Source organism: Phoxinus phoxinus (assembly GCF_949152265.1).
Source record: "Phoxinus phoxinus genome assembly, chromosome: 13".
In the NCBI taxonomy this organism is placed as follows: domain Eukaryota; kingdom Metazoa; phylum Chordata; class Actinopteri; order Cypriniformes; family Leuciscidae; genus Phoxinus; species Phoxinus phoxinus.
This window is the reverse complement of record NC_136888.1, coordinates 28,063,404-28,277,306: the sequence shown is the minus strand read 5'-3', so window position 1 is coordinate 28,277,306 and position 213,903 is coordinate 28,063,404. Positions and strand designations below refer to the sequence as shown.

General features: G+C 37.7%; 10 protein-coding genes across 30 annotated transcripts; 6 read left to right on the top strand and 4 right to left on the bottom strand.

The window, feature by feature from the left end:
• Positions 1-8,424: 8,424 nt before the first annotated feature.
• crip2 (cysteine-rich protein 2) lies at positions 8,425-26,962 on the top strand. The gene is made up of 8 exons (XM_079633388.1): positions 8,425-9,155; positions 20,553-20,647; positions 23,385-23,442; positions 24,176-24,310; positions 24,520-24,588; positions 24,713-24,807; positions 25,341-25,398; positions 25,623-26,962. Exons 1-8 carry the CDS (start codon positions 9,113-9,115, stop codon positions 25,688-25,690), a joined length of 621 nt encoding a protein of 206 aa, XP_079489514.1. The 5' UTR covers positions 8,425-9,112; the 3' UTR covers positions 25,691-26,962.
• A 24,761-nt stretch (positions 26,963-51,723) lies between these two features.
• On the top strand, positions 51,724-56,930 carry crip1 (cysteine-rich protein 1). Its single transcript, XM_079633389.1, has 5 exons — positions 51,724-51,949; positions 55,861-55,955; positions 56,179-56,236; positions 56,525-56,577; positions 56,670-56,930. Exons 1-4 carry the CDS (start codon positions 51,910-51,912, stop codon positions 56,563-56,565), a joined length of 234 nt encoding a protein of 77 aa, XP_079489515.1. The 5' UTR covers positions 51,724-51,909; the 3' UTR covers positions 56,566-56,577; positions 56,670-56,930.
• A 9,332-nt stretch (positions 56,931-66,262) lies between these two features.
• On the bottom strand, positions 66,263-90,995 carry mideasb (mitotic deacetylase associated SANT domain protein b). 5 transcript variants are annotated; one of them, XM_079632292.1, is made up of 14 exons: positions 87,771-88,125; positions 87,418-87,471; positions 82,119-83,998; positions 79,370-79,678; positions 78,700-79,057; positions 77,566-77,632; positions 76,066-76,208; positions 75,780-75,886; positions 72,427-72,502; positions 71,894-71,982; positions 69,976-70,122; positions 69,763-69,885; positions 69,166-69,359; positions 66,263-67,421 (listed from the first exon to the last, which is right to left on the bottom strand). In XM_079632292.1, exons 3-14 carry the CDS (start codon positions 83,628-83,630, stop codon positions 67,196-67,198), a joined length of 3,351 nt encoding a protein of 1,116 aa, XP_079488418.1. In that variant the 5' UTR covers positions 83,631-83,998; positions 87,418-87,471; positions 87,771-88,125; the 3' UTR covers positions 66,263-67,195. The 5 variants fall into 5 exon arrangements, with proteins under 5 accessions (XP_079488418.1, XP_079488420.1, XP_079488421.1 ...); XM_079632294.1 differs by lacking the exons at positions 87,418-87,471; positions 87,771-88,125 and adding an exon at positions 90,856-90,995; XM_079632295.1 differs by lacking the exons at positions 87,418-87,471; positions 87,771-88,125 and adding an exon at positions 90,856-90,990 and having other exon boundaries at positions 75,780-75,883.
• An 875-nt stretch (positions 90,996-91,870) lies between these two features.
• Positions 91,871-98,289, top strand: ptgr2 (prostaglandin reductase 2). Of its 2 annotated transcripts, none has more exons than XM_079632289.1 (9): positions 91,871-92,028; positions 92,156-92,274; positions 92,552-92,743; positions 92,823-92,993; positions 93,501-93,710; positions 93,815-93,936; positions 96,906-96,993; positions 97,066-97,105; positions 97,204-98,289. In XM_079632289.1, the coding sequence occupies exons 1-9, from the start codon at positions 91,989-91,991 to the stop codon at positions 97,266-97,268; spliced, it is 1,047 nt and encodes a 348-aa protein (XP_079488415.1). In that variant the 5' UTR covers positions 91,871-91,988; the 3' UTR covers positions 97,269-98,289. The 2 variants fall into 2 exon arrangements, with proteins under 2 accessions (XP_079488415.1, XP_079488416.1); XM_079632290.1 differs by having other exon boundaries at positions 91,893-92,028; positions 97,207-98,289.
• On the bottom strand, positions 98,159-119,697 carry tmem62 (transmembrane protein 62). Of its 2 annotated transcripts, XR_013799931.1 has the most exons (15): positions 119,236-119,697; positions 116,589-116,700; positions 116,354-116,491; positions 113,777-113,822; positions 113,448-113,589; positions 112,602-112,726; positions 111,960-112,082; positions 111,619-111,774; positions 109,066-109,225; positions 107,795-107,908; positions 107,523-107,607; positions 107,327-107,422; positions 105,937-106,055; positions 101,466-101,955; positions 98,159-100,539 (listed from the first exon to the last, which is right to left on the bottom strand). XR_013799931.1 is itself a non-coding variant. In XM_079632288.1 (14 exons), the coding sequence occupies exons 1-14, from the start codon at positions 119,410-119,412 to the stop codon at positions 101,635-101,637; spliced, it is 1,914 nt and encodes a 637-aa protein (XP_079488414.1). In that variant the 5' UTR covers positions 119,413-119,683; the 3' UTR covers positions 100,639-101,634. The 2 variants fall into 2 exon arrangements, 1 of the variants encoding a protein (XP_079488414.1); XM_079632288.1 differs by lacking the exon at positions 98,159-100,539 and having other exon boundaries at positions 100,639-101,955; positions 119,236-119,683.
• A 1,228-nt stretch (positions 119,698-120,925) lies between these two features.
• Positions 120,926-129,876, bottom strand: hadhab (hydroxyacyl-CoA dehydrogenase trifunctional multienzyme complex subunit alpha b). Its single transcript, XM_079631970.1, has 20 exons — positions 129,729-129,876; positions 128,835-128,876; positions 128,603-128,673; positions 128,389-128,522; positions 127,876-128,014; positions 127,312-127,431; positions 127,113-127,215; positions 126,770-126,892; positions 126,495-126,613; positions 126,352-126,408; positions 125,608-125,717; positions 125,326-125,460; positions 124,158-124,329; positions 123,985-124,071; positions 123,762-123,902; positions 123,606-123,674; positions 123,274-123,469; positions 123,052-123,166; positions 122,761-122,906; positions 120,926-121,583 (listed from the first exon to the last, which is right to left on the bottom strand). The coding sequence occupies exons 1-20, from the start codon at positions 129,793-129,795 to the stop codon at positions 121,438-121,440; spliced, it is 2,292 nt and encodes a 763-aa protein (XP_079488096.1). The 5' UTR covers positions 129,796-129,876; the 3' UTR covers positions 120,926-121,437.
• A 3,079-nt stretch (positions 129,877-132,955) lies between these two features.
• On the bottom strand, positions 132,956-137,203 carry slc30a1b (solute carrier family 30 member 1b). The gene is made up of 2 exons (XM_079633491.1): positions 136,261-137,203; positions 132,956-134,933 (listed from the first exon to the last, which is right to left on the bottom strand). Exons 1-2 carry the CDS (start codon positions 136,841-136,843, stop codon positions 134,083-134,085), a joined length of 1,434 nt encoding a protein of 477 aa, XP_079489617.1. The 5' UTR covers positions 136,844-137,203; the 3' UTR covers positions 132,956-134,082.
• A 3,358-nt stretch (positions 137,204-140,561) lies between these two features.
• Positions 140,562-147,182, top strand: kif3cb (kinesin family member 3Cb). The gene is made up of 8 exons (XM_079631971.1): positions 140,562-142,238; positions 142,330-142,431; positions 142,530-142,652; positions 144,254-144,372; positions 144,482-144,598; positions 144,690-144,798; positions 145,333-145,490; positions 145,595-147,182. Exons 1-8 carry the CDS (start codon positions 140,799-140,801, stop codon positions 145,701-145,703), a joined length of 2,277 nt encoding a protein of 758 aa, XP_079488097.1. The 5' UTR covers positions 140,562-140,798; the 3' UTR covers positions 145,704-147,182.
• Positions 147,183-149,053: 1,871 nt separating this feature from the next.
• Positions 149,054-168,607, top strand: asxl2 (ASXL transcriptional regulator 2). 5 transcript variants are annotated; one of them, XM_079631966.1, is made up of 12 exons: positions 149,054-149,280; positions 153,294-153,376; positions 154,894-155,002; positions 155,485-155,629; positions 158,221-158,339; positions 158,795-158,912; positions 159,121-159,261; positions 159,343-159,503; positions 159,623-159,719; positions 160,695-160,800; positions 161,813-162,446; positions 162,992-168,607. In XM_079631966.1, exons 1-12 carry the CDS (start codon positions 149,224-149,226, stop codon positions 164,885-164,887), a joined length of 3,666 nt encoding a protein of 1,221 aa, XP_079488092.1. In that variant the 5' UTR covers positions 149,054-149,223; the 3' UTR covers positions 164,888-168,607. The 5 variants fall into 5 exon arrangements, with proteins under 5 accessions (XP_079488092.1, XP_079488091.1, XP_079488094.1 ...); XM_079631965.1 differs by having other exon boundaries at positions 149,092-149,280; positions 154,891-155,002; XM_079631968.1 differs by lacking the exon at positions 149,054-149,280 and adding an exon at positions 151,609-151,717.
• Positions 168,608-169,630: 1,023 nt separating this feature from the next.
• Positions 169,631-213,609, top strand: dtnbb (dystrobrevin, beta b). Of its 11 annotated transcripts, XM_079632652.1 has the most exons (22): positions 169,638-169,922; positions 172,109-172,161; positions 173,185-173,252; positions 178,718-178,798; positions 178,956-179,169; positions 180,357-180,442; positions 181,455-181,609; positions 181,732-181,837; positions 181,989-182,155; positions 184,788-184,912; positions 208,067-208,160; positions 208,410-208,495; positions 208,732-208,845; positions 209,563-209,659; positions 209,834-209,854; positions 211,446-211,605; positions 211,725-211,793; positions 211,960-212,049; positions 212,135-212,188; positions 212,591-212,611; positions 213,308-213,341; positions 213,425-213,549. In XM_079632652.1, exons 3-21 carry the CDS (start codon positions 173,186-173,188, stop codon positions 213,319-213,321), a joined length of 1,821 nt encoding a protein of 606 aa, XP_079488778.1. In that variant the 5' UTR covers positions 169,638-169,922; positions 172,109-172,161; position 173,185; the 3' UTR covers positions 213,322-213,341; positions 213,425-213,549. The 11 variants fall into 11 exon arrangements, with proteins under 11 accessions (XP_079488781.1, XP_079488778.1, XP_079488779.1 ...); XM_079632655.1 differs by lacking the exon at positions 211,725-211,793 and having other exon boundaries at positions 169,631-169,922; positions 213,425-213,558; XM_079632653.1 differs by lacking the exon at positions 212,591-212,611.
• Positions 213,610-213,903: the final 294 nt, after the last annotated feature.

Below are 213,903 nucleotides of genomic sequence, written 5' to 3'. Positions count from 1 at the left end.
ATGCAATATAAAATAATTTTACATAACTATTGTATGTTTTACTTAGTAATAGTAATGTTATAGTAAAATAGGTGCATTAAACAGGGTGCATAAATTAGCCTAACTGTAGAGGGCAGTGGCAAAAATATTTGCAATATTTTAAATTGATTTTCAGGGGCATTATATTTATTATGTGCATTTAAAATATATATATAGGCCTATATAAAAAACAAGTTTAATGATTTAAAAAAATACTTCTTATTAGACAGTGAATACATATATTTGGTACAGGTCACTTAGAGACAGTAAACCCATACTGAAAAAAAACTAGATAGGACTAGAATAGAATATTCTTAAATATATCAAGAAATATACCATTCAGATGCACATTCTGCTGCTGATCAGCAGGAGGCGCTAGTAAACCACCTTTGATCACATGGCTTTGTCCTCACGCGCTGGCTCCAGAACACAGTGTCCAATCCCAGGCCTCAGAACACAGCAGCACTGACACTGCTGACAGAGGAACTGGCACTCAATTAATGTGCTCATCTCGCCTCTTTCACAACACACCAGGAGATTAGATTTGGGCCTGATGACAGATATTTTGTCACAGCAAACCCGACGCTGACCTCATCTCATGCATTGTGTGATACAAAGCTTCTCTTTCCAGAACTATCGTTTTCTTCTTCCTGTTCTTTATGTTATAGCGTATTAGATTAGAAGAGAAAATAGCATTGGTGGAGATGTGATAAGTGAGTTTGTGGCATGCATGTGTGTGTTTGTGTGCTATTAGGCCTACGTTTTTCATGCATTCGTTCATTATAATGACATGTGGAAGCAAAACGGGATGCGAATACCATTTTGTTTTGACTTTAAGTGCAACACAAAATGAAAATAACCTTTGCGCAATGTGACGTCTAAGTGACGTCTTTTCTATGTACTTTTTGTACATCCAATTTCGTTCCACTGAAAGGGTTGTTTTGTAACCAGACGACATCTTTTTTCGACGTCTACCGCACGTCTAATGTTGACATCCGTGGGACCTCCGTGTAAGGGTTATTTATAGTCCAAATGTGGTCGTTTGTGGACTTCTTTTCGACATCAAATTTTACGTCGTTTTTATACACATGTCCCATGTTTTTAAAAGGGTGGAGGACATGTTTTCGGTACCATGTCTTTACATTTATGCATTTGGCAGACGCTTTTATCCAAAGAGACTTACATTGCATTGCACATTTACATTCCTATCAGTTCTTGCTTTCCCTGGGAATCGAACCCATGATCTTGCGTTGCAAGCACCAATGCACTGTTTGAGCTACAGCATTACACCATATGCATCTCCAGTTATCACCTGCTGCTGAGACAATGGAGGTTTTGGAAAACGATCTTAAATAATTATTAATAATCTGTATTCATATATTAATCATGTTGATAACAACAATGTTGATATTTGTAAATAAAAAAAGATTAATATATTAATCATACATTTCCTGCACCTGTCAGAGACGTCCAACAAAATTACCCAGTTCAATGGTCAAATGTTGAACGTCAATATGACGTCCAAGATGGGTCATGGTTGGACGTCCAAATAGTGGACCTAGTTTGGACGTTGAATAGATGTCCAGAATTGGTCATGGACCAACGGACCCAACATGATCTGCACGTCTATCCGACGCCCAATGTTTAGTGGGATAGACCAACAAAAGGCACAGGCCTTAAGGAGGAACTTTAGAGGGGGTGCAGACAGAGACACAAAAAGAGAAAGCACTGAGTGAATGAGAGGCAGTGGGGCGGGATAAAAGACTGCACTTGCTTTTGCCAGAAGCAACAGGATTTTCAAACTCTCAGCTGCTGTGGATTGGGAAGAACTCCGTCTCCATCTGCCCTGCCCTGCTGGAGAATGACACCAGCCTCTTTTCACCAAAACCACAGAGCGCCAAGCATCAAGGGTGCAAGGCCTAAGAGGCCAGCTGTCCATGTTTTAGTGCGCTTATCTGTTCTACAGGCCACGAACAGTTGGGAAGGGAACAGTGGAGTCATCTGTATGCCAAAAATCTTGAGAAAAAAGCAGCAGCTGACCCCAGAGACCGAATGGCTGGCTGGGTTACTGGCTCCACGTGCACGGATGTATTGCATGAAAAAGTGCAAATCAATAGATAGTATTTTTGTGAATGTGAATGTGAATGTGTGAGAGCATTTCCCTGCTCTGCATGATATACTGCAATATCTGGATAAAATAGGGCAAGTAAAGGGCTATAAGTGACGCTTTTCCCCAGGCGAGACTGTCAGTTTAACAGGACTCGACAGTTTTATGCATCGTTACTATACGGTACATGCATGAACTCACATGTATGCGCGTATATATGCATGTACAAATTGTCATTTACGATCATTGCGGTTGCGGTTCGTTATATAATGATGTAAATGAGAGTCCACTTGTTCACACAGCCTTTAAATCAATCACTGTTTCTTTCCTGAAACTACATTTTTTTCCTTGAATACTGCAAAACCCTTCATTCCACGCCAGGCTAAATTATAAGCATGCAGGTCGTAACCTTCATTTTGAGAACGCAAATTATATTGTAGGGAAAATCACTTGCTTTATTTAGTTTTAACAGTTTGAAAAAAAAAGATTTTTTATATATACTGTATATCCCAATCATCCCAATGTGTATAGAAGCCCACGACAAAAGTAAAATAAATACATTTAAAAAGAGAAATTTCTTGCAAATAAAAAAGGAAATTATCTCTTTATATATATACAAAATAAATATTTGTTTTATATATATGTATATATATACCGGTATATACATATGTATATAACAAATATATAGTCACAAAAAAAGTCACAGAAGAAGTCACAAAAGAAATATGTTTTATATATGTATATATATAAAACAAATATTTATTTTGTGACTATATTTAACATTTGCTATTTTATTTTGCAATTGTTTTTATAATGTGACTTATTTTAAACTTAATTTCAAAATTACATTTACATTTTTTTACTTTTCATTTATTTTTTATTTTGTGTATTTTTGATTCATGAAACAACTATACATTAAAAAGTGCAGCTGTTTTTTTATTTTTAAATGTGGTCACTTTTAAAACAAGGACCCTTTTTCCCTTTACTGTACTGTCTGTTTATACAAGAGTATTTTTGAGTTCCATAGTTTCATGTTTCTTCAAAGGCAAAATTACAGACGTGAACTGTGATGTATACTTTCTTGATGCAAACCCCAAAACTGTACACTAACTGTTTGTCCTGTGCCAGGGAGACAAATGTGACTCTGGCGGCTGTGTGTTTGAGGAATAGATCTGTTATTGCTCTGTTTGGTTTGAATATGTCTAGTTTCGGGATTCTTGTGTGGGTGTTCACATGCTGTTATGACAAAGGACGTCTCTGGACAGGTTCAGTTTGAAACACTGTGGAAGTGATCTCATATCCCATAAGAGAGAAGAAGAAAAAAGAGAAAACTTACCAACTGTAAAAAGCAATATTATTTTTTAGTTATCTCTGCAGGAAGCTTTTAGGCAAAGTCTGACTTGTGTGATTTTAGACAGTTTACTTTGAAGAAAAGTGTGTGGGAAAAGCCTATGCAGTTTTCATATAGATGCAAGTTAAAGTACTGGGTCCAAAAAATACTTGGACATTTTTTACCCTTTAAACTAAGCAGAATTTAAAAAAAGTGGGAAAAGGTACAAGCTTGTTATACAACAGATATCCAGTTAAGATTTCCAAAGTTTAACAGTTAAAGTGCACGTGAATAAAAAGGAATGTGAAGAAAAATATGTTTGCGCGATTCCCCCTGCCTTTGATAATGAACTTTAATTTAGATATTCTTTTGTCTTGTGTTGCCTGTGTTCAGTGTGCTTAGTGTCTTGTTTGTTGCCATAGATAGTTTCATTGATTATTGTCTCACCTGTTCCTCATCGTCCTGTGTATTTACCAGCCTGTTCTCACCCAAATGCGTCTCTATAGCACGCAGTGTGTTTATCGTGCAATTTATACGCGAAAATTAGTTTTTACGTGGATATGATACGCAGTTTTGCGCGTGCATATGATATGCACTTAATTTCGTGATATACACACGCACCCCACACCACTAATCCTACCCAAGCGTATAATACACACGCACCCTACCCCACCCTAAACCCAACCATGTGCTATCCATGCGTATACTATGCACGTAAAAACTCATTTTCGCGTATATATTACACGATAAACACACTGCGTGCTATATAGACGCATTTGGTGAGATCGGGTTGGTATTTACTGTGTATTACCCTCAGTTATCTTCTGTTCTTTTTCTTATTAATGTTTCGTACTGGTGTTTCCCAGCATGGTTCCTAGTGGTTATTAAATATGAGTTTATCATCCTTCTGTGGCTTATCAAGTCAAATCAGCTTATTTTATTTTATTTGAGGGTTTGCAGGGTGAAAATTGCTTTGCTTTATTTTATTTTCATTTGTCATTTTTATTATGTTTTATATGATTTTATAATAAAATATTTAGTAAAATAAAAAACTTTTTCTTTTCTTTTGTTCACTGGGTTTTCATTTTCATTTCAAAAGGGAAGTTATATATATATATATCAAGTGTTAGTTCTGGCAGGTCACTTGCATCAGCTGACTCTCAGCTGATCGAATATGAAGCCTATCACTATATTCATATAAGTTCCTTCAGTATTTTCAACAGCTATCCCGCTTTTCAGGAGCTAATTACCCTCCTCCATCCCCAGCTCCTCCTCTCGTCAGTCAGGATTTGGCATTCTGATTCCCCTTTGACTAAATTCTCGAATTATGTTGTACATTAAAATATTGACATGATATCTGCAATACATTTATGTTGGTTTACCCTAAGAGGGACTTATCCATGCTAGGCCGCATGGATGCGCAGGGAGTTCTCGCCCAGGACAGAACCATACTGCCAATCCAAACTGTATGCTAATTGTCAATCATCTTTGACTATAGTGGTCCTGACAGAAACAGTACGTGGTGTAACAATAACTGCAAAAATAGCCACACAGTATACACTGATGTATTGCTTACTATACAAGATGTTCTGCTAACTACTAGACCAATTCAACAAAGGAATCACAAATCAAGGTGAATTACAAACAACAAATGAAGAGCTGCCTTTGGCAGGCAATATTCACACGCACAAATTCACTAATATAACCAAAATATCCTCAACATCCTCCAAAAATTCCCTCATTATGTAATCAACAGATTTGTGGCTTGCATTTTTCTGTCAAGTGCTAGAAAATACTTTTGACCATCGAAACAATCTTTGAATCCATGTGATTATGTTCTATAGCTGTGACTTTTTGTGCTTATCAAGTGACCGAAAGCATTCGTTTCCCACTTGAACTTAGACAAACAATGATTTGACAGACATGAACAATGTGTAAGCAAACCAGCTAAATAAAGTAGCTCTGATTAGATAAAACAATGATACTCTGGAGAGGAGGAAACTTCCAGTGGAGGGCTGCTAGAAAGCTATCTACATCTTCCCATCACTACAAGTGTGTGTGCGGAGAGTATGAGGTCAGCGCACTGTTATCTCAGGCCGAAAGTCAAGTCAAATACCAAGGGATGATTTTGAGATTCCTCAGCATCTATTTCAGTTGAAGCTTGAAGTATGACAAGGGCATTTGAATGATAGCTAGGTCACTATGCTGTTGTTTTCCCAGACATTTAACTGTAGAAACCCTTTAAAGACCCCCTGTGGTGAAAATCAAGCTTTTAATGTTGTTTATATGTATATGTGGTGTTTTTAATATAGCCTATAAAGACGAATCATGTGCAAATTCATCAGTCAGCACCTTTGCTGAGTATTTTCTCCCTAAAACTGCAGCGCACCTAAGACAGTAAATGCGGTTTGAAACCGCCCCTGTTTCCTACCGCCACAAACACGTAACCAATCCCGTCAATGTGCGGGACGGGGCTTTTTTCCTCCGACTTATGATGTTCAAAGCGTTTCTAAGGATGCTGATTTTTAGAAGGCAGACTGAGATAGTGAACGGATACATGGTTTGTGTAACATTAGCAACACATTTAGTATTAAACACAATAACATTTAGTAAAGTTGACCAAGAGGATCAGGTATTCTGAGCTTGTGTGAGTGAGTGGAGGCGGAGCTAATTTGCATAATCATGGGTCCACATATACTAGAGTTACATCAAGCTATTTTAAGGCATGAATACATTATTTTCAAAGGGGAAAAAAATATGTAAATATGTCATTTTGATTATCAAAGATGTGTTTAAAGGTATAACATTTTTGACTGCAGGGGCACTTTAAGAGGTCTGACATCAAACTCTCTCCTTCAGTCTCTTGCAGTTAATCATTTCCAGAGCCACTTTAATACACTAATAGACGAGTTCTGCTTCAGTACATCCAGATCCTTATTCATATTTGCATATAGCTACCAGACTGGGTTCACTTGTGTGACTAAATTCTTGAAATTACCCTCAGAATATATTTCATTTATGCTTTTTGAAATATAATTATTCTATTAGTGTTATTTGTGGTTTATCCCAGGGAATTACCAAATTAGTACTAAAGCCAAATACCCTGCTGAAAAAAAAGCATATCGCTCTTGTGACTTTAGTAACCACCCAACAGCCCAGAAACCACCCAGAATACCAGAAACTGCAAAGCAACACCCTATAAAGCCATTCAGAACCATTACTAGTTATATATTATAGTTTTTTTAATCAATATTTTGAATAATCTTTTTTATATTTTATTTTTTTATTTTATTTTTTTAAGTTTTTGACATTTTGCAATGTGCTTAGCCATTTTTAGCATTTAATTTTTAATTTACTTTTTAAACCGTTTTAACATTTCAAAATTTTCCTTTAATTTAAGTATTTTATCTAATATTTATATTTTACTTTTAGTAGCCTACTGTCAAATCGACTAATCGCATCTAACATAAAAGTTTGTGTGTGTCTCATACACACATTATAGACACACACACATATATTATATATTTACAAACTTTTATGTTAGAAGCAATTAAGCATGATTAATTGATTTGACAGCACTATTTATTTTATTTGAGATTTATTTATTTTTTAATATTTTAATTTGAATTCTCTGGCAACACCTAACAACCGCAGCATCATAGTGGTGACTGTTTTGTGAAACAGCCTTCATATTTTACTCATAAATCTTTTTGTTAATTATTATTTCGAAAAACGTACTCTTAAAGAGCAATGCTTCACCACACCTGGATTATGACTTGACATTTTTTTGCGATCACTTTTAAAAAGCATTTAATAATGCAGATATTCCCACATGAGTCATAGCATGAGTCGGTCTGGGTTCGGGTGTGTTTGATGGGCGGTGTGGTTGTTTGGGTGGAGTATGCACTGAGGGCTACACACGTGCGTTGGGGCGACATGTGGCTCCAGATCTGTCCCATGGGAAACTGGTGTGAAAGGAAGACTGGGTATTTATGGAGGCGGAGGGCCTTGGGCATCTGTTTAGCACTTTAGGATTAGCATGGGCTTGAGATAAAAGGAATTTGAAAAATGATGTACAAAAGTTTGGGGTCGGTAAGATTTTTTAAATAGTTTTGAAAGAAGTCTCTCCCAGAAAGAAGTCTCTCTCGCTCACCAAGGCTGCATATATTTAATAAAAAAATCCAGTAAAAACAGTGATATTGTAAAATGTTATTGCAATTAAGAAATAACGGTTTTCTATTTGAATATATTTTAAAACATAATTTATTCCTGTGATGACAAAGCTGCATTTTCAGCATCATTGCTCCAGTCTTCAGTGTCACATGATCCTTCAGAAATCATTCTAATATATGATTTGCTGCTCAAGAAACTTTTTTTTTTTTTTTTCAGTTGCATAGAGCTGCTTAATATTTTTGTGGAAACATTGCACATTTTTTTCCAGGATTCTTATATAATTATTTTTATGTAATTGGATTTAGACATTTGAAAGCCCTAAAGCACACTTGTGTAATTGGACAAGGCTGTGACAACTAGCCCCAGTCTCATCTCACTGATTTTAATGTGGTAAATGTTATAATTTTCCACTTTTCAGTCATTTAAAACCATTGTTTTATAGCTAGTATTAATGTTTTGTCCCACCTAGTCAACGCAGCAGGTCCCTGCATTGCAGCTGTGCAAATGTGCTAATACAGCAAACTCACTGACGCTGTAACACTGACACACAAATGAACGTGAATACGCTTGACGCTGCAAGACTCACATTCCTCTCACTGAAATCAGCTGTTGAAAGAGAGAGAGAGAGAGAGAGAGAGAGAGAGAGAGAGAGAGAGAGAGAGAGAGAGAGAGAGAGAGAGAGAGAGAGAGAGAGAGAGAGAATATTCAGTTAGATGGCAAGAGGCACTTTCACAACAGTAGGCCTACTAGTCAGGGGTCTGTCTGTTTGACTAGTAGACTAAGCAATTTAGAGATTTATGGAAGTCAACATGGACTCGGTTGAAAGGTGTGGAGTCTGGAAAGGTGCACATTTGCTCGGCTCAGTGCTGATACTGTGATCAGTACGAGGGAGAAATTACGTGGACACGTGGGTGAGGCAAAAGCCTGTTAGCTGGCAAAGATCTGAGTCTAAAAAAAGACGTGGTGACACAAATTTTTGGGTGTGTGGAACAGTGATGTAAACTAGTAAAAAATTTAATACTGCCATATAGTGATCTCAACCCAAACAAAAAGAGAAGTGTTAAGCACGACTAGTCTGCCAATATCATTCTCCCACTGATTTCCACTAGTAACGGTCTGGCAAGTGCTGAAGAATCCCTATTCATGAGAAGTGAAAGGAGCTATTGTTGGATGCCTTTCACATTCCCGTTGAAGGATGTAAAAAGGAAGAGCCAGTGGCAGTAAGTAAGCAGACTGAAGCCCCTGCCAGCAGCGCTGCTGAGCCAGACGGCCCCGCTTACATAGTGACTGACAGGTTTCCTGACCAATGAGAGAAGCTGTCAGAATGAAGCACTGAAAGGAGACCTGCGAGAGAGGGCGGGGCTATGCAAATACAGCGCGGTGCTTTCAGTAGGATAATAAGAGATGCGCTCCAGCTCTCAGCCATTGGTCGGATCTAGCGCGTGCAAGACAAACCTTGTGAGAGAATCCAGTTTGAAATCACCATGGCTTCAAAGTGCCCTAAATGCGAAAAGACTGTGTATTTTGGTAAGTTTGAGTTTATTTTTACGTTTCTGGTTTATTCTGTTCCTCTTTTTAAAACTCATTCACCGTTATGTTTCGGTATGATGAATGACATCCACGCTGTATAATCAAGGAAAGCGATTATTTGTTTACACAGGAGTTGATAAAACCGATTTAAACTGCGGGTTTGTGATAGATCACCTAAATCACTCGCAAATAGGAATCTAGTAATACTTTCTAGTGGCTTACTTACCGCTTTCACAACTCTCTAAAATGAACACAATCTTGAACTTGCTGACGAGGAGATGCGGGGCACCTTCATGGGCACCTTCCATGAATACGGTACACTGGTTTCCCATGACTTTTGCAAAGCATTACAGGGACAAATTCTATGCTTTTAAGATGTGAGGAAAACAATTAAACATAAATGTATTAATAATTGTGTCACACAAAATTAACGTTGTATGAAAAGTAACTAGTTGTAAACGAATCAAATGTCTGTGTCCTCCCCACTGACACTTGGCCTGTTCCACTTCAGAGGTCTTGATCTAGGCTAACAATTAAAATCATTTTATTAAACTGAAATTCAGTTAATTGTAATAAAACTGTTTAATTAACCAATTTTACTGATCAAATGTGTCTAATCATTTAACATAATTTATGAAGAATTAAATTTTTATTTATTTATTTTGTTTTATTTTATGTAGAAAATCTCACAAATCATGGATTTAAACTGTATTTAGACATGCAATGTTGCATATTCAAATTAGTTTTTGTGGTTGATGATCATCATTTTCTAAAGGCTATGCTCATATTTTTCAAGCTTTTCTGGCCCTATTTTGTACTGTATTTGTGGAAAGTACCATACGTAAAATTAAATATGTAAAAGTAAACTTTGAATGTCAGCTTTGTACTTTCAGACTGCTGCAATAGCAGCTAGTTTATATATTCATACAATTTATTGCCCACTTCTGTAACACTAATAAACAGTTGTGTCTAAGTCTGTCTGCAGTTGTTACAATCATCTTATTTTTTCTCTTGTTTTGACATAAACTTTATGTTCCACTCTCTTGACCAGATGATGGGATATTTTTATAAACACTAAAATGAAAGCGTGAAAGTTTCTGCATGCTGTACCTTGCCTTTATAGACTTAATAATACAGCATGTGGCTCTTGTGTGGAAGTTTGAGAAGCTGAAAATGTGTGAATGATTTGCCTCTTCTCTTCATTTATACTAATTTTCTAGTCAGCATTGTTGTCTGCTCAATATATACATCTCAATCCATTAAACGGTTGAATAGCCTTTCTCCCACTTGACCTTATCATCCCTGCTCTCATATTGATAAGGTTATTCATGAGTGCATCAGAGCATGTGTGCTGAAAACTGAGATGATTATTCAGCTCTTATTTATGTTATATTAATCTGCGTGTCAACCGAAAAGCCATAACACACAACCAATAAAGCTGTCGGGTTGTTTTGAATCGATGGTGTGAGCGAGGTGCTGTTATATAAAAGCATGTGCAGCTCTTTCCATGGCTGTGTGTTTAGTGGGTGGGCAGAGATGTCTCTTTTGTTAAAAGCCGGTTTTAGCTTCAGGATCAAGATTTCACATAAGACATCTACAAAATGCATTGATATTCCCATCAACCTTAGACCCAGCAATATGCAAAATGATAAACATGACATAGCTCAAATACAAAAATGAACTATTTTGTTTAAAGGGTTAGTTCACCCAAAAATGTTGTTCCAAACCCCGTAAAACTTTCGTTCTTCTTCAGAAATATATTCATATATTTTTGATGAAATCTGAGAGCTTTCTGTCCCTCCATTGACAGCTACGTACTACCACTGTGACGCTTCAAAAAGTTCATGAAGAGATCGTAAAAAAATTTTTTTTACGGTTTTTGGACGGTGTAGTCCAAATTTTCTGAATAGACTCGACCGCTTATGATGAACAGATTGAATTTAGGCTTTTATTCACATACAAACTTCCTTGACCGTCAAGGAAGTTCAGTTGAGCTTCTGTTTATGTTCGCTAGTCCAACTTTATATGTAAATAAAAGCCTAAAAATTAAATCCTTAAAACTTTGGACTAAACTGCTCAATTGATATGGATTAATTTTACAATCTCTTCATGAACTTTTTGAAGCGTCAAAGTGGTAGTTGCGTAACTGTCAATGGAGGGACAGAAAGATCTCAGATTTCATCAAAAAGATCTTCATTTATGTTCTGAAGATGAACGAAAGTCTTACGGGGTTTGGAATGACATGAGGGTGAGTAAATGATGGGCGAATTTTAATTTTTGGGTGAACCCTTTGAGACATGGGTTTTTAAGTTATTATGGCTGGGTTTGATGCGATATTTCCGGCATTTCAATGTTTTTTTTTTTTTTTTTTACCATATGGGGGGAATAGGAGCTGTGTCACGTCACAGACAGTGCTAGTGGTTCATGATGCCATAGTGCAGAAGAAAGGACAAAGCAGGGTTTCACCCAAGACCTCGGTTTACGTCACGAGGGACGGGAGCTGTTTGAGATGTGGGTGACTGTGCTTTTATTAGACTTCACATTGAAGCCAAGACACATTCCATACAGCTGTGGAAGAGCAAGGGTGCGGCTCTCCACTTCTGGTCCTGAGAGCCAGTCTTTTCCTCCGAATATGAAAATGTCACCGAGTGGAATATTTGAGGGTGAAGGTGAAAACTGCGTCCAAATCCACAGTCTAGACATGGAACGAGCGGAAAACAGTTCGTGAAATAAAAATATTTATTATTATTTAATAATAATCTATTATTTTATTTATTTATCATAGTTTATATTCAATATAAAATGCAAGCGTAATAATTAAAAAAGATCAGGATTACCAAATTCAGTTTTTTTGCAAACGCAGCTGCTCCAGATGGTTATTTCCAAATTAAGTTTGTGGGAGTCAGTGCATGTGTTCCTGTAAATTCCTTCCTGACTATATCCTGTTTCAAACCTAAATGGTAAGCCACTGTATTGAGTGGAAACTTTTCAGTTGAACCTTTTATTCATGTATTGGACAGCTGTTAGCAGATGCTGTGGGTTTTCCTTGCACAAGAGCAAGCGTACAGTAAAAGCTTTGTTTTTCACATGCAAATGTATCAGTGCTTTCCCATTTTTCATACTTTGCTTTAATCAAAATGGCTGGAACATTTGAATTTAAGTGTTTGAATCTGTATATTCTGCAAAATAATTATTATCTGCATTATATTCATTTCCAGATCTGTACACATTACACAACACGCCTTTAGAAGCAAATATGCCTATACAAACAAATGCAGCTAGGTATAGTTCCTGCAACATCTTTCATATTTTTCACTTTTCTCCTTTGAAAGCCTGCATTCATTCTTGAATAGAAGTTAAGAATGCTTTCTTTCTTAGATGCCAGTCACATCAAAATGTGAGAGGACATCTCCATCATGTCATCCTTTGGTTTTAGTTTAGATACAGACAGAACTCATTGTCCTCCTGTTGGTTTAATGGAAAGTTGTTTAACCCTCATTATTCCTTTTTATCTATTTTTTCTTTCTCTGTCCCCAGCTCTTACCGTCTCTCATGCACTTTTACTGGCTGTGTCCATTATAAAACCCTGTGTCTTCCAGATGGCTACCCCATAGCTGTTTGAATGTGCTGAATCTGTTACATAATGCCACTTTTTGCCCACTGTTTAGGGGCATTGCGTAATCTTGGGAGTCAGAATTGGGGGCCATTCTCCTTGTCTGTCAGGATTCCTGGCAGGCATGAACCTCGACCATAGTTACAAGATGTTTTTTTGCTCTTGTTGCAAGGTTAGCAAGAAGAAAGACCTAAGCCGTCATGTAATTATACTTGTTTTATAGGACTAGTCTTTAAACTCACATTATTCTGATTCGACCTACCCGAAGGCCCATAATTTGTCTCCATAAATTTGCTCTACCTGGAGACCCATCAAGGGAAATTTAATAATGCTGCTGCTTGTATTTTTTCCCCCTCTAAATTGTTCATAAATCAACTAATGCTGCATTATCCGAATTTATTGAAATAAAAAAATCTGAATTATAACTGGGCAAATCTCACAAAAATAAATGTATGGGTCAGATTTCACCCCAAAATCAAAAGGCAAAAAACTAAATTATTTGTAGCATAGGCCTAAATAAAATTATGCCTATTTTAGGATCATTGTTTTGTTTTTTTGTATTGTGATTTTTAGTATCTGGGCTCTATTTGTTATGACAATTACATTACCCCCAAATTCTTATTAAAGTAAGACATCCAACTGTTTTTTTTTTCCAGCATTTCCTATTATTTTCTAATGCTGATTTTGATTATTTATTTTTTTACAGTAAAATTACTGTATTTTACCATTTAAATCAGCATGAATTACAAGTCAGCACAGAAAAGGCAGCCATAGTAAATAACTTTTAAATATTTAAACATTATATACATATATTATGGTAATGAATACTGTTGCATTGATGAGAACTGAACTGAGAAATGGGCTTTTGCAAAATTACAATGCAAAAGATCCCGCTGTAGTCAATAATTTTATCCCTTAAAACTCATCTCTGATCGCCATAATTACATATTTAAATGTTTTTTCCTGAAAAAATTCTTCATAAAATTCCTTAAAATCGCTTGAATGTAACTCTACACCTTTGCCTCATTTAGTATACAAGGTGCTATGAATATGCAAATGAGCCCTGCCTCCACTCACTCTCACCAGCTCCAAAATCCACTCGTTGACCATCACACTTTGACGTTATTTGTTACAAGGTAGTTTGTGATAGTAGTTGTTGACCAGCGATTTCAAACCACATTTTTGAGACTGTCTTTGGTTCACCGCAGTTTTATGGAGAAAATACTCAGCAATGGTGTTGACTTATGAATTTACACATGGTTTGTCTCAAAGCATATTAAAAACACCAAATAGACATATAAACTAAATAAAAAGCTTGATTTACACCACAAGGGGACTAGTTTAAGCAACAATTTCTTACTTTTTGATTTTGGAATAAAAACCTGATCCTGGCATGTTAATAATAGGTTTCATGATATCCACACACCATTGAAATGTGTGGATCAGTTGTGTTTTTATATTGGCTGTAGGGAAACTGTGTGAGGCCGAGCTCCACGAGGCAGCATTGATTTGTACTGACAGCCGTGGGCACCGCAGTAGCAGCCCAGAGCATACAGTACATGCAGCTCTCATTCAGGCCAGACAACTGAAAATCATGAGGTTTCTTAATTTATATCAAGAGGAAACTGCGCTAGACTGAAGAGACCAACATCTTGCCGTGCCTTGCGTCAGCAGGGCCACATCTGTGCAGCATGGGCCTAAACCACACCCGGCCTTTCCGCACTCCTGTTAGGAAATTCACAAGCCTCTGTAAATTGGAAAACCAAGCTCGCAATCAGACGCCTATTGAGATTTTTTTGGAGAAGGAACTGCCATTCAGGAGTTGATGGTTACGGGCAGGGTCTCACAGAAAGGCACTGTTTGCCACCATAGAAGAGTAGGGTCATTAACAGAGCTATGAATTGAGTGCAGAGCATGTGTGCTATTTATAGTCTGAAAAAGCTGAGGATCATGGGAACTAACCACAGCAATCATCTCCCTGGTTAATGGAGCCAGGAAGTGCATGTAATGATTTAGTGTACATTTGAGCGTGATTTTACCCAGTTTTATCTTGGTTTTGCCTATGGCCTGCAGGCCCTCAGGTGCAAGGCTAGCGGGTCAGGCTGTAATCAGTGACTCGAAGGAAAGCGCCATGTTGGACCCAGATGGCGCGCATCATGTTGCTTTTGCAGTATGAGAGGATACAGTCCGGGAGAGAACGGTTCATTGTAGTGCTCACTCTGAACAGATGGGTCCACATTATTGGCTGCTGAAGTGGAAGTAAATCTGTCCTTGCCTTTCAAATTGATTTCCATGTACGACTACAGTGAGTAGAAAGATATATAACGCACGTCATTTTGCCAATCGTTTGAGTCCTAATCGGTTAGGGACTTGCATGGCTGGTTCTTCAAACCAAGTACAATTAATGTCAAGCCAGTGCCACCCATTAACTTGTATGTTCATAATCTTTATATATATATATTTAGCTTTTTCAGTTCTATAAAAATCTATTTTTAACATACAGAAAGTGTCTGCTGAGGATAATGGAGTAGGTTTTAGAGAGCATTCCTGCTGCGGAGCCCGTAGGGTGTTCTGCTGTGTAAATGTTGTTGAGGCCTAGTGCTGTTTATTTGTGATTACATCTCAGGCAGTGTCGGCATATAACAGACCTTCCTTATCATTCTCTCCTTGCATATTATGCACAATATTCTAAAGAAATTTTTTGTCTTCATAATCTTTAATCTAAAAGAATAACAAATTGGAGTTTACTATTAGCTCTAGAAATCAGTTTTTTTTATTTTATTTTTTTTATTAATTAATTCAAGTTTTCAATATCAAGAAACATAAAGAACTGTTTTTGTATAGCTCAAATAACTGATAGTGGCTAAAACATGCAGCCTTGTAAGTTAAAAATCTCCATGCCTACTCAGGTGGATAAACCTTCTGGTTTTGACCACAACCTTGAACTGGACTATAGCTTAAACCCACCTAACTGACCCTTCGCTAAATCCCTCCTTAAAACTACTTACTGAAGCCATAGCCTTGTACTGTAGACAGCACTCTGACACATAGTGTTTGCTTTGGGCATCCGAGTTCAAGTCCTGGCATGTGGTCCGTTCCCTTCTGCTCTCTTATTACATCCTGTCATTCCTTCAACTGCCTTATCAATTATAAAGGCCTAATGTTTGACTAATTCTACCTTAACAACTTTTGTTGTCAAATGTAAGTCTATGGATTGTTTGAACGTTTGGATAGTTTTTATGGAAATTATCCAAAAATATGTTAAAACATTGCAGCCACTCACCTTATAATAGAGACAGACAGGTGCCATTTCTTCAGTTCATCTTACAGGTTTCTTACAAAAGTGATGTTCGGTAAAGCTTGTCTGAATTAGCAAGGGGATGGAGAGAAGGGTCAATCACATCAGTTTAAAAAATAAGCCATGCTGGCTAAAGAGAAACGTTAATAACTACGAACATGGTGTCCTGTGTTCTAGAGTGATTGAGCAGAGGCATATATTGTGCCTAGACAAACTTAATAAGAGTGATTAAATGGAGACTGATGTTGATGCATCTCTCTCACGGCTTGAGTTTTCTGGCAGTGAAGGACTTTTTGAGAGCCTCCTCTATTCTGGAACAACCCCAGGATATTGGGCATGACATGTTTACAGAGCAACTTATTTATGCAACATTAGGTTCATAAATCTTGCTCTGTATTGTTGACTTCATTAAATCTCATGTGACTCTCGTTGGTTAGAGAGAGTTGTGTGTTGTGACTGATTTGCTTTTGAAATGGTTGCTGACTGCATAGTGTAGTTCCATTAGCTCACATCCAAACCTGCCGAGATGGCACAAGCTCATTCGTTTGAAGTCGCTGAGGGTTTCGTTTACCCTCCCTTAGCGCCCCAGCCAGAACGCATTAAATGAACCTCTGTGTTGCTCACGGATCAGTTGACCCGATCCGTGGTGTTAGAAGTGTTCTCATCTGATTTAATTGTGGGAGCAAACTTGAAGGAAAACACACAACCCATGGCTGACGGGAGATGTTACCTCTACAGACAGTACCGGCAGGACTAAAGAGATTACCTCTGCGATTCAAAACAAAGCACTACGCTGCTTATCTGCGATCAGGTTTACATATTGCACTCTTAACCTCTGCTTGTGCTCATTAGAGCTGGTCATTGGGAGGTATTGCAGCCTCTCGTATAGTCTTACACAACTGTCCATTACGGCTCTCATGCATCTATGCCTCGCATCCAAGGTAACCTGACTCTCTAATGAAACACTCTCTGGTCTCCCGTGTCTCTCCGGTCGCATGGATCCCCTCAGGGACGTACGAGATGACTGTGCTGTTAGGTTATCGCCGTAGCCGTTTCTATTGGAAAGCAGAAACAGGCTTGCAATTTTTTTTTCTGCGGACAAAGCTGCTTGTAAATATACCACCCAAGACACTGATTTCTTTTGGCCGTAGTAAAAGGATGTGTGTTAGACTGTGACTGGAGGTCGTCCAGGGGTCTATTCAGCTTGATGTGCGATTAGCGATTCCCTCCGCCCACGCAAAACAACACCAATAACTGAAACGGCTTCCCAGCAACCTCACACTTGTACAACAACAGAAGCCCTTTTAATGGCAGCTCTGCTCATCTGCACTTCGTCAACCACCACGTACACACACTTATCGTTGTATAGTACTCACTGGCTTTGGCTTCTTCCCTGTGGAGACGTTCTCTGTTATATCCAGTTGGGCCATTGACTGTGAAATCACACTTTTCTTGGATTAGCCTCCTGCTGTAAACCAGTGATTTATACTTTCTGGGCCTCTATGTCTCTCCAGTGTGAGCTTAGAATTCATTTATATTATAGGGTTACATTTATAGTACATAAGTATTTTTAAATTTATATTTATATTTCTGCATGAAACTATTGTGTTAGTTAGCTATATCAATGGCACCGGACATCAATGATTCCTTAAAACATGTGTCTGGGTAAGGAGAGTTGCGCTACCACTTTTCTAGGCAATCAAATTTATAATGTTTATCAGACGTAAAATAAAATGTAAAAAAAAATCCTGCAGTCTCAAGGAGGGACCCGCAATTTATAGAGACCAGAACTTGAGGGTGGACTAATTTGACTTGAGCCAGTAAAGGCATTGATATACTCACGGTGAAGTTCTTCGCTTAAGGCCACGATATATGAAAAACGAACTGCTATGACATCATTTTGAACAAAATCAAGCCAAAAAGAACTTCGTTTGGAGTTTGTTTTGGGAGTTCAAAACAGCTTGCCGAAGCAAACTTCTACCATTGGTCCGTGGTGATTATGTAATGAGTAGGTGTGGCTCTGAGGCTTTCTTTCACCTTCTTTCACATGGAAATCTTTTCCCGTTCATTTCTCTTCCCGAGTCTGTTGCATTACGTCTGTGAGTGAAAACAATGAACACACTAGAGTAGCTGCTTTATAGTAGAAAATTAAGTTGTACTACTGATGAAACGAGACACTGGCACTGTTTTTCATGTTTAATACGGTAAAGCTGCTTGATTTTAAGCAATCTATTGTATAAAGTGCTATAGAAACGTGACGTGACTTTACTTGAGTGCTGAATTGCAGAGCTCGTGCAAACATATCCACATTCCAATGATCAGATGCGTTTCTTATGCTTTATTGAAAAAAGCTTTCTGTTTTCTCAATTTTGTTGTGTTTATTTTGTTACAAAGAGGAAAGCATGCAGCACATATTTACATATTCATCTAACGGTCGCTCTCAGCAGTGTGGGCGGCATGAGATGATCGATAACAGTATATCGCTGGTCATGTATTTTGAACTTCGATTTACCCCTAAACAAAGAATGAAAATCCATGCCCACACATTTCAAATTATTCCTCTGCCTCCATGTGTGGATATAGTTGGGTATCTCAGTGAAGTAGGAGTTTTTGCATTACTTTAGCTGTAAAAAAAAAAACTCCTTCTCTGATGGTGAAACTTATCTCTGCTGTACTGACCTAACCCCCCCCCCCAAGAGACGGACTAAGAGGGCTGCAAAACTGACTGAACGAAAACAATGCTTTTCCAGACGGGAAAGCAAGGAAGGAGAGAAAAACAGGAGGAAATGAACTGTTCTCTCCAGCCGATTGTGCCCCGTTTTGATAAGCGAAGGTGTTTCCTCCAGAGTGAGAGAGTTGTCCCAGCAGACCAGTGTTATGCATTGTCTTGAGAGCAAGGTATATAAATGGAAAGAGTAATATTAGGTCTGGGGAAGTCTCCCGGGACCCTCCTGAAGAAACGGGACAGGAGGGGAAATGGAGAAGTGGGTCTCTGTAGTAAATGTCGTCACTTAGCTGTCCAGCTGCAATAGCCCCCTGCCACTGCATTTCCTTGTGTTGCTCATCAACACATTTCTGCTTAGAAATAAAACGCTGTGACCCGGACCCCTCATCATGAGGCCAGTACTTTTAATTGTTTTTATGAAATATGATGGAATATCAAAATGAAAATGCACAGACCAGCAAACATTCTCAAAATATAAAGCCTGCCTGACTCTGAAAACTATACAAATCCACCAATAATAATCTTGTGTGGAGACTCTCGCTCACTTTTGCATTCACGACAGGGAGAGGCTCTTTGTTTTAACCTTCTGAGGAAATGCACAACATACTTTGGTACATACTTTTAGGATTTTGGATTCTCAGACAGGAAGTTTCCATGGCACATTCATAGCTAATCAGGAGCTGCAGCCATTAATATTTGAGTGGAAGGGAAACTTACAGCATAAAACTTTCTTCAAAATCCTTCTACACTACGTTTAGATAAGAGATTCTAGGGTGTGGTTACGGGCAGGTTCTCTATCAGCAGCAACACAATATTATCACAAATTCACAATATGACGCATATTGCTTTAAAAGTTGCATACTCCCTCAGTACATACTTTTTAAATTAGTACTTAAAACCATTTCAAAAAGTGAGATCTATATAGTATGACTGTAATCGGACATTTGTTGTGTCATTGTCATGTGGCCTAACTGTGAGTTGCCTCACTTCACTTCCATTCACAAATCCTCAACTGTGGCCTCATGGGATAGTGAGATGTTAAACTCAATTCAATTCAAATTTATTTGTATAGCGCTTTTCACAGTACACATTGTTTCAAAGCAGCTTTACAGAAAATGTCCATTGGATGCGCACCTCAGCATCTCGCCAGTAGTAGTATTTAATCTACTATATAGTAGGGAAGAATGCATTCAGATGTAGCCATAGTCTATTATAATAAAAATAAAAAGTGAAAGTAGCATGAATGGAATTTGCCTGCATTTAACCCATCGAAGTTAGTGCACATACACATTAAGAGTAGTGAACACACACACTGCAAACCGTGGACACACACACCCGGAGCAGTGGGCAGCCATTTTTGCTGTGGTGCACGAATTGGGGGTTAAGTGCTTTGCTCAAGGGCACTTCAGTCTTTTTCTGCCGGTATTGAGAATCGAACCCAAAAAATATGTCTCATTTGAAATTCTAAAACAAGCATCACTGTTATTACAACTCTGAGTTAGGGATTTGAACAAGCACCCAACCCTAAGTTTTAACCATTAGTGTAATGTACATGAATTAAACCTCAAATTCTGAGGTGAAAAATCCCATAGCAATGCCTCAAAACCCTAGTAACCACCTAGCAATTTTCTAATAATAATTACACTGACTTGGCAACCACTGACCAACCATAGTATTGGACAAGTTTTTCATGTGCAAACTCACATTTTCTTATCAAAAAGTGTAAAAATCAATCTTTCTCTCTTTTTCATCTCCCAGCTGAGAAGGTGTCGTCACTGGGGAAGGACTGGCACAAGTTCTGTCTGAAGTGCGAGCGCTGCAGTAAGACCCTGACAGCGGGTGGCCATGCTGAGGTAAGAATCTCACACTACCTCTCTGCAGTCTAGTTGGGGAAACTCAAACTCCAGCAGCTGAGTATTGACTTTATGGCACTGCGCGTTTCCATCAGAGGATCGGTGCTCTATTTGAAGAGTCCAGCACCAGGACTGAGGCCTGTCACGTGGCATTATGTGTGTCGGGTGCTAGCATGACATAAACGTTTTAAGAGGTAGTAAATATGATATAATCATGAAAATACAAAGGCAAACCAAACCGTCACAAAGCCTACGCTATGCTACAATAAGCATTTTCCCTTCTTTTCTGTTTTGGAAAGCTGTTTGTAATCGTGTCTCATGATGATGCTCGTTTTCAGTGATTTGTTGAAAACTTGCTGGCCAGCTTTGTACGTCCCGGGTGTTCCTGTGCATGACTGGGAGCCAAATGAAATTCTCCACGACCTTCCAGCATCCTGTTACATCACACTGTGATGACTGTGTCTAGATCGGAATGGCAGCAGAGGGCAAAGGACAGGGCTGTGATGTTTCAGAGCCAGAGGAATTGTCGTCATCATATTGCCTTGAGTCTGTATCCCACAAGGACAAGAGTAGGAAACAGAAGTGTTGCATTTACTCCAGGAAGAGTCACAAATAGAAGGAATTCTCTCTGTAATCTCTGTGTAAGCATATTAACATCCTCACAGCTCACATCACCCTTAATCTGGATGTAGGTCAGGTTGCTATGTTGAGATTTCTGTTGGTTGTTACATAGTACAGGAATGAAGATGGGTTTGTGAAGCCGGGTAAAGCACGTGTCGTGTACATTTCTCTTTAAGACCATTGATTGAGGTTAAGATGATCCCCCCCTTAGTGTCCTCAATGGATTTAAGCAGGGTAAAGCGAGATGATTTATGGGAATAGGGGTGGATGTGATTCTTGGTTCTGGGAAAAGTGTGGGCTGGTGAGCTGCTCTATATGACCGGTGAGAACTGTAATGGGAGCTGGTGGACTAAGTGTTGTATCTGACTTAGACATCACACCCACAGACTATTCACTGTCCGTCTAATGCATATTGCACACAAAAATGTTCTCAAAACAGCAAGACCTGGGAATTTACAGGAGTCAAGGGGTGTGCAACTGTGGCCCTGTTTACACCTGGTACTAAGATACGTCTTGGTCGATCGGATCACAAGTAGACGAGGGAGACACATTCCCGTTTACACCTGGTGTTTTAATCCGTCTCTTTTGTCCACTTTCAACCACTTCTGTCCTGAATGGGGTATTGGTTTGTCAGATATATCGATCTAATGGACACGCAATTTACACATGAACGTGCATGGAGACGATGGAAAAACGTACGGAGAGCTGAGCAGCAGCTTTAGTTTCTGCTCTGAAAGCCGCAAGATCATGCCGATGTTAGAAATCAGAAATGGTGAGAACATTGTGCTTGGTACGTTTTTCGTCGTCAAACCAAAATTGGGTCTTCAGCCGCATTTGACCATATGAGCATTTACACTATACAAGTAATCCGGTCAAATGAGTTTTCGACTGTCTTTGGAAGTGGTCGAAAGTAGACCAGCTCAAAACGTTTTGAGTATGGCATGGCTGGAGGAGCGGCGCAACTATAACGATCAGTCTAAAATCCCACCCACTTTGAAGCGGTACTAACTGCAGTGGAAAAGCAAACCGAGCTAAAGCAAACCGAGCCGTGCCGAGCCGAGTCGTACCTTGCAGTGGAAAAGCACCAAGAGTTAGAACGCCTGCTGGCAAACTAACTAGTAATACAGAGACTTGACGACCTCCAGCGATCAAATCGGCTGTCAGTGTAACAGCATCTTTAGGGTCTAAACTTGGTTCTTTTTCAATCTGCCAGGAATCCAAAGTCAAGATTTGCTATAGTTAGCGGTTTCACAGAAGAACTAGTCACTGGATTTGATGTTTATGAGGTTGATGGGATTTAATCTTTTAGAAACAGCAAGTATATTTCCTTAAACACACATTTCAGATTCCACTATAGGAACTTTGCTAGAATAAGCTGTAAAGTTGACCAGACTTTATGCTAAAGTCACATGTGAGACTAAATTTAGGAGTGCTGGTGAAGTCCTAAAATTCCCTCCCAGTGGTCTGGTTGGGCTACTACTTTAGGGTCCTGATTGGTTTACACCAGAACCACTAGACTTTTGTAGTCAGCCGGTGTAGCTTTTTTTGTTGTTGCCTTTTTTAGAAGTATTGATATGTTACTACATCATCAAGTTTTCCATCATGTGAATTGAAGCGGGAAGGTGTCTGCTAGTCTTTGTTGGAATGTGGGGCTCATTACGCATTTTTTTCCCCCCTTTGCATTCTTCTGTACTGGCATATGGCCACTGTTCTCTGCCCTTTCCGTTCCTTTATCCTGACCTGCGCAGCTGTAACGGTCACACAGTTGCCGTCTGATGGTTCCCATGGCAACCCTTTCCCGCCATGGCCCTCACCAAAGGGGTCTGGGAGCAACTACCACTGAAGAATGTTCTGTCCACAACCTTCCATATACACACACAGACACAAGTACGCAAAGACGCATAAACCATCAACATAGACTATAACTGCTGTGAGTGTTATCAGGGAGAGGACACCAAGATAAGCACCGTCTGTGACATTTAGGATAGTGACCAAGCAGAGGGTTAAATCGGAAACTTAAGTTAGCAAACGTGCGCACTCAATCACTTGTAGAGTCTTGATTGATGGAATATAAGCCTGGAATGACTGGTTTTTATTCTGTTTTACATCCTCACAGCATGACGGGAAACCATACTGCCACAAGCCATGCTATGCTGCCCTCTTTGGTCCAAAAGGTGAGATAACAATTAGCATTTCAAGTCGAAGTCCTGTGACATCAACATAGACCTTATTCACAGCAGCGCCATCTTTACTGGAATGAAAGCGAGGCTGTGAGGGATAGGCGTGCATCTCTTCAGTGGGTTGTACTGGTATTTAATGTGTTTTTGAATTGTTATGCTGCTGAAACACTGCAAAAAATATCTTTCCAATAAACTTTAATGGAACAGAAACTCAAGACGACATGAGCTGTGGAAAATTATAAGTGATCTATAGGAGCTTTACAGCTTTTTACAGCGCTGTCCCTCACAGCCTCACTTTTATACCTGTCATGGCGCTGCTCTGAATAAGGTCTATTGACATGGAACTAACTGATCTCTGCCCATTTATATACAGTGTATTAGGTTGTAAAATTATTGATTTGACTTGGCAAAGAGTCTAAAAAATTAATAAATGGTTACATATAAAACATTGTTATTCTGAAAATAAAGAGTGCCCTCTGCTGGGCATTAGGAATCTTCTTGTTTGGAGAAAGACTGGAAACTGGTAACACTTTACAATAAGTATCAATGTTATTAATGTAGGTTAATTGTTAGATTATATACTATTGTTCATTAATTATATATATACATAGTACATGAATGAGGTGAAAAATCCCATAGCATAGGATTGTTAGTTAACACCTAATGCATTGATTGCACATTTTGCATGATAGTGGGATATTTTCATAAAAAACTGGTCAATATGTAGGTGTGAACATTGGAGGTGCAGGATCATATGTGTACGAGAATCCCGCCAACAATTCCCCACCCGGATCCACCGTTGACTCCGCACCCAAACCTCAGGAGAAATGGGTCCCAGTATCTTCAAGGCTGCCATCTAAAGGTACAAAACAACAGTAGAAATCAGCAGCAACTCACTTATTCTGATCTGATCTGTATGTGTAAGCAGAAACATAGAGGTTATATGTTTAAAGCATAGGCTTTATATGCTAGGTTTAGCTACAAACAATTGTGTTCTAAATGTTTTGCAATATGACGTATGAGAAATTACAGTTTATTTGGATCATAGAGTGAATGCACCTCTCATTTCAGCTGGAAGCATCACCACCTTCTCTGGGGAAGCAAACCTGTGTCCCAGATGCAACAAGAAGGTCTATTTCGGTATGCTTTCTCTCTGTCCTAATAACATTTCATACCGTGTCTTGGATTTTAATTATAGGGAATGAATAACAGGAAATGTTATGAAGTTAGCAGAATAACATGTTCTTTTACATACTTACGGCAGCGGAGAAGGTGACGTCCCTGGGGAAGGACTGGCATCGCCCGTGCCTGCGCTGTGAGCGATGTAAAAAGACCCTGGCAGCAGGCAGCCACGCAGAGGTGAGAGGAAAATAAAGGTTGCTTATAGTAGAAGTGCATAGATGGAGGCCATGTTACTATTTATTAATTCTGTCCATGTAAAAGAGGTAAATCAAGAATCAATTTTACATTATAAATCTTGAATAAACCGCAGGGCACCTGTGGGTCATTAGGTAATAAATCAGTTTGCTGGAAATAAAGGGAATTAACTGGTTAATTTACAATTCCCAGTTTTTTGTATTTTTGTTGTTTTTTAAGATTTCCTTTGGGAGTGAGGCTGTACAATTAGTCAAAAAAAATTTAAATATCAATATGACTTTGTGTGATAATTACATTGTGCAAAAAGAATATTACTTTAGTATAAACTTTCCTGTGTCCCCATAGAAGCCAATGAAATAATGTTTTACATACTGTGTATATGCACGTACACAATAAATGTTTTAGCTGATGCGCAAGAAATGAAAAGGCATTGAAAAAACTGGTAGTGATGATACCTATACAATTATCAACTGAATGCATAAATCTGTCCTAAAATGTGTTTTTATGTGTTGTAGCACAATGGTCAGCCCTACTGCCATAAGCCGTGTTATGCTGTCCTCTTCGGCCCAAAAGGTACCGTGAGATTTTTCAACTCTAGGGGGAGCTATTGCTTAATTTTCTGACAATCTGGTTTCAAAATACTGTCACTAGTTTTTTTATTAGCATTAAAGATAAAGCACTTTTCATGCAATTTTTGATCTTATATTATCTTTTGCTTTCTTAATGATTTGATAACTGTATATGTCCCTGTTAAATTAGTTATTAACCCAGTCTGATTGACTCTTTTGGATTTATAGGTGTAAACACTGGTGGGGTTGGCAGCTACATTTACGAAAAGGAGCCCAACACGGAGGCTCAGCCTTGATTTCTAGTCTTTGGGAAGCCCAACTACACTATAACAACAGCCACTACCAGTACCTCACGCACTTTCACATATTGCCCCACTTCTTGCCTTATCACGGATCATTCTGCAGAAAAGTGACGCCACATGCTACAACCATGCCTTCAGCTCCAACTGCACCACTGACAGTCCCCTGGGCTCTTCTTATTGGTCCACTCGATAGTCCTCAACCCCAATTCCAACTGTCCGCAACAAGAGGAAAATTTTAGCTTCGCGATATACACACAGTGGTCAACGTCATCGTTTCTGACTTGTCCTATGATTAATTTAAGGATAATTTATTTAACTATCTTTGTTTGTGTAGTTATTTCAATGTTTGCATATAGCTCCCCTACAAAGGACAAAACCAAGACCCCACTTGCACAATACTGCATGTACAGTAGGATGTGTGTGTAATGTGTGTTCTAGTAGCAGATAAAACAACACAAGTTCACTTGGGGAGCTTTGTTTTATGCAGAGGAGCCGGGCTGTTTGAGAGCTGAATCTCTCCTTAGAGGCTTCGTGCAGATGATTTCAGGAGCACATCATCATAAATCTAAAAAATATTCTCAAACCCAGATTTACTTTTTGGCCATAAGGGAACATTCCTGAGTTTTAAAAAAAATTAGAAGAAGTTCTTCAGGATGTACACGACAGTAAAGTAAAATTGCCAAGCTCCTATTTTTAAGAAGAGGACAGATCCTGCTCCCGGAGGGCCACCGTCCTGCAGAGTTTAACTTCAACTCTTATTAAATACACCTGAACCAGATAATCAAGGTCTTCCAGATTACTAGAAACTTTAGGCTGGTGTGTTGGGACAGGATGGAGCTCGATTCTGCAGGAGCACACCCCTGATTTATCAGGTAGCTAGTGGAAGTCCACAGGGACAGTTGGTGTGTGTGTGTGTGTGATTGGTGACCAAGTAGCTGCAGCTAATATTTCTGATGCCAATCTAGTCCTGTTACATAACGCATGAAAATGGATTAAGGAAAAGCTAAATCTTTTGTATTGTTTGTGATCTGAATATTTAGATGAACCCCAGTTTCTCAAAGTGTTGAAACTGAAGTATTATGTTTCCCTTTAGTTCGTAGTAGGTTCGACTACATTCTCACTGAATGTGCATTTGTACTCTATGACTGTTATTATGATTTTTGCTGTATCAGGCCTATTTTCTTTTGAGAACTTTCTTATGCAGAGCCTGCAAGTCAAGTCCTGCTGCTTCTCTATGTTAATCCCATAATAAAGTTTACATAATGCTTTTCCTTCGTCTTGGATGTCTTATTTAAGTCTAGCTGAATGTGACTGCTGTATTGAGAACATGCTATAACAAGACACGAACAATATGGGAGTGAAGGTAAATTGATGTAGATGATCTTGAATGCACTGCCATTGTTGCTATTTGTTTTCCTCCATTTTACAATGAATGGTTGGTTTTGGGAATACTCTTGTGATCTGAGTTTCTCCAGTTACAGCTATATTCTGTTAAATTAGACCTGCTCAGTTTTGTCTGTGTATTGATTATTATTATTATTAATAATAATTTCATACATTTGCTTCAAAGAAAAATGTAGAACTCTGTGTGTCTGTAGAGCATTAGAGACTGGAATATTTGAAAACTTTTTTTCTTAAAAAAAAAAATTATGAATAGTGCTTCATTCATTTTTTTTTTTTTTTAATCTGCTTCCAAAAGAGTATCAAAAATAGCTAAATTTACTGGACAGAAAAATGTCTGTTGTCAATGTAATATTTCGCTGTGTTCATCCCTCAGCACACTACAGCTGTTTTCTTCCAATGAAAATGGAGCACTTCGCATATGAAGACATACTGTAGAAAACGATCATGATGCTATTTTCATTTTAAATGTATATGTTTTACATTAAACATAAAAAAAAAACCTTCTAGGCTGTTGGGATCTGGGTTTTTAAAAAGTGTTCCCTTCATCTTAACGGCATGAGACTTTATGACTTTTCCTTCATTTGCTATACTTCAGTACAATAAAATTTATAACATTTGTTCTAATAGTAATTTTATTAAAAATCCAAAAGCAAAACACGTGAAAAGAACTAGACCTTATAAAAGTGAGTGGAAAGTGAGCTTTAATGAGTGCTCCTCTGCAGCCATCTACTGGTTATAGTGGCAATTTCATTTCATTTTCATGTTAAAGGGATAGTTGTTCACTTTAAAATTACATGTTGGTATGTTTTAGCGTAAGTGCATTCAAGATGTAGGTGTCTTTGTCTCCGCGGTAGTTTCAATTTTGATATTTTTAGGTCAAACCGTTCTTGTCTGTCAGTCAATGCAGGTATATAGGTAGGCCTATGCCCACTGTCTCCAAAAGCATGCAGAGATGTCTCTAATAGCATGCAGAGAAAAGTCCAAATTAAAAAATGCCCCATCGTAAGTGCACATTAATGGCCTAAGCTCGCGCGAACTCATCCGGGAGTGTTGAGTTTTCACTTACTCCCAATTTGTAAGCCTTCTATCTTGACACACTACTCGCTTCATTGTTCAGGTCAATCAAAGCCATACGTTGAGCCGTACAGCCAATCACACGCGTTTCTGCTGAGTTTAAAAATGCAACGTCCAATCGAAGGCGGTTAGATTAGTTTCCGGGGAAGAAATCCGGTGTAAACAGATCACTTGGACGTCGTTGTGTAAAAGAGATAAAAACGATATAAATACTGTTCGTTTTTTCACACAAACCGCTTGTTTCGTGTCTTAGGCCATCAATGTGCACTTGCGATGGGGAATTTTTTAATTTGGACTTTTCTCTGCATGCTATTAGAGACATCTCTGCAAGCTTTCGGAGACAGTAGCCTACCCACCTGTATTATATGAATGACAGACAAGAACGGTTTGAACAAAAAATATAAAAATTTAAACTACTGCGGAGACAAAGACACCTACATCTTGGATGCACTTCAGGTAAGCTAAAACATACCAAAATTGAATTTCAAAGTGAACTATCCCTTTAAAGGGATACTTCGCCCAAAAATGTAAATTCTGTCATCATTTACTCACTCTCAAGTTGTTCCAAACCTTCTGAAATTTAATTCTTCTACTAAAAACAAAAGAAGATATTTTGAGAAATCTTGGTAGGCTAATCAAAACAGTTGATGGCCCTCATTGACTTCCAGTCTTTTTTTCTTTTTTTTATCATAATCAATGGGGTCCATCAACTGTTTACTGACTCTCTTCAAAATATCCTCTTTTTTTTTGTTCAGCAGAACAAGGAAATTTAATCACGTTTGGGACAACTTGAGAAAATGATGACAGAATCAACATTTTTGGGTGAACCATCCCTTTAAAAGTGTTTGTTTTCCACCAGGTGTCAGAAATCGTCCACTAAAGCATGGCACATTTTCCATGTTATCTGCATGAATGAAAATGAGAATTGTTTATCTTCTTTAAAGTAAATTTTACTGCACAACTAGAGTTAAAAAAATGTGTTTAAACTATCACATGTGTTTAAAAATTATTGATACAAACTGATGAGTTTGTATTTCTGCATTTAAACTTATCAGAGTGAATGACAGAGATAAAGAAACATCACGTGGAGTTATTTCCTTCTACTAAATAATTACCCAGCAGTTGAGTAAAGGCATTTGTAGTTTTTAATGTCAGTTTGAATTATAAAAGTGGCAAATTAATAGATTCATGAGCCGTTCTGTTTTTCAATAAATAGAAAACAGAACAAAAAGGAATGATTTAAGGACTTTAAACATATTGCTAAACAATTAGTAACCGTAATATAAGGTTTGCAGTACAGAACTTACGGTATTGTTCATGCCTACCCTATACAAACATTATATTAAATATACTCCCTAAATATATATTAATATATTCCCTCATTGGGGGCTGAGCCCCCTTAAGATTGAAATCGTTGAATAGCCCCTGGTCAGTGCGCCAAATTTGTGTGACCAACTTGTGTTAACCTACTGTGAACTCTGAGTGGGGAAATCTTCTGACCTCACACAAAATCCCTTGTCGAATGGATATTGAACTGAAGATTTTGTCTGCGAAAATTCACTGAACAATGGTCAATGGGACCAATTCTGAATGGTGATTGGTCAATACAACGTTCCAGTGGTTCTGAAATATCACTGCAGCAATATAGATGTTGGAAGTTGCTGGTATTACATGTATGAATTGATATGTTATTAATTAGTGCACATGTTTTTTTGCTATGACATCACCTATGACATAGATCTAAACATTTCCCATTTAACCGGATAGAGCGCTTAACTGGACTTTTCATCAGATCCTTTAAGTACAGTTATCTCGAAACAGCTGGAAATGTGACCTCCTGTGATGTGTTAGCAATGCAGGGTGTGTTGTTTGCTTCAAAAACACACAATTCAGCCTGACCAAAGTGCGATGATAGGCACATGGGCCATATTTATCCATTATGCCGCCCAACAGCAAATGTCAAGAGTGTATTTGCTTATAGAAATCATGTTATAACAGGACACTCTTTTTGTAAAAACTATTATAATAAAATAAGCACATTTTCTTTTCTAAGCATTTTCTGTGACAAAAACAGTGCGACTGTGCAATCCCAATGCAAACAGAAGAGTGGATAACCTCTACTAACAAATCAAAGCTGGAGAATAGAAGATTTATGATGCCGTGATAACTGTCCATTCGTACTCAACATGTTTAGAGCTGTGACTGTCAAACTCGCGCTCTTTAATGTTCTCACTGAGCCTGTGGCGTGTTTGTTTTCAGATTACATCATTCAATGCCATAAACAGTCCCATACCAAAGACTTGCATCAAAACTGTCACTGAATGCTGTCATCTAGTTGAAATATTGTAGGTGTGTTATCATTTTTGTTATAACGACATTTGAAATATATATTTTTAAATGTCAGACAGCAACAAACATGGATAAAAAGGAATTAAAGACAATAACGACGGTTGTTCTGGAATTCTCTCAAACGTTATTGGATCATGTTCAGAGTCACCTGATGTGTGAACTTTAGGGAAGTACAGCCACTAAAAATAGGATCGTTTGGTTTAAACTTTAAAGTAATGGCTCAGAAAAGTGGATTTAGTTCTGAGAATAGTTTTAACATCATTTGTTTGCAAATGCCACTTAATATTCTGCCAGTTTGCCAATGTTGTTATCTAATGCAATTAAACTCATACATTTGTGTATGAGAAGTGTGGCATAATTGTCCAAATACTTTTTCGAGGCCACTGTTTATAACTACAGGAAGAGTAATAATTGTACACACATGGTATTTGACTGAGAGTCAGTTGCTGTGGAGTTTAACCCTGACATCATTGTAATACATACAGTAACTGGAGTAAAGCAGCCATTACAGTTTCTGCCTACACCCTGAGAACGGGTAAAGCTGCTAAAAATCACCCCAGGCTGAGGTCTATCAACCACTGCGCTTATCTAAACACTGTAGTAAATTCCTTTAAACTGTCGAAACTTCCTTCTTACAGTGCAAACTATAGCCTTTCAACAGATTATGTAATCCTGTTTTGAGCATTTCTATTCATTTTCTTCATCTTCCAAATTTGGTAAGATCCGAATACTGCACTTCTGTCTTTCACTTGACTGGACAGTGGCTCCTACCCTACGCAAGGGAGTAATTTGGTTACCAGGATACACTTCCGGTCCATTCCCAAATGTTTTAAACTCACTCAACTCCATGACTGGAAACAAACTTAAAAAAAAAAAAAAAATTGCCTCTGTGAAGTGGAAATAAATAAAAACAGCCACATTGGTAACAGTCTAGTTAGATATAGAGCATCATTTAAACATATTTGTAAGAAAGACTACTCGCCTCTTTGGTGTAAAACTGTACAGTAGTACATATTTCTGGGTGCAAAATAAAGGCTTTTAATTTACATGTATATTTTTGAATGTACACTGTAAAAAAAATATGACCAATAAGTTATGACAATATATGTTTTTACATTGCTTTAATTCATCAAAAAAGTCAAGCAATTTTCAACTTTTTATACAAGATTCAACTCATTTTCTTAAGTCAGTTTAATGTCATTTAATATGAATCGACTTAAACATCAAATTTGAGTGTACTTAAAAATACAGTGTACTTTTAAATAAACATTTGCTTAGTTTTCATTTAAAAATGTTTTTCATTTCCTCTTCTAGTTTTGTGGGGGGAAAGTATAAAATTCATCCACCAGATGGCTAATGTCTGCTGCACATTTCATTTCTCAACTCTGAACAGTTTGGCTATTGTCAGGCGTACAGCACATTGCCCAGCAATAAAGGCCAGACCCATGGGCGGCACTGGGCAGAAATGGGTGGAAACACACACACAAAAAAAGTGGAAAATTGTTGCACCTATTCTTAATATTATCTTTCATCATGCTATGAATGAGTGTTTGCTTAGTCTAATTCCTGAAACAGGATTTTCATATACAGTGAAAAGCCCATATATTCATCCACCAGATGGTTTTCACCTAAATAAAGGGACTGTGGTATGTGGAGTTTGAATAGGTCACTAAATTAAATCTAGGACCTAAATCAGTATCAAAAGTACCTATTACATCATCTCAGGGTTGACTGAGTTCGTCCCCATTGAATTGAATTATTTCACAGATTCCTGCTAAAGCATTTAGTGAAGTCAAAGACTCAATAGAATGATAAGATCTGTTTTTCTGTAGTGCTCTGGAAGGCTTCATTTATGGTCTCCATAGAAAGACGTAGCAATTTATTTATAGCGATAATGTATTCTTCCAGACCTGTCTGAGCTTTGAGGTTTAGCAAAGGTATTTGCCTCTATGGAAGCCTTAAGTAAGCGTGATTTTAACTTTATTTATTTTTTAATTGTCGAATTACCAGAAAATAACTGCACTACACATACTGTAATGCTGAAGAGAGATGGACGAATCAGACAAGTTGCTTTTACCACAAAAACACACATTTCTGTCGACCTGGGGCCGCTCACTCCCATGAAGCATTGGAAAAGATTGAGTAAGGCTCAAAAGTATTTTATACTTTTTATATTTGAAATACAGTCAACATTTGAAGTGGATCAAAACCTTTCATCAAAGTTATACATGAATTTTGAACAATACCCGTTCTTGTCTTAGGACAACTTTGATGAACTTTAAATGTTGACTATATGGGAGTTTTTTATTTATTTTTATAAATACCATGAATTATTATTAATTCATAAATATCATTACGTTTTTTGTAGGGTTGCAACACATGACATTTACAACTTGAATTGACCTTGACACAATCATGAGGATCTGCAGGGGTATTTTCCTGTTTCACGTTTTTGTTTATGCATATTTTGCATGTTGGTTGCACCACATGACTTTGTTGGTTGCACCACATTTTTAATTTTTTAACTTTTTAATTAAGCTTTTTTTCTTCATTATATCAGGACGGTTGTATAACCTAACATTTTTTACTTTATGCCACAAAAAAAATAATCAGAATTGTAGCCTTTATGTCTTATCAGCATCTTAGCCAAACGGAAGTTTTCTATCCTGAATGATGTCATCGTTTGGCTCCCGTATAACCTGCACATTAACTCCATGTGTTTATCCCAGATAATTAAATTGTTAAATGTCAAGACAAGGGTGAATGCAATGTCTGCTTTTAATAAAACATTGCCAGCTCCCTATGAAGTAGCACTTTACTTGACATACAGAAAAACTCTCCGCATCTGAATAAACTATAATTCAACAAATCGAATCATTCAATGACTTTGACTGCAAATTCAATGCAATGTCAATTATTTCTCTATCCATCACTGTCACACACTGCAAAGCCTTCAGCACTGACCTGCCTAAAACAATCTTTTATTGTATATTATCCAAGTCTCTTTCACTCCTCAGTGTGTTTTCTTTTCTTTCCTCTCGTAATGATACACAGATGTGCATTCGCACTGGCATGAAAACACTTCATGTTTATAAGTCCATTTCTTTCTTAAGCTGCAGCCTTGATGCCACATGTGTTTCTCGGATTTGAATGTTTGGTGCATCATGGGAAATTCCCTTCTTTTTGTATTCGTCTCATTCCAGCCTGCAGGGAAAAACACATTACTGATATTTAGCACTGTAAGCCCTGATTTTCATAACGTTACATCAGCAATGATAAAAGAGAGCTGATAGCCCTGATACCTTAAGAGCCCAGAGAGCATACCTAAACACTGAACCCCTATCTCACGTTTCCGCCGTCATCGTCCCACAATTGTGATTGAGCTGCACAGGTGGGCTGGCGGATATTCAAACTGGCGAATATAAAAGAGAGATCTGAGAAGATGGCACCCTGCCACAATAAGGGCTGAAGGCCAGAGGGTTTGCACGTTTGTGAGTTTGTTCAGGGCTGTGTGAGCACAACCACATTTTTTCATTACCACTTTGCGCCACATCAGGATCCTGATCCTCCTGCCAGGGTCTACTTTGCCATAATGACCAGTTGACTTGTTTTTTGTTTCCTTAAAATCAGTGTCGGTTGTAATTAATTACTAAGTAATCTAATGACGTGTGTATACATGATGTGTATTCACCTACTCAATCTCTGAGGTCTTCTTCAACTACGACTCTAGTAATACCATCTGTACGTCTGACCACCATGGGATGTAGAGCTTTTAGTTGTGCTGCTTCGAGTCTTTGGAATACCTTACCTCAAGACATACAAAATAGTTATAGTCTTTCAATTTTTAAATCATGTCTTAAAACTAATTTTTTTAGATTAGCTTATTCTGATTGACACATTTTTTTTCATCTTTATACTCATTGTTAATGTATTTTACTGTTTGTAAGGTGTCATTGAGTGTCTTGAAAGGCGCCCATAAATAAAATGAATTATTATTATTATACATTATTCATAATAATTATGAACCTGTATATAATAGTTCTTAGTTTCCTTTTTTCCTTATAATCATTTAAAGGCACAGTATGTTAGTTTCACCGCTACTTCCACATTTTTTCAGGAAGCACACCGTTCCCATGGACAGCTGAGTGTAACGTTGAGGTTGAATCATAGGAGGAAGCAGGATCCACGTGCAACACACTTTATTAAATAAAAGCAAAACTAGACAAACTCAGACTAGGGAAAAATAAATAATAATTGGCTAAAAACGAAATAATTAAATACACAAGCAAACAAGCTAACCAAGATAACAAGGGGGTGTGGCTAATTATAAACACCTGGGAAGACTAATAAATAAGAAAAACTACAAAGGACTACAAAAACATGGCACCGAACAGGAAATAACAAAAGTCCACACAAGACAGGAATCATGACACTGAGGGTAGGGGGATATGATGATATTGACAAGCGACAAAGACACGGGTCGTTTCACTGGTTGAAATTGCGTATTTCTCTGGATTTCAACATTGTAAAAAAAAAAAAAAACATATACCATTTTTTTCTAGTGGTTTTTGGATATTTTAATGCAAAAATCTTATATATTGTATCTTTAAAAGTACTACCGGTATTTTATTTTAGGTTCAACAAAGCAAAAGCCAAACATTTCCAAGTATTCCCTGAGGCACAAATATCCCTAGTTGGAGAATCGCTGATCTAATGGATCTGTTTGATGGCGAATCACATACTGTAGATGACCACACTCAGAGATCTGACAGTAATGCTGAGCTTGTGTTTGTGTTTTGTGAACTGTGCAGTTAAGCCAAACATAAAACTCCTCCATATGCTGATCTCTTTGTCTTTTCATTTCTCAAGCTGGAACTGTTTGACTATTGTCAAACGTAGGAAATCAGACTTTAAAAACAACAACAATGGAAAAACATTCACTGAGGATACTGAGTGGAAAAATGGAAACATGACAACGCACAAAAATAATAATTAAAAAAAGAAAACACTTACAATGGTGAGACTTCAGAGTCTTGCTTTGTGTGACATTTTCCACAAATATAAGTGCAAATTAAAGTTTTCATGAAGCGAAAGTTGTGATGTATAACTGCTTTAAACAAGAAAAAAAAATGTTTGCACTTGATAGTGTAAGGAAGAGTGGTGACAAGCTGTCCCACTAGAGAAGAGAAGAGGGAGGGGGAGTTATTTTGATTAAGATTACGGGAGCACGTGGATTTAAACAGCAATATTATGCACAGAAGAAAAAAAAACATTAAATATGGCAATATTCCAAAAAACTAAAAATAAATAAGGGTGCAATAGAAAGACAAATGTGTTACTTCATGTCAGGGTGGACATCAAAGTGTACCATACTTGGAATGTGCTGTGTAGAATCAAATATATGCCCTGCATTATGAAACACAAAACCATTTTTAAAGGTTGCTTGACAGTGGCTGACCTTCATGGTCCATTGAAGCGTACTCAACAAAGCCTACAACAACTTTCTGACAGCATTGCAAAGACGGACAACTATAGCATTCTACATTAAAACAATCCAGTTGAAGACCACCAGCATACTGAAACTTCCTTCTTTTATTGAAGAAATGGAGAAAAGCTGTTAAACTGATTATGTGACAATTCTGGCCCTTCCTCAGGTCTCTTTCAATCTTTCCTTTCTTTTGCCACTGAACTTCCTGTTATGTGTTTGCCTCCCCGTCCCAGCATCTAAACTGGGCTGCATTCCCACCATTAATCCAACCCAGACTCTTTTCCATCCCTGTAGTCTTTTATTTTGATGTTCCTCATCTGTTCCTCAGTTACGCACTAAAATGGTTGACACACTGATTTAGACACACTAATAAAGTGACAAACGGGAGTTCATGCACATTTTTCGTTCAAGACTTCTATATTTTTTTGTAGGATTACCTCAAAATCATGGGAAGACATGATCTATGCCAAACTAAGCACTCTTCTTCAAGGCCAAAACCAATAATTGTACAGCAGCCAAAGAGGCAACACCCTGTTAATATAACATCATACATTTGCTACCCTACAGTACCATATAGACTTCAAATGAAAAGCTGAATAGCAACAGAAATCTAACAGTATAGATGTGCATGGATGCCCTCAAAACCCAGCACTCTATAGACATGCCTTTGCAGCCCCCCAAAATAACAATGACTGCCTATAATAAAATAAAAAAATCTTTAAAAAAAAAAAAATCCAGCTTAAAACACCATACTTGGAAATGTACTCTTTGTATTCATGTTTCATATGGTTTAAAAAAAATCTAATAAAAATATTAAGACATTTTCCTTACTATCTGTGATTAAATGTGTCCATTATCTTTTTAAATATTTGTAAAAAAAAAAAAAAAGAAGTAAACTTTGACAAATTAAAAAAATACATTTGAAAAGTATTTTTTGGCAAATATCATGAATTATTAATAATTTGTTTACAACCTAAACTAACCTTGCCTTGCAATAAAAGGTCAAAAATGTCAAAGAGACTCTAATATTAGTCTTTTATTCGTGTTTTCTCTGTCCAGTGTTGTAGAAGCAGTATACTTTGATAAATGCTATTAAAAAAGGGTTGACAGGCAGACTGAAATATGCCCAATGTCCTGCGATATAAAGCAGCTGCTCTGCTATTCTTTGACTTGGCTGAATTCATCAGTGGTCTGAAAGAGTTCCCACATAAACCCACCAGAGGAACCCTTTGGTCCAACTCTTTCCTTTGGGAAAACGTTTCTTTTCTTTTCACGTCTGGAGAGCGAATCAGCATTTGTTTGTGTTGAGCAACGGTTTCCATAGAGACAGAAGGTTCTCAGACATTCAGCATTCCAGAATATTTCTTCTATTTTTTTCTTTTTTCTTTGATGCAACAGGCATGTTAAATAAACCCTCCCTCTTATTTTCTCCTGGAGAAAGATTAGGCTAATATTAACTAGGGGCCACTAAGAAAAGTGAGGTCTCTGTTTAACATTGATTCTAATTTTAAAAGACAAATGAGCCCTCAAAATGACCTCAGAAAATCTCTCTTGATCTGTTAGTACGCTAACATGTGATTAGCGCTTGATTAGCAACTAAAACGGCAGCCAACAAAGAACCAGATCAGAAGACGCCCAAACCTGTGGAACGTAATAAACCACACTCGATTTATTCAAGTTACAGAGAGAACTGTGTCCAATCGGGGCTCAGTCGGTCCATTCAGCTCTAGTCAGAAAAACGCTGGTTGTGGAAACGAAACCACCCTGTGGTAAAAGTGTTTTTCATAATGTCTGTTTTTTTCAAACAGTGGATCCATCACATTTGCAAATATATTAAAGATGCACAAAGCATATTATGACAACATTTTGGAAAGTAGCCTATAGACGAATCCGGCGAAACTACCGGAAGTAAGTGGGCGCCATAACTGAGCTGTTGCTGGGTAGCGTTGCGCCATTGCCTCCTATTGGTTTAGTTGCAACTTGCGTCCACTTGTCACTAACGTGTAACTTTTATAATGTCGAGTGGGAAAACATGTTCCGTTATCAATTGTTTCAATGGCGGCAGTAAAATTTCACTTTGGAAGAGTAAACGTTGTGAGTTACATAAAATACCCCGGGTCGACTGCCCCTGTCCGGTGCCATACGGTTTACACAGATTTCCTGGGCGAGTACAAGACACGGACATTCGCCAGAAGTGGGTGAAAAACATCAACAGGCAGGGATGGGTTCCTAATAACAACAGCAGGGTAAGTTTTGGCTTGTATTGAATCCCATTTCCCTTTAAAATTGTGACAATGTTAATGTGGGTAACCCACCTAATGTTACCTAGCTGGTCAACGTCAGCTTGCTAGCTAGCTGTCTGTTAGCTGCTAACTTTAACTTGGCTCAGATGTTGTTGGAAAGCTATGTCTTGTCAGTGACACAAAACACTGTTATTTGTCTAAAATATGGACAGTACTGTTAGATAGTAGCCTATTGTTGTGTACTGTTGTATTCAATATTTGTTACTGTCCAACTAGCATGCCTGCTTATTATTTTTATTTGTCATGTTTATGTTTAAGGTGTATGGCATACCAAAATATAATAAATATGTAATATAGTGCTCAGCAAAATCTCCTCTCTAGCTATTTTTTTCTATTCAATTAACATGCTATGGTCATTAAATGGCTTTCCTGAGCTAAATGTAACGTTATGTGACACTGTTCTGCTGTTATATTGACCTCTTTCCATGTTTAAAAACACTAATTGGTCGATATTATGTATACTTTCTAGTTGTACCTTACCCTTGCCTTTTGCAATGTGAAAATGAGATAAATAATGGACACAAATGAAAAACATGAATTTGTTTATTTGATGTCATTCATTTATTTATTGTTGCCAAATGGACAGATCTTTTTATAGTTTACTCGTTAGCTAACGTTAGCCTAGCTAACATAGTCATTGCCAAGCTATTTTCATAAATAATCTGTAAGATCGTTTGTACCTTCATCTGTGACTGGAGGCCACTGTCTAACATCATCAACCCAACAAGTCATTCTGCCCGGCTGTAGCTGTCATCGAGGGTGCGTTATCACGGAGGTTTGTTTACATACCGGTAACAGCTCAGTAATGGCGTCGCCACAAGATGGCAGCCTACACAGAACGCTCGTCGGATTCGTCTATAGCTGATCATAGTGCATTCATATCACAGCTTGAACCTGGTCACTGCATTAATCAGGGACAAATAAAGACAACACCAAGCAATACATCTGTGAAAAGTGCAACTGAATAAACAACAGGCTAAATATAAAAAAGAATAGCTATTATCAATAATGTATTGTATTTTTTTTTTATAAGTCAGGCCCTGTGTATTGTTTTGGTTGGACATTTTTACATTATTAAAATATTCGAACAATATCGCTCTCGCAATTGTGCTGTTGTTCTGAAAATCAGTGCGTAAATAAATGCGTGCTGATATCAAGAGGAACAGAACAATTACAAGTGTGATCATTTCCTTTATGCAACAGTTTAATATTTAGTAACTTACATTTTAGTAGTTTCAAACAAAGCCACAGCAGAATTCATCTTTCTGTCTCGGAGCAACACACAGTACTGGTGTTGCTCCTGAGTGAATCGGTTGTGTAAATGATTCAATGACTCACTCATAAAGACACTGACTGCCTCCGAAATCACATTCTCTCTGGAGTAGATAGTTACTTTGAACAAGTAATACTTTGCGACCGCTGAAAAACGTATGTACTATACATGTAATCCATGCTACATTCACCATGTTGTCTTTATCATGTGAACTACCAACGTCAGTTGCTTTGCTTCACCGCCATTCACAAATCCTCTCCCGTGGCCTCATTGTACGCACACTTCAGAATCTTGCTGGAAGTAGTAGGTTATCCAGGTACTTTTTGCCTACTCTTTTATGAGTACAGTGCATTCTGACATACTTATTTTGTCACATACTGTTTTTTGCTAACTATAGTAGGGAAGTGTGTGATTTTGGATGCAGTTATGTTGTTTTTCTTTCCTTAATGAATCTGTGTTTTTGAAGGAGTCGGTTGAGTGAATAATTCAATAGGTCATTCATAAATAGTGTGTATCTTTCCTGAATGGACTCTTGTTTTTTAATCAGTTCATAACAGTCACTTATAATAATTTGTTATATTTAGGCCTATATAGCGCTTTGCTGGGTACTCAAGGCGCTTTACATGAAAGGGGGGTAATCTCCTCAACCACCACCAATGTGCAGCATCACCTGGATGATGTGACGGCAGCCATATTGCGCCAAAATGCCCACCACACACCAGCTTACTGGTGGAGAGGAGACAGTGATGAAGCCAATCAGTATATGAGGATGATTAGGAGGCCATGATGGACAGAGGCCAATGGGCAAATTTGGCCAGGATGCCGGGTTACACCCCTACTCTTTTTACAAGGACATTCTGGGATTTTTAATGACCACGGAGAGTCAGGACCTCGGTTCAACGTCTCATCCGAAGAATGGTGCTCTTATAGTGTCCCTGTCACTTTACTGGGGCGTTAGGACCCACACAGACCAGAGGGTGAGCGCCCCCTGCTGGCCTCCCTAACAGCTCTTCCAGCAGCAACCTGATTTTCTCAGGAGGTCTCCCATCCAGGTACTGTCCAGGCTCAGCCCTGCTTAGCTTCAGTGGGCAACCAGTCTTGGTCTACAGGGTGATATGGCTGCTGGACATATTGGCCAACATGTCTCCACCTACTGGCATAACAATGTCACTGAAAAATGCACACAACTTCTGCACAGGCAGTCTGCCTGAAACACACAAACCCAAGTGTGGGTATCTGCAGGTTGAAGTAATAGACGTGCTGAAAAGTAGGGGACGTTCTGACAGGTAGAGGGTGTGCTGAAAGGTCAATTGGTCGCCAATGTTGCCTGTTAGGGTGTGGGTTAGGGGTTAGTTTCTGTTGTAGCATCATGTACCTTTCGACACGCCCCTATCTTTCAGAACAACTCTTTTGGCATGCCCATTACTCTGAACCTGCAGCTATCCTGGTCTCAGACAATAAGCAGAGAGATACAAACAGTTAAACGAGGAAGAACTCGAGGACTGTTGTATAACATGGATTTTAAGACCCAATCAGCAAGGAACAAATAAGTGTTATATGAATGGGTTTGTTTTAATAATCAGAGACACTTTAGAGGACCTACACAGGATTCCATAAGGCATAATGACAGAGAATAGACAGATTTGTAGTGATTTAGAGTTCAAAATATAATGTGTTTCTCATTCCTTTTCCCCTTAGAGTCCTATATGTCACGACATGGATTTACAAGCTGTTTCCACAGTAATGCCATGTTAAATGGGCCAGTTTTATAACGACAACTGTATTCACAAACATGCGGCCAAAGAATCCCCAGCCTAATATTTCATGATTACTTAACCACTATAATATTAGGATCCGTGATACTTTAGCCAAAATCTTTAAGAGCCATATCAGCATAAAGTTTTCCACTACACCCTTCAAAAAAAAACATTCCATTTTATGCTGGAAATGATTTTAACACAAAGAGGCTTTTGGAGAAGAACAAACATCAACCCATCTCCAACATAATTGCTTAAACATTTCCCTTTGGTTGCAGCACAATGATGGAGCAGTGCCAAATACAGTAGAAGAGCATGATCGCTTCTCCAGGATACTGATCCACGGGACATTTTCCTGCTGTCCTACAGTCTGCGATTCTTAAATTGCACAGTTTCCATATAAAACCACTTTCATTCATTCTAGTTTATTCTGAGGCATGCCAGAGTATTGGCTTAAAATAAAAGTTTTACTATCCTTAAATCTTTTTTCTTCAGTGCGCTGACAGTTTTCTCACTCTATTACTCACTGGTTTGTTTTACAGGTAGGTGTTAAATGCCTAAAAGTTATGGATTAGGGAATTGATACTGTACAACAGTGGCAGGTCACCATGGTTACCGAACAGTCGTTTTCCTGTATGTTCTGCTTTCCTTCAGCCTATTACTCCATTATGACATAAGCAGTGTGTCCCACGCCAAACTCTCTCCATTGCAACCACAGTCATTTCCGTGCTGATAAACTGATTTAATGAAGACTCCAGAGTACACAAATGGAAACTGCCTGCCTGCCTGAAATGTAGGAGCCTTGGAGATCTATTGCAAGAACATGGTGAAGAAAATCCCCAAGTTCAAAGCTTCACCAAGACACCAATAAACTTGTATTCCTGGTCATTTGTGTTACAGATCTATGCCATCTGTGGCTTGGTGGCCTCATAATTGAAACCGTATGGATATGTGGTCTGCCCAAATATTATGTCTGATTTGGTATCAATGGATTTATGGTAGTATGTATGGCCAAGAAAGGGTAAGGCGGTGTCACAGTAAAGTGGATGATTGTGGTACTCTTGTGGCGGTAATCCAGCAATAAATGCACTTTGAGGCTTAGTGATCTGCCTCTGAAATCCTGCAAAATGTAACATTTCTGTCTTCAGCATTTTCATTCGGTAGACAGAACCAGTTGTACTGTTGCATATGAGAGTAATTTTCTCTGCTGTAAAGTAAAGCCAAAATAAAGTCAGTCAGATTACTTTTGATTTACCTATTGCTAGACTAGCTATCAAGTGAGTGAAAACAGAAACTGCATGGAAACTTGGCACTTTATGAAGGTGATATTTTTTGCTTTTTGCATGTGTGCAATCTGAAGTAATAGATGTTTCAAGTATAGTTAATATAGTTTTTTTATCAAGTTTATTAAGAGTTCAGATATCACACTTCACTGAGATTGTGGTTAACATTTAAAAATGAGTCTATTACTCAGATGTGCTTGATAGATAACATTTTAAAGAACGTAAGTCATTTATTTAGGCAATTATGATTTCCCCCCCACTTTTTTCACTTTCAACAACTTTTATTTTAAAGCATACTAAAAAAAGTTATCATTCAATAATTGTAATTTGACTTTGAGTGTGGAATATTATAAAGTAAAGTACACTTCTGTTTTAGACTTTTAAATGATCAATTGTTTATACAAAATCACAGTAACAGGATTGACGTTTTGTCGTTAGGGGAAAATCGAAACAAAAGGAGATTTTAACGTGTCCTTAAAAAGTTCACTTCTTAAAAGAATGATAATGTCATTATGACATTCAATTATACATTACCCTAGAATGGAAAATGTGATGGTTACAGGGTCCACAGTAACAGGGTTGAAAGTTGCACAGTTTAATTGTGATGTTACAAACCTTGTTTTCAAGGTTATGAAACTAAATTAATGCTGTTGTTTCTACTAGAGCTGCATGATTAATGGTTAAAAGAAAGTGATCACGATCGCGTAAAATATTAATATTATCACAGAAGTAATGGGATAAAATTTTATACAGTGGTAAACAAAATTATTCAACCCCTTTTGCAAAGTTTACAGACTTTCAGCTGTTTTCAATGAACAAATCAAACAAAAGTAATTGAAATAGCTCAACACAACAAATGTTTCAAGTGTTTTCCCCAAATTCAACTTAAAATATAACTTTAAATGACTTCTGCAGTCTCAAAATGATTAAACTCCTTCATGGAAAGCATCTTTAGTACTTTGTAGAGCACCCTTTTGCTGTTATGACCTGTTGCAAACGCGATGTACCTGCAGACACCAGCTTCTGGCAGCGTTTCTGAGGAATCTTAGCCCATTCCTCGCGAGCAATGGCCTCCAGTTCAGTAATATTATTGGGTTTGCATGTTGCAACAGCCTTCTTCAAATCCCACCAGAGATTTTCTATGGGGTTCAAGTCAGCTGACAGTGATTGACCATGTAGAATCTTAAAGGACTTCTTCGGCAACCAAGCCTTGGTGGAATTTGAGGTATGCTTGGGATCATTGTCCTGTTGGAAGGTCCAATGACGCCCAAGCTTCAGCTTCATTACAGACTGCATGTTTTCTCCTAGAATTTCCTGATACTTCAATGAATCCATCTTCCCTTCCACACGCTCCAGGTTTCCAGTGCCAGAGGATGCCAAGCAGCCCCAGAGCACCACCATGCTTAACTGTAGGAAGAGTGTAGGTTTCAGCACATGCTTTATTCAACTTCCTCCAGACATATCGCTGATCCATAGGGCCGAAAAGTTCCAGTTTTTTCATCGCTCCACAGAACAGAATCCCCAAACTTCTGTAGCTTATTTATATGATTAACGCATGCGTTTAGTACGCGCCTTGCTGTGAAAGCTGAAACCCCAGTGTCTGTTGCCACCAAGTCTTGCTGCAGGTCTTTTGCAGTTAGTCAAGAGTTTTTTTCTGAACCTGTCTTCTCAGAAATCTGGTTGCAGCCTTTGATAGCTTCCTTTTTCTGCCCCGTCCAGTTAGTGCAACCACTGTTCCTTTAAAGGGACAATATGTAGGTTTTTAGGTATTTTATTATCATAAATATGTCCTCAATGGTGTACAAATGCCAATGATCTGACTTATCCTCGTAAACGAAGAATTTATTATCTTTATATACATAGGACGGGTAGGTCCACGGAGGCTTCCATGTAGTTCCTCCATCTTGAAAAACTATAATAGCAGAGAGGGACGCTTGAAACTGCCCCGGCAAGTTCAAAAGGCTGCATTGCACTGTTATTTATAATGGAGGACCATACATATGCCGAGCCACAGGAGAAGAAATCCTCATCGCCAAAAAAAGTCCAAAATAGACCGTAAAAGGAAACGTGACCGGAGATTTAAAAAAACAAGAGTTAATGTCGGGATAGCTTTTTCCAGGTGGAAAGAGCTAATGCAGAAGAAAGATTTCAAAAGAGACGCTGAAGTTGCCTGCTTTCTTCTGTGTCAAGTTGCAGTTTGTTTGAAATAACGAAAACTCGATGAAGTGCTATTAGAAGACATCCTGTCATAGTTTTTTGGCATATAACGGCTACCGTAGATGCAACACGCATTTAAAAAAGCGAGGCGCTGGAGAGCCCAATTAGTTCAAAATACTATTTCCATTTAGTGACTTATCCTGTTCTTTGTTTGTAAAGGGCGATGATATGTTCGCTTAACTTTTTAGACAATTCTTTAGCCATTTTTCGAGCATGCAGTCAAACGTGACACTCAACAAACCTAGCCAGTTCAGGTATTTCATGTGTTCAAACCTGGTGCAACCAATGAAGCCCTTGATAAGTTGCATCATGTGTCCTTGAGACCACACCCGTTTTGCAGATTTGTGCTGTTGGGAGGGATTATACTCAGCGCGTTGAATAACTGTCAGATGCATTTGGGGAAACTCTCCCACATCCTCATGATGAAAGACAAAAGATTTTTGTTGTTGTTGATTATTTATAATAATGTAAGCAACAGAGACAGCAAAAATTGCATCAGATATTCATTGTTAATTTTACACGTTAATGACGTTCTGTAGGATGACCCAGTTACATTAACCCGAGCGTTGTGTCGAGCACTAAAGCTTGCTGAAGGCCAGCAGGGACTCGCTTCTCGTTCTCGCCCAGCTGGTGTCTATCTGCCAGTGATTATATCACACTTCTCAGCTTCATCTGACATGCTCTCTCTCAACATTTGCCCATTATACTGGAAAAATCCTCATCAGCTCAGGCAACAGTTACCTTGGAAAAGAAATGCCAATAACACCCCAGCATGAAACACGGGCGTTTAATGCCAAACTGGTGCCAAATCATGAACAGCTCAGTGCCATAAAGTTTTAGTGGTAGTAAATAAGGGGAAATGTGAAACTCCTGCACAAAGTATGTGACTGTGATAAGTCAAATCTCACAATAATTACACAGGAAGTGCAAGGAAACAAACAGTTCTTTCCTTTCTTTTTTTCTTTGCTTCTAAGGGTGTCAGTTTTCTGGCATAAACTTAATGCAACACATGCTTGCCATTTAGTTAACAAACGACAGTAGGCTAGTCAAATACATTATGCTGTCTAACTTGATAACGTTTAAATATTTGTCTAGCAATAAAAACAGACATGGGATGATACAATTGCCTTGCCATGCAGTGCAACGGCTTGCAACACTGTTAAATTCTTCATAACACATGCAAGCTCATCATATCCTGTTTTATTTCTTGTTACCATGGCACAGGAAGTAAACTATGACAAATAACAGCCGGTTGCTAAGGAAACTATTTTTTTTTCTCCTTTTTGAGAAAACAGTTGTATTCTTTCCATGTTGTGCCACACCAAAACTGAAGCTTAATGATGATCGTTTGAGATTATCACATTTAAACCAGTCCCAAGTGAACCGATTATGTCTGCATATTTTGAATATTTGTTTTATTCTAATTTAATCTTGTTTTATTCACGCTATTTCTTAAAATAAACATATACTTTAGGGCTGAAACACAAACATTACAAAGAGAAATATGTAATTTTACTTAAACTTGGGTTGACAAGTATGAGTTAAATAATCCTGTGACTGTGTGAACCATCTTGAAACTTTTCCAAGATAAACATTTTTAACTGTATTGACATGTAACTGATGAAATGATCGTACGTGAGAAGGTGTTGTAGCTAGTACAGTAAGCCTGAGATGAATAGAATGATGACGTTGTTAATGTGAAGTGGATGAATAACATGTCTGTGATTTTATTTTTTCAACATCACGTGTTGAGAGGGACATAAAAATCTTTCAGCTAGAAAGAAAAAGAAATCTGTCAATCAAGGGTACAAACTCACCCATAACAGAGTTACTATAGCAACATGTCCACCCACCCATATTGACATCATCATTGCTGTGTGTACATGTGATGCAACAGTAAAGGGCAATAAAAGAATCACCCTCAAGGTCTGTAGACCGTCTCTCTCTCTCTGTGTGTTTGTGTGTGTGTGTGTGTGTGTGTGTGTGTGTGTGTGTGTGTGTGTGTGTGTGTGTGTCCTCCTCATCTTTGACTCATTGACAAGCAATGACATTTCGTCTGTTCTCAGCTCACAAAAAGAACACATTGCTTGAATCCCGGCCCTCCCTTTGTGTTCAGCAGTGATGAGTTCAGTCCAGAAAACTGTTATTCCACAGATCCTGATTGCCTAATCACAGACGTCTGTGTTTGTTTTCACTGCACTCTCTCTCTCTCACTTTTATACACCCTGATCTATCGAACTGGCATTGGGCTCCCACAAATAGCCCACTACGCTACAAAACAATCTGCGATTATGCCAAAAATATGATATGCTGCACGTTTTGTAGTGAATAACACCAGGAAATCAAGTTATTTATAAGAGAAGCATTTTGGAGTAATGATCTGTGAACCACGGCAGTTTGCTAATGCCAAATATTGGCTGCCAGACGGATTACAATAGTGCTCCCTCTGAGATGTATGAATGTTTTGACCATTGACCGATGCAGTGTTGCGGAGTAACTGACTGGAATAAGCAACTCTGTTAACTTACTGTATTTTCAGTAGCGCGGCTGGAGCTCAGCACTTTTCAATATAATGTCTGGAATTTTTCCAGTTCCAGAGTTAAGGCCAGTTCAAGTACAATACTATAATAATAACTATAAAAATATAGTTAAAGAAAAAATCTAAATTTTAAAGAATAGCAGTCCACACACCACAACTAACGACACAGATGAATGATAAAGTTGGAATCAATTTTAAAATGATTTCTTGGGGGGGTTTTTTGGCGGTTGGCAAACCAGCTTATAGGTGCTTTACTGCCACCTACTGGACCGGAGTGTTGATCCGAAAATTTGGCTGGATGAGGGGGAAGGGGAATAATAATATTTAATATATATATATTTTTTTTACTTTTATACTCACTCCATCAGGGGCCCTATTTTAATGATCTGAAACGCGGATCTCGGGCGCTGTTGCTATCATGCCGGCGGGATAAATTACTCTTGCGCCCGACGCAAATCTAAAATGGGTTGGTCTGAAGTCGCTACATTACTCATAGGTGTGGTTTGGGCGTAACGTGCAATAAACCAATCAGAGCGTCATCTCACACTCCCTTTAAGAGCAGGCGGGCTTGTTCCATTGCGGATTGCTATTATAACGGACTTATAACGCAACTTACATGATGATTACTGTGATTTCACAGTCTTCAGAATTTTGTTTCCTGGTTCTTGACGGACAACACACTTTGTCAGATGTCCTTATATACCTGTGTCTTGCCACTATTGATCAAACAGGTTTGATCCTACATTACTACTACAATTAGCCTGAATAATTTGGGTAAATGTGTAAGCTAGATTTATTCCTATGTTTTCACATCTTCATGAGCACCACAATGAAAGATATAGGAATGATACATCCGTCGGTGAACAAAATCAATTGCGCTGGGTGCAAGATAGGGCCCCAGGCCTGTTTCTTTAAAAAAAAAAGTAATTAACAGTGTATATATTTTCCTCAATGCTGCTCCAAGGGTGTTTTTTTAAAGTGAAGTTTAGTTTCAATTTGCCAAGTACTTCTTTAATTCCTTTCTTTCGTTTTCATATATGGATAACAATCCATCATCACATGTTGGACAGACTCAGTTGATTCCACTCAAAAAAAAAAATCTAGCTGATGAACAATAAAAACAGTGACAGCCAATGAGAATCCATCCTGCTTTACTTTTTTAAAAGCATTTAAGCGGCAGATGACGTAACTGTAGCACGCGCTTAGAATAAACAGAACGTTATTGTGCGTTGGTGTGGATGCTAACATAGTTATCGTTATAGTTATCTTTAGTTATCGTTCTTGGTGTAAACCAAGTGTGCCGCACAAGTCCTGAAAAGTGAAGCCAAAGCATTATGATCGCACCCCTGGTGGCTGGCTGCAGTATAGATCATATTATGTTCATTTTTCGAATAGGTTTGGTTTATTGAATTAATTGATGCTATAAAACCGGCGTGTAAGGGCATGATTCACATGTGCGTGCGATTGAGTGCAGACTCTGAACAACGTAATTGGCAATATCCCCGATGTTTTGGGATATCACAGTGGAAGAAAGTGGAGACACACTGTCCATCTTTTTTTTAAAAGGTATACTATAGACCTTATTCACAGCAGCGCCATCTTTGAATGAAAGCCATCTTTTCAGTGGGTTGTACTGTTATTGAATGTTTTTGGATTGCTGACGAAACATTGCAAAAATATCTTTCCAATGAGTTTCAGTTGACAAAAAACTCCAGACACATGAGCTGTGGAAAATTATAAGTAATCAGGGAGCTTTATTTAGCTTTTTACAGCGAATGCCATTGAAAACATTCCTTGCTTTCATACCTGTCATGGCGCTGCTCTGAATAAGGTCTATGGTGTGAACGATAACAATAATGGCCTTTAGCAACTTCTTTCATGAGGAGCGCTGTTCTAACTTATGTCTCTGTTTTTATGTGACAGTCAAGTAAAAACACAAGGCAAGTCCATGATGATTTAATCTACAAATTTTCAAGCTTAATGCATCGTTTAAAAATAAACAGTTGGGGGAAGCGAGCAATGAGGGTGTCCAGATCAGATAACGCTTTTGGTGATGGTAAGCAGACAATGATAATAGAGCTGGAAGAGACTGGCAGGAAAATGTGTCTCTCAGCATGGATTGCTGGATCTACTGTCAACAGAGGGAGGAAATGAAGATCAGTGGAAAAGCCTTGATGGTGAACCTCACAGTGTAACACTGGGAAAGCCCAGTGAACAGGACTGCAGTTCCACAGGCCTGCTGGAGATGAAACGGCGGGTGGGTTGTTTGCTGGCAGTTGGAGCCTGCTGAGACGAAACAGTGGCCATGACTGGGTAAACACGGGTGGCATGATAGTTGGGAGCTTGCTGATGGATTAGATGAGGGTAGAGCTGTCAAGATAAATCAAACACAGGAAAGAAGAGACAGAGAGAGGGTTGCAGCTATATACACATACTGTGGCACAAGAATCATTCATATTCAGCATACATATTCAGCATATATTCTTATTCAGTGCACAAACTTACAATATATTACAGTGGTGTCCAACAGTCTGTGACCACTTTGTTTTTCATGTTAAAGTCATGAAAGCAAAATAGACAATTCTTTTATTGAATATTGCAGTGCTTATTATAATTGATTTATTCGTGCACAAACTATGTATGCGTTTCACTTATATACGTCACAATAGGAAAGAAAAGACTCAACTTTCGTTTAATGTCGACATTAAATTTAAATTAAAGTTTGGGGATTTTTAAAATGTGAGTGCACACATAAAAGTAATAAATAAAAAATAAAAATACCATAATGTTCTGATATTCTAAGAAGCTTATTGACCTCGACACAAAGTTACAGTAAATATGATTGTGATATCATATCAGTTTTATGGCTTTCTTCATGTTGGTTGCACAACCTGAACAGATTTCTTTCAAATATTATTAATATTAAAAAACTGCTTCATTTTTTTTTTCTGAAAATACCTATAAAATATTTATTTATCAGTTCATTATTAAATCAGGATATCGCCCTGGTATTTTTTACTTTATGAGGAAATATAGAAGTGGATTTTAATTCAGAAACGTGTTGATCATAGTACAGGTGTATGAAAGCCACTGCATGTATGAATTAAATTTTTTTTAATATTTTTTAATAAATTAATAGATCCAGACCCAATGTGTCATGTCATTTCATCTGGTTAAACTCTCTCTCTCTCTCTCTGTGTGTGTGTGTGTGTGTGTGTGTGTGCGCGCATGTATGTGTGTGGGTGTGTGGGTGTGTGTGTACTTGTGAGGACATTTCATAGGCGTAATGGTTTTTATACTGTACAAACTGTATTCTATCCCACTGCCCCTATCCCTAAACCTATCCATCACAGGAAACATTCTGCATTTTTACATTTTTAATAAAACATTGTTTTTTATGTTTTTTAAGCTAATTATGAGGACTAATGAAATGTCCTCATAAACCACGTTTAAGTTGTAATACCAGTGTAATACACATGTCATTATACAACTTTGTGTCCTCATAAATCACATTAACAAGAGCACACACAGCAAAACAAACTGTGTTTGTGTGTGTGCGCGCGCGTGCGTGCGTGCGTGGGTGCGTGCGTGCGTGCGTGCGTCATTGATGTATCAATGATGTATCAATGATGTATCAATGTCATTGATACATCAATGGCACTCGATTTTGTACATCAATGATGTATTTCGCTACTCTTCAAAACATGTTGAGCAGTTGCCATGGTGCATTTTATCAATCCAGGGGTTGGGCAGAGTCGAGACACACCTATATCCTCTCAGGAAATATTTTATCTATCAAATAGCCTACTGATGTTACTAAATGTTAACACGCATAGGCATTCACAAAATATACCCAAAGACAGTTATCTAATGCACCACATTCATAATAGTTAATGAATGAGAAAGTAGCCTAGTAAATGTGCTTTTGTCTCTGACTATTCTGTGTAAAAACAAACATTCTACAAACTATTTTAAAAACACAAAATAGTGTTTTGATGACATCAGGTGGCCACCAACGTTCCACATGGCTGTTTGATTATGAATGCGTCGTTCAGCATGGTCTCTTTTGAAAAAGAATCGTTCTGAATGGAATGAAGGTTTGTACCTATAGTACAGGATCATATTTCTACTCTGTGTCACATTTCCATCTTCATTTCAAACAAGCAGAACTCATCTGCTTTAAGCGCAAACCTGAGGTTATTCACACACGCAATGCATCTCCGGTGTTTGTATTCTCTCTGCAAACTAATTAAAAGCCAAATACATAGCCTACAGAATGAACAGAGTAAAAACCACGAAGAGTATATCTAGATGAATCAAGGCGCGTTCTCATGTACGCACACACGCGCGCTCCCGCTCTATCTCTCTCGCTCTCTCCGTGACCGTGTGCAAACTATTTCCACAGTATAAATAAGGCTGCAGAGTAGAAAGTCTCACACCAAAGGCGTGGCTGTGTGCAGGTGGACTCCATCTCAACTCTATTCAAGCTGGACTTTTCTCCTCCGAGGAACTAAATCACCGCAAACATGCCTAAATGCCCAAAGTGCGAGAAGGAAGTGTACTTCGGTAAGACTCCTGTGAAATATTCATATTTACATACAGTCTACTGTTTTACTTTAAGGAAAAGTATGAAAGAAGGTCAAAGTACACTGCTGTGTTGTTGTATAATTTATTATTAATGTTTAAATGAATGTGTAAACTAGTTTGAATGCAACTGCACGAGGGATTAATCAGGAAGAGAGATGTCAACTGACTGATGCATGTGGACACTATTTCCTGCTTGAAACTTTTGCAAAACAGCCTTTACAAAATAGCTTGTGCAGACTTGTTTGCAGCAATAAAGCAGTCATGAAGAATACAGTATAGAAAAAAAGTTTGAATAAACCATTTTAAATATAATAGAGAGTTGCACAGTGTTGGGTAGTACTGTATGTTGTTGTAGGGTGGTTAGACTAAATCTTAAATTAGTTTTGAAAAACTGAAAATATATCATACTTTGAATGTGTAATTTACATTATTTATATTTACAATAATAAAGAAATAATAATAACATAAATACCAGAGAGGGGTCAGCAGCACAGCCAAGGCTAACTATGCAAATGACAAAGTCAAATTCGGCTTTACATTGTAAAGTAACCTTTTTGCATTGTGTATTCAAACAAACTATTTGAATAACTTCTGTACGAAGGCAACAAGACAATGGTTTAAAGAACTTTAGGCTATTATTGGCTCCGATTCATCCAGGAAATCAGATATGTATCTGTGACGAAGAATTACAGGCAAATAATATGGTAAATGTATGTATGGAAAATTAATTTGTGATATTTACATGGTTTGAGCATGCCAAGCTTCTCCACTAAGGCTCTCTCATACTGCAAGTCTGGGCTTGGGTTTTGTCCAGACCATTCTACTTCTTTTTTCTTCTTTGCTATTTACTGAACATTTGTAGCCAATATAAACATGCCAGGCTGTTTGTGGTATAGGTTTCCAGCAGTGTAGTTACCGATGTTTTCATTCACTTTGAAACAAATGTCAAAGCCAGCATTTCATTAAAAGTTTAATCTGGTATTTATATAATTTACATTTTCTCTGAAGTAAGATATAGCCCTCATACCGCATCTCACACCATCCATCCATCCTGTTCACTTCTAATGTTCTCTAAATCTGTAACTTTTCTATCATACAAAACTGCCTCATGTGGCTGGTGCTGGTCTTTCTTCACTCGGGCTTATTTAATGTTCGTATGGAAGCATTTACAATGGAAAGAGAAAATCCACCATGAAGATATAAGATAGAGATTAGATACTGGTATAATCAAAATAACATAATTTTCCAGCTTTTCCAAAACTGCAAATAAAAAGTGGGTGTTCCGAAGTGTAATTTCAGTTTATATGCAAAAGTATGGCATAATTCAACTAATTCAAATAAGGCACTGACGATTCAGACACGCTCATTTTTGTGGTTCGCTTTCACAGATTTGTTTTAATTACAATACTTGCAAGTTTATAGGAAAAGTGTGTCATTTTTTTTTAATCAACATTAAAAATAATGACAGTTTTGAAAAAGGTGTCCCAAACACTCCCCTCAAACCTCTCCTATTGGTCAGTCAAACAAATAGTCCCGCCCCAAAATCACACAATTGGTATGAGTCACTGTTGCTCTGTCTGGTTGGTCGGGAAGCTTAAACAAACAGAGCAAAGTTTTGATAGTTTCAATTCTGAGTGGGAATATATTAATTTTAGCTACTCTGAAATGTTTATTCTGAGAAAAAAAAAATGTCTCCCAATAATTGGGGGAAAAAAAACACATTAAAAAAAATAAGATATTAAATAATATTAATAATGATAATTGTAATTTTTTTTTATTACTACTATTATTGAACATGTTTTTTTCCCCAATCACTTCCTCTTTCATTGAGCATGAGAAACAGTTTCTCCATTTATATGGGAAAAAACATGCAGAATAAAGAAAGATGGCAGTAATTCAGCTGCAGATTACAAATCTCTGTGTTGTAGACTTTACACCCAGTCTAGGACACTTTGCATTGATAACGAGCATTAACAGAGAGAGAGAGAGAGAGATTAGTGTGTCTTCTGTGTATTTGACTGAGGGAAGTTAAGTAATTACTGTCTTAGGTGTGGCTCAGATGACCAAACTATTTCTTGGCAGCACTGCAAGGGCCCAAACCCATCCTGGTGAATTCCTTTCGGCCTTGTTTGTCCTTTAAAAAATGTTCTTTCTCACATGGACCATTGATTCTCTCCCAGTATGTCTGGATCATGAGTTCACAGTCCAGTACTAAACAAAAGAGCTTCCTGTGTCATCCACCGTAGTGTGACTGACTTGAGTATGACTCTTATTACAGCTGTTGTATATAATTATAGCAGCTCACAGTAGTCCATAACAATGGGAATTATGTAGTGTTATGTGTAATCCTTCAACACTCTGCCTACTACATAAAGCATGAAGTATTGGTGTCTGGGGTCTTTGCCAGCACCTCATCACATTTTTCACATGTATGTCACAGATGGGAACTGTTAATCTGCTCTTTGTCCATCCTTTGGTTTCTGCATGCCAAAAAAGCTCAAACAAAGCTCTTCTCTTGAAGCCATAAATCTGACATATTTCAGAGTGGTCATGCTTTCAGACCATGAGATATAGATGCTTGCCCAAAACCTCCCTCGTAAAAGACCCGATCGAGCACCTCCCCTAACCGGAGACGCCTGAGCATGCATGACTTTGTCTTCCCTTCCCACTTCTTTTATGAGGTTCATCATGAGGGCTGTTTGGAGAAATCTTTCTGCTGAGGGCTGCAGATAAAGACTTCTTTATGGACATTTTAAAGGGAAAGGGAGGAATGAATTCCTCTGGGAGTGTCCCGCATACAGCGTCCACACCCACCCATGTTCTCGCCGTCATGACTTTATCTGCTGTGAGCCGAGAAAAACAATAATCTGACAAGACTTGTAGCGCGCTGGACTGCAGAGAAAATCTGACAGATTTGAGACTTCAGTTTGAGCTTTTTTGACATTAAAAGCTCATCATGACTTTAACTGGACTACATAATGGCTGCAAATCAACTCACTTTCCCATGCCTGATTGACTATGTATTCCCCTGACTCTTTTGTTAAAACAACTTTACGGCTAATGAGTGCTCATTTAGATTCTTTTAAGTTGTCGATGAGGTCATAAACTGGCTTAAAGCAAACATTTTCTGCATTGACTTTTTAGAGGAAATCTTTGCACTTCAGATAAATGGATTTAAACGTTAAACTGTGTTAAATAAATCTCCTATTCTCACCGATGATTCCAATTCTCAACCAAAAATATGAAATAATTTATTAAATATTTAAAGAGATCACCCAAAACAATTTTCTTCAGTCATTTTTCATTCACCCTCATGTTGTTCCAACCCGGTTTGACTTTCTGTCTTACTTCAGAACAGAAGATCTTTTGAAGAATTAACTGTTTTTGTCCATACAATGGAAGTCAATGGGGTCCAAAACAGCACGGAACTACATTGACTTTCACTAATTATAAGTCAGAAAAAGTCACTGAGACGTTAAAAATATCATTTGTGTTCAATGGAAGAAAGTCACAGAGGTTTTAAACAACAAAAGTGTGAGTAAATGAAAATTTAATTTTCATTTTTGGGTGAACTATCCATTTAAATATTTATTAAACAATTTACATATTTTGGCTAAGAACTGGCATCACTAGAGGGGGAAGGGGTTGGCACCTTTAAAGCCAAATATTTAATTCCCTGGGAATTTATAAAAATATAGCTTACCTCGAAATGCAATGTAAGTCTCTTTGGTTAAAAGCGTCTACAAAATGCATAAAAATTTAACAAATAAACAATTAGGGGCTGGGAAATTTAGCAAATAATGTACACTGCAATTCTGCAGAAATATATCCATGTTGGCCTATTTTTATGTGGTTTTATGAATCAATTATGTTTATCATTAATGTTTCAGCGGAGAGAGTGTCATCACTTGGCAAAGACTGGCATAGACCGTGTCTGAAGTGTGAGAAATGCAGCAAGACCCTGTCGGCTGGCTCGCATGCAGAGGTAAGTCAGTAGCAGAACTACTCACGTACTGCCAACCTCTTACTGGGACAGATTACTGTTCCAGGCAGACTTAATGGAGTCCAGTTAACTTTTGGCATACTTTTACCTTGCATAAACACTTCAGGGGGATGGGCTGTCAGGGTATTATGTCTTGAGGAAGGTCTTGCATAATGGCCCCCGTTCAAGTCCGTTAATGTACTGACTAATGTGTTTCACCTCACAGCATGAGGGGAAGCCCTATTGTAACAACCCATGCTACGCTGCACTCTTTGGACCTAAAGGTACGTTTCTACAATGCATCATTTTACTGTGCTGTATAGGGTAACTGTTAAACTAGAGTATCACATTACATAGACTACTGCTTTACCTCATTAGCACATGACCTGCATGGGGACAGCTGTGGGACAGTACTTGACCACAATCTCTCATCTCATGAATTTATTCAAATTTCTTGCATTATCCAGTGGTACTTAATGCAAATGTCTCCCTTACACTGATCCATAGAGTTTTTTTGTGTGTTTTTAATTCTCGTGTCTAATGTTTAATTTTAATTCTCTTTTTGCCCTCAGGTTTTGGACGTGGCGGCGCTGAGAGCCACACATTTAAATAGGCAATTGCACAGGTGAGTTTACAAAATAAAAATGATACATTTAACCTATACTTAAAGTAGATGACGTGACATGCGCTAACTGTATTCTTCTTTTCCATTTACAGGCTTTTCTCACTCCATAAGCTTGTTTTTAGGAGCTCGATTTTAGTTTTTTAGTTTTTTTTGCCACTATTTTTATCCACATATTGTTAAACCAAAGACAAAATGACCAAGCCATGCCATTTTTTAGAAAGTACTAATTTGTATAATCTGTTTTTTTTATGTTGTCTGCTATAGCAGCACACAATGATGTATCATTGGGGGGTACTAAAGACCCCTTAATAATTAAACTGAACATTATACATTAAATGTATGTTTTAAACCTCTACTTGTCCCTCACATTTTTTTTCCTCAAATGAAATAAAATATATTATAAATCCTATATATTATAAGTCCATCCATGAAACACAATTTTGCATTTATTTATTTATTATCCTTTTGACAATAGCTACGCTTACATGGACACTTTTTGTTTGAAATCATTCCGATTGATGAATCTGAACATAGTGTTTACATGAACGCTAAATAAAGTCGGGTTGATGTGTGCATTTATATGTCACAAGCTTTAAATCAGAATCATTGATCTTTTGACACACAGACACTGCACAAATATGGAGTTCCCCGCTGTTGGCACCTACTCACCATTCTCCTACCACTGCTTCTTTTCTTTGTTTTAAAAAGCAGACTTAATATCAATTCATTTTGGGTCCTAATCAGGGGACGTCAAGCACACAAAGCTTCTGCAATGCTACTTATATTAATTATGCAGTAAAAACGCCCCAAAACAGGGCGTCTGTGGATGAGAGTCTGAAGACAAGGAATGTGCGTATTTCATTCGCCACGTTGTCATTATCATGTGACCTGCCAGCGTCAGTTGCTTTGCTTCACCGCCATTCACAAATCCTCTCCCGTGGCCTCATAGGATTATTAAAGTGTCCATCATACGCACACTTCAGAATCTTGCCAGAAGTAGTAGGTTATCCAGGTACTTTTTTCCTGCTCTTTTATGAGTACTGTGATTTCGAAGCCTATATGCGTTCAACAACAACTCATTCCGTGACTCATTACGCTATTTTTATGTCATTGCACATACCAGTTTCGGTTTACATTTCCTATCGAACTGATTAGAAATGTTTTAATTCACATCTTACAAGATTTGGCTAATCCATTCCGATTGACGAGGTGGTTACAAAAGGATTATTAGGGTCCATGTAAATGGGGTCCTAGAAAAAAATGGGTTCTAGGGTCCTAGAAAAGCTTTAGACCACCGGCCAACTGACGATTTATTATTATTTTATTTGGCACTTGGCGAGTGTTAATATTGCCCCCTTCGCCCCACCATACAAGATGGCTCTTTAACAGAGCAATTTCCACTTTGAGAGGAGCCAACAGATGTTAAGCTTTTTATTGAAAAACTAATCATCACTGACACAGAAACATGAAACAGATGCAGACAAGCAGTGTTAATTTAGAGCAATGCCTCAGAGTACAGCCACTTCCAAATCATGGCAGACCAGGAAACAGACCCTGCCTGAAGGGTTAATCGGTAACTATTGCATTTTTTAGAATGCCCTTATATGGTAACATACCAGAATGAACACATGCTGAATCTCGCATACATTTCGAGGTGACTGGCTTCAAAAGGGAGTGTCACTTCCAGTCTGTGACTGTTTGACTTGTGTGCCTACACCCCTTCAACTCCTTCCCACCATCCGACACAGAGCGGCTGCTGGCGGCGGGTCAGAGGACAGCAGTCGCTCGCTATGGTAACAGACACAAACAAAAACCAACAGTGACTTGGCCAAGGCTCAGCATGTCTCTCTTTAGCATTTGCCCCTGAACAACGATCCTTTATCATGGTGAGATCTGGAATGAAAGAATGAGACAGACAGAAAGGGTTGTTCCCCGCATTGCTATTTAAAATATTTTTCAGAGAAAGAAGCATTGAAAGCATGAGCACATGCTGAAATACATCTATTTTTATAGCAATATAATTGAGATCACGCAGCTGTGCAGGTTACACACCCCCTCACGCTTGCAACCCACAGGAAGGATATTTTAGATTTGTAGATGCAAAATCAGAACGGAAACTGCTGTGGAGCTATTATCTGCGATACACCGGCATAATAAATTGCATACTCAAATAGAGAAACTGAAAATTAATCTAAATTTGCATGGCCTCGCTTTCTTCACTCATCTGGGTTGCAACGGCAGCACAGTTTCCTTCAACGGTTTTATGACAACGGTTTTATGGATATTTTTCAAGTTTTCTTTGGTGAAAGTGACTTTAAATGGGCAAAGCAGTACAATACAACAGACCAAAGGGGATTATTACATTTGCCCAAGAATAACACTGCAGTTTTATGTGTTATTAAGATGCTCGAGTCACGAGTTATGGAATTCATATAAAGTTTGTAGCCAACTACATGGTACAAGTAATAGTACTATACCATTTCCAGCACATTTTTTAGCTTATCCTCTATATTAAAAATGACATTTTTACCACTGCACACTAGCCTACTTATTTTCCTTTGGGTTTCTCAAATGGGCCTTTTTTACAAAGCATTTCCCTACAAATGTCTTTTTTTAGTTTTAGTGTTTTCCCTGTACTGCAATAATCTGCCACTGGTTACAATAATATTTTTTTACACAAAGGAAGAAAAATACTATGGAAGTCAGTGGGGGTACATCAACTGTCTGGTTACCAACATTATTCAAAATATCTTCCTTTGTGTTCAGCAGAAGAATTAAATGAATACAGGTTTGAAACAACTTGAGGGTGAATAAATGATGACAGAATTTTAATTTTTAAGTGAAGTATTTCTTATAACTTTATGCTCTTGGGAACTGCACTCCTGAGTGGTTGTTACCATGTTGCTATGGGGTTGCTAAGGCGTTGGGAGTGTTTGTTAGCATGTTTGTAAGCAGTTGTTAGGTGGCCCAAGTCGAAAGGATCCACTTCAAAGTCTATCTGAAATTCTGGTCTCTTTATATGGCTCACGTAGCCTAAATATATAGATTTTTGCCTGTTTTATCATCCATGAAGCCAAAAGCATAAGTCTGATTAATTAGAAAAATAATAGCACACCTCTTCTGAACAACATCAATGATTTGAAGTATCATACATGTCAAAGTTTAATACTTGTTTGAGTAATATAATGGCATTAGAGTATAAGAGATATTAGTAAAATTCTTACGATTTTTTTGTTGGGATTACAAGATGTTATGTATTTAAATCTTAATCGTCAACAATGATATAAAAAGCAGACATGATTACTGTGTGATTACTTTTATTGTGCAGAGCTCAGAGAAGCTGACCATTAAACATGGAATGAATTTTCCAAACAGTTTTCCAAATAAATCTTTCAAGCGCATGAATTTGTCCGAGAAAGTACAACAGAGTTCTATTGATAGCAGACAGCCCTGCCAGAAAGTGACATGAGGGAGAACCTGTGGTCTGATGTTGAATCTGGTCCTCGTCTCTTTTGGCACAACATAATATTTGTTGAATTAAATGTTCTGTCCCTTCAGTCTGATCTTATTGTATCCACCCTCACTCACTCACTGCTCTCTCCTTAGACACGGCGAAGCAAGGCTGGAAGAAATCTGCTGCGATGAGCTGCACATTTCTCATCATGTGACTCATCTGAGTCAGTCAGTCAGTGTGAGCTAATAAGAGTGGAGTGAGAGAGGAAGCTACGGGCACCTGCGAGGTGTGAGGGGCTGCACATCTGTCTTTCTTATTGTGTTGATTAGCAAACAGGGTGGGCTTCCTGCAAAATCCCAGAGGCCGGATGTGATAATATCCGTGCAGTGCTTGACTATATGTTTGAAATATAGGATACTTACAGAATACTGCACATTATACACTGTAGCCTATAGCTACACTGGGTCTATATTTCAATCAGTATGCCACATAAATGACAGAGTTATCACCAAAAAAAATGGGCCTACTGATGGTTACTTCGCATTTTTTATTGAATTTTGAGTAAAAATATATTTTGGTAAGGTTGGTAAATAATAAATGAAAAGGGCTGTTACAAATTATGGTTGTCATGGATTCTTTTCGCATTTCCGGGGTTCTCAGAAGCGGAAAAGTAGGCTAATCATAGTTGGGTAAAACTTCTATAGTGGTTAACAGAATCTACAACAAATAGGCTATAATTTTTTTGCGTTTCCATTTGCTCTAATAGCAAATTAAACATGCACGCAGCAGCGTTAACCAGTTCTCTGTCATGTTTTGCCATAGTAATAAAACTATACTGTTTATAATATGTACTGTATATAATATATGATAACAAAATACAGTTAATTGTACATACATCTTTTTTAATGAAAATATAAACAAAAATACTAGATTAACTGTGGAAACGCATCATCGCTTTCTGTGAAAAGGGTCCATTAGACTGAAAATTAAAGATAAAATTCAAGTCCGAACTCCTCCCTGCAGGCAGCCTCCCATCGTCTTTTACACGGCCCTTCTGTTAAGAAAGTGCTAAAACAAGATGGTATCCGGTGCAAATTACACTATAATTGTAGGTCTAGTTGTAAATATAAAGGGAATTTAACTGCAAGACTTTCCCTCTGGTCCACTACCTTCTGAGGAGTTTTACCCCATGATGCAATGTGTCTATTAAATTAATTACTATGAGAGGTTATACACACACACACACACACACACACACACACACACACACACACACACACACACACACACACACACACACACACACACACACACACACACACACACACACACACACACACACACACACACACACACACACACACACACACAAACTGTTTATTTAGTGGATATGTTACATTAGAAGAACAATAGTGTATATGATATTTTCTGGTACAGGTGAATAATAAAGAATCTGTCAAAAGTAAGACAGTAAATATGACTTTTTTTTATTTAAATTTAAAATAGGCTATATATATTTTTTGTATGGTGACATTATTTGCAAGAAAAATCTCATTCTTAGTACAATAATGTGTATTAAAAAAAAGATAATATTTGTTGTACAAATTTTATGCTGATTTCCATTCAAACATTTTTGTATCTTTACTAAGTTACTGTATTATGGTAATGAGAATAACCACTGTAAATAAATAAATAAATAAATCTGAATGGTAATCAAAATACATTTTCTTGATCTAATTTCTCATTGATTTCTCTTTTGATCTTCAGCTAAATGTGACCTGGGAACCTGATTTCAAAAGAAAATATGACTGTGATTTTACATGAATTTGTACGATTTGATTTGTACTGAAACATGATTTTTAGAAAAACGTATGAAAGTCCACCCCTAAATACAACACTCAAAAGCAAATCTACAAAAAAGATCTTACGAATACAAATTTGCCACCAATTCGTCAAATTGCAAAACAGTTATGAATTGCCATGAGAGTGCATTGAACCTAAACATATTTTTTTGTGAGATTCACCCATCAGGAGATTCATCAAACATCTGCGGAGTGGATCTGTTCCATGTTTTATATATTTAAAGCAGCTCTTCCTCCATACACTTCAAACGCGATTCCACAACTTTCCACTAAATTACAGGACCACTAAATCTGATGCCATTAAGCATCGCTCTTGTATTGATGTCTTTTTTAACATGCCCCGAGGGACATCCGGGCCGAAGCGATGGGAATCATGATTTGTGGGCTCCCCATCTGATTAATGAACAAACCTATCAAATCTGTTACAAATGCCCTGGTGGAATTTCCTCCAAACACACTTTACCTGAAGTTTGCATTGCAGACTCCTTTGTGTGTCCTTCTATAAGACAAAACTGATCCCCTCTGATCTCTGACTGCTTCCATATGTTGTCTAAGAAAAACTGCAATCTTCTCTCTACAGAGATTATGTTGGCCATATTCTCTCTGCATCTCTTCCAAGTGGGTGGAAAAGGGAGTGAGAATGTGCACGAAACCACCTCACACTGTTCTCATTTGTCTCTCCCAAAATCCCCTGGTGCACACTTTTAAATACATCAGTCAGTTCTTTACCTACAGCCCCGAAACTGCACAGACAGAACCGCAGCAACATCAACACACCTCCGAGAAGTTTCTCATCATCGCGTCAACAAACCTCAGTTTGTGGTGGATGTATGATTGGTGGCTCTGGTCAGTGTGCAGGTGGTGTTTATGTGTTCTCAACATTTCTTTGTTAAGACAAATGGTTTTGGTTTTGCAGTAAAAGTTTGCTCTGACTTTTCATACGCACGCATGGCTAAATACAGCTCTCTGAAACGTAGGCCTATCCTTTCATTTGAAGGTATAAAATGACATATTTGTTTGTAATACTCTGTTTGTTTGCACATATATGCACTTATTTTAAGATGAATCTTGTTTATCTATCTGAATGTTCTGGACAAAATTACATAATTGGTTTCCATCTGCATGGATGCTTGAAACAGAAACAACTGGATTGCAAGATGTCATGGAGGTTTATTTGGCAGATATTGGCGCCACCCAGTGGTAGAGAAATCCCGAGCAAACACACGCGCACACACACACACACACACACACACAGTTTTGTTTTATTCAGAAATACAGTACGAAATGCAACGCCCTCCACCCCCCAATGTTTTATTTCTTTATTTTATTTTACTGTATTGTATTTTATCTGGTTAGTTAAACTGGTTCTGACGTGTTAATAGGCCTAAGCCTTCCATGTCAGTGTCTTGTTTTGGTAAACTGAAATTTATGGCATTTTTTTTTTTGTATTCATAGTTTGTTAAGAATAGCCTATGCTAATTTACGCAACCAGTAAATCAGTAAAAAAACCAAGACGCAATTTAGCACCCCAAAGTCTTATCATTTGATTTGTAAAATTAACTCCTTTGATACATCATTGCTTATATGTAATATTTTTCTGTTCCAAAAAGGAACGGGGATTAATTTGGTGAGTCTTACATTTAACATTTAATTATTTGACATAAGCACCTACTTAAATTTAGGCCATTTTCTGAGAGGCTAGCAATAGCAAGCTAGCTTTGAAATAAGTTCTCTCACCTTCCATTCAGAGCCTCCAATTCCACCGTCAAAACACACACACAGGATGCAAACAAAAGCGTCACTAGAGAAGGCGTTAAACTACCTTATGTCTCAAAGCACATAACATTACACTAATAATGAACATAAACAACTCAAAGAGCAGTGACCTGTATCACCTGACTGCTGCAGGTTCATTTCGGCATTGATAGTGCCATTCAAAACCATAAATTCGAGTCACGGGTTTCCATCTCTTCCTATAGTTGTGTCGTGAAAGTAGCATATAAGCTCTTTGTTTTAGTTCAGGAGGAACAGTAAAAGGTGGCTGCTGAGTCGCGGTGCTCAGTGAGTCTGATGTCTGTCAAATTATGCATAGCATGAAATGTGCTGATGTTGAGTGATGTCTGCACGAGCAAGGTGCACAGAAGTATGAAAATACATACCTTGGCAGGCAGGTAGGACATCGTATCATTGCATTCGGTCCGAATGAGAGAACATTATGTCCTATGCCTTTCACAGATATATATAGGCTACATATAAATACATTTTCACCACACTTAACTTAGTGATTGCTATCAGGATGTGAGACTTTCAACCAGCATGACAAAAAATGTTTCTGGAACAAATTACTTCCCGTGTTACACTTCCAATGAATGATGTATTCATACTTTTAAATTAGCCTCACTTGCTATACTGTATTTATATTTTCACATTTATGTAGACTTTCTCTTATGAAGCAACAGGTTATATACTTCATTAATTTCATTCTTACGATTTTTTTTCTCACTTTCATATTTTCATATGATCACTGTAGCTTTTCTAGTGTGAAAAATAATGTAGACAACAATGCCACCATGTGGACATTCAGTGTGCTGCAGAAAAAAATAGAATAAAAACATCTCAATGATTATCTTGATCTTTTTTATTTGTGTCCTCTAGACATCATTTGGCCAATTATAATACACTCTTCCTCCTCAAATACTGTTACAAATATTGTCATGTTTATTGTGTTTTTTTTGTCTTATTTATTATTCTAAAACATGATAAAAACACAGCTGAAACACAATAAATTATACTGTAGTAAAAAGCACTTCAGAGTCCTTTCCACAGCCATCATTAGTGTACAAGCCCATATGAAAATAGCATAGAAAGTGTGCATACAGTTATAGAAGCCTTTTTCATACTCCTCTACAGAAGAATTTCCCTTGGCTGAATGAAAGACAGAAACAGGAGGTGCACCCTTACAACATTCCCCAAATTAATTTCACTGTCATTTCTGAATATTCATCTCTCGATAACAACAATAATAACAAAAAGCTTGGCTAAATCGTTCAACAAATGCCCACATCTTCATATTAGAGCAAATCAGTCTTTTCACATATATGAACAAGAATATATAATATATATATTTTTTTAAAATAACAAAAAAGACATTAAATAGTCTAAGAGGCTTCTTTTTCTCACTTGGCTTTGAGTTTGAAACTGTTTTGGTGCATCAACTACTCACAACCACGCATGCAAATACACACACACACACACACACACACACACACACACGCGCGCGCGCGCACACACGCACGCACACACGCACACACACACACTTCTGTGTTATTAGCAATAATTGGAGCTGTTACTGTTGGCTGTGAAATCCCCTGGGTGCCTATCCTTTAAAAGAAGACTCTTTGTTGCCATGGAGACAAAGCCAAGTGCTTAAGTGTTTGGCCAGTAGAGAGATAGAAACCAGAGCTGCTTGCAACTGCCCTTAAACTCGCCAACCATCAGATCTCACATTTGTTCTTACACTAAAACATAACATAAGTTGATTATCTAATACTTTTGTTCAAAGACGCTGAGAATAAATTAAAATAAAATAAAAATTGGAGTAGGAGGGAGCTCAAAAGTCCCACTATTGCTATTGCACTTACAGTGTGGTTTTATAATTCACTCTCTCAGCAAGTATATGCAATCTTCACTTAAACACAGGCAAACGTCTAAAACTAAAAGTCAAATGAGAAAAAGAACCCCCCCCCCCCCCCCTCCAAACAAAAACCCAACATAATTATAATAAAACCGTACAAAGCTAATAATAACAGTAATGATGATAACAACAATAAATGATTATATCAAGGACAACCGTTATAATCTGCTGAGTATAAAAAAAGACCTTTGAAAAAAGTGATTGTCATGTAAAGATAGAAAGTGTCAAAAACATTGAAGGCATTAGCGAGGTCACCATTTCAAATTAAAGGAAGAGTTTTTCAAAAAGGAAAATCCTAACATCATTTAAATCACCCTCGCGCCGTTCCAAAGCCGTATCTGACATATCATATATATATACATACACGCATATATATATATTAGTCTGTGTATATACATGTATGTATATACACACTTTTAAAGTTAGATGCGATTAATCGAAGTACTAATACAGTCTGTAGATGTCATACAATAGATTTGTGTGATTAAATATTAATGTCATTATTCCCTAAAAATACTCTGCCATAGCTCTTAAATAGCGTTATTTAAGCGTTACCTACTTATTGTATTTATCAATGTTTTGAATGAGCTATTTTCAGTTTTCTAGTGTTGTTATTTATGTACCTCAACTTAATCTTATATTATTTCAGTCATTTGCCTATTCATTTAAGATTTTCATGTAATACTTTTATTTTATTTCAGCTTTATATCAATTGAAGAATATGATTTTGAATAGTTTTATTTTTCGTTATTATTTACAACACTGTCAATATGTGTCAAGATTTTCTCACACAAACCTATTGTTTGGCTTATTTGAATATGGCATAATAGTTATCTGGAGTACTTTCAGGATTTAAAAAATATATATTTTTGGAAATTGAAAGCCCTTAAGCAATATTATATGGCAAAGAGAAGCATGACCATTCCACTAAACTTTTGTGTTCAACGGATGAAAGAAAGTCATTCAAGTTTGTAACGGCACGAGCGTGAGAAAAACGGCAGAATTTGTCATTTCGGATGAACTACACCTTTGAGATACTGAAAACAGAAAGCCCAAAATTACAGCACTGGAGATCAAGACCAGGCATACAAGCACAGGTGTGCAAGCGTTTGGCAGTCACGTGGAAGAGAAAGATGCCGTCGTTTTCATTGCGAAAAACGGAGGAAAAGACTAAACACGCATGCACACTTGCTTTTGTGTCCGTCTACGTCCATAATAGTTCATTTCACCAGAGAGAGTTCTGTACACAGACACTGGATAGATGTGCTGCGGTCAGATCAGTGTGTGTTGGATGAGTCCGAAAGTGCATTTTATAGACACACACACACACACACACACACACACACGCGCGCACACATTCACACTGAGATGGCATGGCTTACACTCCCAATAGCCCTATATCTGAACATGAAGCCCCTGAATGCTTCTACAGCATCGGTCTCTGTCCGTCTCATATACACACACACACGTGACACGCATACGCACTCGCACAAACATTCGACGGGAGTGAGCTAGTCCCTGAAACTGTTCTTTCGGGATGGGATTTTGTTGGCTGGTAAAATCTAAATAAATAAGTCTTTTCTCTGCCATACAAAAGGAGATTGTTAGCTAGTGCCAGTCTTCATCATCTGCATCCTCCTCTTCCTCCGAGGAGTCGTCGCTGCTGGCTCTCCTGGTTCTGCCCTGATCCCCCATCGCTCCGTTCTGCTGGGCGGCTAATATGGCGGCTGCCGCGCGCTGCTCGGCCTCCCTCTGCCGGAGCGCAGCTGCTTTCTTCTCCGCCTCGGCGTGACTCTTCATGTGGGCACTGCGGCTCTTCACCTTGAGGAAGATCCTGGAGAAAACAGAGTTCAGATCTTTAGGGAACCGGATCAGTTGGATTCGTGAGTCATCATTCAGACTGGTTTGGCAAATTGACTCATTGTAAACATCCAACTCAAAAGAATGATTCGTTCATGATTCAGACATTCAAATCATTAAGAACTGGATCGGTTGAATTCATGAAATAATCATTCAGACTTTGTTGTTGTTGTTGTTTTTTAACTGGCTTTACAGATTCATTGAAAACATCTGACTTTAAAGAATATATATTATTCACAAATCAGACCTGAAGATTAATGAGTGAAGGAATTGAACCCGAGAACTGGATAAGTCAGATTTGTGAACCAATCATTCAGACTGGTTTTGTTACTTGGATAGACTGACACAATGCAAAGGTTTGACTCAAAGAATGATTCACTGAAGGATCTGATCTAGGAGTCAGTGATCTGAACCAGAGAAGTGGATCAGTCAGGTTTGTGAACACAGCATCATACAGACGGGGTTTTAAAAAAAGATCATTAGCTCATAAATCAGACATGTACTGTAGAACAATGAGCTGAACCAGAGAACCAGATCAGTCAGATTCATGAACCAATTATATAATTAAAAACAATAATAAACAGCAGAATTGAACAAGATTTCATTTCTAAAAAGACATCAAATGTTGCACAGGGACTTCTGTCCCGCAACTGAATCTGTGAATCTTATTATTTTATTTTTTTAAGTCAAGTCACATATATTTATATAGTGCTTTTTACAATACAGATTGTTTCAAAGCAGCTTTACAGAGATAACAGAAAAATAATGCAACTAAGTTTGTTTCCAGAAGAAAATAGCGTCACAGTCCAGCTTAAGTAAGTTTAGTGATGTTTCATTTTTGTGGTAAAAAGTTATTCCTTTAGTTCATATTTATATATATATATATATATAGCCGCTCTGGAGAAAACCGTGATGCCATCGTCCAGCTCAGTTCAGTTCTCATATAATGGGGTCAATGCAGGCAGATTAATATTTTTGTTGAATATTAAATTAAATGTTAAATTTAAATGTCCAACTAAGCATGCCAACCCAATGGCAACAAAGGTGGAAAAAAACAGAAACATCTACAGGAACCATCTGATATGAATCAAAATTTCCAAAGCTATATAGATTCAAGACACCTTTTGTGTGTTTGATTATTAACTCCGCTTGCTTGACTGTAAAGCTGAATACACAATACAATGTAAACTAAACAAAAATGTGTCACTCTACATGCTACTTGATGGAGAAGCTAGCGTTTTACTTCTAAACTATTGTTAAAACACCTGAACTAATGTCACACAACTGAAAAATGTGGTTAAGTTAGAAGTGTCGCAACTCTTAGTTAATCACTCCCAACACTGTAGCTCACACATTGTGATAAACAGAAACAAAAACAAAAAAAGGTGTCGCTTTAATGGCACAGTACAACACAGATCAAATTAAATCAATTAATATTTAAATATTTATTTTAAATGTACCCGATTTATTTATAAACATACTTAATTACATATTTTCTTAATTAAATTGACTGCATTTCATTTATTCAAATAAAATGCATTTAAACTAATTAATTAATAAATAAAAAGGAACATTTCAAAAAATTATTTATTTAAATGTACCTTATCTAATTTTTCTAAATTTAGTAAATAAATAAAATAAGGTACATTTCATTACACTATTATCATTAGTAAATTGAGTAAATGTGTAAAACTGAGTGTGTATCCCAATAAACTGACCTGCCACACTTCTTGCAGGGAAATTCACCCTCTTGGTTAGTTTGTCCTTTTCCTGTATTGCCAGCCACACTTTTCCGGGCTGTGGTTTCAGCGCGAGGTTTAGATGGTGGTGGTGGAGGAGGATGACTGACCCCCAACGTGGACGGATCCTTAGTGCTGTTCTCCTGATTTTTTAAGACTAAGACGGCAGGAGCCTAACAGGAAACAAATGGTTAGTATAAACAAGCACAGCTGAACGCACACAGATATCAGATACAGAGAACTTCCTCTGTGGTTGTAAGCTCAAACCCATCTATGTGTTCACCATTGTGCCCTTCAGCAAGTTAATTCTGGGTTCCTCCAACAGGACGGCCCCTTATAAATGCACTATCAATTACATTGGATAAACTTATAATAAAGTATACCACTAGATGGTGCTATAAAGATCCTACAGTGAAACTACACATGACTATTATCTTCCAAACCTCTCTGGCAGACCAGTTTTTTATTGTTATTTCAAATAGCCCCGAACAGGGGATGAACACTGGAGAACTAAAACAATTAAATTTTCTGTAGACACCATACCTTTTTTTGCAACCTCATGTAACCCAAACTCACATTTTCAGTGGGCTGTAGAGATTGTGTCACCCTGCCCGGGCTGTTTTCTTGTTTCCTGTCACATGACGCATCCCACTTCCTGCTCTCCTCGTCTTCTTTCCGTGATTCAAACTTCTGTGAACTCTGATGGAGGAGAAACGTTACGGCGCTGCACTAGTTAGAACGGAATCAAATCAACCAGATGCACATACACACAAAGCCACAGGAACTCACTTTATTGTCCACTTCCTCCTCTGTTGTGGGTTTGGTTTCTGGTGGTTCTGCTTCTCCATACAAGAGTGTTCCGTTCCTGCCGATCTTCACCTGCTTTTTATACGTGTAGTAAAACTCCACACACTGAGCCACTGTCTTGGAGCTCACCTTCAAGTCAAACATGAAAACAACTCAGAATTACCATAACTCATAGCTAGAACTTGCTGCTATAATGCTAGGGTGTCAGTCAGTGGTGATTTACATTATCAGCTCTGAAAATACACTAATTTGACTAGAAACACCGGAGACCGCAAATAATAATTCTGCTATTTGGCTTCCGGGTTCAGGGAAAAGTTGGACTGCTAGGATGTTCTAAGAGGTTTTAGTTTATAAGTATGTGCTTGTTTGCTAATGCTTTACTAGGATGTTCTGGGTTGATGTTAGGATGTAGTGTTGTCACGATACCAAACTTATGACTCCGATACGATACCCAACTGAAATATCGTGATAACAAAACTGAATCTATACCATGGCAAAAAACTAAAACACCAATAAAAGCAATTTAATAATAAGACAGAACTTAAAATTTTATGTTTTATACATTTATTAAAAAAAACACATTATCAAATCACATTCGCTAACCTTTCACAATTCGGAACAGGTTGGGATAGAGGCCGGTCGGGTCTCGGGACGGTGATATGACCAAAATATTATTTTATGATACGAGTCATTTAATATTTAATATTTTTTTCATATACTATATTGTGAATTTTATATCACAATATAGTAATTTTATTTTATCTTAAAATATATTTTAAATGATTTTATCTTTAAAATAAACAAAGATGTAAATTACAATACAATATAAGAAAGAAAATGAAATAAACAGTGCTTTAAAATGTTCAGGTAGGGTACAGTAGGTCTGTTTAACAGTAGCATTAAGAAATTAAATAAATGTCAAAAAAAAAAAAAAAAACTTCACTATGATTTACCTTAATACTGATTCTTAATAAATAGATTTAAGTTATTCAGTCAAGCAGTGTGTGATTTTCTCTTTACTTTTTTCGTTGATGAACATTAACAGCGGCAGGTTTATTAGGCTGCTGTCACTTAAAGACCTGACACACATCCAATACATTGGAACACACATGATTTCTTTAACTGTTTACATTCACTTAACACTTACCCGACTGTGTTTGCGTAAATACTCGCCAGGACGTGTATTTTGACATTTTTGACCATTAAAAAGCAATAATCTGTAAAAGAGAACTGCATTCGCGATCTCATGCTGACTAGGCGTCTTTCTGCGCGCACTCCTGGCAGCGTAAGTAGCGCCTATGAGCTCTTGTTCAAAGCTTATTGATCTTATAAACTCTTTTAAACATTAAACACGTCCGACGCTTTATTTTCTCATGTGCAGTGTGGAAATATTTGTGTCCCTGCAGGGAGTGGAAGGAGAGCTCTGCACACGTGCCGCTGTCACACATTGATACAAATTATGAAACACGGCTCTTATTAGAATGCTGTCATTCTTTAAGTACTGGTTCTGATCAGATGTGGAACCGTACCGTTTTTTAATAGCAGGGTATCACGATACCTTTCTAGTACCAGTATATTATGCAACACTATTAGGATGGCGGTAGAATGTTTTAAGTGCTTTTAATCTGTTAATATGTGGTTGATTGAATGTTCTAGATAGTTGCTAGTGTTACTAGTGTTACTAGGATGTTAGTGTGTTGCTAAGATGATCTGGGTGGCAGCTAGATGGTTACTTACTAGCTATAGTCAAGTCTCTATAATAAATATGTCCCTATATATGTCTCACCTTCAACACAGAGACTTTTTGGGAAAGTAATAGCACACATCCTCAAGCTGCATTATATGATTTGTGTGGGTGATTGATACTTATTGTTAGGGGTTTGTTCAAACCTGTACATACCATTTTCTGAACCATGAAGAAGTCCTTCTTGTAGGCAGCGATGCCTTTGTTGAAGATCCGTCGTTCCTCTGGCGTCCAGCAATCAGAGCCTGTGTGGGACAGACAAACGGTCCACACAATCAGATACCATGTAGCTGCTTCTAGACCACCCCCACCCGCTAACACAAATACATTCACGCACAAAGGACAGAGCGAGGGCAAACAGCCAGCACACACATGTCCAGACAAACAATGATGCCGCTGTCTTCTCCCAGGATTTAACAACATGCCACAGACACACTCCCCCTCCTTTCCTCTCACCCACTCCCATACTCTACCCAGCAACCCACTCTGTCAACCCATCTCTCAGTCGAACCCCTCCCCTCCTCAGCTGCTTTTGTTTATAACGGAGACAGGGAGCATGCTTTGGAATGCCAGCGCAGGGGGTGACGGGGTACCGGGACCGCATGCCATACGGATTAACTCACGTCACCCTGGCAAAAAAAAAAAAGTGAAAGAAAAGGAAAGTGTGTTTGTCGGTGAGAGGGACTTACCAGAGTAGTGGTAGTCAGCCAAGGGGTGCGCTTTGGGAAAGATGGGTTTTTTTAACAACAGGCAAGCGAGGGCCCCCTATGAAAATGAAAAAGAAAGTAAAATTAGCATGCTTGAGGAAACAAAACTGGCTGCGGTGTGATATAGAGACAGGGTCACAAGTGGGAGAGTCACAGGGCATGTTATGTCCCAGAGTTGATATGAACAGATTAATGAGTGCAGGAGAGATGCCGTTCTGCTAGACCATCGCTATATCCCTAACAACATGTGTAAAAGGCTTTTTGCTGCAGGCGTTTATCCCAGCTGTGCAAGTCGCTGGATGATCCCTTTTGTTCTCTCTGCATCGTTCCTCCATACAGTTTCTCAGGGTGCGATAAATCGAGGACACTATCTTTTTCTGGGTCAATGAGCACTAGCGTGCGCTTTTTTTCTTATTTACGGCCTTTTTGACACTTTTATTGTACGTGTACAGAGAGTTGTACGGAGAACAAGGCAAGTGACAAGCAATACAGATTTTTGACCATTTCTCAAATCTGAGGTAGAATATTCAAAACATTTATAATCAAATCTTTTTTTCTACATCAAAATATGCATGAGTTAACTTAAGCAAAATCCTTTTCCAGTGTTTTTTCTTTAGCAAAAAAAATATCTTAATATAAAAATGAATTTCTTAAGTTTCTGCATGTTCTAACGGGAGATAGTTTGACTTTGATGACGCGTACCTTCGGCACAGTTTGCAGTGCAGGCTGCAATATTAATAATATTACGTTTTTCTCTTAGAAATGCACATTTGACAGAATGAAGCTTGAGTTGGGATGCAGATGTAAATTTATGTTCATTAACAAAAAACAGTAACATCTATTATTTTTAAACAACCTCATAGAGTGAAATTAACATATTCTATTTCAGTTAGCACTCTACTTTTCTTAAAAATTAAGCATTGGTCATCCATAGTATCCTACATTTAGATCATGATAATCACAGGTAAAACCACGCACACATATAGCATCTCACTACCATGGTAAAATGTATCTATATGGCATTTGGTTGTCCTGAGGTTGTCAGAGACATTAAACCCCAGCTTAAGCCTAGCCCCAGACTAAAATGCATTATTGAGCGGTTTTAACTTTTTAATATATTAAAATAATGCCAGTTGCCATTGTTTTGTCTCAAGATGCACACTAGTAATTATTTAGTTTTCTAATCCATGTTTATAAAAGCTACTTAAATGTCCTAATTGAAACCAGGCCTAAATGTCATCACACCAAGCAGGGAAATGCATCTAGTCGGGTTTCAGAGATTTGTTGTTTAAACTCATGCTTTTAAAACCATTCCAACTTAAACATTTTAACTTGTAGATTTCTAATAGAGATGCAATAATGAAAAATCATATTGGCGGGAGCCAGGGTGATGTCAACTTCTGAGTTTCGCATTAACAACCCATAATAAACTTTAACATGACAGATCATTGCATTGCAGGACAAACCGTTTGGAGTAAAAAATTGTTTTGCTGAAGCCCACTACTGTCTTATGTAACTATTCATCTGTCAAAATATCTACGTCGAAACCATGTTTGCAAGTGGGACAATACAAATTACCCATTTGCACGAAACACAAAGCAACAAACAACTGAGGTCTAGTACCTTGGCATTACAAAACCAGAGATGTTGCAACAAGATAAAACTATTTAAAGCAATGGCATCGAACCATTTTCAGTACATCTCGCTTATCACTGAAACTCAGTAAACAGCAAAAACCTTACAGACACCGCTCAGAGAGTCGAGCTTACTTTCATTTTCTGCAGTAGTTGTTCACATGTGACAAACCACAGAGCAACAAACAGCATGTTATTTTGCATTGTAACAAATGCATGACTAAAATTTGGTTTAGAAATGCAACGCACATAATTCAGTCATCTTCAGCGTGTCGTTCTGGACACAAGCCTGTGATTGACAGGTGGTTGCTATGGCGGCAGTGTGACAGCTCAGCAGAAAGCGGCTGGCTGTTGTGTTGTTGCAGCTGCTGGCTCAACTGAGCGAACGTTGAAAAGAATGATCAAAGCACACGCACTGTTTGTGTTTTCATATAACACGGGTCATCAATTAGCAGAATGCAGTTGCATTGGTTTCGCCTCGACTGCCAATCAGCTGTCAGAAATGAATAAGCTAGGGCTATTAAACAAATAGATTTGTTTACACAATATGCTATTTAAGCAATCAAATTATTCACAATTAATTGTATATATCAATATTAAATGTAATTCAATTATCATATCGCATGAAAAGATGCATTTCACAATGCACAGGAATTGTAAATAAGTACAGTTTATTTGTCGCTTGTTGATTCTCAAGTGCAGCGAAAAGATAAAAGATAACTAACTATAAAGAACTACATTTACAACTACATTAGCATCTACACCAGCTGAAAAAAAACGTTTTAAGAACGTGCTGCAGTTTCGTCGTCTCCAGCTTTAAATGCTCGTGCTCTTTAAAGCAGGATGGATTCTGATTGGCTGTCAATGTTTTTATCATTCATCAACTGGAAAAAATTATTCTGAAAGTGACTCCAACGTTATTGTTCCTCTGTGCCGTTATCATTATAGTTGTGGTGTGGACATTTATATGATTTTAAGAACTAGATCTTTATCATTATAGTGATTTTCCTTGGTGTGAACAGGCCTTAAGATTGTAGTAGATGCGCTTTTAGGGTTGGCGGTTGCTACAAATAAAAAAACCTGAGGCAACAGTGGAAAGGTAGTCCAATTCCACGAGAAAACCGCAGACTTTGTAACACTGATTAACAGTGAGTGAACAATTGTATATTTATAGATATTTTTGTCATTCATTATTATTCCGTGAGACCTAATGGGGTTATACCCAATGTTAACAAATGGAACTTTATTGTGAAGAGTTACCAAAACGTACAATGAATTTTTACTGAAATGTATATTCAACTTTCATTTGGGATTGTTCAGATCTTAGCTGGAAAGGAAATTTAGACTTTAAATGTATAGCTTTGTCACATGCATGTCTGTGTGTGAATGGCCACAAGTAAAACGCTGTTCAAGGAAACAATGCAGACCATGTCATTTACATTCACTTTCCATGTGCATGTAATGTGTTTGCACGCATTAGTCACATAAAAACACGTTGTCTTTTCAGGCTTTGTAATACATAATTCATTCCAAAAAATAATTCCACACAATTTAATCTTCCACTCATGTGACAAACCCATTGATCTGAATAATCAGCAATTTGAGAAGCAGCCAAGTATAAACAGGTTTGATTGGTACACAATACAGGAGGAAGTGCAATTAAGCTATTCCAATGTGCTACTGCACTATATGATAACTCACCATGATTTCACCCTTGCATTCATACAAGCAGTGCAAAGCCAGTTCCTGATTGGTCCCTCCTCCGTACAGCGCACTCGAGCACGCCAGGTGCATGAGGTCATCCACTGCTGGGACACACAGAATGTCCAGGAAAAGACAGACTTAAATATACAGTCATCCAGATTTAGTTATAAATATATAAGGCAAAAAAAATCATGCAACTTCCTTTTATTAATTGAATTGATTAAATGATAATAAGAGATAAATAAATAAGAGAAATTAATGTGGTATTGTGTAAGTTGTAAACCTCTTTGCTGCTGCTGAGTATTGGCCTCCAGGTCAGGCAGTGGCGCCCACACCAGTTCAGCCTTGTGTAGGTCGTGCTGCGCTGCCGAGCGCTCTCTCAGCTCTGGGACCTCCGCCTGATACCGCAATCCAATGTTTATCCGACTGAAAAAGAGAGAGTGAATATAAACAGGCTGCTGTAGCAAACCAAACTAAATTAATATGATTTGTTAAAAATAATGGGGTCCAAACGCATGAGAGGAATAGAACAATAAACATGACGTTTGAGCAAAGCATGATTAGAGAATGTAAGAAACTAAAAAGACAGATCTCCAAAAGCTTTTGTTGCCAGGGATTGGAAGCTGTTGGAAGCTAAACGTGAGGCACGACTTCTATAAAATGAGAAATTCCTGAAAACAAAATTGCATTCCACTCCAGTTCATTCCACAGGTAGTTTGTGTTGTTTCTAAATGAGTCTGTGCCACTAGTGACAAACTGAATCTGAATCCTTCAGAGACTATCAAAGATTTTCAGACTGCTGTTTGAATTAATTTATTGCTTCTCATTGTCAGCTCTTTTTTTTTTTTTTTTCTCTAAATCAAGCATTCATGAGAGTAGACTCTGACCATGGGTATTTGCATAAAATTAACACCCCATGGTTTCCAAAGCCAAATGTTCTAGTATCTGACTGCCAAGGTCTGGGGATAAGGCAAGACAGATTGTGCTTTATTATTTTGTTCCAGGATGTGCTTTCGTGGTGCATTGGCCAACACCAAAATGAAGAGATCTGCAGCCATTCACAGAGAGTTTGTGTCTGTGTGTGCGTCGTGTAAGAGAGAAAGAATTTCAACCGAACACTGTTCTGACCATTAGATAAACCAGCTGGTACCAGTCAGAGATGATATCCCATAATTCTATCTGCTCAGCTACCATCCCCCTCCTACTCTGTTCTTAAAAAGAGAGCTCTGAAATTTCCCATGTATGATCCAAGAAACCCATTCAGATGTCATTTCCCTTTAACACACTGACAGAGAGACTTGCGCATGACATAACAGTTCCCCATCCAGCTCCACTGTAACCATTAATTTTGCATCTGCAGACTACAGATTACCACTTACAATAATGTAATGCCAATATATCTGCACTGTAAGGCCCGTTTACACCACATGCATTAGCAGTGTGTAAGCAAAGCAGCAGCATAAATGCAAAAGCAGGCTTGAGTTGTGCTTTTATGCTGTCAAGCTGCAGCTCTGTAGAAAATAAATGAAAGTCATTTCTGGGCTACTATTTTGAGTAATAACTGCCATCCGAACAGTAAGAGGAAACAGCCAGCTAATCAGACCACTGACTTTCAGTCAGCTGAATGGAATCTAGTATAAAAGTAGCAAAATTACAATAAAAAAAAAGTCAAGGTTAATAAAGTGAAGAAAGTTATTATGATATGGCTAGAAGCGTAGGCTAATTAAGGAAACTTATGAAGCGCAATGTGTGGGGGTGTTATTTGAATAGCGTGTGTACTTACGGCTCAATGCTGACAGGTGTAGCCTCACTCATAGCAGAGAGAACTGGAGGGGTTATATCACTGCTGTCTGAACATATACAAACAAAAAGACTGTGCTTAGACTCAAAGTAAACACTGTTTCTTATTATATGTCCTCCAAATCATGATATGCATGACAATTATGTCTAACTGCACATATCCTAGCTTGTTGTAACATATACTAAGTCTGTTCCAGAACCCAATGAGGTGCCTATTAGACAGCGTTTTAAGTTTTTACAAACAGTAAGCAGCTCATTTTAAGATGCCTCATTTTGCTCAATATTTTGAGTATCTAATTATAAGGCAGCACAGCATGTCTAATGCATTCTGGGGTTGCCTAATCAGATAAAAAATATATAATCATTTTTCCAGCTAAATGACAAATGTACTATTTTGGGGAGTTATTAGAATATCAAGTTGTTATCTTTAGGGCTGCATAACGATTAATCGCAACTAATCGTTTGCAGAATAAAAGTTTTTGTTTAAACCATATATGTGTGTGTGCTGTGTAAAATAATTATGTATTTATAAATACACACACATGCATGTATATATTTAAAAAATATTTACATGTTTATATAAATTTTTATATTTAAATATAATTTATATTATATATAATTATAAATACTTAATATATAGATTTTTTTCTTAAAATTATACATGCATGTTTGTGTATTTATATATACATAATTATTATACACAGTACACACACATATATGTAAACAAAAACTTTTATTCTGCAAACGATTAGCTGCGCAATTAATCGTTATGCAGCCCTAGTTATCTTAGCAACATATGCTAATCCCACTGGAAGCAACTGTTCATCAAGTTAGTCAGTCAAGTGCCTCGCCTGGGCCGTGCTATTTGTGTGATGCACATGAGTGACTGTTTAGAAATCTGCCCAGTCCCTTATAAGATTGTAATACAGTTAGAACACTGCATTAGAAGGTTAGCATCTAGGCAGCCTACTAGGGTTTGGAACAGAACCTAATTTTAGGTTGCATTTGGTAGTCAACTTAAAATCATTAAATTCTAAACTGACTACCTGAACTAATTTAAAGTAGTACTTAACAAATTTGATATGTGTGCTTTGCAGAGACAGTAAAGGGAACTCACTGGAGCGCAGGAGGCTGCGGGTGGCAGATTTGGGAGTGGCAGGTGGAGGCAGCCCTTGATTATTTGCTGCTGCTGCTGCAGCAGCGGCCGACAGGAAGGTGGAAAAGTAAAGACCCGAACCCTCTCGAACCGGGCTGAGGATGGGCGGGGGAGTGTAAGGCGGCATGTTGAGGGGGTTTTCAGGCAATCGGACAGGTGAACGTAAGTGACTCTGGTAAGGTGTGATGCTGGAGTAGATGGGTGGAGCGATGAAAGTGCCAAGTTTGGGTGGGGGAATAAAGAGCGGTTCTGGCCGAGGCCGTCGTTTGGCTTTGGCTGATTTGGCGTCAGCTTCACTTCCACTCTCTGTTCCACCATTCTGTAGAAGAAATTAGATGCTGGTAAGCTGGATAGTGTGGAAAAAAATACATACACCATATGCAATCTGGGTGATCTTGGTGAGTCTTGTCAGAAATCATAAATCTGGTAGTGAAATGGGGTGGGGGAAGGTTGGATTAGGGTGAAGAGAATGGACAGGGGGGTCGGGAGGAATTTGTGGATTAATGGGGCGTTTTAATCCAGGGTTTAACAGAGGGGAATGGAATAGATCAGAGGGAGAAAAGAGAGATCATCATGGGCATAGAAAGGTGCCATTGATGATTTGATAAATTAGGTCAGTTTGTGAACTCACCTGGCCTGAGCTTTCAGACAGAGAGTTCCGCAGTGAACGTCGTCGTGTAACAATCACAGAGGTTTTGTAGTCGGAGTAGCTCATGTCATGGGTGCCCAAAGTCCGCGATGGCCAACTAGCTGAAAGGGAAGCCTGCTCGTGATCCGGGGATGAGGAATCAGTCTGCCTCACTGGCACAGATACTGGAATGACCAATGGCATGAGGCTGTCATCTCTGGGCCGCTTGGCACTCATCTGCTCCACTTCAGCTGCCCCTCGACCTGGACCTGTCGGGGCAACAGGGGGGCTCCAGGGCCTGTGTGGCTCTTGCTGTCAACACACGATTAACACAGACAAATAAATGGTTAAACAAAATACCTAAATCTCAGCAGAGTGCATCCTTCCTCTGCTCTGTAGGTACAAATGATTTGCATGTGAAATGAGAGAGTGCTTAAAAGCTGATAAGATATATTAGCACAGGAAATGAGGTTAACCGTTTCAAAAACAACTTTAATGAATCAACTGTGACCTCATTTCTGCGCCAGGATAAAACATCTTGCCCTGCAGACCAGCAACAGATTGCACGTGGATGTATACTATAGATCGGTGTCACAAGTGAATAACATATTGGCATACCCACCACAGGAGAAAACCTCAGGTTCAATATAACCAGACACTCTCCAGTAGGTAAGTTAACGATTACAGAAGGGGTTCCTTCTATGTTAAGTTTATTGAACTGCATCCATACTTCTACACAAAACAGGAACTTAAAAAGAACCATACAAAAAAAAAAAAGTCACTCTTAGCAATTTCACAATGCCTGGCAATTTCAAAACCCCAAAAACACGATGTTCAAGTCAGAAAAAAAAGCAATGTGGGAGGAGCAATTCCTGTTTTTTCCTCATTGCTAACTTTAAGTAAGTAATTCAAGAAAAAGAAAACTGCTTAAACTTCATTGGCATGTTGTGTAAAAATGAAATATGCGTCACTAGTAGTGTAACTAACAGGAAGTTGCGTGAAAATCTAGAAATCCCTGAGGATGTGGGCCTGTCTTATCTAAACTCTGGCCTTGCTGGCACCACTGAGGTATTCAGCTTAGTACATGAAGCCCTTGCAGCTCACTCACCCTTGAGCAAGAGCTTTTATTCAGCCTGTGTTTGGAGTAGGGAAGGTTTAACTGACACCCGTCGTCACCAGGAGACAAAAAAAACCTCACTGACTAATGCACCTACTCCTTTCGAGGAGCTGGATTCAGCTGACATGAGATTTGTAGCCTCTTTACTGGACTGCACTTTGTGTTCTGTGCATTATCTGCCCCACAGATCGACAGTATATGTACACACACCCTTTCTTTGTTATCCCCGGCTGGATGTCTTAAGGGAGTGCTGCTGTCCTTTTAAAAGGAAGTATACGTAACGAGGAAAAGCAGACTGAACTAAATAGTGTGGCCCAGAAACACTTAGATCCCCTCGTTTAACTTGATTGCTAATTGCGCTAATTCTCTGTGCGCAATAAAATGAACAAACCAAGCAATTAACACTAGTCCATAGATGCAATAGGATGAAATCTCTTTATAATCTTCCATTCCAAAGCAAGTATTAACTCAATGACACAACAAATTTAAAATTAGTTATGGACAGAGCTGTGCTTTTGGATTTCGACAAAAGGAAATACAGCTCTATAAATGTACATCAATGTACAGGAGGGCAAGTGGGCTGAGGGTGGGGTGCACTTGCTGGTATTTGTATGAGAAGTCAGTCAGGAGATAGTGGTTGCAGACGTGTGGAAAAGCTATTGTTTGGTTCAATGGATCCTGTGACCTGATGACGACAGTCAGTGTCTGTCCTTTACAAATTTTACACTCCTGTATCAACTGAGAAACCTGTAGAACTTGTACGCATTTGAAACCGGTAGTGCATTCTCACTGTACAATGTTAAGCAGATAATGACAACTTCCCACCTCGGCTAAGGGTAATTTGTGATTAAGGGAGTGTTCACACTTGGCATGTTTAGTTCGATTAAAACGTACTCTGGTGCGATTGCTCTGTTAGTGCAGTTAATTTGAACGTGTGAACGCTGCCATCCGAACCCTAGTGCGCTGCACACCAAACTAGCGGACTGAGACCGCTGAAAAGATGGGTCTCGATCCGCTTGCAACTAACTCTGGTGCGGTTCGTATGAAATATGAACACAACACGGACCACCATATGTAAACAAACCAAAACCAGGAAGATTTTTTTCTCGTCATAGTTGCACGTTTGCCCACCACAGTTCAGTACAGGCATTAGAACCGCGTCTTCTTGCAGCAGATCATTTGTGTGTGTGACGGAGGGATTCCTGCCACTGTTTTGACTCCTTTACACATCAGATGGTCAAAATGCAGGCTACGCATATACAAAGAGCGCATTTATCCTAGCACAGAACATTGTTTTGGATGTTCGGTAAGTTCTGTCTCAAAATAGGCAATACGTCATTAAAGCCAACCAATCAGGTTGTGAACATATCCCTATGCCTTTAGGTTCGGTATTTTTTGGATCAGTGATAAAAAAAAATTACAATCTGAACACTAATTGGACCAGGACTAAATGGGTTTTTTTTTATCCGGACCAAACGAACCAAGCAAACCAAACAAGTGTGAACACACCCTAAGTCACAGACCAACCTTTCATCCTGACTATTTAACAATGAATTGTCAAAAACTCAATTGCTTGCTCGAAAGTTATTTTAATTTCTCCTTTATACTTGACTGAAAAACAGTCAGTTGTCTTACCTTGACATTCCGCGAGGGAAGAGATTCCCTTTCCGAAGCCTTCTGAGCCAAGGTTTCCAGGTTGACCTCTTGCGACACCCTCCTCTTACGCCGTGTGCTCTGAATTACACCTGTCGGAGCGGCCCGGAGGTCTTGCCCTGGAGGCCCTGGAGGCCCAATGGTCTCAGAAGCCCCGTTCTGAGAGCCTTGGGGATGAAGATCAGTCGGCATGGCAAATGGGTTATCTGAGGCGGGGCCTCCACCCTCTTTTGAAAGCCGACGTGATCTACGGGGCCCAGGCTGTTGGGTCTCATTGGATTGCTGGGGAACAGTTGCAGGAGGCTGAGGAACAGAGTCCTTAGTCTGTGTTGAAGGGGGATTAGTGCTCTCTTGGGACTGTCCTGGTAATGACGGGGGATGCTGATCAAGTGAAGGGGCACGTGGCTGCTGTCCATCGGAGTAATTTTCCAATACATGTTGGTTTTGATGAGGTTGCTCAGATATTTTTTGCAGCTGCGCCAAGTCAAGTTGCAGTTGAATCTGTTGCATATGCTGTTGTGGTTGCTGTTGCTGAGTCTTATTTAGTTGCTGTGCTTGTTGCTGTAACTGTGATTGCGATATTTGCCGTGACTGTTTTTGATGCTGAAGTACCTGTTGCTGTTGCGCCTGCTGTCGTATCTGCTGTTCCAGATGTTGCTGCCGTTGTTGGTGCATCATCTGTCGCTGCATCTGCAGCTTTTGCTGTTGCTCCTGCTCCTGTAGTTGCTGAAGATGATGCTGAGAATTCGTCTGTGTACTGTAATTCAAATTTGGCAAGGTCCGATTGCCCTGAACAACCTGATAGTAACCTGCTACCAAGTTCTGCTTGGGCTGTCCAAAAGCTAACTGAAAGGGTTGCAGCACAGAATTTCCAGTGGTGGACTGTCCGTGCTGCTGTGGATTTAACATTCCAGGCTTTTGTGTCTGCTGAAAAGCTTGCTGCTGTTCCCAGTCCATGCCCCGGCCAGGTTTGGTCGTGTCCCTGAAGGTCTCTCCACTTATGTTAGGCCCTTGTTTTTCACTTGCCCTAATAGTCGATGGCTCGGGCTGCTGCTGCTGCTGTTGTACTGACATGCCCTCATGCATCTGCTTTGCAAATACAGTCTGAGCCCCCAGGTAAGGGGCATAGTTCTGGGACCATGCTGACATACCCTGTGACCAACTGTGAGGTCGCTGTTGGGGCTGCAAAGGCGGGTCATGATGTGACCACTTCATGGGCACCGTCTGTTGATAGTGCCCACGACTTTGATCACCCTTCTCTGGGCTGAAAATGACAGAATTGAGGTACATATGTGGTGCTTCTGCATTCGAGCCTTCCACACCTCCACTGTCATTATGGCCTGGCCCTGAGGGAGGGACCCCAATGCCATAGTAGGCCTCTGTATGCTGAGAGGCCTCTTTCATTGCCACACCCTGATCGTTGAAGAAAGTGATGCGTTTGCCCGTTCTCTTTGCGTTTGGTTTCGGTTGGGGTTGCAAACTCATGACTTTCATGAATATAGATTCTGGGGAGTGGTGGTGTGGGTGGTTATGGAGACTAGAGTTCAAATCCCCAAACCACACTAAGCTTTCTCTGGTTTAATGAAAAGTCTTAGAGTATCGCCCTTGACAAAGAACCCTAGTTTTATCCAGTATTTTGGCAGTCAATGGTCATCCAAACCTACTCAACATAGTAGAAATGCAAATAAGCTTTAAAATACAAAACTGCAGCATCTCCTGTGCAGAAATGGTAGTTTCAGTATTGTGTAGCTCAAACATGTCTATTTGCTTTTATTCTTCACTGCCAACTTTTCAGGTCTTGGGATGCCAAGCTGGGTTGAGAAGCCTTTAGGTTAACTTGTTGCTTATTCACGGGAGACAACCTGAGAAGAAAGTGGTCACAAATATTATGGTTAGCCTTCAGAGTCAGTACTTTGGGCTTAGTGGGGGTTCATTGAAATAGCCGTTTCAGCAACTTCATGAATAGGGCCCTAGAGAAAGGATTTACAAGGGAAAGGTGGAATTGTTAAGGGTTGGGGGAGCTGTGCCATTAGCAGCTTAGTGCACATGATAAAACTATGTTGAACAAACTGCATTCAAGCCAATAAATGAGTTCAGTATGCACAGAAAGTTAGCAAACTTTTCTTAGCAACCAACAAACTAAAAGGACACATGTAAGAATGCTAACTGTGAGTTGTTTCTAGATTGTGTGCAGTGAAAGTGAGTAAGATGATGAGAGATGTACAGTTGCACACGTAATCCCACAGAGAGTGTGAAAATGTACCAGCCTAGTTTCACAATGAGAATGTTTAAAGTGATTCCCTCTATAGTTCACGTTAGCATCCAAATATGAACTTAAAAAATCAATGAAAATGTGCACCATTAACCTGAAATACCCTCCTTTCACAAATCATGGAGGGCTTGTGTTGTTATACATGTATGCATATATGCAGCAACCAAATTAATAATGCAATTAATAATCTCAAATGTCTGCATACATTTTTTTTTTAATGAGATCCATATCTGTATGCAAACAAATTATAAACTACACTAATTATAAGCACTCTACCAGATAATTTAACATTACTCTTTTGTGATCTATATTCATTAGGAATCCTCTATTGTGTTCATTCTTATAATTTTATTTGTTGAAAATTAGCGTCTCTGCTTTTATCAACACAGATTACCTGTGTGGTAAAACCACTGTAGTGCACATCTCCCATGGGTTTTTGTTTGATTACAATGACCAATACAAATGTTCTCTACACGTAGGGCTGTGCCGGTGAGCATGACAACAACCGCACCACCATGGTGGCAGGATACCACTGGTGGTGGTATGCAAAAAAATTATTATTATTTGCACATATGATGGTTGCCATTTTATGTAGATATTGGGAATCAAGTTAAGTACAAATCTATGTGTACAAAAGAAATAACAGTTTAGTAACTAAATGTTATTTTTTGCAAATATCGCAACACAGTATTTTTGGCGAATGAGGGATACAATAAATTTGGAGTAAGCCATAACTCAGCTTTTTATTCTGTATTGCGATCTGGCTATACAAGCGTTTATTAGCTTCAGAAACATCTAATTGTTTTTTAGACTTCATCTATCCTTATTTTCAATTTGAAAACAGTTTGTATTCACTAGGGAAGTTGTGGAACTCAAGTTTATTTGTATAGCGCTTTTCACACAAGCCGGTAATTCAGTTTCACTTTTCCGTGCAATGCAACATAAAATATAAATGTCACGTTGATAAGAAGCTGCTATGCTCCTGTATGTTTGTGTGTGGGCGCAGCACGATCTCCGATCTCTTTGTGCTTCAATGAAGGCAGCGCATCAATATAGATAGGCCTATAGAATAATGATCAAACTGACAATAATTACCTGTGCAGTTAAGTGTTTGAACAATCATTTTATTTAACCCACAAAACCAAAACCACTACCCCAACACCACCGGCTGGCCCTGTCACAGCCTTATCTACGCTAAGGCTATTATTAGGGATACACTGATTTCAAAATTCTTGGCCGAAACCGAAATTTTTAAAATGTTTTTAATGTAGGCTACTTGGCCGAAAATTGAAAATGCTTATTACAAATTATCCATTTCATATTTTAAATTAGCTTTTTTTATAATTGTATTAATATTATACTTTAATGAAATTCAATAATTTTAATGATACTGACTTAAAAAAAAATATACAAGCCAATAAAATAAACAACCACATCTTTACTTAACACTAGCCTATAATTGGACAGAAAATATATTAATATTTAATATCAATATATTATTCGTTATTCAGTTCTATGAAAGAGAATGAGATTCAACCGATTTATTTTTTGACCAATTATCTAAATAATGTATAGTCCTAAAATTGCTAATTGACTGGATCTTTGTATCATTGTTTGCTATTGCTGTGATTTCATATGAGTGACAGGTTGCCCCGCCCTCACGCCTGTAAACACGTAATCAATGAAGAGAGAGATGTCACTGCAAGTAGGAGGGGACGTTATTTTTATTAAAGATTACGAGGGCATATGAATAAATAAATAAAAAGTAATTTATCGATAAATCATTTATAATAAATACTGCAATATTCCATAAAAAAAAAACAAGAACTGTCGATTTAATGGTGACTGTTGATGTTGAGTAAATCAACTACAGCACTGAGAATTCTACAAAGTAATGTTACAAAAGTAACATTCAGTCGTGTTTGTTTACATTACATTTTGGCCAAATCATCTAGTAGGAAAAGAGTATCGTTAAGGACCTTAACAACAACATAGTATCAATACTGCGTCCTCAAAGCACTAATTTAAAGCTGCAGTATTTTCAGGGTGGCGCAACGCAATGAAAAACACCCCTAACCGCGCGGGGATGTAAACAACAATTGCATAAACCAAACCAACGTCCAGTTAAAGTGATAAGACCATATTGTATGTCAATATCATCTAACACGTTTCAGTGAATTGCAATATCTATTGGATAAATCCAGCGCATGGCGTTCAGTTCTTGCACTGAAAGCACACGAAAGTCATTACATTAGCAAAACAAGACACAGCGACGCACGGTTACACAAGCCAAGGTTTTATCAGTTGACAAGACAACGCGTTTAATAAGCTTGTAACTTAAAGTAGGCTACGGTTACCTAATCGAACCTACTTCTTAATTTAAACCGCGAACGAATGCAGAACAGACTCAAGTGCTGAGGCATGAGCGAATTCCCATAAGAGAGAGTGGTTGTGGATCAAAACCTAGTGAGCTGCCTAACTAGACAACATTCTAGGGGGCGTAGACACAGGACGGGGTCTCGAGGAGCCTTTTAAAATTGTATATACTTTTAAAAATAACTAATCAATGTTCAGTCATCCTTTACTCCGCCTCGTGTTGTTCCAAACTGTATGACTGTCATTCTTCTGTGGAAAAAGAGATTATGCAGAATGAGAGTCCCGTTCACTTTCTTTTTGTGGAAAAAAGACGCGTGAATAGAGGAGGTTGTCATTCTGCATAACATTTGATTTTGTGTTCCACAAAGCAAGTCACGAGTTCAGAACAACACGAGTGTGCGTAAATAATGACAGATCTCTCATTTTGTGCGCGTACCATCCATTAAAACACACTGCTTTATAAGCGAAACGTTGATGGCTCGGCGCAACGCGTTCGAATGGCCCCTCAAAAAGCTGTCTGGGTAAACAGCTCAAGGTTTTGATACACACAGACAGTGCGTTTGCATACTAGGCTACATGTGTACCCTTCCTGGACCCCCCCCTTCCCAGTGAAGCCAGCTCAGCGCTATTTACCAGAAGTCCTTTGTTGCAGAAAAGGGATTATCCAGTCACTAATTCCGTGTCACACTGCAACAAAGTCAGACAACAATACACAATATGATGCATGCTTGAGCAGCAAAATAATAAAAGTGGTAAATGACAAGCCCCAGTGCTGTCTGTTCCTAGTTGTCAACTCTGGTGAATGTAATTTGTGAGTTCGTTTTTGCTTTCAGTATTACCACAAGGGAGTAAGAGCCACACGTAGCGCACGCTCGGATGCGAATAATATTCTGCAACAACTTGCTAACTAAGGATTGTCAATTGCATGGTTTCGATTTGCTAAACATGTCAGCATTAAATATTACATTTTTAAAAAAAATCCTTACCATAGTTATTTTCTGCGCTTCATGTCGCCCTAAGTAAGAACAACAGCAAGCCAAGGTCCAATGCAACAGTACAGAAATGACTGCATGCTTATCCACGATTGAGTCATGCAATGCTGACCTCACTCCAGTAATATTCAAGTCAAGAGGTAGATCCTTGTGCAAATGAAACCAACGAGAAATGGAGGGCTTCTTTGACAAAATGGCGAGGCGTTTTCCAAAACAACTGCACTCGACTTCGTTCTTATTGCACGCACATGCGAATCAAATCGCCCAAAAACAATCTAGTTCACTCGTCCACGGAGTATGGAACAACACATTCTCTTTCAGCTGAAGTCTTGTGATCCCTTACTGTCCTGTTGGCCACACCCACTTCCGCTACCATATAAGGTATTTCCCCTTCCATGCGGGGCGCTGTTACAGCAAATGCACAGGCCATGCGGGAAATTCCGTCACTGGGAAACGTTCTTCAGAACATGGCTTGTACTAAACATCCTCATACCTGAATCGTGTCTGTGGTCACGACGTGGTCAATGAGCAAAAGACCAGACACACGTGGTTGAAACTAGTGGGAAAACAGCAAATGAGAGAAATTTAAGATGTTTTTCATAACAAACAAACTGCATGGTTGTTTGGATTGGGGTGACTAGGGTGTGTTGCAACTCAAGACAACCGCTTAACCAATCAGAAATGAGATACATGGGAAATCACCCATGACCACCACCCTCCTGAGGTGAATATACTGTAAAACTATACAGGATAAGTGTATTAGCCTATTTTATGCATTTTAATTTGTGATCATGTTAAAAGATGGACCAGACAGCAGGTTAAATATCTGCACACATATCTTTGGGAGGGCCTGCCGCCTGACCCCCCTAAAGAAGGCTGGACCCCCCTGAAGGACCGCAAAACAAGATTTTGGAAAGTACCTGTAAATATGAAGATAATGTATAGCTCCCATGCCATGACTGATTTTAAATTGTAAATTTTAACACCCCTAAAATGGGTCATAACTTTAGCTGAGCTGTTAAATTAAATAGGCTACGCAATAAATTCAGGGACGTGCATTTATTGCATGAACTAAGAACATAATGTATTTAAAATGCATGTATACAGTTCAGTTGAATGATAAAATTTGCCCTCTCTAAAAAATGGTGGGTTGTTTTGAACCCAATTTTGGGTCACATATAGACAAACCCAAACGGTGGGTTAAAAATGTAACCCAACGGCTGGGTTTGTCCATATTTGACCCAAAATTGGGTTGAAATAACCCAGCATTTTTTAGAGCGTACAAAGAAAACTTTCTTGAAAATATCCACAACAACACTGAAATTGGAGCATGCAGTTTATTGAGCGTGAAAGTTGCGTTCATTATTATTATAGTAATATACAGAAAAACTTTACTATTTTGAATGTTTTTGACAGAAGTATCTTACGCTCATCAAGCCTGCATTTATTTCATTAAAAAATACAGAAAAAAAATTAATATTGTGAAAAAAAGTTATATTTTTATATACTTATATTTATAAATATTTAATTTCTGTTATGCAAAGCTGAATTTTCATCAGCCATTACTCCTGTCTTTAATGTCACATGATCCTTCAGAAATCATGCTTTCTGTATTTTGGATCAAATAAATGCAGCTTGATGAGCATAAGAGACTTCTTTCAAAAACATTAGAAATAGTATTTTTTTCAAACTTTTGTGTGTGTGTGTGTGTATACCACTTATATTATGTGCACCTCCACCCTGGTTAATACTACCGAAACTCACTGGGGTGTTAACAGCACTTTTTGAACTAGACACCAATTCACACAGTTTAAGGATAAATTATGGATCTATTAACTAACGTGTAGCAGAAAAATAAGGGAATATTATATCACAATCTAAGGAACTTAAGAGGAAAAAAGCCCCGAGTTACAGTTCAATTTCCCTACTGAATGTAACGTAACACCAACAGAATTCGCACAGACAACAGCCCTAATCCATTCTCACGGATTCGATTGTTATCAATATAAAAAGGGAACATTGTGAGCATGATTATGTTGGAGCAAGCAGAGTGTCAAGGCAAGACAGACTGCCTTTTACAGTGGTTGTGAAAGTTCTGAATCTGGACTCGTCTCCAATCACGCTTTTCTGCATTCGTGCAGAGGTTCAGCAGCACGGACATGATCAAGCATGTGCTGCCGTGAGTAAGGAGACACCCATAGGCCTCATCGTGTCAGTGTTTGTGGACTGACACTCTTTCTCTCTCTCGCTCTCTGCTGTGCCTTAAAATAAAGTGCAAAGCCATCAGACATGCGGGCCACCCATTCACCGGGTATGGCATGTGCTGAGTGTACCAGCCTCAATAAAAAAAATCTGATACCTTGAATGCTATTCGGGTGCGTAAAACATTATTCGCATACAATACTGGAATTAGATGCAAGTTACTTATGCATGCAGACTGCGTGCTTAATCGTAACGTACAGATGGGCGCGTGACTGCATCCTATTTAATAGCTACAATGCATGCATGATTGATCTCAAACTGCAAGTACATAAACAATTACATTTTGTCCTAGGTGAAAACGACTGCACTCAGTCAGTAAGCGCTGCGATGGCTCTTGGGGGGGAGGCTGACACAAGTTTACATGACACAGTTGTTGCAACACCACCAAATGTTGCACAACAGTAACATGATCCATCCATCATAATGCAGGTACAGATCTGCCATACGCACTGCTGACACCATCACTGATTTAAAGGAAACGCATGCATTTAGACAAACAGATCGTTAGACATTTGTTGCAACACAACTGTTCTAACGATAAGCACTTTCTGTTGCCGCTCACATGTGTAGTTGCAATGCTCGCTGCGCTCGTGCAAAAAAATGTGTTTTTAATGAAGAAGGTTTGCCACTCGTTACAATGACTGTAAAAGCGCATCTAATTGTTTCTGTCAAAAGTATGGAACCACCCAATCGAATTCATGCTCCTGAGCAAGGTCTTCTTTCGACGTCCTGCAGAAACTCATCAAATCAACGTTTTACGAGGGGAAATACATACGAACTGGATCTAGTTGGAATGACTTATTGCGCATTACATTACCTGTAAAAACATCTGCGACGTTTCTCCAGCGATCCAGATCTTTTTCGTGTTGCTTTCAAGAAAAAAAAGGGGGAAAAAAAACTTTAAGCCTTTGACTGTAGCGTCACTTCCTCGTTGGTAACAAGAGCGCCACCCGCTGTAAATTGCACAGTGATGTCATATTTGTCTCTTGTACCTTCAATACAGGAAAATTGTGGCATATTTACGATCATATTGCGATAGGCTGCTCGAGTTCAATCAACAAACTCCACATCTAATGTCATCTCTGCTTTGAAACAATTACTGTAACAAAATAGGCCTTCGAAGATTCCATAAGGAATCGAATGTTAAAGATTTGCACTAGTCCTCAAAGTAAACACACGCGATCTCCGAATTGTAAACAGAATTGTTATTCTGTTGAACCTGCAGAACCGTCTGAACCATTTGTTTACGAATCGAATCGGACTGAATCGGTCCAGGTGATTCTCAACTCCGACTCGTTGAACTGATGCACATAAAACGTTTGAGTCAAAACAGGGATGTATTTTATTGTTTAATGTAAATTCAAGTTGGGTTGTAAATTACTTTATGTTTTTTCAAAGCTGCAACAAACTAACATGAACACATGAAATTATGAATCTGCTTGTTATTGGTAGCCTATGATGTTGTTGTGTGTTAGTATGCATATCCCGTTTCATAAGGCTTAAACTGCTAGACTAAAATGCATGTTTGAGCTGTTTTAACTGAAAGCAACTTGAACTAATATATCTTAAAATATGTCAGTGCCATTGTTTTTTCTCAAGATGCACACCACTTATGTTTTTAAGGCACGTTTAAAAAAGCTACTTAAATGTCCTAATTGAACTAAAGTCTAATCCTGGCTTAGTGTAAACCCTGTCTGTGAAACTAGGCCATATAGTCATAAAAAGAACCGGTTCTTTAAAACGAACTGTTCGAAAGAACCGATTCGTGAGTCTGATTTTCCATCATTACAGCACATGCGACCAGTCCTTTAACTATCTTGCAGCCAATCAACGAGCGCCTTGGTGTCATGTGATTATATCAGGAAGAAATGCAGTCGTTGCGAGCAAGATTTTGAGAGTTGCATTATAAGTCGTACAAAACCTTGAGTAATAAAATAACAAATAAGGAAAATGTTAAATGTAAAAAGAGTTGTGTTGCGCTCCCGACTAGGTAAACCATGTTGATGATTTTGCTTAGTTCACACATTATTAACAATAACATAATCCACTAACGTTAATCAGGATACCTTACTGTGCTGCAAGGGTCTCCAGTTCATTGGTTTTCTCTGTATGATCAGGAAAAAATGGTCATCCGGTTCCAGATAATTTCCGTGTAGAAGAGATTTTGAAATCCCCCGAGTTGAAAGAAGGACAAGTGTTAGTTCGGACACTCTTTCTTTCAGTTGACCCTTACATGGTGAGATTACCTTCCTTCATTACTTCATTCTTTCTTCTTATTATCTTTTATGTGAGTTTTTATGAAGTAAACCCTACCTCTTCATTCCATTCCCTGTTAATTGTATTCTATTCTGTGTGTGTGCACACCTGACCTGTACATACTTGTCTATTTTGTTTGTGTGTATATATATATACACTATTCACAACAAATATCAGCCTGAATGAATTTATTATCATCATCAAGCATTAACTTATTCACTTATTTTTGAAACAATATAACACCAAACTCAATTCAGCGCTGTCGCATGAACGATGATACTGGAGCGGACTACCTGTTGCCATGGAGATTAGATGAGTGTGTGGATGGAGGTGGAGTTGGTGTAGTCGAGGCCAGCAAGAACAAGGCATTATCTGTGGGCAATATCGTCACCTCCTTCAACTGGCATTGGCAAACCTACGATGTGATGGATGGCAGCCTTTTACAAAAGGTGTAATGTTTATCAAATAGACTTCTCTGATGTATGTGGATATGAGGCTTTATGGTGTGTGGTGTACTCGTTCTTGCAGGTTGACCCAGAGATGGTAGATGGACACCTGTCGTATGTTCTCGGAGCGGTAGGCATGCCTGGCCTCACTGCTCTGTTGGGTGTGAGAGAGAAGGGTCATGTGACTGCAGGAACTCACCAGACAATGGTCATCAGTGGAGCAGCTGGAGCTTGTGGGTCAGTTGCTGGACAGGTAACGTGTGACTGTATGTACGAAACTGGCCTGTTCTCCACTAAAACATAAAGATTTTAGTTATTATGAAATAGGATTTTTGCATACAGACATTGTCAAAACGATCCCCGTTATGAGGATCCATGAAACAAATAAAAACTCCGTATTCTGCTGCCAGGCCAGTAGTTGGCAATGTCAATTTGTAAAGTAACACTACACACCTATAGACTGAACACGTAATAGGCATTATGTCACCGTTTTCACAAATTTGCTTTGGAGACGATAACGTATCGTTTGAAAAAAAATTTTTTACTTGCACTTTGAAAGCCATTTTCAAGTTTGCATTTTCAGGCCCTCAAAACACCGTTAACGCATAAAAAGTTTTCCGTGTATAGTTGAAAGCGGTGTCATGTAAACGGACCTCATTTGGTATTATATAGAGTGCTTCATGCATAATACTTTCTTAACTTAAATCAGTTTTGCTCTGTCCTTGCCATGTTATTTTAATCCTCCCCTCTGTTGTTTAAGATTGGCAGATTGGATGGTTGTGAGAGAGTCGTGGGCATTTGCGGTTCCGACCAGAAATGCCAGACCTTGGTAACGGAGCTGGGCTTTACAGCAGGGATAAACTACAGAAATGGAGATATCAGCTCAGCGCTGAGAGAGCAGTGCCCCAGAGGCATTGATGTATACTTTGACAATGTAGGCGGTCCCATCAGCGATGCTGTTATATCACAGGTACAGTCCTCACAGTGTGTGCTGCCTTCTTACAACTGTTTTTTTTGGGGGGTCAATTTCAGAGGGTCGTTTTTGTGTTAAAGTGCAATTCTCCTGCTGTGTAGATGAATCCAGGTGGTCATGTGATCCTGTGCGGCCAAATCTCACAGTACAATAAGGATGTACCTTACCCACCTCCTCTAAGTGAGCATACCCAAGATGCTTTGCGTCGCAACAACATTACAAGGTATTAGAGAGAAACTAGTAGGACATTTGGTTTTCGTTATATGAATTTGATGTATGAATTTTTCTAGTGCTGTCAATCTATTACAAAAAAAAAAAATTAATCAAGCATTTCTGTAATTAATTGTGATTTATTGTATTTTTATAAATAATAATAATGAGACCAAAAATTTACATATCTGTGAAATTTCACAATTCTCAGTTACAATTTTTATATCACAACAAAAACTATTAGCCTAACTAATATAAAGTTCAAACATTAGACAAGGAAACAGTCTGTAAGAAAATAAGAACAAATACAAGTGATGCCACAAATGAATACAATAGAATAAAGATACAAATGTAATAAACACTGCTTTAAGATTTTCTGGTAGGTCTAACCGTAATATTCAGGTAAGAAAAAGTACAGAAAATTAATAAAGTAATCAAATGTAAAATAAGTCTTCACTGTATCGAATATAGACTATTTCTACAAAAGTGATCCAATCAAGAGCAGTGAATGATTTTCTCTTGTTCTTTTGTCCTTTGATTAACATTAATGACAGCAGGTATTTTAGGCTGCTGTCACTTTAAGACCTGATGCACATGACTCAGATCTGACACAAATCTGATTTTCTCCAACTCTTTACGTCCCTTTAAAACTTTTGTAACTCATTTAAGACTGTGCTTACAAAGATACTCGACAAAAACGGGCATTTTGACAATTTTATGTGTTTGTCCGTTGAAGCGCAATAAGACCATTCGCACGGACAAAAATTGGGCTGCGCGAGTTTTGAGTTAACCGTAGCCATGGTTGAGTTATTTTTAAAGGGGTGGTATAAGGCCCTTTTCATAGATGTAAAATAAGTCTTTGATGTTCCCAGAGTGTGTATGTGAAGTTTTAGCTCAAAATACCCCACACATATTTTTATAGCATGTTAAACTTGTCACTTTTTTAGGGTGAGCAAAAATGCCCAGTTTTTGTGTCTGTCCCTTTAAATGCTAATGAGCTTCGACTCCCAGCACCAACATTATCAAGCTGCAGACTCGGAGCCTGCTGCATCTACAGTCCCGCACCCAGAGTCCCGCATTCTCAGACCCCTCGTTTTCCGAGACAGCGCCTCCTGCTGTCCGGAAGATCGTATAACACCCTTATCCAAATGCCATTGAAAACATTGGAATGCAAGATTACTGTCTCTTTTTATTTAAAGTTATCCAAATAAATATTTGCGTTACCTGCTTAATGCATGTACCAAAAAAAAAAAATTCGGCAGGGGCGACCGCATCGATGGTGTACACTGGAATACAACAGCATACAATTGCACTGTCACACACAGTCTTATGATCTTTCAAAAAGCAAAAAAAAAGATGTTTGCTAATGTTACCTTCATGTTGCACTGCTCTGTTGAAGTGTCCCTTAACATGTTTCTGAACTTTGGACAACTTTGTCGTTTTGAAATATATCGAGAATATAACCCACAGAATGGGCAGTGAAAATCACTGCAGCATTTATTACATTTCGTTACTCACTATCATTACAAATATTAAATAGACTGTTCATATGTTGGTGTATCGATGAGCTATAAAGTAGTTTGATTAAAAAAATAAATCATTGAATAAAATTGACGATACTATTCTTCGCGTGTTTATCCGATCCAATTTGATAGGTGGCGGCGCGCTGTCTCGAAAAACGAGGGGTCTGAGAATGCGGGACTGTAGATGCAGCAGGCTCCGAGTCTGCAGCTTCATACTACTCCCCAGCACAGGGGCCGGAGCTACAACAGCTCTTGTCTTTAGCAGCTTCGATTACCTCACACAGACATGCACTCAGAATTTCAAAAACTGTTAGCCTTTTATGTTCAAACCGGAGTCAGACAATGATGGAGAGACTCAAGAAGAAGTGACAACATGTAGAATCCAACAGGACATTTCTGAATGGTTAGTTGATGAATTTAGGTAGCTTATGTGTAGTTATCTTCTAGTCATTGATTAGTATATTCAGTCATGAAATCTAGAAATCGCATTCCCGGGAGCGGGGTTTATGTAAATTTAGGGTTCGTGATGTCACTAACCGTAAGGAATGTCGTGTAGTCCCTACCAGCCGTTTGTTGTAGTCCTTAAAAAATGATTTCTTTAAAGGTGCATTAAGCAACTTTTCATGTTAAAAAATACCCGTTTTCTAACCCATACATGCTTAAACAATTGCCTGATGGGCTGAATGAGCCCTTCTCTGATCACTGAGATTGTCTCTATAATCCTGTAAAGTAAAATAAATAAGAGGGATTCGGGCCGAATTTTAGACTGGGCGTGACGTCATACGCGTTCACGGCACGCTCACATAGCTATGTCTGGCAGGATTGTGTATTCGCCGGGATTCTCCGTAGAAGATGGATTGTAACGGAGACCTGCTTGTAGTTCATTTCAAACACCAACGCAAACTCCACGAAAACTTTTGTCTAGTGAAACCAAAAGGGCCAAATTGGACTCAGACAGGCGTCGGAATAAGACGAGAGTAAACATAGGGAAGGCTTTCAACAAATGGAGAGATCTCCGGTCTGCTCTAGGGCTCACACGGGATTTATAACTTTATTACCCCTGAAGACATTATGATTGTAAACAAAAGATTTGCGGCTGATGCTCCTTTGGTTATGAACAGTTATGAACAGCTCGTGCTCATGCAAGTGTGCGTGTGCGTGTGGTCCAACCATGAGCGTGCACATCTCTGGCTGCAGTTTCGCTTGCCGCCAGAGGTGGCATAGTTCTGCAAAAACTCAGAATGTTGCGCTATGCACCTTTAAATGCAAATATCTACCTTTGCTTTGAACTTTGAGCGTTGTAACTTTGCAGGTGTTGTTTATGCTCAAACAGTGAAATCATAATCAACCACCCCTTTAACACATTATACAGAAACATTAATCACAGAAATGTCTGTTTTAGTTTTTGACAGCCATATCATTTTTATATTCCCAACTTGTACACACTATATGTTAACAGGGAGAGATTTGTTGTATTGAACTACTTGGAGAAACATGAAGAAGGTCTTATGCAGCTCGGTCACTGGGTGAAGATGAGCCAGATAAAGGTAAATCTACCACAGTCATGAAAACACACAGCAAACCTTTTTTACACCATATTCCTCCTTTTCATTTTACAGGTGTTGGAAACTGTTGTAACTGGTATAGAAAACATGGGAGGTGAGTGTGTGTTATTGTCATTCATTTCTCATGTGTTGAAGTGTACTCTGCATACATATTCCGTCCTTGTGTATTATATTAATGCTTGCATTTTTCAGAAGCGTTCTGCTCCATGATGACCGGAGGCAACGTAGGTAAACAAGTTGTCAAAATTTCAGACTGACACAAACATCTGCATCTGGAGGCCTTGTGGGAGTTTTGCGGTGTAGTTGTTATGAATCTGGCACTCGATTGAAAAGACATTTGATGTTGCTTCAGTGGGGATGTCCCTTTAAGTGGGCTGGAAGTCACTATAGATGAAGACATTAGATAAATGACAAGTTTAAAATCAAATTAATTTAAATTAAAATTGGCCTTGTGCTAAATGTCCATTTTAAACAAATTTTAATGTGCGTTTTCAGTAACATATCAAAAGTTGAACATACATGTTTTTGATTAAAAGACTCCTTGAGGTTTGCCAGTGAAAATGTATATAATTTGTTCATAAAAATAATGTAACAGAATGTCTCAGTCTCACCAAGGCTGCATTCATTTGATCAAAAATGCAGTAAAAACAGCAATATTGTGAAATATTATTACAATTTTCTGTTTTTATATATTTTAAAATGTAATTTATTTTTGTGATGACAAAGCTGAATTTTCAGTATCATTACTCCAGTCTTCACAAATAATTGTAATATGATTTGGTGCTCAAGAAATATTTATTATTTTGAATGTGGAAAACAGTTGTGCCTCTTAATATTAATGTGGAAACTGTGATAAAAAAAAATTCAGGATTGTTTTGGATGACTGTTTACTGTTACTTTCGATCAATTGAATGCATCCTTGCTGAGTAAAAGTATTATTATTTTTTTAATTCTTACTGACCACAAACTTTTTAACAGTATATGTGCCAGATATCAAGATGGTGGCTAGTTTGAAAATGGTTCTATTTGATTAGCTTTATCTTTTACAAGTACATTAATTGTATTAAATATATATATTTTTAAGACAATCAAGATTACAAACTCTTTGATGCCTTTACACGAAAAAGACGCCACAAAATATGAAAATCACAATATGAAACCCCTTTACTTTGTTGTACAGTACATGAATACAGCCGGATAAATCAATTCCAATGCAAGATGATTCAGAGGTGTAGAAATGTGACATAAATACAAAACAACCATGTCAGCTGTAAATCTGAATAAAGAATCTATTTATGAGGACATGTTTTGCGGTGACCAATTTTGAAAAGTAAATTCTGAGTAAGAAGTAAATATGTATTAATCTTTCACTGAAAATATTAGTTTTTTGTATATTTGTGAACAGTACTTTCCAACATCAGTGAAACTACAAAAATCACATGATCATAGAAACCAAGAATGCCCATAAAAACAGTGCAGAACAACTGGAAGGAATATACATTACGATATCAATGTGGATGCATACATTAAAATAAGAAAATTCAATACAGTAATTAAAACCAAATCACATATAAGCAGATATTTTCATCATCAGACATTCAAATCCTATTGGTTCACCACAAATCTAGATTTACATGTACTGAGTAAATGTGGAATCTTCTAAAAATGTTCATTCTCACTATAATGTGCCTTAAAACTGCAACAAAACTCTTTCAAAATAACATTCAGGTCATTGAAAGACAAACTAGAGCAGCCTATTGTTCAAGTCTTTACTTTCCTGAGAGAGAACAGAGACCTTGAGTGACCTGACAAAACAGTGAATCCACCAGAAACTCTCGTCACAGCTCTTTCTGTCACCTGTCAAGTGGATTATGGGGCAAAAACCTCAATGACAACAAAAATGGCCATTGTCCTTAGGTTGTTTGTGTGGTCAACTTTGCTACTGTGCAAAACCAACTTTAAAAGAGCTGCTTAACAACATTTCTCTAATAAACATGTAACAGAATTGTGCACATTTGATTGTTCAGTGTTTTATTCTATATACTACATTGGCACGTGTCCTTTAGCAGGGCCAAAATGTCTGGCATGTGTTTAGATGTGTATTATTAAGTGGCCATTAGTATATTAATTATTAACTGTGACTACGAACCATTGTGCATTGTACGAAAATATTCTACATTCATGCTCATCTATATAAATATAGTGGTTTCTTCTTTTTGAGCGAACAGTCATTTTTGGAATATGAATGTTTAATAGGTTTGTGTGAATTGTAGATAAAAATCAAGATCTTCCACTGCAGATGGTGGATTATATTTTGGCAGTGAAGAGGCTTACTTTGAGTTCCATACCAAAACTTATTACACGGCTCTGAAGGGTTAATTTACTCCGAAATGTAAATTCTGTCATCAATTCCTCACCCTCATGTCGCTCCAAACCCACAAGACTTTTGTTTATCATTGAAACACAAATGAAGATATTTGTAATGATTACTGAAAGATTTCTGTCCCTCCATTCAAAGGCCATTCCACAAAAACCTTCATGTTTTAAAAGGTTCAAAAAGGACGTTTTAAAAGAAATCCATATGAATCACCATCGCTTTATATGAACAGATGTAATTTAGGCTGGTATTCACATATAAACATCGATCAACGTAGATCAAATCTGGACAACGGAAGCTCAAAGTGAGAACCAATGAGGTTTGCTCTTGTGCGTTACGTATTTGTTATTTGTGTTTCGAAGATGAACAAAGGTCTCAGGTTTGGAACAATATAAAGGGAAGTAATAGATAGAATTAAAATTTTTGGGTGAATTAACCCTATAATTCTGACAACTTCTGGTCAATGTTGGCATTCTATGTCAAATATGTTTGTATAATGACCACTGAACTATACAATTTAACATTATTCCAGGCAATTTCATGTCCCTCGTGTGACGGTACAGTTTTTCCTAGCATAATAAAATGTGTGTATTTTGGTAAGTATCCATGTAATAAGTGGGGATAATGCTGGTTAGTATAGTTCTGATTGGCTGAACAGTGTCCCGTTATGCTCACATTCACGGTTCCGATCTGTTTGCTGCTTTGGTGACATGCAAAGCTTGATGCTTCGGCTTCTTTTGAAATTATCTTCATTGGTGGAGTGGTGTATGATTCTGTCCGAAACGATTTACGATTATGGCCAGCTTCGTCACATAAATTAACCGTTACATATTATTTTGTACAGGTGTAAGAAAATTGAGAAAGAGGTATCTTCCCCTCTTTACAGTGTGATATATGCTTTAAAAACTCTGTGTACTGGCAGTTTCGTGCAGAATATCAGGCAGTCTTGTTCCTTTCTTCATTGCTCCTCACACATAAAAACAAACATAATTTGACAAGAACATAATGTGCAGATTATCAAAGTAATAGGTATGCTTAACCACACACATCTGTTAGGACTTCAACCCGCTTGGGTTCACAATGGTGGGAAACTGGCTATGAAAACTATGTCAAAGGTTTTAAACGGCTCCATCATCCATGTGTGATTATGACTAGGGGTGTCACGATTCTCCAAATCCTCGATTCGATTACATTTTCGATTCTAAGGTCACAGTTCGATTCGATTCTCGGTTTTTACTTTTTTTTTTTTTAAAGCACAGGTTGCTATGCCATTTTTAGACCAGACTTGTATGCATAATATCTGACCTTTGTTCGCAATGTACCACACTACATTGTCAAATTTAAAACATTTATTAAGAACATAATGTAACAATAGGCTAACTTATATCTTCAGTCAATTGAAAACTTAAGCAAAATAACCTGCGATCTAGTTTCTCTTTTGTAACTGCAGTCTTCTTCACAGATGACATTCAAGTTCACAAAAAAACAAACAAACAAACAGTTTAACAGATAAATCTAAGCGTCACGCAGAGCCAGGTCTTTAAAATTGTAACACTTTATTGTCTGAGTGTACTACACACACACACACACACACACACACACACACACACCGGCGGCGCCATTCGGCGTCTGTCTACGGCGCCCAGCAACGGCTCAGGACCTTTGTTAAATTAATCCTGCCGCGCCACAGAGCGTCCGGTGTGCGATACCTCGAGTTGTCAAAGACGCGCCGCTTCTCGTCCGGTGTGCGATACCTCGAGTTGTCAAAGACGCGCCGCTTCTCGTCCGGTGTGCGATACCTCGAGTTGTCAAAGACGCGCCGCTTCTCGTCAGGTGTGTGCGATACCTCGAGTTGTCAAAGACGCGGCGCTTCTCGTCCGGTGTGTGCGGCCCACAGAGGAGGTTGACTCGCAGCATTTCAGCACGCGTGTTTTTTTCCGCTTGACAAGCCGACCGAACGTAACATGGGGGCGTGGCAGCATCGACGATTCCATTTTTTTATTCGATGATCGAGATTGTGACTTAATTTCGATCGATTTCGATTTAAAATCGAAATCGTGACACCCTTAATTATGACACAACGGATTTGTGTATTAACTAAAGGCTATTTTCTCTATCCTAACATGTAATGGGAATGATTGGCAATTTGATGACCGTGAAGACAGCGGTGAAAGGAGGGAAGAGCTTGGCACGAAACAATGTCGGTCACAATGATACAGGTGAAGGCCCCTCTTCAACTGTCAGCGTCACAATGGCCGGTTGGTCTTGCTGCCGCCGGAGAAACGAGGAGGAGTTCCCCACCATGCTCTGTACACCAACAGCAGGCCCATGAGAAAGGCCCAGGTACGTACGGGAGACAGGAAGAAGGCCAGTGGCCCGTAGGTCTCCAGCAGGAAGTAGCAAGAATAGGCTTGCCAGATCATGATGACCAGCATGCCGAAGTGCATGGCCAGAGTCCTCCAGCGGCAGCCCGGCCGGCAGATTTGTGAGCGGAAGTTGGTGCCACGACACCTGTGGTGAAGACTCCAGCAGAGGTAATAAGTGAGAGGCATATTGAAGAAAAGCACCTGTGGATGACAGACGGCATGTTGTGACTCACACGGTATAGTTAGGGTTGGGAATTGTAAGAAAGTTTCTGGTTGGAGTTAGGAAAACAAACGTTTTCTCATGCTGAGAGTTGAAGGGTTAGCTTACCCAAAATTTTTATAGTAATTCTGTCATCATTTACTGGCCCTCATGGCGCTCCAAACCTGTAAGACTTTCGTTCATCTTCAAAACACAATTGAAGATCTTTTTGATGAAATCTGAGAGCTTTCTGTCCCTCCATCGACAGTTACGCAACTACCACTTTGACGCTTCAAAAAGTTCATAAAGAGATCGTAAAACTAATCCATATGAATTGAGCGGTTTAGTCCAAATTTTCTGAAGAGACACGATCGCTTTATATGATGAACATTGAATTTAGGCTTTCATTCACATAAAGATTCATCAACTCACACATCATTTGTGGTAAACAGAAGCTCAAGCATGTTCGCTTGACGTGCGAGAACCAATGAGGTTCATTCTCGTGTTACGCAGGACGTTTGAGCTTCTGCAAGAGGTTCGGTTGAGTTTCCGTTTTTGTTCTCTGATCAATTTTTATATGGGAATAAAAGCCTAAATCAAATCTGTTCATCATTTAAAGTGATCTTGTCTTTTTAAAAGATTATTTTTACGATCTCTTTATGAACTTATTAAAGCGTCAAAGTGGTAGTTGCGTAGCTTTCAATGAAGGGACAGAAAGCTCTCTGATTTCATCAAAAATATCTTCATTTGTGTTCCGAAGATGAACGAAAGTCTTACGGGTTCGGATGAGTAATTAATGACATTTTCATTTTTTGGTGAACTAACCCTTTAAGCATATGCATGTGTGTGGAAATATATTTTTATTTGAGGTCTATTAGATGAGGCATTACATCTAGGAACATTCTCTTGCCGTTTACTGTCATTATCAGGGACTATTTTTCGGGTTGAAGGATGGAATTTAAAGGTGCATTAAGCAACTTTTCATGTTAAAAATACCGTTTGCTAACCCATACATGCTTAAAGGGGTCATGACATGAGAAACCAAATTTGCCTTGATCCCTTTAAAGGTGCCATGTGTAAAAATTTAGGTAAAAATATCCAAAAAATGAGCTACACGCATCAAAAGAATGAGAAGAAATAAGGGCAATGATGTCATTAAAAAAATGTCAAGTTATAGTGCTGCAGAGATATCAACCTTAATTAGCATTAGCATTACTAGCCACGGCCCGACAGGTGTCGTAATACCAGTTTCGCCCATGGGAGGCGGTATGCGGGGCACATAACCACCAGCCAACCTGCAATACACGAATAACTCGCACGGCTTGTGGGCGTACTTGAACCTGATGTCAATCGTGTGGAAAGTACAGCCCACTACTTCATTTCAATTCAGGGAAGCGAGCGGAAGGATGGCTGAAGCCTTTGGCAAGAGAAGCACAAATCAAATCAGATAAGAAAAGGACCGCTCGTCACGGTCCGGGCTCGAAAGCGCGGGGGACAGCGAGCGAACTGTAGCGCATAGCCCTGTTTTACAACGTTCAGCACCCATTCTGACACGCCCGGGATCGCTCCCCATGCTTTCGCACGGATAGGTAGGGGCAGAATGGTCTCCGTGTTCTGACCGCCGCACTGCGCGGGTTCGAGAAACTGAAACGGAGGTATCAGCGCGGCGCGCGCGCGCCCTCGTTGTCTGAAGAGTGCTGCTCGCTGACGACAGCAGCCGCTGTTTCACATTCAATGACTCGGTCGCTAAGGACGGAGAACAACTTGTGGCGCGAACAGGTCTTTTGTAGCCTCCTGTAACTTTCAACAGTGTTCGTGTTTTTTTTTACTATAGTAGAGATGATCGGTTCACGTGCGCTGTCTGATGTTTACTGCATCACTCGACATGGAGAGGTTGGGTAAAGTAATAATTACAAGAGCTTCACGGTTATCAGATACAAGCATTCAACGGCCCTGTAGTATATATATATATATAAATATAGGTTATTTGTGTTTGCGCACGTGATATCAGGAAGCAATGTAATAACGTTACCTGTAATACACACATGATGGCGATGCGCAAATCGAGTGTGTGTGTGTCACAAATCATTATTGTTTCTTCAACTTATTAAAATATCTTATTTTACTGCAACTATCTGTTTCTGCTTCTTTATCATATTTATAGTGTGTGATTTATAAAATACCATATCCTACATCACATATTTTGATATGTGAGGTATACTGCCCCCATCTGGTATGGAATGTGGAGTATGACTTGATTTTTTTCTGCCAGACAATTACACATGGCACCTTTAAGCCGCGCGCCTCACAGGTGTTCAGTCGACGGACAGCGAGTGGGTCTGTGTACAGGGAAATTACGATGCTGCAGATGTGCTGTTCCTGGCTGTGGACAAACAACATCTTTGAATACGCTGCGAAAGATCCAGTCGTCAGGGAAAAATGGATGCACTTTATTTTTTTGCGGACGTCCCAGTCCATTTGAAGGATGACTGTTTTGAGAACAAATCCCAAAATGATGCTGGCTTTGCCAGAAAACTGTTGCTCAAAGATAAGTCCGTGCCGACTATTCTGGGCTCAACAACGACGACGCAAACTGTAAGTAATGTATTTAAAACTTTAAACTACTTTTTAAATACGCTGAATCCGCAAATGTTCTGGCTGGGGGCGTTAATAATTAATGCATAGGCACTGACGTTAGCCAATCATAACAGTGGGCGTTAACACTGAACTCTTAAAGGGGAAACACCCCCAAAACAGACTGTTTGAATCAGAGGATGAGAAACAGGGTGGGAAAAGGTCATAAATCACTACATTTTAAAAGTTTTTTGTAAAAAAAACTACTATAGTAATACTATAATTGCACCTAAGGGAACATAATAAAAAAATAAAAAAAAACATGTCATGACCCCTTTAAACAATTGCCTGATGGGCTGAATGAGCCCTTCTCTGATCACTGAGATAGTCTCTATAATCCTGTAAAGTAAAATAAATAAGAGGGATTCGGGCCGGAATTTTAGACTAGGCGTGACGTCATGCGCGTTCACGGCACGCTCACATAGCTATGTCTGGCAGGATTGTGTATTCGCCGGGATTCTCCGTAGAAGATGGATTGTAACGGAGACCTGCTTGTAGTTCATTTCAAACACCAACGCAAACTCCACGTAAGATAAAAAAAAGAAAACTTTTGTCTAGTGCGTGCACATCTCTGGCTGCAGTTTCGCTTGCCGCCAGAGGTGGCATAGTTCTGCAAAAACTCAGAATATTGCGCTATGCACCTTTAAGGATTTTGCTTCAAAAAGAGCAACATATTAATATATTTGGTTGAATATAAATATATAGAACATGAATATATATATATATATATATATATATATATATATATTCAACTATGTGTGTATATGTACAGTATATTTATAACATTTTGTACATATTTTTTTTTTCCTGTCAAGTTTGTTAAACACAACTTGCCCTTTGGTTTTAAATTATGCATTCCTTTATACTGTAGTTCAAGGTGGGGTTTTTTCATAGACAAGCTGGCTTTTTATTAATCTTCCATATTTGCCAAAAAGGCTTCCATATTTGTATTTTGTGGTAACCTTTTTTTAAAAGCAATAAGGTACTTTGCGTTGTGTTTAACAATGCCCTTCAGCTGTGATTGTATTCACAATACAGCAAAGCCTCATTCATTTGATCAAATAAAATGGTGAAAAGCTAGTTATGTTTATGTAAACATAAGTTTATGTTTTTATGTCCTCGTATAGTGAGACAGCAGACGCTGAAAACAAACTTGAGTATGTACAGTAGATGAAACTGCTGTTCATTCTCACAGAGACACATAGAAAATGCAGGCATCACATTGAAGTAGCAGTTTTTTTTTCCATATATTTATTATACAGTCCTATTCTATTTCTAATTTTGGACGGTTCCGGTAATTTCAGAGAAGAACCGGTTCTCTTGGTTCCCAACCCTAAACCCTGAATTACCTGCATGACTCCCACGACATATGTCAGACTTCCTTCAAGGAAATGCCCATCCACAAACACGCCAAAAGCAAAGCAGACTCCATTGTGTCCATCTATGACTTCCCCAATGAACCATGGACCTGAAAAACCAGCAGACAAAGCACAACGTTCCTTCTTCACAGAAATGTTGCAACTGAGTTCATCCTGACACGTCTTGAATTTGAACTCTTTAGCAAACCCAAGTAGGGCTACATAATTACATTTAGCATGATTACTCATTTCATGTCACTTCCTTTAAAGTGTCAAGTGAGCTTTCTTCAGAATTCACAAAAGTGACACTTGAAAAACCCATCTGACTGCTTAAAAGAATAGTCTGCCCCAAAATGAAAATGCTGTCTTCCTGTATTCATCCTCATAGCTGTTAAACCTCTGTGACTAACTGTCTTCTGTGGAACACAAGATATTTTGAAGATATACACATTTGTGTGTGTGTTTTTTTTTTTTTTTGTCCATACAATGAAGTGAATGGGGCTTGAAGGTGTTTTGGACCCCAATGACTTTTCATTGTATAGGCAAAAAACAAACACTTTTTCATAAAAACAATATTTAATGTTGTGTTCCACAGATTAAATACTTATACACCGCCGTCGGTGTATGAATGGGTGAATGTGAGGCAGTATGGTGACCATGGGTCTGTTAAAGCGCTATATAAATGCAGTCCATTTACAATTTATACAAATTTAGAATAACACAAAGAAGGATGAGTAAATTATGACAGGATTTTCATTTTTGTGAACTGCTTAAAAAAATTACACCTTATTAGTAATGTTATGTTTTGGGTCAAAAATGACCAGTATAGATTTTAATTGAATTTATCTAATTTAAATGTACAGTTCTATTGATTTTGATTGAGCCCTAATTTTAAACAATGGTTACAGGAAGTGTCCATTTTTTCAAGGTATGGAACCTGATATTTTTTTTTCTTTAGTATTTTTTTTTTTTCTAAAATCAATAAAGATTATGTTGAAGAAACTATATCTGTAGTAGCTTACAATGCTCAACCTCTTAAAACATTTTTTATATATGAATATTTTGTTGAAACAGAAGTTGACATGAATGTAATGTTGTAATTGGCACTTTCACAATTTTTATTATTTTTATTTGTAGTTCATTAAATTAATTAATCAGGTAAAGGGTTAGTTATAGGCTTTTATAAAACTAAGAGGCAGTTATCTATAATATAACAATTATGCCATTATTTATAATTCATTCTCTTCTGAATGGTTGAAAGGAAAAAAATACTTCTCTCTTTCTGTATAATAATGATCACAGGCCTTCTACAGTGGTAGTTTAAATCATTATGTTCCATCAATGTGCAAAACTGTAAAAGTGGTGCCAGGCAATGACTTACCTAATGCTGTACACAGGTTGAACAGCAGCAGAGAGTAGAAGAACACGTTGCTCTTACTGACAAGATGCAGGGAGATCCACGCTTGCGAAGACAGCCCTGATAAATTAGAAGAGTTTATAGTGTGAAATGTCAATTTTGCTTTGGCACTATGAAGACAGGACAGAAGATTTGTTATACGTTAAAGCAACTGAAATACCTCTTGTTGAAGATACAGGCATAAATCTGAAGAGTACAAGTCCACCAAGGTTTAGTAATACTATTGCCACAAAGCCAATCCGTGCCTGTGGGAACACAAGAGATACATTTAATATTAATCAACAAATGTGAATTATGATACGTTTAAGGCTTTAATCGAAATAAACAAAAAGCAAAAAAATAAAATAAAGCTTTGAGTGAAATAAACACTCATTTGTGTATGGTGGGATTCATTTTTCAGCACCACACCATGACTTTGTTGCATTTTCCTACCAGTATGTAATGGTCTGTGAGGAGGATGAAGGACTGCATGAAGCCAAAGCTGGGGGTGAGGTCCTCCTCCAGGGTGAAGTGCTGCTCTCGCACTTTTGAGCGACCTGCCGAGTCCTGGAACAGGGAGACAGAGAAGAGGTGAGAAAAGCTCACACTGGGCCATTCTCTTAAAATACCAGCAGTTCCACATTTAACCCTTTCACACGCAAGTTTTAAACATTCTAGTTGACCCCCCAGCGTGAGTTTTTTAAGGCAGCCATTATTTTAGAACGTATCGGCTTATTATTATTATAAACCTTTATTCGCAGTTGCTAGGGTGTTCTTGTTGGTTGCCAGGGCGTTGCTATATGGTTGCTTAGGTTCTGAGTGGTTTAAGCATGTTGCTTTAGGTTGCTAGGGTGTTCTTGTTGGTTGCCAGGGCATTTATATACGGTTGCTAAGGTTTTAAGTGATTTAAGCATGTTGCTTTGCAGTTGCTGGGGTGTTCAGGGTTGTTGCCCAGGTACTACCATGTGGTTGCTAAGGTTGGAATGGTTTAAGCATATGGCTTTGCAGTTGCTGGGATATTTTGGGTGGTTGCCATGGCGTTGCTAAGGTTTTAAGTGGTTTAAGCATGTTGCTTTGCAAATGCTGGGGTGTTCAGGGTTGTTGCCAGGGCATTGCTATGTGGATGCTAAGGTTGGAATGGTTTAAGCATATTGCTTTGCAGTTGCTTGGGATATTTTGGGTGGTTGCCAGGGCATTGCTATGCCATTGTTAAAGTTCTGAGTTGTTTAACCATGTTGCTATGCAGTTGCTTGGGATATTTTGGGTGGTTGCCAGGGCATTGCTATGCAATTGTTAAAGTTCTGAGTTGTTTAACCATGTTTCTATGCAGTTGCTTGGGATATTTTGGGTGGTTACCAGAGCGTTACTATGTGAAGGTTCTGAGTAGTTTAAGCATGTTGTTTTGAGGTTGCTATGATGTTCTGGGTGGTTGCCAGGGTGTTACTATGCAGTTGCTAAGGTTTTCTGTGTGGTTTTAAGCATGTTGCTATTCTGTTTTCTAAGTGGTTGCTTAAGTCGATCTGTATGATATTCTGTCTCCAGATATTCCTCCCTTATAAAGTCTATGGGAATTTTTGCTCAATTTATCATCAACCAGACTTTGAATTTGATTGTCCAGTTGTTAAGAAAAATAACAACACATCTTTCCTCAAGTCGTGTGGTTTAAGGGAATGGTTACACCCTAAAGTTTTATACTTAGGATTGATTACTTAATCATTACCTACCTCCACTTTTACTCTGATAGTGTGCAGTCCAGTAGCGTAGAGTGTTGGATCCCAGAGCATCACATATAAAGGACCCCCAGCGCTGACCGCTTTTCCCAGTGAAACTCCATCCACACTCACATACACAGCTGTGATCAGAGATTCAGAAAAAGCCAGGACCCTACAGAACACGACACACGGCACATTCAGCAACAATAAGTGCATCTTCAAAATGTGGCATTCTTAGTATGACGGGACAAGACAGTGTGAGGTTTAGATGAGAGACAATAATGCTTCATAAGTTTAGAGCTGCACGATTAATCGTTAAAAGATCGTAATCTCGATTCGAACACATACACAATCTCATAATGACAACAATTCGCCCGTGTCTAATAAACCTTTGACCAAATCTTACTGGAACATTCAAAAGTAAGTAACTTGAAAGTAACTTGGCGATTCAAATAGCAATTGAATCAATGACATCGTTATGCCAGTAGGTGGCGACAAGTGACTGTTTAAAAACATATTTGTTATTAAATCATTAATTCACAAGATTAGTTAAAGCTGCAGTCCGGCACTTTTTTGTGTTTAAAAATATCAAAAAAGACATTTTTGATAAAAAACTTAACCAGCCAGTGTTCAAAACGATCTGCTTGCCTTACCTCGATTCAAAACGGTAAGCTTGTAATAATGATTTTAATTCCAGTGGTACTGGTGGATTTCCGCGGGAATTTCGAGCATGTCTTTGCGTCATTACGTCACTTCTGTACACAGAGAGAATGAGTCCCGGCTAGTCGGCTATATAGCGTGTGTGGATGATGGTGGAGATTTAGCTTAGCACTTGGTATGGCAGATCCCTAAAGTTTAAAGCGACAATCACCAGTGACAACTGGAGATTCACCAGTTGTAAAACCCAAAAGACTTCGGACTTCAGAGTGGCTACAGAAAAAAAGAGACTGCAACCGAGCCCAAGCTAAAACAAGGATAAACATCGACAGGGCTTTTGAAAGGTGGCGTGAACTCCGTGTTTTAAAAGGGGTTCGAAATGTATGTGAATAAAATTTGATTATATTACAGTTTTAAATAAGCATTTGATTACACATACGTGTGTGTTTTTTTATTTCAAAGAGGAACAGTTATAAGGAACATTAATTTGTTGGTATGACAATTAGAATTTATACTGCACAGAAATGAAAACTGAACTACAGGTAGCCCTAATACACATTAAATGTAGTCACGCAATAATGATGTAGTTAACATTAATAATTTGAGAACAAAATATATTTTTCACGTTTTGACGTGATATAAGCAATCGTTAGATTTAATCAGCATGATATAGCCTAGCCAACTGCAATGCTTCCCCCCACCCCCCGAATTTGGTCAGAACAAAAGTGAATGTTACTTACTGTTCAGATGACATTTACCGATGAAAATTCTAATGTTGGTTATACACTTTCAAAAAGTATACTCTGACATTGCTGATGACAGTACAGTATCCACAGCGACGCGGCAGCGACATGTTCTCCTCAATACATTGTGTTCATCCGCGCTGTTTCATGCCGATTTACTACCCACGCACAGTTAATAATTCCGCGAATAACTGCAATTGCAGATTTCGAACAGAGATGGCGACAAAGAGGAAAAACGACGGACTGCAGCTTTAAAAAACGCTTATTCATCCAGAAATTAAACAAGTGAAGTCTTTAAGAGTGAGTCATTGAATCATTCATTCAAACTTCAATTTTTTAAAATAATTCATTCAGATTCATAAAACATTTTAAATTAACTGCAGCAATTAAAGGAATAGTTCACCCAAAAATGAAAAATCTGTCATCATTTACTCACCCACATGTCGTTCCAAACCCATATTGTAAGCCTTTCGTTCAGGAAATGAAGATCTTTTTGATGAAATCTGAGAGATTTCAGTCCTTCCAGTTACGCAACTAACACTTTGACGCTTCAAAAGGTTCATAAAGAGATTGTAAAACTAATCCATATGAATTGATCGGTTTGGTCAAATTTTTTGAAGATAATCAATTGCTTTATATGATGAACATATTTACTGTAGGCTTTTATTCACATATGAACATTGATCATCAAACATAAACAGAAGCTCAAATGTTCTGCTTAACATGAACCTCATTGATTGATGAATGTTTCTATGTGAATAAAAGCCTAAATTCAATCTGTTCATCATATAAAGCGATCATTGGACTAAACCGCTCGATTTATATGGATTACTTTTACGATCTCTTTATGACCTTTTTGAAGAGTCAAAGTGGCAGTTGCGTAGCGGCCTATGGAGGGCCAGAAAGCTCTAAGATTTCATCAAAAATATCTTCATTTGTGTTCTGAAGATGAACAAAAGACTTACGGGTTTGAAACAACATGAGAGCAATTAATGACAAAATTGTAATTTTGGGGTGAACTAACCTTTTAACATTTAACATTAAACATGGGAGAATGGTGATCTCTATTTGAAACAAAAAAATTGTGATTCTCATTTTATCGTGCAGCTCTAATCAACATTTGGTGAAGGTTCTTGAAGGTTCAAGAGGACACACACAGAGACACCTGATGTGCGTGGAACTGCGGATACGACCCAGAGGCTCCACTCCTGGGTGAAGGTACTGTGCGTCTTTGGGATTGGTGATCAGCACAGCTGGCCAGTCCTCAAACGTCAAATCAGAGAAACTAAGCAGGTCATGGTCGAAAGCCAATATCCTGTACCTGAAGCAAGGGAGAACTGCATGTGACTCCTTTATATATATATATATATATATATATATAGTTAGGGCACAACATAATATCTTCCTCACATATCAGCTGTTGTTCTTGTACTTGTTCACACAGTCAGCTATATTTACATCGTGTGGCATTCCCTTGAGTGTGGGCCTCGTTCTTTGTGAACTTACCTGCGGTTCTCCATCCAGTCTCCCAGCTCTAACTCCATCGTGCCTCCTTGATGTCGACTGTGCAGTACTGGCATGAAGCCTCCTAGTGTGTGTAGGTGCCCACACAAATACGCTACGGCTGTACTGTAAAAAACACAACGGATGATATTCCAAGGTTTAACAGAATGCGATGTGTTTGCACTGAAATGATGGACTTATAGGCTGCAATTACCCTGCAACCCATTTGCTTGCATTTACTGTGTACACAATAATGCCCTGCCAAGACTGTGGCCGCTGAAAATTCAGCTTTACCATCACAGGAATAAATTACATTTAAAGCTGCACTCTGTAACTTTTGACACTCTAGCGGTTAATAAACAGAACTGCTTATGGACTGCAGCTTTAATATATATTAAAACGTTTACTGTAAACTGTAATCATATTTGACAAGCTTATGCTGTTTAGTCAAAGTTTTTGGCTAAGCAAAAATACCCAAAACATATTAAAAAAAATACATCTCTCAAATGTTTTTGCTATTTATAAGCATACTGCAACATAATATATATATATTTGTGCCATATATCAGTGTGTGTGTGGGGGGGGGGGGGGGGGGGGGGGTAATGGCTAAGTTATCGATTGTGATCGACAGAGATTTCTCCAAACCTCATGAGCTCTCGGATTCCTGGGAAGGGGGAGATGACAGTAGATGTGGTATAATGTCCAAACCAGATGGACTTGTTACTGCTCAAGCTCTCCTCTCTAAAGGTCGCCAACGTGTCCATCTGAGTCTATGGGGAACATTCATATTTCAGTCCAAAGAGAAAGTTGTCATCACGTTTACATAGAGCTGCAAGATTCTGGATAAATTGCGAATCACGATTTTTTTTGCTTCAACCTGAGATCACGATTCTGAGCAGACATCTGTACAAAATACTGTAATGTACTAGAGTTTAATGTTAATTACTGCAATCTATTTAAAATGTTTAATCAATTAATTAAAAAACGGTGCGAATGATTCAATGATTCCGCATTTTTGAACGAACCTCTTGAATGAATGATTCAATGACTAATATATTTTTAACAGTCACTTGTCGCCACCTACTGGCGTAACAATGTAATTGATACAGTCGTTGAAGCGCCATGTTACTTTCAAAAAGTGATGCTCTATTTTGATCACTTCCATAGACATCAGTCTTTATATCAGAACTGTAAAATTTTATCCCAGTAATTCTGTGATAATATGAATATTCGTAACATAAATAATGATACTGTGTGGTTAAAAAGACTGTTTGTGAAGCGGTTTCATACTAATACATGACAACTGCTCTCTATGGCTCAAAGGCAGATGCTCGCTGTTCGTACTTGTCAAATGTTTAATAGACATAGCCGAATCGCTGTCATTTAGGAATAAGATCGCATGGGTGTTTGAATCGAGATCGCAAACTTTTAACGATTAATCGTGCAGCTCCACATTTACATAAACAAAGCTGAAATGAACACATCTCCTACTTGATTGATAATCCCATAGAAGTTATATGGCCGTTTGGGTCCAGGGGTCAGAGTGGCATCGGCACAAATAAACGAGTAGTTCCCAAAGGGGGTTCTGTGTATGTAGTGGAAGGATCCAACTTTCTGATTGGCAGAGTACTTCCTAAGTATTCAGGAAAGAATATAATAAAATGGTCAGTGTAAATCTTGTATAACTGGTCTGAGTCATTTCACATGACTAATAGACGTGCATTAAAAAAGTAAAGGGATTTTTTATGTCGACTTTAATATCTGAACCTTCGTGTAGCTTTATAGCCATTATGTTCTGCATCTGTCATATTTGTACAGACCTGTAATAATTGTTCACGCTCTCCAGAGAAATAATATTAAAGGCATCTGAGGAGACAAGAAGAGAATATTAGTCAAGATTTCCTGGAAATGGAAGAAGAGTGGGGACAAAATAACCGATAATGGAGCTCTTATTACATGTCTGGCAGCTTTCGTAATGTGACACTAGTTACAGGACCTGTGGGGAAATGGGATAATGGGAATAGGGGAAAAATTATATGTGAGCTATGCGAGTTCATAAGAGATGTTCATTAGCCTCCACTAAAGCTGATGCCATTTTTGTACTGTAATATTTATATACTTATACTAGATGAACCATTAACTGTTAATTAAACATGTATTTTGATTGGCTGTGATTCTGCTGTGCCGCATAGCATTTTCTGTGTCACATCTGGTCGGTTGTAAAAAAGAGGCTTAAAGAGATATATGTCAGTAGAACTATGGCGAAATATAATTCTTACAGTATAATGACTTAAATTTCAGTCGGTTTCTCACGCAAAGTAATCAAATGGCTTCTTTATCGTATTTTATCGTATATATATTTTTTCAGTTTTATGGAAAAGTGCAGCATGAACATTCATCTAAATATCTCCTTTTGTGTATGACAGACACAAATAAAATATCATATGTGTTTGAAGAGTAGCTGAGTAACATTGTTGTTATTGTTAATTAAAACTAAACCTATAAACCCCCCAAAAATAATTTTCAATAATTGAAATAAAGCTAAAATATAATATCTGATAATAAAAAAACATATTAAAAAAATGATAAAAACTAACAAAAGTGAACCCAAAATATTAATATATATACGCAAAAAAAAAAAAAGGCTGTCTGAATGATGACAATTTTCATTTTTGGCTAAACTATCCCTTTAAATCAAGATAGGAAACTCGAGTAATGATAAGATGATAAGCAGCCTCATGATGGCAAAGTTGTCATTAATCCAATGAAGTTTGTTCTTGTGTCACAACAAGCAGGCAATATCCTGTTTAATAGAGCTGGGCTTCATTTCAAGTCATTAGTGCGACATAATAGTGTCCAGCTGTCTTTGCTTTAATTGTTTTATTGCCAGCAGACACTGGGACAAAGATTTACAATTATTGTCCCTGACCAACAGTGACGTGCGAAGAGGAAACTTAATTCTGATCTTTATTTAGATCTCCCACCCAAACCTTCAGACACGTCTACGATGAAATCTGGACACAACTGACAACAGAAAACAAAGATAAAGTGGGTCATTTTTGCAATGTTAAAATATTTTTCCTATCCCACTGAAATATGCAACTGTATGTAAGCTCCATTCGGCTACGTCTATCTTAAAGGGATAGTTCACCCAAAAATAAAAAATTAATTAATTTCTAACCCTCAAGTTGTTCCAAACCTGTATGAATTTCTTTGTCCTGCTGAACACAAAACAAGATATTTTAAAGAATGTTGGTAACCAGACAGTTGATGGCACCCATTGACTTCCATAGTAGAAAAATAATAATAAATGGGTTCAACAGAAGACATAAACTCATAGGTTTGGAACAACATGAGGGTGAGTAAATGATGACAACATTTTTTGGGTGAACTATCCCTTTAATCTGGATACGTTTGAAAAAGGCGTTTTCATTTCAAAATGCTCTCCATCCACACAAGCGTTTTCCAAAAGTGTCACATCCACACTGAAACATCTGAAAACACTTAAATCACCTTACTGTGCATGCATAAAACATAATAAAGTTATCACGCTTTTCTTCTGGCACGATCATTTTATTAACAAAATATCCCACCACTCACAGTTCAGGTCGCACTCAAAATGGCCATGCCATTTACGGTCCGCGAAAATGACTACATACGCTGTATTCTGCTGCCAGGCCAGTAGTTGGCGATGTCAGTTTGTTAAGAAACACTACACGCCTATATATTGAACACGTAATTTGCATGTGCATGATGTCACCGTACTCACAAATTCGCGTTTTTATAGTTTACATGGAGACGATAACGGTACCGTTTTCAAAAACATGCACTTTGAAACCCGGTTTCAAAAGCTTACGTTTTCAGGCCGCCAAAATGCCGTTGTTGCATAATAAGTTAACCATTTTTTGTTGAAATCAGTGTCGTGTAACTGACCCTAAGTGTGGACAGAAAGCCAAAACGGAGAGAAAAAGATGCGTTTTCAATCGTGGAGGACAATTAGTGTGGACAAGGCCTTTGTTGCTGTGGCTCCAGCTGTGATTTTGGGGCAGAACTATCAGTTTTACTGACCTATGGCAGACAGGCAGAGTATTCAACACAATCTCATATCAATTCGTAAGTATTTTACATTTTGTCAAATTGGTAGCTAATTCGAATTGTTTAATTTTTTGTATGATCTGCTTACACACCCCAGTGAGGGTTGTGTTTAGGGGTAGACTTTCATGCTTACTTTACTTCTAAAAACCGTATGATGTGTAATGAACCATACAAATTCATACAAAATCGCTGCCTTGTAAAATAGTTACGTTGGTGGGTCATAGATCAGGTTGGAGTGTTAACCTGTTCGTTAACAATCGATATTTTCACAACTTAATCATAAATCATAAAAAATAAATCACCATGGTTTCCCCGAATATCAATCCATTTTGTGCGTTCCAGCACTCGTGATCTTTTAAGGACGTTGTGGTAGGCCTGCCACTCCACTTCATGTTGAAGAGAGCCCATTTTACTCTCAGTCTTTGCATCTGTTAAGTCCCCTGTTAAATAGTCAAAGTAAAAGACACATGCGTGTTTATGCGTTTTATGTTGAATATAAAATCTAATTCTATGTATAAACAACATATTTTAGCTCACCTGTGGCCAGCACAAGATCAGGTTTTATCACATCAATAGTTTCACTACAGAACCTCTCGAAGTCAGGAATGCGCCTCGGATCGTGGAAACGACTGATATGGATGTCGGACACCTGCACAGAGAGACCAGCAGGGTTGGAAATCACTTCATAATGAGTTTCATGGAGGCTTGTGTGTAGTTAAGAGTGAGTGTTGGAAATCTCACACATAAAACTTGCCTATTTATAGAACAAGTGTCACTGGCATATTAGAGGAGCCATCGCTTATGTGTGAGTTAGTACACAGCTGAAGGTTTCATGTTTTACCAAACTATAACATAAGGGCTTTATCCACACTGTACACATCAGAGTGTCATGCTTTTGGTTTCCAGGATGTCATACATATAGTAGATAAAAAATGCCAAATGGTCTCTCTCTTTCTCTTTCTCTCATATAAATAAATATACTATTTTATGACACAAAAAAATTACAAAAATTGATGTGACCATTAACAAAGTCTACACTCAAAAGAAATGTTTTAAAATATAGTTTCGTCAAAATACAGTTAGAGTATGGAGTGTGAAGGACACACAGTAATTAAGCCTTCTATTTGACTTTATTAAATTATTCTTATAAAAGTTATTATTCCAAGAGTCAAATCTTACTCATCTTTGAAGAAACAATTATGACCTATACTCTTTTGTATGACAAAGTACAACGGGCCAAAAGGACACCCAAGTGATTTATACAGTGCTATGCATAAGTTTAGACACCCATGCTAAAGTTGCCTAAAAAGAGGAATAAAAAATCATCTTTTGGAAATTTATCTTAATCCCTTAATTTAAAAAATGAGGAAAACTCCAACCTTTAAGGACACCAATTTTCTTTGTGAATGAATAATGTATCGTAAAAAAATAAATGTTCTTCCTTAAAATACAGAGTGCATAAGTTTGGACACCCCTATGTTAAATTCCCATAGAGGCAGGCAGATTTTTATTTTTAAAGGCCAGTTATTTCATGAATCCAGGATACTCTGCATCCTGATAAAGTTCCCTTGGCCTCTGGAATTAAAATATCCCCACATCATCACACACCCTCCACCATACCTGGAGATTGACATGGTTTAATTTCAGTTAGCCTAAAAGCTGGTTTAATTTGCATTGAGATATGATCTTATGGAAAGTACCCCATGCCAATCTCCAGGTATGGTGAAGGGTGTGTGATGATGTGGGGATATTTTAATTCCAAAGGCCAGGGGAACTTTATCAGGATGCATAGTATCCTGGATCCATGAAATAACTGGCCTTTAAAAATAAAAATCTGCCGGCCTCTATGGGAATTTAACATAGGGGTGTCCAGACTTATGCACCCTGTATTTTAAGGAAGAACATTTATTTTTTTACGATACATTATTCATTCACAAAGAAAATTGGTGTCCTTAAAGGTTGGAGTTTTCCTCATTTTTTAAATTAAGGCATTAAGATACATTTCCAAAAGATGATTTTTTATTCCTCTTTTTAGGCAACTTTAGCATGGGTGTCTAAACTTATGCATAGCACTGTATGTGAAAGACACAAACTAAAATTGTAGCTCTAACCGTTTGTTAACAGAGGAATACAGTTATGCTAAAGAAATATATATCAAATTTACTCTAAAATAAATGACATATTATAAAATGCCTTTTGCGTAAGTTGTGTCCCAGCATTAACATGTTTTTTACTGAAATTGTGTAATTCTATTACAATAATACTGAATGTATAAAATGTAAAATTATACACTGCTCGGACAAACAAAAAAATCAAGGAAAAATCCTTTAAATGTGTCATTTTGGTGATCAAAGATGAGTTTTAAGGGAAGTAATTATTGACTACAGGGGGACTTGAAGAGTCTATGATTGGATCATTATTGCAGTGATTATTATGTTTCTAGCATGTTATGTGTTTGGCAACAGTTCTTCTAACCCTAATTGATGGAGTGTGTAGCTTTTCATTTCTTAAACAACAATGTAGGAAGACACATCATGGTCATATTCCACTGAATAATTCCAGGATGACAATGTCAAGATTCATCAGGCTCAAATTATGAAAGAACCATCTTTCCATCAAGAGGTGCATCAATTTTTGGTCAAGATCTTGTATTGACAATGCAAGAGTTGAGCACTCTGTAAAGACTACTCCAGCACATCCCAAATACTAATTTGGACCAGATATTATTATCCTCTAAATTTTCATTAGAGGAAAATCTTAAGACCAAAGTTGTAGGCCTACCCAAAATGTCTTATAACAATAGAAAAGTTACATATTAATATTAAATCAGTATACTACATCAAAGTATTGATTGCACTGGAATTGTGCGATATGTGTCCTTTACAAATAATTGTTCATTTCATTTTTGTAACATCTATAAACCAAATAACATAGTCTTGATCATAACTATGCAATAATTTACTGAGTATTCAAATACTACTATTCGCTTTCGATGTCATGCTAGAATATTCCGACCTTTTCATACTTCAATTTTACGCACAATAATCCTCTTAACTGAACGAGGAATACATTATTATGGCAGAGCACAAAATAAAAGCCATCCCCCAATCGATCAGCTCATTGACAGCCTAATGACAGTGTGACACGTTATCATGGCCTCTCTCGTTCACTGCTTAGTGCTTACCTGCACAAACCAAAATATATTGTCCCGCTGCCCGCTGGGAAACGGTGGGGCGATCTTCTTGGACTGGTGTAAACTGCGCTTCGGGTGCCAGGCGGTGTCATAGCTGTCAAACAGCCAGGTAGTGAAGCAGGCGAGCAGAAGCCCAACAATCATCAGCGCCGCGAACAGCCTGAGCATCCTGATGAAATCACTGCCTCGCCTCACGCGCTTCTCTTCTTCATGTTGAAGGAGCCGAATGGGGAATTCAGACAGTCTCACATCCTAGGTCACTCAGTTCACTGAACGCTAGACAGAGGCGCAATGCAATGGACGAGCAACTCTACAGCAACGCTGTAATTGCCAACATCATCAATGGGGAAACTTCCGGGTGGCAGGATTCTGTCCGTAGAAATTAAACTGATGGAAGAGAGATCAAGGCCGAGGGGGGCGGAGCTAAGATATACTTCTCGGCCCGGAAGTTGCAGTTGATTGTCAGTTTAAATATTTTATTTTATTAAAAATAAGGAGAAATACATATGAATAATGAATTAAATCAGTTTACTACATCAAAGTCTTGATTAAACTAAATCAACACATTTAAATCAATATAGAAAATGTATAATATTTTGATTATAGGTGCTATTCTCATTTCTTTCATAAATCAATTCTCGTTTCTCTCTTTTTATATGAACACCTTAGGAGTCAAAACAGCATTGGAGGTCAATGTAGGTAATATAAATATGAATATTGTAGTAATAGCCTATTGTTAAAAATGTAACATTTCAAATAAAATCGATATTTTATACGTGTTGTTACTTTTCACTAAAACTATAGTAAAAAAAATATTTAGTTGTTAATTGAAATAGATGAAATAAAATATGAATATTCAAGTTTTAAAATCTGAAAATTAGAAATGTTGCCTAATAAAATAATCAAAATAAAATAATTTGACCTAGAATTCCTAAAAATAAAAAACAATATAAAAATATGAATAAAAACGATAATAGTATATAGATAACTAAAATATCACTGGCCAATAATTATATTTGTTTGGTAAGTAGCAGTGTAATAAGTGGAATATTGTACAGTCAGCTGGTAATTATCACAAAATAAACAACTTCAAGTTGATTACTTATTTTAATTAACGAATATTTCCAGATTGGGTGTAGATTTCATTTATGTATTTAGAATTAATTTGATTGATCCACTGAGCGCCCCCAGTAGGAGATTCAGTTTTCTCTCCATAAGAGAAAGCTAATAATAGCCCATCAATAACAATGGCCTTTTTACTCAATTTAGCTTATTGCATTTAGGAAAGTCTGTAGGAAAGACAGACAGATTATACTACAATAATAGACGAATATTACAACAAAAAACAGTATGAGAACATTTAATTTAAAGTCACTATAAATTGAACCGAATATCAAAATGTATATTTTAATATACATCCTATTTTAATATAATTGCATCAAACTTGTAGCTTTGCCATTATAAAATGATTATACGTTTCATACACATTTTGGTACAGTAGGTCGTACATATTATGATCCTATTTGAAACGCATCATAACAGCTCTGAACATCTAAATAAGTCTTACATCAGAAAGACCCAATTGTTACGTTCCTTATTCATAGTCTAGGGGTAAACTACAAACGAACAATAACTGTTAGGTGAGACGTTGATGTACAATAGTCAATAAAAACACCATAAATCACAGAAGATTTAAACATTTCATTTAATTCAATGATATTTTTTTTTTTTCTGAGGCCACTTTCTATGTCCAGAGAGAGAGAGATTGAGTATAAGTACAGAAGCTCGCTGAAATGAAATATTATTTTACAGACAAGTGCTTTTGGACTATACATTAGGGTTTTTCTTTTGACACCCGGGCTGTAATGGAACATGCCTGATGTCTCTGCCTGTACATTTTATTTGTACACAACCATTAGAAAACAATTTCACCTAAAGAGTTCATTAATATACAAACACAACCCAAAAACTAAATAGTTTAATTTAGTTGAAGGCTATCACTTGGCCAAAGTCTACCTGAATATTAGTCATGTACATAGCATCTTACGGGGGGGAAATTGTTATTTCCTTGACAAGGAAACAAAAAGGCCCTTGACATTCTGAACTCTTGCTTTAAGTGCACAATCGATCGCTTGTTTTTCACGTAAATCTCTGAAACTTCTATGAAGTCGTAATGGCACATGACGGCTGAAGTCACTTGTGGAATTTCTTGCTTGGATCCTTGGCGTGATCAAGCAGCAGCTGACAGGGAGTAAACTGGTTTCCATAGACCTCCTCAAACCTTCTCATCTTCTCCACAAGTTTGTCTGCACCAAAGCAGTCCACAAACCTGAAGGGCCCTGCATTGACAATTCACATAATGAAATGACTGAATGCTGATATACCTTAAAAGGTGCAGTATGTAATATATTGACAGCTAGTGGTTAAAATGGGTACTGCAGTCCAAATTCAAAATATTGGATAGAGTCATTTTCCCCGCCGCAGAATCTACGATCTCTGACCAAGTTCGTTTGCTGGCTTCCATGACTGCAATATGCAGCGTTTTGCGCCAACTGGCAACCCGGGGTGTCGAAGTACTATAGAGTGCAACAGTTGGGTTCTCTATAATGAAATCGATTTTGAACGATAACTTATAAATATTTAGAGACAGACCTACTGTGCGGTTGTTAATCCATGGTACACATCAGCCCACATTATTTTAGCGTATTTTTTTAAATAATTGTGTTGCTGTGCAGAAAATTACTCCAGTCGAAAAAAGCAACATGCTCCGAAATAGCTCTTTAGCTCCACCCACTCCCATGAAGCACACTGCGAATTAAGTAATCAAGTCAATCTCCATGTGCTCTCAAAATACTGAAATTCTGGTGTATAAATATGCATATTTTGCAATAAACTTAAAATATACTGTTTTCATACATAAAAAAAACGAAAAATGTACAAACGTTGATTTATATTTATTTATTTGTCATTTTTAATTCAATTATTCTGTTTGCAGTGCTTAATGGGATTGTAGTTATTTCCCTTACTAAAGCCGTTAAGTTCACAGTCTTGTACCTTTGTTTTTTTTGTTAGATTTTCATACACTTTTTGCTTCAAATCAAAGTTTGTAATGTTGGGATTTACGTTGTAGCTGACTGACTTGGCTCATGTCATATAACTCTAACAAAGACTATTTTAAAATCCCTATGGGAAAAACTAATAAAAAAAAAAAACTTGGAACCAGCGCCTCTGAAAAAGGGGGCGGGCACTGTTGCACTTAATTGGGTAAATTGGCGGTGGGCGGGGTCACACGGTCCAAAACAAAAACAGACATAACTGGCTGTAACATTGTTTTTCATAGAATATGTGAACTTACAATGTTTCTTAAATATCTGCAAACATATTATGGTATGTTTATGCTTTAGTACAGTCAAAACAAATACATACAGTATAGCACCTTTAATCTGAAAATGACCGTTTTTAAAGGAAAAGTTAAAGAAAAAATCCAAAGAGTAAATCAAGATATTAGAATCTCACCTCCAAGGCAGGGTGGAAAGCCAAGACCGAACACTGCCCCAATGTCACCCTCCACTGGATTGGCAAGGATGCCCTCTTGTAGACACAGAACAGCCTCATTCACAAAACGAGACACCAGCCTGTACTGTATATCTGAGTCTGAAGATCTGGGTGGAGCGACAGAAAGAACCAGTGATGATTGAGCAGAAATACTGTTTACTATATGATAAACTATGCATTATCCTACTACAAAACAATAACACTGCTTTTGTCCTGATGAGAAGTCATTTTACGAATTAAAATACAACTTACACTGCAGCATTTTGCGCCAGCTTGAATGTTTCCAAAATCTCCAGAACTTCTGGGTTCACATCTCTGCTTTTAAGTCCTGGCTGGTAGATGTAGCAGCCCTTGCCCGACTTCCGGCCTAAATTGTGAATTGAGAAGAAATATTGTATGGCAATTATACTGAACATGGCTGTACACATATGCGTCCAAACTGAAGTGTGCTTTTGCTTAAGATAAAGAATGTACCTTTGAATCCTTTTTCCACCATGGTCTTCAAGACCTCAATATTTCCCCCTCCAAATCTGGAGCCGAAGGCCTTGCCGAGGTCTTCGGCCACATGAGCTGCCACATCAATGCCCACTTCATCAGCCAGGGTAGCAGCACCCACAGGGAAGCCAAAACCTGTAGTCAGGGAGTCAAGCTTCTTGGGGTCTACACCTTCCTGTATGCAGAGAATAAAACCATGTTCTGTATATCAGCTGTGTTTCTATAAAGAACATCACCATAGCTGATTTTTGCACATAACACATTTACAACAGATGTGAATAAATTAATAATTCAAAGGGAAACACACAAACCTGCAATACACGCACTGCCTCAGCTAACATGGGAGCTAAACATCTGGTTGTGTAGAATCCTGGTCCGTCCTGAAGACAAACATTGCAATTAGCCATTCCATTGTAGATCTGTAAAACGTTTATTCTGGATTGATGGAAGAATTTGCAGTGTCTCACCCCAACGACGATAATAACTTTGCCTTGCTTCAGGCCGACCGCCACCGCTGAGGCTGTTGTGTCCTTGGAGGTTTTATCAGTGGTGATGATTTCCAGCAGCTGCATCTTGTCAACTGGAGAAAAGTAGTGCATTCCAATTACCTGAAACAAAACACAGTAACACATTTGAGATGATCTCAAACTCTCTCACATGCTGCTCAAGAAGTCATTAAAAGTGTCTTACCTTATCAGGTCGCTTGCTCACAGCTGCAATATCTTTGATTGGTAAAGCAGATGTGTTGGTAGCAAATATACAATGTGGAGGAATCACCTGCAATGACAAAATGTGTCGGCATCAAAAGTTTTTTATTTATTTAAGAGAGTTTGAAATCTCGATCTTGTTTAACATTAACTTACTGCTTCGACTTCTTTTAGGACTTTGTGCTTGATGCTCAGATCCTCAAAAACGGCTTCAATGACCATGTCGGCTTTATTAAAGCCATTGTAGTCTAGCTGTCCCGTTAGGTTGGACAAAAAACTGTCCCTTTCGAATGATGTTATGTTCTTCTTCTTAGTTTTGTCATTTAGTCTGAAAAAAAAAAAGTACCGTAATTAAAATAAAAAAGTAAAATAAAATAAAAAAATAGATAAAAACATACAATACATAAAAATAAATAATAGAGGAAAAACATCAAAGCAGCTTTAACTTTGGTTACGGTTTGGTCTATTTGTCATTTTTTATCTATTATTTCAGGGCATGTTGACAATGGCACATGACAATGATGTACTAAAAATGGAAACGTTTTTCCTTTGGGTTTTTTTGCATACAGATGACAACAGTCGTCAAAATGATCCCCGTTCACACGGATCCACAAAAACGCTGTATTCTGTATCGATGTCACTTTGTAAAGAAACACTACGCGGCTATAAACTGAACATGCAATCCGCATATGAATGACGTCACCATTTTCACAAATTTGCATTTTTATAGTTTACACAGAGACGATAACGGTCTGGTTTTTGAAAGCTTGCACTTTGAAACCCGTTTTCTGAAGTTTGCGTTTTCAGGCCCTCAAAACGCCATTGTTGTATAAATGAACAGCCAAAACGCATACAAAGTTGTGTCGTGTAAACGTTAGAGATAGAGCTGCATGATTCTGGATAAATTGAGAATCACAATGTTTCTGTTTAAAATAGAGATCACGATTCTCCCACAATTCTGAATAGACAACATGTAATACAATTTTACTAGAGGTTCTGACAAAATATGAATTGCTGCAGTCTATTTAAAAATGTTTCATTAATTTGAGTGAATAAACAAAAATAACAAAACTGTTTGACTGAATGATTCAGTGACTCACAAAGAATACACTTGTATTATAACTAGATGAATCAGCATTTTTGAACAAATCTCTTGAATGAATGATTCAATTACAAATATTTTTTAACAGTCACTTGTCGCCACCTACACCAACTACAATCTTTATTTGAAGTGTCAATTTACTTTTAAAAGATGATTTACTCTATTTTGATTGCTACCGAATCATTGTCACGCAGCTCTAGTTTCAGTACGTGTAATACTCACCCTTTATAGACCTGCTGCTCTCCACGACTGAGTCCCTGCAGTGTGGTGTCCTTGAGAATAATGTGAGCGCCTTTATCTACAGACACTTGAACAACGCCAGCACCCATCAAACCCGCTCCCAAGACAGCAAGTGTTCTAAAAATAGAAAATCAATATGCAAGAAAAATTATTTACTGTTCTACAGGAAATATATGTTACACTTAAGTTGCTGCTTATAAATTGCAGTAACTGTACATTTCCCTCATAAACTTGCATATAGTAAAAGACAAAGAAAATACATACTTTACTTCCTTTTCAGGGGTTCCGAATCGATTCTTTTTGCATGCGACCTGACCGTAGTAAAGGCCAATAAGTGCTTTGCTCTCAGAGGTCATGGCTAACTTGCCAAAATTCTGTAATGGAAATAAAAAGTGCATGATTAGATTATTATGCTACACGCATAACATTATCCTTCGCAGTTACCAAATATTATTATTAAATTAATATTAGCAGATCATTCGAAATGCTTTCTTTTTAAAAAGTTTAAGTTCACCAGATCAGAGATGCAAGTGAGGATTTGACGAGGAAAACAAGAGATTCCAAGTGTACTCAAGTGGAATAATTCAGAATTAGATCGAGTGTTCAAAGTGTTCTAATAGTCGACCAAACCTTAGTCGATGGGAAGAGCCTTGGGGGCCGTTTAGATAACGGAAAACGTACAGAATCCGACAAATATGCGTAATGCTATAATGTCAATATGGACCAAAATCTCTGAGGAATGTTTCCAGCACCTTGATGAATCTACACTACGAAGAATTAAGGCAGTTCTGAAGGCAAAAGGGGTTCCAACCCGGTACTAGCCTAATAAAGTGGCCGGTAAGTGTATATTTTAGTAAATAAATTAATATCATAAATGCGCAACTAGTTGACTACTTGGCTTAAATGATCGACTACGAGTCAACTGCAAAACTCTTCGGTTGGGAGCAGCCCTAGTTGCATGATTGTGTCTTATTGTACGATAATACAGTTTACATATTTTCACAGCACCTGTGCCTCAGCCAGGTAACCTGCAGTCAGACCCTGTTCAACACCAGCCTTCACACTCTGAAAGAGAAAACAAACAGGTATCAACTCAATATAAGCGATTTCTACTATGAGTTATGATAACTCCACTGAGCACAGTATCAAACCTCAATTATTTTCAGTGGCGCAGGGTACAGTCCCTTGGTCTGTTTCATGACCTTCTTCTCAACTGTCTTGTAGATCTGTTGTCTCACAAACGGATAACTCATGATGTAGTCTTGAATTTCTGCAAGGAAAAAAATTAACTAATTAAAGCAATAAAGCAAAAGTATGCTATATAAACGCAAGCAACACTGATTAAGATGATAAATATAAATCTTGCAAAAGCCTAAATTATTTTGAATCTACAACCGTCTAATATTCGACCATTGCAAATACTCACTCTGCATCAAGCCCTTTTCTTTGGTTAGTGAGATTTTCTTGTTAGCAAGGCCTCTGGCAGCCTCCACAGCCACTTCCTCCAAGTATTCAATAGTCCTCTCCTCTGGACTCTTCAGTCCAGGTCCTGGTTTTATTTTTAAGAAATTAATACTTTTATTCAGCAAGGGTACAATAAATTGTTTAAAAGTGACAAGACTTTTGTTATAACAAAAAAAATATATACATTTCAAATACCGGTAAATTCTGTTCTTTTGAACACTTATATTCATCAAAGAATCCTGATTTTTTTTTTTCCTATGTTTTAAACATACACACACAAATGCAATACACAGAAAGTGTTTTACCAAGTGTATCCACCAGCTGGTCAACCAGGCCCATTTTCTTGGCTTTATCTGGACGGATGTTCCTTCCTGTTAGCATCATATCAAAAGCACTGGGAAGACCAAGCTACATAAAAGCAAAGGTGTAAAAACAACCACGCTTCAGTTGTGAAGATTCAATTAAAAGAATAATTATTGAACGTGTCTGTGGCATATTACGGACCATTTTGGGCAGTCTCTGTGTTCCTCCAGCTCCAGGCAGAAGGCCGAGCATGACCTCGGGTACGCCCAGAACCGTCTTCTTACTCTTGGTGGCTATTCTGTACTGACAGGCAATGGCAAACTACAAACACATAAAACACAATATCAACTTTGTATTTTCTGTAAAACTAAATGCAAAATTTTTGTGTTGAATTTTGGCGAATGTATTGTTTAATTTAAGTTATTGAAGTATATCATTCACAGTTTATAATAGTCAGATATATCTATAGTCAGATATATTTTCTATATAAACTAACAAAACGAATGTGTACGAATTCGCAGAAAGGAGGGGTTTAAAAAGACTTTATCCTTTATCAAGCTGTTTCAGACACTGTGAGAGAATAAGTAATGCTGCAAATTTATTTTTAACCTTGGATATACGGTATGTAAAACTATTGTAGAAGACCTTCAAAACAAAGAGCCTTTAAAATAGTATAATAGGGGCACTTTAAAATCAGATCAGAAATTTTACCGTAATCCTATGCTCGCCTTGTGGGTGGAAAAAATTGTGACATGAACGCAGTACCTCTAAGCCTCCACCAAGACACGATCCATTAATGGCAGCGACAATGGGCTTAGGAGATTTCTCAATCTTCTCAAACATCCTCTGGCCCTCCTGAGAAAGGCCGGTGACCTCCTCTGCAGTCTTACAGGCCTGAATCATGCTAAATACATGGTACAGAAAAAGAACAGGTAAGATATCAGCACTGTATTTGAGAACGATCACCATAACCACCAATAATAAACACATTATGAATTCTGGGTCACACTGTAGTTTAGGGTCAAATTCTCACTATTAACGAACGAATAACTATGACTTTTTGCCTCAAACTCCAAATTACTGCTTATTAATAGTTAGTAAGGTAGTTAAGTTTAGGTATTGTGTGGATTAAGGGATATGGAATATGACATTCATTAATATGTATTTTATAAGTACTAATAAACTACCAATATTCTAGCAATATGCATGCCAATAAGCAACAAGTTAATAATGAGATTTGGACCCTAAACTGAAGAGTTTCCGAATTCTGATACTGACTTTATGTCTGCCCCTGCGATGAAGCTGCCGGGTTTGGATGAGATGAGAACAACACCCTGGACAGCATTGTTTCCCAAAATCTCATCCATAACTTCTGTCATCTCCCTTTGCATTTGAATAGACAGTGTGTTGACCTAGACATTGCAAAATACACATTATGAAATATTATGATATAATTTGAATGCATTAACGTGCCTGCAGAGACAAACATTACCTTTGCATTGGGATCATTCACACGGATCACAGCTACATCTCCCTTGACCTCATAGTTCACGTGTGTACGAGCTGAGGAAACATTGAAAAGACATAGAAAATAAAAAAGCATGCAATACATTAAATAATTGACATCATAAAAAACATAACACACTAATATATATATATATATATACATACACACAGACACAGTATAAGAACTTTCAGTTAATGTAAAAATAAAAATATTTTACCCATCATACAAGCAGCAACTTTAAAGGTCCGCCTGCTGACACCTTTATTGGGTGGGGAAAGAAAAGTTAATAGTAATGTGAAATATACAATCACAGAAATGGACTCAAGTCATAGGCTAATACCTAATATAAAACGATCTCTGACCAGTGAGGGTCATATCAGGCTAAGTTGGACGACAGTGAAGATATATTACACACAGCAGAATGTAGACAGGCCTGTAGAGGACATGACTCCAGTAGTACAGCCACAGATGAACTTTAACCTAGTTTCCTCTTAACCTACACTACAACCATAACGATAATATCATACACCTCTCAAATGATGAAAACATAAAGAACTGATACAAAGCCTCTCTGTTAACAAATCTGACATATTGGCCATAATTTAACAATAATCCTTATAGATCATGCAGATGTATTAGCTACCAGATATCATTAAACTGACCTCGATTAAACCAGTTTTCAACTGCAGAGACAACAGCTATGTTAGCGATTATTAAAAACGTTAAAATATATTATATAAACCAAATACTTCTTAATTATTTTTCTTCAAGCGTTATAAGATCATGGCCAGCATTAGCAATCTTTATTGAATGGGGACAACATGTCACTGCGTTAACTCTACTGCTAATAAATAAATAAAATTAAAACAGCATTGATAGACGAGCGCGTTTCGTTGCGCGCGCAATAAAGTAAACTGCACGCGCTTGAAACTTAAAACAGTCACAAAACATTGATCACTAGACCTTGAGTTAATTAGCAGGTGAGCTAAGCTACTTCAGTGAAGTGTGACTGGTGATGACTCCCCACAGTAGTTTATTTACGCAAGTGTTAAAGCGAAATGCAATAGGGATGTAAAGTCATTTAAGGAAAGATTGTAGAGGTGTGAAGTACCTGGAAACAGGGTATATCTTCTGGTTGTGAGTCTGGAGAGGGAACCGAGGGCTCGTACGCCGGCCATGTTTGGAGGTCAATGTGTGTAATGACAGACAGCAGGCGGAAGACTGGAGGAGGAGGAGTATTTCACTTCTGTACTGCCAGAGACCTGCTGAACACATCCAATCCACCACCAACTTTATACAAGACCGCATCAGATAATAAATCATTATATTATGAAATAAAAAATAATTGATAAACCTTTGAACCTCTGTTGTATTGTGTTTCAGTTAAACCTAGAAATAAGAAGAAGAATAAAAAAAATATGTATTTTTATTAATTACATACATTATTATAGGCTATTTATAGAAGAATGAGTGGTTTGGGAATGGGTGGATAATATATATATTTCTAAAATGTGTATATTTCTCTAAAATTGCCTATATATTCCAAGCTTCTCAAATCATACTGGATAAGCAAAATACAGACACATTTAGAAGTGTATGTATGTACATTTTCCATTAAACTTTTTACTGAATTTGTTATGCTAAAAATATAATTTTGCATCAAATTAGATAAACTTGGCAACAAGCATTTTGGACCCCTTTACATGTTTACATACAGTACGTTATATACAGCCTACCATCTTGGTTGCACTGCATTTGTTTTATTTGTTTTTGTTTTTAAAATGCTTTATGTAAATAAATAAAAAATCCGTTTTCATTTTAGTTTATTTTTCAAGTTAAAACATGAACATAAGACATTAAATAACTAAAAAGAAACTAAAATAAGTTTTTTTATCTTATTTTATTTCAGTTAGCCTAGCTTTTATTTTATTTGAAGTCAAATAAATTAACCATGATATGCAATCAGTTGCAATTCTATAAACATCACCACAGTTGTTTGCAAACCTGCAATGTAATATGCATCCACAAGATGGCAAACATGCAACAAAATCGTTTGCATTAAAGGGATAGTTCACCCAAAAATGAAAATTCTGTCATTAATTACTCACCTGGCTTCATGTCGTTCCAAACCGATAGATTTTCGTTCATCTTCAGAACACAAATGAAGATCTTTTTGATGAAATCTGAGAGCTTTCTGTCCCTCCATTTACAGCTACGCAACTACCACTTTGACCCTTCAAAAAGTTCATGAAGAGATCGTAAATCTAATCCATATGAATCGAGTGGTTTATTCCAAATTTTCTAAAGAGACTCGATCGCTTATGATGAAGAGTTTTAATTTAGGCTTTTACCGCTCAATTCACAGATTGTATCCACACACACACAACTCACTGCAGAATTAAATGCGCACCTCAACTTTCCTGTTTCCACAAGTCAATATTCATAGTCGGGCTGCTATAGCCAAACCGGTCACTCATGCCAAAGCCAAATGTCAGTTTCATTGGCGCCAACTGTGCAAATCTTGGGCTGTGGAAACATGTGAAACATGTATTGTTCACTGGTGACGTGATGCTTCACGGTCTTTCCCATATCCATGCAGTTATGGTGTGGTGAAGCCCCAAAGAGTCCGGACTGTTGCTGTCCAGAGTGAAGCACGGGGTGGATCAATACTGGTTTGGGCTGCAGTATCATGGCATTCCCTAGGGACTTTAGGGACAACCGAACCATTCTGGAGGAACATATGCACCAATGATTCAAACACTGTACCCGAAGGGGGTGTCGTATATCAGCATGATAATGTAGCAATACACACAACACAACTTTGTGACAGAATGGTTTAATGAAAGTGAAGTTGAACATCTCCCATGGCCTGCACATTCAGCAGATCTAAATATTTTTGAGCCACTTTAGGGTATTTTGGAGGAGCAAGTCAGGAAACATTTTCCTCCACCAGCATCACATTGTGACCTGCCATTATTGTTCTGGAAGAGGTATGGCTCAAAATCCCTCTGGACACTGTGAGTGACTTGTATCTGTCATCCCCAAGACGAATTATGTATCACCATACTAACAAATTATTGTGGTCTAAAACCAAGTGTTTAAGTTTCATTTTCCAACCCCTGTATGTTAACAATAAGTTCATATAACCAAAAGATGACCAGCTTGTATGTTGAGTGTTAACTGGGAAGCAATATAAATAATAATATATTACTGAACTATGTTCTGGCAGATTTTCATCTTTATATTTTGTTCTTGTGTGTTACAGTGGTCTCATTGTAAGCCTTGTACTTTCCTTGTACGTTCCATCTGAACTCGGGACCATTCTCACATGATAAGCTCTGTCATCCCCAGCCCCTTCATCATACTCTCAGTCCAACAGCCAGTGGCTTTAACTGAACTTTTCCACATTTAACCTACTTAAAAAGCAAAAAAACTCCTCACGGATTTACAGCAATACTGCTAAATTTGTGATTGCTGAATAACTGTCAATAACGGTCAATCAATTATTAATTGTTACAATAGTAGACACGCATCAGGTCTCTTATCCTAGGGAATTGATTTGAAGACTGTGCAATGACTGAATAAGAACCATTCTCCATTGTTTTGAAACAGGGCCCCATACACTGCTTTACTGATTGCATCACACTGTCCTCATTAAGTGCTCCCCACCCTTATCCCAATACTGTTGTTTCACAACAAACATCCCCTGATCCATCATATGGCCATACAAGAGTAGACATCTATTTAAAGAATTCAACATAGTCACTAAATACTTATCACAGTGATTGTGTGCTCATGTGCGAGTGTAGTTCCAAGGTCCATTCAAGACATTATCTGTTTGTACAGCTGTGCAAGGAACAAGCTGCCATTTTGTGTGAGAGGACAGCTGCATCTGTTTAAAGTCACCATGAAATCAAAATTGACTTTTTTAACGGAATATTGCATTTCTAATAAATTATTTATCTGTGAATATCATAATGTTTTTTAATTCATGTGCCCTCTTAATTTTTAATTTAAAAAAAACCTCCCTCTTGCAGCAAAATCTCTTCTCTGATGACGTGTTCACTGGTGTGAGGGCGGGGCAACCTGTCACTCACATGAGATCGACCAATAGGAAACCACAACGATCCAACCATCCAATCAATTTCTGACTGACAAAATCAAATCTTTTCTTGTTCGAGAAGCCGTTTCATTTGGATATATCTATATGAAGATATATGAAGAAATTACGCAACTTTCATTTAATGACGACTTTACATCAAACACATTAACATGCATGACTCATCAACCAAATAATAGAATATTAGGTTCCTTTTGCAGCATGACAAAAAAAAACATGCATCCTATAATATTCATGTATACTTTAATAATAATCTTTCTTGAGGAGTTTAATAGTCTTTAGAAATGTAATCATTTTCTTGAGGAGAAGATAAAAGCAGAAAATAAAATAAGTTAAAAAATATAATACAGCATTATATATTTGGGTATGTGGATTATTTATTTTAAAAACAATCCACAAATATGTTTCAAAATGTTCACAATGCCACAATAGACATCTAACTTGAATCTTTTATTGTCATTTTAGCAGCATGTACAGTGTTGTGGCCAAAAGTGATGTTCGGCCTAGACAAATTGACCTTCACTATTTGCTTAATTTATCAAAAAAATTCTTAAGATTTTGTAAGCATATTGCGTAGTATTTGGGATAACGCAATGAAACATGCTAAATAAGGGCATTATTTTTGTTCAGGCTGTCATATAAAGCAATTATGAACACATGCAAAAACAAGAGAGAACAAACTAAATATTAATAACTGATTATGTTGTAGTTGATGGATGCTTTTTCCAGTGAGCTTTTTGCTTTTCTATGCATAGAAAAAAAACGCTATAGTTTACCCCCTTTTTTGTCAAATAATTTAGTCTTAATCTTAATCAAGTTTAGTATTTTGTTCTACTCTCATATTTAAATTATACAATATTTTCCTCATATTTTGATGGTTTAATCAAACTTGTAGAGTCATTAAAAACAAATCCCCTCCGGAAATCACTTTTGGCCACTATATTATACGCCTCTATTGGTTGGCAAAAGTGCATGATCATTAAAATTAATAGATTATAGTGAAATACATATGAAAAATAAATATCTGCTATTAATATGCATCAATATGTCTTTATTTGTAAATACATTACGTACCCTTTAATATTTATCTATCTATCTAGCCAGCCAGCAATAAGAACCAACAAACATAATATGAATAAAATTGTATTCTGTTTTTCATATATCATGTTTATATACAGAACACAGCTGGGAATCTAATGTTGTTGGGTTCAACCAAACCAACACTCTGAGACATATATGCAATAAGATTTGAAATAATCCAGACAATTGCCCTCATCTCCCACATTTCCTGTGACTGTGAGCAAGTGGTCATGTGCAACTCATGCAATATAATGTCCTTCTTCACCTAAACTGTTGATTCCATCTCTGCACTATGTACAGTTTCCTCCACTTCCTTCTGACCAGCCCATCCGACAGCATGCCTGCAGGTCTTTTCTTTAATCTTGGCCAGCTCCGACTCAGGCTTAGCCCTTTTAGTCGGATTACAACATAGTTTGGGTTTGCATTGACTTCGACAGGAAAGCTCACACCGGGAGTCACCAGATCCTTCAGGAATGGAAGAAAACTCTGGCTGAACAGTAGTAGCATGGATGTCTTCATCATGGAAAATGTCTTTGATGCGTTTGGCTATTTCCATGTAAGTAGCTGGATCTGCGCATTTGATGTGAGCGGTTGCAATAATGCGAGACCCAGCCAGCTGCCAGATGTGCAGTTCATGAACGGCTATAACACCATCCAGGCTCCGTAGCTTCCCATTCAGCTTGTGCATATCGATCTGTTTGGGTACTGTCTGTAGGAGGATCAGAGCCGACTCCTTTAGGAGAGGGAAAGTTGTGTAGAGCAAAATGCACACCATTATTAGGCATAGCATTGGGTCCAGATAAAGCACCCAACATGGTCCGGCTACAGATACGGTTCTTGGGGTCCTGTCGTGCGGTTTGGAGATGCTCAGCAGGACTGTGGTATTAACGTGTTGATGTTCAGTCAGGTGGGTGCTACGGCAGGGGTTGAAACAGATTTCGTCGCTTTGGCATGGCGTCCACACAAAAGTGAAAATCAAGGCGTTGACGACCACAATGACGGAACCTAATGCATCGCCAAGCACGTGCAGAAACACTCCACGCATGTTCAACTGCGAGTCAGAACTGTGATCCAGGTCCTCCAATGAGCCGTTCGTCATTCTGATGTTCAGGGTGTCTAAAAAAGGAAGACCGCAGACGAAGAGGAAAATATTTTACATATGTGCATAAAAAGAAGTGGCTGAAAAAAATTATGCAAAGCTATAATTGATATGCTCATCATCATTTTTTAACAATACATTTCTTTTTTCTAACAATAAATAAATAAGAATAATAATTTGATAGAAATTGCACTCAAAAGAGGCAACAACTACAAAAACAACTAAAAATATTCAATAGCATTGAAAATGTCTTGACTTTTATTTCAGGGTTCCCACGCTTTCTTGTTTTTCCCATTACTTTTCAAGTTGTGTGTGATGTGGTGCAGATTTAACTACAAAATAGCTACACAAACTTATGTTTACTATAAACATTTCAATAAGCTTTTTAAGATATTGTACATTTTGATGACTCTTCCAGGCCTTGAAATCATACTTTTGATATTTAAAGATTTTCCAGGACTGTGGGAATCTTGTTTAGGTTTTATTAATTCCCATGTTTTTTATGACAATAAAATGTAAAAAAATTCCCCAATATTTCTAGGTTTTCCAAGATTGTGAGAACCCTAATTTTACATGTATTATATTACACTGCCCGTAATGACAAATGACAAAAAAAAGTCGCTGTTTGGATTTAAATAAGCAAATTCTTAAGAGGTTATGATTAGATAATTATTGCAGTGATTATTATGTTTATAGCATTTTATATGTTTGGAAAAAGTTGTTTTTAACATTAATTGATGAAGTGTGTAAATTTTAATTTTTTAAACAATCATGTAGGAAGACACATCATCATGGCCATGTTCCAGGATGACAAAGCCAAGATTCGTCAGGCTAAAATTGAGAAAGAATGGTTGGGAGGGAGCATGAATAATCATTTTCACACCTCTTGAGTCCAGACCTTAAATTCATTGAAAGTCGTTTGGGATGTGCTGGACGAGACTTTACAGAGTGCTAAACTCTTGCATTGTCAATACAAGATCTTGACCAAAAATATATGCACCTCTTAATGGAAATAAACTTGTGATGTTACTTCCATCAAGAGCTGATTTGCCATGATGTGTCTTCCTTGGTTGATTAAGAAATGAAAAGCTACCCACTCCATCAGTTAGAAGAACTGTTTCCAAACATATAACATGCTAGAAACATAATAATCACTGCATTAATGATCCAATCATAGTTAGACTCTTAAGCATTTGCTTATTTCAATCCAATCAGCGACTTTTTTCTTTCTTTCTTTTTTGGCTGGGCAGTGTATAAATACAATTAGCCTATAATGAAAAGCATATATTTAATAAAAATATTATTATTATTATTTACAAAAGTAAATTCTATTTGAACACCTACCTGATTTCAGATCCGAAGTTTGATCTCCTTGAGAACTGCTGCTGTTTATCATAAGATTGTGTTCCTCTTTATTTGTTTTTTCATAATGACTGCTTTTTGGGTTGTGACCATGAGAGTGTCCGTGTCCCCGATGAGAGTGACCACCATGAGAGTGCCCGTGCCCTCCAAACCCTGCGTGTCCGTGGAACAGAAAAAGACCAAGTACATTGACCAGTAGACCAGCAACGCCAACCCAAATGACCACGCGTGGATTCTCAATCTCGTGAGGCAGCGTGCACCGCTCGACGGCTTCCAGCAGAATAGTGAAGCAGAGGGCCGTCAAAAACACGGCGTTCACCAACGCTCCCATCACTTCAGCGCGGATCCATCCAAACGTGTTTTTACTTGTGGTTTGAGTTGTCTCCGCAAAACTCACGGCAATCAAAGCCACTATCAAGGCTATTACATCCGACAGCATATGAAAAGAGTCTGACAGCATTGCGAGAGATGCTGTTATCCTGCTTACCACAACTTCAACAATGAAAAACACAAGCGTTAAAGACAGCATACACAGCAAACGCACACGGTTCTGTCCCAAACCCATTTTTGTCTTCAACGGCAAATAAAATTATATTTAGCTTCGTGAATAGTCTTTTAAAATAACATACAAAAACGGGTTTAGATGTCTATGGCGTGAACGTTTGTCATAAACAAGAGATTAATGTTGAAAATAAACGCGTAAATGCTGTTGCTATTGGCAACTCGCGAATTATCAGTTGCGCGACGCACTAAAGAATTCAGCGCAGCGAAACATTCATTCATGCTTATTAGAGAGAAACACCGGCCGCCATAGACTGGGGATGGAATAAAAGACGCTCGTGAATCTCCAGGAGAAGTTAAACGAAACTTGAGACTTTGCACCCGGACCGGTAAACTTCTCCACACGGTCTGAGCGGGGACGCGCAGTCCCATGCGTCCCCATTGGCCGAATATAACTGTATGCTGGAGTCGGAGTCACATGGTCAGTGAGAACACATTCTGCAGTCGGTTAAACAATGCAAATCATAGCAATCAGTGCAAATTAAAGGAAATTACTCCAAGGTGTGCATACATTAGTTACAAAAGAAATAAAGTAATAAAGAAAGATTGTCATTACCAGGGACGTGCAGAGAGTTCCTCAGGGGCAGGGGCTCAAATATAAAAAGGGGCATATATATATATATATATATATATATATATATATATATATATATATATATATATATATGTGTGTGTGTGTGTGTGTGTGTGTGTGTGTGTGTGTGTGTGTGTGTGTGTGTGTGTGTGTGCTTTGCATCACAGAAATAAATTATATTTTTAAAGTATATTAAAATAGAAAACCATTATTTTAAATAGTAGTTTTTTTCTGTATTTTTGATCAAATAAATGCAGGCTTATAGCGCATAAGGGACTTCTTTAAAAAAAAAAAAAATAGTAATGTGTGTGTGTGTGTGTGTGCAAAAATGTTAAAATAATAAAGTCACCATTTCGCGTGGTGTTGTCAGGCTGCCTACACTTCACATAATAGGCCTGCAGTAGGCCAGGGCTTCATTTAACCAACTGATAGTTTCATAATGGTAAACGGTGTATCAATATAGACTAAATACAAGTGACTTAAATACTATAGCCTACTTACCATTAATGCTACTTTTGGTGCTGGTTTGTATTAACATCCATTAGGTCAACGACGGAGATTCAGATCACTTTAATGTAAATTCGTCTGTCCATGTAATTTTCAAATGATTTATTTATAAATAACCGTCCAATGATATTTGAACTTCTTGTGCCAGATGACGATTGGTCGGTGTATTATGCAAGACAAACAGGCTTCAGCGAATTAAGTAATATTTTAAAATATGTGTTATGTGGGTTTTTTATTGAATCGACACGCAACCTTTTATTATAACAAATAATAATAGTAATAAAAAAAAGTTTTTTTTTTTTTTTTTTTTCTGCCGTCGAGCCATACTCACTGAAAGACGCTCGAGAGCATCGGTTCCCAAGCAGACTGTGTGGGATACCTACAACACTGTACGTGTACACTGACTAGTACATTTTTATTTTAAAACGCATAACTTTTGCTACGGTTATGCCTGCCGCCCACACACTACTCCGGAGTTTTAGAGCCTCGAAAACGGAGACCGGTCAATCAAGACCGGAGCAGACACACACACACAACTTGACGCAAGTGACGCAACCCATAGCAACGCGTTATAGCAACGACACCTCAGACTGACAGAAACGTAAAAATAAACGTGAATTTAGGCTACTTTAGTCTTGTACACATTGTCATGTAAATTATAAGCAACTGCATTTTGTTTTATTGACCACAATATTATCAATGATATTTGTTTGAGAAGGGCACTTTTGATTAATTTTGAAAAAGGGCAGGGGCTCGAGCACCCAAAGCCCCCCCCCTCTGCACGTGCCTGATCATTACTCATAAACTTAATTATTGTAATTCTGAATCACTGCAGCATTTTGCAATAACATTTAATAGCCTATCTGTTCGGATTGACTAGTCTAGCCAATTTTTTTTTTTTTTTGGGGGGGGGGGGGGGGGACACTGACACTAGTGCTGTAAGAAAATAATAAAACATATACAATAGTAAAAAAAATATTAGAATTGCAATTTTTTATAAATTTTCATTCGTTTCTTTTAACATGGCTCCTACACACACATATATACATTTATGTCAGATGTATACAAATCAGGACATCTGAAATAATTTAGGCAAGGCAAAGTATAACAGTGTGTAAAACATGTGTTTTCATGTTTTATGGGGACTTTTCATAGACATAATGATTTTATACTGTACAAACTGTATATTCTATCCCCTAACCCTAAACCTACCCATCACAGAAAACTTTCTGTGTTTTTACATGTATTTTCAAAAAACATCACTCAAAAAATATCTCCACAAGGACAAGGATTTTGGATATTGCCATCTTTGGGGGGACATTTTTCCTCATAATGTAGGGTTTACTAGGCCACACACACACACACACACACACACACACACACACACACACACACACACACACACACACACACACACACACACACACACACACACGAGATGTCCTAATTTAATAGGTCAAATGTGGTGGTAGCCACTGAAGAAGGAAGAAGGCCCATATTAACATTAGACTATCCCACAGTTACATCCTTGTGAGGACATTCCATAGGCGTAATGGTTTTTATACTGTACAAACTGTATATTCTATCCCCTTACACTGCCCCTATCCCTAAACCTACCCATCACAGGAGACATTCTGCATTTTTACATTTTCAAAAATATATAATTTACATTTACATTTACATTTACATTTATTCATTTAGCAGACGCTTTTATCCAAAGCGACTTACAAATGAGAAACAATAGAAGCAATTAAACTAGCAGTAGACCAACAGTATGTAAGTGCTATGACCCTTCACAGTACAATCCAACGTACAGTTTTTTTTTTTTTTTTTTTTTTTTTTTGTTAGAATAGAGAAGAGTGTGTTAGTATTACTGGATTAAATGCTGCCGAAAAAGATATGTCTTCAGCAATTTCTTAAAAATGGGTATGGACTCAGCGGCTCTGGCTGAGTTAGGCAGATCATTCCACCAGTAGGGAACAGTCATGGTAAAGGTCCGAGAAAGAGATTCTTTTAGTATGTTTTTTAGAATTTAGTATGTTTATTAACCCATTCCCCTCATGGGGACCGCTGGCTGGTCCCCACAATGGAGGTGATCTCAGGTTTTACTATCCTTGTGGGGACATTATGGTTCCCACAATGTAATGTATACCAAGTAGCCTACACATACACATACACACACACACACACACACACACACACACACACACACACACACACACACACACACACACACACACAAAAGCCATATAAGGCTTGTATCATCATCATTTAATTTTTATGGTAAAATTCGCACTTTTCCTTTGTAAATATATGTAGGCCACATCTTATTCTAAATTATGTTTTTAAGCTATTAAAAGGGTTTGACGTCTCAAACCAAACATGAAAGGTTATAGTCAAATAACCTAATTATTGATAAACTGTTTAGGCTAAGCCATATACAATGATTGTGCTCTATTATAGTCAACTGACTTCTAATAACGTAATCACCAGTAATCTTATCATTGAATAATTATTACCCACACCGAATGCGTCACACCTCACGCAGAGAGAAAACACGCTATCTACCTATCAGCATCACGCCGCCTGTGAGCGCGCTCTGCCTATTGTCTGTGAGGAGCAGGGCGTGTGCACTGTGCAGCCAGAGCTGGAGACTGAGAGGAGATGCGCGAGACACGATGCTTGAGCGGAATGTAATGATGGCGTTGGACCAAGATGATCTGCGCTCACGTTTTCATGTGACGGACATACATTTTTCTGCATCCAAAAGCGCATTTGTAGGCTGCATATGAATGTGCGTATTTTATTTCATCGTTCCTTGCGTCCATAACATAGCAGAATATTAAAGACGTAGGCTAAAGACTCTATCATAAAAAGGATGAAGAGAAATAGTCTACTGCGACCACGCTCCATGTCGATTGGCAAAAAATCAGAGGCGGTGAGGGTGGTGGTGCGGTGCCGCCCTTTAAACAAGAAGGAAGAGGCGATGAATCGAGAAAGAATTGTTGAAGTAGATGTCAGACTGGGACAGGTGAGCGTGCGAAATCCCAAATCATCCGGAAATCATCCCATAAAAACATTCACGTTTGATGCTGTCTATGACGTGGGTTCAAAACAATACGACTTGTATGACTATGCATGTAAACCTCTAATTGACTCTGTTTTGCACGGGTTCAACGGAACTATATTTGCTTATGGGCAAACTGGCACTGGCAAAACATATACAATGGAAGGTGTGCCCACAAACCCTGAGACGAGGGGAGTCATCCCAAATTCATTTCAGCATATTTTCACTCATATATCTAGATCTCAGAACCAACAGTATCTCGTGAGAGTGTCTTACTTCGAAATATATCAAGAAGAGATACGAGACCTCCTCTGTAAGGACAACAATAAAAAAATGGAGATCAAGGAAAATCCAGACTTGGGCGTCTATGTCAAAGATCTCTCGTGTGTGGTGACTAAGAACATAAAGGAGATTGAACATGTCATGAACTTGGGGAACCAATCAAGATCTGTCGGATTCACCAAAATGAACGAGCGTAGCTCCAGATCTCATGCGATTTTTGTCGTAACCGTTGAATGCAGCGAAATGGGCATCGATGGTAAGGACCACATTCGTGTCGGAAAGTTAAACATGGTGGACCTTGCCGGCAGTGAGCGGCAAAGCAAAACAGGTGTGCAGGGACAAAGGTTTAAAGAGGCTACGAAGATAAACTTGTCTCTTTCCGCTCTTGGAAATGTTATTTCGGCTTTGGTGGATGAGAAGAGTACCCACGTTCCCTATCGGGATTCCAAACTCACCCGGCTGTTGCAGGACTCCCTCGGAGGCAACGCTAAAACTGTTATGGTGGCCACCATTGGACCAGCTTCGTGCCACTACGATGAGACTCTCACCACACTGAGGTACGCCAACAGAGCAAAGAACATCAGGAACAAGCCAAAGATCAACGAGGACCCCAAAGACGCCCTGCTCCGTGAGTTCCAAGAGGAAATAGCCCGCCTAAAGGAGCAGCTCGAGGAACGAGGGATGCTGGCAAAAGAAAGGAGGAGAAAGAGGAGAAACAGTATGCGGATTACGAGGAGCATGAGTAGCGGAGAGGTGGAAACTCCTAGAGATGGAGAGGTGGGGGTCGTTGAGACGGTTCGGGAGGAGACCGTGGAGGAATATTGGTGGAAGCAACAGATGGCCATGACCTCTGCCAATTACAAGCCAGATATTAGCAGGAAACTTGGCACGGTAGACAAGAAAGCAAAGACTGTGGAAGAGTTGCTGAAGGAGCAACAAGCTATGGAAATTATTATTGAAAAATACAAGGTTGGTTATTTCCACAAGACTTTTCATGAAAATTATACACCATATCATTCATAAATCACATCATTACTGTGTGCCATGTTTTTTTCTGTAGGTTATGGAAAGTAAGCTTCTGGTTGGAGGGAAAAACATCATTGACCACACCAATGAACAGCAGAAAATGATGGAACTGACGAGGCAGGAGATTGCTGAACAGGTAACTGTAGTACAAAAGTAGACATATACATATTTTAGATTATAATACAATAGAATAATACAATGAGAATCTCACATGTGTGTGATAAATCCTTCTAGGATAGACAGGAAAGAGAGATGCAGCAGCTGATGTTTGATCAAGATGAAGAGACGATTGAACTGAAAGAGACGTTCTCAACTCTACAGCAAGAGGTGGAATTTAAGACTAAGAAACTTAGAAAGGTGCGTAAGGTCACAATTCATCTCCACACTATGGAAGCTCATTTTTGCCACAGAATATTTTTTTTTTAGACTTTTTATCTCACAATTGCGTGATATAAACTTGCGATTGGGAGTAATGTGGTCCGAATTGCAACATATAAATTTGCAATTGTGCGAGTCAGAATTGCGAATTTATATCTCACAATTCTGACTTATAATGCATACTCAATCCTGATTAGGCATTCATGGCAATCTGCAGTCATATATCTTTCTAAATTGACGGCTAAACTGTAAATAGACACACATCTCTTAGTGTCTTTCTTATCACTTCATAGTCTGTTTCCTCACATAATTCAATCATTTTGGTTCAAATCATTTTAAACCCAATTATTTGATAACTTGTCAAGTAAGAAGTTGGACAATGTACAATAATCGCATCAGCCTGGTTCCCTCGACAAAAAGCCAATAGGATTTTTCTATTGGCTTTTTGATTATTGCAGAAAATAAGGTCTGTGACCAACAAAAGTTTATGATTCTTAGACGTTTTGTTCATCAAGATAGTCTTCACAAATTAACACATGCGTTTGAAGCCTAAATACAATCGTATTTAGTAAAAAGCTAAAGTAATGCTATAAATGAACTACACCATGGTCACATGACATGACAATGTCACAATCGCTAAGCTTCCTATAGCTCTTTCAATCTTTATTTAAAATCTGTAAGTTGAAAAGAATAGTTTGCAAGAGTGTGAGTGTAAACACAACAAGACTAAAGAGTAGATGAGTTTTCCTGTTCGACATGAAGACGTTTAAAGTCCCTGACAACTTCTGTATTCCCGTTTAGCCACTTGCTAGCACCCGCCTTCAGCACCTTGCATCATCCTAATCACCTTTCTTTCACAAGTGGGGTATTACTCATTTACATGCACTACTCGTTTACAAATGTTAATTATATGAATAAAAACTATACTTTAAGTTTATTGCAAAATATAAAAATATTTCAGTATTTTGAGTGTTCGCAGTGCTTCAGTGGGCGGAGCTAAAGAGCTATTTTGGCACATGTTGCTTTTTCGACTCTCTGATTGGTATAATTGTCTGTAGAGCATCATGGGTAATGTAGTTTTTTTTTACTAGGAATGCCACTGTTAAACACGATTATTTTAAAAATGAGCTGAAATGATGCGGGCTGACGGCTTCAGCAGAAGCAAATACATGGATTAACAACCTCGTAGCTCACAGTATGTCTGTCTTTAAAGGTTTATAAGTTATCGTTCAAAATCCATTTCCTTATAGAGAAAATGATTGGAGTTTTTAATTCCAGAACCCAACATGGTATGGATCTATATCAGGCATTAGATACTTCCTTTAGATTGCTTGTTTAGCTTGTGTTTTATCAGTCAGTTTGTTTTTGTCAAGGACACTGTTCATTCATTGCATTGTACAGTTTTGAATGCACTTTTTTAAATTATGTTTGTAACATGGCGATATTTGCAGTTCTGTACATTGTATAAACCATGTTTAATATATTACAGCAGCTACTGTATGTCTTATATTTTAGTGAAATGTAAGAAGTAATGTCTTCATTTCCCCCCCAGTCAACTCTGAATTGGTTGCTCTTCTCAGTTTTACAGTAAGCTGCAGTTGGTGAGGTCTGAGATTGGCGATATCATCAATGAACATGTCACAATGAGGCAGGAACTGGAGCAGACAATGAATGAGCTGACAAGAGAGATGAAATTCAAGTACGTCCCACCTGTCCTCACAGTTTTGTCCTGAAATAAACTGCAAAAAGACAAAGCTCCTCTCCTGATGGTTTCGATTTTGTCACTTGTCCCTTTGTATTTTCCCCAGAAATCTGATCATTGAGAACTTCATTCCTCCAGAGGAAAAGAATAAGATCATAAATCGTCTCCACTTTGATAGCGAGGAAGACCAGTGGAAAGTCTTACCTCTTCTCCCTTCAGAAAAGTAAGTGAAAGAACAACATTGTTGCAAACATTACAGGAGCACGAGGATGATATTCTTATCTTATGATGTTGTGTTTTCTCTCATTCTCCAGTAACTCCCCCCTTGTTCGACGAAGGCCAACTTCTGTAGTGGGATACAAGAGACCTATTAGTCAGTATGCTCAAGTTGCCGTGGCAACCGGGTCTCCTTCTAGATACAGGGTTAGTATTATAGAGAGCTTAATCATTTGTAAAACGTTCAATCATTATGAAATAAAAAATTAGCATTTTATGATAAAAACCTTAAAAAAGACATTACCAATCAAAAGTTTAGGGTCAGAAAGAGTTTTTAATATTTTTCTTATGCTCATTAAGGCTGCATATACTTGATAAAAATAAACAGTAATATTGTAAGGTATTATTACAATTTAAAATAACTGTTTTCTATTTATTATCTGTGATGGCATAACTGAGCACAGTGTCACATAATCCTTCAGAAATCATTCTAATATGTGGTTTTGGTGCTCAAAACATTTCTTAATATTATAGAAACCGTGAGATAAAATGTATTTATTTTCAGTATTCTTTGATGAATGGAAAGTTCAAAAGAACAGCATTTATGTGAAATAGAACTCTTTTGTAACATGTCAAATGTCTTTACTGTCACTGTTGATCAATAAAAATAAAAAACCTTTACGGACCCCAAACTTCTGAACTGTATATTAATTTGACTAAACAAATCTTTTGTTGGCACAGGCTGAGAACATCATGCTTCTGGAGCTGGACATTTCTCCACCCACCATGGTGCCCTTGGATCTTCAGAGGTCAGATATAAGAACCCAAGACTTGATCCGTGACTTTGTCCATCATAGAAAGAAGTCGACTGCATCACGGGTCATGAAAGCTAGATCGTGGTGAGTACCCTGCATATCATACATAATTCAGCTGCTACACAGAAAAATGAATTGCTTAAATTAATTGTCCACATTTAAATGTTGCTCTTTTCTTCCTCCTCAAGGTACCAAGGGCCAAGTCAGTCTGCTTCTTCATCAGCCAGCTCTGGGGACTCTGGGCCCCAATGCCCAGCCTCAGCAATGGGAGCTTGTGCAGCAACCTACCAACCATGAGCCTGTACAGTGTATTACGCCTGCAAGCATAGAAAGCACACTTAATTATTCTTTGCACTGTTTTCATGAGCTTTAATCAATGACATTTGATCATCTTAAAGGGTTAGTTCACCCAAAAATGAAAATTCTGTCATCATTTACTCATGCCGATCCAAACCCGTAAGACTTTAGTTCATCTTCAGAACACAAATGAAGATCTTTTTAAATCTGAGAGCTTTCTTTCCATCCATTGACAGCCTATGCAACTACTCTCAAGCCCCAGAAAGGTAGTAAAGGCATCATAAAAGTAATTTATGTGACTCAAGTGGTTTAACCTAAATTTGATGAAGCGATGTGAGTGCTTTGTTTGCACAAAAAAACATAATTAAGAATAAAATGAGGCATTTATATAGCGCTTTCATAATACTACTGTACACCCAAAGCACTTTACAATCATATCAGGGGATCTCTCCTCAACCACCACCAGTGTGCAGCATCCACTTGGATGATGCGACGGCAGCCACAGTACAATGGTGCCAGTGCGCTCACCACACACCAGCAATAGGTGGAGAGAGGAGAGAGAGTGATAGAGCCAATTCAGTGGATGGGGATTATTAGGAGGCCATGATTGGCAAGGGCCAATGGGTGGAATGTGGCCTGGACGCCGGGGTTACACCCCTACTCTTTATGAGAAGTGCCATGGGATTTTAAATGACCACAGAGAGTCAGGACCTCGGTTTTACGCCTCATCCGAAGGACGGTGCTCTTTGACGGTATAGTGTTACCGTCACTATACTGGGGCGATAGGACCCACACAGACCACAGGGTGAGCGCCCCCTGCTGGCCTCACTAACAGCAACCTGGTTTTCTCAGGAGGTCTCCCATCCAGGTACTAACCAGGCTCAAACCTGCTTAGCTTCAGTGGGCAACCAGTCTTGGGCAACAGGGTGATATGGCTGCTGGCTATTAATTTACCACTTTATTTACAAAATATTAATCTCCAACGCGTATTCACGAGACCAGAGCACCACAAACCATGTGTGTTGTGTTGACACGAGAGCAGACGTTGCATGATGAACATGTGTTGGAGATTAATATTTGTATAATAATGGTAAATTATGTTTTTTGCACAAAGCATTCACATCTCTTCATAAAATTGCTTAATTCATATGGATTGGTTTTACGATCTCTTTATGAACTTTTTGAAGCGTCAAAGTGGTAGCTGTCAATGGACGTACAGAAAGCTCTCAGATTTCATCAAAAAGATTTTCATTTGTGTTCCGAAGATGAACGAAAGTCTATCGGGTTTGTAACGACATGAGGGCGAGTAAATGATGACGGAATTAAATTTTTTGGGTAAACTAACCCTTTAATTTGTTAGCATCAAAGCTTAGTTATTTTAAGCACAATTGTCTCCTGTATACTTGAAAAAAGCTAGTGTATCCTCTTTAAGCTTGTGATGTCATTCTTGAACAGAAATGCAAACAATAAATGTATCATAAACAACGGATCTCTCAATATTTATCACATAACAAGTATCGCTTAGAAGTAGCTCAGGTCTTAAAGTATGAAGACATGCAGAAATAAATAAATAAATAAAATCATGAAAACCTGAATATCAAACCATGACTCCATATGATGTAAAAAAATTAAATAAAATAAAAAGTCACAAAAGGGTATTTAACAAGACCATTATACCATAGCTCATATGACTGTAAAGCCCTGGGAGGTTAATCACAAGTTAAGAGGAAAAAGAGCAAGTGTTAACCTTTTTCACATGCTTATGTACACTTAAGGTGAACATGAAATCAAAACTGACCTTGTTTACTTTATTAATACATGTTCATGTTCTTATAGTGATGAAAGAGAAAATTTTTTTTTTAGCTTGGCAATCGTACTTAAATGTTTAAGAATTTAATTGCATTAGAACAAAATATCCAACCAAATGACAACTCTAAACAAATGCTAAACCTCTTCTCAAAAATAATTTCACTTTTCATAGCTACAGTGCTATGCATAAGTTTAGACACCCATGCTAAAGTTGACTAAAAAGAGGAATAAAAAATCATCTTTTGGAGATTGAACTTAATGCCTTAATTAAAAAAAAAATAGGAAAAATCTAACCTTTAAGGACACCAATTTTCTTTAATTGAATAAATTAAGGCATTAAGTTCAATTTCCAAAAGATGATTTTTTATTCCTCTTTTTAGTCAACTTTAGCATGGGTGTCTAAACTTATGCATAGCACTGTATTTATTTATTTGCAAATTACCAACTGGTCCTGGGATTTTTTTAGTCAGTTACCCTCAAGTTCACATGATGCCACTGCGTAATAACCACAGGTGCAGTTTATTACATTAAAGGTGTTCATTATGTTTGTGTTTATGTTTCATGATTCGGGGGGCCATATACTCAAAAGCATTTTTTCTTTTGAAGCATTTTGGTATATTTACATTTAGGTAGGCCTAAATGTTGTAAGTCTATTATGTTTTTAAATTAAACATAATTGATCTAATGACTTAAATTATTAACATGTTATCAGCAAAGTCGAATGCACTTCAGCTGACATCAAAGAAGTACACATAGCCAGGCCAGAAAATACAATATCAGAACTGCAGCAAGCTTCTGCGTTACGAAAACGCGTATCATGGCTGGTCATGTGGTGTCAACATGGCAACGCCCATCAGGGGGCGACGTGCACCAATTTATTTTAAATGTTATTTTTGTAGATTTTTTTAAGACTATGAGTTGAGTATCCATCTCTCGGTGTTTGCTAATATAATTTTACTCATACCTATTCAAAAATGCTATTTAATGTGAAAAACCTATTTGCCCGCAAAAAGTGCACATTGGCTTTATTTTTAAACATCACTACAAGAAAGTGTCCAAATTGTTTTTTCCTTAGGCTATCTATTGCAGTGCATCTGTTGTTTTAGAATTTGTTCCCTCACAAACTAGTTTTTGTGAAAGGTTTGCTTAAAACGTATGTTTGTGAGGTTTTTGTAACAAAATGGAAAATAACTGCCACTTGCTTTGTATTTTGTTATTTAGTGAAATTACAGCCTACATGCATTATGAAGTGAAGTCTAAGATACATTTTATAAATACATAGGCTAAGTTAACTTTTAAATATATATATTTTCCTTCTGTTGACCACTGTAATCTAACGTGAAGATAAAGCTTTGTTGTAAACTCATGATGATATAGCATCTGCTAAATGCCTTGAATGTGTTTTAATCGGTATAAACGCTTAAAATTGATACTATGTGCAAGGGTGTGTGTTTGTTTGGCGTTTGAAACGTTTATACAAATGAAAACAATGGAGAGAGAGAGAGAGAGAGAGTACTAGCCTTAGGTAACGTTAGGTGGTTTCCCCTGAACTGTCATCGTACAGTAAGATGACGTTTCCCAGAGGGTCACATGATTTGTCTCTTACAGTAAAAACCCAATATGGCAGAGATGGCAGGTCTTGCACGGTAACTAAAGCAACATCAACACTTTCTACAGCACCCTGGTCGATTTTTCGCGACCGACCGCCGACATGAGGGAGAGACAGAAGAAGAAAAAGGGGAGGACGTGGGCAGAGGCCGCCAAAACGGTAAAACTGAAGTCGTCTTGGGAGCTTGTTTAGCTTGTTGTCGCCTTGTGCTCCCACTTGTACAACTGTGTTTATGAGTTCATGACCCGCTGGTGTAGGCGAAGTATTGCGTATGCATTTCGGGGCCTGGTTTCAGTTGGTGTTGCCAAAGTGCATTTAGATCCATATAAAGCATGACATTACGCATGCATGAACTGTTTTTCTCTATATTTACTTAACATTTGGGAACTTTTTTTGATCCGGGAAGTGATTTGATGAAACGTCTGTAGCACGACGTTCTTGTCAGTTGCTAGCAAGCGCGAGGCAGCTTAGCGCGCTTATGTAGTGCTACACTAGTGACACTTCGCTGGTTAGCCAGTTAGCTTAGCTCAGCTCAGCTCACCTAACCCACAGAAATAACCCAGTATTTTCATTAACCTATCAAGGACACTGTAATATTACTTTATGATTATGAATTCTTCAGTGTTTTCTGCTGTAAACGGTTAGAATCACCGCCCGCGTAAACATGTTGTGTCTACAGACCGCGAGTTTGTCAAACAGAGCTTGTTTACTTTTTTGACGTTGGTAAAATAGTTGTTTTGATATGGTATTTTGAATTCAGACGAACTTCCCGCATTCCTGTTGCATTTAACTTTAGACCCAGTTTGTAATATGCGAGACACTGAGACTGAACTTGTCTTCTGAGATACAAGTGTCCATTCAGGACTTCAAACTGAAGTTTCACATATATTCACAGCTTTTGATTATGCACCTGTTTGTTATCAGTCGGATATTTTTGATGAATCGGTTAACGAATCTCACTGAACTATTTGTTTGCGAATTAACGTTAGTCTGAAATGAATCAGTCAGCGGTTCTCGAACGAGTGGATTTGTAGTTAACTTACATCTCCAAGTGTTCGGGTCAACAGCTCAACCACACATTTGACCAAGAACTATCTCTTTGTCCAAATCGTAATGATCGAAAGGAGTTACAGCAGAAATACAAATAAAACTGAAAATGCTATGTCATGACTGTATAACAGGTTTACAGTACAATGTACTTGGACCCATGTAATTACAATAAAAACCGTCCAATTCCTAATAGGCCTAAGTGAAAAGCAAGTTACAGTAGAAATACAAAAACAAAAAAAAGTAGCCTACTGTAAATTATGACTTGACTGGGGGTAACGTTATTCCACAAAGCAGGTTATGTGACATACCCGGGTATGTTTAAGGATAAGTAAGGGATAACCTAAACTTTCAGGTCCAAAATGGAAGTAACTTTCAGTATTTGTAAAATCCAACTAGCCATAGCTAAGCTACTTACTATCTTAACATAACCTGCTCCGGAGGCTCTGATGAGGCACCGTGTGTGACAGATTGCATTGCGCACAATATTATATAGTTATATTAATATGGTAAGCACTATTAAAACAAGGTGATGTTTATTTTATTCTAACATATTTATATGCAGACAATATATATGATAGGGTTGAGTAACGGAATACATGTAACAACATTATGTAATCAGGATACAAAAACCTGGTAACTAATTCGTTACAGTTACGTCAAAAAACAAAGTAATCAGATTATAGTTACATTTTGTAAAAAAGTGAATACTATCAGGATTTCAATGGTTTCATTAAAACATTTTGGGGGGATTTTTGACATAATAGCGCTATATGGACTGACCGTAGTGATGTGTGGATCCAAAACAATTCAGATCACATTACTTTCATATTGTGGTGCTTGGATTACGTTACTGAATACTTTTTTTATGAAGTAATCTGTAACTGTAAAGGAATACATTTTTAAAGTAAATAATTGCCATCAAAGAAACAATATTTTTCTTATTCACAGTTAGTAAAGATGAAAAGATAGATAAAAAAATGTTTGACGGTAAGATAGCCTAACCTTGCTTTCTGGAATACCACCTGGTTTAAAGTACAATGAACTAGACACATGCAATTACAATAAACCCCATTAATAAAACATAAAAGCATGAAATGAAAATTCACCCTTTCTATTTTCTAAATGCATGTTACAAATCTTATTATTATTCTGTGACATAATAATTATTTATGTGACAAATTATTATTCTGTGACATTCTCTGGCCAACAAACGAACACGGTGTGATTATGATTAGGCTGCACCACAAGTCAGAATTCAGATCGGGATCGGTAGCATTGAAATATTCATCTAGTTCCTTTTGCTTGAAGATCAGATTCATCACGCCGGTATGGAGCCGAAGCTGGCCATAGGGTCTGTGCGGAGGACCTGTCCGGTTCTTGTGGTCTTTGCTGATGATCTGTGCCGATGGCTGTCATGTCGACGAGGCCTTCACAGGGGATTGTCTAGTAGACACGGTCTGTGCTGACATTCAGGGCTGCGTTTTGGTCGTGTCTAAGTGCAGGTCCACCATCTGATCTGGATATGGACTGGATCCGGCTGACTACGGTAACCTCAGGATAAGGATAAGACAGACAGAATAATATTAGCGCAGATGCCATTCTTCTTACGATGTAACAAGTACATCGGGTGTTATAGGAAGTGTTCCCGGTGCCGGTTGACCTAATTTATGCAGCCTAACAATCATTTAACTGATTTGAATAATATAATTTGATAATGTGGTATGTGTATGCCAGGTTAAAGAGATGTGTTTTTAGTCTAGATTTAAACTGACTGAGTGTCTGTTTTCTGAACAAAGCTAGGAAGACTATTAGAGTTTGGGTGCTAAGTAGGAAAAGGATCTACCGCCTGCAGTTGATTTTGATATTCTAGGTATTCTCTTTTTTTTTTTTTACCAACAACCTGCCAGGGACTACAGATGAAAACTAGCCTGTATGACTAAATCTGGCACATTACATGATGGACTTGATTGCTTATGTTAATTAATGTGCATTGATCCCCTTTAAAATAAAATAAAGAATAGAAAAGAATTTTCAACTGGCCAAAACTTTTAGATGAATGAAGGACTATAATGCGTTACTGAGGGGCTAAACCATTTAGTGCTTTGTAAGTAATTTTAAAATGTATGCAATGTTTAATAGGGAGGGAGTCAATGCAGTGTTGACCGAACCAGGCTAATATGGTCAAACTTCCTGGTTCTAGTAAGAACTCGAGCTGCTGCGTTTTGAACCAGCTGGAGTTTATTAAGCGTGCAGGGCAACCACCCAGTAGAGCATTACAATAATCTAGCCTTGAGGTCATCATGAATGCATGAACTAACTTTTCTACATTTGTCATTTTAGAGAATATGTCATAATTCTGATATTTTTAAGACGGAAAAATGCGGTTTTACAGATGCTAGAAATGTGGCTTTCAAATTAGCCTAAATATTGGTATCAACGAGCACACCCAGGTTCCTAATTGACAACGAAGACTTGACAGAGCAGCCACCAAGTGTTAGACAGTATTCTAGGTTATTGCATGCAGATGTTTTTGGTCCAATAATTAGAATCTCTGTTTTTTTTTTTCTTCAGAATTAAGTAGTAGGAAATTACTAGTCATCCAATTGTTTTATATCAATGATGCATTCCGTTAATTTAGTGAATTTGTATACGTTTTGTCAGGGCGCAAAGAAATCTGAGTATCATCAGCGTAATGGTGAACTAACGCCATGGTCCCTAATGATATCTCACAAGGGTAGAATGTACATGAATAAAAGCAACGGTCCTAATACTGAGCCTTGCGGTTCTCCATAGTGAACTTGTGATTGATATGACACAAGTTTAGTATGGAGTACCGCATTAGATGGTCTGTTTGCGTTTCCCATACTCATGAATGTAGTTCAAAGGATCTGACCCAAACTAACACGTTTCTCTGACCCAATAATAAGAACTAGGTTAGTGTCACAGAACGGGATTGTCTGCTTCACTTAGGTCCATTAATGATAAAATGCAAAGGCATTACTGTCTAACAAACCTCCTTTTAGACTGGTCATCCATTCCATCTACTTCATCCTTTCTCTGCGGTTACTGCTATAGTGAGTCATTGCTGAATTGTTCACTTGTTCCCGTAATACTGTTCGCAGGTGCTCGAGAAGTACCCCAACACACCGATGAGTCATAAAGAGATCCTGCAAGTAATTCAGAGAGAAAGGCTTAAGGAGATAAGGTGAGGTCATTCTCCAGATGTTTGTTGATTATTTATTTATTAAAATAGCAATTTCTTTTATCAAACACACACATTCTAGTTCAGATTGTGCAGGCTTCCCCTGAACTGTACCAGATCATATACCTTTTATGTTTTAGTTACTGTCTTTTGTTTTATTTTTCCCAAAGCAAAATGTAATGTGGCAAAGTATCTAATTATCACATTTCTTTTTTTTTTTTTTTCATTTCTCTGTTGTCTTCCAGAAGGTAAGATTAGACAGTAGTGCACCTTCCCCCCCCAACTAACTTAAATCCATTAGCCAATCCCTATGCATGTTATTAACATGTCCTCAGTTGACAGCATGCAAGGGGTCTCTGTAAACCACAAGAGCGAGGACCTAATGGCCAAGGCTTTGACCATAGTGCTTGTCCTCTGAAATGGCTAGTGGCTTGTTGTGCTTCGGGCAGTTTTGTTCTGTTTGAAGATGTTTCATAATATCTATGAATGCTTGTTTATCCTCCTTAAGCTCATCATTACGATTATTTATTCAAGACTGAAACTTGCTAAAAAATTGCTTTCTAAGAAAGACAAATTATACAAAACTGTCTACAAGAGAGAACTATTAAAGCATTTTTGTTAATTGGAATAAAGCTAAAATAAAATTAGAATATAATAAAATAATACAATTAGAAATGTTGCCTTGGTTACATTAATTAAGCACTAAAATTACTAAAATAAACAAAAACCAAATTGAAATAAAAATAAATGAAACCTAAAGAGTAATATAATACATTTGACAAAAGCATATAAAGAAATTGCTAATAATTAAACTACCGGTAATATTAAAAGGAAAACTGAAAATATAAAAATAAAAGCTAATTCAAAATATTAATAAACTATAATAGTATATACTGTAAATACTACAGAAATTACCCCCTTTCAATACCATTTCAGTTAGCAGCACTGAATCTGAACTCCCTGAAACGCCTCGATTGTAGTCTTGAGTTTTTTTCCGTTAACATACACGTCACAATCCTCATTTAAATAATTTCCACCAAAGGCATACACAAAATAGTGGCGAGTTCTGGTTGAGTTGTATTAGTAGTGTTGAAACTCACGGTTATGGTAAGGTGTGTGCCTTTTTCTAAAACACACAGAGCATTTGACTAATCACAACACACTGCTCCAGCCGACCAATCAGAGCACATTGCACTTTTCAGAAGGAGGGGCATCATAGAGACAGGTACTAAATAGGGCATTACTGACAGGCTGGGAAAAGAGGTGCTGCAACAATGTAAAATGTGAAAAATAATGTGTTTGAATATTCACCCATAAAAATCTATCCTAGTAGACACCCCCCACAAAAGTCAAGACTTTTTAAAAGGGTCATAATATGGCCCTTTATTTAAATTTATATTCACGTTCATGCACAAATATCTGGAAACCAACCACTGAACTGTGATCTTTGTTGCAGCTTTACAGTTGTGTAAAGATGGTGACTGATTTAATTTGCTGATTTTTTTTTTTTTTTTTTTAAGTGGTACTTCCCCTCTTGCCTGTCTCAATGCCATGCTCCATACAAATTCACGTGGAGATGAAGGGATCTTCTACAAGGTCCCCGGTCGAATGGGAGTCTATACACTGAAGGTAATATGAATGAATGAATGAGGCACTTATATAGCGCTTTCATATGTACTACATACAGTTTACATACAATATAAGTATTAATAACATGTATACCTTGAATGCACCGTAAAGTTGCATTAAAAGTGCCTGCCAAATGATGAATAAAAGTAAATATAAATGCCGGTTTCCTATTGCTTGTCTGTTTTCTGAAGGTAGTACGGCTCTGTTGAATGGCATGAATATTTACTGTACCATTTGCTGTTATAAATAATGAATGCTCCGTTAACGTTAGTATAACAAGCCACACTTGTCAATGATGTTTTTATTTATTTATTGAAAATGTAAAAACTAGCAAATTTCTATATATTTATGCTCTACTCATTCCTAATTATTTATTAAATGTATGAATTAACATGAACTGTTTGTTCAGATTTAAGTGAGCTGTTTTATGAATATTAGTGTTTGACATCTGATGAGTAGGATTTGTATTTGTATGTGAGCAGAAGGACATTGGAGATGTGATGAAGGAACTGTCAGAAGAGGATTCAGAGGACAGCAGTGATAACATGTCTGATACCCGATGCTCAGAAAATACCAGCACCACTACCTACAGCAAAGATGGACGCAGAGGAAGGTGGAAGAGGAGAGGTACCACTTTTTTATGAGCTCTAAATAGCCAAACTTAGAGCTGAAGTGTGTCATTTCTGCACCCGAACGTTCCCCCTGTCTGTCATTTGGTCAGATAGTTTCACTCCAAAATCATGCCACTGGATAGGCCTGTCTTGGATCACTGAAACAGAACAATGTTTTGATATATTTCCATTTGTAGCACTTCCACTTTTATGAATTACCATACAAAAGGCTTGTTCTTGTATATTAAACTGGAATAGGACAAAGTATTTTAACATTTAACATAAAGCATACACTACCGTTCAAAAGTTTGGGTTTGCTAAGATTAAAACTTTTTTTTTTGAAAAGTCTCTTATACTCACTTAGGCTATTTGATCAAAAACAGTAATATTGTGAAATATCATTGCAATTTCTGTTATTAATATTTTGCAATGTAGTTTATAATATAATATTGATGACAAAGCTGAATTTTCAGCATCATTACTCCAGTCTTCAGTGTGATCCTTCATAAATCATTCTAATATGTTGATTTGTTGCTCAAGAACATTTCTTATTATTATCAATGTTGATAACGGTTCTGCCTTATTTTTGCGGAAACCGTGAATTTTTTTTCAGAATTCTTTGACAAATAGAAAGTTAAAAAGAACAGCATTTTTTTGAAAATACATTTTGTGTCCTTGCTTTAATGCATCTTTGTTGAATAAAAGTATTAAAACATTTTTTTAAATGGTTTACTGATCCCAAACTTTTAATGGTAGTGTACATGTAAATATTTATTAACAAATATGTTCAAATATTAATACTCTACGGCCAACATACAAGATGAGCAGGGCATAAATTATTGTTAAACAAAGGCAAGGCAGGGAAAAGGCCATTTTTAATAAAATGCAATTTGTGGCTGATTGTTATGGTTGTGCCTCTTGAAATATCTCATAATTTATCAAAAAATATGCCATCATTTTATATGGTGAAGTATATTGTCATGACAGTCTGTAACATCCACACAATGTAAAAGCATTTGTACCTATATTTTGTAAAATTATATCCAGTTGCTTGATATATTATATTAACTAGAAGTCGACTGTTCTGATTTTTAAAGAGCAAAGAGCAGTGCAGATGATCTATATAACAGGACATGATTGTGAAACAACATATACTGTAATGCAATTTAACAAGAGAAAATAAGTTGATCACATAATGTCTTAAAATAGACATTAAAATAATTATAAAATAACAATAATTTTAAACAGCATTTACACTCAACAAAAAAAACCTGTCAGTAGATTTTGAAACTGACACCAGGTTGCTAAAATATATCGGTCTGTCATTTAAAGATTTGAAGAAATTTTAATTTGTACAGTAAATTTGTGTATGTATAAATGGTTTACGGCTTGTAAATGTATCAGTAACCTATGGTCCCATGATCACTGTTAGATATCAAGACTCATGTGTTATGGGATGTAGATGAATATATAGATGACATTCTGAATCTGAACCATGAATGTGTAACTCGTACGCTGATTCTGATATATGTATAAATGACCTTACATTGTAGGTTTGCTCCTTTCAAGTCAAAATATTTTTTGAATGCAGAACACCCTTTAAACCGGAAATTCGACTTTTTTTTCTCTCCCTTTTTTTTTTCAAGATTGATACCACTTCCTCATATATTTGAGAGCAGTACGAAGTTATCTTGACAAACAGAGGCTTTAGCTCAAGCTGTCTTGTAGAGACTTTTTAACTAAGTATTTGAGAATAATGCACTCTAATAGAGTGAATTCCTGCAGAACCAAGTACTGTAAGTAACACTTTCATCTTAATAAGCTGATGAAACTTTAATGTTGTGGATTGAGAAGATGAGGATTGTTGTGTCAGAGAGAGAAACTAACTCTGCAAAGACCAGGAAATAATTACTGCAGCAAGTAGCATATAATTCACGAGAGTTAGTTTGATCAAGCATTTTTTAAAACACTCCTCTTTTTATAAATGTGCTTTAGTTGACTGTATGGATCTATTAGTCAAAGTGAAAGTTTATTTATATTGCACCATTTATAATATTTGAGTGACATTTTTTGGGTGTTCGGTTCTGACTTTTAGTACATTATTTTGGACCAGTACTTTTTTGCCACTACATCTTACTTTGCTGAAAATATTTGTATGCCTTGCCGACTTAAACATTAGTTTGTTTTTTTATATACTGAATAATGTTGTTGAGAATTCTGCTGATTTAAATGTCACAAGGTCAAGTTATCTAGCTGGCTGGATAGATGACTTGTGAGAATGACTTGTGATAGTCTTGGAAAAATTAGGAAGAAAGGATTGCAGTTGGCATTTATAAACAAATCATCACACAGTATGTATTTGTTTTCCAGCAAAAGTGTATTTATGAATTTATAGCGGTCATGGAAAAGCTGTGTTTTCTGCAAGATAACAACTTTCACAACTCAAAAAATGTAGACATTTTTAAAAGTAATAATTTTCTTAGTGTACTTTTCTGTGTATTTGTATTAAAATGACCTTGAATGAGTTGTCATAGAGTGAAGTTAAGTTTGTGTTTGTGGTACAGATGTCCAAATATGCTCAATGTATTGCTTTCCAATCATTTGCAGTGCCAGCAAAACTGCAGTCTCAGCCGTCCTCCCCACAGTCTCGCTGTTCGTCTCCGTCAGTCTCCAGCAGCAAACTCATGTCCCCATCACAGAAACACAGCAAGAAGGCCCTCAAACAGGTGCTGCCATTTACACCTCTTATTACTGGTTATCGCTCAAGTTATAAATAACAATTGCTGCAAATAACATAGGGGTCTTACTTTCATGGTATTTTTTGTTACGATAACGGTATATCACATTATGTTAATTTTTGCTTGAAATTCAACATATAAATGCTTTATATGTTGAATAACCATGTGGTAATGCCTATTTGGATAATTAATTAAAAATAAATGCGAAGTATTTCATATAAAACATTTTTAATTACAACTTAATTGTTGGAAAGCCAAATAAAGATAATTAAAAGGTAAACTATATAAACCCACTATGATATTAATCACTGCTGACTGGTTTAAACCTTATGCTGTTGAGAGACCCTCTATGCTCTTTGTTGGCAACACAGAAATAACTTATGTTAGGTAAACTGTAGGTTTATGAACTTTATGGATGTTTTTAAACAATTCTTCATTTATAGGCACTGAAACAGCAGCAGCAGAGGAATCAACGCCGGCAATGTGGAATCCCCAACGCCTCAAGCCCACGGCTACTCCTCAAGACTGTCAAAGACATGGCTCGTGACTCCTCCAAATCCTGTACATACTGGTTTTGTTACTACAGCATTTTTTATAGGTTCACTAGGCAGTAGGCACCTAGGTGCTATTTTTCATTGTGAATTTTACCTTTCTGACTGTGATGTAAGAAATAAAAGCATGTTCTTCAGGGGTGTTCAAATATTTTGATGGTGCTATATATTTATGTCAATACAAAATAAATCTAAAACCGTATGTCTGTATGCTGTAGCCTGGGAGCTGAAACAGACAGAGCGCCGCCCTGCCAGTCCACAGAACTCTACCTCCAGCTCGGCCTCCTCTGTCAAAGCAGATGTGTGCCACGCGACTGCTGCCCGAAAGGTGTCTCAGCGCTCCAGTCGGCTCAGTGCCAGTGAGTATCGTCACAGATTGATGTCATTTGTGTGTCAGCACATGAGATGCTGTAACTGATCCCACCGCTTTGGCTTTTCAGGACAACTGAGGCGTACCAAGTGTGAGATAGATGTTGAGACACCAGATTCCATCCTTGTCAACACCAACTTGCGAGCACTAATCAACAAGCACACATTCTCACTGTTGCCTACAGAGTGTCAACAGAAGCTTCTTAAGATGCTCCCAGATGTTGACCAGCAGGTAGTGAAATGCAGAAGAACCCTGCTGTGTTTGGCATGCAGTATGATTTTGTGGATCATGAATCACTGATTGTTATTGATGAACCAATTGTGGTGCTGAGTGGTCACTCTTTGTTGCAGGCTAGTATAGATGGAGCATTGAAGGTGACCAGCTCTGCCTTGAACAATGAATTCTTCACATCAGCAGCACAATCTTGGAAGGAGAGGTTGTCAGAAGGTCAGTTATTGTCCTCGTGTCTTAAATGTGTAGGCTACTAAGTAAATTGTTTGTTACAATTTCACTGCCTGATACATCATTGGTCTTGACATTTTTTTACTCTCAGTGTGGATGCAGCATCACACAGTAGCAAATGTTTTTTGGTCACAATTATAGAATTATAATTTGGAGGTATTCTTTTCACTCCCATTTAATTTATTCCACACCACAATCAAAATTGTCCAGCAAATGAGTGGTTATCGAGATAAAATAAGTAGTATTTAACAGGTCATGTGATCTCAACATGGCAGCCCCCATAAGGAGGCAATATCAAAGGAGACTTCATTTAATGTGAATGTACTTATTCTAAAGCATTTTTCAAAAAAAATATATGTGACCCTGGATCACAAAACCAGTCAGAAGTCGCACGGGTATATTTGTGGCAATAGCCTTTGTATACATTGTATGGGTCAAAATTATAGATTTTTCTTTTATGCCAAAAATCATTAGGATTTTAAGTAAAGATCATGTTCCATGAAGATATTTTGTAAATATCCTACCGTAAATTTATAAAGCATTTATTTTTGTGAGTGAATGCAGCACAATCGCGAACATAAATGGACAACATTAAAGGCGACTTTTATCAATGTTTCGATTTTTTTGCACCCTCAGATTCCTGATTTTCAAATAGTTGTATCTCGGCCAAATATTGTCATATCCTAACAAACCATACATAAATGGAAAGCTTATTTATTCAGCTCTCAGATGATGTGTAAATCTCAATTTCAGACAATTTACCCATGTTTTTGTGCATATCAGGTTTTGTGGTCCAGGGTCACATATATATAAAAAAAGTTAAACTATTTAGGAGTAAACCTTTTTACAGAGGAAAAGGTTACTTGGTGCTAGTTACAAAAAAAAAGTTACTTGGTAACTTGTAATAAGCAGATTTATCTGCAATATTTGTATGTGGCTTATGCATAACTGTGTTCTCAGGTGAGTTTACCCCAGAGCTGAGACTGAGAATGCGGCAAGAAATTGAGAAGGAAAAGAAGGTGGAACTTTGGAAAGAGCATTTCTTTGAGAGCTACTATGGTGAACAGTAAGTCAGCCACCACACCTAATGGAAATACTGAAAAAAGAAAATCTGAAAATTGTGAAGGTCTGGGGGTGTACAATTCTGTTACTGAAATATTGCCACTTGCTACTTGTGGGTCTGTCACACTCACGGAATTAAGTGCCTCTGACATATATCGTGCACTTTAAAAAACACATTACGGTAAAAACCCAGCAGCTGTGGTTGCCAGAAATTTACTGTAACAAAAATCCGGTAGCAACATTTTAGGTTTACAGATTTAACTTCAATTTACAGTAAAAAAAAAAAATTAACTGATATAATGTTAATATACCAACCTCTTAAAGTACTAATTTTTGTTTTGTACCTTTGTAATACACTGACAACCACCAAAAACAGGTGGTGATGAGAATGTCACATGATGAATCAAAGCTCATCACAAGCAGCTTTTCCACAAGCTGATAAGGTAAATACTAATATATAAAAGGTGCACAGTGTCGTTCACATAAGCACAAAACACCATCATGGTAAAACATGACACTAAAGTAATGCAATCAACATTAATTCAACAACGTTAGATATAACTTAACGTTATAACTTAAAACCCTAATAATATACATAACTGATTAGAAAAACCTAAGACATACTTTAGTTATTTCAACAAAAATACATAATATGTGAAGTGTCACGTAGGGAATCCTGGGAATGTCAATTTAAAAATGTTTCACTGTAAATTATACAATGACTTGTTCTTATTCACTTCCAAAAACTGTAAATTTAACAGTATTTTACAGGTTAGATATATTACAGTTATTCACTGTATATTATAAGGAAAACCAATTTTTACAGTGTTTTACCGTCAAAATCACGATAATTCTTTACAGTGTGATTCCTCTCATGAAGCTCTATGCCTTATTTTGGTATCAAATCAACGTGAGGCTGGAAAATTGAGTATTGGGTCATTAGTTAAATGTATCGTAGATGATGTTTTGTTTTTGATATTCTTTTTGCTAATCTTCCGTCTTTTCTTGCTTTTCAGTTCTGGACTGAGTATAGAGGAATCCAAAGAGCTGACAGAATCCATGGACATTCCTGAACCAGCTAAAAGCTCAGTCCTATCAGTGAAGCCAGAGATTGTCAAAGAGTCTCAGAAGATAAACCAGGTGACAGAGGTCATCCACATGGAGTTGAGATCCAGAGATGTGAAATCAACAGTAACACATGCCTGCCCTGAAGAGCCAGTCAAACTTCCTGCTTCAGAGCAATCACGTTTATCTTTAGACATAAAGAAGGATACACAGGAAGAATTGATTTCAGAGTCCTCTGTTCAAAAAGCAGTGGATCCCAAACCTTGCAGTGAGAAAAAGCTGGAGAATGAGATCACATGTAAGCCCCCAGTATCTCCTTTGGAAGCGGTAGTCACCTGTTTGAAAGGAAAGGAGACACAGACCACTAAAGAGGAAAGTCCTGTGGATAATGCTGAACAGATAACGGAGAGCACTAAGGCTGGATCTCCAATAACTGCTGTCACATCTGAGCCTCTGAAGAGAAAATTCTCCACTGAACTGGATACAGAGCTAAGAACAGAGAAGAAGCCCCGTGTCTCTTCATCAGAAACATCATCCACTGTGACAGATAAAGAAAAAATAGAACAGAGAGTACCTCCTCTCAAAGTAAGTTTTAGGTTTATTTCTTTTGAGATAATAAAAAAAAAAAACTAAATTCACCCTAAGTATTAAACTGCAGTGTTACACTGTTTACACCAGATGAGAGTGATGATGCAATGCATCAAAAGCCAGTAAAACCCATTATAAGCATTGATACTGTCTACACTATAAGGTGCAATGTGATGAGTTACTGACAGTTTTAAGCAGTTGACAAGGGTCACGCCCAGTGTATACATAAGTATACATAATTTGTGCTACTTTATTTGCAACTCATATTGTGTGACTTATTGAGGAGAGATTTTCAAAGCAACACTCTTGCAACCACCTTGGAATGCACTAGCATCTATCGAGAACACTCTAGCAATCATAACAGCAAGCTAAAACCGGCTCAGAACCCTTTAGCAACCACAATAGCAATGTCCTGGCAACCACCCACAACACCCTATTATCGTGGTATGGAGTTTTTCCACAGAAATAACTTTTTTGACATTAAATGTTAACTTTAGTGGAATTTAGGCTCTGATAGTAACACTTGAACTCTCTCTTTGCAGATCCCAGTGTCAAGAATTCTCTCTGCCCCTGCCTCTATTGAGCAGGTATCTCCAAGGACTCCAGTTCCCTTGACACCCCCTAGTATTCGGCCTGGTCGCACCGGTGCGCGCACTCTAGCTGACATCAAGGCAAAAGCCCAGTTAGCGCGTGCACAGCGTGCTGCTGCAGCAGCAGCCGGGTCATCTTCCTCGAGAGGAACCGGCTCAGTTGGAGGTACCTCAACACCCTCTCCAGCTCGGTCCCTGTCTGAAGATTTTTCACCAGCAAGCAGCAGAAGTCAATCTGTGTCGCCTATAAAGCTAAGCTCTGAATCTCCGGCCCCTGAAGGCACAGTGACTCTCTCACAAACCTCTCCTTCCTCAGGTTTTACTGGACACACAGACCCCGGTTTTGTACTAGACTTCACTGCACAGGGTTTTTTAAAAGAAAATCGCTCTTTGATGGGGTCGCAAACCACTCCGTGCGCATTGAACCCTACGGGCAAGGATCAACATAACCTCCTCAGTCCTGGAGGGACACCAGCACCTTCAAGTCAGGCAGGAAACTTAACTGTGTCAAACACAATTGCACAAAACCAGAGACCACAACAGACACCTTTTTCAGGAGTGTTAGTGACCAAACCTAACTCTTCAGTCCCAGCAAACAATCCTCTGGTCACCCAGCTTCTTCAAGGTAAAGAGGTTCCATTAGAAAAGATCCTCCCAAAGCCACTAGCCAAGGTGGAGGTTCAGTCTATGGCCATATCTGCCAAAGATAAAGGGAACCTTGGTACCACCACTGCTGGGTTTAAAAAAGATAGCCCAACAAACCAAGAAGATGTCAGTAAATTGGGGAACCAAATTCCTTTTTGTTCATCTGTGATGCAAGTCAGAAGTATGGACAAGTTGGTCAAAGTTGGCACTCAGGACCAGATTCTCCATCCACTAAGGCTCAAATGTGAGCAGAAGCACACCAATTCAGACTGTCAACCCTCTCAATTTCAATCATGTCAGTTAGGTCACCTTGAGAGCAGCCTAGACCAGAGTGTCCATCTAGGAATCTTTGGACGCAAGAGGCTATCTAAGCCAGCTATGACAGGACACTACCTCCTCAATGTCTCCACATACGGTCGAGTATCCGAGAGCAGCAAACGGCCGCACCTAGCTAGTAATACAAGCTCTGCCCTTGCTAACCTGAAGAAAGAGAAAATTGAAGCAGAGGAGAGTGTGAAAGGGAAGACAGAATCACTTGCAGGGTCTCATACCACCTCTCAAGGGCACCTGAATTTCCCAAGGGTCAAAGTGGAACAGCAGGGTTGTTTCATCAATAAACCAGATGATGGTTTGGCATCCCAACCCTGTTCTGATATAAAGTCTGAATCTCCATCAGTGAGCTGTTTATCCAGCAAAGAAGGAGGCAGCACTTCTACTAGAACCAAAGAAATATGCTCAAGAACGCAGCTTGATATGTGCAGCAGTATACAGGATAAAACAGAGCGATATCAGTTAAGTGACTGTCACCAACGCACGTTTTTGTCTCAGAAAACCCATAATGGACCTCAGTATGGTGGCACTATCAGCATGTCTGTCCCTAATGCACTGAACCACAGCATGGCTGACACTCCAACTTCTCCTACTGTGTCTTGCAGTGGTGATGGTGAAACGGCTAGTGGCGGTATGATGTCTTTTTCAGTCACTGTCACTGCCATACCTGCAGGTCACCTACTGGATCAGAGCAGTCAGGGTGAGACCTCACCTGAGCAAGCCTACATAGAAACCTCTGGGATGGAGGACGTCCAATCAAAGTGCTACTGTCGGCTGAAGGCCATGATTATGTGCAAGGGATGTGGTGCATTCTGTCATGATGATTGCATTGGTCCATCCAAACTATGTGTATCATGTTTGGTGGTACGATAATGGTCATGAGGATAAACTGCAACACGTTCATTAATTCAAAAAAACAATCACTGCAGTGAGGGTAGCAGAAATGTTACATCAGTACAGCAGTGGCGCTCTCGCTGTGGTAACCTATTCATGTGTCCATTGTCATTTGAGACATGCTGTTGTGCTGTTATTCGTTGGGGGGAATTCACTAAGAATGAATTTCACCTGCTAATAGTGCTGCTTATTTGCACGTACATTCTGCTTTATTTTAGTGGCCGATTCAAGAAAGGAATTATGCATATCAGGTAATGTTGCTTGTAAAGATGGCCAGCTACAAGTGCTGTTCTTGTAAGTCAGAGCTGAGTAGAGGTCTTCTCGGGTCCTATAATCCGTACCCGACCCGGATCACTTCTTACCCGAACCCGACCTGCATGAATTAATTTGTTTAAAAGAAAAATCCGACCCGAGTCAGACCAGATAAAATTAGACTTGAGTCCAACTCTACGGCATTTATTTTCAAACCTGACTGGACCCGAATGTAAACGGCATTGATGTGTTCACAGCCTGCAGCCCCGCAGTCGGGAAAAATGTTGTCCTGCTGACTGATTTGGCCGCTGCTCCATTACTTTAATTTATTTATTTACTTATTTATTATTACTTTATATTATTGGTTAAACAGAAAACTGAAAGTATAATAATATAAACGGTCACAAATTAAACTAGCTAGCTTGTTAGCTTGAGAATACTTGCCCTCAAACTTGTCGACATAACTCGAAACATCCGATTTAAAGCCTTTCTCCTTGTTACTAGAGAGTGTGAGAGATGGCACTTCAATTGACATAGTTCACCATAATCCATGGAAGATCTTGCAAGCAGGGAGTCTAAAATCCATGCTGACGGTACTCATTGAAACGATAGGCAAAAATTTCGAGCAACTGTGCATAGAGTTCATTGCACATAGAAGCGTGAGAAAGTGAGTCTTGTCATAGTATTGTTTTAAATTATAAAATGTTGGTAAATACCTGACATAGTTTAAAAGAATTCAGTTCTTCTCGGGTCCATTCTGAAAAAGCATATTTATTTTAAATTACCCAAGACCCGAGGCCACTAATACCGAACCCGATCCGTGTCCGAGGCACTCGACAAAGGGTCGGACCTCGGGTTTTTGGATCCAAGTAGACCCGTGAAGTCCTCTAGTTCAGAGTACTTCGTTGTGGAGAATGCAGCAGACTTCCGTGATATGGCAAGCTTTACTTGGACTGTTCAGTATGGCTGCACTACTGCAATCCAGACCCCCGTTTCAGTGCTTTAAGCGCCTGGTTAAACTGGATTACAGATCGCTAGTGAAAAAGATGCAGGTTTTTGCGCTGAAATGCAGCACTCAAAAGTGGCGCATCTGTTTAGTGAATTTGCCCCATTGTGCCTCATTTCTTTACAGCACAAACACAATTAGAATAGTAGAATATATGAGGCATGTAAAATGTGCAATGCCGAATAATTCTTCCTCTCATTCATCCTTTCTTTAGACTCAATATTGAATAGTGGCAATATTTAAGGCTTGTTTCTTTTCTTTAATATTTTTGTAACAATTTCAGAAATGGAAATCAATATAGTACTATTTTTGTAGATGTTAAAAATGATGCCCCCATCCTCCCACCCCTCAGATTATGGATATTTTACACACAATTCACACTAGTTTGCTGGATTAGAAACATATAACATCTATATTTAGTGTTTGCTTATCCTGCAAAACTATTTTTCAGTTTGTTTTAGCCTTTGTGACTCAAGCAAAGAACCACACAACTGAAACACCAATTACTTTCCAGAATTACTGTGAATATATGAACCTGCCTTGTTACTAGGTTTATATGGTACTGTTAAAAGTTATTTATGGGAGAGAAGGGAGTTTGGTCAAATACGCTAACAGGCTAGCACTTCTCTTACATTGGTGGGTTTCACTTAATAGAAGAATGTAAGAAGAGGTTTATGCTGATAATGGCAATAATTTGTATATTTACAACATTTATAAAATTAAGAGCATTAGCCCCTTACATCATTTTCTTCAGAAAAAATGGGATTTATTAGGGTTGCACTTTTTTATGTTCAGAAAATGACTTTACCTTTGCTATACCTTCAAAACAATGACGTGTAAGGATAAAGAGAATTAAAGCACTTCTTAATCAAATAATCTATTGTACCCTCTCAGGAGAAAAAAAAACAGGTCTTAATCATTTCAATAGCCTGTGTCTAATCATTTGAGCTGTTTACGTCACATGAATGACATTGCCTCTAATTGGAATAGTAGGTATTCCCAGTAACCTTAGTTTTTAGGGATAAACTATACGAGCAATGAAGTTAAACACTCAGAAGGGAGATCATATGAAGTTTTTTTGTTTTGTTTTATATTGTAAATACTGACTTTCTTTGAGATGTACAAACATTTTCTACAAAGCATTCTTGTATCTTGCCTACACATATCCATTTGTCTGATTGGGTTTTTGTTTGAGAAATACTGTCCAACACAAATCATAATTTTAATTATATTGCAACATTAAATGTTGTGTTCAATTTCTGTCCTGAAACAATTCTGCTAAACAGATAAATTTTGATACTAATAGTTCTATGTACTGTACGTTAAAAAAAATGTATTGTTGCATCTTTGAATTAGTTTTTTTTTAATCGTCTGCCTTCCAGGCAATAGAAAAGTAAACAAATTTTAAATCAGATTTGCTTGGTAATATACCAAAGTCAATTTATGGTAACTAGATAATCAATTTGTGTTTTTAATGTCTGTCTAGTTAAGCAAAGTAATATATTTTAAGTAATATATTTTAATAAAAAGAAGTCTATATACAAATCATTTAAGAAACAGGGTATTTACTATATCTTTATATTGGCTGTCCCATTTTGGTATACCTTTATCTGAACTATAAGTGTACAAACTTTTTACACATTTTTTTGTACCAGGGTCCTTGTGATAGTCTTTTTGTGTGGCTAGTTTTGCCTGCAATGAATTGATGTTCCCTCACAGTGGATTTTTAAATGACTAATAATATCTGTGTGACACTTACAGCTCACTTTATTGATTACTCGGAGTCTAGCTTATTACAGAGAGAGAAAAATCCATCAGGTTATAGTGTTTGTATTGTATGAATAACATTTACTAGCGTGGTGGTTGGGTTGTGCTGAATGTCTTTGGGTGTGAGATTGTTTTTCGGGTAACTGACTTTCAATGGGTAAATTATCGCTTTCATTTACATGTATACACATATGCAGCATATAAACATTCAAGAGACTCATAGACTATAACTGTGATACTTCCATTTATATTAGGCCTTAGAACTGATTTTGAATCTTTAAAAACTGATATTTGGGTTCTTGGAAATATTTTAATTGGTCAGACCTGAAAACACCAGTGGTTAACTGTCGTTGTTTATTTACTGCTTTCATTTCCTTTGATAGAGTTGCAATGCATGACTTACCACTGCCTCTGTCCCCAACCTTATATGCCTGTGACATTTTACAAAACACTCTGATTTTTAATTAACAGTCAATGTTTTCCCCTGCGGAACCGTGAAATGATACGATTATGATTCTTAGTGCAGGAGGTGTTGGTATTCCAGAACACAATGTGTGTTATTATATGTTTTAAAAGTCAAATATTTTATGTAAAATAAAGGTGAATGTAAGATAGTCATTGTAATCAGCACTTGTCAGCAAAGTGTATTTTATCAAGAAACAATATGAATAAAATGCTGTAAAACAAATGCAGTGATGGGGTATTTTTGATGTAATTCAGCTGGTTTTCAATATGGTATGGCTTTTATTGCTTTTACTACTTAATTATTAAAAAATATTAATATCACAATTTTTCACTAAAATATTATTTGAATTAGCTAATTAATTAAGTGCCAGGTGAAATGGTGACTGGATTTTAAGCAATGGACACTGAGTTGACCAACCAGAAGCCTGTGGCCAGCTTATCTTAAAAGTTAGTCATCTACAAAACTTTTTAAAGACTGTTACATAAAAAGGTAGATTAATATAATCTGAATTGGACAAATTAGACAGATTATCTCTTGGTTAACTGCTAGTTGGCCAATAGTTAGGCTATTTAAGACACACTTAACATAGTGGCTAAATCTATGCAACTGCCTCTGGACTGAAACTAAATATTTTTTAAACCCAGCCATAACATCCAAAATGTCATCAAAACATGACATTACATAAAAGCTTCACATGCAGTTTAAAGAATATGCCATTAATAATCCACAAAAAAAAAAAAAAAAAAAACCCATCAGTTGACTTAAAAAAGAGGAAATCTATTGCCTTCAAATTAAGTAAATACACTTTATGCGTTATTGGAAAAAAATAGGTTATGTGGAATTGTCAAGTTCACATAACTTAATTTTTTCAATACAGTTTATTTACTTAATCATTTTAAGGCAACGGCAAGGCAAGTTAAGTCAACTGATCAGTTTTTTCACTGTTAACAATGTACCATATTTTCCACCAAAATAGCATGTAGAGGACTTTTATTCTGTTTTGTTCAGCACTTTAAGGCCCTTTAGATATATAAACATCTTATTTGTGTCTGACGTAGACATACATAAATGCAGAATACAGCTGCTCAATATTTGAGCAAGCACATTGCACAGCATTGCATAAAACTAACGGTCGGCTAATGGCTTAGTAATAATCGTGCATATGAAGAGCAATAGTGATGCACCAGTAATGGGAAAGGCAGGAGTGCTCTGCTGTCCTCTGCTGTTGGCTGATGCTCAGAGAAGCGCTCGCGCAGCCTGTGCTGCAGTTCCTACAAGACCGAATCAAACGGAACGAACGGTAACCACGGCACAAATGTGACGATGGGGAAGCGCAGCGCTACCAAATTGCGTATTATTAGGTCGGTGATTGTAAGTCTATATTAAAAAAAGAAATAAAAGTGAAACGAAAGACAGCTATGATGAGGATGATGATGATACGCCAGGAATCGAGTGCGAGACCGTTGATCGCTCTCATCAGATGCTGATGATGGTCGCGCGACCTGCGTGATTTCCTCTCTCTGGTAAGATCATCCGCTTATGATTCTTTCACATTCAGATGCAAATACAAACAGGGCAGACGACCAAACGCGTCCTCAGAATATCATATTGTGGATTTATGTATTTATGCACCTGATAGCATCTTATTTATTTAACATTCAATGAGTTAAATAATGTAATATGGCAGTGTGCATTATGCTTAGACGTTGTCATTGTGTGTGTATTGCTATTTTAAATAGGCTATGAGTGTTTGTAGGCTACAGAGTGTATTTCCGATGGTTAATGAAAAATCCTCACGTTGAGTCACGTCAAAACGCGAGTCATTGTAGAGGTGCGGTGTATTTACTTCTATCTTCTACAGTGGGCCTTACATTCACTAACTCAGTAGTAGCACTGCAAGATGCGATTAGACTAGCAAAACGGACGGGATGATTTGAAGCCAGAAGTCATAACGTCAGCAGTGTCTTTTACGGTCAGGAATGACATAATGCTTTCTAGTGGTGTTTTTGAACGAATCGGTGCTTTTGAGCGAATCTTTTAAGTGAACGAATCTTGTTCACTTCCATGCACTGACTCATTTATTTTTGGTTCACTGAAGTTTCTCCCACTGCCTTCCTGTCACTAAAGTCAACATGAAATCAAAATGGACATTTTTTTTTTTGTACGGAATATTGCATTATAAATGATTTATCTGTGCATCATTATTTTCTTATATGCCCTCATTATCTTTAATCAAAAATAACTTTCCCTCGTCTCTTTTCTTCTCTGATGACGTGTTTACTGGCGTGAGGGCGGGACCTGTAGGCTGTCACTCACATGAGATCACAGCAATAGCAAATGTAGTGTTGTCAAAAAATATAGATTTTTCGATACATATCGATCCTAAATATGAAACGTTTCCAATACTCATTATGCAGAATAGACACGATATCATCTGTGCTTTATCGCGCTCTCATCTCTCAGACAGCGAGTTGACACAAACCTGCCTCTCCTCACTCACTCGTTTCATTTGCTCCACATGAATGTTGTTGGCGTTCCCGCAGATTTTGTGCTCACACCCAAAGTGCTCGCACATAAAACCGCCTCTCAGAACTGAATTGAGTTTTTTTTATGCTTATTGCGCTTAAACAGTCAAACAATGGGCAAGTATTCACGTAAACACAGTCAGTTATGTTTTACGTAAGCATAAATAGTGGAAAAAGAAAACGCATGTGTAACAGTAATGGATCTGTGCGTCGGGTCTTAAAGTGACAGCAGACCAAATGATCAGATAATATTAAATATACCCATATGGCAGTTTTTCCCCCATGGTATCGATGTGAAAATGCTGAGTGGCTAATTATATATATATATATTAGATAAAGATTTGGCAGAAATAGTAGACCTAAAATAAAAAATAGAACAATGCTATTCTGAATTGAGTCACTGTTTTGAAGACTCACAGCTGAACAGGACAAAACATTTTGTTATGAATTTGTTATGAATTCGTGGATGAACTGAATGAATCGGATGATTTCAGTTTTGGTCAAATAAATCTGCATTTTTGTAACTTTTAGAAACTCTTATATCTAAACACTCTCTTTGTAGATTATACAAATTTTTAAATTATAAAACGTCTCGTTTACAAAGGTTGTGAACGGTTGAGTGAATTAATGAATCACTCACACAACTTGTAACCACAACTTGTTTTTGTTGAAATGATTCACAAGTTTTGAGTCGGTTGAATAAAAAAAATAAAACTTCCACTTATGGAAAAAGTAAGTAGGCTAAATGTGACTTGATTGCTGATGTAATGCTTTGTTGATGATGTAACAACTAGTTACATGAGAGCAATAATAACTGCATATTTCTTAAATATCATATACTGTATATACACACATTGTTCTTGTCTCTGCACATTACTTTTATTCACCGCAAATGCTAATCTTTAATATAATATAGTAATTATTTTCATTGCTGCTGTGTTCTCTGCCTGTCACTAAAGTGGCTCCTTAGCGGCTCTTGTTTCATTAGTTCGCAGGATGCAGCCTGTACAGACACTATTGTCATAAACATAACCAGCACTTGCATACAGAGCAAGAGAACTCAAATGCCCTTTTGTGAACGGGGGATTTATTCCAGGGGTTTATTTTTTGCATCTGTGTGTGGGTTGGATTGGGGGAGGGGTATTTCCCCAGATGTCAACATCAAAATGTTTTTCCTTATGTAGGAGCTTCCTGGTTCCTTTGCATCACCTTCTCTGAGTCCCAGCCAACCTGACAGGTGAGTAATAGAGTGTTCAGGAGTTACCATGGACTGAAGAAATACATGAGTTTGCTAAAACCAGTCAGTCACTGTGATTTTGCCCAGTTAAAACATGCTCCTGTCCGAACAATATTCCTATCAGAAAATGTAGTGCTAACCACTGATCTATATAGAGAGCTGGGTTGCTCATGGCGTCATAAAAAAAAAAGTGAATCCACTGTATTCCCTCACATTCTAATGAATTAATAGGAAATCATCTGATTTTAATGAGAAAACATTAGAGTCAGCGTTTTTATATCTGAGATCTCCCTGTATATTCTTACAATGCAAACGTCCTAAACATTTAAATGGTTATTTGTTTAAAGCCGGGAATTTCCCCTGCTTATTAAAAGTTATGTTCATCTTCATTACAGTAGCGAAGCTGACGGAGGACATTTTGTATTACAAATGTCAAAATAATCCTTCTGAAATCTGGATACAGATTTATGCTTTGTAAGGCATGTGCATACAACTTAATTCGTCATGTAGGCTTCACTGTGGTTATGAAATTATTTTGTGTTATAGCTATAATATTGTTTTTATTCTTACAGTAACTAAATGATTCTACAGTGTTTAAATTAACAGCATGTATTTCGAAGCAGTAAAGATAACGACTTAAACGTTGGTTAAATGAATCATTAGCTCAACAATAAATACAAATAACACTTAATTCATATGCAAACTGTTATGTTAGTAAAAAGCCATAGAATTTGAGCTGATTGGTTGATTGGAATGTTGATCCAGGAATATGAATGTGGAATATAGATTGAGTCTTGCTTAAAGACTTAGAAAGATTAAAAGTATTAATTTAATAGCCGTATTGCTGTTGTTTCTTTTTAGCTGCATTGACATTTCTTTGTAAATTATTTATGAAATACATTTAAAATATGTACAGACTCATTCAAATGCTATCTTGTGATTGTTGTTGTTAGTGTGAGTTGCATGTTTGTAATGATGCCGTGGTTAAGCTGTGGTATTAAATGGACTGTTTGTGTTGTGTAGAATGATTGAAGAGGGAAGTAAAAGCAGCAAGTCCATGGTGGAGAAGAGACAGCTCTTCATGGAGATGAGTGAGTTGCTTTCAGAGTTAACAACATTTCCTGCACAATCCACCACACACACATACCACAGAGGCCTTGTCAAATCCTATTCACCCTTCACTGCCACAGGGCAATAGACTGGCACAATCTAGTGTCTCTGGTTGGAAGGCAAAACTGATTTTGAGAAAACACCAGAACCAGGTTGATGGACAAATCAAAACTATGCCGTACAAATATTAGATAGCTGCTTTACTGTATATATTCACAAAGTACGAGAGTATTTTTTTGCATTTTATAGAATACACATTTCTGAAAAGATAGATCTCCCAAAAATTTAATTATATTATTTAGCACCAGAGTTTGTTTGCAAGTGGACTGAGACCCATGGTTTCAGGGGTCTCGGTCCGCTTGTTTGGTGCTCACCAGGGTTTGGATGTTCACACTTATTCAAATGAACCACACTAACAGAGCAATCGCACCAGTAAGACTTTCTTTCATCTTCGAAACACAAATGAAGATATTTTTGATGAAATCTGAGAGCTTTCTGTCCCTCCATTGAACTCTCCAGACAGTCTCTAGGCAACTACGACTTTGACACTTTAAAAAGGGGCTTAGTCCAAATTTTCTGAAGAGACTGGATCACTTTATATGATGAACTGATTTAATTAAGGCTTTTATTCACATTTAAACATTGATCGGTGAACATAAACAGAAGCTCAACCGAACCTGCTTGACGTGCGAGAACAAACCTCTTACGGAAGCTCAAACGTGTTGTGTAACACGAGAATGAACCTCATTGGTTCTTGCGGAAGCTCAAACGTGCTGCGTAACACGAGAATGAACCTCATTGGTTCTTGCGGAAGCTCAAACGTGCTGCGTAACACGAGAATGAACCTCATTGGTTCTTGCGGAAGCTCAAACGTGCTGCGTAACACGAGAATGAACCTCATTGGTTCTTGCGGAAGCTCAAACGTGTTGCGTAACACGAGAATGAACCTCATTGGTTCTTGCGGAAGCTCAAACGTGTTGCGTAACACGAGAATGAACCTCATTGGTTCTTGCGGAAGCTCAAACGTGCTGCATGACACGAGAATGAACTTCATTGGTTCTTGCGGAAGCTCAAACGTGCTGTATAGCTCCCTCCAGTCAACAGACACGAACACAAGGCGTTCTTCTTTACGGGCATTTATTAGTCAAACATCCTCGATGCCATCAAACATGCCGTGAGAACTAAATAAAAACAAACTCACATAAGTTACAGAAATAAGAATATTCTCACAGAGAATAGCACATTAATAAATAAACACAACGTTAGATTGACTGTTAATAAACTGTCACACAGTTATGCTTTACATTGATAATTACACATTAAAAGAACAATGTATACCTCATTGGCCGCGTTAACTCCAGGGAGTGTAAAACAGGTAACAAAGGCAACTTCTCTTCTGTGTGTCTCTCGGTGAACTTACAAATGTAATGATATTACTAATACCAAAACTTTACGAGCCGCAGTTAGCTCGGCAGGCTACATGTTCCGATGCTGGTGTAACATCAATAAACGTCTGAACCAACCAAACCTCAGAACAATAGTTCCGCTATATAAGCCTACATAAACAAGTCAGCGTGTACACATATTTCAAAGTAAAATAAATGCAGATAATATAAATATATTATGATGTATTTAAACGTGGTTACTTATTAAATTAAAACTATTCTTTTATGGAACTTAAATTATGCAACTGTCTCTGCTGGCAGCTACATGCTGTGTAACACGAGAATGAACCTCATTGGTTCTTGCGGAAGCTCAAACGTGTTGCGTAACACGAGAATGAACCTCATTGGTTCTTGCGGAAGCTCAAACGTGTTGCGTAACACGAGAATGAACCTCATTGGTTCTTGCGGAAGCTCAAACGTGCCGCGTAACATGAGAATCACCCTCATTGGTTCTTGCGGAAGCTCAAACGTGCTGCATAACACGAGAATGAACTTCATTGGTTCTTGCGGAAGCTTAAACGCGCTGCGTAACACAAGAATGAACTTCATTGGTTCTTGCGGAAGCTTAAACGCGCTGCGTAACACAAGAAAATGAACTTCATTGGTTCTTGTGGAAGCTTAAACGCGCTGCGTAACACAAGAATGAACCTCATTGGTTCTTGCGGAAGCTCAAACGTGTTGCGTAACACGAGAATGAACTTCATTGGTTCTTGTGGAAGCTCAAACGCGCTGCGTAACACAAGAATGAACTTCATTGGTTCTTGCGGAAGCTTAAACGCGCTGCGTAACACAAGAATGAACTTCATTGGTTCTTGTGGAAGCTTAAACGCGCTGCGTAACACAAGAATGAACCTCATTGGTTCTTGCGGAAGCTCAAACGTGTTGCGTAACACGAGAATGAACTTCATTGGTTCTTGCGGAAGCTCAAACGTGCTGCATAACACGAGAATGAACTTCATTGGTTCTTGCGGAAGCTTAAACGCGCTGCGTAACACAAGAATGAACTTCATTGGTTCTTGCGGAAGCTTAAACGCGCTGCGTAACACAAGAATGAACTTCATTGGTTCTTGCGGAAGCTTAAACGCGCTGCGTAACACAAGAATGAACCTCATTGGTTCTTGCGGAAGCTCAAACGTGTTGCGTAACACGAGAATGAACCTCATTGGTTCTTGCGGAAGCTCAAACGTGTTGCGTAACACGAGAATGAACCTCATTGGTTCTTGCGGAAGCTCAAACGTGCCGCGTAACATGAGAATCACCCTCATTGGTTCTTGCGGAAGCTCAAACGTGCTGCATAACACGAGAATGAACTTCATTGGTTCTTGCGGAAGCTTAAACGCGCTGCGTAACACAAGAATGAACTTCATTGGTTCTTGCGGAAGCTTAAACGCGCTGCGTAACACAAGAAAATGAACTTCATTGGTTCTTGTGGAAGCTTAAACGCGCTGCGTAACACAAGAATGAACCTCATTGGTTCTTGCGGAAGCTCAAACGTGTTGCGTAACACGAGAATGAACTTCATTGGTTCTTGTGGAAGCTCAAACGCGCTGCGTAACACAAGAATGAACTTCATTGGTTCTTGCGGAAGCTTAAACGCGCTGCGTAACACAAGAATGAACTTCATTGGTTCTTGTGGAAGCTTAAACGCGCTGCGTAACACAAGAATGAACCTCATTGGTTCTTGCGGAAGCTCAAACGTGTTGCGTAACACGAGAATGAACTTCATTGGTTCTTGCGGAAGCTCAAACGTGCTGCATAACACGAGAATGAACTTCATTGGTTCTTGCGGAAGCTTAAACGCGCTGCGTAACACAAGAATGAACTTCATTGGTTCTTGCGGAAGCTTAAACGCGCTGCGTAACACAAGAATGAACTTCATTGGTTCTTGCGGAAGCTTAAACGCGCTGCGTAACACAAGAATGAACCTCATTGGTTCTTGCGGAAGCTCAAACGTGCTGCATAACACGAGAATGAACTTCATTGGTTCTTGCGGAAGCTCAAACGTGTTGCGTAACACGAGAATGAACTTCATTGGTTCTTGCGGAAGCTCAAACGTGTTGCGTAACACAAGAATGAATCTCATTGGTTCTTGCGGAAGCTCAAACGTGTTGCGTAACACAAGAATGAACCTCATTGGTTCTTGCAGAAGCTCAAACGTGCTGCATAACACGAGAATGAACTTCATTGGTTCTTGCGGAAACTCAAACGTGTTGCGTAACACGAGAATGAACCTCATTGGTTCTTGCGGAAGCTCAAACGTGCTGCATAACACGAGAATGAACTTCATTGGTTCTTGCGGAAGCTCAAACGTGCTGCATAACCCGAGAATGAACTTCATTGGTTCTTGCGGAAGCTCAAACGTGTTGTGTAACACGCGAATGAACCTCATTGGTTCTTGCAGAAGCTCAAACGTGTTGCGTAACACGAGAATGAACCTCATTGGTTCTTGCGGAAGCTCAAACGTGCTGCATAACACGAGAATGAACTTCATTGGTTCTTGCGGAAGCTCAAACGTGCTGCATAACCCGAGAATGAACTTCATTGGTTCTTGCGGAAGCTCAAACGTGTTGTGTAACACGCGAATGAACTTCATTGGTTCTTGCGGAAGCTCAAACGTGTTGCGTAACACGAGAATGAACCTCATTGGTTCTTGCGGAAGCTCAAACGTGCTGCATAACACGAGAATGAACTTCATTGGTTCTTGCGGAAGCTCAAACGTGCTGCATAACCCGAGAATGAACTTCATTGGTTCTTGCGGAAGCTCAAACGTGTTGTGTAACACGCGAATGAACCTCATTGGTTCTTGCAGAAGCTCAAACGTGCTGCATAACACGAGAATGAACTTCATTGGTTCTTGCGGAAGCTCAAACGTGCTGCATAACACAAGAATGAACCTCATTGGTTCTTGCGGAAGCTCAAACGTGCTGCATAACACAAGAATGAACCTCATTGGTTCTTGCGGAAACTCAAACGTGCTGCATAACACGAGAATGAACTTCATTGGTTCTTGCGGAAGCTCAAACGTGCTGCATAACACGAGAATGAACCTCATTGGTTCTTGCGGAAACTCAAACGTGCTGCATAACACAAGAATGAACTTCATTGGTTCTTGCAGAAGCTCAAACGCGCTGCGTAACACGAGAATGAACTTCATTGGTTCTTGCGGAAGCTCAAACGCGCTGCGTAACACGAGAATGAACTTCATTGGTTCTTGCGGAAACTCAAACGTGCTGCATAACACGAGAATGAACTTCATTGGTTCTTGCGGAAGCTCAAACGTGCTGCGTAACACGCGAATGAACTTCATTGGTTCTTGCGGAAGCTCAAACGTGCTGCGTAACCCGAGAATGAACTTCATTGGTTCTTGCGGAAACTCAAACGTGTTGCGTAACACGAGAATGAACCTCATTGGTTCTCGCACGTCAAGCGAACATGCTTAAGCTTCCGTTTACCACAACTGATGTGTGAGTTGATTCTCTCTCAGATTTCATCTTAAAGATCTTCATTTGTGTTCTGAAGATGAACGAAAGTCTTACGGGTTTGAAACGACATAAGGGTGACTAATTAATGAATTATCACTTTTGGGTGAATTATCCCTTTGGCCTTTTTTATGCCTTTATTGGGACAGTGTAGAGATCAGATAGGAAAGTACAGGGTGGAGGGAAGGGTACGGGATCGGCAAAGGACCTCGAGCCGGGAATTGAATGTGGGTCGCCAGAGTCACAGTTGTGCTATATATGTCAGAGCTCTGCCCATGAAGCTATTGGCTCTTTGTTTGCCAATTTTTTTTTGCCAAGAATTGGCCAATGTGACTGGTGGTGGATTTTTGTCATTTTGGAGCGTGACAGCCTGGATCCTTGTTTACTTTATTGTTATGTTCCATGGAAGAAAGAAAGGCATACAGTTTGGAAAAACAAGAAGATGATTAAATAATTTCTGATTTTTAATTTGAACCAGGGACTTCTGAAAGTGACAATACTGATGCATGTTATTTTCTCCAGGGGCACAAAACTTTGATGTAATTCGCCTCTCAACATATAGGACAGCGTGTAAGCTACGATTTGTTCAGAAACGATGCAACCGTAAGTCCCGTTCTCTTTACTCTAACATGCCATATTTATGTATTTTGTGATGTATTAAGTCACTTTGGTTGTATATCAAGTACATTTGTTCTACTATGGGAAAAACAATACAATTCGTATTTTTGATCATCTCATTTATATACTTTTCCTGTCGTAGTTCACTTGGTGGACGTGTGGAACATGATCGAAGCTTTCCGTGACAATGGGTTGAGCACATTAGACCACAACGCAGAGATTAATGTGTCACGCCTGGAGACCATTTTGTCCTCCATCTTCTACCAGCTCAACAAGCGGCTGCCCACCACCCACCAGATAAACGTGGAGCAGTCCATCGGCCTTCTGCTAAACTTCATCGTGGCCACTTATGACAGGTGTGTTGTCAGTGAGGGAGATTTGTTTTTCTCTCAGGGGGTGCCTTGTGGCAGTATGTCCCTCCAAACCTGATGGACTGTGAGTCATATGCATCGTGACAAGAGTGAATGTTTGGAAGGCATATGCTCTTTTCCAAAACATAGTGAGCTGCCTACAGAGGCAGCATTTTAAGACGCCGTTAACACGCTTCAGACGTGAAGGCTGCTCCAAAAGGTAGATAGCTTAATTATGTTACTTACTAAGATATTGCACCTCATTATGGTACAATTTTTGAAAGATCTGGTCACATTTACTTTTGTTCAGCACAATATCAATGTCATGTGAGGGGCTTTTTTATACTATAAATAAAAATAAAACACTAAAATCAAAAATCAATCATTGTAAATGGTGCAAGTTGATGCCTACATTTAGGCATCACAACATTATAATGTACAGTATGAAAAGTGGATATTTGGATAATCATTTTCACATTTACAAGATTACATTTAACAGTGTTATTAAATTATCTCAATCAGGGTTGACAGCATTACATTTTAAATAAAATGTAAAATTTACACTAAGCACAACAAACATCTAATAAAAGTTAAAAACAGACAAACAGTAATGTTTTTTTAAAATCACAAAAAAAGTGCTGCTGCATGGACTCAAATGAATTAGTGAGTCGTTTTTTAACCAGTTCATTTACATGAATCATTCAAACGAACCAATTCACTGAAATGAATCAGACTTTTCAACACTACAAATCAGCTAGAGGACATTTTAGCTTGCTTGGTTATAAAAGCTGTGTGCTCACGATCTGACAAAAAGGGTGATGTAGCTTTTTGTCATGCTGTTGGAAAAAGTAGCTAGCAACCTAAAAAGCTACAAAATAAACAAAAAGAGCTGCTGTTAAGCTACAGAAAATGTAAGTTTGTAGTATTGCTACTTTCAGTTAGGCTACTTACTTCCCAACACTTCATTGAAAAGTACCAATAAGGTGTTTGGCCGTGGGGTTGTGGGCCTGTTTTAACACTATTGACATGTAGTCTAACATGTTCTGTTTGCACACATTTTTTCAAAAGATTGGATAAAGAGAATGAAGATTGGTGTAGAACAAACATTGACTGGAATTTAAAAAGAAAAACATGGCATGGCTTTGAATTGTTATAACAGAATGTCTTCTGATAATATGTTGTTTGTGCTTCAGTGAAGGCCATGGGAAACTCACAGTGTTTGCTATGAAGGCAATGCTAGCTACAATGTGTGGCGGTAAAATACTGGACAAATTACGTTGTGAGTATTATGCCTTTTATAAAGCTATTCAACAGTAATAATTTGACAAAGACACAATGGATATTTTCTGGAGTTCATATGCTGTACAAAATGTTATTGATTAGCATTGAATGTATTCAAGTAGTTAAATTGCTACATTTCTTTCTACTAAACTGTCAGTATTATTCCATTTTATAGACTAAGCTCATGAAATGTGATTTGATATAAAATAAGTCTATTTTGGGGGCATATACACAAACTTTTAATTAAAAATTATACACAAGGGCTTTTATGCAAGACGTTTCACTGAGAGTTTGGCTCCCTCTTTTGTACATGATGTGTACTGAACTTAAAATTTAATTCCCAAAAGAATTTAGAAATGAAAATTCTGTCATCATTTACTCACCCTCAAGTTGTTCCGAAACATGTATGAATTTCTTTCTTCTGCTGAACACAAAAGAAGATATTTTGATGTATGTGGTTAACCAAACAGTTGATTGTCCCCCTTGACTTTCATAGTATGAAACAAAAAAAAAAATATATGGATATGGAATGGAATTATATATGGAAGTCAAATGGGCCCATCAACTGTTTGATTACTGACATTCTTCAAAATATTTTCTTTTCTTTTAAGCAGAAGAAAGAAACTCATACAGGTTTGGAACAACTTAAATTATGATTTTTGGGTGAACTAACCCCTTAATTTTGCTGAATACTCAGTAAAGGTACTAAACGGCATCTTATCACTAATCTAAAATAAAACACATTTATTTTCATCCCACCCGTTTTTTTAACCGTATATGCAGTTCTGCTCAAAATGGTGTGCATTGTTTGATGAAATCACACCAGTACAAAAGTGCTGTTTCATCATATTATATTATCTTGGAATTTTTTTGTGAGAAATAATAATGCATTTTCCCCCAAACAAGTTTCCACTTTCATGGACTTTTGGGATTTTTTTTATTTTTATTATTGGTTATACATTTTTTATCCACAACATAGCATAACTTAAAATCACTTCTTTCTCTTTCAGATATATTTTCCCAGATATCAGACTCCAATGGGGTGATGGTCTATGCCAAATTTGACCAGTTCCTGAGGGAAGTGCTGAAGCTCCCCACGGCAGTGTTCGAGGGGCCTTCGTTTGGCTACACCGAGCACTCAGTGAGAACATGCTTCCCTCAGCAGGTGAGTACACTAATCTGCTTCAAATAACAGCTAGAGTCCCTTTAAAACGATCGGGATCTCATTCAACCTGTCTGGAAGTCTTAGAGGCTTTCGCTGAGAGTGTCTTATCTGTGCTTTGCCAGAAGAAGATCTTGCTGAATACGTTTTTGGATGTGTTGATGGCAGATCCACCCCCGCAGTACCTTGTATGGCTACCTCTCATGCACCGACTCGCTAATGTAGAGAATGGTACGTGCTGCGATTGGAGGGTTGTGCGATTGAATGTGGGGTTTTAATGACTTCTTTCCCATCGCCCACTACGTCTGGACACCTCACTCACAAAATATGACTAAGACAAGGTTTGCGAATGCCTGAAACCCTTTGTGCTGGTGTCCCACAGTCTTCCATCCAGTGGAATGTTCGTATTGCCGGAGTGAGAGCATGATGGGTTTCCGGTACCGCTGCCAGCAGTGCCATGGGTACCAGCTTTGTCAGAGCTGCTTCTGGCGTGGTCATGCCAGCGGCCCTCATAGCAACCAGCACCAGATGAAGGAGCACTCCTCATGGGTACGTACCGTCACTTTCAAGGGATAGTTCACCCAAAAATGAGAATTCTGCCATCGTTACTTACCCTCATGTCACTACTTTTTTTCTTCCATGAAACACACACACAAAAGAGATATTAACCAAGCTGTTCTTTAGCTTATAATGAAAGTGAATGGTGATTTATATTGCTCTAAAGTTACAATAAACGGTCCATAAAGGTACATAATTATAATACTCTATATTCATAGTGGGAAATGGTTTTGTTAGAGGAATAGAACAAAATTGAAGTCATTAATCACAGAAGCCGGTTCAGCATAGTGCTCCAAGGAAAATTATTGGCTGAAACTGTAATTTCTGGACACATAATTAGACTTTATATTTGTCTATTTTGCTTAAAACACTGAATAACTCAAACTGATTTCTGGCTAATGTTAGCACATTTTTACCCTATATAATGGCAGATTTACTAACAGCTTGAGACATCGCAAACCCTCTTTTGGCATTAAAAAAAATACTGTCAAGATTTACTAAAGATTTACTAATTTTTTTGCTGAAAAGGCGTGGATACAATTATTTTTGCGGCTGAACTTATTGCATATGCATTTGTAGGAGTTTCCAGTTAAGACACACAATTTATGGGAGGAGAGTATTTCAATTAATTAGGCAACACAATTGAATGACAATTTTTCTATTCCTGTCAGATACAAAGCTTTACACACATTGATGTTCTCTAAAGCACAGGTATTTTTGAATAGCTTATAACTGCACAAAAGGCAATGAATGAACATGATTTATACTACCGGTCATAAGTTTGGGTTAGTACGATTTTTTTAATGTTTTTGAAATAAGTCTTACTAAGGCTACATCTGATCAGGCATACAGTAAAAACAGTACAATTTAAAATAACTTTTCTATTTGAATATATTTTAAAATGTAATGTATTCCTGTGATCAAAGCTGAATTTTCAGCATCATTACTCCAGTATTCAGTGTCACATGATCCTTCAGACATCATTCTAATATGATGATTTACTGCTCAAGAAACATTTCTTATTATTATCAATGTAGAAAACAGTTGTGCTGCTTAATCATTTTGTGGATACAGTGATACATTTATTTTCAGGATCCTTTGATTTATAGAAAGTTCAAAAGAACAAAAAAAATTTAACATTATAAATGTCCTGGCTGAATCAGTTAAAAGTATCAATTTATTTTTGAAAAATCTTACTGACCCCAAACGTTAGTTTATGTGTTTATTGCTAAATTGTTTGGCCTTGAATCAGTGATGGATGAGCAGCAAGTATTTTGTTTTCTGTAAAACATCATTCTTCTCTAATTCGGGATTTCAGGGGGGTTCATGTTTTTAAGCCAGTGAGTTATATTGATTACATTTTTAATACTCAAGCGTTGTTCCAAAGCTCAGTCACACTTCTGGAAATTACAGCTTGGGATACGATTTGCACTGCCTCCCAAATCCAATTATAAGAGTTTTCCCTCCCTCATTCTTTCCACCCTGATAAAGATTTTTTTTCTAACCACGGAACAAGGATTTTGCTGAATCAAAGAGAATTTTTCATTAACTTTAAATGAAATAAATAAAATATATATTTCTACATTAAATTATATCAAATGTCCCAGCCTCACATGGGAAGTAAGTCTGTGACTTTTTATGTACAAATCAAATATGTATTAATTCCCCTTTTATGCCACCAAACTACATATAATTGGATTCCATTAGATGCTTTTTTCAGAAACATACAGTACTGTATATAATAGGGCTGTCATGATATCAGTTTTTTCACACTACGGTTATCGTGGCAAAAGAATTCATGGTAAGGATATATCGCGATATCTATAGAAACCTTGAAAAATCTGTCAAATTCCTCTTTACTTTGTTTATTTTGCTTTTGCTTTCTTTTTTAGCCAATGAAACACACCATTGCATATAACAATTGGGGCTTTCTTTGGCTTCTTTGACACTGCCTAAAAAAAAACAAGAGAGAGAGAAAATACTGTCAAGTTCAACAGTATTTAAATAAGCTTTAACAACACAACTAACTTGCATCCCCATTTGGAACCCAAACCCAAAAAATGGCATACCCAAATGAATATACATAGTTCATGAAGCCTTTGGACTTCAAACATTGTAGACTCATTTGAAAGAAAACATTTGGCAGCTTGTTGTCATATTAAAGGGATAGTGGAAGTCAATGGGCCCCACAACTGTTTGGTTACTGACATTTTTCAAAATATAATATTTTATGCTCAGCAGAAGAAAGAAATTCATACAGGTTTGGAACAACATGAGGGTGAGTAAATAACGGCAGAATAATGTTCATTTTTGGGTGAACCATCCCTTTAAATGAATGATAAAATTATGAGATATTTTTAAGATTTTCATGTGATTTAATTTAGAGGAGACTAAAATGCCAACCATTTTAGCTTAGCACAGCGGCAAATTACAATTTATGAGAATAGCGGCATATTTTACTCCAAAATCACATTATAGCATCAGTCGAGTGATTGATAACTTCCGTCTGTGAACTGATGTGGCTTCTTATCACAGACTGAGTCAGAAATTATTATTTGATTGTATTCTATGTAAGTATTTTTTTGGTTGTATTTAGTTTTTTTTTTTTCCGCTTGTTTTACAGAAGTCTCCAGCAAAGAAGCTCAGCCATGCCATCAGTAAATCTCTGGGCTGCATGCCGATGGGAGAGCCTCCTCATCCCGTGTTCCCAGAGGCAGCGGAAAGACCTCAGGACCTCGCACACCCTACGTAAGTTCTCTGGACTGCTTATCCAATCACATTCCCTCTGCTTTCTCATCTCTACACTACATGCACATCTCATATCATTCATTCACTGCATTTCTGCGTGACTTTGACCAAACAACTCTCGCCGGCTACGGTATATGAACGCCAAGTTGATCCAGACAGATCTTTCGGTTCGGTTTAGACTTCGCATGGACTTTTTTTTTTATATGTTTATATTGCAGTCAGGTCATAATAATTGTAATCACATCCTCTTGCCTAAAATTTCACAGTATTTGTTTCTTATTTCTATAGCGAGAGAGAGAATATTGATCTGCAGATCTGTCATGGGAAAGAAATGTAATTAGGAAATGCCAAGAAGAAAGATATTGTGTGTAAAAATATATGGGTACAGTTTTCTCGTTTACTGAATTATAAATATCGGGGAGCCGAATCAATCTTGCCAGACCTTCGCTCTCAGGAACAGGCTCTGGAAGTACTTTCATTAACTGACACATGAACTTTGGGATTGATGAAGACCATAAAACTACAGAACATATGTGCCCTCCACTGGAGGGAAAGTGTAGCAGATTTACTGTGTTCATTTATGTTTCTGATGAAGTACTAGCGTTGTTTGATTATGAACCATGTAAAATACCAGTATTATCAGCTCTGATAACAATCGCATGATTTTATATCATCATGCACACAGTGTTTGAACTATGGGTGAGGAAAATGAACAGCAGTAAACCAAATCGTTTCAATATGAATGTGTCATTTATTTTAGTCATAATCCTTGTCTTTTTATGAAAATGTTGTTTCAAATTTGCAATCATCATATTCATACATTTTTGTCACTTTTGTAATGGCATAATATTTTAATGAAAATATCCAAAATAATCAAACATTTACCAAAAAAAAACAAAACATTAAATTGATCAAAAGAGACAGTAAAGACATTTATAATTTTACGAAATATTTCTGTTTCTATTAAATGCTGTTGTTTTGAACTGTATCCAAGAATCCTGAAAAAAAATGTTTCAAAGCACAGCTGCTTTCAACATTGATGATAATAAGAAACGTTACCAAATCAGCATATTAGATTGATGAAGGAATTTTAAAATATATTAAAATAGAAAAGGTATTTAAATTGTAATAATATTTAACAGTATTTATTTTTAACAAACACAATCTGAATAATAGATTATGTATAATTCATTATTAGGGCCCAAGCCCTGAAAGGGCGCAGAGCCCTATTGTTCTTCTAAGGATTTTTTGTTATTCTTCTTCTTCTTCTTCTTCTTCTTCTTCTTCTTTATAATAATTTTTTTTTCAAGGTTTTTGCCACTTTTGGGGGCCTTAACGTGCTCAAAAACTCTTGAAACTTTGCACACTGGTCAGAACCCGCGGCCATTAGAGCCCGACTGAAGCTGGTAGCCGGGCGTGGCAGGGGAGCTCGACAGCGCCCCCTGGAACGGGGTCCGAAAACTTGGTCCATAAATCAAACACGCTTGCATGAAATAATATGAAACTCGGTACACTTATAGATCTCATCGGTTCATATATCCTTCATGCTCTGACTTTTTACCCCAGCCCAACAGGAAGTCGGCTATTTGGCGTAGTTTAAAAAACACATGCAATGGAATTTAAAATACTCCTCCTAGACGATTCAACCAATCACCACGAAACTCGGTGTGCATGAAGTCAAGACATTGAGGATGAAAAGTTGCGAGGGGATTTTTGATATCTCGAACGGTTTGGCCGTGGTGAGGAAACGAATTTATGGCGAATATTGGAAACAGGAAGTGTGTTATAACATCCTCATACATTAATTGATCTTGATGAAACTTCAGCAGTGTGTTCGCTGTAAGAGGCCGATCACATGGATGTGACTATTGTGAGTCAAAGTTATAGCGCCACCAACTGGCAGCAGGAAGTGTGTCACTTTCAAAATGCTTTGAAATCACCCTCTTATTTTTACCCGATTTGCTTCAAACTTCATCTGTATAATGTAAACACACGACAGATGTAGACCTGTGAAAGGATTATTGATATCTTTAATACTGTCGCCATGGCAACGCTTTAAACTTTTATATTCTTTTTGGATGCATTTGAGGCTCTTAACATGCTTCAAATTGCATGAAACTCAACATGCATTTGACATTTATTGTGTAATAGACATGTGCGAAGTTTCAGAAACGGGCGTGGTAAGGGGCTCAGTAGCGCCACCTTTAGTCAAAAATGGGGTATTAGTTTTACCTACAGTAACCAAACTCGGTACGTATATTCTTCTCTTCGATCCGGACAACTTTCTAATTTACAGTCATTAGCTCCGACCAACAGGAAGTCAGATATATTGGTTTGAATGTGTACTGTTTGGAGCATTTTCCCTCTGCCCCTCTGTGTGTGTGTGTGAGGAGGGGGGCTAGTTTAGTTTAACCATTTCTCTGCTGTGTGCAAAATCTCTGCCACTTTTGAGGGCCCTCAACATGCTCGAAAACTCTTGAAATTTTGCACACAGGTCAGAACCCGCGGCCATTAGGGCCAGGCTGAAGCTGGTACCCGGGCGTGGCAGGGGGGCTCGACAGCGCCCCCTGGAATGGGATTCGAACACTTGTCCGTATATCAAACACGCTTGCATGAATTAATATGAAACTCGGTACACATATACAGATTTAATCGGGCCGAACAACTTTCCCTGGGTCAAGTTTTACGCCAGCCCAACAGGAAGTCGGCTATTACGGGTTGATTGGAGAACGCTTGCTCTCGCATTTAAAACACTTCTCCTAGAGAATTCATCCGATGACCACGAAACTCGGTCAGCATGAAGTCAAGACATGGAAGATGATAAATTGCCAGGGGATTTTTGATATCTCGAACGGTTTGGCTGTGGCGAGGAAACAAATTTATGATTAAAAAAGGATGCATAAAGTGTGTTATAACTTAGTTATAGTTTTACCTACAGTAACCAAACTCGGTACGTATATTCTTCTCTTCGATCTGGACAACTTTCTAATTTACAGTCATTAGCTCCGACCAACAGGAAGTCAGATATTGTGGTTTGAATGTGTATTTTCTCTCTCTCTGTCTCTCTGCCATTCTGTCTGTGTGGGGAGGGGAGGGGAGGGGGGATGTGTGTGTGTGTGTGTGTGTGTGTGTGTGTGTGTGATTTTGGTTGGGTGACAGTTGTAGGTTACAGTTTGACAAGAGTTTATAGTTTAACAAAAGCACAATGTTGTGTTTCATTGCGAGTGTACACAAATATAGAGAAACACTTTGCATTTTGAATGATGGTCTGTATGAACAAAATGACGGAGTATGTTTTTATGTCTCCATTGTTCGATCGAGCCTCACACACACACACACACACACACACACACACACACACACACACACACACACACACACACACACACACACACACACAGCATTCCAGCATTGCAATCTTGACATCGCAGAATGTTCATTATAGCCTTAATAAAATATAATAATAAAATAGTCAACCTTACATATAAAAATTACACTGCTCTGTTTAAATAGTCATTTGTACAGTTTGTGCCGTTCATAATATTTTTTTTTTATTTTTCTATATTGGAACGTGAGTGTACAAAGTGTACAAAGTACAAAGCCTATAAAAAGAATAGTTTAGCATCCAAAAATGTTAATAATATATATATTATTATTATATATATAATAATAATATATATGTTAAAAATAGGGGGGAAAAAAGAATTTACATATAAATATATATATATATATATATATTTATATATATATATATATATATATATATATATATATATATATATATATATAATTAAAGCTGCAAGCAGCGATGGAGGGCCCAAGCCGGTGGCACCGCCACCCGGTGCCTTTAGTTCCACTAAAGGCACCAGGGTGGCGGTGCCACCGGCTTGGGCCCGCAATCGCTGCTTGCAGCTTTAATTATATTTTTATGTGATTTTGTACATTGTTAAAAATCATCATTTAATAAATTGCACAACTGGTGGTCAGCATTAGAATCTGACCTTGAGGTAGACGTGTGTCACCAACATCACAGCAGTCAAAACAAAGTGCATAGTGCTGTTTATAAAGTGCAGAAATATGATGTAAAAACAAGATTTACCAGACCTTAGATGGCAGCCAGGCAGACGGTCTCCTGTGGGGACGCAAATAATAGCTGAAGTGCACAGTCATGCTCCAGTGGCATTTCGGAGTTGGCAGAGAATAGCTGCACTAAAACTGATGGAGTTTTAAATTTAATATGTACCTGAGGCATATCCCCTCGAGGATCCCACTCTGTAACTTTATAGAGATATATAAGCTTTTTAAAGCAAATGTTTCTCTCAGACATTCCCTTTGACCCTTTCTGTGTGCAGCAAAGGATGCGGGATGACTGCCAACAAGACAGTTTTAAATTTAAAACTTTTGCGTCACCTTAATCAATAGCAAACTTGATTACTTTCTTAATGCACGTAACATTCCTGGTCTTATTGAACAATAGATTTTTGCACATTATTTCAATTTTTTTTTACGTTTTTAATCCTTTATATCTAATACTTTTCTCCACCTCTAAAATGACTTTACTTTTTTAAGGTACACTGTAAAAAAAAAATTTAATTAACAAAATTTTTATATTTAGTCAATACGTCATCAATCTTTCTTCCAAAACGTGTTTTGTCTAACTGATTAACTATGGTAAGGCTATTATAAGTGTTTTTATTTTAGACCTGTCTGGATGGTTTTCGCTAGCCTGGCTCCGCCCTCCTACGTACTTCCGCTCAATATTAATTTTCCTTCAGTGCTTCGTCTGGGATTGTGGTGTATTCTTGGGTTTTCTCCAGTCAATTTTTTACCGGTCCAATCAGCGAACAAAGGGAGTGGCTGAAAACGATGACGTTGAGGTCGTGCGCTAGTTTGAGTCGTCATACGTCACGACCAAATGTTAGCGATTGGTTATGGCAGATCCAGAGTGTATCTGGGCAGATCCAATAGTTTTAAACTTCAACAGAGTACCCGCCTTTAAGGAAGTTAACGCTTGTCAATGGAGAGAGGCCAGACTCTCTGTACAAATGAAATGTACGAGAGTCTGGTAGAACCAGGCTAAGTTTTCGCAGGAAATTGCGTCACTCACTCGTGCGTGCTTCGTCATATCCATAAATAGAGAAAAGTTGCTCCGGCTACTTTGATTAGCATAGGTTAGTTGTCAACGAGCAAGAAACCTCTGGGGAATCACCCGTTTAAAAGAAAGTGTCGTATAGAGCAGAGTCTGCTGGCAAAACAAGAATGCGACAGAGCTCGTAATAAAACACGAATCAACATTGACTTAGCTTTTCAGGGATGGCAAGAATGGAGGGATTCCAAATGTTGTAAAAGCGAGTGGAGATGGTGTTTATATTCCTCAACAGGCGAGTAAGGTATATTATTGAACAGAACAAATTGCCATGTGTAGCTCTCTAACAAAGTTTATTGTAAAGCATAATCTATTGTGAAGGGTCATTTCATTATGGGTTATTGTAGCTCTGTGGTGGAAATTATTTTCAAGGAAATATCGTGTCTATTAATAGGTGTAGCTACAGTAACGTCAGCTAGTCAGATTGAGATCTTTTCTATTGAAACTTTGTTTTATCTCTATCTCTAAGCCTCTTTATTAGCAGGATTACCACATTCATCCGCACACTCGCGCAGAGCCGAGGCACAACCAAACATTTTTTTTTCCTCAAAATGCATGCAGTTTTATTTTTTAACCACTAGAGGGTGGTCACATAATGTACATTTAACTGACGAATCAACACGAATTTAATCAACACGAATTCTCTTTTTACTTAGCAACCTTTCTCCTCCATCCACCAGTTAACATTCTGGTGTACACTGTACTGTAATGCCCACTTTCATAATCCAATGAATTTCTGTTGGATAAAATAAAGTGTCATTTTTTTCCGGTTTTACTCATTTTTTGTAACCTTATGGGGAAAAATGGATTGCGAATAGCACATCATGTTGTCTGTAGAGTCAACTATAAACATTAAAAGTATACTAATTAATTTCGGCTTATGAATCATCAGACATATTGACATACTTTATACTGACTCCTAGTGGTGTGGATGTAGAATCACGTCAGAACAAAAGTTTGTGATCTGAGTTCTAGTTTCTGACTAGTCAACTAGTTTAGAGAAGAAATAAATATTTAGCTTTAATGTTTTTAGTGACAATAATGAATGGAATGAATTAATAGATGCAACTTCTAGAGAAAGTTTTTGAATGTTTAGCACAGAAAAACTCTCTAAAAAAATATGTGCTCTAATTCATCCCCTTTAAAGACCTGCCAGTACTGTCAAGCTTAAAGCGTATATAGCTGAACATTTGATGGCTTCAACAATCATTTTTCATTTGATTTCAAATTGTCTGATTTTATTGATCTATTATCTGCATAATCTGTAGGTTTCAATTTTGTATGTTGACTTTGATGGTTTTGTACAATAAAGCTATACTGTATTTAGCCTATATATTTAAAGTTCAAAGGCTGCACGTGTTTAATCTGCACTTTTAAATGTTGGTTTATGTATACGGATGTCTAGGGCTTTTTATTTAGCATCTAACTTTTAAAATCATGTGCATTCTGTTGGTTTTCAGAATATAAGATCTCTTTAATATATTTTTAAGATCAGATCTGTATTTTTGTAAAATACCTGGTAAAAAAAAGGCTAAACACTAAGCTTTTAATCGTCTTAATACAAATGATTGCTCAGGAAATTAGCAAAATTTAAGCAATTGCACTACTTAAAAAGTCTTGCGGTCTCAGAAAAACATCAAAGACAGAATAAAGTATTTGGCAGAATATGGGAAGTTCTGTGCGGAGTCATAATGAATCATAATGAAACACGAGTTGCATGGCTATGCTCCAGAGCGGCGTCTTCGCAAATCTGCTGAGAAATATATAATTATAAATGCATCTCTAGCACAGTGAAGCAGGGAGGAAGAGCTGTCATTGTGTGAGGAGCCTTTTTAGCTGCCGGTATGGTGAGCTACTTCACTGTGAAAAGTCATTTAATGCTTTAGAGTGCAGGCGAATATTGCAGATTGGCTTACTTCCCACAATTGAAAAGTTTTCTAAAGAAAACTAAATGATTAGATTTTTTTTATTTTTTTTACAACAATACAATCCTACTCAAATTGCAAAGACTAAGAAGTTGCTTGAGAACAAGTCCATCAGGCTCATGTTTTTGGCATTGGTCAGAGTCCAGATTTGATCTTATAGTGAAAATGTGGTCTCACATTAAACAAACTGGGAGACATTTTTCTGTTTAACATTGAGTGGAACAACATTGACTCTTCTTCCTGTAAAAAGCTGTCTGCAACACGGCTTTAAACATTTAAAGAAAACAAAAGTTTTGGCATCTATCGGATGCCAAGTTATACAGTAGGCTATTTGTACAATTCTTGCTAATTTCCTGACCAGTGATTTGTGATTAAAAAGGTTGAGCATTAAAAGACGCCTAATATTTCAACACGATCTCATGAAAGTGCGTATCTATTCCACAAATGTTATTTCTCGTAAAATACGCCAAAAATGTTTTGTTTTTTTTGCGTGCATATGCTACGCACTGAAAACCATTGGTTAGGATTAGGGGTGGGGAGTGTGTGTGTATTACACGCCATGAAGTGCCTATCATATGCACGCAAAGACTATTTTTAGCATATGGCATGAGAAATAACATTTGTCGTATAGATACGCACATGCCGTTTTTGGCTTGGCCTGTTTTTTTTTCAGGAAGTTTATATGTTTCCTTAGATCTGTTCTAAACACAATTTTGTATGTAAATCAATGACAAAGTAACACGTCTTATCATGTTTAAATTTGACCATCTCATTACTACCTAGAATAGATTAGGCTTAATGATGACATTGCCTTTGAACTCACTGTGACCAAAGGGCACATTTGCCAGCTCGAGTTCTGCTGCCAGCGTCGTCTATTTATAGTTCACATTCAGATTGCTAAGCAATTAAAACTGCTCTTGAAATATCCCTTTGTACCACTCAAATAGCATCAGCTTCAAATAGTCCTCGTGTGAAAGACTTGTAGCAATTTATTTTCAAATAACCCTTCCTATTTATGGATAAAGAGAGCAAGAGACTTTCGCAATGCTTTCTTCAATTGGCCGTGCGACAATGAGAGATGTGAACGAGTTGAATTAGAATAGATGAATATAAGAGCTTGATTACAATGCAGAGCACATTTTTACACAATTTAAAGACATGAAATAGAATTCAGAACCCATTTAACTTCTGCAATGTGACATATTTCGGAATGAATCAGGAATTAAATTAGATTACATTACATTAAATTACATTTAAATTACAATTTGTGTAAGTGACAAGCAAGATTTCAGAGCCGAAGCAAGTTTTGATAAAAGACTAGAGACATACATTTCCCCCCTTTAATGTACACAGATACATTCTTTACAATAAGACAATTAACATGGTCACACTTTAGATTAGGGTCCAATTCTCACTATTAACTACAACTTTAACCTCAATAAACTCCTAATTACTGCTTATTGATTGTTAATGGATGTAGAATATGGTCATGCAGAAAGGAAATTAATATGTGCTTTATAAGTACTAGTATAGTGAGAATTAGACCCTAAACTAAAGTGTTACCATTAACATATTACAAAAGTAAGAAAGAGGTTATGTGTGGCTGTGTGGCTTCTCCTTCTGTCACATATTGTCCTCCTAACTTATCCAAATGTATTTTGAGGTGCCTGCGGGCCACTCCATCTCTTTAGTGCTAAATCAATCTCAAGCCTCCGGCGTTTGCTGTTTACTATGACTATGGAATGTTACAATCCCACTTTTATGGACTCGGACAGATATTATGGTCTGTTCCATTGACCATCTCCCTCAGCTCAGAGATGGATGCATTCTTATATTGGGTATTGAAGGAAATGGTGCTGTTGTGATAACTCTTATCGGTGTTGTCATGTTATTTTATTAGTTATACTTGGCAATGCATTGGAAACGCATACCTCCCTCTACCTATAGATTTTTGCTACAAAAACTTATCTATACATACAGTATAATTCACTGAAATGAACACTAGAGGCAGTAAAATGGTTTTATTCCTTTTTACACAAATTATGATTAGGTAGATATCTGTTATAGTGAACGTGAACTTGCTCGATAGCTCACCTGGTACAGTCGTTCAAAGAATTGTAAGCAAGCTAAAATGGCATACTTGTTTCAGTAAATGTGTTTATCTCTCGTTTGATTTTGTGAACATTATAGGTTGGGTTTAGCGGTGGCATATTATTTTCACACGCAATAGCGCATTATAGCGCAACTCACAGGACGTTTTCATTTCTGGACTGCTGCGATATGTACAACAAACCTACGTAATAGAATGGTGCAGGGATGACGTGTTTTTGTTGGCTAAATCCTAGAAAAGAGTAAGCATTTTAGCACTTCCGGTTCCATCGTCCCAAAGTCAATGTTTTTATAATGCGTTTTTGGTTAAATGTTTGAAATAAGGTTTATGGTGTTGCATAACTATTATTTCTCAAACTTTCAGGGATTTTTTTTTTTAAGAGTTGTCAGAAACTTAGTGATAGTGACGTTGAAGTCATGTGACGGGTGTAGTTTGATTAAAGCCTACTCTTCTGCCGATTGTATTTACTCTTCAAAATTCATAAAAGATGTGTGAAGATTATTTGTGAAGATTATCATGATGAACAACACGTGTAAGAATTGTAAGCTTTTGTTAGTCACAGACCTTATTTTCTGCAATAATTCAAAAGCCAATAGAAATTCCTATTGAGTTTTTGTCGAAGGAATCAGGGTGATGTAAACTTCCGGGTTGGCCTATAAAAATACGTCATCCCTACGCCACTCTATGGTCCTGTTCCAAATGACACTTCATGTGCACTTGCGGTCTTGTGGACTTACAATGACCTCCACGTGCGTGTGTCCGTTAAGTCCACAAGTCCGCAGGGTGTCCCACTGGTCATTTTAGGTTTCTTTGGCGGCCGATATGCGCCCTTGATGCACACTTTTGTTGAGCCTGCGAGCTCCGCAACAGACCGACAGTCAAAACGACATTACATCACGAAAGTCTGCACTCGGAGGAAGATCACGAGGGCTTAGGGTTCCATTTGGGACAGGGCCTATAACACATCAGATTCACGTTCATCTGTTTTGGATAAAACTGAGCTTTTAGCTCTTTTTGCACCACTCACTGGACATTTCACTTTGAAATAATATAATATTTCCATACAATATTCCACATATTTCCAATGAGCCTGGGTTGCATATTACTATTGGTCACACTTTATGTATTTTTCTTAAACCTGAATACTCCTCCTTGCTAATTTTTTTTAATTGTAATTTATTCAAATTTCTTTAACCTAATTATTACACTATTATCATGATCCTCTATTATCATGAAAGCTCTGCCCCGTTATGACCATCTCTTGTAGTAGGGTGGGCAGTTGGCAGATCAGTGTTACTGCCCCTCACAATTGGTCAGCATAGTGTTCATGTTGGCTTTGACCTCAATATGACATCCATCAACATGATCCTCCACATCCCACTGTCACAAGCTGCAGGCTGCCTGCTTCTGATTGGTCAGAACAGAGAGAATCATGTCTGCTCGTGCTCAGCCCCTTGATCAAACAGACACAGGGACTCTGTGACAGCATTGTTTTTGTTGTTTTTTAAGGGAGATAAATTTCTCTGATGACCTACTGGAATATTGCTTTTCTGACAGCTGATGGCATATGAAGCCAAGCCTATCAGATCTTCTCCTGTTTGACAGATGAATTTCTTTAGGACATGCTGAACCTTAGGCAGAGACAGATGTCTGTGACTAATTTGCAGTGAATTTAAATGGAACAAAATTGCGCAAAGCATATCGTTTTCTTGAACCGTCAACAGTATATCCATGGGTTGTATGTAATGTTAAATGGGTCGATGGCACTCAGATTTTTTTTTTTTCAGATCTATTAATCAATTAAAAAATGCAATTCATACATAAAACGTCTCGATTACACCTCTTCTATGAAGAAAATGTTCTTAGTTTATGAATTAAAAGTCATTTTGATATTTTTGACAAGTTGATAAGTGATACAACTGTCCTGATGCAGGTCCGTAGCCAGCCTATTAAAAGGGGGGGTTCTTTTTTTCCAAAAAGTGGACCTTTTTGCAGTTTTTCTTCACCTTTTGTATTTACTTATGATGGGTCAAATACTTCATTTTGGTGACTTTTTATGCACTAATACTAGCCTACAATATTTTAGTAAGTGGAGCTTGTTACCTCTAGGGGGGTCCGGGGGCATGCTCCTTCTTCACAATGAAGAAAAATTACTTATTAAATAAGAAATTCTTCTAAAATCTTAAACAGTGTGGCGCAATCAATCAATAATTAATTATTTTTTAATTAATATATTTTGTTATATGTGAATAATATTAATAATGTGAAAATACAATTAATAATACAGTATTTATGTGGAAAAACTTTAGTCTGCCAAGTCAATGTCATGTGTTGGGCCTCCCCAAAAATGTATTGATGTTTAGGAATTGATAAAAACATTTTATTTTTATTTTTATGATGATTAAGATGCCATTGACCCAAATACAATTGTTCACGTTTGAACTATGAATTAGATTGAGACCAAAAATGATGAAATATGAAAAATCATTCACAACTAACATTACATACTAGAGCGCAAGTTTGCACTGAGTTTGCAAACAAGACCAAGAATGAAGAAAGTCATTAAGGTCAATTTTGATTTCATATTGAATTTAAGCAGAAACCTTTGTTTACAAAATGTGCATACGCCATTCCTCTTTCTTTTATTTGCTTAATCAGTATGAATTAATGCAGATGAAATAGACAGTGACTGTAATAAACAGCCAAGGTCATAAAACACTGATGTTTGATGTGCGCCACGGGCCCAGAACCAGAGGCATAAACAGGCTGGGACTGGCAGCTCATGCATTGATAACTTTCAGCAGAGACGGGGTATAGATGCTCCATATTTCTCCAGCTCAGGCTCTGTGAAAGTACTCACTTCATTGTAATTAACCAGAGGAGAAGAGTGGCTGTGAACGGCCCTTGATGTAATTCATTTGACCTCATAAAAAAGATGTGAGTGTGATTTTTGCCTCCCCCTCTGCTGTGGGCAGGACATCAGATGAGCGAATAAATCTACATTCGTAGCACGTCTGACATCTAAGACTTGTCAGTCTCTGGCTTTGAATCGAGCGAAGTTTGCTAATCTAAGTTTAGAAGACGGTTTCATCCTGGTTTGATCTCCTTGATGAATTCGAGTGGTTGGAGAATCAGAGATTAGCTCAAATGTGGCTTTTGTGGTTCAAATGAGAGCTGAAGAATCCAGATACAGTGACTGAGAGTTATGGGGTGGCATCTGTTAGCATTTGTTACTTTTTAATAATTATAGGGTATCTGGGGCCGGTGCAGGTTTTTGCTGTGGTCTCCCTCAGTTGAAATCGTGGTGAAAGATCCGCTTGCAACTCTTCCCTATACCTAAAATATAAAGTTTTATATATTTATGTACTGTGTGAGAAAAAAAAGGCATATTATTGAAAAAATCCATTTATATTTATTAAAATTATATTTAAACTGTCATATGTCACACCTATTCACCTATTCACACCTATACACCTATCCTATTATAATAAAAAAAATTAAATATAATTTTGAGATTTCATTTCGTCAAGTCAAACCAAAATGTTACTTTTTATTGTATTAAAATATTATACAAATAATATTGTAAATTCTCTTCAATGTTCCCCTTGATGTTTTTTCTACTCGCTATTAATTTTAGATGTATAAATTATTTATTGTTCAGTAGATGTATAATTCAATTCATATTTTAAATTAATATATATTTACCTTAGTAACGGATGCTGACAACTATCAAAATTAATTCCTACAAATCACTGGTTTTTGGAACAAATTTCTTCCAAAACTAAATTTCGACCAGCCATCTTTACACACGAAACCCATTATATCAGTAAATATGCTAGATTAATTTGTCCAGTGAATGTACCACATGTGCCATTCACACACACAATGGCTTTTCCGTCTTTTTATCCATATTGCTTCCATTCACACATCAGCGTCAAAATTCGGTGTCACATGCCGGAAATGACCTTTAAACAGTTGTGCCATTTCGCGTCTGTCCAATTTGTTAACATTTCTTTCCACGGCGTAGATAATAACAGTTATTGACGCACAACTAAATGGCATTGAAGTATCTGCATCAGTTTTCACTTTGTGATTGTCTGGAAAAGGCTTGAAAATATTATCAAATGTATGAAACGTATGTGTCTAAACCAGCCTCATTATACAGAGTTAGTCAGACAAACTGCCAACTAGTCAATTTTGAAAATATGTAGTTTTGCACTGTAAGTATGAGACTATTGTTGCTGCAGGCAACGCTCTGTATAGTAATTGTGTTGTAAATGAAGCTCTCTGCTGGAAAAGAGGGATTGCTTTGTATTATGACTAATGTGGGTGGCTGGAAACAAAGATTGGAGACATTTAAATGTTCTTGGGGAAGAATATAGCATCTATTTCTGAGTGGCAGAAAGTGTGTGCGTCTAAACGGTGGAGCCGGGAGGGGAGAGGAGCGAGTAAGAGTGTGTCTGGATCGTCACCGTGTCACGTGACTGTCAGGTTTCCTTGGAGACAGCAGCAGTGTTGTGCATTGAGATGCTCCTTCAGTTGAGCACAGAACAGGACAGGCAGCTGGACAGAGCGGTCACCGCTTGCGTCTCGCCACTTCACAGACGGACACTCTTTGCCTTGCGGGAGGGTGAGTGAGTAATTGCATTGAACAGAAGCGCTTTATTAATAAAAAAGGAGACTTTTGTATTTTTAACTTGCAGTTATAGTATATGTCTAGCATGATTTTCTTGCCATGTGTTGGATCACTTTTGCTCGATGCTGGTTACTATTTCATTCAAGGTCTCAGAAGGATGTTCCAGTTGAAATACGGTGTTCCACGGGTCGTGTGACATGATGCTTGCAGCCTCAGGGAACATTAACATTAGGACGTCTCAGTAATACAAATGCACCGAGCCTCCGATCGACTGAACTAAGAATCCTTTGGATGTCTCGTTTCATTTGAAGAGATTGTATTTTGGATTGCGTTAAACAAACGTCTTCAATATGAGCAGGGTTCCCACAGTCACGGAAAACCTGGAAATATCAAGGAATTTTAAAATTAAGGGGTTACAGGCTCGGAAAAAGTAAAAAAAAATCCTAAAAAGTCATGGAAAAGTTCTGGAAATTTCTATAGTGAATATAGATGTTTTGTTTTTGTTGTGCTTAATCAGGAATTTCTTAAATCCCTATCCGTTAGTCACAAATGACCTTGTGGGCATATTTAGGGAAAATCCTAAATATGAATTAAGTCAAGAGGTAAAAAAAAACAAAAACATAAGAGACTAGTGACTGATATAAGGAAGGGACGTTTCTGTTTTTGTATGTACAAAAGCCAACCGAATCTCACGAGAAAACGTAACCATTTTATGAAGTGGTGATTTCATATGAATTCGTACAATGTGATGGAAATGTATGATTTTTAGAAAAAGAAATGCAAGCATGAAGGTCCACCCCTAAACCTAACCATCAGTGGAATGTAAGCAGATCTTTTCGAAAGTGTACAAATTTACGCAAATTAACCACAAATTCGCCAAAACATAAAATAGTTTCGAATTGCGTTGAGAGTGTGTCGACCAAATGGTGTTTAATGCCAATATTTTGAAACTTCTTGAAATCTTATGAAATCTATCATGTGTGTACATCAGGACTGGCGGGTATGGGGTCCAGATGGATCCCGTGGCACTGTTTACTCACACAGATTACCTTCGGCAATGTCACCCCCTCCTGTTTCTCCCAACCTTCTCGGATTTCTTCGGCTTTAATTAGAATTCCTCTAAACCCTTTTGTCATCTTGTTAACTCAATTAAGTTTGGGCAAATAGCATTAAATTAAAACGTGTGCATCTCGAAGGCGATTATGATGAGGAAGTTTAACGTGCACTCAAACGGTGTGCTTCAAAAATAACATGACTTCTTAGAGCGGTTTGATGTCCCCTTGTGCGCTTGGAGAGCTTAGAGCGGCATAGGTTTGTGGCTATGCTTGACTCAAACTCTATAATTTTGCAGTCAGCTGAGGCCAGTGGCCAACAACATGAACGATACCGTTCTCATTTCCCCCGGGACGCCAACGCCTTCAAAAAGGTAAGCGTTCCATACAGGCTTCAGTCTGCATGCTGAGTGTGTGTGTGTGTGTGTTTTTCAAGCTCCTCCACTTAAGCCTGTTATGTAAAATGGCTTGTTTTGATATTATGCTGCGTGCGGATGAGTAGAAGATTGTAGTGTCTTTCTCTGCGTGGACTGTTTCAATGTTTATTGCATCGCTGCAGAATTAGGTTGAATGTTTGCCTTTCAAAGCCAGATGACTAAAAGCATTGAGTCGAGAAATTGGCCTGCTGTCTCCGAAGCCTCTGCGCTTCCTGAGCTGGGCTGCAGCCCAAAGGTGATCTGGAAGATAAACTCTCATGGAGCGAGAGCCTTATCTTGTAAATAGAGAGTTGGTCAGAATGGCTTTTTCTGTTTTGTGCTGTTGACACATGGCCAGGGTCCCAAGACAGATGCCTTTGCTTGTAGTCAGTTAACACTTGTCTTTCCGGCAATGTGAAGTTTTCTGTTATTAAAGGGAGTCACGGCAGGCAAAAACATAGGTTTTTTTTTTTCACTGGTCAATTTTGAGATTTGGGGCTATTTGTCTTCAATAATGTCTTCTTTCAGACTTGTGGTGAAAAAAAAGAGAGAAGGAAAGGAGAAAATTTCCTCCTAAATTCTAAAGATTTCTCCTAAATTCAACAAACGTTGTCGTTATAAATCATCCCGCTGCTCCGCGATCGCTGTCTGTACCCTGTCATCACATATACCGTTGGAAAGCTCTCTCTCTCCTGTACAATGTTGTCAGATCCAAATATGGTAATTTCCTTTTTTTTTATCAGCAACCAATCGTGAAAGTACAATGAGGCATTTAACTCTAAAAGCGAAATCTCATTGGCTGATGTCAATTTCTGACAACTTGATTCTCAAAAAAATTTTTTTTCTAAACTCTGAGCCAGAAATCTCCACTTCAGCAGCACTTGCATACACCAAACTTTCCAGATGTATTCCTATCTATATTCTTAAGGTTTTTTAAATTCATATATCATTCAGATTTTGCTTTATACAACATCTTATACCTAAAAACGGGGCGAAAAGTTTTTGACTTGAGTGATAAAAAGAGATATCCAAAATCCCCTCTGTAAAAAATCTTTGACTCTAATATGTCAACAAAATTAAACAGGAATTTCTCTTCTGGAAATATATGCAAATTAGTGCATATTTAATGAGATACTACCTAATTTTCATATTTAAACATAAATATTCTAAAAACTTGTAATACAAAAGATATTTGTCTTAATGTCAGTAATCAACTGGGGAAGTTTCATGCTGTTATCTATTAGTTTTTTTTCTATTCAGCTGGGGTGTCTCCCCTTAAATATTCACGCTCATGTCTTTCCAGATCTGTAGGACTTTCATTTTTCAATGGAACACAAAAAGAGAGTTTAGGTAGAGTGTTCATGCTGCTCAATTCCACAGAATGAAAGTGAATTAGGACATAATGGCAAAGTTCCAAAAAAGACAAAAAAAAAAATTGGGTAAAAAAGTAGTCAATTTGACCCATCGTCTCGAGCCATATGAAACCTTCTTGAGGATTAGTCTGAAATTTAAGTTTCGAAAGTTTCAAAGTTTTTCCCAGCCATTGTTCACACTAAAATGAAAATGTTATCATCATTTACTCCAGTGCCCTCATGTCGTTCCTAAACTGCATGAGTGACTTTCTTCTGTAGAGCATAAAATGTCCATACAATGGAAGTCCAAGGCAACCCAAATTGATTGGTTACCAAATTTCATCAAAATATTTACCATTTTGTTTATTAAAGAAAGTCACACGGGTTTAGAACAACATAAGTAGATATGATAGTTGACAATCGTCGGCTATATTAAAGATGTTTAAAAAAAAAACTAAGGTGCTTTTATAATTTACATTTATCCATTTGGCAGACGTTTTTGGTTACACTTTATTTGAAGGTGTCATTGTTACAGTGTCATTATGTATTTAAGTACATAATTAACTACATGTACTTACTATAGGGTTAGGGTAGGATTAGGATTTGGTTATGGGTTAGTTACATGTAATTATGCATAATTTACTGTTATTACTATGGTAAGTACATGTAACATATGTAACAAGGACACTGTGAAATAAAGTGTTACGGCATTTTAATCTGAAGCGACTTGTATTGTATTCAAGATATACAGTATACTTTATCAGTTTTTATCATATTTTATTCATGCATTCCCTGGCAATTGAACCCAAGACCTTGGCATTTCCAGTGCCATGCTCTACTTTTTGAGCTACAGGAATGATATGTTATCATATATAAATCCAAAAGAATTGCACCCTTGTTTGATAAATTTGTTTGAAAAACATACTTTTCAGAAACCTATGGTTTATTGCGCAACATTTTGTATTTTATTATACTGGTGAGCTCCGGCGCAAACATTTACATCAGCTGAAAATTCAATCTCAGTCTTTATGATCCACCATTCCCCATTTATTTACAGCCGCTGCCAAAGCAGCCTGTCTCTCTCACAGGATTTCTCGTGCCGTCCGCCTTCGTTTGAACGCATATTATAAGGTAAGCCGTTGCATTTGTTGTCATTGTGTCAGGCCACTGACAGTACTTAATATCAGGTGAATGCTAAAATACTTATCGAGTCTCGGAGCAACGAGTGTCGTGACGGCAAATCACTTAAATGGACCAGATGTGGCATGTTTTTGCACAGAGAGAGGTTGGGTTATTGTTTATTCTGCTCTAAATATAGCCCAGCGTCAAGGCAAGACTAGTGCACTGGTAAACACTTCACCCTGCATGAAGTCCCTCACCGTAATGATCATAGTCATTTTAAAAGGAGCTGACTCTACTCGACTCTTTAACCTCAGGCAATCGGAGATGCGACGCATTTAAATGAGGCCCGTGGTCGAGGGAGATTGTACATGTTGGTTTCATCTGCGCTTCCATCAATAACGCGCCACCGCGAATGAAATCAAAGACACAGACTGTCAGTCTCTCTGCTTGAACCTTTCACCCAATATCTCAATCTTACGTTACAACACGCTGTCTATGCGAGTAGGATGTCAAGAGCTGGCAATGCCTGGGGCGGCAAAAATTTATGCAGAATAATAATTCACTTAATTCGCGTCTCGAGTCTTGTTTACTGGAGTCTGCCAAAATGGAGATGTTAGGGACACAAGGAGTGCTCCTTAGCATTCTTATGTAATTATGTTGCGTTCAACCCGCCACAGTTGATTACATCTGTTAGTGTCGTGATGATTTTTAGTAGTCGATACCAATACCAGCGAAATTACACAGAAGACTAAAAGCATTCAATCGAGAAATTGGCTGCTGCCTGTGAACCTTTGGTGCATCTCAGTCTGGGTCACAGCCCAAGGTTATCCAGAGGTAGTTTATTTGCAGGTGCTCTCTGCATTGTTTTAGCACCTCATTTACTGAAGGAATTATGTAAATCAGGTAATGCTGCAAATGCATCAACAAAATCTGTAATGAATGCAGTTCCCGATCTTTCAGGTCCGTTTTAATCGCTTTGTTATATGGAGGATACGGCAGACTATCAGACAGACGGTCAGTCCATTTATCAACAGGTTAAGAAGGATTGTGGGTGGTTAGTGGATAATAGTATAGTTATATAGAATTTTATACCAAGATTAAAGTGTCACGATTCTAGTTACTTATGGTCACACTTTAGATTAGGGTCCAGTTCTCCCTAAGACTTTTGCCTCAATGAACTCCCAATTACTGCTTATTAATGGTTAGTAAGTTGATATGTTTAGGTAGGCTATTGGGTGGATTCAGGGATGTACAGTAGAATATGGTTGTGCAGAATAAGACATTAATATGTGCTTTATAGGTTTTAAGAAACAGCCAATATCCTAGTAATATGCATGCTAATAACAACTAGTTAATAGTGAGAATTGGACCCTAAACTAAAATGTTACCCCTATTTTGTTCCACAGTAAGTAAGCGTTGCTTATTAATTACTAAAGAACCATCAAAAAATGTTTAATCGTTTTTGAAAGAAGTCTCTTATGCTCACCAAGGAAATTTGATCAGTAATGTAGTAAAAATTTTTTTTTTTTTTTAGAATACCACAATTTTTTATTACATTTTGTTTTCCACAATAAAATACAATTTATGCAAAGCTACATTTTCAGCCTCACTACTCACATTTTCAGTGTCACATGATCATTTAGAAATCATTCTAAAATGCTGGTTTACTGCTCAAAAAACATTTCTTATTATCATATCATCAATGTTGAAAACAGTTGTGTTGCTTTATATTTTTGTGGAAACACATTTTTTCCCCCATAAAGTTACAAATAACAGCATTCATTTAATATATATATTTTTTTATAGTTTTTCTTTCCACACAAAAAAAAGAAAAAGAAAAGAAAAATGTATGAACAAATGTTACAAATATGTAATGAATGGTATTTCATTAAATACGGTTCTGAACTATTTTGGACTCATGCATTTAAGGATTTTAGGATTTCCAATTTTTTTTTTACAATGTAGACTTAGACTTTTAATTTAAAAATACATATTATAAATAATGCACGTTATAAAATCCAGCTAAATAATTACTATTGTATAAGACTGACAATGATTCTTTATTATTAATATTAATTAATATCATATTTTTTCTTTGCAAGTAAGCTGGTTAATGATATGGTAGTGTTACAATTGCCCACAACTTAACAGGAGATTGTATCGCCATGATTTCTCGGTTTAAATTTAGTAGTATAATACAATTTTTATTGTACTTTTACTATTGCCATATATTTTTATATCAAAGGGTGGCAAATAGTTTTAAAGCGGACAAAGTTTTGTTTTTGGGGTCTACTAGACGAAGTTTTCATGCTTGAACGTTCACATATTTTATAAAAAAAAATTCAGCACTCTCTTCCCAGTCTGTCAGTAACTCTCTGTTTAGTTCCAGCCTCAATGAAGCCCCTCCTTCCGAAAAGCTTAGTGTGCTCTGATTGGCCAGCTCTGGACCAGTGTGGTGTGATTGGTCAGCCGCTTCGAGCTTGTTTCGGAAATGTTACGCCCTTACCAGGACCTAGTTAGATCCGGACATGGTGACAACTTTTTTTTTTTTTTCGCGTATTGTGGGAATTTTTTTTAATTAGGAATTTTGTGATGTGTACATTCCTAAAAGAAAACACAAGACTGCAATCGAGGCATCACAAGGAGTTCAGAGTCAGTGCTGCTCACGGAAATGGAGAATAACTCCCTTTGGAGTGACTTTGTGTTGTGAAACTTTTTGGGCCTTGAACTTCCATAAGAAGTTTTCCCTTCTCTCTCTAGCTCAGTTTGGGTGTAATTGCATGGCCTTGTTGGGACATCAAAGCTGTAGGCGGGACAATAAGCTCCAGTCTCTGTGCTGACGGTGCACCCTCTCCAGCACACGTTCATTTACCGGGTTGGGCTTTCAAGGACAAGTGGCCTTGCGTAGAATTTATCGTCTGCTGGGTCATGGCCAGTCTTGCTGCCAGAACAGAAATATCATTTTCCATTTGCTCCGAATGAGTTTTTAATTTGAAGTTAAGTGAGTATTGACCACCTGCCACTGGATATGAAATCATAGACTCCACCTCTCAGTCAGAGAGTGCTGAGATGCTCTCCATGTCCTTTATTGACTTTTGCATTTGATGGAGTCAGGGTATACTTTTCTATTGAATTTTTTTCCTTCAGGTCATTTAGAATGCAAAATATTATGCTTCGGTTCTTTCTGCCGTCGTCTACCCTCTCTCTGACCCTTAGAATTAAATGTGCCTTTAAGACTTTTCAATGCACACTATTCTTTTGACTAACGAATAACTATATGAAGTAGATTATTGGTTAATATTTAATATGAATGCCTGATGTTCACACTGTCACTATACATAAATGTGTAAAGGCAGTAAAGCTGAGGTGATTTGAATTGTTTTTGACTGTATTTTCTCTTTTTTTTGCAATGCAAGCTACATGCCACCAATCTTTAATGCTCCATTTGATTTTTTTCACTTGTTCTCATTATGTGACTATTGTTATGTTTTGTCTATAAAATTCATATTCTGTTCATCATTACAACCCCAAATCCAGAAAAGTTGGGACATTTTGTAAAATGTAATTCAATCAAAAATCTGTGATTTGTTTTGTTAATTGTCTTTAGCCTTTATTTAACTGACTAAAGTACAAAGAAACAATTCATTTTATTTTGATTTGATTAGGCTACATTTGACAAAATGTCCCAACTTTTCTGGATTTGGGGTTGTAATAATGAACAGAATCTGAATTTTATAGAAAGTAACTGAAAAAAGTACAAAGAAACTATTTTATTTTGAAAATATAAACAGATTTTGATCCATTCATATACACTGGTATTTATCTCGAATGAGTGCACATCATTTTAAACATATTTGCCAAAAGTGCTCTTTATTTCTTTGTGTAAAGCTTTTTAATGAGGAAATGACCTAGTGCACCTTTAAGTGTCAATATGAGGGCCTAACAGTCGTTGTCAGTGTGCCATATCAATAAGTGGATTCCAGTGGATAATTCTCAGCGTGACACTGATTATTATAAACACCATGTCTGTCTGCGAAACGTCTGGCATCCTAATGAATCCCTCCCCTGAGACGGTGAGAGTTCAGGCAGGTCACGGGGACTGACACAGCAGTAAAGCTCAAGCAACTCATTTATTATCCTGTTGTATTATCAGACTAATATAATATTTGTGTTACATTTGATTGATGAATGCGGCGTGTGCATTTTCATGAATGTGTGTTTGTGTGTGGTATCTAACTGCCAGAACATACGCGTATTCACACATACGCACGTGATTCACTCCTAATTGTAGAGCACTTAATGAGGAAGGAAAACATATGCTCCATCATCTGCTCCAGCCATATGCCAGACCCTATAACATAAGACCCAGACACACCAGAGCCTATGCACTGCACTTGTCTGTCTTCTACATCCATTCAGACAAACTCACAAAATGCGCTCAAATTTGACTAAAAATATTGTGTGTGTGTATATATATATATTTTTTTTTTTATGTAAAATAAATGTACAGTAGTCAACATTTGAAGTGGATCAAAACCTCTCATTGAAGTTATACACAAATTTTGAATAATAGCCGTTCTTGTACAACTTTGCCAAACTTTTTTGATCCACTTCAAATGTTGACTACTATATAAAATTGCTGAAACACTTACAAAATTTCTCAAAATTTAAAAAGGATCTATTTATTATATTGATTATATTATATTCATTAAATGTAATATTGTTTTATTTATAAATTATATGTATCATGACCTGTAGATTGAGACCTGTAGAATATAATATAATTGATCTGTGTATAATAAATGCATATAAATGTACATTTTTACCACGAAAATGTGAAAAAATTATATATTATATTATATTTAGGGCTGTTAAACGATTAATCGCGATTACGGTAATCGCATCCAAAATAAAAGTTTGTGTTTACATAATAAATGTGTGTGTTCTGTGTATAATTATTTTGTATATATAAATACACACACGTTCATGTATACAGTATATTTAAGAAAAATTTGTTATTTTTATATACAAATCTATATACAGTATATACATGCAAATATTTCTTAAATATACACAAGCATGTGTGTGTATTTATATATACAAAATAATTATACACAGTACACACACATTTATTATATAAACACAAACTTTTATTTTGGATGTGATTAATCATTTAACAGCCGTAATTATATTATATTATATTATATTATATTAATCAGCCACAGTTTCAGAGTAGCTTCTCCAAAACCTTTTCCTGATGGTCATCTATCATCTCAGAATTCATTACTCATGTTGATTTCTGTAATTCACATCTGCTCTCATCTGTCTCATGCTTCACCGCTCTCTTCTTCCTGCTGTATGTATTTCTTCTTCTTCTCTCTCTCCGTATGGACAGTAGCACCCTTGAGAGTCCCAGCAGACTGGATGAAGAACACCGTCTCATCGCTCGATATGCTGCTCGTCTGGCGGCGGAGGCCAGCAACTCCACTGTGAGATTCACAAACACACTCGAACTACACCTCTCCATACGTGACAGGGGCGTCTTGTTAATGAAGTTTACACACATTTGTTTTACTGTGTGGAATTTATTGAAAATCAACTGCATGTTTAGTAATATTCTTTGTACTGTGCATCTGGCTGTCATGCACCCAGAACTTGATGTCTTCATTTAACAGCGTCTTTCTAATTAGTTTTGTGCATAATTCGTAATACTCTTCTCTAATTATTTTGTCTTTCAGCAATGCCCTCCAACTGATCTGAGTTTCAACTTTGATGCAAATAAGCAACAGAGGCAGCTCATCGCAGAATTAGAGAATAAAAACAGGTGTGTTTTTGAACCGTTGGATGTTGCGGACGTTCTTTACAGATCTCTAAATTCCCATATGAAGTCAGAGCTATTACTATGCTTATTTGTAACCATTATTAAATGCTCTTTAAATGCCACAGCTAAATTGAAGTAACTCATTATGTATTCATATTTACGTTCTCATAAAAGAATAATGATCACGAATCGAGTGCATTCAGTAAGTGCCGTTTTTTGTGTGCGCGATGTTTATGTAGGGAGATCCTGCAAGAAATCCAGCGTCTCCGTCTAGAACATGAACAGGCTTCTCAACCCACCCCTGAAAAAGCCCAGCAGAACCCCACTCTACTGGCAGAGCTACGACTGCTACGGTACACAAACACAACTACACATGTTTATCAGAGTTAACCAGAGCGTTTCAGAACATTTCAGATTGTTGGCAACTTAAACCAATTTTAAATTGACTGGATGGGATTTTGCTCCCTGTAGTCATTTAAACGGAGTACCTTTTATGGGCACCAGAGGGCATGTAGGAGCCAAATGATGGTAGTTTCCTTAATAATATGTTAGTTTTATGGGACGAGTGAATGGGCACATTTCCATTATGTGCTGATTTTTCCCTCTTTGTGTTAGTTTAATGGAGATTTAACCACATCATGTGTATTTCTGAGCAGATTTAAAAGACTAAAAATGGGTCATGTTCGACACTTTTGTCCCATTGTTAATGTTAATAAAGGTTATGTTATTTAATTTTACGTGACCATTTTCGACTGTCTTTTTGAGCCATATAAGGCTGTTTTTTTTTTCTCCTACTGCACCTTTAAGAATAGTAAATGCAAATAACCTCTATACTCTATCATTTTGGATTTAATACCGTTTTTCCATGAGCCATTTTCCCCCACTTAGTTTCATAAAGTGTATGAGTAGGTTGTGGAGGGAGATTTGTGTTATGAACAGTACAAGGAGCTTTTCATTTCAAAAAAGCAAAGAAAATCCGGTTTTCCATCATATGTGCCCTTTAAGTTATATATTTGGCAGTCATTGATTTTTATGATTCACATGGTGACTCATTTATTCGTTTTGTTCAGACACAGAAAAGACGAGTTGGAGAGGCGCATGTCGGCCCTGCAGGAGAGCCGGAGAGAACTGATGGTCCAGCTGGAAGGTCTCATGAGGCTGCTGAAGGTACCAAACTTGTTGGACAAAAATGTGCCTCTTCATTTCCCATGGCATGTATGACAACATCATTTATTTTCTCATTCTATACTCACTTTTTTTCTCTCCACCTCTTTCTCCACCACCTCTGTCTTTGGCGTGTCTGCTTTCACTCACTATCATCTCTCATCTTCTGGCTGACAGGATGAAGAGCAGAAACAGGCAGTAAGTGTTCCTTTACTACAGCTCAAACTTTCTGGAGTAAACACACTGGGTCACAGCTGCAAAGGTTTGAGCTGACATACGGATTGTGTATGGCAACACACAGACATTTTCATAAAGGTGACGGGTTGCACAGCGCTGAAAACGGAGAGGATCACTGACAAAAAGAAAATGTTCTGTCATCATTTACTCACCCTGACTTTCTTTCTTCCATGGAACACAAAATTAGAATGGGACAATGCAAAAATGCAACAAAAATACTATGAATGAAATTAGTCCGTATGATGACTTAGTTATTAATCTCCCCCAAAAAATTGTAACACTGTTAAATGCTATCTTTAGCAAAATCTCAAAGTGCATTTTAATACTGTACATTATAATGCATACAGTATTATATTATATATTATATTATATGTCTTATCTTTGTGTAAGACTTTTGATTGTATTACAATCAACTGTAATCTTGTAGTGAAACCTTTAGCAAATCTCAAAATAAATATGCATAACACTGAACATTATAATGCAATAAAGCCTTTAGAATTATGATATTATATTATCTTATATTATAATATATATGATTGACTTTGTGTAAAATAAAAAGATATAAAATTGCTGAAATGAATGCTTACAAAATATTTACACAAAATTTACTTCAAAACATTTAGTATGTAATCTTGTAATTGTATAATGTAATCTTAAAAAAAAAAAAAAAAAGACTACATTTTGAATGCTGTGATCCATAAAAACACTTTCAGCATTTAAAATGATTGATTTTAGATGTTTAGTGTTTTATTTTACATTTATTTTGACAAAACAGTATATCATTTTAATATCAGGAATTTAACAGTATTTAGCTATAACATGAAAAGAATAATCGACCAGAATTTTATTAGCGGTGCTTTCATATTCTTTTTGTCTTTTTTGGGCTTGTCAGTCCATTGTGTTCCACAAAACAAAATAAATGGATGAGTAAATGATCACAGAATTGTTATTTCTTTTTTTAAGAATTGTCTAATTCTTTACTACTACAAAATGATTGATAAGGGAAAGTTGCCTAATGAGAATAAAGCATGGATATCTCATGAGCTTATCGCAGACTGTCTCTCTGGGCGATCTCTATCACGTCTGCTCCTCATAACGAGGACATGAAGCTCCCATTTCCAGTCAAGTCCTGCTGCTTTGTTCCTGTGACCCAGCGAGGGACCACGAGCCGCATGTCTCCTTGCCAAATATCAGAGACCTGCTCTCCTTTCATCAAGGCTAAGCACCTCACGTCTAATGTGACTGCAGTCTGGCCAGCCATCTGCTGCCTGGCACTGGGCCACAGGCCTTGGGCTCAGCATCAATCTGTGAGACAGTGCGGCCCTTTTCCACCAGCCTTTTGCTCCTCTAATGGCACTTGCATGCTGCCCAGTGAGTTCTCAGGCCAAAGAGAATGCACTACATGGAGACAACCTAAAGAAATAGATCTGATATCTATAGCCATGTCTGCAGTAGAAGCTTTTTACCAGTGCTTCTTGGGGAGCGAGGGACCAATGGAGGTTCAGGTTGTTACACATCTAGTGACTTTTTTGCGTTCTCTACCCCCCTACAGTCTCAGACGGGGAGTTCGCCCCACTCATCGCCCAGCCACAGTGCCAGTTGCAGCATGCCTATGCCCATCCGCTCCACCTCGGCCGGCTCAACCCCCACACACACACCGCAGGACTGCCTGGCAGGGGTCGGAGATGACGTGCTGGATGCCTTCTCTCAGGGTGAGGAGTCTAATGCTTTCATTGACATACATGATCATCCACACAAAAGGAGATGTTTAGGAGATGTATAGGAGATCTTTAGAAGAATGTCAAAGCTGATCTTTCCTATACAATTAAAGTAGATGGATACTGGGACAATCTTTACTGGATACTTTCAATCTTTAAGAAGGACAAGATGTACCATAAAGGTATTCTATACAACTATTATTGACTGTATTTCGAGTCTTCTAATGCCACATGATCGCTCTGAGTGAGGAATAGAGTGAGATTTTAAATCGCTAAATTCATTTTTGGTTGATATCTTTCTTTTTAGCTCTGGTTATTGTGATCTGAAAATGATCTTCCTTCTTCCAGGTGTACCAAGAAATCTCCGTAATGATCTTTTGGTGGCTGCAGACTCGATCACAAACACTATGTCGTCGCTGGTGAAAGAACTTCACTCAGGTACTCTTGTAAACTTGCTTCTGTCCTCTAAGTACAGTCCCTACTTCATGATTTCAGTGGTAACTAACGTTTGTAAATCTCACAGTGGATGACGGTCTGGAGGATGAAGAGGAGAATTTGCGAAATGGAAGGGAGAAGGGTGAGTCCCTAAAGCCTTGTTTGCCATTTTACCCTTATTCCTTTACTTATGTTCTCGTAGAATAACAGCTAATATCATTTGTTTTCCATAAGCTACCAAGCTATTATAGGGATGCACAATATATCAGAAACATATCAGTCGATATCGCTCTGTAAAAAAATATTGTTGTGATTATTGATCACAACTTAAATTTCAACATTAGAATGAGAAATATTGTGTTGTTTCGACTTAAACCATGTATTTGTGCTTGACTTAAAATATTAAGTTTAGTTAACTTTAGTTAAGTTGGATATTTAAGTTATCCCAACAAATTTTAAGTTGTTAACTAATTGCAGCAACATTTTTTTTTTTACAGTGTGGAGATTTAATATATATTTGTTTATTTTTTTCAATTTTGCATAGCCTACCATTCAAAAGTTTGGGGTCAGTAAGATTTTTCTACCTTTTTAAAGAAATTACTATGTTTATTCAGCAAGGGCACATTAAATTGATCAAAAGCGACAGTAAAAACATTTCTATTGTTACAAAGGATTAGAATACACATTTCTATTTCAAATAAATTCTGTGCATTTGCTTTTCTTTCTATTCATCAAAGTGCCCTGAAAAATACATGTATCATAGTTTCCACAAAACGATTAAGCAGCACAACTGTTTTCAACTGTGATAATATTGATATTTTTTTCTTGAGAACATATTATAATGATTTCGGAAAGATCATGTGACGGATAAGACTGGAGCAATGATGCTGAAAATTCAGCTTTGCTGAAAATATATTAAAAAAAGAAAATAGTTAATTTAAAATTTCACAATATTGCTGTTTTTACGGTATTTTGATCAAATAAATGCAGCCTTGGTGAGCATAAGAGATTTTTAAAAAAATTATTAAATGTATTTACTTGCAACAGTTAAAAAGAATGAGTTTTTAGCATTTTAGTTTTAATTTATATAGACAAAGTCGTAAAAAATAGTATAAATCTGAATTATCTGACATACAGTAGAGTTACATTTTTAATATCAGTGCATCCTTAGTTATTTAAAGGGATTTTTTAGCCTACAGAATCTAGTCATTAGTTGTCAGTAGTTTCTCGGTTTGATTAAGGCCTCTTTTCTTTCTTCTAGCTGAGTCAGAGTAAGCGAATATAGAATATTTCATGTAAGTATAACTGAGAGCGTTTCATGTGTAATGTGCTGTGGCGCCGTCATGACCCCCTAACCTTAAATTTGTGTTTTGTCCAGTGTCATCGCTGAAGCATTCTGGGAAAAGGCAATCCACCCCTTCATTCTAAGCCCTAGGAATGAACCAGCGACATCAAAACCTCCCTGGCATTCGCACAAATGCATGCTCTTCCCCAACTGGGTTTCACTATGTGAAAAAAAAAACTCTTCATCACATCTTGCACAGAGCAAGTTGTATTTATTAGGAAGTATATAAATATATACAGTATATATATATATAAATATAAATATAGCTCTATGTCTATCTGTATAAACCCATTGTTATCATGTTACCCATGAGAATGGCTTGTTTGTGCTTTCTTAAAAAAAACTTTATGAATTTGTGATTACTACTCTCTGAAACGAACGCACTGTGCATCTTCATGACGTCACTCACTCAAATCGATATAAGCTGTAGCTATTTTTCCAGATGTTCCCCGCGCAGGAAGCTTTTTTGTATAATTAGTGATGATTTTTGTGTTTTAATGCATGGAGTGGCT

Bases quoted from the DNA above. Each gene is read 5' to 3' on its own strand.
- crip2 (XM_079633388.1), top strand. From the start codon at position 9,113: ATGGCTTCAAAGTGCCCTAAATGCGAAAAGACTGTGTATTTTG. The intron at 24,311-24,519 runs GTACAAAACAAC...CTCTCATTTCAG, and splicing joins TTCAAGGCTGCCATCTAAAG to CTGGAAGCATCACCACCTTC. The intron at 24,808-25,340 runs GTGAGAGGAAAA...TATGTGTTGTAG, and splicing joins CAGCAGGCAGCCACGCAGAG to CACAATGGTCAGCCCTACTG.
- crip1 (XM_079633389.1), top strand. From the start codon at position 51,910: ATGCCTAAATGCCCAAAGTGCGAGAAGGAAGTGTACTTCG. The intron at 51,950-55,860 runs GTAAGACTCCTG...TTAATGTTTCAG, and splicing joins CGAGAAGGAAGTGTACTTCG to CGGAGAGAGTGTCATCACTT. The intron at 56,237-56,524 runs GTACGTTTCTAC...TTTTGCCCTCAG, and splicing joins TGCACTCTTTGGACCTAAAG to GTTTTGGACGTGGCGGCGCT.
- mideasb (XM_079632294.1), bottom strand. From the start codon at position 83,630: ATGAAAGTCATGAGTTTGCAACCCCAACCGAAACCAAACGCAAAGAGA. The intron at 72,503-75,779 runs GTGAGTTATCAT...TCATTTTCATAG, and splicing joins AATGCAAGGGTGAAATCATG to GGGGCCCTCGCTTGCCTGTT. The intron at 71,983-72,426 runs GTAAGTCCCTCT...TGTCCCACACAG, and splicing joins GGCTGACTACCACTACTCTG to GCTCTGATTGCTGGACGCCA.
- ptgr2 (XM_079632289.1), top strand. From the start codon at position 91,989: ATGTTAAATGTAAAAAGAGTTGTGTTGCGCTCCCGACTAG. The intron at 92,994-93,500 runs GTAACGTGTGAC...CTGTTGTTTAAG, and splicing joins GTGGGTCAGTTGCTGGACAG to ATTGGCAGATTGGATGGTTG. The intron at 96,994-97,065 runs GTAAATCTACCA...TTCATTTTACAG, and splicing joins TGAAGATGAGCCAGATAAAG to GTGTTGGAAACTGTTGTAAC.
- tmem62 (XM_079632288.1), bottom strand. From the start codon at position 119,412: ATGCTCAGGCTGTTCGCGGCGCTGATGATTGTTGGGCTTCTGCTCGCC. The intron at 116,492-116,588 runs GTGAGCTAAAAT...ACTATTTAACAG, and splicing joins TGATCTTGTGCTGGCCACAG to GGGACTTAACAGATGCAAAG. The intron at 109,226-111,618 runs GTGTCTCTGTGT...CGTGTTCTGTAG, and splicing joins CGCAGTTCCACGCACATCAG to GGTCCTGGCTTTTTCTGAAT.
- hadhab (XM_079631970.1), bottom strand. From the start codon at position 129,795: ATGGCCGGCGTACGAGCCCTCGGTTCCCTCTCCAGACTCACAACCAGA. The intron at 128,015-128,388 runs GTCAGTATCAGA...CCATGTATTTAG, and splicing joins ATCGCAGGGGCAGACATAAA to CATGATTCAGGCCTGTAAGA. The intron at 126,893-127,112 runs GTAAAACACTTT...AAATAAAACCAG, and splicing joins CCAGCTGGTGGATACACTTG to GACCTGGACTGAAGAGTCCA.
- slc30a1b (XM_079633491.1), bottom strand. From the start codon at position 136,843: ATGGGTTTGGGACAGAACCGTGTGCGTTTGCTGTGTATGCTGTCTTTA. The intron at 134,934-136,260 runs GTAGGTGTTCAA...TTCCTTTTTTAG, and splicing joins AACTTCGGATCTGAAATCAG to ACACCCTGAACATCAGAATG.
- kif3cb (XM_079631971.1), top strand. From the start codon at position 140,799: ATGAAGAGAAATAGTCTACTGCGACCACGCTCCATGTCGATTGGCAAA. The intron at 142,239-142,329 runs GTTGGTTATTTC...TTTTTTCTGTAG, and splicing joins TTATTATTGAAAAATACAAG to GTTATGGAAAGTAAGCTTCT. The intron at 144,799-145,332 runs GTTAGTATTATA...TTGTTGGCACAG, and splicing joins GGTCTCCTTCTAGATACAGG to GCTGAGAACATCATGCTTCT.
- asxl2 (XM_079631965.1), top strand. From the start codon at position 149,224: ATGAGGGAGAGACAGAAGAAGAAAAAGGGGAGGACGTGGGCAGAGGCC. The intron at 155,003-155,484 runs GTAATATGAATG...GTATGTGAGCAG, and splicing joins TGGGAGTCTATACACTGAAG to AAGGACATTGGAGATGTGAT. The intron at 159,504-159,622 runs GTAGTGAAATGC...TCTTTGTTGCAG, and splicing joins TCCCAGATGTTGACCAGCAG to GCTAGTATAGATGGAGCATT.
- dtnbb (XM_079632648.1), top strand. From the start codon at position 173,186: ATGATTGAAGAGGGAAGTAAAAGCAGCAAGTCCATGGTGGAGAAGAGA. The intron at 208,161-208,409 runs GTGAGATTCACA...TTTGTCTTTCAG, and splicing joins CGGAGGCCAGCAACTCCACT to CAATGCCCTCCAACTGATCT. The intron at 208,846-209,562 runs GTACACAAACAC...CGTTTTGTTCAG, and splicing joins GCAGAGCTACGACTGCTACG to ACACAGAAAAGACGAGTTGG.